Genomic DNA, 288358 nt, shown 5'->3' on the forward strand with positions numbered 1-288358 from the left:
GAATGCGCGTACACACACCTGTGTAAATCATGTATTTTTTTTTCACACAAGGAGGCAGAGCAACAACACGTCCAGGTCCTTTGATTAGTGTCCACTGGGACCTTAAAACAGAACCAGTCCTTCGTCCAGAGCCTGAATATTTCATTTTTCATCGTGTAAATACGGCAAAGTTGTGTGTGTTAAAAATCCTCATTCATTCCTCATAATTTAGATGTTGTGATGTTATGTGCAGATGTGAGCTATAAAAAAGTAAATTAAAGCGCAGGAGCTCCAAACGTGAGACCATGGCTGAAGGCATGCTCTCCTCTGCAGATCCTCAGGTTCTTTAGGCTTCTCAGGTTCCTCAGGTTTGTCAGATTCAAAAGCTCATCGAGTTTCAAAGGTTCCTCAGTTTCCTCAGGCTCTAAAGTATCCTCAGTCTCCTCAGGTTCCTTAACCTCCTCAGGTTCCTCTGGTTGCTCAACTTTCCCAGGTTCCTCAAGTTCCTCAGCCTCCTCAGGTTCCTCTGCATGCTCAGGCTGTTCAGCTTCCTCAGGTTCCTTTGGTTCCTCAGGTTCCTCTACTTCCTCAGGCTCTTCAGTATCCTCAGTCTCCCCATGTTCCTTGGGTTCCTCAGCCTCCTCAGGTTTCTCAGGCTCCACTATCTGATCCACTCTGCAGTTACGTACACTGTGGTGGTTCCTCAGTGGAGGAGCTCTGAGGCGGCGCTCCTTCGCTAATTGACTGCGAAAGTTGTCTCACCTGACAAGACCAGTTGGTCTAAAGGAAAACCTCCAGCCCTTCACATTCCATGCCGTTGGTCTTGAAGAACCTCACTGCTGCTTCAACTCTTCTCCCTCTTCTTCTCCAGCAGTACTGGCTGCTGCTGCAGTGGACCTCAGCTCACCTCACTTCATCTCACCTGAGCTGAGATGAGCGCCAGTCCAGTAATGTCACTTGGATATCCTCATTCTAACAGGGAGAGAAGAGACTGAAGAATACATCCTGTCCATCTGTCCCTGCTGTAGTTGCCTTTTAAAACACCCTCTGGAGGCCAGACTGACAATGAGACTCAGTCCAACACTCCATTAAAACAGCAGCTTCACACCATCTGAGAGGAGGAGGAACCTCAGAGTGGAGGTAGGGGGAACTGCAGCGAGCAGACACACACACACACACACACACACACACACACACACACACACACACACACACACACTTCACTTCACTTCACTTCCGCTCCCATCACCTCTCGGGAGATGGGGCTCTAAGTCTCTATTTTCTTCTTTAGGGGAAACTGCAGCTCAGCATTTGGAAAAAGACTCTGAAGTAGAGGAAAGAGTAGGTGATAGAGGAGGAGAGGGAGGAGAAGGAAGGGGGGTTGAAAAAGAGGTGGGAAGGAGCAGGAACAGGAGCACGAGGGTGAGGAGAGAGAGGTGGAGGAGAAGGAAGAAAATGAGGAGGAGGAAGAAGAGCAGGAGAAATAAATGAAGGAGCAGGAGGAGAAAGAGACAAAAACGAGGTAGAGAAAAAGGGGGATGGGGATGGATGAGGAGGAGGAGTAGCGCTGTTCTTCCAGCAGGTTGTTCTCCAGAGTTCTTCCTTTTCGACACGCGCGCGCGCACGCACACACAAACTTGCACACTCTCCGCTGTCTGCGTCGCGCACGATCGCACGTGTTGGCTCTGCATGCCCGCACGTGCACGCGCGGGCCGAGACAATCTGAGTCACATGCAGCAGCGGCGTCTGGAGCGCGAGGCAGCGAGAGTGACGCTCAGCTTGCATCACAAAAAATAAATAAATAAATAAATAAATAAAGATTCCCACACAGGGAAGTAGAGCGTGCGCGCGCGTGTGCGTGCGCGTGCTGTTTAAATTATCCGTTGGATTATTATAGCAGCGCGACACCACGACAGGGGAGAGGGCGGGGCAAAGCACGTTACCCAAATGGATCATTATTTCTCTCAGTGTTTTAATTGAGAGCTGAAGTGATGATGATGATGATGATGATGATGATGATGATGATGATCCAACATCTTAGGTTTATCTTAGATAGATAGATAGATAGATAGATAGATAGAACTGCCTGTGACGTCCCTCATAACTAATCATGCACATGCTCTTCTTTAGCCACGCGTGAGAAGGCACCGCACGCACGCACGCACTCACGCACGCGTATAGAGGGCGACGTTGCACTGCAGACAGACTGACGTGACGCTGCTGCCGGCTCTCTCTCTCTCTCTCTCTCTCTCTCTCTCTCTCCATGCTCGGTTGAAAATAAAAACATCCAGTTCATTATTATTATTATTATTATTATTATTATTATTATTATTATTATTATTATTATTATTATTATTATTATTATTGTTATTATACAAACGGAGTTGCTTCTCTGGCAGAAGCTCTCCAAAATCAACAGCTGTGTGTGTGTGTGTGTGTGTGTGTGTGTGTGTGTGTGTGTGTGTGTGTGAAGCTTATGCAACCATGACTTACACTAGTATAATCATAAAGTCTCTATAAAGAGTGCCCCCCAACCCCTTCCACCACCACCGCCCTTTGCTCTCGTCCTTCGTGCTACGCGCTGATGAAAAATAATTAAAATGCTGTGATTCAGTAGAAATGTGCAGCTGATCACAATAATACTAAACTATATTAATAAATAACATAAATCCACCGCCGCGGTGGTGCCCTCCCCTCCTCCTCCTCCTCCTCTTCTTCTTCTGTCTTTGCAGCTCTGCTTTGCAGATGCGCGCCGCTGCTCCTCTCCACTCAGTTCCTGCACGGCGGCAGCAGCAGCAGCAGCAGCAGCAGCAGCAGCGGATCTTTGGGGCTGTAAACAGAGACGCCGCCGCCGCTGTCGTCTTCATGTGAAACGCGCTTTGAGGAGGAGACGGTGAGTGTTTTTGGAGGAGAGGGGGTGTGTGTGTGTGTGTGTGTGTGTGTGTGTGTGTGTGTGTGTGTGTGTGTGTGTGTGTGTGCGCGCGCGTGTGTTGAGCAGAGGGCAGGTGGTGTTACAGGCTCGTCTCGTCTGACGTTTTTTATGTCCCAACATTTTTTGTTACTTTATTGATTTACGTCTCCTACCGCCGCCCCCTCTCTTATTCTGTGTGTGTGTGTGTGTGTGTGTGTGTGTGTGTGTGTGTGTGTGTGTGTGTGTGTGTGTGTGTGTGCGCGCGCGCGTGTGTTTGTTTGCGTGCGTGCGTGTGTGTGTGTGCGCGCGCGCGTACCGAGCTAAGAGAAGCTGCTGATGCTCCAGCTCTGTAAGTACCGGCTCTATGTCTTGTCGCCGCTCGCCTCGGCTCGCCTCGATATCCAAGGCCTGTTGTCTCCTCGGTGACGTTTCTTCATCTTTTTTTTTTCATCTTTTTTTTTAATGTGAATGTAAATGTCAGCTGCGTCCTGGTTGGAAACATTCACCAGGCAGCGAGTCGCTCGACAGGCGATCATGTTGCCGAGAGACGTCGAAAAATAGAAATAAGGAGACCCCGGTTGGATTTTTATTTATTTATTTTTTTAAATATTGTTTTTATTTAGCTTCCACTGGGGGATTAAAAACAGAGAGATTATAGGGCGACGGCGGCGCAAATTGGAGTGAGTTGCATGCAAAATGGGCGGGTTGAGTCTCTTGCTGAGCGGCAGGCTCAGGGTTCAGGTTCTCCGCGTTCAGCCTCTTCCGACTCCCGCCGTCTGATCGCGCAGCGTTTATCGGCACAACGTTTTGCTGCTGCTGCCACCGCTGCTGATGATGATGATGACAGACTCAGAGTTGAACTCACTATTAACAGCGAGACAAACAGACCTGCGTACATCGTCCGCAGCAGCAGCAGCAGCAGCTTCTTCATCAGCTTGTTCTTCTTCCTCAGCCCTCGGGCTGGAATTATCAGATCTGAAATCACAGAGGATCTTCTTCTTCTTCTTCTTCTTCTTCTTCTTCTTCTTCTTCTTCTTCTTCTTCTTCTTCTTCGCTCTTTCAGTCCGGCTGTGGATGAAGATATTGTCCCAAACTTTGAAGATCTAACCAGCGGCCACGGAATCGAACCTCGGCTGCTCCTCCGCTGTAAGTCGTTTTTCCCTCCCTCCCCTCAACCCCCACATCTCTCTCTCTCTCTCTCTCTCTCTCTCTCTCTCTCTCTCTCTCTCTCTCTCTCTCTCTCTCTCTCTCTTTTACCAACCCCGCGAGCCTTTCTCTTCTCCTCTCGTTGTCCGTCAGAAGAAGAAGGATCACGAGGATTTTTTTTTTTTCATTTTATTTTATTTTTTCCCCCGGTGGGATTGTTCGTCTTGTCGCCGCTCCACTCGCTCCGCCACCGGGGAGGAGACGCGACAGGAGCTGCCGAACCGAATCAGAACCGTTATCGGGGTATGTTATGGACCGGAAGGGACCGCATGATTGCGCCCCCCAGCTCCTCCACTGCCTCCAGCACCATGGACAGCGCTCCGAATTAATAGGGCATTATTTGCTTAATTACTCCGCCGCCTCGCCGCGCAACACTGCGTGTGTGTGTGTGTGTGTGTGTGTGTGTGTGTGTGTGTGTGTGTGTGTGTGTGTGTGTGTGTGTGTGTATTTTGCATTCTAAATTCCCCTCCCCTGTCGAAATGTATTACTGCATTCCGCGGCGGCAGGGTGACATTCTCCCCTCACAGTAACTTCAAAGTGTCTGCGGGATTTTCCTCGGTCCGCCCGCTAATCTGCACCATCCGCGCAGCCGCTTCCTGCTCGACGGCGGGGAATTCATTTATAGACATACACACACACACATATGTTTATTGTCTTATTTTAATACCCCCACCCCTTCCCGTTTTTCGTATATCGTTTTGAGGCAGCGCAGTGCGTCCTTCCGACTCGCCTCCGTCACCGCCGCGCAGCTTTTTGGAGCGTCGAGCGCGTGCGTGTGAATGCGGGCGGTGTTTGAATGATGCGGGGTCGCTTCATCCCGCATGATTTGGCGCTTTCGCCTCTGCTCGCCGCCGCCTCCCGCAGCCACGTCGTCTCCGCTCTTGTGTGTGTGTGTGTGTGTGTGTGTGTGTGTGTGTGTGAGAGAGAGAGAGGGGTGGGGGCGTGACGGGGGCGGGGGGGGGGGGGGGGGGTTGAAATGTATTGTGATTTGCATGCGGAACGGTCAGCTACTTTATGACCTGGCTGACATCACGGCAGCGGGGCAGCCTCCTCCCCCCATATTGCGGAGACTCGCGCGTTGCTGGTTCCGGGCGGCGCGAGGATGTGCACAGGTGCTCCCGGCGCTGCGTGCGTGCGTTCGTGCACAGGTGCTCCCGCGGCTCTGCGTGCTTGCGTGCGTTCGTGCTTACGTGGCCACGAGTCGTCATCTATCTATCTATCTATCTATCTTATTATCTATCTATCTATCTTATTATCTATCTATCTATCTATCTCGCGACACGGAGCAGTCCAGATCGACGCGGGCCAGGTCGGCACTAGTTCGCAGCGCGGCCACACGACGCTGTCCATCAACTCCCACGCACTTAAAGAAAAAAACAAAAACAAACAAAACATTCTTATTATTATCATTGTTATTATTACGTGGTGGATAACGAGCATGATGATAAGTGCGATAATAATGAAGAAGTGCGTGTGAGGGTTGGGTGGGAGGGATGGAGGGCGGCGGGGGTGAGGGGGGTGCGGGGGCGTTGATACCAGCTAAGAGGCAGGGAGAGAGTTTCCTGCCTGACACCTGCTGAGGCTCCACTGTTCTCCTGTTGATCTCCTCTCTCTCTCTCTCTCTTTCCCTATGTGTGTGTGTGTGTGTGTGTGTGTGTGTGTGTGTGTGTGTGTGTGTGTGTGTGTGTGTGTGTGTGTGTGACCTCCAGCAGTCAAAGGTCCTCATATTGCCAAGATGTGTGGACGGAGCGGGACAGCAGCCTTGACGTGTCTGTGGCTCTGCCTGCTTTTCACCAGCGTCCTGGGAGGGAAAAGGTAAGAGAGAGGAAAAACCTTGTCCTGTTCACGTTCTTCAGCTCTTGGTGGTTTTCTCAATGTGATATTATAGATTCAGATATCCAGCATCATCTATATATTTATTTGTACACACACACATATGCTGTGGTGGAGTCAAAGAGAAAAAATGTTGAGATGTGAGAAGATCAGTCGTAGGAGCCGTTCCTCACCTGCTGCACCTCCATCCCCTCTATATCAGTTCTCTCTCTAAGTGGGGCATCACAGACGCAGCAAATCCCTCTCCCTCCCTTCCCTCCTTCCCTTCTTCCTGTAGGTGCAAGACACAGCAGAGAGAGATGACACGCCAAAATCAAAATATAGCCGCCTATGTGTGTGTGTGTGTGTGTGTGTGCTATGTAGCAGCTGCAGCACTAACAGAAGCAGCAGCAGCAAGGTGTCGGCCGGACGTTTGCCACAGTTGAATGAACATGTTGCAGTGACAGCGAGCACAGAGTCGGACGGACGGACAGACGATGGCTCACTGACACTCTTCTCAATGTCACCGGCTCGGTGTGGCCTCAGGATGAGCAGACAGCCGACTGACGAGATCATCACACGTCTTATGACCATCCGACACCACCAGCAGCAGCAGCAGCAGCAGCAGCAGCAGCTCCTCTAAAGGCCACTGTGTGTTAGTGCTGCTGATGAGAAGCTGCGTAATTGTGGCCCCTTGGTTCCCTGGATGAGGGAATGTTCCCCAAACTGAACAAGTTTTGGGGAACTTTGCCAAACAAAATTTATTTTAAAACATCCAGTCAAATTGAGTGTTCATCTAAAATGTCCTTCTGAGATTAGATAAAAAAAAAAATTGTAATGACAATTTTGCTGGTAGGCGTGAAAGGACAAACACTAATGCATTTCATTTTTCGGGGGTGGAACAGCTTGGGCTCTTCTCGTTTGAGAGAGTGTGTTTTTTCTCGATTTGTGCTTTGACAGACACAAAAAGTTGAGAGGAAAATCGGAGCAGTGAGAGGATTTGAACAGTCAGTTTTCATTGCTTTGAGAAAACATGAGGTTGGTTGAACAGATGTGATGTCACAGGTGACTCTGCCCACCACCTCTACTAGACCCACACACAAACACACCTGAACAGTTTTTAACTTTTTCTTCGGCCTCTTCACTCTTCACCTTGATTCCTAAAATCCAACAATAACCAGTTTGAGTTGTTGTTGGCTGATTTCTTTCTAAAATGATGATTCCTGTAATCTGGAGTGACCCCGTTTCAGATTTCTGCAGGATTTTTGGTGTGAGAACACGCTGGTTGCTTCACACTGGAGGGTCTGGGACAATTATGGCCAAAGAGGTTTTCACTGCATGTGTGTGTGTAGAGTAAAATGAGTAAAAAATAGTCAACTAAAGGGGACTGGGGAGGAGTGATTGAATGAATGAATGAGTGAGTGAGTGAGTGAGTGAGTGAGTGAGTGAGTGAGTGAGTGAGCTTCAGTTAGAAGGCAGCAGAGCTAGTTGCTGCTGAGGTGACCTATAGAAGGGTCTTGTGGGCAGTGTTTCTGGGGAGGAAGTGTTACTCCTACTATTTCTGCTCCCCCTCCTCCAACCACCTTCAAACCTGCTGCTCCACCTGAAGGTGGCGCTGTGCCAGTCTTTGTACACACACTGCGCTCAGTGGGGGCAACACAGGCCCCTGAGAGGACAAAGTGACAGTTGACCGGGTGTCTTTAGTTCCAAATTTAAGTCCTGCATTTAGGATGTGGCTACACTCTGGGCATGGCTATCAGAGCAGGAGGTCCAGCAGGAAGTGACTTCAGGCAGTTTGGTGTTGAATTAAAAACCTTTCAGGTCATTTTCTCCCAAAAATACATCCAGATACGCTGTTTTTCGTCAGTTATCAAGCTGTCGTGGCCTGCTGGGAGTTACAGTTTATTTGTGGACAGAAAAATGGTGTGGCGGTGGTAACGCAAGTGGGTTGATTGTTGGACAGACGGACTGACAGACGGACGTCAAACTCCAGCTTAACCGGCGGAATAGTGTTCCTGTTTTTTTTTTTCTTACTTCCTGGCTCTCCGAACATCCCCACCTCTCTTTGCCTCTTTCCTCCCGTCGTCACCCCCTGCAGGTCCCGCCACTGATATCCATGACCTCTCCCTCCTTTTCTCCTTGGAGCTCATCAGCCTGGCAGAGCACATTCAACCCTAAAACATTTGCTTGCTGTTTATTTAGCATTTACAGCAGTGAGGACATGAATAAAAACCCAGAGGCGGGGATGTGTCTATAAACTGGAACGTCCTGCTGCAGATTATGTATGTATGTATGTATGTATAGATGTGTATGTGCGTGCGTGCGTGCATGTTTCCGGTTCCTCCCCTCACGCCGCACGACACACAGTTAAGACTCGCGTCAGTGATTGTGAGTTGTGCGATGAAACATTCATGCGAGGAAATGCTGCATCTTCTTCATCTTTGGCATTTCAACAATTAGTGACCGCGACTCTATGTGATGGTGGCTCCAAAAGTTTGTTTTATGTTCAAAGGGCACGTTCATGTATAAATCATGTGATTTCTCCCACCACACACGCACACACACACTCACACACACACACACACACACACAGTGTGTGTGTGGCTGCGATCTTTCGAGAGCTAAAAAATGCTAAAGGCTAAAAAAAAAAAAAAAAAAAAGAACCAGGTTGACTTAATGTGATTGTCAGTTTTTTTGGGGGGGTAATTTCCCACTGAGAAGCAGATGAGCTCAGAGTTTCAGATGCGGGATTAGAGACCCACAAGTGTTGGAATGTTGGAGGTCTGCAGAAACAACAACAACAACAACAACAACAAAAGTAGATAAAATCTGTTGTCTTGAAGATTCTCTTTGACAACACTCAGTCCCCCTGATTTCGGCACTGCTGTAAGTGAGACAATGCAGCAGGAAACACCACGTTACTCTCATCATCAGGTTGTTCGAGACAAAAAAACATTTTGATATTTATTGGCTCTGAAACATTGAGGTCAAACGATGGGAATTGTAAATGTGTAAATGTGTTGTCGTCCTTCCTTTCTGCCAACATCAACATGATCATTTATTATGTATTCAGCTGCAACAGAGGAAACTGCAACTTCAGAGGCGGTGCGACTCTTTAAGGGAGCCTTTGATTTATGATTCATATTCAGAGTTTTGTTTTCACTGTCTTTTGACTCTTTGGGGACACCTGACTTTAAATCTTCTTCTCATCCTGCTCAGCTCCGGGCAGAATGGGGTGGCAGATGAGAGGAATGACACCACGGTCTTCACCAAGATCCTGGACAGCCTGCTGGACGGCTACGACAACCGACTGAGACCCGGACTGGGAGGTCAGTCAGCCAGTCCCGCAGTCCCAGTCAGCCAGCCAGCCAGTCCCCCAGTCCCAGTCAACCAATCCTCAAGTCCCAGTCACCCAGTCCCCGTCACCCAGCTCCCAGTTAAACAGTCCCAGTCACACAGTACCAGTCACCCAGTACAACACACCCAGTCTCAGCCACCCAGTCCCCGTCACCCAACTCCCAGTCACACAGTCCCAGTCACCCAGTACAAGACACCCAGTCCCAGTCCCCCAGTACCAGTCACCGAGTCCCAGTCCCCGAGGAGCCCAGTCCCTGTCCCTGTCACCTAGTAATAGTCACCCAGTCCCAGTCACCCATTCAACCAGTCCCAGTCCTCCAGTCCCAGTTACCCAGTCCCAGTCCGAGTCATCCAAGTCCAAGTCCTAGTCATTCAGTCTCGGTCACCCAGTTCTAATCCCAGTCCCAGTCACCCAGTATCAGTAACCCTGTCCCAGTCACCCAGGTCCAATCCCAGTCCCAGTCACCCAGGCCCAGTAACCCAGATCCGCCAGCTCAGGTCCCAGTCACCCAGTCCCCTAGTCACCCAGTCCCAGTCACTGTCACCCAGTCCCAGCCACCCAGTTCCAGAGTCCAAGTCCTAGTCACGCAGTCCCAGTCACCTAGTCCCCCAGTCCCAGTCACCTAGTCCCCCAGTCCAAATCCTAGTCACCCAGTCCCATTCACTCAGTCCTCTAGTACAAGTCACCTACTCCCAGTCCCCCATTCCAAGTCACGCAGGCCCAGTCACACAGTCCCCAAGTCAAAGTCACCCAGTCCCATTCACCCAGTCTGCCAGTCCCTGAGTCCAAGTCCCAGTCACCCAGTCTGCCAGTCCCTGACTCCAAGTCCCAGTCACCCAGTCCCAGTCCCAGTCACCCAGCTCCAATCATTTGTCTACTCACTGGTTTTTGAGTGTTTTGCAAAAAAAAAAAAAAAAAGTTTATTTTCTGAAACGAAATGTTCTGCTGCAGTGACGCTACGCTGACTGGATGTTGAGTGTGAAAAAGTGAAAATCAAGTGAGCGAGCAAATGAGTGAGGCTCGTGCAGCACCTGCCATCTTTCTGACTCACTGCTGCTGCAGCTGCTGATGCTGCTACCAGCAGACATCACTGCCTGGTGTGGGAGCCACTGCACCCTCATTGTCAACAAACCATTGTTGTTCTTCTAAGGAGAAGATAGACAATAGAGAGAGTGAGAGTCAGAAAGAGAGGAGAGGGAGATTGAGAGAGGTGGAGGGCAAAGGACAGAAAAGAGAAGAAAGAACAGATGGAAGAAAAGAAGGAATGAAGAAAGGAAGGAAGGAAGGAAAGAAGGATATAAGGTAGAAAGGTAGAAGGGATGGAAGAACGCCTGTCAGCTGGATTCAGTTATTGACTCAAAAAGGAACTGAACCGAATCTCTGATTCAGTCAAAAGAAAGTCTTTGACTCTGACATCTGGTTTGGAGCCACTGACTCTCCAGTTAGCAGCTAGTTAGAGTAACTAATCAATGCCTCTGACCCTCGCTCGCCCGCCCACTTGCTTTGTCACTCTCTCTTCCTCTTGCTCTCTCTCTCTCTCTTTCTCTCACACTCACTCACTCTGCCAATTTCCTGCTTCAACAGAGCGTGTAACCGAAGTCACCACTGACATTTTCGTCACCAGTATCGGGCCGGTTTCAGACCACGACATGGTGAGTCTTCTGTAAATGCCACTGGTTTCCTGCCCAAACCAGCTCGCCCCCACCTCACCCTCACACCCACCAAAAACATCTCACGAGGAGCTGCAGGATGATTATTAAATGATTTATTTGTCCCATTAACTCCCACAGAAGAGTTCATGAAACCAACCATCAGGTGTGAAACGATTCGCTGTCGCCCCACTCAAACTTAACCCCACCCCCCTAAGGGTGAGCGCATGTCATGTGACCCTCGTCTACATAGGAGAAGCTAGCTAGCTTAGCTAGCTGATAATTAGCCAGCTAGTTGGACATAAACTGTGGGATATTTTTGACCAATGAGTATTTCCAAAAATGTAATTTTGAGTCATTCATTCATTATTATTATTATACTTTGTTTGTTCTGAGATGACAAACTAATCAAACAGCGATGGTCCATAAAAATTTAAATCTCCCCAAAAAACAAACCACCTCCAGCTTCAGAGCAGACAGACAGACTGACAGTAGGTGTTATTAAAAATAAAAAATTAATTTCAACAACTCATGGATGAGTGGACACTGCAGAAACCAATTAATTCCATCCTGATGTGTCTTTGCGGCTCCTGCACGGCTGCTGTTGCTGCTGCTGCGACTGTTGAAGCAGCGGCTGATCTCCTCTTGACATGATCCCAGTTAATTGCACCGCTGACGTGCAGCAGCTGGAAGGAAGAACGAGAGGAGGGTTTGTCTCCTCCTCTTCCTCATCCTCCTCCTCCTCTTCCTACTTCTCCTTCTCCACCTCTTCCTCCTGCTGGTCTTCCTCCTCCTCTTTCTCTTTTTCCTCCTTCTCCTTTTCTTCCTCCTACTCTTCCTCCTCCCCTCCTCTTCCTATTTCTGCTCCTCCTCCTCCCCCTCCTCCTCCACCTCCTCCATCTTCAGCCTTTTTTCTCTCCCTCCCCCCTCACAGCTGTGCTTCACTCAGTCCTAATTATCTCACTCACCGCCAAGTGAAGGAAGAAGAGGCCACGATGAGAACACAATAAAAAAAACAAAAAATGGCTGAAGCGTAATTTTCTCTGGCCATGTGGAACCATTAAAATCTGCCCTCAGCTTATAAGGTCATTAGCCGCCTTCGGAATGAAGCCTCCCTCTTAATTTCAGTGTCCTTTGCTTCCTGTTTGTGTTGGCAGCAGTTTAAATTAGCAGCTAACAGCAGCAACAGCAGCTTTTCCCCCCAAAGAGACAACTGGAGACTAAATAGACAAACATAATCGTGCGCCGTCCTGCTCATTTGTCATCGTGGAGAAAAATTGAAGAAAAAAAAATTGATATTTGCTTGTTTTTACAGACAAAATTAGGATTTTTTTTCCATGTGAGGGAAGGGGTGGGAGGAGTGAGGAGCTTTGTCAACAAGAAAGCTTCTCCTGATTATTGTCCAGGTCTGTCCAGTTGTGGTGATTTGGGTTTTTCGATGAATCAGCCTGAATCAGGTGTCAAAGGTCATGTCATTTTATTGGTGTGTGGATGAAATCCAGGACTTGCAGAATTTGATGAGACAAGAGTCGCATGTGGAAAGTCAATTTGTCTCACATCAGCAATGGTCAGATATTGCAGAAGATGATAATATATTAAAAGTCCATGAATCTCATTTTGTGGCGCTGAACAGGACTTTCCTAAATCAGATTAAAACATCTTGACTTAAGTGTAAAAAAGATTAATTTGTGAGACTACAATTACTAGGGACTGCATAAAGTAGCCATGAAGCCTGGCATGATTTGTAAATACATATAAAAAATAACACGAGACTCATGAAAAAGCCAATAGATTGAGCTGCTGGATGATCTGAATCATCTGTACGAGTCACAGTCCACACAGTGTCACATCATGCTGCCTCCGTTAATTCGGACTGTCATTTTGAAACGTTTGGTTGAACACCTCTTTCCTTCCACAAAACTTTGTTGAACTCCAGTGACAATACGTGATATTCTATTGGTTGACTTTACCTTAGCAGGGCAGCTAACAGGAAGAGACAGCAACCAGCAGGGGAAAGTAGGACATACAGAGGAGTCACACAGTGGGGGTGTGGTGGATAATTTGGGTGAGGGAGGGGAGGGAGCGGAAGGGAGGCGGGAGACCTTAAAGATGGTCAAAAAAAAAAATGTAAAAAATAAAAAGAGAGCAGGACTGGATTAGTCAGCATCTGCCCCCCTGGAGCCAGCTGGTGTGAGTCCTGAGCCGTCTCCCCCCTCCTCCCTCTCTAACCCCTCCCCCGCCCCCCGACAGGAGTACACCATTGACGTGTTCTTCAGGCAGAGCTGGAAGGACGAGCGCCTCAAGTTCAAGGGGCCGATGGCTGTCCTGCGGCTCAACAACCTGATGGCCAGTAAGATCTGGACGCCTGACACCTTCTTCCACAACGGCAAAAAGTCGGTTGCCCACAACATGACCATGCCCAACAAGCTGCTGCGCATCACCGAGGAGGGCACGCTGCTGTACACCATGAGGTGGGCTGGGGGGGTGAGGGGTGAGCGGCGTGGAGGGGGGTGACTGACTGACTGTCTCTCTAACTTTCTGACTGACTGACCGTCTACCTGTCTGTCTGACTGACTGACTGACTGACTGTCTTTCTGACTCCTTCATTCCCAGCAGTCATGAACAATCTATATGTCAGTGTTCAGTCGCCAACTTTTGTCCAGTCCAGCTCACAACTGGATGTTTCAGCAGGATGACTTTGTCTCTTATTGCGACACATCCAGAGTACACGAGTACCACAAGAATTACAAGATTGTAGTTTTCTTATTTTGTCTTATTAATTATAAACAACTACATGTATATATATAATATATTATATATACATTATTATTTTTTTTATAGCTAATAAAACATAAGACATCTTATTTGTTTGTGATGCAGTCAAACACACACACACACACACAAAATATTGTCTGGCAAATATTGAATGATAATAATTGGGGATTAAATCAAATTTTAACTGTGTCCAAAAACCTTTTTACACCACTGTATTTTCACAAGTGTACACAATACCGTGTCTCTAGTTCCAAAGCACATTGATGTGTTTTTAATTGTATGCGCAGATACAAATACCAGTATCACGGACTGGTACAGATACCAGGGTTGAGTACTCTACTTGTACTCGTAAAATACGTGCCAATATCACGACACCGATACCAGTTCTATATGTATGTATATGATCATTTTGTTAAATTTGCGTTTGTGCTGCACTTAAACTTGTTCTCGAAAACAATGCTGAGGAATGTTGTTCAAATAAGACAACCTCGGTAAAAAAAAAAAAATCAACTCTATAATGTGCAATGACCTTATTAAGTAGTCCGTATCAGCATGAATACTGAAACGCAAGTACTCCTACTCTACCCGCTCTGGAAAGAAAAAAAATGGTATTGTGCATGCCTAATTTTTAATCACTGTGACGATGTGAAAAATAAATCAGGCTTTTCGCTCAACATCTAATAACAACTTTTTAAAATGTTTATTTCCTGCTGTAGAAAACTCAGCACTCGCACACTTTTGTTTTCAAGTGCCTGTGTCTGCGGCACCGCATCAATTTTCATAAGAGCGTTGCTGTGTATAACCTCCATCACGGCCGCTGCTGCTGTCCTCACCGACAGAAAATACACAAACTACACAAACTACAGTCGTCAGACTAGATGGTGATTCATCACGGCGCCGCCTGCTGACAGCCGCCTTTCAGCGGCTAAGCGGCGACAAGAAGCAGCACCGACATCTTTAAACATTTGTTTTAGCGCGTCGACAAGCCGTAGGCTGGAGGGGGAAGGAGGGAGGGCCGGGGGGTGGGATTGGGGAGGGGAGGGGCTTATAGCATGCTGTCACAGATGAGCGATGGGAGATTAGTGTGTCACGGGCAACCCAACGAGGCAGTTTGTTTCTCACCAAGGCTGTCGGGAGGGATCGGGGGAGTCGGGGGCAGATAAATTCACTACTTGATTTGATTTTGATTTATTTATGTTTGCACAATTAGAAAAAGGAAGTATACATAAACATAAATAATAATGTAACAGTGCAGGGAAAGGCAAAAACCACAGTGGGCTTTATTGAAGCTTCCTTATAACAATAATTAAATATAATAATTAAAAATTACAATTTTGTGTACAAAGCACAAAGTATAAAAAATGTTAAGAAATAATAAAAAATAGACAAAACAACAATAATATGAAAAAGAAAAATAATAAGTGCATGTATGTATGTGTGTGTGTGCGTAGGCGTGTGTGCGTGTCATTAGCAACTCATGAGCAATAATAACAGCAAAGGCAATTGCCTACAGGCATTACATTACAAAAGTGGTTAAATGATCTTTTAAACATTTTTTAAAACATTTCAAAGAGAAGCCATTCTTTGCTAAATGGGAAAAAAAACATTCCATAGCTTAGTACCTCTATATCTGATTGAGAACTGGCCTCTGCTTGTGAGAAGTTTAGAGGGAAGAAGATTTACAGATTGGCGTGTTGAGTAAGCATGAACCTTTGAGTTTTCTTTAAAATAAGTCTTGAAATATTCAGGAACATGTCCTTCATTAGAGAATATCTTGCACAACAAATTGTTTCTGAAGGACCAAAGTTCTGTGAGGAGTAGTAGGAAATGTACTTGCCCAAACTATATTACAGTATGACAATTAAATATATATTAAACTATGATAAAGAGTAAGGAGGCAATTTGTAGGGATAAGATGAGTAATTCTTATACCTCACACCAATACCGATAACACAATCAGTCTGATCCCTCCAATTCAAAGTCTTGTCAACAATAATTCCCAGGAATCATGTATTTGACACCTGAGGCATCTCAACAGACTCTATTGTAATTTTAGACAAATCCCTTGGGCAGACCTGGCCCACCCAGGTCTGCCCAGGTCTTGCCCACCCCTGACCTTGGGTATGATTTTTTTTGCCACTTAAAATAATAAAATTGGATATTTTGCGTTCTTAATCAATGAGTTGAAGTTTGAATGAGAGAGAACCAGGGTTGTATCATCTGCAAACATTATTGAAGAAACATTAAACAAATCAATCACAAATTAATATAAATAATGATAATATAAATAAGAAATAATAATGGTCCAAGAATGCAACCTTGTGGGACCCCGCAAAGTAATGTGGCTTTGCTGGAATAACAACCCTTTAAGCGAACAGTTTCCTATCAGAAATATAATTTTGTAACCATTTGTATGTAGTGTCATGAAAACCATATTTGTACAACTTTTCCAAAAAGATATGATGATTAATAGTATAAAACGTCTTTGAAAAATCAAGAAAAATGCTGCAGGTGAATTCATTCATTCATATTATCAAGAGCTGAAGTAATCTTGTCAATGAGGTGAAGTAATGTAATATAAGTGGAATGTTTTTTTGTTGTTTTTTTCAAGCAAGCTGGACAAACTTTCACTAAAATGTTTGACAACAGAATCGAGAGGGCGGTATATTACGGAAGCGCATTGCATTCACTGAATAAAAAAAAATTAGGCACCAGGATCTTGGAATTACGAGAAAAGATAAAAATAAAATAAAAAAAAACTGAAACGTCTAAATCAGTAATCAATGGGCAACAATGGCGCAACAGCAGTTAATCTGTTAATCTGTTGCTACCTTCTCGGTTTGAGACACTGGGAAATACTTGCATTTCTGAAAACTGAGGATGGTCTTAATATTAGTATGCCTACACTGGGCAGGCATCTCAAATAGTTAGGATTGTTCTGACGTTCTCGAACTGTTGTCAAGCCAACAGTTCGGCAAAAGCGGTCGAGCCAGCAGGCGCCAGCAGCGTTTCCTTTTAATTTTATCTCATAATTACGAGATCTTTTCTCGTAATTACGAGATCCTGGTGCCTAATTTTTTTTTATTCAGTGAATGCAATGCGCTTCCATAGTATATACCACCAACAATAATATTTTTTCTACCAGAGACACCTGAGAGCTCTCTAAACACAGATTCCACATCAGTCCCATCTAACTTGAGCGACAAATCTTCTCTAACTTTAAATTCATATGCTTCATGAATAAACAGAGACACACCACATCCAGATCCATTTTCTCTTATATGGTGAATTGCATTGTATTTAGGTATTTAAAAACAAGAGGCTTCTGTAAGCCATGTTTCTGCTAAAACAATGATAGAAAATGTGTGTTTGAGTAAACAAAAATAATCAATGAATTTATCATAGGTGCTAGGAAGACTTCTTATATTCAACTGCAAAATAGAGAAAATGTCAGGAGGCATAGAAGCACATGAAGTATTAAATTGAGATTCATTATAAAAACTACAAAAAGTTGAGACATTAAATAAAGAAAAAAAGTTTTGGTCTGGGTCAACATCTAAATTGTAAGTATCAGTTGCAGAAAGAACAAAAGGATTAAAGGTCTGACTTTCAAAAACAGATGTCTTATCAACCATAGAGTGTGTGTGAAAAAAATAAATAAATAAAAAAAAACTTTTGTACTGTTTCTTCTAAGCTTTAATTATATCTGCTCCGTCTTTCTGCTGCTGCTCGCCGTTTTTTTTTTATTATTTTATTTTCTGAAGCCAAATGGCAAGAGTCTTGTTTTTCTGTCGCTTCTTTTCTAACCACCATGTGGGTATGTGGGTGTGTGTGTGTGTGTGCGCGCATGCGACTGCAGGCTGACGGTCCGAGCCGAGTGTCCCATGCACCTGGAGGACTTCCCCATGGACGCCCATGCCTGCCCCCTCAAGTTTGGTAGCTGTAAGTTCTTCTTCTTCTTCTTCTTTTTCTTCTTCTTCTTCTTTGATCATATCTGGCTTTTTTTTTTTTTTTTTCTATCCTGCTTTAGTGGAGTTTTTTTTCCCTAACCTTCGGCAGTTTCTGTACTCTAACAAATAGCGTTCTATTGAATTTGAATGAGCAGAAGTTAAAAACAAAAACAAAAAAACGCCAATCAGCTGATGCACAGGAGAAAAACCACACACACCCAGTTTTCCAGTTTGTTGCTGACTTTGCAACAAGCAAGGTTCCTTTAACAATAAAATTTGAAGTTGAAGCTGCAATAATCTGACGTGATGCACCTGAAAAAAATAGGAAGCTCATCAAACTGAGGATAAAAGTGAGTTTGGTTAACTACAGCCGGTTCTCGGTGAAACCACCCTCAGATTCCCTCAGAAGACTCAGACACTGGCAGGCCGGATGACAGCAGCATGGGAACAGCTGTTCTCCCCTAAGGAGGCATCTGCCCTGCAGACCCTAGAGAACCCTGCAAGACCCAGGAAGACCCTGCAGACCCTGGAAGAACATGTGAGACCCTGGAGGACCCTGCAAGACCCAGTAAGACCCTGTAGACCCTGTAGGACTCTGTAGACCCTGGAAGACCCTAGAATGCTGTACAAGACCCTGGAAGACCCTGTAGGACCCTGAAACACCCGGTAGACCCTGTAGATCCTGGAAGAACCTGGAAGACCATGACAGACCCTGAAAGTCCTTGGAGGACCCTGAAAGACCATGTAGACCCTGGGAGCCTGTGCAAGACCCTGCAGACCGTGGCGGACCCTGACAGGCTGCGGTGCTCAGGCCTGCCTTCATCCTCAGTGGCTCCACATTCGTTGTGCTGATGGTGGAGACGGAGGAGACGGAGGAGGAGAGGCTGTAGCGTGACAGGGGAGAGTTAAAAAAAAAGAAAAGAAAAAAAAGAGAGAGACCTGAAGGCAGAGGAGCAGAGTAAGGCTCCCTAAATATTTTAGCGAACTCACCCCCTCCTCATCCCCTCCTCCTCTCGATGCCGCAGCCTCCCCATCTCCCCCTGCAGTGGTCCGGCCTCGCTGCAGCTCTGACAGGTCGGCCGCAGGGGAGACCGAGCTGCCTTGCCTGTTTTAAGGTCTCGTCACGTCCGGTCGCTCTGCTGCTGCTATGTTTTTGGTTTTTTTTTTGTTGTTTTTTTGGTACTTCCTCGTGATGAGACACGGCGTGGCGCCACACTCGCATCCCATATTAACAGGATAAAAACCACAGAGAGGCGACAGAAAAAGAAGAAGAAGAAGACCATCACAGAGACCAGAAGCTGCTCGAGGAGCGGCACACACACAGACACACACACACACACACACACACACAAAATAACCCCCTCTTCCCTCCCCCTTTCCTCCTCCTCCTCCATCCTCCCTCCCCGCCAGACGCCTACACCCGGGCGGAGGTCATCTATGTGTGGACCAGAGGTGCTGCCGAGTCGGTGGTGGTGGCTGAGGACGGATCCCGACTGAACCAGTACGACCTGATGAGGCTGACTGTGGACTCAGGGGTGGTGCACTCCAGCACAGGTACACACTGGAAGCACACCACCACAACCACCACCACCTCCACCTTCATCAACACCACCACCACCAGAACCAGAACCACCACCAACACCACCATCACAACCACCACCACCACAACAACAACCTCGGCCAATCACAGCAACTCGTCCAGACATATCAAATTGCAAATGAAGCATCAAGACATCGTTAATTTGCATTTGTATTCTAATTTTTTCACTCCCTCCGTGGTGAAAAGTGGTAGTGACAATGTTAACTGGGTGACCTGTTTGCAGTGACAGCTGCTGCAGGCTAAAACGAAGTAAAAGCCCCCACTGCCCTTACAGCACAGCACAGCAGGCAGCCTGGACTGGAGAAAACAAAAAATAGAATTGTAATGCAAAAAAAAATAAATAAATAAATAAAAAAAAAAATATATATATATATATATATATTTATGTATATATATATATATATATATATACATATATATATATACGTATATATATAATAAAATAAAGTAAATAAATATTAAAGCCTCTAGAAAAAAATCCTATGGTGGTCATGGTGTCGAGAAAAGACAAACCCAGCCGTCTTTCACCTCCACTGAAGACTGAAGAACTGGAGTCCTTTGTGTCTTCATTCTATTGTTTTTTCTTTTCCAGGAGAGTACGTGGTGATGACCACCCACTTCCACCTAAAGAGGAAGATTGGCTACTTTGTCATCCAGACATACCTGCCCTGCATCATGACTGTCATCCTGTCCCAGGTGTCCTTCTGGCTCAACAGGGAGTCCGTCCCAGCCAGGACCGTCTTCGGTGAGTTGCAGACTCTTCATTAATTGAACTTACATCATTTCCCATTGGGTTGTGTGTGTGTGTGTGTGTGTGTGTGTGTGTGTGTGTGTGTGTGTGTGTGTGTGTGTGCGGGCCTCTGATGCAGCCCACAGCTTTTGGAACACACACACAGAAGAAATATTTTCTGGCAAATATTTTTTATGGTTTAGTTTTACATAATTTTGAATAAATTAAATAATTTATTTATAAATGAAAAAAAAAAATCACACAGTAGTTAGAAATACTATTTTATAAAAACATAAAAAAATTAAAAGAACACTTAACATTGAGGTGATTTCACATCTCCGGAAGTGGGAAGAAGTCAAATGTGGTTCAACTCTCATCAATAATTTATTGACATGAATTGGGATTGAGTTAACTCTTTGAGGGTGTCCCAAAACTTTTTTCAACCACTGAAGTCATTTTGTGTCTCATAACATGTAAAACTTCTTACTGCACTATTGTGAAATTAGCCATCCGTTGATAAATGCTGGTTGGGATCGTGGGTCAGTGTTGATTAACTGTGAACAGTGAGGACAGTCCGTTAGTCTCGCTTAGCATGAACCCAGAGAGAGCGAACAAGTAGAACAAACACACCGCTGAATAACTGAGGAGAAGAAGCGCAGAGGCGGAGACACAACAGACAGCATACCGCAACCACACACGCAACCACACACACACACACACTCTCTCTCTCTCTCTCTTCCTGGGGCCTCTTTTCCTTCACCGGTTGCCTGGCAACAGGGCTCAGAATGGCGACAGAGAGGTATCAATCTTCTCAGGGAGAAAGGTAATAATTGTGCGAGCCAGAAGTCAAACTCCAACGCTGGCACCTGTCGAAGATACGCAGCCGACCACCGTGGTGGGTTTTCATTTCTACCTCTCTTTGTGTTCACTGGTGTCGCTACAGTAGCGAAGGTAAAGAAGACGAGAGGCCATCCGTCGCTGCGCCAGAATCTCAAGCAGGAAACCCAGAGTGAATTTAGAGCGACGTGCTCTGAATGGCTGTTGACAAATCTGTGTATGTGCGTGCGTGCGTGTGTCTGTGTGTGTGTCTGTGTGTGGGTGTGTGGGTGTGTCACACCATGCAGTCTTGCATAATAGAGGCCAGAAGGGTAGCTTTGCTGCGACTCTGCAGATTGTCCTTGACTCACCCCTGGACTCCTCCTCCTTCTCGTCTTTCTGCTCTTTCCTCTTCTTCTTCTCCTCTTCCTCCTCTTTTGCACCTACTCCTTCCTCCCCACCTCCTTTCTTGTCCCTCTCCTTCTCCTCCACCTACCTCTGCCTTCTCCTAATCATCATGCTTCTCTTCTTCTCCTTCTCCTTACTCCTCCTTCTCTCCCTCCTCTTCCTCTCCTCCTCCTGACTGTCAGTCAGATCTTTCACAGAAGTCTTTCCATGCACCACCACATTCTCGTGCAGGCTGCTGCTCTTTTCTGCTCACTCCCTTTTTTTTTTAAATTTATTATTATTCCTCTGCAACCTTTTTGGATGTCTTGTAATGCGCACGCACGCAGGTGGCGCCGGTCACGTGTGGAGGAGAAGTGAGGCTGGCCTAGTTTAGACTCTCGCCACTATCTGGGGCAATGCGTCCCTTCTGCCATCATCATCATCATCATCATCATCGTTGTCGTCGTCGTCATCATCGCTGCTTGCTTGCTTAGTTTCTGTTTGATGATGATTGCATGTGTTTCCTGCTCACTTGCTCTCGACAGACGGACCCACAGCTTGCTAGCGAGGTCGTGCACATGATCGGTTTCTGCATCGTCTGTGACGCGACGCCGAGTGAGCGAGCATGTTGCACAGATGGGTCCGTGTTGTTAATAAGCCAGTGGATGGACAGTTGCACTGACAGGCAGGCAGTTACTGATCCACCTGCTTCATTCACGTCGTCGCTGTTGACTTATTTGTTTAATCACTTATATTGAGACGTTCCAATCAATGTTGCGGAGTCTTCCGTGAGAAAAGGATCCATCTGAAAAGTAGCTAGAAGTGGCTAAATTACATCATTACCTCATTAGCATAATTGGTCCTGTACTGTAGGACTCAGTGAGAGGAATAACGTCGTAGAAGAGACAAATAAATATAGTTGAATATGTTTAGAACAACACATTAACTTAACACTCTTGCAAAATGACTTTTTTTTTTTTTTTTAACCTTCATGGCTTTATGGTCCACTAAGAGGCAACGACAACTAGTGACCAGTCAGCACATGAGGAACCAGAATCCTCGTAGAGAAGAACAAAGTAGGCCATGACACCATTTGAGGAATAACATCTAAAATATAAAACCATTTTTTGGAATTTTAAAACGTCAAACTGTACTGTACTGTGGTACAGCAGCATGATTGGGGAGCAGGTCAGAAGAACAATGCATGGATTCATATCAGAGTCGTGAAACGTCTCCACGAGCAGCAGAAAAAGGCGCTTGATTTAACGCTTGTCGTTTTTCTGGGGAAACAAAAGTCGCCAGCAGGGTCTGAAAATTTGATAAATATGGCAACAGAGTGACTATGTTGGCAACACTGGTTAGAATCAATCAACCTCCAGTCTCTTTCCCACAGGAGGAGGTCGTATTTTTGTACAGGAGCCCAGAGAGGACAAAAAACAAACAAACAAAAAAAAATCACCAGTGGCTTCGAACCACTCAAGACTTTCATGCATCGCACAAGGTTGGCCTGCGCCCTCTTAATATATGCAAGAAACATTATGCATCGCCCAGTGTGTTATGTTATTCCTCTGAAATATTAATGGAGTTCCTACAGTAAAGGAGTTGAAATAATAAAAAATGCACATTTGTTCAACTGGAGGGCAAAGATATATTAATATTAAACATCTTAAACCCTGGAAGAGAAGCGTTTACCTTTCTTATAAACCACTCCCTGATGAAACATTTTAGCTAAACACAGCACAGTTACTTCCTCACTCTCACTTCCACCCTCACACCACATACACACACACACACACTCTAAAAATCAAACACTTGAGAAAATGTGACACAACGTAGATGACCACAGTTGTTTTTATTTGTTTGTTTTTTAAAGATTAATCTCATTGGTTCAGGCTCCAGGTGAGAAAAATAGGGGTGGGACTCAGCGAGGCCACCACCATGATTCCGCTCCGGTTGATTCTTACACCTCGTCGTTTACTTGGTTATGACAAAGCCACACTTCGTTGCTTGTTTTGGTGCACAGGTAACGTGTCCATGTGACTGGCATGATAGATGGAATTTTTGGACTTTGGACCATGTCTGTATTTCATTTAGAAAGTGTGGTCTTCAGCAGGCACCTCTATGTCCACTGTCCTCACTCGGTCAGATAAATGAGTATGAGTGTGTGTGTGTGTGTGTGTTTGTGTTGCTGAAAAAGCTGCCGTCCTGACAGCGGGAAGCTAATAAATTCGTTAGTCACTGATAACATTGCAGGAAGTGCTGCTGTCTGCCTATCTGCGTGTATGTGTGTGTGTGTGTGTGTGTGTGTGTGTTTCACAGCTGTGTTGAGGCACACAGTCATTAAACTGAGCTGTCGTTCGACACAGCTCCTCGCTGGTGTAAATGGGAGTCGATGGCGTGACGCTAATGGCAGTGATTAAGCCCCGCCCCCCTCAGCCAGGCAGCGACTGAACAGTGTTTGAGCGAGGGAGGCGGAGTCACAGGAGGAGACGCTTTATGTCTTTGAACTGAGTTTTTGTGAGTTGAGCTGATTGAACCTCTGGCTGCTGTGCCAGCTCGCTCACGGCAGCTCGCTCCACCACTGACCTCGTCCCACATTTTTTTGGCTGCTGCGTTTGATTGGCTGTTGCCTGCTGTCACTCGCTTGGTGGAAAGGGGCCGAGAGAGAGAGAGAGAGAGAGAGAGAGAGAGTAGCCATATTCCTGAAAGCCGGTCATCTACCAACAGGGACATGACCGACTGCCACTTGGCTGAGAACCAATAGGGAAGTAGCTATTTCTTTTTTCCAGCTGCTGGCTCCTGGTTGGTTCACTGGCATAATGCTGAGATAGAAGAGCCAGAAAACAGGAAACAAAGGGATGATGATGATGGTGATGATGGTGATGATGGTGATGATGGTGATAATGGTGTTGATGGTGATGAAGATGATGATGATGATCAGCATCAGCATCCACTTCCTGCTGCTGTGTATGAACACACAGTTCCAGTGAAGTGCACCATGTTGTGAGTCATTAATGACGATAGAGTGAGTGGACTTCATGGAAGGAAGGAGCTCCGGTTACTGGTAGCTTTTAAAGGTAGCGAAAGTGTTCACATTCTCTACTTCAGCAAGAGTACGGATACTTTTTAATAAAAAAAAAAAAGATACTCCGGTCAAACTAAGAGGACTGATTCAACTCCTTCACTCAAGTTAAAGTAAGAAAGTACAGGTTCTGAAATGACTGTAGTGAAGGAAGTAAAAAGTAAAAAAGATGAGGTCCTCTAAAACACTCTGCTGCCTCTAAAATATCATTCACTGTTATAGTCAACTACACAACAGCAAAATTCAAAAAGCTCCACTTCAAGCAACAACAACTACAATCAATAATCAGTCATTCACTTTGAATTGGATGTTTTAAAGACTTTTTAACACAAAAGTTACCAGCATGTTTTTCCAAATTACGGAGCAGAAAGTACATACATCTTTGTACAAATGTAGGAGGTCCGAGTAAAATACAGATACATGAAAGGTCTATTTCAAGTACAGTGAAGGGGTATCTGTACTTCATTGCTTCCCACGTCTGCTGGTCGACTGTGTAGCTGATTTTGCTGCTGCTGCTGCTCCGCCTCTTCTTTTCTCGGCCACTGAGATCTCGGAGGTGTACAGAGACTAAAGATTTTCCATGGCAACACGCATTGACCAACACAGACCGTCTGATTCCACCAGCAGCCTCAATGCGTTTTTTTTCTTTCGATAGATTCATGTAGCTGAAAAACCCTTTTTTAATGCCTTCTAAGCCGTTTGCTGTTTAATTGCTAATAAGTGAGCTTCACATCTCCTCCTCCACCTCCTCCTCCCCCTACAATTAACACATCATCATTTTTTGGATGCTCAAGTGTGTTAACAGTGTGTGTGTGTGTGTGTGTGTGTGTCTGTGTGTGTGTGTGATAACACGACGTGCTGTGTACATTAAAAATGAAATGTGGAACAATGGATGAATTCCAAATAGATCAACCTTGAAAAAAAAAAAAAAAAAAAACAACCCGCTAACTGATTGCTAACAGCACCACTTCTTTATAATCTCTGCCAGTATTTCCCCCCTTTTTTTTTTCCAACTCCTTGAATCAGATCCCTGCGGATTAAATACATTTTTGGGGTTTAAAAAAAATAATAATCGGATTTTCTTGTTTAGATTTAGAGAAAAATGTGGCAGCGGCTCGACTGTGAATCCATCCAGCTGAGCCTCCTTCCTTCCTCAGTTCGTTCATTCGTTTGTTTGTTCGCTCGCAGTTCCAGTCGACCAATCGTGCGTCTGGCTACCACTAATAAGGACGTAATGATCCTTCTGCCTCTCGGCCCAGCGAGGCCACAAGCTGCTGAAGAGTCGGGACGGTGATTCACCGCACCGCATCGCAGAACCTCTTTCTGAAGAGAGCCAATCAGCTTCATCCGTGTCTCTGAGCCGCTGCAGCTCCAGCAGACTCCACTCCTCACAAACAACAAGAACTGGAGATTCATTCGAAAAGCTGATTCCCTTTTGAATCTTTTTGTGCGGTCAAAGTCATCACTCGTGAAAAGAATGAGAGAAAGCGAGTGTGAAGGAGGCGCCTGCAGACCCTGCTGCTGTTACTATGCTGCTGCTGCTGCTGCTGCTGCTGCCTGGTGGCTCCTCTTGCCTTGTGAACATCTGCAGCAGCAGCGAGTCATGTGCTCAGTGCTCTGACCCAATTCTTCGCTCACTCGCTCGCAGCGCGGCTGCTTAATCTCGGAAGCTCAGTCTCAGGAAGCTGCAGTTTTGAGGGTGGGTAGAACATGGGGGGAGGGGCGTGGAGGAGTGGCTTAAGGGGGAGGGATCCATTTTTAAAGGCTGCTTTTAAAGCAGAGGCTTTATTTTTTCATTAATTTTGGGGGCCGCCGCGAGGCTCCCTGATTGGCCGTTGGCTGGGACATCAGATCAACAGGACGTGTTGTTGTGTTGTGTTGTGTTGTGCTGTGTTGTGTTGTGCCGAATGTTGCGTAACTCTGACGAGCTTGTGGATTATTGCAACAGCTGCTGCCACCGGACTGGGGGTGGTGGGGGCGGTGAGGAGGGTGGAGGTGTGCGAGTTGGCCAAGACCACTGATGAGAGTGTGCACATGGGATCACAGGACACATCTTTCCTCGGCTGGGATGCTCCGAGCTTTACTCCAAAACAAAAAAACAAAACAAAACAAAACACACACAACAACAACCTTCCTTCATGTTTTCGTTCTCCATTTTTTTTTTTTTAGCTTGCTGTCCCTTTAAGTAGTGTGATCATGTGACCTCCTGTGCCTCCTTCCCCTGCAGGAGTGACCACCGTGCTGACTATGACCACGCTCAGCATCAGCGCCAGGAACTCTCTCCCCAAGGTGGCCTACGCCACCGCCATGGACTGGTTCATCGCCGTCTGCTATGCCTTTGTCTTCTCCGCCCTCATCGAGTTCGCCACCGTCAACTACTTCACCAAGCGTGGCTATGCCTGGGACGGCAAGAGTGTGGTGCCCGAGAAGGTATTATGCCACTTCACTAGGGTCAAAGGTCATGAACGCTGAGGCCGAACCCTGCTGTCAGTTTTGTGTTTGTGTGTAAACTGGTGTTTCCATGATCTACCGTTGTGGGTTTATTAGGTTTTATTAGTTCAGGTACCGTAATTTCCGCACTATAAGCCACTACTTTTTTCCCATGCTTTGAATAATACAACGGTATGGCTGTCAAAGAAGGAAATAGAGAAATACTGATCATTTCTATATCACAAGAAAAGGGTTTATGCGCTCTGTCTTTGTGAGCTCCGGTGCGTCGCTGCCTCGAGTCCGACTCCATACCAATTAACCGAGGTGACCAGCGGGACCCCGCAAACAGGATCCGCAGTGCAAGTCCAGAGCCGCAGGCTCGCAGCCGCCGAACCGATCCGCTCCGCAGACCCGTTTCCTGACGAAACACCTGCGGCTTATAGTCCAGTGCGGCTTGTATATGTACACATTTGTTCACCCCCCCTAAATTTAGCTGGTGCGGCTTATATTCAGGTGCGCTTTATAGTCCGGAATTTACGGTAGTTATAACTGTAAGCAAATGCTAATGTGCTAAACTCAAGATTAGCAGAGTATCAAAAGTGGAGCAAAACAAAAACTTGTACAAAACTAAACTAAACTTTCAATGAATTTAAACTTTAAAACATTTTCATTTTCTAGGTGCATAAATCAGAAATCAGGAATCTCGTAGAATGGTCATAGAATGGGGCATTTCTCTGAGACTTTCTTGATGATTGGAAGTGAAAGTAACAGTTGTCTAGACTCACGGCTGTTTTTCTCTCTCTCCCCCCTCCCACACACACACACACACACACCTCTCCCCACACCTCTCTGAACAATGGCAGCAAAAGAAGAAGAAGGAGTCCCTGCTGATGAAGAACAACACCACCGCCTACCCAGCGGCCACTGCCACCGCCTTCGCCCCCAACATCGCCAGTAACCCAGGGCTGGCCACCATCGCCAAGAGCGCCCCCCCGCCCCCCACCGAGCCCAAGGAGGAGCCCAAGCCCAAACCACCCGAGGCCAAGAAGACCTTCAACAGCGTGAGCAAGATCGACCGCATCGCCAGGATAGCCTTCCCGCTGCTCTTCGGGACCTTCAACCTGGTCTACTGGGCCACCTACTTGAACAAGAAGCCCAAACTGCAGGGGATGTCACCGCAATAATCCCCCCACCCACCCAGCCCCGACCTGACCCCCACTCCAACCTCCTACCTGTCCTCTTTCTGTTTCGGCCTCATTTCTCCCAAAACAGATCAAATCAATCAATCTGTCAATTTAAAATAAAAATTGATGATAATTTAAGAAAATTAAGAGTTCATTTTGAGTAGATAAAAACGCAATGGTAGTTTCACGTTAAGGCTGAACGAACAGCCGGTGCATCGCTTAATTCCCTAAAAGTGAGAGAGAGAGAGAGAGGGAAAAAAGCAACACAAAAAAGAAGAAGAAGAATGACAAAGACTTCAAGGTGTTGATGAGGAAGAGAAGCTCTGCAAGGTGTACAGCCATTCTTTCAGCAGACCCAGTGAGAAGCTCCTTGTCTGCTGCTTATTATTATTATTATTATTATTATTATTATTATTATTATTACTACTATTATTATTATTATTATTATTATTATTATTAATAATAATAATATTATTATTATTTTTATTATTATTGTTATTATTACTATTATTATTATTATTATCAGCATCTCTCTGTTGTTGCTTTGTTTCATAATTTTTTATTTTTCAAAGCCGAGCCAGTGCGGTTGTTCGTTTGCATGAGCAGGAAGTTCTCCTTTGTGTCCAACCAACTGACAGCAGCCCCACCTACACCTGATCTCCTCCTCTTCCTTTTCCTCCTCCCCTTCCTGCTTCTCCCCCTGCTCTTCCTCTTCCACCTCCTCTTCCATGTCCTCCTCCTCCTTCTGCTCTTCCTCTTGCTTCCTCCCTCTCCTCCCCCACCTTCGCTTCCTCCTTCTGCTCCTCTTTCACCTCCTCATCCTCCTCCACGTCCTCCTTCTGCTCCTCCTCCTGCTCCTCCATCCTCTGTAGGCGCTTTATGTCTCTCTCTTTAAAGAGAGAGAGAGAGAAATAGACTCATTTTTAGGATTTTCTGCAATAGCAATAAAAACACGTCTTAGTGGACTCGCCATTTCATTTTGAAGGGGTAAAAAGATGAGAGAAACAAAGAGATTCCATCTTTTCGTCTTTTAATTTTCCTCTAAATAGCAGAAGGAGCTGCAGACGTCATGTAACAGGTTGAGGCTTTTGACAAACTTTTATTTTTCTTCTTTCAGCATATCTTCCAACAGAGAAAAAACATAACTGTAAAAAGCTCAAATTCAGCCTTCATTGACGGTTTTTCCATTCAAATTGCTTTTAATCACTTCATTATTAGATTAACACGCAGGTGGATGGCATCAACAACAACAACAATAGACAACAACAACTTTTCGGAGTTCATGCGGAAGACAACAGGAAAAAAAAAGTTTTCTGTCCATCATCGCTGCCAGTGCAGGAAGTTTAAAGGCCGGCAGCTTGTTCAGCTGTCAACCTTTATGTTCCAAAAGCCGAATGGGACACACGGACAGTACCAGCTACACTGCCCTCACAGCCCCGCTGGACCCATCGCCTGCTGCTGCTGCTGTGAGTCGGAGGCAGGAGGGACGCGGGGGGGGGGGGGGGGGGTCTGTCAGGAGCCCATGGAGAAGGAATAGAAGGAGGGGCAGGTGGAGGAGGAGAAGTAGGAGGTGGAGCAGAAACAAGTGAAGAGGGAGGAGGAGTAGAAAGAGGCAGAGAACAGGGAGGTGGGGGAAGAGTGGAGGTAGAGGTGGAGGAAGAGGAGGTGCTCTCGGTATTCCTATATTTTCCGACCATGACATCGGTTCCTCCTCCACAGAAAAAGCAGTATAGCTGCGGGAAGCAACGCGCTAACATGAGAAGAACATTGTTCGCTCTCATTTGTTGTCTTTGCTCGCCGTGCTTTGGCTTTATTTATATATCATAGATAGAGCGAGAGGGAGAGAAGGAGAGAGAGAGAGATGGACTGTCTCCACTCTGATTGGCCCCTCTGAGGTTTTTTCCAAAAACTGTGTGTTCCGACTTCTGTTGATGTAGCAATATTAATTAGCAAGGGCTTTTTCCTGGGACCCCCGAACCCTGACAGTGGTCATGGCAGGGGGTGGTTGGCTGTGTGGGAGGGGCTTCATCCCTTGTAGCTTGACCCTGACTCTGCCCTCCGGCTCTAGTTTCACCTCCACGAGTCCCATTTAGATCTGCTCCTCAAGATACTCTCACCACCACCACCTCCCAAGGAGGAGCCATGAGCCGGTGGTGTGGAGGGTGGATGAGGGGTAAGGGAGAGGGTGGGGGGTGGGTTGGTCTGCCCCTCCTCCATTGCGGTTGTGTTTTTTTGGGGGGGGGTTTTTGCGTCCCGGCTTGGCTTCTTTCTCCGTTCAAGCTGCGAGCAGAGAAGAAAAGGTAGCGCGTAGTTCAGGGTAAAGAGATGTATAAATATATATGAACTGTAAAAAAAAAAAAAAAAATAGATAAAAATGTATGTATGTTTATTATCATGACAGAGAGAGAGGAAAAAATCTATATATACATATGTAAGATACATGATGCATACAGTATTTGATTCTATTGAAGATATTAGCTGCAGCCGTATGACGACAACTACGATGAAGATGACGATGATGATGATGATGATGATGATGACGATTAATATTGTTTGTATTATCATCCTAATGTTATGCATTTTGCACATTTAGCAGATCAGTAACGTTGACATTTCTGTAGAGTTTTTTCGGCTTTGTGCTATGCAAGGACAGCTTTCAACCACCTCATCCACTTCCTGTTTCCTGCCCCTGACAACACACACACAGACACACACACACACACACACACACACACACACACACGCACGCACGCACACACACACACACACACACCTTCTTTCTCGTTTCTTCACTCCACTTGTGTTTCTATCGTGTCTATACAGGGTGACTTCAGTGAAAAAAAAAAAGTTGGATTTTCTCTCTATTTGTTCGCCGTCTGGAGGGGAAAAAAATTATCACCGTTCGTCGATCGCACTTTTTCTCCTGGGGTGGATTGCAATAAAAGATTTTAAAAAAAGAAGAGCAAAACTCCAACAGGTCGCGTCGTGTGAATAATATCCCTCTTTTATTTATCTCCTGAGCTTGTTTGCATTCAGAGACAAAAAAAAATAAAGGACCGGGAGAGTTACAAGGGACGGAGTGAAGGCTTGTTACAGTGATATTGGAAATCCTAGGATGGCGAGGCCACGGCTCCGTCCCCTGGCTTCCTGACCCCTCCTCCTTCCTTCCCTCCCTCCCTGGCTTCGTCATTGGAGTGTGCGACACGCTGCACAACTCTGATCCCAACCCTAATTCTAATGCTAGCACAAAGCTAGCTAACCCTAGCCAATCGGAAATCGAGGAGGTTGGGTTTCGGCGTTGCTGTAATATGATTCGCAGTTTTGTTGTTTTTGTAGGACGCACGGTGACCAATCCGACTGTCGCAAGGCCGAAACTCCGCCTTCTCGCTTTTTCATCCACCCCCTTCGGTCTCTGTTTGGCTTAGAGCCTTCATAGGCTTAATTGTGAGTTTCCAATCTCACCCTTACACCCCCACCCCCCGACAGGTGCAATAGACGTCGACGTGTAAATATCCTCATCCGTGAGCACATCGGTCCCCCGGTTCCTTTAGGTGGCGCCGTCGTTTCCTCAGCAGTTCTCAGAAGCACCTGCTCTTTCCACATTGAGTGTTTGGTTATTATTATACATAGATACCTACTGGAGTTTTTTCTTGTATTTTTATCAAAGGGGAAAAATATCTTCAGATTTTCACTGAAATGTAAAAAAAAAAAAAAGTCTATATATAAAAAAGTAAAAAATAATTTTCTAAAGCACAAAAGATGATCAACGATGATCAACGATGGAGGTGAAGAGGGAGAGTGTACACACACACACACACACACCTGGACACAAACACACACACACAAACACCAAGATACACATCAACACACACACATACACACACAGAGGAGTGTGTAGATGGTGGGCGGGTGATGCTGACTGGTACTGATGATGAACCTTCTGTAAATGTTTTTCTTTCTTTTGGTTATGATATTATGGCCCTGTAGACTCTGATTCTCTGCATTAGTCTTTAAATAAAGAAAAAGAGAAAAATAAACGAACTGCGCCGCTGCACTGTTTCTCTCCTTGCACACTACAACACCCCCCCCCCCACACACACACACACAGAGACCTCATAGTACTCTTTAAAACCACCAAACTGAGGAAAAAGTACTCAGTTGTGTGCTGTGTTCACACTCTCAGTTCATTTGGAAGACGACTCACTCCTCTTTCTGTTCATACACACTCCCAACGTGAGCTTGCACGTCGTCTATGGCAAGCATCTAGGGCTAAAATACAACGTACCTGGAGTTCTCCACTAAGGATGGAGGGATGGAGCAAAGCGGCGTGCTTTGTGGCGACTTTGCGGCCGTAATCTACACCACCTTTGCATTTTGCATTGTTTTTTGCACTAATGATATGCAGGTGCAAAAAAGCCCAGAAAGGAGGCACCTGAGGAGTCAGAAGCACAAATTCCACTCTAGTAACCCAACCGCGCAATAGATCGTCAGATATTATAACGTTGGTGCACATCTTAGGCACCAGAAGTTGAATTTCTGATGGAATACTTTATTTCTGTTGTTGTCAATTAAAATGTGTATGGCTTTCTCCCAAACTCACACCAACAAAGAGACGGTCGCACACGTCTCTCCCAATATCCCCACAGGCCTGCGCACAGTACACACACCTTTCCAAGGTCTCTGTCGTCCTCTTAGGCCTCGTTCAGACTGCTAGCAAAAAAAATCCGATTTTATTGCCCATCCAGATTGAAACTGGATGGCTCTTTTGTAGTCTGAACAGTCACAAACCACATGAAATCTGATTTTTGAAAGACAGATTGAAACCACATCCGGGAGGTAGTTTCAGATTGCATTTGGACAGATGCGTCTCAGTCTGAACAACTCCAAACACACAGAACGGTTTTGACTGTGCGTGACATCGCTCTACGTGACGCAAGACCCAATGCGCCAGACCAGAGAGCGACTTTCGGAGCTGTAACGTTATGGAGCGGACAGAAGAAGTAGGAAACAGCAGTCCTTGGACAGAGGAGGAAACTACTGCCTCATCAGTCTATGGGGAGATCGCTCTCATTTTTCACGTTATCGCCCTTTGTGTTTACAATACCTTTGATATAACCTTGTGGTTATTTAGCCAGTCTGTGTATTCAGTGTCAGTACACTGTCTCTTGAAGAGTCACAACAGTAAGCTCTGCTTTACAGCTGTAGAGTGGCGATCTCAGAGCAGGAGATTTTGCCGGTTCACTTGACACAGCGACACAGCTGTAGCTGGTCTCTAGCTGTCTTACATGTCAAGTTACCACGATTTATGATGTTTCCTGCTAGGTGAACACATACAGATATTGATTGTGTGTGGTTATGCTTGTGGTGTGAAACGAGGTAATTTGCTGGTGTTTGTCGGCTATCTTAACCGCTAATTGCTGGCTTAAGTGTGCTTCGTTAATATGCTAATTATTAATTAATTTCTTATAGATAACAGCTAACAGCCTTTAAAATTACTCATTGTGATGGTTTTGAGTTGTTTGTGTGTGTTAATATTAACACGGTAAACTCCACCTACAATGTATATGAGTTCACACTTGACTTTTACGCCCGGTTCACACTGGACGCGGAAGCGCCGCGAAGCGCCGAGCGCTTCCATTCAGCGCCCATGTTAATCAATGTAGTAGTTTACACTAGACGTGAACAGGCACGCGGCTCCCCTCGCGGATCGCGCCATGCATTTAACGTCAGTTCACTGGACGTGGAAGCGAAGCGCCGCCGAGCGCTTCCATTCGGCACCCGCTTTAATCAATGTGGTGGTTCACACTAGACGCGAACAGGCGCGCGGCTCGCGCCATGCATTTGTCGTTTCGGCGTCTGCTCTATTTTGTGCGCGAGCGATCCTCGTCAATAGTACAGGAAGTCGCTCAAAAAAAACGAGAAAATCCGGTGAATTATTTCGAAATAAACGACGATGATGAAAATGATTTGAAAAAAACAAAAAAAGCTTGAGTGGGAGTGAAAAAAAGACTGCAGCTGAGCAGAAGCGCTGCTTGTCGACCATCGCGGAGCTGTTCGCGCCTGGAGCGAACCAGTTCGAGCCTCGCTCGCGAATTTCGTCGGCTCTCCGCTTCGCAGCGCTTCCGCTTCCATTGAAATGAATGGAACAAGCCGCACACCCGTTCGCGTCTGGTGTGAACCACTACGTTGATTAACATGGGCGCCAAACTGAAGCGCCCGGCGCTTCGCGGCCCTCTCGCGTCCAGTGTGAACCGGGCATTATGGTGAGAGGAGAGAAGACACTGAGAGCTGTAGCCGTCTTACATGGCAAGTCACCATGGTTTACGATGTTTTCTGCTTGCTAGCTGATGGGTGTGGATAGAAGCCAGGTAGAGACTGCTGTTTTCCCAGACGTATCACCACCATCAACCAGCTCTGCTTGGGTATCACTTGAGTATCAGAAAACTTTTTTTGTTTTTTCCTATAGAGCTCTATAGTATTTTTACGGGTACCCAGTTTTGTTTTGTTTTTTTTTGGACTGAAATACCAGATTGCAAATAACTCCAATCTGGGGAAAGGTTTGACTGTTAATTATCCAAGAATCAAAGGACTAATTCATTTTTGATAAACGCTGAAAAATGGAAAAACGCTGTCTTTTTCCCAACATCTCATATTCAGACGTCGGCACAAAAGTCCCACAAGTCCTACTTACAAGCCCGACTCACTCCTGAACTCTGCCCACCAGCAGGTCACAGGTTTACAGCAACGTTTTCTCTCCATGTGACTGTTACTGCTGCTGCTGTTATTGCTGCTGCTGCTGTTAATGCTGCTGCTGTTACTGAACTCTAAGAAGAGAGATCAGAGAGAGCAGCTGCTGCCTTTGAGGTTCCCTCAGTCTTTTGAGCGCTCTGCACCTTTAGTGTCCTTTCATCAGCTGATGATTATAATTAAAAAGGACGTCTGACCCCATTCATCACTTCTGAGCTGCACCTCCCTTTGATTGGCTCCTCACAGTTTCTCCTTACAGTGGAATCACTGTTTTGCTCCGTTCTTTCTCAAGCAGAAGGCTGCAAATAGAGGGCTAAATATCTTCTGGTATGGCACCTGTAGCTCCTCCTCCTCCTCCTCCTCTGCAGGCTCCGCCCTCTCCTCCTCCTTGGTCTTGGCCACGGCCACTCTGGAGGGCCCCTCCTCTTTGTGGCCTTGGCTCCGCCCCCTCCTCCTCCTGATTTTGGCTCCACCCCCCTCCTCCTCCTCCTTGTCTTCTCCTCCAGCCTGCCAGCTGGAGCCTCTCAGGTGCTGTAGAACGTGAGCTCCTCCCCTGAAAAGCATGTGAGCTGCCAACCAATGGAGACGGTTACGTAACCAAACGCCGCCACTTGCTCGCTCGCTAGCAGGAGAGAGCAAGAGAGAGAGACACAGAGAGCGAGAGAAGGCTTCCTCTCCTGCTGCCCTAACACACACACTTCTGCAGTGTGTGTGTCAAATCTCAGTCTGTCTTGCTTCTCCCCTTCTGCCATCCTTTGTGCTGCATTTCTGATTTGCACTCAGTTTGTTTTGTCTTTTTTTTTTTCCCCTGGATTGTTTTTTTTTTTTCTCAGAATCTTCTCTTGTTTGTCTCTAGCTTGTCCATAAAAAAAAAAAAAGACTTTTCCCCGTCCCCCACTCGGAGCCTTGATGCTGCGTTCAACGGATTTTGTGTCTGCAGTAACCAAAAATACATTTCTCAAATCCTCCCATTTATCCTAATCCTTGGCCACGCTCTCTGAAACGTGTGTGTGTGTTTGTGTGGACAGTTCATTCGGGAACAACCACCTCACCGCTGCCCCAAGAGCTCAATTTCACCATTTTTAACACAAGCAATGTTCACCCAGTTCTGATAAAACTCGTGCTGCGAGTAGCAGCAGCAGCCGCCCCTTCCTGCTTGTCTTGCTCTGTCTTCTTCTGTGGTTTTGAGGATAATTGTGTTGTGTCGTGTCAAGGTCACCCTCACCTTCAGATGGAGACAGACTCCACCGCTGAAACCGCCGTCTGAGGTCGACCAGACGGATGGAGCAGCTTTTTTCTCCGTCTGATGGGTTCAATAACGTTCTTAAGTTCAATTTCATATACCATCTAGTCATCCATAATTTCATGCCATCACAGACTTTTAGGGCTGGGCAACGATTAAAAATTTGAATCGCAATTAATTGCATGATTTCCATGATTAATCACGATTAATCACAATGTATAAGAAAAATCCAATAATGAATTTAAAAGAAGTCTATAGTGCACTTTTATTTTAATGTTCTACCATATGAACAAAGTCTTTTCTTTTCTGGTTCCGCAGAAGCCAGCAACACACTTTTACAAAATAAAAGCACGTATTGCGGCTAACTGGCGATTGATAAATAAATAAGCCGAGGTGGGCTAAACGGAGTAATTGTTGATGCGCATGCAAAAATAAATCCAGTCTTGCTTCGAGGTTCTTTTTTATTATTTATTTTATTCTTTATCACAATGACCTCCGACGCTCACCCCACCACACCAAGCCATCCGAGGCGCAGGTGAGCGATATTCTATGCTTTCTTAATTGATTGATTTAATTTCACATTTCAGCATCAGAATCAGAATAAAATTGGAAAACGAAGCATGGGTGCTGCTGAGCTCTCCTCAGAATGCCCTCACTTCCTCTCACTTTCACGAGTTCAACAACTGAAAAGTGAAGATAAAATATTAACGTCCGACCATAACAATAATTATAACAATAAGCAAAATGTTAGCCACTAACTGGAAACGGCAGAGAGCACAAAACCTTTAGGTGAGACCTGTTGGAGGAAAGACGAAACACCTACAGATGGCCATTACATCATCATTATCATCATCATCATCAACACCACAGTCATCATCATCATCATCATCCTCGTCACTCTCATCACAACCACGACCACCACCATCATCATCATCGCCACGACCATCATCATCATCATCATCATCATCATCATCATCATCACCACCATCATCATCATCCTCGTCACTCTCATCACCACTACCGTCATCATCACCATCACCACCAGCACCGTCATCATCATCAACACCACCGTTATCATCATCGTCACCATCATCACAACCACGACCACCACCACCATCATCATCATCATCATCGCCACGACCATCATCATCATCATCATCTTCATCACCACCATCATCATCATCATCATCACCCCAACGACCACCGTTATCATCATCATCACCATGGTCATCACCACCGTCATCACCACCACCACCACCACATCATCATTAACACCACCGTCATCATCATCACCATCAATATCATCACCACCATCATCATCATCATCATCATCATTACCACCACCACTGTCATCATCACTATCACCACCCGCACCGTCATCATCATCAGCACCACCACCATCAGCACCACCACCATCATCACCACCACCACCGTCATCATCATCATCACCATCATCATTATCGCCACCATTATCATCATCTTCAACACCATCACCACCACTGTCATCATCGTCATCACCCTCATTATCACCACGACCACCATCATCATCATCATCATCATCATCTTGACCCTAGACCTTTTTAGGGGTTCATATGGAACTATTTTGCAGTTTTAAAAAAAACTTCCAAATCAAGGTTTGTCTGTGCTGTTTCTTTTTGACTTGAAGTTCAGCCTTCTTCTGCATTCAATCACCTGTGACTGTGGCTCTCCAGGATGGAAGTGAGATTGGACTCAGTGGAAGAGGTGGACCAGTGAGGAAAAGGAAGAAGAGGAGGAGGAGGAAGACGAGGGTAGGAGGAGAAGAATGAGGAGAAGGAGAGGGGGTACAGGTGGAGGTGGAGGAGGGGAGGGGGTTAGAGAAGAGGATGAAATAGAGCAAGAGGCAGACAGAGGAAGAGGAAGAGGAGTAGTAGGAGAAAGAGAAAGAGGAGGAGAGGAGGAGAGGAGGACGAGTGAAGCAGGTGTTTGCTTCAGTTGGACAGTCATGAAGTTGCTCCTGAACATGTTCTTCACCTGAACACCACTACCAAACCTGAGGGAGGCATATAAAACACCTCCTGCTCCTCCTCTATCTTCTTCTCCTCCCCTTCCGTCTCTTTCTCCTCCTCCTTCTCCTCCTGAGCTTCACGTAAAAAAAAAACACAAACCTGCTGTGTCATGTCTCTCCTTATTCATGGAAAACACGTTCTGTTCGGTCAGTGTGTGTGTGTGTGTGTGTGTGCATGATTGTGTGTGTGTGTGTGTGTGTGTGTGTGTGCTCAGTGTCAGGAGATGGATGAGGAAGGGGGCGTGGCCTTATGTAATGAGGGTTATGCAACATATTAAAAGTTGCTGTTTTTTACTACCGCTGGATTAGAGCGGTGCTGCTCCACTTGCTGCTCCACGTTCCTCCATCAGGAGTCTGAGGCTAATTTTTAACACCAGACAACAGAGGCTCATTTGTTTGGCTTACATCACCAACGCATCCCTCCGCCTCCGTTTAATTGCGAGCGGGGTGCTTTTCATGGGGAATTAACTCATTTTTGGGGGGAAGCGGCAGCACTCTCTCTCTCCCTCTCTCTCTCTCTCACACACACACACACACACACACACACACACACACACACACACACATACACAGCGTCAGAGCGTCTGACTGCAGTTGGTGGAGCTTGTTGAAATAATTCACCCATCATAGTTTTTTTGAGTCCGGCTCAGAGGAACTTTGAAGTTTGCACAAACGGAAAAAAATAAAATAAGCAAAAGCCAATTTTAACCAGACGGTTCGTATCTTCTGTCCACAGTCCTTCCTTTTGTCATGAGTCGCTTGTTGTTCTGCCGCCACTGCCGCCGACCGTATCGGCAGCGCTTAATCGCTTTGTCCTTTTTGGCCAAGAAACTGGACTGATGTGGAAAAAAAATTTAGTCCTATTGTTGCTTTTGAATTGCTCGGCAGGGGAACAATGAGCCTGGCCACTCGGCTGCAATCTGTCTGAGGTTAAACTCTAGCTGAGGCTAAACGCTGGAGGTCACAACTCAAAAAGGACACAGCAGGACACAGCAGGTTATTCAGAGTGGGTTCCGTTTGGAATGGTGCTCCTGCTTTCGGAATTTGAATCCCCTTGCAGGCTGTTGGCCAGTGAGTTGGTTGGAAGACTTTATGAGGATTTTCTGGGAAAAAAAGAAGGAAAAAAAAAAGAAACTGTGTTTGGACAAAGTTGTCTCCAAAAACGTTTATCAGTATTGTAGAGCCACATCCGGACCTAATGTTGTTCTCCAGGACAATTGGAATTTATTGCAGCACAGCCTTCCGGTGAACCACGTTTGGAGGAACTAAAGGTGGTACCTGATTGGCTGTGATGCAACTTTCTCTGCGACTATCTCCTACTTAAAATCTTAAAGCCGTAAAACACCCGCTCTAGGAAGAACACTTTCACAAATCACAGTTGGGAGTCAACAACAAAGCTTTCTCAGACGACCTGGTTCCAGGCAGGGACTGGTACCACTGGCGGCCAGCGCTAGTTTTACAACCGTTATCTCTCTGCAGAACATTCCAAGGGCCGTCCTCACTACAGATGTTCCTGAACATCTCAATATCAGACAATGTTAAAAACTCTATTTTCCCTTTTACAGAGATATCTGGAAGTCACATTTCTGTGACCACCATCAAAAATAAAGTATTATTGGACTTTGAATGACTCGTCTAACCTCAAGATTAAGGGATTTAGGATTTCCTCCTAAAGGAAGCCTGGAGGCTTTCAAGCTTCAGGTGGAGCAAGAGTGTGCCCTAAGGGGGGGTTACGAAAGTGTTTCCTAAGTGATCGATTAAAAGTTCATGCTTTGCCATAATCCCTATCATTACCATCACCACTTTTCCACGTTACACTTAGGCGACTGTTACCTCAATCCCTACATACACCTTTTAAATATTGACAACCACAGATAGATATATCTACTCATATATATATATATATATATATATATATATATATATATATATATACATAAATATATTTGTATACATGCCCATATAAGTGCCTGAATGCGAAATCTATTAAATCTTTCAGTTGTCTTTTAAATATAAATAAACTTACTCCTACTTCTGTATGCATGCTTAGATAGGTTGATAGGTATTAAGATATAAAATATATGTTGAAGGTTTAATGTGCTTTGAACGCTATGTCTTCCTCATCTGTTGCCTAACTTTCGCAAGGTATCCACCATACGAAGGATCACACGTTTTTTATTTCTTCATGTTGTTCTTCTATTTCATTTTTGGTTGTTGTTTGATTTCTTTATCAGCAACGAACCCGACACCACATACATATTCATCAGATGCATATAGCGTAAAACGACCCATCAGTTTTAGTGTTGGAACAGCCTTTTCATTGGTTCTTGGAGTTCAAAGTACCACCCTCTTCTCCAAGTTACACCAGTGAATTCAGTTCCTTTGTCTCAGAGTTAGTTTTAGTTTTCCTGAACGTTGTCCAGTCTTTCTTAGTGTGGTCTTGTCTAGTCAAGTCTAGTAGACAAACAAAACTATTTTATATTTCTTCTTTTATTTTGTTACTTTTAGCTTAAGTTCACTAAGTTCACTCAATCCCTCTCTCTCGCCCACTCTCTCTCTCACACACACACACACCCAACACACGCACAGTTCGTTGCTGATTGTGTCTTTATGACCACATTCATGTCATGCTGTTCTGTGTGAACCATCTATTGTTACACAAATAAATGCACATTAAGCCTGATGTCATAGTTTGACTGACTTATTAAAGTGTGGTTCAAATCCCTGCGTATCGTCAAGAACTACCCGCTAAGGAGACGGTATTGAGGCTGATTCTGGCGTTTCCTGCTGACGTCAACAATCAAAAAGCAGGTGGTGCCCCGATCAAATCATATTAAATATTATAACTATTAAAATCATTCATTTCTTTTTGATGTGCGTTTCCACTCCTTTGTGAGTTTGATCGATTAAATTAATCAGTCAACCTTCCCCCACTACAGTATTTTCTGAAGGGACCACTGAAAAAAAAAAAAAAAAAAAGACTGAGTACGCTGCAGTACTTATGCCAGGCCTTGTAGGGGCGCTGTGAGGTTACACCCTGAAGGTGCAGATGAAAAAGAAGAAGAGGAAGAAAAAGAAGAAAAACACCACTACCACAGCATAATGTATTCACAGAAGTAGAACGCAGGAGAAAAGATGTGGACAAACAACAAAGTTGAACTTGTGCTTCCAGTTACTTCAGAACCATTTTCTAACTTTTCCAGCTCTATAGCCTGTTTTCGGAAATGCACTTTTTTTTTTTGTCTTGCCAGTGAAAACCAAGAATTATGACCTTTTTAAGTGAATCCCATCTTTGGTGTAAACGGGCCAAAGTTCTGAAACTCAGAGTTCTGTCCAAACTGCTGTGACGTTGCTTCCTCCTGCAGGGATTCAGACTCCCACACTCTCCCACATTTCTCCCCTTATTGGCTGAAGGCCCAGTGCGTAGGCGGGGTTTCACCTTGGACAAGCCACATACACGCACGCCCGCACGCACAAACGGGACAATTTTCAAAGTTCACACCAAGTCCCCAGTTCCCAGAAACTAGAGAGCCAGGAGAGAACCACCGCTGCTTTGTATCCGCATCTGTGTCTGTTCTCCCCCAGTAAAACTCCCTTTTAAACTACCATTCCTCTCAATTTCCAGTCTCCCTCCGAGGCCCAGCTGTGTTCGTTGTACCAGACCAGCGGCTTCCAGGCACATTGCTAACAAGCTTTTCAAGCGGAAGTTCGTTGACGCTCCGGTTCGAACTGGATTGTGTTGCAACGAAAAAACCCATAAGGCCAGATCCAAAAAGAATGGAGCACAGTGGTAAATTGCGGCGTGTTTTGCGGCAACTTTGCAGCCGTAATCTCCGCCACCGTTGCATTATATCCCCAAAGGTTTTTTGTGCCAATGATATGCAGGTGCAAAAACGGCCAGAAATGTAACCGCGCAATAGATCTTCAGATATACACACCTGCACCATGCACACCTCATTCACGAGGAGTTGAATTTCTGACAGAATACTTTATTTCTGTTGTCGGCAAACAACTTGCATTTTGGCTTTTTCCCGAACTCACGCCAAAAAAGAGATACACACGTCGCACATGTCTCTCCAAACATCTCCACAGCCCTGCGCACAGTACACACACCTTTCCGGGGTTTCTGTTGTCCTCTTAAAGGGGAAGTATAACGTGTTCGCCCCATACTAACGGCAACACTAACATGAATAAACAGTGGAACCCACACAAAACTTAACACACGTCAGAAATGTTACAACATGAATACGAGTGTGGTTGATTGTACGGCAAGAATCAACCAGAACCTTTGAATAATTTTAGGGCGTATTCACACCTGCCCTGTTTGGTTCGGACTAAACCAAAAAAGTTCCTGGTGTGGACCTTTTGGGCTGCTGTGAATACAAACCAGCGAACTCTGGTCCGGAGCAAACAGCCGGTCCGAGACCTCGCCGGAGAGGTGGTCTCGGTTCGCTTCCAAACGAACCATGGTGCGGTTCGGTTGATGTGTTAAAGCAACTGTACCGTGGTTCGAACCAGTTCTGAAATCACACACCTTTTTACACGTCACAAGCACCCCTTAAGTGCACTTACGTCTTCAGACTGTGGGGGGCGGCCTTACGCCATAGCTAGGTCCAGTCTGTCAAGAAGACGAAGACGACGACGACGAAGAAGGAGAAGAAGAAGACGACGACTAAAAAGAAGAAGTCCTCCGTCGCTACACAACGAGGTATACAAGTAACGTGAAGCCGGGACCACCGGTCCGGCTGACAAACATCGTAAGAAACAAACTTGAAGCCACCAGGAACCCATTATCCTCCAGTTCTGCATTATTTCACAACTGCAACCTACCTGGAGTGTCAAGAAGTACAAGGTATTTAGTTCTCAGAGACATGGCCAAGGTAAGAAAGGCTGAAACCCGACCACCTCTGAACAAGACACACACGTTGTAACGTCAAGAATGGGCCAAGAAATATGTGAAGACAGATTCTTCAAAGGTTTTGTGGACTGATGAGATGAGAGTGACTCTTGATGGACCAGATGGATGGGCCCGTGGTTGGATCAGTAATGGCTACAGAGCTCCACTTCGACTCAGATGCCAACGTGGGGGGGTGGGGTACTGGTATGGGCAGGTATTGTTAAAGATGAGCTAGTTGGACCTTTTTGGGTTGAACATGGACTCAAAATCAACTCTCAGACCTACTGAAAATTTTTAGAAGACACTTTCTTCAAGCAGTGGTACAGGAAAAAGTCTGCATCTTTCAAGAAGACTTTGATTTTTAAGCAAGACAACGCTCCATCACATGCATCAAAGTATTCCACTGTGTGGCTGGCCAGTAAAGGCCTTAAAGATGAAAAACTAAAGACATGGCCCCCCTCTCACCTGACTTAAACCCTATTGAGAACTTTTGGGCCTTTCTTAAGCAGGAAATTTACAGTAAAGGTGAACAGTACACCTCTCTGAACAGTGTTTCGGTGGCTGCACAAAGAGTTGATTCTGACCAGATCAAGAAACTGACTAACTCCGCGAATGGAAGGCTTGTTAATGTTATTGAAAAGAAGGGTGTCTATACTGGTGACTGTTTTTTTTTTTATTATTATTATTATTCGGGACTGAGCCTCAGCGAAGGCCTGCTCTCATCATTATTATTATTATTATTATTATTATTTTTAATTTCTGAAATGTTTATTTGTTAATTTTGAGTTTTTATTTATTATTCTCACTTTAACAGGTAAAAATAAACAAGTGAGATGCGAAAATCTTTGTTTTTCATTTAGTTGCATAATAATTGTGCACACTAATAGTTGCCGAATAATGGTGTACATAAAGATATTCTCATAAGAAAGCCAGAAATATTAAATATTCAGGTTTGATGGTTTGTTCACATTTTGCATTGACCAAAAGCACTCTAGATGTACAATAGCAAAATTAATCCTCAAAAATACAACTTGCCTAATAATTGTGCACACGGTGTATTTATACATATTACACTATGTTATATTTTACTGTAACTGCCCCCTGAAGCAATTTGTAGCTGTTTGGTGGCCAATCTGATCGAGTAAATGCTGGTTTCAAGTGAAAGCGAACTTGTAACTTATCAATGTTTTGTGTTCTTAATAAATAAATAAATAAAAATAATGATTTTATATTTGATAAGATGTGCGTGTGTGATACTTTTCTATATATACACACCTCATCATCAGAGAGAGTCACTGTGATGCCAGAAACACTTTCATGGACGAAACTGCGCGTGGTTTTGGCTGGCGGTGTATACGTCTTTATGCTTTGTGGCTCTTGCCCATTGTGGCTAAAAAAGGTCAATACGTTTGGATAGCTTCAATTCGTGTTTTCATTGTACTAGTTTTCACACTTCGATATGACATTTTGAAAAATATTCATTTCGATACTATTTTTGATACTAGCAACAACAGAGATTTTAATGCAAAAAATATTTATTTTTATTTAAATAAAAATAAAGAACTTCTTTCTTGAGGTAGGACATTTCTTCAAGTAATTCTTTTCACAGTAACAATTTTTTTTTATTCATTTTATGCACTCATTAAAAGGCCTGAGATAGTCAGACATTCAAAACAAAAGGCATTTCAAAACGTTTAAAAAACAAACAAACTGTGCAATTAATCATTTCTGTATCCTCCTCTGGAGAGTGGATATGCAGCCTACTGTTGATTAGCTTTAGCGATCACTCGCTAACAGGACAGCACGTTAAAGTAAACACCAATATATTATAACTCTATGCAACACATGCTTCAAGTTATACTGTTACTAACCTCTTTAAATTGTTTATCCAGATCTGGGTTTCGTGATGGCCCTGTCTCCATATAACCTGTTGCGGCTCTCAGCTGTTTTTGCCTTTCAAGGTAGCTGTGGAATGTGGGAGTGGCATCTTCCAATTAGGACACCTGTGCCGGTGCCCCGGCACTGTGTTCTTTTTGTTCTTTTTGCACCTGACAACACCCTACATCCTATTATTCACTCATCCACACCCACACTACTGATAATACTGACGAACACACTCTATAGATTTCATTATTTTGCTATAATTATCTATTTTGTTATAATAAAATACGTTTTGATTTACCGCAATCCGCAGTGTCCCTCCCGTTATTGTCATAACTTTAGAGCCAGGTTATGACATGTGTCATATACATGTGACATATGTCTTTGACAAATTTTGTCGGCACAGTTCTGCAGCATCGCTTTCACATCGGCTTGCTACTGTCCTTTGGCTTTCCTTGCTTGCCCCACTCAAATCCAAGGTACGTCCAAAACAGCGCTTTGGCTGTTTTATTTATTTATCAATGCTGGTGTCGAAGGTCCTGTACATGCCATCTTATGGCAGCTAACACACGTACAATTAAAAGCAACAACGATAAACACAGCCGGCGGTGTTTGTGTGAGCACGTTCTGACTGTTTGTGTGCATGTTGGCGGCGCCGCACGTCTAAACAAAGGAGCCAGATCAAGTACTATGGAAAAGTCAGATCGAACCGGTTTTATTTTTCAATATGGATATATCAATATTTTTGACAACACTAGATTCAATCACAAAAGCGTAAAAAAAAATTCCAGCCCCCATCATCCTCATCACCTGCTGTTTTTGTTTATTTATTTATTCAGACGAATAGCAGCACAGGCTTCTGAAAAGAGTTTTTCCATGTTTGCACTTTGGATTACTCTGCAAAAAGCCACTCTGAGAGAATGACGGCGCCGGCTGGAGCCTCACCAGTAAGTGTATCAGCCGGTGCAGGTTACTGAAGACCATTTCCTTCCAGAGCCTTTTTGCTTTCCCTTGCCTTGAGAGCATAAATCGATTAAAAAAATAAAATAAAACAGCTTGCAGTAAGACCCAGTGTGTCTGACTGGAGGAGGTTGGTTGTTGTTAGTGATTCCAACATCAGAGATGATGATGATGATGATGATGATGATGATGGTGATGATGATGATGATGATGATGATGGAAAGATTTGATGCTCTTTGGGTGACTCGTCCAGAGTTGAGCTCCACCTGTGGGAAGCAGAAGGTATTAGCTGAGGGTTGTAATCAATGATCAAACCTGGAGCAGCTAAAAGCAAGGCTGGTGGCGCGGGGCTGGAGGGAGGAGCTATAGAGGATAAGTCTCAGCTAATGCAAACTCAAATGTAGAACGAAAGACTCAAAGAAACAGAGGAGCGACAATTTTGTGAATCTGTGGAGGAGATCAAACAGTATCTATCCATCAGCTATACCTGCTTCCTCCTGCAGGGGGCTCGCTGGAGCCAATCCCAGCTGTCATTGTCAAGGCCCATTGCAAAGGCGGGGTTATATCCTGGACAAGCCACACACACATACACACACACAGACACACACATACACACAACAATTTTCAAAGTTTACACCAAATCCACAGTTCCCAGAAGCTGGAGAACCTGTAGAGAACCACCTCCTAATGTCCTAATTGGAACATCGCTCAACACTTGTTTGAAACATGGCAGACGTTGGTAGCGTCATTGGTTCCTAAGCATTGCCAAAACTCTGGCTACTGCGTGGTGTCAGGAAAGAACGGCAGCCAAGTCAGGCTCTTGTTCCTGCTGGGTAGAAAAAGGGGAATCAGGATGGACACCATGAAAGACCCAGAAATCGCACCCGCAACCTTCGGTCTTTCCTTCTGTGAAGCCACAGTGCGACTGACCACTGAAACCTGAAGCCAATTAAAAGATGTTACATGTTTGTTGGGAAAGCGAGAGGCTGCATCTAAAGGGGTTCTCCTCAATAAAATTGAGATTAAAATGAAATGAAATTGAAATCAAAAAAGCCGGTTCCAAAATCAGGTGAAGTTGCTCCAGCAGAGTGTCGCTGCTGCTGCTGCTGCCTCTGCTGCTGCTCCACTTAGACTCTGTGGAGGCTGTCTCTGAACTCACCTCCTCTCTGTCAGCATGATGCCGCGGCACCATTGTGGCTTTTTCAGCTTGCTGCTGTGCAGGGCGGGGGTGTGTCTGAGCTGCTCTGCCATGAATTTTAAGAATAGAAAAAGCAGATTTTCTTTTCAAACGAATCTGCTTCTGCCTCTCCCCATCTGAGAGCAGCGTGTTCTCTGTACTCCGTCACGTTTGGGAAAAAAAAGAAAAAGAATCAAACACGATGCGGCGTCACACACACACACACACACACACACACACACTCACACATACATACCCACACAGCTGCCTGGAGGGTCCATTTTGATTTAGTTAAACAGTGCGTCTGGGCACCATCGGCGGTGCTACATGAAAAATAAAATTGTCCTCTGAGCTCTTATTGAAATTACAACACAGACACACGCAGACATACACACACGCCCGTCGCCCATGGCGACGACGTCACTTGTTAATGTTGACATTTGTTCCGCCCTCAGGCGTCTCAGCCGTTTCCTCCCCTTCTCCTCATCTCATCATCCACCTCTCCGTGTTTCACATGTCACTCAGCGTTGTGGCCCTGCCCTCCATCTGTGTACAACAACAACACCACCAACAATGAGGTGTGTGTGTGTGTGTGTGTGTGTGTGTGTGTGTGTGTGTGTGTAAGCACAGAGAGACATTGCACTTCGCTGACGTTCATCTGCTCATCTCATTGCAGAGGCTCCAGCAGGGGGAGGTGTTGCAGTTTTTGTCTGGCTGTCTGTTACAAGAGAAAAAGACAGACAGACACACACACACACACACACACACACACACACACACACAGACAACCTTTTTCATCCACTTTGCAGCAGCAGTGTCTCTCAACCCCGACAGAGTTCTTAATCAGACAGGGTCACCTTGTCGAAATTAACAATTTTATTACACGATGCACAAGTTACATTTGGCGGTATGGTTCTGTTCGGGGTCCCCCCGCCATTTCCATGCACTTGCGTGGAATGCCCGAAGCTGCCCTTCCCGCCCTTCATGAGCCATCAAGAAAAAGCTTAGCAGGGAGCCCAGCAGCAGCAACCAAACCCCCCGAAACAGCCGTATCGGCAAAATCAAGCCCTTGTCAACAAGCGAGCGAGTGACGACGTAGTAGAGATTAGAGTAGGGCTAAGATGGATAGCGACAGAAAGTCATCAAAATAATGGTAATACAGTAACAATGAGATTATATATACAATAACATCATATAATTATGAACAATAATAATAATAATAATAATAATAATAATAATAATAATAATAAATGCATCCTCTAAACTTTCTCTTCAGTGTCTGGTTTGCTCCCAGCTACCTTTGACTACTTCTAACTTTACCCCAATCGTAGTGGTGGCTAACTCTGTTAAAATCTGGATTCAATTTAGAAAAAGCCTAGGCATCCATAAAGCCTCAAACCTCTACCCCATTCTGAACAATCACCTGTTTCTGCCCTCTTGTACTAATTTAACTTTTCGGACCAGGTTTGAAAAGGAATAACTAAATTTAATGACCTTTACAATCAAGGGACGTTTTTGTCCTTTTCTGAGCTTTCAGAGAAATTTCATCTGCCAAACTCCCACTTGTTTCTTTTTTTTCAGATAAGGCATTTCATTCAGGACCAGAATCCCAAATTTCCCAGTCGACCCCCGGAATCCTTGGCTGATTCTTTACTGGCTTTCGTTCCTGAACAAAAGCGCTTAATTTTTTAGCATCAATAGCCTCATTAGTTCTACTATCGACACCCCAGCGCCCAGTCCCAAAGACTCCTGGGAGCAAGAGCTTGGAACTACAATGCCAGATGATTATTGGAGACAAGTGTTACGGTTAGTTCACTCCTCTTCAATTTGTGCGAGGCACGGCCTCTTACAATGTAATGTATATAAAATTCACTATACTAACTTGATGCTGTCTCGGATTTACCCTAATACAACTGACTTGTGCAATAGGTGCAAACAGTCTCCAGCCAACCATTCCCATATGTTTTGGTTCTGTTCCAAGCTCACCTCATTCTGGTCTGAAATCTTCAAAACCCTTAGCACAGCATATAGCGCAACAGTTTCTCCAGATCCCCTCTCGGCTCTGTTCGGTGCCCCCCTGCAGCTTTCTACATATAAAATCACACAGACTGTCCTTTCCTTCACTACCCTGTTGGCGAGGCGACTCATACTCAACAGGAAACTTCCGCATCCTCCATCTCATGGCAGGTGGCTGAAAGAGATGTTACTTTCCATCAGACTTGAAAAGTTTAGATTTTCTCTCAGTGGCTCTTTAAACTCATTTGAAAAAACTTGGAGACCCCTCCTAAACCATATTGACTCTGACATTTTTTCCTGACTGCGACAAATGATATCTGCTCCATTTAAATTTTTGGAACTTTCCAACTTAATTTTCAATAATTTACTATTATTATTTATTTGTTCGTGTTTTTGTTTATTTTTGTACTTGTTTGTATGTATGTTTGGTGTAGAGATCATAGTGATCATGTATGTTGAATATTGGCCTCACATTGTGAATCGATCTCTATAGGGTGGGTGGGATTGTGTGAGGGAAAAAAAGGGGGGGAAAGGAAAGAATGGAAGTTCTCATTTCATTGTACTGTTCTGCTGTTACCTCTGAAACTGCTTCCAATAAAGAGAGTTAATTAAAAAAAAATTAATAATAAACAAATTCATCATAACAATTGTAAATAACATCATAGTTATAACAATCATGTAATCATTATAATTTCTCATAAAAGAGTTTTCTAATGGCACATAGTTTTTTGGGCGTTGAGAATGGCTTGTGCCTCAGGATGTAGACAATGTTAACTGGCTGACGACCATCTGCCCATAGCTTTGAGAGTCAAAACAAGAGTTTTGAGCCCTCCCTGCCGTTGTTGCTGCTCCTATCCGAAACGAGTGAGCCTTATCGCGCTCAGGGGAAAGTCCGCAGAATTGGCAGAAGTCCAGCGAAGGCGAGAAGTGAAGCAAGCTTTTGACATGGGTTCCCTATCTTCCGTGGCAAAAAGTGTCTCTTCCGGGTTGGCTTGTGGTCTGCTTCTTAAGTAACGTTAAGTAATGTTCTTTAGGAAATATACAAAAATATTGGTCATAGACGGTAATATCGGACATGGAGGGATTGTGACCCGGGTCGAAGCATCTTGTTAGAGTGGTACATTCCCCGCCTCTTAAAACAACAAAAAGAGGCAGTGAGAAAGACCCTTTCTAGACCAGTGTTTACCTCAGAGAAGACATGCTATAACGATTGGGTACATTTCCAATAAGGCAGACGAAGTGATGCTATTTGGTAATGACGACAGTTCTTTTGGCCATTTATCAGCAAACCACCAGTGGTTCATTGCACTGTTCAGTGCAGAGAACAACCAAATCTCGAAGGAACATTCAAGAACATCATGGTAAAAAAGAGAAATACCGTTCCATTTTTCAAGGAGCAAGGACCAAAACTGAAGTTCCGATCTGCACTCTTCCAAAGACACCATGTCCGAGAGATTATTCTCCGTTTTCGAGAGATCTAAAAGTTTGGATATGAAGGAGCGGCCCTGAACGATGACGCACATAGCAAAATTTAGGTGACCTAGAAGAGAAAGTAAGTCCCTTTTGAAGATAGCTGTACTGCATTGCACTCCCATGATCTCACTTATACTGTTCTGGCCTCTGGCATTTGACTTTTGGCGCCCTCTTGATATTCAGGTGCTTATTGCACATCCTTTTGAAAGAGGAAGTAGGAGGGGATAAAGCACCTGTAGGCATCAGTTTGTTCCAGCCACACATGGTTGAAGAAGGTTTGGCTGCCGCTGTTCTGTTGTTTGTGCCTCCAAAGCATTGACTGTAAGTTGCATCTGTCAATCAGTTTTTGTAAACGTTTGAGTATTTACTTTGAAATGTATTGTTTGTAAGAAGTGTTGAACTTGGTAATGCTGACTATTTTGATGTTTAGCATTTAGTGCTCATGCTGGATTTTGTCATTGCAGTTTCACTCCAGGTTTACATCTGCATGCAACTTGAGCCTGCATTAAAGCTTCAACGCTATATCCTGACTCGTGTTTTTGTGGATTGAGTTTGGCTAGCTGTCTATTGCGGTTGCTACACCTGATTCAATTTCTCGAGTGGCAGAGATGCCCGCATGAAGTCACTATCTAGTACGATTCCGAAGAATTCGATGGATTGAAGTGGACCACATGTTTTTTCTTCAGCCAGGGGAACCCCTAAGGTAGTAAGTATTGATTGCATGATTCGGTGATCGGGATAATAGATCAGCAAAAAAATCATTGGGTAGGTGAAGCACAAATGACAATCTGCAGTTATTCACGTGGAACCAACAAAGAGCCTCGGAGGGAGTGTCAAAAATCTTAGGGCTGCTGCGGCACCCGATAGTGAGCTGAACCACAAAGTACAGTTTTTCTCTACATTTAACGCCGAAGAGATGCCACTGAGAGGGCCGTGGAGGAAAAACTTTCTGGCATCAGTGATGCACACTTTTGACAACCAAGCACCTCAACCTGCGTTTTTAGTGAGATGGATAGTGTCCTCAATGGAAGCGTAGCACAATGGAATGCTGAATGGAAGCTCCGGTTGGGATGATTACTCAAAGCCCTTCCCAATTCTGGCACGTTGACAGGGGTAGAAGGATTTATTTTTTCTGTCTTCCGAGGCATGTCCGTCTCGGGCACATGGATTTTGGGATGTCCGTCCCCACAAAAGCTGCAAGCATGAATATATTTACAATTCATAAATCTGCAAACATAAACATTAAAATTAAAGCATATAGGAGAAGAAAAATGTATCACCTTGTTTTCCATGTCTGAGCTTTTGGGAGGATGACGGCCACTGATTTTGGACAAAAATCTGCAAAGGATGCACAAATAGAGCAGGAAAGTGCTTGACGGCCAGTGCAGTGCCTAGAAATTAGAGCCAGGTCAACTACGGACCAGTCCAACCTTTGATTAAATCTCTGGATGAACATGGCAGATTTAGCAGAGAATGAGTTATGATATTCATAGAACTACGTTCTATGAATATCTAGAGTTCTGCCGTAGATCATGGCGAGATTGGCGATAATGGCCATGTAGGTGTCTAGTTCGGCTTGCGGGTTGGGTAAACCTCACAGATGACGTGTCTAAAGACGCCAAAGGCCAGGATCATTAAAACACGGGACGTGATGTTAAAAACTGTCCATTGTGCTAAAGATGGTGTGAACTCACATGATGTTTGCCTTGATGTTAAAAGTGGCATGGGAGATTCTTTAGAGTGGGATCAGATGTCAATTTCGGGACACATCCTCAGTAGTGTTCCTCTGAATCAAGGGGTGTTTCGGCCTTTACTCACGATACACCCTCATCAGAGGTGGCCAACTACAGGGTGATCAAGCCGTAGTTTGTGTCCCATGCCCCATCATTAAAGTTACCCAAGCTGTAAAATGGCTAACCTCCCAGGATGAATTCTGCCAAAGTCGGAGTCTTGGACAGTATAATACAGTACAATACATCTGACTGACAGGTGTGGCAGAGCAGCCGAGGAGGCGGGGCCTAACACGGGCTCCTTGTAGCTGCTGATGTGTGTGACATGTGCGACACACACTCGACATGTAGCAGCAGCAGCATACTATGGAATTATTCATTGTGAAAGAGCACAGCCACATGTTGGATACTGAATAAATCATTGCATGAATCTGCAGCCCTTAGCCGATCAATTTTATTTTCTTTGTTCCTGCCTGCTTCAGGGGAAGCCAGAAGCAAAACAAACAGAACAATAGATTCTCTAGGGTGGGAAAAAATGTCTTCAGAGTTGAGTGTTGAGAACCACAGGAGCCGACGGTGCAATTCTGGAGACGCCTGTTTGGGGAACCGTTCCCGGTTCCTGTCTGGTTCTTTCTCCCTCAGAGGCTTTTTTTTTTCTTTCTGTCAAAGCTTCAAGAATAGTCTAGATTGTGAGACTGGGATGTCTTGGGGATGATAATTCATCATGACTCTTTTGGATTTAATTTTATTTATTTATATATATTGCAAATATGTATGATGTTCAAAAAAATAATAATTTTTGGGTAGACAAAATGTTAGAGTAATGGAGGAGGATTGGTCAGGTATATATAATCTTTATACTTCATCCTGCTTATTTTTTATGTTGTGTGATATGTTGGGTTCATATTATTGTTGTTTGACTGTTATTGTTTTTTGGCTCTTCTCATTATTTTAGTTTTATTTTCAGTGTGTCACTCACTCAAGTTTGAAATAAAGAATATTCATTCATTCATTCATTTAAAAAATGCATTAAAATAGTTTTATCAAAAAAAATCTAATAATAACTTACATTTCCAGTCTCTGTAGGGAAATCTTTGACTTTTTGTTTTTTTTTGACACAAGTGTATCAAATCAATTGATGAATATATGGAGCTAAATTTAAACTCAAATTTTCTTCTTCCGTCCAAATTGACTGTCGTTCCCATGCGTGCTCAAATTGTCATTGTGCCTGGCTGGCCGGTCTTTGTACACACCTGCACATCGCTGCGGCTGCAGATATATTCTACACGCCTCACCAGCCTCTTTGCCATACTCCAAATTTCCTGTAACACCCCCACCCCTTCAACACCCCACCACAAAAAAACTTGACAAAACCGATCAAAGTGCTGATCAGTACTAAAATAATAATTCCTCCAATGCCAGATCTTTATGGTCTAAAATCAATTCTCAGATGAAGATATGGATCATTTTGATACTTCTTCAGTGAGGTCATGTGCATCATTGATAGGACACAGTGACGAAACACACAATGATACACCGTTGATGGGGACTACTTTTTCTTTTGCCTGGGTAAGTGTGTAAAAGCATCGGCACACTGAGCTCAAATAATGCTGCAACTGCCACTGCAGCTGAAGTATTGTATTGGGTTTGTATCACTGATACCAGCCAGACAGAGTACCGATCAGATGGGAAAAGGAAATCTTTGGTATCGAACATCACTAACTGGAAGGAGGCCGACAGGGTCTGAAGAGAACAAGTGTCTGGACGAGTGGAGTTCACTGTTTGCTGGAGGGACGGGACATTGCTGGGCGCTCGGCGAGGTTCAGCGGCAGGTTAGTGTTAGACGGACAGAGCATCAGATAGAGCTCCAGTGGCAGCAGGGGCAGCAGGGTGGGGGGTCTTATCTCACGACCTCTGCTGTTCCGCCGGCACTCCCACGGCCTCACAGCTGCCTTCAGTCGGTAGTGCCAGGCCTGACCCAGGACTGAGGAATGATGGGAAAATGTTAAATGCAGTCCAGTAGGGAGTGGAGGTTGTGGTGGTGGTGGTGGTGGTGGTGAGCGGGGGTGGGGGTGGGGGGTTGATGGTGGAGATGGTGAGGAAATCCAATAGAGAGTTTTTTTGAACGCTCTCCAGAAAAGGCATTAAGATGCTACTCAGACTAAATCCATTAAAGCAGCCGGGGCTGCCTAGCCTCACCGCTCTAAATCAAATCAGGTAGCAGGTAATTCTTCCCACATTAGGAAGAGTATCCCAGAGGCCCCCCTCCCCCTCCCGCTGGTCAGGCCCTCCGTCCTAGACAGGAGCTGATTAAAGTGGGGGGCCATGATGATGATGATGATGATGAGAGAGAGGAGAGTCAAAAACAAAAGGACCTACAGTATAAACTCTCCGCACTCAGTTGGCCTGGTTTTTATATTGCTCTTTGTGTGTGTGTGTGTGTGCGTGTGCGTGTGTGTGTGTGAGAATGTGCTCAGTAGAACATCAAATGGAATCCTCGGCAGACATGAGTGCAGCTGTGAAGTGAAGACTTGCTAATACTGCCGGTGGAGTCCAAGTAGGCCAGCGGCTGCCGACCAATCAGAGGCCAGAGTCCCTGCAGAGAGACATTAACCTGTTAGCGCTCATTCGCTCAGCAGCAGGGCAGAAAAATGAGCGTGCCACAGCAAATTAATTACTCAGGGCTGCAACGTGTGAAGTCCAAATTGACCTTTTTTACACACGCCTATCAAAGGAGCTGTGATGCATAATGGAAAATCTTTTAAATATAAATGGAACACAGGTTGTGATCAGCAGTGGGTGCAGGACCTGACCAGCAGTGGACTCGTGTTCTTTCTTCCTTTTGACTCTGCTGGACTAGCTCTTCTGTTACTGACAACCCCCCACTGACAAAAGCCCTTAAAAAAAAATACACAGCTTCCTCCTACCACAACAACTTTACCTCTTTATTTCATTTGTTGTTTACTGTTAATGAATTCCCGAAAACACAAATGCTAATTGAAGCTCCGGTGACCTTTTCAAATACACAGGACAGTTCTGGAGTTTCACAGAGGGTTAAGCACTTCCGGCCAGTCCAAGCTGATGGTGATTTTAATGTTTTCATATTTTATAACAACAACAGCACTTGGCAATGTGAGTCTCCAAAATGTTATGGACTTTAAAGCAAGGCTTGACTAGATACCAGCTAAAACTTGGAGAGCATAAAGACACTTGGAGTCTGGATGCAGTGAGAACATGCAATCACTTGTTTATTGGTGCAGGTGCAGCTTAAATAGAAAATCACATGACATGATCACATGACAAACACACCTGAGCGAGACCTACAATAATTGGGAGCACACACATTAGCCAATCAATCAATTGACATGGACATTGTGGAAATGTTGGTTAAAAAAAAAAAAAAAAAAGAGCAGAAACTCTTCTCGGAAATGAACTGCTGTTGCCACTCGACTCTTTGAGCCATTCTCTGTCGACCGGGTTGTGAGCGAGTGCACACGGCAGTGATCAGTGGGCGGAGCCAGAAATGTTTCGTTGGGATGTCATTTGGATCCATGCCTTCCATCCAGGGACTGAGCCCCAAAGATGAGACCGGCCCTGGAACAGAGCAGGTCTATCCCCGGGATGAAAGACCCCAATTGAAATCGTAATTATTGGGGCTGAGCCCGACAAAAGGCTGGCTGTTCAATTTGGCGAAAGACTAATTTTTAAGCAGAGTTTGTTGGGAAAAAGAAAAACTCCCCACTCTTTTGAAATGAATTCAATCAAAATGTGAAAAGAAGCAAGGGGTTAGCTAGCTAGCTTGCTATTTACACTTACCTGTTTGCTGATTCTTGTTGATAGAGTTGAAGGAAATTCCAAATGTCGGAGGTATGAAATGCTCAGAAATTTGACATACACAACACAAGTTTTTGTTGTTTTCAAAGACAGTCAGCGCTATGTTCTACGTGAGACATAAACACATCTTGCTCACTCCTGCGGAACGCCTCCTTGCCCGGCTTCGTGTAAACGGCGAAACCGATAATTTTTTGGAAACGCTGATGTGCAGACTGTCACTCACTCACAACAACAACAACCACGTCGGACAGTGGACCTGTTACTGCTACTATTGATCAACCTGCAGTCTTCCAATTAAACCTCCACTACACAACAAACCGAAAACTATAGTGAACAATAACACATGGTCTATAATCTAGACCATGTGTCTGTACGTGCACGTGGTTTCCTTTGGTTCAGACAGTTATAAGTTAAAACAGATGTTACCTGCCTTGACAGTTTCGACTGTAGCTCCGGTCTTCTTCAGAAGCGTCATCCGACGCGCTGATGACGCGTCATTTAACAGCTGGACGACTCGAACAGACCTATCAGAGCCCGTCGATTTCGGCCGCGCCTCCCCCGCCATGGATGGTCTCTGGAGAAGCGAATCCCAGGTGTGCGAGAGGGTGTACACCCCCTCGTCCCGGTTGATGTTGTCACTCCCTCGCCTCCTGATTTCAATGGCTTTTTTGATCCTCCGTTTCAGTTTGTTGGTCTCGGATGCAATGACTTTCCCCCCGTCCCAGTCTATAATGTGGTTGTGTCTCCTGCAGTGGTCCGTGATGGCTGATTTGAGCATCTCCTGGAAGATCCCTTTTTGTCAACCTATGTAATGTTACATAAAAAATATAGTACACATAATAAAATTACCCTGCAGGTTCCAATAAAAGGTATGTAAAATGAAGTAACAAACAAACAAAAAAAATATTTTAAGCTTTTTTTTTTCTCTTTTAGTTCACCTAGGTTATTTTAGTAGAGCTAATTTCAGTTAAATTAGATTAATCTTTTATTTACCTACGTTGCATTTATTTTAGGATTCCTATTTTAATTTCCTGAGTCAACTCTACTCTCTTTCCCTTCACAAGGAAAAGAAAACCTTCAATTCAAAATAAAGTGGACCACAATAATTCCAAACACATTCAAAACATGAACAAAATAAATAGTTTAACGCTTTAAATCAATATAAGTGGACCGTGTTGGGGACCACCGTCCTAAGGGTTATCTTTGAATGACCCTAAATATGTGGGTTTTAAGGCTAATGGATGAGATTGTCTGAACATGGTAAAGAACTTTTCTCTATAAACCAGAAGCTGCTATTTTAAAGTTAGAGTTGTCCACATTGGCCACAAGACCTCCCTCGGGCAGCCCTGGGTGTCTCATCGATGCAAGACTGCTTTTTTAGAATAAACTTACTCCTATATAATCAAGTCTCTTTCAACGAATATTTCTTCATGATCTCCACATCACTGCTACTGCTGACAATCCACCACAATAGCCTCTGAATGTTTTTCTGAATGTGATTCTTAAAGCCTGTATCTGCATAATAATAATAATAATAATAATAATTATAATAATAAATATATTATCACTTGGTTGTGAAACTGTGAGGCATTTTGTCAAATAACTCTCAGTATATAGATTTACTGTTATTGCAACTGCAGGGGAAAAACCTCCCAAAACTGTATTTTCACCAGACAGAATCAGTTCCCAACAAAAGAAGAAGTAGTTTTTACAAATTACTTTTTATTGTACATGTTATATGGTACATGTGCACAGTAAAAAAGACAATTACGTTCTAAAGGTGCCTTAAATAAATACAGATTTAACTAAAGTTTAGCGAGTAAAAGTACTGAAGGTGAACAATTAAATACATAAATAAATAGATAAATCATCAGGTTTGAAGAAAATGTGCAATGTAATTTGTCTCCAAGGATGGTGCAAAAAAAAAAAATGCTGTTGTAACCCCTAATGTTTTTGAAGCCGGTCAAGTCATGATTAATTTAAAACATTAAAAAACACAGTGAGTCTACGACATTCATTGTAAATGTGAAACACGCTTTCATGGAGGCAACAGAATGGGCACTGGTTCAACACAAGCAGGATTCACCAAAGAAATAAAGGCGTTTGAGGTGATGGCTCCATGTAAGATCCTCGACAGTTCTCTTTTTGATGGGGGGCGGGGGGGAGGCTTTCTTGTTTGTTGAATGCAGGTTGAGCGTCCTTGAGTTTTTAAGCAGAGGGCCGCCAAGACCGTCAAACTGGAGGTTGATGTTGACCTCGGGAAAGGGATCAGAGTCGTCCGGTTCAGACAGCTGGAGTCCTAAAGGAGACTCCTCTCCCTCCCGCTAAGTCGTTCCCTCCATAATTGCAATACTTTTTTTTGCCATCCTGGTGGAACGGAGTTCCAACAGAGAGCCCATGGCCTCTAAGTCCATCGGGGCAGGTCCTGCAGTCATCAGGACCAGCGTTCGGGTTCGGCACAGTGCTGCCATCAGTCCAGATGTGCTTTCATTGGAGATATCCAGTCTGGCTACTTTAATGACCAAAACAGAGAGTTAGAGCTGTTTCTTGAACTGCATTTAAAAAGGGCCAATGACTTCAAAATGCCACGATAAAAAGGAGGAAACCCATTTATTTAAAAAAAAACAAAAAACAAATTGAATCAATGAAAAAAAATGGATCATCCTGTCCCAAATTACTCACCCGTCTGAGAACACAACTGGTCACATCTATCCACATTAAGTCTGCCGATCCTGTTAAAAATCTCTAAATAAATTGAACCCTAAAAATGCCAGTCCGGCTGGGCAGGTGGATGAGGCCCTGCCCTCCTCTCAGCAGAAACAGCACCTATTGTGGCACCTAATGCAAAGAATCCCAGAAAAAAAATCAACAACTTTTGCCTGGATCTGAGCTAAAAACCCTGCTGGGAGGTCCAAGCAAGTCAATCGATGCCACAGCATTGAGGCCACAAGGTTGTTGAGTACGAGAGTTCTTCCTCTGTACGACATTTGAGGCAGTAACCATTTCCATTTATTTGTTTTACCCTCTGTTTTGGTCATGATGTCACTCTAGGTTTTTTTTTTTTTTTTATCATTGTTGTTTGGGTCATCAGCGGTGAATCACAGCCTCCAGCTGCAGTGAGAAAACCACCAGGATCAAGCAGAGACAGTCAAGGAAACAAGCTCCAGCCGCTGTCTGACGCTATGACCCCCCACCCCACACACACAACTACACACACACCCCTCAGACTGCATTAGGACATTATTATCTCTGATCAAAGCAGAATGTGTGTTTTTTTGTCAAAGCTACTGGGGATTCTACTCACTGAAGAAAAAATGAATAACAATGTAATAATAAAAGATTAAAAAAAAGGACTGACAAGAAAATATGTCTTTTCAAAGTGAGCGCTGAAGTGTTTTTTGGAGGGGAGCCGGGGTGGTGATGAATGAGCTGCGATGGAGCCAAAGTGTTTCCAGATGACAAAGTGGGAATCCTCTGGCACATCTTCAAGAACAAAAGCCTGTAAGTAAATGGAAAACAGGGAAGCTGCAGTCAAGGTGAAAATATACGAGGAGCAGCAGCGGCAACAGCAGCAGTGAAAGCAGAAGCAGCATCAGCATCAGCAGCCAAACATCTTCTTTTCCAGAGACACAGGAGGTGACATCAAGGCCACAGCCGCTAACACTGCTAACACTGCTCACACTGTCAAACTGTAGCTCCCAACAACCGTCGGCTCCCCCGGTGGCAGCAGTCACAACCAACAGGTTTAGCTCTTCGCTTCAGGCTGTAACATCAATTATATTATCCTCAACAACAAGCAACCTGCTCAAACCCATTTAAACCCGCCAACAATCTGCATTTGGCGGCCACGGGAAAGGCTCACCGAATCCGCATGAACTCGTGTCAAACAACCCAACAAGCGACCCGTGTTAAAATCGGCTCGGCTCCAATCGGCTTGCAGTGGGAAAGCCAGACCCACGTCGACATGCTAACTTACATGGTGACGCTGAGCGTTACGTGAGCTACGTCATAATATCACACCATTCGCAGCGTATATCACGTACTGAAACAAAGCTCTGTTTGCATTGGAGACTGGATTCATTCAGCATGTTGCAAGCTTCTCAAATCTCAAGCCCAACAAGAAAGTATTCTTCCACCGCTGCTCGCGTCCATGTTGCACTCCATTGTTTACTTCCCTGAATTCTATCGGACTTCATCAACGCAATCTCAGTGTGATGACATCAGCAGACACGCAGAAAGTTGAGGCTATGCAGTTTGCCAGCAGGGGTCAACTAAAAAGAACCTCTGTGTCGACCCACTAATTCCAGTGGGAAAGCGACATAAAACACACAACTTGGCCTCCTCCAATGAATGAGCCGGCTCACCAGGTCCTGATAGACTCTGACCATTATGATTGGATGACAACGTGTTTAATTTGATTGATTACATTTCATACATTACATACATTGCATATACATTTTTGGGTGTCAAAAACAATTCTAGGCCTTCCCTCAAGATTTGGCCTGCAGTGTAATAACATTTGGCCTGGTAGTCAATACAAAATCAGTACTTGAGCTGGCCCGCCGGTATTATACAGCACATGTACCGCTAATACTACAAATCCCAGAATGCTCTGCTCAATCAGGACAGAACGTTCATTGAAGGATATTATTCTTGTTATTTTATTTTTATATTGATTAGTAGCTCGTGGAAAATTAAATCAGATAATACTTTTTTATTGAAAATTCAATTTTGCATATGTGCAATGTTAAGTTTAAGTTTTTTGTACAGTTTTGAGCTTTGCTCGTTCCTTATTCAGGTTGAAGCAAAACTTGTTTGGATCCATACAAAAAGATCCACTGTAATATCTGGAGGAAGTTTTTATTTATTTTATTTTTTTCAATAAATATCAATGTTGGCCCGCGACTTTGTCCAAATTTTACATTTTAACCCCCATGTGTATTTGAGTTTGACACCCCAGCTCTAGATTGCCACTCTGCCCGGCCAGTTGGCACCACCCTGGGCTTCAAACACCTTCCTGACACTTTGGCCTCTTTTTAATCTCCTGTGTGTGTGTCAAGTTGACTGACTTGGTCCTGGTGGGTTTGTGCTTTTGTGTGTCTGTTTGATGCGACTCGCGACCAGAAGAGAAAATCCTGTGAAATAAAACCTGAGTGAGCTGAAAGCAGACACTCCCAGTGATCTGCCTCTGGGAGAGAGATTACAGCTGCTTAGTATCCAGCACAACCACCACTAGAGCATAAAGAGGCTGAGAGCAGCAGTAACAGCAGAGGCAGCAGCAGCAGTAACAGCAGAATAGAATAGAATAGAATAGACAGTTATTAAAAGAAACAGTCAACTGGATCTGCATCTGATCCGGATCTGATTCTGAACTGCACCGCTCTCGATCCACAAACAGAGCAGCGCAGCTCACTTACTTTGAAAAGAAAAAAAAAAAATCTGTCAATCAGTGCCATGATTGATGCATTCGTTATTTATTTATTTTTTTTGTTTTGTTTTTTTTAAGGGTGCCGAACTGCTGCTGCTGTTACTGCTGCTGCTCATAATGCTGCTGCTGCTGCTGCTGCTGCTCACGTCACTCATCCATGGTCTGCACACTGCTCTGCTTCCATCAGAGCTAAATACAAACAGCCGCAGGGATGAATGGTTGTTTTAGCCATGGCACAGCGCCTAGCAGCTGATTGATCAGGTGGCAGAGGGATGGAGGAATGGGGGGTGGATTGGAGCAAACGCTCACACAAGAAGCTGCTGCTTCATGTGTGAGCGTTTGTTCCAATCAGAGACTGATGCAGCATGAAGAAATGTGTAATGTTTAATTTAAAAATAAGTAAATACATAACAATAATGGCTTGAATAAATACAGATTTGCCTAAACTTTAGCAAATAAAAGTACTGTAGGTGAACAAATAAATCCATAAATAAATAGATAAATCATCAGGCTTGAAGAAAATGTGCATTGTAATTTGTCTCCAAGAACAGTGCAAAAAATGCTGTTGTAACCCCAAATGTTTTTGAAGCCGTTCAAGTCATGATTCATTTTGTAAAGGTTGAATTCCAGCTTCAGTCTACATCTCATATTACATTGCTCGACTGAGGGTGCCTCGTGAGCTGCTTTGTCCTCAATTTTGCTTTTCCTGGATACTTAAATAGCTATCTTGGCTTCCTCTGTAAAAAAAAAAAAAAAAAGTTGAGGAGTTGCCACTTCTTTGGGTTTCTTTTGTCGTACTCTGCGTCATAAACACATTTTGTTGGATAAAATGTTTCATTAAAAAACACTAAAAACACTTGCTAAAACACTAAAAAACACAGTGAGTCTCCGACATTCATTGCAAATGTGAAACACGATTTAATGGAAATGAATGCGGGATAAGATATATATAATGTTTAATTAAAGAAAATAACAATAATGGAGCAGCAGTCCAGTAGATTTTAAACCGTAACACATTTTTTTCCATTTAAAAAAATCCCACCAAACAAAAACATTATAACAATTTATAAAATAATAATATCTTTTTTATATATTATGTTAAATATAAATATATTATAAATGTTATTATAATAGCCCTGCAATGAATTGGCCACTTGTCCAGGGTGTCACCCTGCCTTCGCCCTAAGACAGCTGGGATAGGCTTCAGCAGACCCCCGTGACCCTGAGCTCAGGAAGAAGAGGGTATAGAAAATAAATGAATGAAGGTTATTATAATATGTATAATATAATATAAAATGACACTTTTTTTTGCCTAATAATGACTAATAGTCTCTTAATTAATTTCTACTTAGTCAGTGTGAAACCTGTTTAGATGCTTACAGAGCTGAGTTCTTTGAATTAGTAGTTGTAGTAGTAGTAGCAGTAGCTACTGAAACAGGCTCACATTCACATTCCTCAACTATCTAATTAAAAAAAAAAAAAATCAGACCAATTAAGTGAAATTGGACAATTTTTCGCATGATATATGACATCACTTCAGGGTGCACTAGTGGGCCGCCGCACAGTGGTTGAGAAACACTGCTGTGGACTTCATGTTTGTATCGACCGACCGTTGCGGCAGAGTATAGAAGCTATTCGCAGGGCTGGACTGTGATAAAGGGCGGGACTTTTTAAAAGAAAAGATAAGGTAACAAAAGAAAAAAAAAAGAAAAAAGAACAAGGCAAAGCTTGGTTTGTTGTCGGACGGATGGAGGAAACAACGCCAGAGACAGTCAGCGGAAGATACATGGATCCAGTCTGGCGTCAGTCTTGTACATCCGTATTTTGTCTGCAGATATTTTGCTTTGAGATTGGAAAAAGAAAAACAATAACTATTTTCCTTAATACGGGTAGCTTTATATTATGCAAAGAAGAAGCCTACAAACCAAAGAGAGGAAAAAAAAGGTTGAGTGCTTTGGATGTCAAGAAGCAATAACTCATCCATAATGTTCAATTGTTAATCCTAGAGTTAACTTAACATTGGCAGCTAATGAGCTCATTAATTAGGAAAAGCAGGAGCTTCTTTGCAAAGCAGCATCAGAGCACAGTGAAGCAGGACCACTTTAATTCAACATAAAATTGTTGCCCTCAAAAGACTGAAACATATTTTTATGGGTAGGTTTTGTTGCTGATTTTTTTATTTATTTTTTTCCCTCCTGTTTCTTCTTCTCTTGCTTGATTACGATTGTGTGTGTATACATATATATATATATATATATATATATATATATATATATATATATATATATATATATGTATATGTATATATATATATATATATATATATATATATATATATATATATATATATATATATATATATATATATGCGTATCTATATATGTATACTTAAGCTTACTGCTGCTGTTGCTGGTACTGCTGTTACTATTGCTGCTGCTGCTGCTGCTCTTCAGGTGCAGTCATTCAAACAGGGTTGTTGCCAATTTGGTTCAAATTTGTTGCTGTGACCACTGAACCAGAGCAATCTGATCTGACATCACTCTCTCGCTCCAGCCCTCACCGTGTGTGTGCGTGTGTGTGTGCGTGTGTGCGTGTGTGTGCGTGTGTGTGTGTGAGTTTGTGTGTGTGTGTGTGTGTGTGTGTGTGTGTGTGTGTGTGCGTTGGGGAAAGAGGGGTGGTAGAGAAAACAGAGATTCTGAATCGAGTCTGACTTAATGTAAACATTAACTGGATGAATGGGGCATCACATTGTTCAGAACTGTTGACAGGAGACATCCAGTCAATCAGTGCTGCAACACCATTGTTATTACAGTGTTCAAAAAATCCATCATAATCAGGAGAGGGAAGGTGTTGGTGACATCCTCCTGATTGTTTCTCAATACCAATCCTTAATGTGCAGGAGGCCTATAATAACCTTGCAATATTTCATGCATACAAGTTATGACAATCTAAATAACACACATGTACACACACACACACACACGCACACAAATTCCGTTTTGCCAAAAATATTAAAAATAATCTTAGAAAATATATATGTATATATATATATATATATACATATATATATATATATATATATATATATATATATATATATATATATATGTGTTTGATTCAAATATATATATATATATATATATATATGTATATATATATATATATATATATATATATATACATATATATATATATATATACATATATATATATATATATATATACATATATATACATATGGCCTCAAATCTTGCTTTGAAACCATATATATGTAAACAATGCAATTTGAAATTGTAAACTTTGCTTTGAGGCTTTCAGAGGGTCTCATGGGTTAATTGGAAGGGGTCTGACTGAGCTGCACCTCCCTGTATTTAACACACTCTATTATTGGGGCTGAGCCCGACGAACAACAGGGCTCAAACGTGCTTCGAGCCATGTCTTTCGCAAGGGCGAAAGACCCATTGTTTTTCAAATGTTTATTATAATAATAATAATAATAATAATAATATTATTATTATTATTATTATTATTATTATTATTATTATTATTATTATTATTATGCTTCAGTACACTCACACACTGTGTATGTGACTGGCTGAGGCCTGCTTGGTTGCCACGGTGACGATCAGCTCCAAGGTCAAAGCGCCTGTTGTGCCGTGTTGTAGCAGTTTTTTCAAAGGAAAAAACATTCCAACAAGACATCTTTTGATGGTGTTCATTTCTTGGAAATTATCTTTTTCTCCATCAACGCTCCATCATTGACACCGCTTGCTAACCGCTAACAGTTAGCTTAGCCGCTAACATCCTTGCTTGGACCTGCGTGTCGCTGAAAGCTCAGACAGCTGTGGTGAAAAGATGATATAAAATGTTCCACTTTAGTTGTGTTTGATTCAAATATGTTGTGTTTGATTTTGTGTTCATTGTGGGAATGTTCGACCTACTGTCGCATGATTAACGTTTATTAGTTTATTTGTCTTTTAATCACAAAAATGTGATGGTGCCTGTCATCGATCCATCCATCCATTCATCCATCCATCTATCTTCTCATCTTCCATCCATCTTCTCATCTTCTGTACCTGCTTCCTCCTGCACTCAGGGTCCTGGGGCTCTGCTGGAAATTCCCGAGGCAGCCTCAAGGACTCGAATGTTTGGACCTGGAGAGGAGAGGAAGGAAGGAAGGAAAGAACCAACATGGAACAGAACATTAAGTTCAGCAGCAGCAGAAGCAGCAGCAGCAGCAGCAGTAATCAAAGTAATTAATGAGCATGTCGGACAGGCAAGATGGGCTTTTTAACTTATAGATAGTAAGAACACATTTCTCTCCCTCAGATATGTCCCCTCAAGGAGGAATAAGTTCCAGCGCCCTGCTCTGCAGCCACATTAGCATACTTACATAATGACTTTGAAATGGTTCAGCGAAGAACCTCTAAACCTGGAGGAAGCTCCCGGGACTGTCAACAACTACGTCAGGGGACCCTTAAAACATCACAGCTGGACTCCAGGCCTGTTATTTAACCTCAGCTGAACCCCTGATGGGAAGAAAAGTTCCATAAATTAACAGGGACAGAAAAACCCAAAAAGACTACTTGACAACCAGATCACTGTCTTCTTGACTTTGGATCGGTCATTGGACTCTCGGCCACATAACTGGCCGGAACTGTCCATGGTGCTGATTTGACTTGCGTCAGAATGAAACTGTCTGAAGTGCCGAGTCGACCTAGAATAACGCTGTCCATGGTGCTGATTAGACCTCTGTCAGAATGAAGCTGTCTGAGATGCTGATTCGATTGTTGTTGGATTGGAGCTTTCCATGGAAGAGAGTCTCGACCTTGACCAGGACTAAACTTCCCGTGGTGCTGATTCCAATTGGCCATACTGGAGCTGTTCATGGTGCTGATTAAACCCCAGCCTTACTGGGGCTGTCCATGGTGCTGACTCGATCACGGCTAGGCTGGAGCTGTCCAGAGTTCTGAGCGAGGCACGGCACTGTGGTTTCACTGTGTTTCAAAAGATATTTCATCACTGAGAAGCTCCAACAAATTATTATTATTATTATTATTATTATTATTATTATTATTATTATTATTATAGAGCACTTCTACCCAGTAGCCAGACCCTCCCCTTAGTGGGAGCAGCATACGCTAATAAGGATCACGTGGTGCAGCCTGCGCCGAACGCACGAGTCAAAAATAAACATTAAACCACCATTTTTTTTCCCCTTCTTCTTCCTGGAGCTGCGGCTTGTGCGCCTTCCGCTCCCTGAAAGCGCGCATGTGTTGATCCACAGCAGCAGCAGCAGCAGCAGCGTGCCTCGCGTACGTCTTATCCGCGCTCAGCTGCGTCGGACTCGGCTGCTGCCGACCAGCGGTTAACGGGGCCACGACGCCGCCGTTTTGCTGCGGTCTTTTCATTCACTCATTCATTCATTCATTCATTCATTTTATTTTACGGCCCTGCCCGTCGAACTGTGCGTCGTTCGGCCCGCGCGCGGACAGCAGCAGCAGCAGCAGAAGGAGGAGTAGGAGGAGGGTGAGGCGGCCGTGGTGGTGGTCAGTCGGTCGGTCAGGGAACCAGGACGAACATCGAGCTCTTGGCTCGCATCGATCGTGAATTCGGGGCTGATTGGACTTCTGCCTCGGGTCGAGACTCGCGGAGCCGCCACCGCCGCCGCTGTTGGTTGGTTGGTTGTGCGTGATGCGTCGCGGCGAAGCAGCGGCAGCAGCAGAAGCAGCGACCCAGTAAATAGACGAGCGCGTCCATCTGCAATAAAGAGCAAAGGAAGCTGGTGAAAAGGATGACGACGACGACGACGACGATGAAGATGATGTCTTCGCCAAATTTAGCTTCCAAATGTTCCACAGTAATGGCGAAGGCTTTCCTCCCCCTTAAGCTGCTGCTCTGGCTGCTGGTCGTCGTCAGTCTGCCGACGAGGTAAGATCTTTATTATTATTATTATTATTATTATTATTATTATTATTATTATTATTATTATTATTATTAATAATAATAAACCGCGGCTCTCTGTCAGCTCTGAGTGGGAACCGTCCTTCGCGCTGTCGGCCTGATTCTGGCCGTCAAGGCAAAACAGGCTGAGATTCCTATCAAATTATTGTTATCATCGTGAAACCAGGAGATCCTTCACATTTAATTATGAGGGTGGTGAGGAGGGGTGGTGAGGTGGCTGCGAGGGTCCGGTGGAGGGGAGAGAGAGTTTGGGGTGGGGGTGGGGTGCAGCGTCACATAGCCTGACGGCTGAAATACCCTTTAGCAGCGTCTGTTTTCATCCCTGAATCTGTGTTATCGTCCAGTTTGTGTAGCTACTCTCTCTCTCTCTCTCTCTCTCTCTCTCTCTCTCTCTCTCTCTCTCACACACACACACACACACACACACACACACACACACACACACACACACACATACAACAACAACAACAAAAATAACAGACTGTTAGCTGTTTGGAGGAGCATGCTAATTTGCCTCGATGCTAACATGCACAAAGCCCAGTGCTAAGCTAACTTAAAGGATCAAGGTTACTTAAGGGCCAAAGTCTTTCTTATTTAAGCTGGCTGTGTCATGTTATTTAAATAGCAGCATGGAGAAGGGGGAGTGGGGGATGGAGGAAAAGAGGAGAAGAGGAGAGAATGGTTGAAAATACCCTATAGCTAAAGGGTAAAGTTCAGTTTATTCAAGAATTGAATCAGAGATACACAAGAATAACATTTCAAAATGGCAGATAGTCTGAGAGGTAGTGTAGCTGCACAATAAGGACGAGGCTGCACATATGGAGTGATGCTTTCACACACACGTGCGCACACACACACACACACACACATACACACAACTGGTGGGACTTGTCTTGGTCTTGGGAGCTGTAGATGAAGTAGTTTGTGAAGAAAAGACAAAAGTTGTCACCTGCTGGAAGCTGAGAGTCCCTCAGCTGGGGCACCCCGCTCCCTCCGCTCTGTGTGTGTGTGTGTGTGTGTGTGTGTGTGTGTGTGTGTGTGTGTGTTTGTGCAGTGGCGGAACAAGATGGTTTCATGGTTTCAAAAAGGTATATGGTTCACATAGTTTAAACTGCTTTGTTACAAATTAAATCAAATTATTTTAATTGAACTTATTTTTACACAACAATCAATAAAGTGCACGATGGATGGCTTTTTCAAGGGAAATAGATACATAAAGCTAATACAAATAAAAAAAAAATGTTCAACTCAGAATAGTGATGCTGCTTGTGCCACCACACACGAAATCCTGTCAATTTTCTGAAGTCCTCTCTTTTTTCACTGTGTTACTTCCTTTTTCAGGTGTATTTCTTCTTGTAGCACTGAGTAGCTGTGTCTCAATCAAAACGTTGCAGTAAAACTACTATTTGGTTTTCCTTGCTCCCTTTTTTATTTTTCTTTGCGTTTTGTCGCTCCAATTGTATTTACAACCGCTCCCACTCATTTGTTATGCCGTTCTCTGTTCTTTTGACAGGCGATGGGCCCTATTGGGTCCTGGGCCTGGGGCAGCCACCCCTTCAGCCCCAACCCGACACTCCGCTAGTGTGTGTGTGTGTGTGTCTGTGCGTGCGTGCGCTCTTAACTTAATGGTTATGCACAAGTGATGTTTACGAAACGCTTGAGTAAACGACACAATGGCAGGTTTTAGCCTCGCATGAGTGGCTGAAATGTGAAGCTGAGGCCCCGCCCCTTACCCCAAGGCACCTCTCCCTCTCCCAAACACACCCTACACTTCATAAAGCACCACCAACAGCAACAGGTTAATCAGGCCGGAGCAGCAGCAGCATCGATTTGGTGGCAGGTCTTTTTGCTCATTGAACAACACGAGTCGCGAGTCATTCGTGATTCACGTGTTCAAATGAGTCATGACTCACATGTTCGAAATGAGTCCTTTACCTGCGGTCATAGGAATGTCCCTCCAACAATCTGCATTAGAACAGTGACAGCAGGAAGTAGGAAGTACTGACATGCCGCTGATGGAACGGGTTTGAAGGGATTCCAGGATGTGAGATGAGTTAACCACCTCAGGATGTTTCGTGTTTGGTGGAGATCAAGTCAGACTGACAGTTTTGAACCAGAGGAGGGACAGGAAGTAGTGATGGATACAGCTGATTGGCTGAGGCCACACCTGAGGGAAGGGACAGCAAAATGTTAAAGAACAACAACAACACAAACTTGTGACACAGCAAATCTGCAAAGTCAGTTTGTTGAACTTCATTAAAACTGAGGTGAAAGTCACAAACAATATGCAATATGTTCATTTTATCTGTGTGTCTCATTCCCCTCAGAACACTTGACTCTGTAACTGGGCTTTGGGCGATACCCAAAATCAACAATCTCGATATTGTCCCAGCCAAATATCGCATTATGTGATAATGACGTAAATTGGCTAAAACCTGCTAGTGAAACTTAACTGTGTCAAGTGAGTCGTTCTCTGGGTTCTTTTTTTTTGAGGGGGTGGAGGGGGGGGGTCTCGCTCTACTGTGATTGGACTGTTGATGTTGCTAGGTGTTGTTGATTCGAGGTTTAATATGTCAGACCACACTGAGGCGTCCAATTTAGCAGAACCTCTGATCTTTGCCCAGGTGGATCCCTGGAGGAACAGAGGCCTTTTTTTAATTATTTAATTTAATTTCATCTAACGCAAGGTATTTTTTTCCCCCTCACTGTCACAAAGTTGTACTTTTCTGGGTTGGACGGCAGATTAGAGGAAAATTTTGTGACGGACTGCAGCTGATCTTTAAAGGAGCTCATTGATCCCGTTGACGGCACTGAGAGGAGCAGCAGCAGCAGCAGCTAATCTGTATGATCTGGTGGCAGCTGAGTGATGGCGGTTGACTTGGCGCCGCTGGATGAGCAGCAGTACTCTGATTGGTGCTTGTTCATCGTTCTGTTGGACCTCAAGACTGACTGACTGACTGACTGACTGACTGACTGACTGGAACTGCAGAGCCCTGAATCAATCTTGCTGATCATTCCCCCTGGGCTTTGTGACCACCACTATACCCCCCGATCCCCAGCCAAGATTTGGCTCTGCCTTTTTTTTGTCTATATTTTTTCTAATTTAAGACAAGCATTTACCTTCACATGGAACAGTTGTAAACAAACAACAACAAGCTCCTCCCACCAGCCCTCCCAAAGCTCCGCCTTGTTTTTGGTCTCCTTCCAAACTTGTGGAAAGTTAGTTCTCACACTGGTCACATGTGTCAGTAGCTGCTGCTTTGAGCTGAGTCTTTGAAGAGAGTGCAGGATGTGCAGGCGTGATAAAAAAAAAAAAAAAAGAAGGCCCAATTAGATTTTAATTGGGATCCATCAGTTGTGATGGTTGAGATGTTTGGGATGGTTGATGGTGGGGATGGTGGTGATGGTGGTGATGGTTGAGATGCTTCTAATGGTTGTGATGGTTGAGATGGTTGATGGTGGTGATGGTTGAGATGGTTGTGATGGGTGGTTATGATGGTTGAGATGGTTGAGATTGCTGTAATGGTAGTGATGGTTGTGAGGTTTGTGATGGTTGGTGGTGATGGTTGTGAAGGTTGTGATGGTGTTGATAGTTGAGATGGTGGTGATGGTTGATATGGTGGTGATGGTTGATATGGTGGTGATGATTGTGATGGTGGTGATGGTTGTGATAGTTGTGATGGTGCTGATTGTTGAGATGGTGGTGATGGTTGATATGGTGGTTATGGTTGAGATGGTGGTGATGGTTGTGATAGTTGTGATGGTGCTGATTGTTGAGATGGTAGTGATGGTTGAGATAGTTATAATGGTTGTGAGGGTGGTGATGCTAGGTGGTGATAGTGGTGATGGTGGTGATGGTTGTTGGTGATGATGGATATGGTTGTGATGGTGGTGATGGTTGTTGGTGATGATGGATATGGTTGTGATGGTGGAGATGGTTGTGATGGTGGTGATGGTGGTGATGGTTGTTGGTGATGATGAATATGGTTGTGATGGTGGAGATGGTTGTGATGGTGGTGATGGTTGTTGGTGATGATGGATATGGTTGTGATGGTGGAGATGGTTGTGATAGTGGTGATGGTTGTTGGTGATAATGGATATGGTTGTGATGGTGGTGATGGTTGTTGGTGATGATGGATATGGTTGTGATGGTGGAGATGGTTGTGATGGTGGTGATGGATATGGTTGTGATGGTGGAGATGGTTGTGATGGTTGTTGGTGAAGATGGATATGGTTGTGATGGTGGTGATGGTTGTGATGGTGGAGATGGTTGTGATGGTGGTGATGGTTGTGATGGTTGTTGGTGATGATGGATATGGTTGTGATGGTGGAGATGGTTGTGATGGTGGTGATGGTTGTTGGTGATGATGGATATGGTTGTGATGGTGGAGATGGTTGTGATGGTGGTGATGGTTGTTGGTGATGATGGATATGGTTGTGATGATGGATATGGTTGTGATGGTGGAGATGGTTGTGATGGTGGAGATGGTTGTGATGGTTGTTGGTGATGATGGATATGGTTGTGATGGTGGAGATGGTTGTGATGGTTGATTGTGATGGTGTTGATGGTTGTGAGGGGTGGTGATGGTTGAGATGGCAGTGATGGTGGTGATGGTTAGTTGTGATGTTTGTTGTGATAGTGGTGATGGTCAGGTCAGTCACATGGAGTAAGTGAGACCGCCGCCTCATGAGAAACACATCAAATTGCCACATTGTTCCTGCCTGAGGGCAGTGGGCAGGAGGGGCAACACCCCTTCAGCTTACATTTGCAGGAAACTCACGTGCACGCACATGCACCAGAAACAGGTGGCGCTCATGGGTTCATCACCAGGTAGCGAACCGGTGGAGGTGGGGCTTACACCCACCTGCACATCCCTCATCCCCACCTCCTGGAGGAAAAGGGTGTGTGCGCGTGTGTGTGTGTGTGTGTGTGTGTGTGTGTGTGTGTCTGAGTGTGTGTATGCATGACACTGGAGCTGTGTCTTTTTTCCTTTCCCCTTTTTCTTCACTCTCTGGGGACAGAAGAGCTGAAAAGGTCCTGAAAGGGTAAGACGGTTAAGAATTCATGGAGCCCAGAGACACAACCTCGCTGCCTTTAATGCATTGAAAAGTTGAAAAAGTCGTCTCTCACACCTCCGGTTAAAATGACACGGAAAAGCTTTCAGGACCTTGAGACCACTGTAGTCGAGGAAGGTTGATTGATTAATTTAATCGACCAAACTCAAGAAGGAATGGAAACTGGACATCAAAAAGAAATGAATGATTTTAATATTTTATTTAATATGATTTGATTGGGGCACCACCTGCTTTTTGATTGTTGGTGTCAGCAGGAAACGCCTGCTTCCTTAGTGGGGAATTCTTTACAATACGCAGGGATTTGAACCACACTTTAATAAGTCAGTCAAACAACGACATCAGGCTTAATGTGCATTTATTTGTGTAACAATAGATGGTTAAGTAAGTAAGTAAAGAAAACCTAAACTTAAGCTAAAAGTAACAAAATAAAAGAAGAAATATAAAAGAGTTTTGTTTGTCTACTAGACTTGTTGTGGCCAAGTCCAGCAAAAATAATTTGCCAGTTATTTCTTAAGCTGATGCGACACCAGACTCTTTGATAGTGAGCAAGTGATGAGAGCTTACGTTGGATGAGCTTCTTCCAAGGTGGTCCTGGGAGTTTGTACTGTACCGTTCGGGTCCGGTACCACGCAGGAAGCTTGGATTAGCAACACCGACCGTCGAGGGGGAACTGCCCGTTCTGCTCTGTCCTGCAGGTGGCTTCACTGTGTTTAGGCATCACAGTAGAGTCTTTCTTCGTAACCAGTTGTAATTTTGGTGATCAAACGAATTACACGGTTACGAGGAGTGAAAAACTGCTTGGCTGGTCCAAAAAGAAAAGTTGCAAAAATCACAATCTCGGGTCTGAGGATTAGCCAGTTGAGATTTGGCCAAAGGTTAAAATGAAAAATAATGGTCACTGGACGAGGCTGAGTTGTTTTTCTGCTACTGTCTTAAATTGGCCTTTTGCCAGAAATTAGGAAAAAATTAAGTTGACAAAAAAATAGAATAAAGAAAAATGACGAAGACAAAAACACTAGACAAGACGACACTAAGAAAGACTAGACAACGCTCAGGAAATCTAAAAACTTCTCTTCTTCTGAGACAAAGGAACTGAATTCACTGGTATAACTTGGAGAAGAGGGTGGTACTTTGAACTCCAAGAACCAATGAAAAGGCTGTTCCAACACTAAAACTGATGGGTCGTCTTACGCTATATGCATCTGATGAATATGTATGTGGTGTCGGGTTCGTTGCTGCTAAAGAAATCAAACAACAACCAAAAATGAAATGGAAGAACAACATGAAGAAATAAAAACCGTGTGATCCTTCATATGGTGGATACCTTGCGAAAGTTAGGCAACAGTTGAGGAAGACATAGCGTTCAATAGTGTTCAAAGCACATTAAACCTTCAACGTATATTTTATATCTTAATACCTATCAACCTATCTAAGCATGCATACAGAAGGAGGAGGAAGTTTGTTTATATTTAAAAGACAACTGAAAGATTTAATAGGAGTTAGCATTCAGGCACTTATATGGGCATGTATACAAATATATTTATATATATATATGAGTAGATATACAGTATGTATCTTTTGTTGTCAATATTTAAAAGATGTATGTAGGGATTGAGGTAATAGTCACCTAAGTGTAACGTGGAAAAGTGGTGATGGTAATGATAGGGATTATGGCAAAGCATGTAACATTGATATGAGGAAAACCGACATGCAAAGTTTATTCAACTTTTAATTGATTACTTAGGAAACACTTTCGTAACCCCCCCTTAGGGCACACTCTTGCTCCACCTGAAGCTTGAAAGCCTCCAGGCTTCCTTTAGGAGGAAATCCTAAATCCGTTAATTTTGAGGTTAGAAGAGTGATTCAAAGTCCAATAATACTTTATTTTTGATGGTGGTCAGATATGTGACTTCCAGATGTCTCTATGAAAGGGAAAATAGAGTTTTTAACATTGTCTGATATTGAGATGTTCAGGAACATCTGTAGTGAGGACGGCCCTTGGAATGTTCTGCAGAGAGATAACGGTTGTAAAACTAGCGCTGGCCGCCAGTGGTACCAGTCCCTGCCTGGAACCAGGTCGTCTGAGAAAGCTTCGTTGTTGACTCCCAACTGTGATTTGTGAAAGTGTTCTTCCTAGAGCGGGTGTTTTACGGCTTTAAGATTTTAAGTCGAGACAGTCGCAGAGAAAGTAGCCTCACAGCCAATCAGGTACCACCTTTGGTTCCTCCAAACGTGGTTCACCAGAAGGCTGTGCTGCAATAAATTCCAATTGTCCTGGAGAACAACATTAGGTCCGGATGTGGCACTACACCACCGCCGTGGAAACGCTCCTCCTCTTCTTCTTGTTATCCTTTTACCAGTTGATTCAGGTGTCCCAGTAGCTTTGAAGGCTCACTGTCCATGTGTCAGTCTATTTGTGTGTCCGTGCATAAAATAGCTAGCTAGTGGCTAGCTAGCTATTTTTAACAGCCTTTCAGCTGTTAAATCCTTTCACCAAGTCCCATCGAGCAAAGCTTCAGCCGCTAAACCTGGGCAGAAATAAAGAGCTAAAAAAGGTTAATTAATGCTAAATAAAAAAAATCATGCTCGATAATAATTTTGCAAATGAGTGTTGAGATGTGGCTGACTCACGCTGCTTGCTGCTGAACTGGAGAGGCTGCTGTGACCTAGGTAGCGACATTGGCCGCCATGCCAGCCGTGTTGCTAGCATGGTGGCCAGCAGAGTCCTTCTACTCTGCTCTTCCTTTTGCTTTGTTTTTTTGCTTTGTTTTTTTTCCCCACTCGTAATATGATTCTCTTCACAACCGTTGACTGACTCATATTTTAAAAAGAAAAAGCTGTGTCTGCACTTTGTCGCACACACAGCAGCGGCCCTGTTGTAGGAGAAACGGATAAGAGTTTGATCTTCTACTTCTCGATGGATAACAAAATTAAAAATAAAACACCTCAACATCTTTTTCCTGCTCCTCAGTTCCTTCCAGAGCGACGATGACGACGAGGTGACCAACAAGACCTGGGTCTTGACCCCCAAAGTGTACGAGAGTGACGTGACTCACATCCTCAACGGCCTGTTGGATGGATACGACAACAAACTGCGGCCCGACATCGGAGGTAGGTCCGCTTCTGCTGCTGCTCCCTCACCAGGGCTGGGTCTCAATTCAGGGTCTGCACCCTTCGAAACGAGCGTCCCCCGTCTGAAGGAAGCGTTCTCATCCAGCCTAGAAGGACGAACCCAAACCCTGCCTCCCCGGTAACCACACGGGATGGTCTCGCCTTCGGCGTATTTCGTGGTTGCATCACCGCCGTTCCCTCCTGCTGGCCAACCCCGGAAGTGACGCTTCGATAGTATCAAGCTGACCATTGGTTAGCCATCTAACAATGGCGTTGGATGATCAAATAAGTAAAATACTATGTTAAAAAAATGCATATTTTATGTGAAACTTCAATACCTAAATTTATATGTTGTGTCTTTGTCAGTACATGCCGCTAATTTCAGCTGACTTCCCAGGATCCTACCATGCTTTGCAGCTGCTCGCAAAGCATCCTGGGATACACAAGTACACAAAGGATAGTAGCGGTGCATCCTTGGAATCGGCTAAAAGTAGGGCTCATTCCGAGTACGCATTTGGAGCGTCCTAAGGACCCTTGGGAATTGGGACAAGCCTTTGCGCAGTGCTATGACGCAACTTCCTTTCAAATGCGTACTCAGAAGGGTGCAGGCCCTGAATTGAGACACAGCCCAGGTTGAGACTGAGGGGAGAGGTTGTCATCACTGACTTCCTGTTTACTTCCTGCAGAACAAGAGCTTAGCATGGGCACAAACACTGCGTGAGGGCTCTTGTAAACATGGTTCAATGGCTCAGAAAGGTGAAAACATGAAGGTGGAGATTTAAAGGAGGAACAGTTCACATCTGGCTCGCAAAAAAGAAAAAACGTGGAAACAAAAAATTTGAAGTCTCTTCTGGGGTGGAACTGTAGCTGCTGCTGCTGCTGCCGCATCCATCCATCCATCCATCCATCCTCCATGCCTTCATGTTGAGAGAATCTTCAGCTTTGGAGACGCTAGAAGTGGCCTCTTTGCTGTGAAGTGAAGAGCTGCTTTGAGCCGCAGCTCCTCCCAGGGAGGCGCGCGCGCGTGTGTGTGTGTGTGTGTGTGTGTGTGTGTGTGTGTGTGTGTGTGTGTGTGGGGTGGGTGGGGGAGTAGGGATTGTGTATGGGGGGTGTAGCAGCCAACTGCCGCCACCGCCGTCTTCAAACAAGCTGTGATCTGGCTCCCCCGGCGTCGTGCTGCCAACTTCCACAGCTACAAAGAGGTTATAATTAGCAGGCTGTGGTAGCGGCCACCGACCAATCAGGTGTTCCGGCCGGCGCAGCCAACTTCCTCCTCCGTGACTGGCTCTGTGGTTTCAGATGGGGAGGGGTGCGTTGGGGGTGGGGGTGAGCGGGTTGGGGGGAGGGGGGGGGGGGGGGGGGGTACTGATTGGGCCGCCACTCCCGCCTTTGAAGTCCAGCATGATGCTCATTTAATTTTAATGCCTCCCGGAGTCGGAGGAGTCCAAATGGGACAGAGAGTTTTTCTCAAAGTCCTACGTGACACACACACACACACACACACACACACACACACACACACACACCATCGGTCCCATCCTCCTCTGCGAGACAGATGTTTGGGCCTGGGCTGGGTACCATCCAGAATATTTTGATAGGCCAGAATGATACTTTGTTTTTTGATATCAGATGTTTTTTTTCAAAACTATTTCAACAGCAAGAAAAATACATTGTTTCCATAATTACAGCGCATAATAGCACACATTTTTATTTTCTATTTTCCTGCTGATTTAATTCGGGATTTTCCTATGTGCCATCTTCCTGTCCTTCATTCTGATCCACCTTGTAGTGGAGCCACCGTAGCATCTTTTTTCACGCTTACAACGCTAATTTTCACTGTGACATCAACAAAAGTTCCCGTCACCAAGTGAAAGCCCATCAGCAGCCACGTGAGATCTTGGTTTTAAATGATTATTGGCTGGCAGATGCTGAGATTGACTCTATGATTTTTTTTTTCAGGTTTTTGTATTCATCAAATCGGTGCTACAAATGTATCAAAGTTTGATGGCTAACCCGACAAACGAGGAAAGTCCAGTAGCTTCCTTCCAAATCTTCAGCGGCTGCAGCTGATTGGTCGGTCCTGCTGCCAGGATGCTTCAGCTGGCTGAGTCCTCTGTTTTAAAGTGACGCCGCCGCCAGTTTCTGCTCCCTGGCAAAAACCTTTCCTGGTGCCGCTGGCTCTCTCTCCCGCTTGCTCACTCTCTCACTCACCCGTTGACTCACTCGCTCAGTGGATTTCGAGATTGATGATCGCCATCCAGTTGGCTTGTCCAAACGTTTTTTTTTTTTTTTTTTTTAAGAGTAATTTCTGGTTAAAATTTTCAAAACTTGGCTCTGATTTTTATTCATCACGTGTATTAAATCCTGCACATTAGCATGTGATGTGAAGCAGATACAGTAACATTCGCTGCAGTTGTGAAACCCATGCTGAAGGACAGAGTTTGTCTGTCTGCCCGTCCAGGAGGTTTAGGTGTTGCAGCTCCACACACTATTATTTTTATTTATTTTTCAGTGACCTGATCAAGCTCCTGAAATGCAAAAAAAAGGATAATCATATAACAAAGTTGAATTTCCATTGATTTTTTTTTTTCATGACTTGTGTCTTGCGACTGCTCTTTCTTGAAGCTACAGATGCTAGCTAGCTAGTGTTTGTTGCTCTTGCTGTGAAACCTCCAACCAGCTGAAAGCTCTTCATGCTTCATGATCCAGAACCTCCAAGGATATCTGGGAGGTTCGAAATCCCGAGACTCACGAATGAAAAGTGAAGCTTTCTGAATATCAAAGTTGCTTCTGAGTTTCTGGTCTTCAGCAGAAGTGTTGACGGAGGTTGACCGAAATGTTGTCTTTTCATTTCTGTTTTTTCTTGTCTTGCAGTCAAACCGACAGTGATTCACACCGACATGTTTGTCAACAGCATCGGCCCGGTCAACGCCATCAACATGGTGAGTGAACGGCTCTGTGATTGGCTGGAGGCACATTATCTCCAGCCTTCGCCTGTCAAGGCTGTCTGACCATCATCATCATCATCATCATCATCATCATCACCTTTGTTGTCATTCTGAATGAGAAATGCAAACTGACTTCAAGGTGTTGTAGACATTCAGCTTGGAAAACCAAAATTTTCAACTGTAAAACAGAAAACAGAAGTGAGAATGTATGCAACGCCACCTGCCTGCACCATTTACGCTGTGGTTCTGTTTCATTTCGCTGGGTCTCAACGAAGACACCCACTCAGTGATTCAGGCTGAGAAGCTGGAGGACAAGAGACCATGTCATTTGCTCTGTGTGTGTGTGTGTGTGTGTGTGTGTGTGTGTGTGTGTGTGTGTGCACGTGTGTGTCTGTGTATGTGTGTGTGTGTGGGAGAATAGTGACGACATGCCACAGAATGCCGACTAATCCCCTCACATTCATATGTCACACGAACCTGCTGGAGAGTCAGTCAATTGATCAGTTTGTGTGGTTGGTCTGAAGATAGTCATTATGATGATGATGAATGATGATGATGACGATGGTGATGACGATGACGATGATGATGGTGATGATGAATATGATGATGATATAGATAATGATGATGAGCCTTTGAAGCAGAATGGTGATGACAAATTCATTCATTCAGCTGCTCTGCTCTAATTGAAATCATCTGATTCCATTTCCCTGGTTGGGCTAAGGTTCTTTTCTCCCATCACTTCCTTTCGTTTGTTCAGACCTTGTTGTCGTTGATTTAAGCTTCACTGAGGGACCGCTAGTTAATTCCTCTGTGCACTCAAATCCCTCCCTGTGTCCTCCTGCTGCTCTTCCCTTCCAACCTCAGGGCTCAACCTTCCGAATAACACAGCAAATAAAAGAGACTGATGGCTCGCTCTCTCACCCTCACAGCGTTGCAGCTTGCTTCTCCACCCTGCCCCGTCTGTTTTTTTGTGTGTGCGTGCGTGCGTGTGTGAAAGCAGTGAGCTGCAGAGGCTTTCCAGTAGTGGTAGAAAAAAGTTTTCGGACACATTTGAAGTTTTTGCTCAATCCCAATTATTGTCATGAAATATGAATGAAATACAAGTAAATCTGTGTGTGTGTGTGTGTGTGTGTGTGTGTGTGTGTGTGTGTGTGTGTGTGTGTGTGTGCATGTATGTTTTGGCTTAATCAGAGCAAACAAATGTAAATAATTTTTGTTTATTGTTAAAAAGACAACATAAGATAAGAAAACTACATTCTTGTAGTTATTATAGTACTCTTGTACTCTGGAGAGTGAGACTGACTCTTGAAGCAACACGGGACATCACAAATGAGTGACTGAGGTCCTGAACTTCTCTCAGCAGCTTTACGAACCAACCAATAGAAAAGCTGCATCAAATGAAGCAATGATCTTCACAACATAGATCAATAGATATTGTGAAGTCATCTCAAGTATACATTTTCGTTTATACATGTAGCGACTATTGGTTACAGTTACACTGTGGTTAAAAGCCGGTAGTGTAGATATTAATTGCTAGCAGAAGTGAATCAATTTACAATTCCAAACTTCTCTGCAAAATAGGCAAAATGCCAAGTTTACCTTATTTCCCTGATTTTTTTTGTCAATTTATTTTTTCATGAACACAACTCTAAATGACGCTATGAGTTTTATGTGTGCTTGTGGCGTGGATCGATTGCAACTGCATGTTGATGTCTGTTCTACCCTGCGCTAGTCGTGAATTGCACAAATCTTGCAGGCGATGTCAGCCTTTAACTAGGAGTCCCCTGCTTTGACGAGGTGGTGACAGGCTGCTCTGTGTCGCCCCCTGCAGGAGTACACCATCGATATCTTCTTCGCCCAGACCTGGTACGACCGGCGGCTCAAGTTTAACAGTACCATGAAAGTGCTGCGTCTCAACAGCAACATGGTGGGGAAGATCTGGATCCCCGACACCTTTTTCCGCAACTCCAAGAAGGCCGATGCCCACTGGATCACCACGCCCAATCGCATGCTGCGGATCTGGAACGATGGCCGCATCCTCTACACGCTCAGGTAGAGAAAAACAACGGTGCTGGTTCCACATGGCGTCGCCCCCTACTGGTCTGCAGTTGAAATGTGTCTAAATGGATGGAAGATTCTGAGGCATTCTGTTTGCACTTGGTCATTTCAAGCGTTTTTCGTATTCCGATTGGCAAAAATCATACAAAGTAACCAAGTGGAAACAGTCCAAATCCGTATTGTCATCCGATCACTCAAACCACCTCAGGGAGGTGGTTTCGACGCTTCGCATCGCTTACAACAGAAAGCGATCTCAGTCCACATTAACGACCGCCTACTCCACTCACCTCTCCGTGTACGTACTTGGTCGGCGCCCCACTTCCCGGCGTCGTCATTATAAAGTTAAAAACAAGAAGCAAAAACAAATCATTTTTGTTGGACTCTTTTATTAGGATGCTAATAAATTTCATTACGCATTAACGTATTTTGTCAGTGGACCAGTGGTCGCAGTTTCCCACATATGAGATTAAAATTTGCGACTTTGCGTCCGAAAATTTGCCAGCCACTGTTGTTGCGAAAATGAAGTCATCACCACTCTGTCCCACCAGTCGTTACTCCTCGTTCGGATCCATACGCATCTTTTGGTTCCGCAGCTATCACAGCAGAAACAAATGCTGCAGCCCTCTTTCTTCTCCATGCTGCTCTTCTCTTTAGTTGGCGATCTAAGACCATTAACCGGCTTTGTATACGACTTCCGATAATACGGACGAGCTGCAGTAGAATTAAAACGAGTGACTTTATATAGTCCGCAAACAGGAAGTTGATTCTTATTTGTTTTCAGGTGAAACTAGCTGTAGTTTAGCGCTTTACTGCCCCTAGTGGTTAAAAATGCACTAATGCGATCACAAGTGGCACGCTCGAGACGCATGTTAATGCCATGTGCGAACAGATGCTTCAAGATGCGTACTTCGTGATACGATCCCCAAAAACAGTTGCAAGTCACCAAGTGCAAACAGGGCCTAAGTCAATCCAGCTAAAAATCACAGAACTGCTGATTTGCTAAACAAACTGGGAAGGAAACTGGTCCCAGTGCAGGTGTGAATCCAGGAAACCAACATTCCTCCGTTGCTCCTCACACCTGCTTCTGACTGGTGGGAGCAGGTTCTGAGCAGGCTCTTTAACCTTTGAACTGTTGGTCTCTGAATGTGGTTTCACTTGTTGAGAGAAATAAGTGGTTTCATTGTTGTGTTGTCCAATGAGCCACTGCTGCCTGAAGATCCTGGACCAGCCAGACACAAACAGCAAGTTTCTTCTCTGGTTGGCACAGGAAAGCCTGACATGATCTTTAACCTTGCTGCTCCAGGTCCGTCCACATGCTGCTGCTCAGTCTGGCAGTAGTACAGGAAAAAACAAAAAACAAAAAAAAAACCCTTACCTATTTTTTTTTTTTTTTTTTTTTAGAAATGGTTGGAATACGGAACATTTTTAATCAAAACAATTACATTAAATTAAATTAAAAATTAAATTAAATAGATTCCCATATTCCTTTTTCCCCTTGTCCTGTCTGGCCATAATGACAAGCAGAAATGTGTCTGAATGTCTTTATGATGGCTGACAGATTTTATTCTCAAAGATAGAGCTTGTGACCCAAAGATGTGAATCACACAGGTTGGTTCAGGAACTACCTGTTGAGTGGTTTTATTATATTTTTGTGAATGAGTGATATTCTGGCCATGCCCAGACTGATGGATGGATAAGGAATGAAAAAGAGAGTAGAAAGGATATGTATGTAGGCGAGGGTCAAGTGGGGAGAGAGCGGGAGAGGAGAGGGATAGAGAGAACAACTGGCAACAATATACATGTATTGTGTAAAACCAAACTAAACAAAACATAAATAAAAAAACAAAGCAAAACATTAATAGCATAGTTAATTATCCAATAACTAAATAATTCAAGTAATAAATGGATTAACTCATCAAGAAAAGAATAAGATAAAAACATACATTACAATACAAAAAATAAGATAACCATAATTAAGTAAGACGATAATCTATGCGTACGTGTGCATGAATGTACAGATGTGCGTGCATGGGTGTGCGAGTGTACCTGTTTGTGAATGCCTATGTGTATATAAGGTCTATGTGTGTGTTGTTCAGTTTGTAAATACATCAAAGATGCTGTGATAATCCATTTCTAATGGATAAAGCCTTGGCCTGGATGAGAGGTCATCAGGTGGTCTCCAACGTTCATCGAGTGTTTCGACCCTTAACCACAACACTCTCCGGTTGGCGGGTCAGCCGTGATTGGCCAGATCACTGCCCCTCTCATCCAGGCTTCCAGCTGTTGTCCTCTCTTTTATGCCAGAGCCAACAGGAGGCTCTCTCTGCCGCTTCTCCCAACCTTCGAACAGCTGTTTTCCTCAAGTGGCCTCTCAATCCGACCTTTGTCATTAGATTACACACAGATTGCGCTGGGAATCCTCGACATCCAACCTCCACTGTCACCAGCCATGTTGTCCACCCCTTGTCCCGGCAATCCTGGGCAAGTTGTTGGGACTTGGTTTTCTTTCTCTCTGCCGCTTCCTCACAGCCCTCCTCCCACGGGACAGTTAGTTCAACCAGGATGATTTTCTTTCCCTCTGGAGACCACATAATTATGTCTGGTCTCAGAGTGGTGGACAGTACTGCCTCTGGGAAGTGGAGCTTCCTCCCCAGGTCGACCTCCATCTCCCAACCCTGGGCCAACTGCAGGAGGTTTTGCCTGGCTTGGCCTTGGACAACTGGTCTATGACCTGCTTTCACGAAGGTGATGGTGCTCGGCTGTGGTCTAGTTTTGGATGGATGTTTCTTTCTCCTCTCTTGCTCCAAGATGTCTGCGAGCAGTGCCAGCACCCTGTCATGGCGCCACCTGTATCTTCCCTGGGTCAATGCTGTTTTGCACCCTGAAAGAATGTGCGCCATAGTCCCTTTACTGCCACACAACCTGCACAGCGGGTCCTCCCTCATTCCCAAACCTGTGCAAGTTGACTGGGGTTGGTAAGGTGTCGTACACTGCTCGGAGCAGAAACGAGATATGGAAAGGCTCCAACCTCCACAGTTCACTCCACGTGATGGTCCTCTTGGGAAGGTTCCACCTTGTCCAGGCACCTTGAGTTGCGAGCTTGACGGATTTAGCTCTTCTTCCTTCTTCCTCAAGGTTCCGAACTTCATCCTGGATCATGGTCCTCCTTTCCCTGGGAGTGGACTTGGACCACTGCTGGAAATGTGATGTTCCCAGACCCTGTCTTCCAGTGCAGGGATTTCCGATGGTATCCCTGGTCTTGAGAGAAGATTCTGCCTGGTTAATGGCGGTGCTGGCGGCCCACTTCCTGCCGGATCTTGTTCTTATTCCTGCTTCCCTGATGAGTTGGTCTTTGGAGTCCCTATATATCAGGGAAAGTCTGCACTTGGCGACTTTAAACTCCTCCACAACTGAAGACAAGGGGAGCTGTAGCTGACCCGACCTTATGTAGTGCCCCATAGATGTAAAACTCGGGGGTATTCCCAACCATCTTCGAAGGTGCTTGTTGAACTTCTTCTCCATCCCTTCAACTGTTGTTATAGGCACTTCGTACACGGTGAGAAGCCACATAAGTCTTTGGAGTACTTACAGGCCATGCTGGTAGATCCAGCACTTATATTTCCCAGGCAGGCCAGACTTGTCAATTCTTTCCAGCCAATCCTCCACTTGTTTTTCGGTGCTGGAGATGGTGTTTTTATCTGTCAGGGAATCATCATACCACTTTCCAAGGCATTTAATAGGGTTCCCCTGGATGTTTGGGATTGCTTCCCCCTGAACAAGCAGCTTGAACTTTTCCGTTGTTTTCCCCTTTTGGATCACCAGACTCCTTGATTTCTTGGGCTTAAAGATCATCTTCGCCCACGTAGCCATACGATCCAGTTCTGCCAGGACCCATCTTGCCTGCACGTGAGTTGGTGTTATCACGGTAAGATCATCCATGAATGCCCTGATTGCTGGCTGTTGATTTCCTACTGCAGTCCTCGGTCCTCTTGACTTTGTGATCGCAGCAGAGATTATCAGGTTCATTCCCATGACGAACAAGATGGGGGAGATGGTACACCCTGTCACTATTCCCTTCTCCACTGGCTGCCACTTTGTTATGAACATGGCTGACTGGAATCTTAGCTTGATGTCTCCAAGGTAACTGGTGATCATCCCCTGGATGTGATGTGGGATGTGGTAATGGTTCATAGCTGCTTGGATCACATTATGGGGAATTGATCCATATGCATTAGCAAAATTGAGCCAGACTACTGCTAGGTTGCCTTTCTTCTCTTTTGCTTCTTGGATAAGTTGGCTGAGGACCCCTGTATGCTCCAGGCACCCGGAGAGCCCTTCGATACCACCCTTCTGGATCGAGGTGTCAATATATCCATTCCGGGTCATGTATGAGCTCATTCTTTTGGCCAGTACTGAAAAGAAGATTTTTCCCTCCACACTGAGCAAGGAAATGGTTCGGCACAAAGCACCCTTCTGCCCTTCTCCAGCTTGTTGGGACGGTTCCTTTGGACCAGATTACTCGCATAAGCTTCCACAGCCTTTGCAGGAGCTTGGGACATTTCTTGTATACTTTGTAAGGTATATATATATATATATATATATATATATGTATATATATATATATATATATATATATATATATACATATACATATATATATATAAGATATACCGCTGGGGCCTGGGGCAGAAGCTGATCTTGCGTGCTTGACGACCTCTTGAACCTCTCTCCATGATGGAAATTCTGTGCTGAGGAGGGATGTTGGTGGATTGATGGTGCCAAGCCCGTGATTTTCTGGTAGGGCATCGTTTCTTGAAGGGTTACTAAATGTCTCTTCAACAAACTCCTCCACCTCCTCCTTAGAACTTGTTAGAGTCCCAGACCTCGCCTCTCCCAAAAGTGTTTTGGTGAAGCGATAGGGGTCTTTTATAAACTGGGCTCGTGCAGCTTCCTGCCTTTTCCGCCTTTGCCTTTGCCCCTCAGCTCTTCTCAGCCTGATGAGCTGCTCGCGGAGGTTAGCCATCAGTTCTTTTATTCCTTCCTTTTCTTCCGTGCTTGCCAATTTGAATTGCTTTCTCAGGGTTTTGATCTCCTTCTGAAGTTGTTTGATCTTTCTCTCTCTTCTGTTTTCCTGCTTTTCTGGTCTGGCTTTGTTCTCTCCCCTTGGCACTGTTCCATACCGTTCTTTAGCCAAGTTGTGGGTGATGGCTGTGAGTGAATCCACCTTCCATTCTGTTGATCCTGCTTGAACCATTTCAAGCATTATGTCCAGATCTTCATCGAGCATGGACCACTCCTTGGTCTCACTCATCTTAGGCCACTTGATTCTTTCCTTCGTTGGCTGGGGTGGGCTTTTTGGGATGCCATTTGAGGTAGTCCTTGTGTGGTCTTGGGGGATTGCCGGCACTGAGAGATCTCTAGGACTATGGTTTGCTTCCTGCCTAGGGTTCTCCTGCGTCTCACCAGACTGTTCGTCTGAGCGGTGTGCATGCGTCCGTCCCTGTCCACACTCGGACTTGTTCTTGGCCTTACTCTGGTGTATTTTGAGCCCTCTTGAACCTTTGCAGATCTTTCCGCAATTGCACTTCACTTCCCATACCTCCCCAGTCAAGGTGGTTTGTTTGAGCCTTCTCTGCGTCTGTGTCACTGTCCTTGTCGTTGCCGTTGAATCTGTCCTAGCGAGTCTCTCATCCTCCCCCCCTCTCAGGAGACTCTGGGGGGTATTGCTCATTTGTACATTCTGTAGCTTGCTTGGTGCCCTCTTGCGAGTGCTGCAACAGTGTGAATGTGTGTGCGTGTGGAAGTGTGTGGGTGTAGAGGTGTTTGTGTGAGTGTGTGTACCTGAATGTGTGTGTGAGAGTGTATAAGTGCCTCACTGGAAGTAAGCTGCTGGTTAATTTGGCCGACGCCGAGGCCCTACCGCCCCACACCAGGCAACAGGCCAGGAGGGAGCCTGAGTACCCCCCCGCCCCGCAACGCTGGTCGTGAAGAGGCCCGGAGCAGCAGGCCAGAGGGTACCCACCCCACTAAGAGCCAGGGCAAGACGGCAGGGAGGCAGACACCCCAGGAAGGAGGGACACCACCCGGGGCGGACAGGCAGCAGAACCCAACCCCCGGATTGGACCCCAAGGGCAAGCGAGTACTAGAACCATACCCAGGCCCAGAGCCCAGCCCCTTCACCCACCGGGAGGACCGTTACCTGAGACAGGCCTGGCCTTCCAGAGCCCCCCCGAAAGCCCCTTCGCCTCCTGGGAACCCCCCACCGGCCAGAGGACAGCCCCCTCCCCCCGAGCCTGCACCCCAGGACGATGGTTGAAGAACCGGGCGGCAGTTTAGACGTTTTGCTAAAAATGTACCAGTTATGATTACATTCAAAATTCTCTAGGCTTAATCTTTGCATTTGGAATTTAATTTTTGTATCTGTGAGTTTAGCTAATTCAGTATTTAGTTTACGTAACTCTGCCCACACATGTTCTTCCTCTTCGATGGCATATGAGGATTCTAATGCTTTAGTTGTTTCCCAGGGAACATGTAGGAGTTTCAGGCATGTCATTTATTTCTAAAAATATTGTCCCCTCCCTGTTAAAATATTTGATAAAATAAAACCAAAGTGTCATGACGTATTAAGCCTGTATTCCAACTGAAAGTCTTTTTTTTTTCCTGTACTGACACAGACATCCAAGGTGATGAAAGTGACCTGCCCACCCCCCTCCTACTCCCTCTCCCCATTCTCACTTCATTAACCTGTCAATTAAGTTGCCATTTTAACTAGCGGGTTAATTGCAATGACCACAGAGGTGATGTATGTGTGTGTGTGTGTGTGAGTGGGAGAAGGAGCCAGCGAAAGTGATACATGACAAGCGGCTCAGCGGCTAAAGCCGCTGGAGGTCGTTTGCTCATTAAGACGACAGTTTAACCCCTTGTGCTGTTGAAACTCCCTCAAGTGTGAAGCCGCGAGATGGAAAATAAATAAATTAATTAATAGAAAAAAAAAAAAAAACACTCATAATTAAAAAATATATATATTTCTGACTGTGAGCGACAGCAGTGAGGGCGGAGCTAAACAATTAGACTGATTGAGGAGTGATGAATAAATAAATAAATAAATGAATTATTATTATTATTATTATTATTATTATTATTAATAATAATAATAATAATAATAATAATAATAATGACAATAATAATAATAATAAAATCTGTCTGCCTGCAGTCAGTATGTCTCTTGCGCTGACCTCATGAACTATTGACTCCATGACCCTTCACCTCCTCCAGAGGGACTGATTGCTGTGTGCAGCTGCTTTTGTGAGTCTCGGAGGACCAACATGTCGTGTCTTTTGCTCCTGACTCTATGTGCGTGTGTGTGTGTGTGTGTCTCTCGGGACCTCGGTGATGAAGATGCTGTCTGTGTCTCTGCAGGTTGACCATCGACGCCGAGTGTCAGCTCAAACTCAACAACTTCCCCATGGACGAGCACTCGTGTCCCCTGGAGTTTTCAAGTTGTAGGTTGGCCGTGTGCTGCTGCACACACACACACACGCACACACACACACGACAGCTCTGTCTGCAAACACGAACATGATCCCACCTGACAGGATGGTTTTAGTCTTTAGGTTGAGGGCCGTTAATGCACTTATAATAACACACACAGTGTTTGTGTGTGCGTGTGTGTGCGTGTGCGTGTGCGTGTGCGTGTGCGTGTGTGTGTGTGTGTGTGTGCGTGTTCCGGCTGTTTTTGGGATTTGAGGCTGAAGCAAAAGCGCTGATTGCTTTTTTTTCCCCCTGTGCTGCTCAAGAATAAATTAAAAAAAAAACTCTTGCAATGTGACACGAGTCGGGAATGAGGGGGAAAAACTCAGGATTGTCAGAAGACAGGCGGTGATCTAGAGAGAGAGAAGATGCATGATGGGATATTCTCAAAAGGCAATGCAGGATCAAGATCAGTCCTGGAAATGGAACCACAAGGCACAAAAATGTTTTTTTTTTACTTACTTACTAAGGTTTTGCGCTGGAAAAAACAATAACACAGTGCAAATTGAAATTTCAATACACACCTTCTCAGTTTAAAAGGAAAACTGACCCGGAATGACGGAATGACTGTCTGGAAAACTGATGCATCAACAACCAGCTGTGATGTCATCATGAGGCTCCGCCCACTGGTCAGGGCTGAGTCTGCAGCCTGAGAGGGTGGATGTGATGCAGACACACAGCTGCTGCTACTGCTGCTGCTGCTGCTGCTGCTGCTGCTGCTTCTGCTTCTGCGTCTCATGAAAAAATGAGGCTGTTAAATAAAACAGAGAAGAGACTTAAAGAATTCATCCGGAAGAGCTCAGGTCCCTTTTTCACAAAGGCGACAATAGTATTGACATTCTGTATTTCAGTAGATGTGCGGATACTTGTGTCAAAAAAATATATATACTTTGGTAAAAGTAAAAGTACTGATTCAACTCTTTTACTCAAGTAAAGTAAGAAAGTTCAGGTTCTTTGAGGAAATTATTGGATGTCCACACTGTTCAAAATAACAATGAAGACGTTGTTTTGTTGGTTTCCTTACCGAACAGCTTCTATGCCGCCTTCAACGGATCGTCATAAAAATTCACACACCTACACAATATATTACTGGCCGTTTTAATGGAACTAAAGAAACCATGATATCCAAGGGAAACCAGTTGTCTCAGGCAGCCCAAAATTAAAATGTCACCTGAACGCTGACTTCATTTACTAAAACCCGAAGAAAGCTGTGCTAGCTGTGAGTCTCGGTAGCTCACAGAGGTAGACAGCTGATATTATTAGTAGATATTTTATTGAGTTTTTCTTTATTTTTCCATTTTATTTTTATTGTCAAAGGTACAACTTACAATCATTGCTTACGTTTATGAAATTTTTCATCAAAATGTGATAGTGGCGGTTCTGTCACTATTCCTCCAATTGAGCGTGCGCCCTGGCTACTTGGCCAAAGGGGTATCCCTTTGGCTGAATGGTTAAGCGCGCATGGCTATTACCCGGGAATCTTGGGACTAGGGGGATAATAACAATAAATAAATAAATTTAACATTAGAACGGTAGAACAGGGATGTATCTTAGGTAAATACCTCTAGGTTTGAGAATGATAGCACTCATTCGGGAGATTAAACTCACAGAAATGTACTATTTTAATGTTTTCAGTTGGCGGGAGTAGCCAGGGACCTTTTAAATAATACCCTTCAGTCTGCTGTGTTCGTTCGAATCGGCCGTCTTTTTTCTACAAAGGAAATCCACCTTGCCAATTCTTTTTTTAATCTGTCCATTTGCAGATTAGTGAGTAAGTCCAGCTCGACGCAAATTTGTGTATACCTTATTTTCTTTTTTTTCAGGTCACTAACATGTAGCGCTCACTTACAAGAGTATATTCGCCATTGTGGCTTTGGCCTGCAACTTTTAAAAATCACCAGTAATATGTTGTGTATGTTGTATGAATTTCTGACCAATCCGCTTGACGGTGGCGAAGCACATCTGCAGCTGTTCGGTGAGGAAACCCGTTAAATTGAAGACCAATACGGACATAACACCGGTGTTGTATCGCGCTCCAGTTCCTCTTCACCCAGATTTTCCTCGCATGTCGCTGTTGCTCCCACCATGACCACGCCCCCCTCACTCTCTCCACACGGTTTGCGACCTCAACCAAAAGCAGTTACTTTAAGGCAGGCATAACGCAGTCAGGCTCAATCTGATTGGCCAAATTTCTTTACATGTAGCGCATGGACGGACACGCTATTTATCGCAGTTTTTACAATATGTCTATTGCACATGTTGATATCGCGGTAACAATAAATTTACGATATAATGTGCAGCCCTATTCCTCACTGACTGAGGGACGTTCCAGCATTTTGTGGTGGAAACTCAGAGAAGATCTCCAGGGGTCTTAAGGGTTCTCCTCCTTCCTGAAGGTTCTCCTCCTTCCTGAAGGTTCTTTTCCTTTCTGATCCTCTCCGTGTCCTCCTCAGATGGATACCCCCGGGAGGAAATCGTCTACAAGTGGAAGAGGAGCTCCGTGGAGGTGGGGGATATCCGCTCCTGGAGGCTCTACCAGTTCTCCTTCGTGGGCTTGAGGAACACCTCTGAGATCGTCAGGACCGTCTCAGGTAGGACCTAAATGTCCAGCTGCTCCAGTCCGACCAGAAGAACAACGGGAGTTGTTTTCCCAAAATATCTGACCGCTTCACGTGTCAACTTGGTTCTGGATTACCTGGGTTATGCTTTCACAAGGTTCTGGCTTTATGTGTTAACTTGGTTAAACTAGGTTCTGAATTCACTAGGTTATTTATTAGCTATTTTCTGGATTAAATAGGCTCTGGCTTCACATGTTTAATAGGTTCTGGATTAACAAAGTTATTACATTAATTACATACATTCTGGATTAATTGGGTTGTGCTTCAACAAAGTTTTGGCTTCATATGTTAACTAGGCTCTGGCGAAAGTAGGTTCTTGATTCACTAAATTATTTATTAACTATATTGTGGAATCACTAAGTTCTGGTCTCATACATTAACTTGTTTCTGGCATCTTATGTTTAATAGGTTCTGAATGAACTAAATTCTTAGATTAATAACCTAGGTTCTGTTTTAATTTGCTTCATGTGTTAATTAGATTGTGGATTAATTTGGTTCTAGTTTCTTAGATTAACTAAATTCTGCCTTCAAGTTCGAGTGATAAAACGTCAATATGTGATCATCATCATCATTGTTCATTATTCAATGCCTCAGAAACAAAACCCAAAGCTGAGTTTACACCACTGACTGACAGCAGCAGCAGCAGAGGCAGCAGCTAATGACACTCAAGACACTGATGACACTGACAGTCTGAGCAGTAAATGGTTACTTTCACAGTAACATCAGATCTGTTTAGCTCCGCCCACTCTGTCCTCCTTCCCACTCACATGTTGTGTTGCCTTCTATAGATCCGGCGGCAACGATTGTGTTTCCTCCGCCAAGCAGCAGAGTCTAACAGACACACACACACACACACACACACACACACACTAGTGGGAAAATAATACATATATTTTATATCTGTGTGTTTGTTCTTTAAATGACTTTCTTTTTAAGCTGCAGTTTTACGATACTGCCATTGAGGTTTTACGGCTGCGGAGATGCTGCCAACAGGGGCACTAATGAGCTGTACGGCCCTGTGATGCAGCATTAAGTGGTTTCAAGTGTGTACTCTGTGTAATAATTGGCTAATAACAAATAACGGCCCAGATGTCTGTGCCAGGTAATGAGATAGATTTAGTTTTCTTCTTCTTTTTCTTTCTTGGTGTGCAGCAGAGATCATCAAACTGTTGGCGGTTGATACTTGAGAAAACACAAGGTTGGTATCAGCTGATACTGATACCGATACCAAAACTTTTTGCTTGCAATGCAAGGATCATGGAATATTTTTTTTGCAATTTGCTTTTAGTCAGTTGATCATGACAAAACACAGGACAATGTTTTGTTTTGTTTTCTTATTGATTTGGGGCAAATAAACTTTTTTTTTTTTTATGAACTACCTAAAATATCATCAAAATGTTGAAGTATAATTATATATATTATACAAGTATATACACACAGTTGTTTAAAAAAAAGTCCCTTGTGCAAAAATAAAAAAAGCAACAAAAACAACAAAATCTAACAGCAATATAAAACATAATGTCAAGAACGAAAAACCAAAAAAAATACCTTTCATGACACACAGATATTTGTGAAAAACAAATTGCAGGTGTTCTGTTTTTTTTGCCGGAATTTGCTGGACGTCTAATAAAGAAACTACAACTTAAGTCACAATCTCACCCTGCAAGTACCGATCCCACACCAATACTCATGATACTATTGATATTTAGATCAGATATGGCTAACCCTACTACACTGATCCCCAGCGGTGTGTATTGCATCTCTACAAATAAACACACATACATACGTACATATGTATATATATACATACAAACATAGAGACAGACATGAATACAATTTGTTTGCTTTAATCCAAACATTTGTGGGGAGAAAGTCAATCTGTAGCGGGAAGAGGAGAAGAAGGAGGAGCAGAAAGAGCAGGAAGAGGAGCAGGAGGCCTTCAGCTCGTTTTCCGCTCAGGATGTTTTTCCAACCGTGGCCATCTGCTCTGCTGTCAGATCGCAGCACCTTGACTGTAACATAAGACCCCACATCTCATCTCGCAGTCACTTTATGATTCCGAGCTGCTTCAGGATCGGTGAGCACAACAACATCTGCCTCCGAGCTGCTCCGTGGCGGACGGCCAAACTTTCTGCCAATGCAGAATCTTGGTTTCGTGTGTTAACTAGGTTCTGGATCAATTTGTTTCTGGTTTCTGAGATTATTTAACTGGCCTTTGGATTAACAAAATTCTTTCTTATTGTGTTAACTAGGTTTTGCTTTCTTAGATTCATTAACTACGTTCTGGATCGCTGGATTTATTTGTTTCTGTCATCATGTGTTAACCAGGTTCTGGATTATATAGGATCTGGATTAACTAGGTTCTGGATTCATGTGTTCACTAAATTCTGGATTAACTAGTTTCTGGATTAACTAGGTCCTAGCTTCATAACTCAACTGGGGTCTGGCCTCCTAAATAGATTCTTGATAAACTACTTTCTGGTTTCTTAGATTAATTAATTAGATTCTGGATTAACCAGTTTCTGACTTCATGCTCTGGGGATGAGGCGTTGATATGGTGTGGAAATGATTGTGACCTTCAGAAATTGCTTCAGAAACGAAAAGCACGACTTCTCCCTGTGACCACGGCCAGTGAGCAAGTTGCTTCGGGAAGAAAATCAAACCTTTTCTCTTCCTTACATGTGGGCAGTCACACAGGAAGACCTTCATTCTGGGAGACAAGCCCACCTCTTCCCTCTGTCCCCCACCCCTCCTTCCACCCCACACACACACACATACTGCACAAACAAGTCCCTCCTCATCAAAACCAAGAGCTGCGCTGCTCGACAACAGAACAGTCATTTTGGGCCGGCGCTCCAAAACTTCAAAACTCCACTGACACGACAGACATTTGCATGGTCACTGAAGGTCACTGGGACAGTCTGCAGAAGAGCTACAGCGAATAAATGGCGGCTTGTGTATATACATGGTCTCAAGTTCTGCGAAACTCCTCCGAATTCTTTTGTGTTTCCCACCAGGAGTCCACAAAATGAGAAAAGGCCATCCTTCACTTCATCAATTATTCAGTCAATCAATCAATCAATCAATCAACTTTTTTGTAAAGTGCTAAATCACATTGAAGTGAGAAAAACCAGCTGATCATCCAATGGAGCAGGGGGTGATTGTGGCCAGGAGGAAATACATTTAAAAAGAAAAGAAAAAAAAAAAGACCAGACTGAGTTGCAATGAGAACATCCATACACAGGCAAGTTGTCCCACTTTAAAAGATGAGAGAGGTCTGTAACGTTTATCATAGGTACACTTCAACTGTGAGAAACAAAATGTAAAAAAAAAATATTTATATTTGAATAATGGTGTCGAAAATAAGTATTTGATAATAATCAATAACAAAAGTTCACCTCAATACTTTGTAATGTAACCCTGGTTGGCAATGACAAAGGTCAAACGTTTCCTGTAGGTCTTCACCAGGTTTGCACACACTGTAGCTGGTATTTTGGCCCATTCTTCCATGCAGATCTGTGGAGTTGTGATGTTGACGCTGCAACATGGACTCTCAACTCCCTCCACAGATTCTCTATTGGACTGAGGTCCGGAGACTGCCTAGGCCACTGCGGAACCTTGAAATGCTTTTTACGTAGCCACTCCTTTGTTGCCAGGGCGGTGTGTTTGGGATCATTGTCATGCTGGAAGATCCAGCCGCGTTTCATCCTCAATGCTCTCACTGATTGGTTTGCCCAAAATCTCACAATACATGGCCCCATTCATTCTTTCCTTAATATGGATCAGTCGTGCTGTCCCCTTTACAGAAAAGCAGCTCCAAAGCATAATGTTTCCACCACCGTGCTTCACATTGGCTATGGTGTTCATGGGATGCAACTCAGCATTCTTCCCCCTCCAAACACAGCGAGTGCCGTTTATCCCAAAGAGTTCCACTCTGGTCTCATCTGACCACATGACTTTCTCCCAATCCTCCTTTGGATCATCCAAATAGTCTCCAACAAACTTTAGACTGGCCTGGACATGTGCAAGTCTATAAAATAAAAGCAATTTTGAAAATATGGTGGGTGGGGTGGGCTTTGGGATGTCTAAACACACAGGGAGAGAGCGAAAGAGAGGCAGAGAGGAGTTGTTGTCAAGTCAAGATCGATGATGTGAAATTGATCTTGATGAAAAAAATAGCTCTGAATGGGAGTAAACAACAGCTGAGCACAAATGCTTGTCGACTGTGGCGGAGAAATGTGCGTCTAGTGTAAACAGGAGGGCTGCAGCTCGTGGCCGTTCACGGCGCTTACGCATCCGGTGTAACATTATGAGGTTAAAACTGCCTTGAAATGCAAAATAACAGAATTTTACACATACGATTCAAACCACACAGTTAACTATGAAGATTCTGCGATTAATTGCAATTAAAAAAAAATAATAATCATTTGACAGCCCTAATAAACTGTATATTTACTATTATATTAACTAATAACTATTAAAAATTATTATCAAAATTATTATCAAAAATTTAAATAGACTTAAGCATATCAATGCCCTTGTGACATTACAACCCTCCACCCCAACCGGGTTGTGGTGCAGCTGCTGTCTCTCTCTCTCTCTCTCTCTCTCTCTTGCGCTCTCTCTCCCTCCCTCTCTCTGGGCCGATTTAGCACCGCGTGAACAACGCTGCTGTTGCTCGACGGTTGAGATTCTCGGGCGTTTTTCGAGCGTGAGGCCACATCCCCTCTGACTCACAGGCTTCAGCCGGCGTGATGATGATGATGATGATGATGATGATGATGATGATGACGAGTCGTTTCATCGGGAACGCGGTTCATTTGCTGAGCTTTCAAGCCGAGCACAGAGCAGCGCTAACATGCGTCATGCGTTCGGTGTGTGAGTGTGTGTGTGTGTGTGTGCGCGCCCCACGTCCCCCCTGTGAAACGTGTATGTTTCTGCGTCCATTTGCTTGCATGATGCACAATTCAGCACCGTACTCTCCAGTGGATATGCTCGCTCATTCCCTCGTTCCCTCTCTTGCTCGCTCGCTCTTTTTTTTTTATTCTATTCTTAGAGTGACCTCCCAAAAAGCTGTGGCGTGCGGCCCTGTTGTCTGTGTGCGCCCGCCTGTATGATTGGCTGTGAGTGGAGCTAAGCCTCGGGACACATCGGCCGCCCGCTACCCATTAGCCAGCTCCACAGTCAGCAGACGACTCTTTAATGTGGCCAATCTGGAGGCATCTTGGAGTGGGAGGAAGTGACCCGGGCCGGAGGAGAGCAGCCATACGAGCACCCATTAGTGTGTGTGTGTGTGTGTGTGTGTGTGTGTGTGTGTGTGTGTGTGTGTGTGTGTAACTGCCATGAAGAGTGAAGGATCAGAGTGTCTCACAAACGCACACACACACACACACACACACACACACACACACACACACACAGCTTCAGCCTGGAAACGTCCACAGATGACACAATGACCCCAAAGCCGAAGTTGTCTAAAATAATCTGCTGTCTCTAAAATATCATTTGCTGTTGTATTCAACTACACAACAGTAGAGTTCAAATAGCTCCACTTCAAGCAACAACAACTAGAATCAATAATCAGTCAATGACTTTGAACACAATTTGTATCTTTTAAAGACTTCCAAAGACAAAATTAACAAGTCCGTTTTTTCCAATATAAGAAGAAGAAAGTAAAGATATTTAAATACAAATGTAGGAAGTCAAAGTAAAATCAGAAAAAGATAGACCCAAGTAAAGTACGGATCCGTGGAAAAGGTTTCTACTTAAGTACAGTGACACAGCACTTGTACTTTGTTACTTCCCACCTCTGTTGCGAACGCAACACAATGCAGCACCATCTTTGGTGTGCAGAAGTTGCTCCACCCACATCCTTCATTTAAAGGCCTCATTGTGCAAGATTTAGCACTGTCTGATGGTCAGTAGGAGAACTGCAAGCAAAGCAAGCAGTGCCACCTTCAAATATCGATATCAAATACCAAAGCTGATTATTAGAAAATGAAAACACTACTACTACTACAATTCCCAGTTACAAATATAAATGTGTTTCCATATATTGATATATATCTAAACAAAAAAAATGCACTATGAAAAGGATTCCCTGGTGGTTAAAATGCAGAAGGAAGTTGATGCTGCTGATTAGATTCTTCATGGGTCCTTTAAGATGAAAGCCATTTCAGAGAGGGAAGAAAGGCTTGCGGCAATATGATCCTGGTTCCAGGGGGTTTGACCAGCCACCATGTCATCCCTCCCGACAATGTCAGAAAATCCAGAAGTAAATTAAAAGGGAAAATGTTATCAGATTTTATGGGAGACAGAGAAGCAGGACGTCCTTGTCCGCCTACTTCCATCCAAACTGAACAACAACAGAAAAGCAATAAGCCAAAAATGTCAATAGTTCTTTATTGTGACGGGGACGCTGCTTCCCTTATCAAATAAACCACCACTCCGGCATATTGAGGTGTGAATAATCACATCTCCCCTCCCCCCCCAACACACACACACACAAAAAAAAACACACACACACAATCACGGTAAGGAAAGGTAAGGTTAAATGTAAAAAGGTCAACAAAAAGTGACGTCATCGGCAACGCTGATTTCCTGAAGAATCACATGACAGGAAATCATCATAGACACCGGATCACAAGAAGGAAGGAGACCGTAGTGGGGGCTCTCTAATCCCCCCACCCACCCACCCACACACCTATGTCTGGTTGGCCAGCGGCTGATGATTGCGGATGACGGGAGTGGGATAAAAAAATGTTCTGACTCAGCCACAATCCTCCTTTTGTGGTGTTAAATACCAATATAACACACACACACACACACACACACACACACACACACACACGTACTAAAGGAGCCATGTTTCCCAGCGTGCTGGATGGGATGGGGATGTTTTCCTTTCTTCATCCTCATCCTCCTCCATCGTCCTACTTGTGTTTCTTTCTTCCCTCCATCAGCGCAGCTCCACAGAAACAAGCTGCTGATTAAAAAGCTGGAAACAAGCGGCACGATTAGAGCAGAGGAAGAGTAGAGGAGAGTCTTTTGTCAGTCAGACCTAGAGAGAAATAACAGAGCAGAAATTCTGATCTGTTTCAGTTCTTTAGTCCGACAGGTGGAATTATTCTCCTCATGGACTAGAAGACAACAGCAGCAAGATGGAAACACTCCAGTTTTTGAAATGAGAAAAGTGTTGATGTATCCTCTGATGACAACGACAACGACACAGCAGTGTCTCTGAAACTCTGGGACATAATCAAGCGTCATCTTATGCAGAATAAGTGAAGTTGACTGATTTCCACAAGGATTTGAATTAGCTGATGCATTCTGTTGATTGCTTTATTATTTATCACTTAAAGTTGTGGTGCTGGAAGACGATGTAGGTCAGGAGGGCAGAGCCATGCAGGAATGGATGGATGGATGGATTGATGGATGAATGGAAAGGAGAAAAGACAAAGCAGAAAAAGACAGGGTCATAGCTGCAAGAGGAAGAGTGGAAAATTCTGCCTCCTGCACATTAAAACCCACTGAGTTTTACCTCTCAAACAGAACCCAGTTTGTCACCATGGCCTCCCCCCCCGTGCCCCAGTCAACCATGGCGTCCCTCAAGGCTCCGTGCTTGTTCCCATTCTCTTCAATCAATCAATCAATCAAACCTTTACTTGTAGAGCACTTTTCATACAATAAAATGCAGCACAAAGTGCTTTATAGTTAAAAACAAAGCCCCCCTCCCTCCGCCCATGTAGATGTCCCCACCCACCCCAACCATACAAACACATACACACACACACGCACGCACGCACGCACGCACGCACACACACACACACACACACACACACACACACACACACACACACACACACACACATGCATACCCACGAAAAAAGGAAATTGAGGCTGAGCACGGATGAACCAGAGAGGAAAACACTATCCTAGCGAGCCCTCTTCATCGGGTAGCGGCACAACCAATGAGACCCCGCCACAAGCGTGGGTTCGCGAACCAACCCGGAGGGGGAATAGCCAAGCACTACCGCCGTGAGGTGATGGCACACCCCCCCGCCACGGGAGAGTGGACCCAAAGCCCGCATCACGGCTGCCAGGGCCAGAGGCCATCCCCGATGCAGAGGGCTCCCACCGAGGAAACACTGGGAAATTAGATACATAAAATATCTAAAACAGAGAATAGAATAAAATAGAATAGAATAAAAATTCATAAATTAAGATTGTGCAATATATCATAAAATATAAAATACATAAAATATCTAAAACATAAAATACATAAAATATCTAAAACAAAGAAATAAAATAAAATTAAGATATGTGCGATGTATAAAATGAGGATGTACCACGCAAATAGGTGGAAAAATACTGTAAAACTGTAAAAGAGCTAGGAAAGACTAGCAACTAAAAATGCATAAAAAATATAAAAACAACAAAATTTATGTTAATTAAAAGCCAGATTAAAAAGATGAGTTTTAAGCCTATTCTTAAATATTAGGGTTCTCCTCAGGTTCTCCGGCAGGCTGTTCCATAAATGTGGGGCATAGTACTGGAAGGCTGCCTCGCCGTAGGTTTTGGTATTAACTTTAGGAATAGTGAACAGGCTGGTGCCGGAGGGCCTCAGGGTTCGCCAGGGTTCATAAGGTAATAGCAGATCTAAGAGATAAGAAGGTGCAAGACCATTAAGATATTTAAAAACCATTAAAAGGACCTTAAATCGATCCTGAAAGACACAGGGAGCCAGTGCAGTGATTTTAAAACCAGTGTAATGTGAGCCCGCCTTCTGGTCCTCATCAGCACACGTGCTGCTGAATTCTGAAGTAGCTGTAGGTGCAAGATTCTTTTCTTGGGAAAACCAAGAAAGCAGGGCATTGCAGTAGTCAATACGACTGGAAATGAAAGCATGCACGAGCATCTCTGCGTTGGCCAAGGAGATAATTGGGCGGACTATGGCTATGTTCTTCAGATGATAAAAAACAGTTTTTACAACATGCTTAATGTGTGGGGTAAAAGTAAGCTCAGAGTCTAAGATAACACCCTGGTTTTTTACTTGAACCAATGGCCTCAGTGACAGGACCTGTAATTTTGACAGGTGGTTCTCTCTCTTGGCTTCAGGACCGATAACTAAAACTTCAGCTTTGTCCTGGTTGAGCTGTAGGAAGTTTTCTGCCATCCATAATTTGATCTCTAAAATGCAGTTGAAAAAGGCATCAATTGGCCTTGTGTCATCAGGAGACATGGAAATGTACAACTGTGTGTCACCAGCGTAACCTTGAAAATGAATGCTGTGTGCAGTGTCTCCTGATGACATCCCCAAGTGATAACATGTATAGATTAAAAAGGATGGGGCTTAAGAGGGAGCCTTGGGGTATCCCACATGTTATTTTGTGGATCCCTGAGGAGCATGTATCCATACTTACCAGGTATCTTCTATCTGTGAGATATGAATCAAACCATTTAAAAGCAGTGCCAGAGAGGCCAACCGGGTGCCTCAGTCTGTTCAGAAGAATTTGGTGGTCAACTGTATCAAATGCTGCGCTAAGATCCAGTAGGACCAGGACTGAGATCTTACGTGAATCGTAATTGCACCTGAGATCGTTTACGATCTTTAACAAAGCCGTCTCTGTACTGTGGTTAATCCTAAAACCAGACTGATATTTCTCAAATATGTTGTTTTTGGTTAAACAATCATTCAACTGAATAAAAACAAGTTTCTCTAAAATTTGCTTAAAAATGGCAAGTTGGATACAGGTCTGTAGTTATCAAAAGTGTCAGGGTCCAAATTACTCTTCTTCAAGAGGCGCCTCACCACTGCCGTTTTAAAAGCAGCAGGGAAGACCCCAGTCTGAACAGAGCAATTTACCAAGTTTAAAAGCGCAACTGCAAGGGATCCATAAAATCTTATGGTATCTTATATCTTAAGTCTTAAAAAGTGATGTGGGGATTGGGTCTAAAAGGCAGGTCGTCAGATTTACCTGAGCAAAAGCCCTACTAAGGACCACAGCATCAACCAGGACAAAGCTGTCCAGTGTTTCCTCGGATAGAGAGCAGGATTTGGTTTCATTAAAAACAGTTTTCTGCTTGGATAAAATGTAGGATCTAATAGAATCGATTTTACTCCTGAAGTGGACAGCAAATTCTTTGCATAAGGAGTCAGTGGAGGGTCTACTGTGCTTGTTAAAATCAGGATTAATTAGATGTCCTATAGTGGAAAATAGAATTTGGGGGTTGTTTTTATTATTGGAAATGAGGGTTTTCTTTCTTTCTTGCCTGTTTGATTGTGTTATTGTATATTTTGAGTTGTTCTTGTAGTATTTGATGATGTACTGTTAGCTTACTTTTCCTCCATTTTCTTTCGGCCGTCCCTCATTTCCTTTTCAGTTTTTTGACTTTGTCATTGTTCCTCCACGCGGCCATAGGTTTTGTTTTGACCTTTTTTGTTACCAGTGGAGCTATTGTGTCGAGGCATGACTTAAGTTTACTGTTAAAGTGCTTGACATTAAAATCACATGATGCAGGTAAAATGACTGGAGGACAGCTGTTAAAAACTTCAATAAAATTTTCTGCCACTTCAGGAGTCAGATAGTGTTTCCTCATTGTATGAACTGAGGCCTCCTGTTCTATAAAACCGGTGATGTTAAAAAAAACACACAGTAGTGGTCAGTAACAGCCAAGTCAACAACAGAGGACACACCAGCGGTCAAGCCATGAGTAATGACTAGGTCGAGGGTGTGTCCCCTGTTGTAAGTTGGCTGAGTGATATGCTGCTTAAAATCCATGGAGCTAAGAATGTTGATAAAATCTTTGGATAAATAATCTGACTGGTTGTCTATGTGAAGATTAAAATCACCGGATATGATAATCATTTTATAGGAAGAGTGAACAATTGATAAAAATTCTGAGAATTTGTTTATAAAAGCAGCACACTGTTTAGGTGGCCTATAAATTGTCATACATAAAATGGGAGGGCTGTTAACAACAACGAACAACAAACAAACAAAGGCGTGACATTCAAAGGTGGTGAACTGATCAAATGAAATGTATTTGGGGGTAAGGGAAGTGCAGAAAATAGAGGCAGTACCACCTTTCCTATCCGTCCTTGTAGAGAAGATAAAACAAAAATTTTAAGGGGAGGTTAGAAGAGGGTTAGAACAGCTGGTGCATCCGTGCCCAGCCAAGTCTCATTTAAGAATAAACAGTCAATCATATTCTCTCTGATAATATCATTAATAATAAAAGTCTTGCTTGACAATGAGCAAACATTTAAAAGTGCCATGTTCCCCAAGAGTCCTTGGGGAATTTGTAGTTGATGGGATGGGTGGGTGGGAGATATAGTCCGGGTCTGGGTTTAGCGGGCGAAAGCAGCGCGAGGTTGGTCTCCTGTGAGCTGTATGGTGAGATCTGGGTCTGTAATTGACAATGGGTGTAATGTGGTGGGTGTGGAGTGAGTGATCAACTGTGACAGATGCTAGAAGTGGACAGTAGGTGGAGCTGTTGCAGGAGGTGGTGGACTGTGGAGGGATGGTGAGGGTAGAGGGCAGAGGTAGTCAGTTGCGTTTTGGCCGTGGTGGACTGGACAGCGTGCAGGATGTTGTCAGTCAACACACGGCTGCCCAGTCTGGAGGGGTGAATTCCATCAGTCCAGTAGAATGATGACCGGTTCCAGAAAAGGTTAAAATTGTCACTGATGCCAAACCAGCTGCTGGTGGAGGTGGACTGAAGCCAGGTGTTTAGATTGAGGAGTCTGCTAAAACGCCACACTCCACGTGCAAGGGAGGGGTGGGGCCCAGAGATAAAAAAACAGTCAACCCAGTGCTGCTCAGAAAGGTAAAAAGTTCCCTAAAATACTCCTTGGTCACCTCCGATTGACAGCAGGACGTGTCGTTAAAACCTACACGCAGGATGAGCCTGGTGACAGAGGACGGGAGTGAGGCCAATAGCCCCGGGAGTATTTCAAGAATCACAGGGACTGTGGCACCTGGGAAGCAATGGGTGACGGCATTGAAAAAAACGTACCTTCTTGATGATGGAATCACCAACAACTGCTGTTGTCGGGGCAAAAAGAGGTCGGGGTGGTAGAGGTGGGGATGAGTGTGGGGAGACGGCGGCGGGGGGAGGCTCCACCTGGCTCGGGCGAGGGGGCTCTTCACCAACTACCTGCTCCCCCTCGGCTCAAATCATACGCCACCACGGTCTCAACTTCCATTGCTACGCTGACCATACCCATCTTTACTTCAGCACCTCACTATCCTCCCAGCTCCCCCCACAGTCTCAACTGCCTACATGCCAAGCAATAAGGCTGAGTTCATGGTTGTGGCCCCCAAGCCACTGCTCCAGAAGGTTGGAGATCTCCTCATTACTGTTGATGGCTGTTCCATCAGAACAGCTTCTGAGGTCCGCAACTGAGGTGTCATCTTTGACCCCAACCTCTCCTCCCCAAAAAGCATTTTTCTCATAGTCTGCAATACAAAACTAAGCGCCTTTAATACGGCTGACAAGATGACTGTGACCTGAAAGGCGGTTCATAGCAAATCTTTTAGTATATTTTTCCGTTATGGTCTTTCAGTCATTAAAAAAAAAAATGATAAAGGCCAGAAAGTCACTAGAATCTCTCTGATTCTGATGACATGATGGGAAGTAACAATACTGAGCATGCTCTATGGGCCCGTTAATGCGGAAGTCAAAAACCTTTTTGGCGTATGCGTGGGGTGAGCAACTTCATTCAAATGAGTGGGCCGCCATCTTGGAGTCTGGTGGTGTGGGACAGAGCCTTCAGCGTGGCTGCCCCCACCCTCTGGAAATCTCTCCCCACCGAAATCTGTAACTCCCTGACTCTGGAAAGATTCAAATCACACCTCAAAAGGTACCTTTTAGGTACCTTAGATCCCTGCCTGTTTTGTTTTGTTGTTGTTGGTTTATGTTTGTTTGTTTACCTTGTAAAGCGACCTTGGGTTCTTTAAAAGGTGCTATATAATTGGGAGTTATTATTGTTATTATTGAGTTCAGTCAACTCAAATCATTTGATAAGACCGATTACCTTGAAAAATTTAAGTTTAGCAACTCAACGCATTTTTGTTTCAAGAAGCCCTGAGATTTAGGTCAAATAACTCAAGTTTTAGTCGACAAATGTTCTGAAATTGAGAATTGGCAAAACCTTAGCCATATTCATGAATGGCACTCATTTGTACTAGATATATGAACTCATTTCAGTGATGTAAGACTTGTTTCGAGCTATATTAGACTAAAATGATTAAATTATTAAAAAAAATATTAAACTGCTAAAATTAGAATAACTCAGTTTTTAGCGTCTCAAATCTTTGAAGGAAACCAACTGTCTTAAATCCACTTTAGTTGTTGTAACTCAACAACAAAAATACTCAGAATCGCAAACTAATTTTGTCAATGAAAGATAAACACTGGATCTCTCCTGAACAAGAGCAATAAATAACAAATGGTGCTGCAATACAAAATCATGCAAATTAAGAACAAAAAAACTCACAAAACAAAGGGGGTGAAATCAAAGTGTGTTGTTGTATAGAAAGTAGTGAAGCACTGTTAAAGATAATGAGATTAATAGACTTTTAACAGTTGGGACTCCTGTGCTGCTGACTAGCCAGGCTGGGCCAAGCCGAGCCGAGTTGGGGCGAGCTGTTCGGATGCTGATTTGACTCTGAGGAGTTGTTGCTCCGAGGCCGGCTCCCCCTGCTGGCCTGATGAATTGTAATAAAAATCCTGCACAGGGCCCTCCAGACACACTTCCAGCTTAGCTCATTGACCTTGACTAATGTTGTGTGACCTCAGAGGCCTCAGAGTCATTAGTCGGAGGAGCCAGTTGGGCTGGAAACTGGCCCTGAACTTCAAAATAAAATACTTATTTATAGCCTCGGTTTGGATCCTGGCTCTGCCGGCCAATCAGGCTGCAGCTCATCACCCACAGAAACTCCTTCAACCTTCTGTGATGCTTTGCTAATGGTTTTTCACACTTTATGGATTTTCAACAACAATGATAATAGAATAATTATAATAATGAAAATAACTTTATTTTGTTTGTTCTGTGTTCTGGTTATTTAATTAATTCAATATAATAGCCCCACCTCCCTCCCCCATATCACACATTTTTTTTTTTGGGGGGGGGGGGGTTATTTTCATGCCCCAACAACGTCCCTTCAGGTCACTGCATCTCAGTTACAAGGTCACTTCGGCTGCTGCGCCCCCTGGCGGTGTCTGCTCTCACGAGTTCCGGCGAGACCGGGCTATGTGTGTGTGGTGTGTGTGTGTGTATGTGTGTATGGCGTGGGGGTGGGGGGGCTATCAACAAAGCGGCTGCTCACTCGTCCTACTGATGGACGATCACTCATCCAGCCGCCAGCTCTTTATTGCCTCCCACCAGATAACATCAGCTCCTTGTAAATTGCTGCTACTGTCATCGGAGGGAGGGACATTCCAGACCACAAATCTTCATGTGTCGTCAACCACACCAACCTCACTCATGTAGGTGGATAGATGTTGGATATACAGTCCATATTATATTTATATCGATATGTACGTAATAAATATATGCCTATAAGGATGTGTGAGTATGTTTGCATTGATACAAATTACATATAGAGAGTGGATTCAATTTTACACACATGTATAAGACATAGACATTAGAGCAGATTATATTTTATACAGACCGTGAGAAAAGAGTAATAAAGGTTACATACATTTTATATATGTTTACGTATAAACATGCATGACTACTAGGGCTGGGCAATGATTAAAAGTTTTAATCGCAATTAATCGCATGATTTCCCTGATAAATCACGATTAATCACACTGTGTACGCAAAATCCAATAATGAATTTAAAAGAAGTGTATATATAGTGCACTTTTATTTTAATCTTCCACCATATGAACAAAGTCTTTTCTTTTCTGGTTCCGGAGAAGCCAGCAACACACTTTTACAAAATAAAAGCACATAGGCTAACTGGTGATCGATAAATAAATAAGCCGCAGTGGGCTAAACGAAGGAGTAATTGTTGACGCGCATGCAAAAATAAATACAGTCTTGCTTCAAGGTTCTTTTTTATTTACTTTATTCTTTATCACAATGTAATCCGAAGCTTACCCCACCACACCAAGCCATCCGAGGCGCACAGGTGAATGTCATTAATTAGCGTTGTGACTACACCCCACAGTAACACACACACCCCCTACCCAGGTGTTAAAGAAGTGCGCTCATAAATGTAAACATTAGAAACTCACGGCTAGGGACGGGCGATATGGACTAAAAGTTTTATCACAATAATATCTGGCATTTATTGCGATAACGATAAAAGTGACGATAAAAAATATAAAACAATTCAACTCCATGTTTTGGGATTTTTTTTTGAATCTGCATATATTTGAAACCACACTCGAAAAAAAACACTTTTACACAAAGCCGTATTTAAAATAAATAAAGTAAATAAATACATAAATAAAATAAAAATAAATATTGTTTACACGGATATGCGTTTGGAAACGACTGAAAAGATGTCGTACCTATGCCCGGCCTGGTGTGGCGCTGCAAGTTTATTCCTTCAAGGCGGAAGAAGAAGAACGCCTGAAGCACGCCGTGTTTACAGAAGCAGTAGCTCGCTAAAAACAAGCGCCGTAGAGAACAGAAAGAAAGATCGCTCTTGAAAAAACAGTGTCGATAAATGACAGAGTTCAACGTCTGCTTCGAGTAACTTTAGAACACAAAGCCTGAAAAGGTCCATGCTAAAATTGACTCGGAGTTGTCAGTAAAAGTTAGCTAACATTTTTGCGTTTCCTGCCTCAACATCCCGGTCCGCCGAGCCAAAAGAAAATAAATAAAAAGTAAAACAGGATGTTTGCAAATCGTTTGCACACAATCCACGATGGATTCTCGACACATGAGCTGCCGGCTGCCGGCAGCAAGTGCGTTGTGCACGTAATTACGTCATCAACGCAAGTTTATCGTTATTCCCGCGAGATGACATTGTTACCACTGTGAATTTTATGACGATATAACGCAAACGCCAATATATCGCCCATCCCAACTCACGGCTCCTACAGCACGTGAGCAACATGCGTTAATGCGGGATAAAATAATTGTCGCGTTTATAAATAAATTAGTTAACGAGATAATAATGCGTTAACTTGCCCAGCCCTAATGAATTCTTTATAATGATTTTTTGTCTTTGGATTTCATTCATTTACTAGCATTTACGTTTTAAAAAAAAACCATTCATTCATTCATATATTGATATAGCGTGAGACCTGAACTCTGGGTGTGTCTTTTCCTCACCGAGAGGGCAGGGCTTAGCTCAAAGCCCCGCCTCCTGTTTGGACGCTGGTGGTTGCAGCATCAGCAGCAGCTTGTCTAAGTGATGAGCAGAAAACAAGAAGAGAGAATTAATAAACTGCTTTTATATATCCAGCGTCCCCCCATGGTGGCGACTGTGCACAAGTGCGACACCTGCAGCTCCTCTCAGTTCTTCAGTGTGTTAAAATGATCATATTTTACATCTGGATTTTTAACTTTTAGTAATTTAGAGTAACACGTTAAAGTTGAAGTTTCAGCTCGAGATTTTATTTTAGTTTTAGTTTTTGAGATGCTAATGATGATGATGTCATGTTAATGATGCATCAGCATTAGGCTGCCAGTCAACGAACCTGTCTCAGAACTTCAGTTTCCAGCTAATGAAAACCAGGGAAGGGTATAAAAGGGGAGGCGGGGTCCTTTCAGCTGACCCCCCTCTCAGCCCTCCTGGAAGTCCGATTACCATTAGCGCGCTAAGCTAATGTGAAGTACTCCCTCGCGCTGCCGCTGCTGAGCCAGCTGAAATCTGAGTCCATCAAGCAGCTGTCTGGAGGTATCGGCTAGGTGGGTTTGGGGGGGGTTACTAAACGCTAACATGGCTGTAAGAACAAAACAAAATAGTTGGGCAGTGGGACCCTGGGGTGTGCACCTCCACTCCTCCCAAACTGAAAGGTAATATGGCACGTCAGCGGAAAACAACGGTGATGTGAGAGGTTGTGGGGGATTGCACCTACTTCCTGTAATGACGGGAACACTCACGGAACACAGGTGCATGCTGGGACGGATGTCCCAGACACACACACACCCCGGCGCTAATGAGCTGCCAGATGTTGGCTGTTCTCCACTAAAATCGGCAGAATGAGCTGTGTGACCACAATTATTAGCCAGCTGTTAGCTGCACAGCCACAGCAGGGGAAACAAAACAACACAAAAAATACATGCCGCTCGAGCAGTCGACAGGAGAGGGTGGAAGGCAGGAAGGTCTCTGCCCTGCAGGTTCGAAGGCCACAGGGAGGGGACGTGTTGGTGGTGAAGGTCTGCGACACAGAGAACTGAGGGATGTTAATCAATTAGCCGGCAAGAGACAACAGAGAAGAACAGCAGGAGGACAGCAGCTACTCAGTGCGTTTACATGCCGAGCTTAATCGGACTAAGCTCATAATTCAGTTTTCTCGTCCAATCGGACTTCTCTCCTTGTCCCCGTATACATGCAGCTGAGAAAATCATATTATTGACGGGAATGCGTCCTCCTCCCCCACACTAGTGGATTATATGAGTCTTTTCAGCGTGTTTAACTTCCAGTTAACCTCTTTTGTTGCACAATAACAAAACAACTGGCGTGCGATACAACAGCGGTGTAATGTCCGTACTGGTCTTCAATTCAACGGGTTTCCTCACCGCACAGCTACACATGTGCTGTGCCATCGTCAGCGGATTGGTCAGAAATTAAAAAACATAACATAACATAATACATAACATATTACTGGTGATGTTACTGTCGGAATCCACATCTACTCCAGCAAATATACTTTTGTAAGTGAGCGCTACCTATCAGCTGTCTCCCTCTGTGAGCTACAGAGACTCACAAGCAAACCATGTCTTCAATTCACACTTACACTTTGTGCCATCACCGTGGCGACTGACCCGTAACCTTGGTTCTTGGTGCATACGGGTTGGATAAAAAAAAACAGACTGGTGGGAGAGTTTTTGTAATCGTAGCGTATTGAGCTGCACTAAAGTCAATGAAACTTATCTACCGACTCCTTTTATTGCGTTGGTAAATGAAGTAGAAAACACACACATTTCCGAATAACGCACAGATTATGTTTTCAGTTTATGTTTAGAGCCTCCAGGAAGTAACTACGAGCGCCAGTTCCACTCCTGGCATTGTTCTGTATGAACTGGCGAGTTGTACAGATCACCGTGTCGTTACAAACTTTAGGAGAACACAAATTAACTATAAAAGGTTCTTGGTTGTGTCCTCAGTTATACACAAACTCATAGTAGCGCCACGTGTTGAAGGAGCTTGTGTCTTGAATGTTTATTTTTTTTTCCGGGGGCAGACGCAGGGGTGTGGCGCATGCGCACACGCATTGTCCAGTTATACTCCGACTATGGCGTATTCATGATGGAGACATTCTAATTCCAGTCGCGTTATCTGGGTGTCTCAATTGGAGTTCTCAAACTCTGGTCATAGTCGGACTAACGCGTTTACGTGCACGTGAGTTGTCCGATCATAGTCTGACTAAGGCAATAATTTGGTAATGTTAAACGCACTGACTGGCAGGAAGCACTTTGTGTGTGTTGAATTGAATTGAAATTGAACCGAATTTACAATGAACTGAAAATGAATTGAATTGAATTGAACTGAAAGCCTTTATTGTCATTGCACTTTCCAAAACTTCACAGTGCAAATCCACTGGGTTCATACAATAAAATAGATAAATAATAAAAACGTACACAGTAAAATATAACTTTGTGTGTGTGTTTGTGTGTGTGTGTGTGTGTGTGTGTTCAAGCTCTCTGACTGGGGTGTGTCTGCTTCTCCTCCAGGTGACTACGTGGTGCTGACTGTCTTCTTCGACCTGAGCAGGAGGATGGGCTACTTCACCATCCAGACCTACATCCCCTGCACCCTCATTGTGGTCCTCAGCTGGGTCTCCTTCTGGATCAACAAGGACGCCGTGCCAGCTCGGACCTCACTGGGTGAGTGGCTCCCTCAACTTACCTCAATACTGCCCCCAATCCCCCACACTCCCACATCCCCGCTGTCTAAGGCTTGGATCCAGCTTAGCTTAGCATTCCTGGCAAGAATCGGGAAGAACTTTCCTCCTTGAAGTTCTGATCCGGAGTTTCCTTTAAAGGGGATCTATTACACTCACTTTCGAACCTTTGTATTTGATTTCTGGCCCCTCCAGAGCAGTTACACACGATTACCCACACTGAAAGCTTTGTAGATCTGTGTCTCTCGCTGCATCACTTCCTTGTAAACTTTACGAAACGGTCACAATTTAAACTCTTTTGAAAATGTCAAATTCAGAAATACAGCCTCATGTGTTGGATCCTGAATCCGATCTGGAGGCAGAGAGAGATCTGTGCACCTAAGTTACACTCATACAAGCTGTAAGCAAACAAACGTAGCTGCTGTGGAGTATTTCCTCCCAGATCCAACCTTTGCTAAGCTACTACTTTTTCTTTCAGACACGGTCCAAAATAAACTTCATAGCATATCTCACTACATGTTGCACATTCGTGCTATTGTGCACACGCAACGGTTAGATGAAAATAATACTTTATTAGAGCTGGATACCGCCACTGACCTCCCGATGTGATACAATTACGATATATTAGGTTTATTCGATTCCGATATTTTAGCTATAACACCAATTTTGCTTTGGTTATGGAAAGATTCTCAAAGAACTAATGTTGTAAATGAAATTGTAAAACTAGCACTCTAACATGGTGCATAATTGAATATTTATATTTACATTAATAAAGAACTGACCATTAAACAAATAGTAATATAACAACATGGACTTTTTATTTAAAGACCTATTACCAGGTCCATGAACACAAAACATACAGACAAAAGGTAATGCTGTCGTGTCCCTCATGAAAACATACAAACACTGCAGTGATTGTCTCACAAAGCTTTGTTGCATTTTAAACAGACATGGGAAAGAAAGACCTCTGCATTAAAGTGTGTTTAAAACAAAACTTGACTGTCTGAACATTGTAAACCCAGGTGTAAAGTGTATGACACTAGGCTGCGATAGAAGAAGGCTGCAATTTGCCTCACTCCGGCATTCAGTCGGGCAACAGAGGGTATTTTGAGTCCTGCTTGCAAGGCTTAGTTGAGCGTGTGAGCGTAAGGGCGTGTTTCCACTGACCCTACACGGTGGGTGCCAGCTCTACTGTTGATTTGTATCAAAACACTGTCCTAGCAGAGACATTTAAGACGCTGAAACGATCACTTGAGTCTCAGAGTTGTTTATTATTACACAAGAATATCCGCACAAGCAAATACCACGCAAAGCACAAAACAGGAAAAGCTCTATTCAACCGGTGTGAACACACTAGCAGCGTTAAAATTGGAAACTTAAGAGACAGAATCGCTGCCTCTTAAGTTTCGCTGCTAGCGAACACAACACACAAGCAGAACACGCCGTTAGCAGTGCTGGCTAACAGTTTATAGACACGATCGATTCAGCAGATGAAAATAGCCTTAAAACTAAAGTTGCTTGAGGTCACAATACACTCAGACATCATACATGTTTTCAAATGTTGCCATGGCCAACTATTCTCTCGTAGTCCACTGGCCAAGTCAAACCCGTCTCCCTCCTGTTGCCCACCGGCCCAGAGTTCCATTGCATCCGCATTAGGTTGACAAACCTCCAACATTTTCTCTGTTCATTCCACTCCGACTGTTGTAGTCCTTGGTGCTTTGGCAGATATATTCCATTATATACATATTTGTTCTCTCTGAAGCGGATGGGCTGGATTCCGCGACATCTGACTGCAATAACGGTGTGCAAAGCATGAAACCACACGAGACTGAAGGGGTTAACCAATCAAAAACAGAACAAGTAAAATCTATTGGATTTTAAAATATCGATACTTGGATTTTTGTATTGATTATCGTTTTTTTTTAAACATGTGTATGAATAAATATAGAAAATATAGATATTTTGAACTCACACTTATACATTATCCACGTCTATATTTATGTGGTAAGCCTAAGGCCTACCACCACCTAAAACCAACGGTAAAACATAAATAATAAAAACAACCCAACCCAAAAGTAATGAAAAAAAGGCTAAGGAAATGCCTTTGTAAAAAGGTAAGTGTTCAGGCTACGCCTAAAAGAGTCTATGGTGCTCTCAGATGGTCAGGGAGGGAAAACCACAGCCTGGGGGCAGCCGAGCAGAAGGCTCGATCACCCATGCTGTGCAGCTTGATTCTGGGGACCTTAAGGAGGTTGGCTGTACCAGAGCGGAGGCTGCGTGAGGAGGTCTGGTTGAGGTGATGAGAAGTTCCTTTAGGTAGGCTGGGGCATCTCCGTATACACACTGGTGGGTGAGGAGGAAGATCTTGTAGTTGATCCTGAGTTCCACAGGGAGCCAGTGCAGTGTTTTCAGGATGGGGGTGATATGGTTGTATTTGCACACCCTCATCAGGATCCTAGCATCGCTGTTCTGAATATATTGGAACTTGTGCATTCTCTTGCTAGGGATCCCGATGAGGAGAGCATTACATTAATCTAACCTCGAGGAGACAAAGGCATGCACCAGTTTCCCAGTGTCAGGCAGGGAGAGTGAGGGGCTGAGTTTGGCAAGGTTCCTAAGGTGGTAGAAGGAGTTCTTGCACAGACACTTGATGTGGGTATCAAAGGTTATTTGGGAGTCCATTCTCACGCACAGGTTGATGACCGCTGCGAAGAGTGGAATTGCCTGACCAGCAAAGGTAATGGACTTTATGGGGGTCGATCGAACCTGATGCGGAGTACCGACGAGCATGACTTTGGTTTTGGAGCTGTTTAGTTGTTGAAAATTGTGTCTCAACAACGCCTTAGTCTCCTGCAGACAGGTTGTCAGTGGTCACTGGTGATGAAGATGATGAACTGGCTATAGGGGGTGTCGGCTCCGTGTCATCGGCGTAGCAGTGAAATGAGACGGCATGCCTACTGATGACACGGCCGAGGGGAAGCATGTATAAAGTGAATAAGAGGGGACCAAGGACATATCCCTGAGGGACACCGCAGGTGACAGGGTGGGTTGTCCCATTACTTACACAAAATATACACAGTAAGTTACTTTTTGTATTGACCATGTTTTTGTTTTGTTTTTTTGCAAGACATTTAATTGGGCTTAGAATGGTGTTGTTTAATACTGTTGACGTGTATCAAAAAACTGTTCTAGCAGAGAATATATAAGTTTACGTTTTGCTGCCAGCGAACACAACACACAACCACCTCCACTTCCTCCTCCTTCACATCCTCTTCATCCTCCTCCTGCCCCTTCTCCTCCACCTTGTCCTCCTTTTCCTCATCCTCCTGCTCATTTCCCACCCTCTCAACCTCCACTTCCTCCTCCTCCTCCCTTCCCCCCCTGAGTCGTCCAGCTGCAGAGAAACTAGTCCATCTTGATTAAAAGATCCTTCCATCCTGCCACGTCTGTTTCCCTGCAAGCCTTAATGAGGCATTAATTATGCAACACAGCAGGGATGGGGGGGGAGGTAGCAAAGATGCATGCCTCAGCACTGTGATATTGCGGCTTCCTCCTCCTCCTTGCTGCATTTAATGAAGAGACAAAAAAGGAGGTCAAGTGTGAGGACTGCAGTCGACCAGTGATGAACCCCCCAAGTTCCCACCGAGCTCCTGACTCAGCAACACCCCCAACCCAACACCCACCCACCCCCACCCCCAACATTCCCCCATCATTCTCCCACCCCCCATCATTCTCCCATCCCCATCCATCAGAGGCCTGATCCCCAGACCACGTGATGCCCGTCACTAATGAGCACATTTGAATATAAAACAATCCCCAGCAGGCCTAAAAGCCTTGTTAACACCTCCGTCATCACTCTCTCTAAAAATAGCCTGTTTGCTTTTTCTTCTTGTTCTGCTCATGCAGCTTCAGACTCGATTTTGCATGAGAAATAATCAGGCTGCCGCCGCCGAAGGCAGGAAGACAGAACAATCTTCATTTTTCTTTCCCTGCAGAGAAACGTTGTGGCAGGGACCTAGAGGGGCAGCCAGGTGGTTAGCAAGCGGATTAGCGCACATGACATAATAATCTTAATCCCTACAATGCACCCAGAAATATATCAATTCACTTCTTTCAACGCCGCCGTTATATTTAGACGTGAATCATCTTCGGTTGGAAGAAAAGCGAGCGCGTGCCTAAAAGAAGCAGGCGGAACGTTTTGTCGTTAGCCCCGCCGTAGCTAATCTGAGCACTTGTGAATGGGTTTTCTCCTCCTCCTCTTGCAGCAAGTCATCTTCTGGCCTCGCCCACCCCTCTGGTGGTCGAAGGCAAATGTTCAAGAAGAATTTATATGTGAATCAAGAGGACAGAGGAGCAGCTGTCGACTCCCTTTAAAGAGGCAAAGTTAATCTCTGATCTCCACACGTAACGTCATGCTAGCTAGCTGGCTGCGGTGGGGGATCAGCCACCTCACAGTGAGCTTCATCATCATCATCATCATCATCATCATCATCATCATCGTCTTTTTCTATCTTCATGTATTTTCAAGCAAATACAGAAGACAAAATTGCTCCATTTAATCAAATTGTGTGCGCATTTTCTTTCTTAAAATAGCATGACATCATCATCATCATTGATGGGGAGATAAAGCGACGTATGAAAAGAGAAAAATAAATTATTAATTATGTGCTTCAAAAACTCTCGTGATACATTTCATGGATTTGCCACTAAGGAAAAAAAAACACTGTTTGCATGTTATTCTGACGTTCATTGTCGTAATTGAATCAGAAAAACTTCCACACCATGGGAAATTGTTTTGGGATGTTATGTCCAGTTCTAGCGCAGGCAGGTAGTTTTTTTATTTTTTTTATTTTTTTTCAATACTATGATTATTGTTTTTTTTTCATTCCCACCATGATGATAAAAACAAGACCTTCACACCATGATCAGTGAGGTTCTTTCTGTTGCTTTCACAGCATTTTCTTTATTTCTCTCAGGCTGTTGGTAAAAAAATGTATTTTTACTTTTTACTTTGACTTTTGCAACAACAGCAACTCTACGTCTCTGCATCTGCTGGCACTGCACCACAACACAAAGTTGTTTGGTTTTTTTTGGCTTTTTTTTTCACTTTTTGAAAATTGAAGTTTGGTTAAGGAGGTTCTAGGAGATAAAGGTTGAGTCTGCAAGAATCAAAATGGCAGTTTTTTATTTTAACACAAAAAAATTGTGCAGCTCCTCATTTGAAACTTTGCTGTTGCGGTTGGTCTTCGCCTAAAACAAGTGCTGCAGAAGAACACTCGAACATTAAGGGCCAGTTCAAAAAATGTAATCTGGATCAAAATGATCTGGATTTGGAAATCCCATTTTTTACTATCCAGGATCAGGTAATCCGTTTTACTTTTAGGCCAGTTTTTCAAAGCAACATCGGATTGGATCACCCTGATCCAGATACAGTTTTCAAGATTACTAAATCAGGAATGCCTGCGCTCTAAATGGGACAACATATCACAATGCGGGCTACGAACAACAGGTGGAAGAGCCAACATGGGGTCACTTTAAGTGTTTTTTTTTTCTATTTTGAGACAAAACACAAAAATAACGTAGAAATCCACTTCTACTTATCATTTATCTTCTGAGCCACAACATATAACAAATATACATAAACAAATACATTGTGAATATTTTGAAAAAGTCTTCATTTTTTTAAAAGGCTAAATGTCTAATAGTTAACAAAATAAAGAATGTTCAGGGTTCTTCATCCGAGTAGGAGAGACCAGGCACAAAGTCCCTCTCTGTGATGATGTTTATGTTGTACCTGAACCTGTTGAAGAAGCCAGACAAACCTCTGGCATTCTGTCAGGTTAAGGGACTGACTGGACGTGTAGTAAGGGATTATTTTTTACAGGTTCATCTCTGATGATTGTTTTTTTTTAAATTAATATAGTGATGAAGGACAGAAATATTGAATTTATCATTTGTGTTTCTTAATCAACTCTGTCTGGGGGTTTATTTCATAGGGATCATAAGATCATTTTTATTTTCATTTTATTTTTAACTTGACTACACTGAAAGGCTTAATTGGTAGTCTGTGTCTACTTTATCTACTTCATCAGTGTAACAATTGAACAAATCAAGTGCAAAATTTGTATTTGTGTATTTGTATACACAAAATGACACAAATTGATTATTTGACCAATTTTAAAGTTTTGGTACATTTTCTTCCTGAAATCCACCTTGGAATCCTACCCCCTGTCGGGATCAGGATAATCCTGTTTTTTTTGGATCAAAGTTATTCAGGTCCTACTGAAAGGTTTTGAACAACACAAACTGAAGGTTTGATCCAGATTAAAACTAGTATTGGATTACACGATCTAATCCGATTTCAGAATCCTTCTTTCCCTGTTGAACAACCCATTTTCAAGATTTGATCCAACCCCATAACCAAAATCCATTCAGATTACCTTTGAACAACTGGCCCTAAAGGATCAAAGTTCCTAGAATCTGCAGGAGAAATTCCACAGCTCTCATCGTAATTCAACACAACTTAATTTAACAACAACACAACCCCACCCCCCTCCATTCCCACCCCCCCACCTCCCTCAGGCATCACCACCGTGCTGACCATGACCACGCTGAGCACCATCGCCAGGAAGTCTCTGCCCAAGGTCTCCTATGTGACGGCCATGGACCTCTTCGTCTCTGTCTGCTTCATCTTCGTTTTCGCCGCACTCATTGAGTACGGCACGCTGCACTACTTCGTCAGCAACAGGAAGCCCAGCGCCAAGAAGGACAAGAAGAGGAAGAACCCGGTGAGCGACCCCCATGCAACCATGCAACCTAACGCAAACAATTACAATGTGTGTACGTGTGTGACATGTTAGTATGGGAACACTGCATATTTCCTGAGGGTGAAAGTTCATCATCGTCTCGATCCCCCTACTTCCTGTTTCCCTTTCAAGGCTCTGCCCACTGACCCCATCAGCAGCAGCTCCGGCTGCATTTTCCTTCCTAATCCACACGCAGCGCATCTGTTATTGCTGGCGGTAATTCAGCAGACGCCCGAAGCTGTCACGTGACAGACCAGCGAGGCTGTTTAAATTGTTTACATGTGACGCTGTAAAGCTTGTTTACGCTTGTCAGATTAAAAAAACAAATCAAAACTAACGAGAAAAATGGAAATTTGAAGTTTCAAGTCGGCCGTCGAGAGTTTTGAGAGCGCAAAGTGTTTCAACAGCTCCATCTGTGATGAGGTCAGGGGTCACGTCGAGGGGAGAGGGGTCAGTGGTCAGGAATCTTTTGGGAACGATTAAAGACGTTTCTTCAGAATTTTGGGCAAGTTTAGCCAGCAGTGCTATCAATATGTTTAATACTTCTAGTTTAGCATAGTTGGCTGGTACTAACCTAGGGTGAATCAATGGTTTCTGCTAGCCTGCCATGCAAAAACAATCTTACTCAACAAGTACAGCCGAGGCTAATGAAGCGATAAACTTGCAAGGCCTTCCAGCGTGAGGCGCTAACTCGGAAATGAGCTCCTACATCCAAAATTCAGAACCAGCCCCTTCAAAAAGGAGCAATTGAATTGCACTGAATTGAGAGGCCGTTAGCTTGGTGGTTCAGGGGTTCAGGTGTCAGTAAAGATTAATTTATTGAGGTTTTGGGTTTTATACAATTAAGAACTTGCTTTCAGTTTCAGCCCAGTGATGGTGGGAATGTTTAGGAGGCCAGTGAAGTAGCTCCACCCTGCCCAGTTAGCTCTGACCTGCTGATAGCAGGAAACCCTGCGACTACCATGGTGTCTCACCATGCATCTCTCCTCCTGTGCAACTTGTGTTTCTCTTTCCATTGTGTGACAGAACTGTATATAAGATTGACACACATGCACACACAAACAAAATGTGTTTTTTGGGTTCTCATCATGACCTTGTGTTTTGTTTTTTTGTTTTTTACTTTTTTTCTTCTTACTCTTTCTTCCTATTTTTTTTTTTTGTTTTTTTATCTTTCAAATCCATGTATTTGTTTTGTTTTTTCTTCTTTTGCCTCTCTATTTTTTATTTTTTATTTTCTTTATTTTATTCTACTTCCTGTTTGGACCAAAAGCTCCTCCGGCTCTTTTCCTCCAAGGTATTCTGCCTGAGTCTGACTGCATGTTTTCTCAAGCATTTTGGCTCTCTGAGCACCTGACTGCAGGACACCCCCCTCCCCCCGTTCCCTCCAAACTCTCTCTCCCTCTTTCTCGACCACTCTATCTCTCTGCACTCTGAACCGTCCGTCCCTCCTTCCTCTCATCATTTTCTTCCTATAAGTGCCACCACAGATGACTAAGGCGGGTGGGCGCTGAGCAGTGCGCAGTGCTGAGGCAGCCAGACCAGAACCGACTGGAGAAGCATCTCCTGGTGGCCCTGGTGGTCCCGGTGGTCCGCTGGTCCACAGCAGAACATCTTGTGGCTTCCTCTGTCCTGTGTCACTCACTCGCTTGTTTGGTTGGTCTTTGTGGTGAAGTGGTGGCTACTGCAAAAGCTCCACCACCCCCCATCGATCCCGCCTCCCGCACCCCCGACTAGCCACTAGCTTCTCCCCCACTGCCACCTGACACTTCCTACAGAGTCAGCAGAGCCTTAACAGGGCTGAAACAGACAACCTTAGCTTTTCCAATTAGAGGGCTGGAAGTCCATTCACTGGGAGATTAGCACGTTGCTAATCTTTGAACGGCCGACAACTATATCCAGGGGTGTGGGTGGTGGGGGGAGACAGCCAAGATCTAAATTTAACCACACTGGCCAGTCAAGACAAGAAAATCCACTTTTTCCACCACTAGCAGGTTGCCAGTGTTTGTACTTGGCACCTAATTTCTTTTTTTCTTTTTAATCGAGGGTAAATTTTCAGATCCAGAATGAGGTTGTCTTCTTTCAGCCAGTTAATGCTGCCCAACTGTCACTGTGTTTTCTTCTTCTTCTTCTGTCCTTGTTTCTGCTGAAGCCTCATGACTGCCCTCAACTTGTGCAGCTTCAGCAGCTTCTGCATTCGCTGCTGCTGCTGCTGCTCCCACCGCGCTGCTGCTTCCTCCTGCTTCAATCAATCCCCCTTTGAGAAACAACTCATTACCTGTTGGTCCACCTTAATCCCCTCAAACCCCCTCACCCCCACCACCCCTGACCCCCGTCTCATGACCTCAACGTGCTGCCCTCTTGCTTAATCCGGACAGAGATGCCGAAACTAACCTGTATGTCAGTGTTGTATCAGTCTGTGGTTGTGTATCATTCTGAAAAGCGGTACGACGATGGGGTTTGTGTGTTTTTGTTGTTTGTTTCACTAGTGCTGGGCGGCAAGATGTTAGAGAACGCAACAGTACAATCACCTAATTGCATTTTAAACTGCTACTGCTGCTGGGGTGGGGGCTAAGGGAGGTTTGGGGAGATTTTGATGCTCAAACTAAAACTGCAGTGGCCTATTTCTCTTCTCCAGTAGCTGCAAGGAAAGTAAAAGCCAGAATGAAAATGAGTCACAAATACAAGTGTTGTATCTTTTAAAACGTTCAGATGGTGCCAATTCGTTGTAAATGCGCAGGAAAAGCTCCTATTCCAGGCCTGGCGCCCCCTTGTGGTGGCTGTCCCTGCCTCACCCCTCCCGTACCCCTCTCTTCCCTCCCTTCCCTCTCCCCTGGCTGTATTGTCACGAATCACCAGGAGGAGGGAGGGGAACGTCCAGCACTAGTTCTATGTGGCTGCTGATCGGCTGTGATTGGTTGCTGATTGGCTGCTGGGGCCTGTGCAGCTCCAAGGTGTAGTTTGCATCCGGGGCTCAGTGTTTCGGGGGAGTGGTCGGGGAGGTTTGGGGGTGGGGGAAGCGGGGCTTCACCATGAGCCCGCCGCCACCGCCCACCAGCCGCACCAATCAGACCCTCAGATTCTGGCTCCAGACTTTCAAGGGCCAATAAAGCTGAAGGTGCAACTTAAATTGTGCTGAGTGGCGACGGACTAGATTTCATTCACTGTGAGTGTTTCCACCAGGCCCCACCCACCCAACCACCTGCTGCGTCGCCGCTAAAACAGGCGGCTGCTCTGTTTCTCCCAGCTTGACGCTTGTTCACTGGGTCAATTTGGAGCGGATCAAATCGTTCAGGCAGAAAGTCGATGATTTGGGAAACATTGGATCTGTTCGATTTAAAGAAAAAAAAAAAAAAACTACTGTGCTGTATTTCTACTGTGAAACATCCATAATCCAAGTATTGACATTGACACAGTTAAATTTTATTCAGTTTTTTTTATTTTTTTATAAAAAGACTAGGACACACACACACACACACACACACTGTATATATATATATGTGTGTGTGTGTGTGTGTGTGTACACAGACACGTATATATGAAAAACAGTAACTTTTTTTTTAGAAAAGGAATTTTGCATCATCCATGTTGTAGTGTCATCAAGGCAGGTCCCCAGTAACTAGTTTAGCTTAGCTTCTAATTAGCTTAATCAGGTTCAATTGACAGATATACCTGTGTATCATCTGAATAGCAGTGGATACCAATGTTGGGCTTTCTGGTAATGTTGCCAAGAGGTAATATGTGAATGTTAAATAGAATTGTTCCAACAACAGACCCTTGAGGGACTCCATCACTAACTCTCTTACGACGAGTAATTAAGAACCTAAACTAATTGAAAGTGAATCAGACAAATAAGATCTGAACCAATTGAGGTCTTGATCATTAACATGCGTAACATCTTCTAGTCCCCTCAGTAGAATTATGTGGTCCACTGTGTCAAATGCAGCACTGAGATCTAAAATAACTAAAAACTATAAACTAAAAACAGAGGAAGAATAGAAGGCTGCTGTCTGGCGCTACTAGGAGGTCATGATTGACCTTTCGCAGTGCAAGTGCGAGTGATTATTCCTAAAAACTGACTGAAAAATCTCAGAGAGTGTTGTGTAAAAATTCCTTTAGCTACATGGAAAAAAAGTTACTCCAGGACCTTAGACAGAATGGAAAGATTGGAGATCATAATTATCCTGCTTAATCCTGTAATCAGAATTATTATTACCGTTATCTTGACACACCACGCAACCATACTACCGGCAAGTGCACGATCTTGTCATCCTAGTGTGAAGCGGTTCCATGCAATGAGGTTCATGACTGGTGAGGCACTGACTCCTCTGCAGTCAGAAATATTGTTTGTTTTTTTGTTTTTTAGTCTTGCTTTTATCAATTCCGTACTGTTCAAAAATATGATAGCAAGTAAACAAAAGAATATTTAACAAAAGGTCAAATTCAATTTGTAATTTTTTTTCTGATATCTTTTGTTTAAATTAAAATTGAATTTCGTATACGATCTTACCTTTATTTGAATATGAAGTCCATGCGCCGCCTATCCTTGTCTCAGAATATGTCCATCTCTCCATTGAAAAAAATTGTCCTTTATTTTCAAAACGCCTGTTAGCACTGTCAGTCATGAACCCCACTGCACATCACTGCCCCTATCAGTGCGGCAAAGTACTTTTGCACTCACCTTGAATACTTTCACAGCAAGACCAAATTTGTCATAAATATTAATTTTATATACCACTCATGTAGTGCATGAGTCATCAAACGTGTACAAATGTACAATGTATGTATAAATGTAGATAAAGAGAGACAGCGCTGCGTTTCAATCGGCGTGTGTGGCGCAGCAGCGTCGCCAGTTATCACTCTGCTCCCATTGATTTGAACAGGAACTGCATAAAAAGATGACCATGACATTAGGAAATCACACGGAAAACAAGTTCATAACAGTACATCACAGTCAAGTGGGGAAAATGTTACTCCTAGTAAAGAAGCGGTGCAGCCGCCTGGTGGAACGAGGCTTTCGGCGGGTGGGTGGGGCAAGAGTACCAGGAGGAGGCGTGGCTTGTTGCCACTGCTGTTGACTGACTGTATGTGTCTGTTGTCATTGTTTGTGTGTTTGTGGTCCGTGTCCAAAGCAGACGCCCACAGTGGACATCCGCCCGCGCTCGGCCACCGCCATCCAGATGAACAACGCCACGCATATGCAGGAGCGCGACGAGGAGTACGGTTACGAGTGCCTGGACGGGAAGGACTGCACCAGCTTCTTCTGCTGCTTCGAGGACTGCCGCTCGGGGGCCTGGCGCCACGGCCGGCTGCACATCCGCGTCGCCAAGATAGACTCATACGCGCGCATCTTCTTTCCCACTGCCTTCGGCCTCTTCAACCTGGTCTACTGGGTCTCCTACCTGTACCTCTAGGCCACACCCCCTTCTCTCCCTCTCTTTCCTTCCTACTCACGCTTTAAAGGGACTTTGTCAAAACGTTAAAAAAAAAAAATCAGGGTTGGTGATGAATTTTTGAGTTTTTTTCTTTTTGGTTTGGAAGCACTTCTTTTGAAATACAACTTTGAAAAAAAATCTTTTGACATTTTTTTTTTTTTTTTTCGTGCTTTTGTTTGATAACGTTGCAAACGTTGCAAATGTTGTAGCATTACACAGAAACGCCGACCGTCAGGTTTATTGGGGGAAAAAAAATGTGTGGTGAGAACATTTTGTTGTGTGAGCAAATGACTTTTACATTTATGTTTATTTTTTCTCTCCTCCAAAATTTCATGCTGAAAGTTGTGAAGCTGAAATTCTGTGTCACTTTAAGGAAAAAAAAAAAATCCTTTCCAGGAAAAAAAAAATCATTCCATCTAGAGTTTAAGAATTTTAAAATCCTCAAATCAGGAAAAAAAAACAACAATCTCAGCCGTTTTCTTTCTTTTCTGTCTTTTTTTTTTTTTTTCAAAAAATCTGAAGCACTTTAACCTAAGTATATTGGACAGCGTCATTACATTTCTTGTCAGAATTATTGTTATTGGTGTAGATTTGACTTTTTATTTTCAGTCTTGGCACGGTGATCTTTTCTATATGTGCTCAGAGAGGCGATGCTGTTCAAGGGCAACACTGTACAGACACTGTATATATTTGATGAATACATAGTGGTTTACATTTATTGCATGCAGCTTTTCCAAGGAAAAGACAACAACATTTTTTCTGGTCCATCGTTTTGCTCCTTGCTATGATTCGAGATATTCTTTCTTTTTTCTTCTGCTTCATTTGGGGGAGGGTGGGGAGGGTGGAAGGAGAAAACCTAAATGTCTTTCCTCGTTCAGCTCTCAGAATTGTCTTTGCGTCTGGGTGAGAACGCCGCTTCCTCACAGTGTGGGAAACAGACCCAGCGGAAACATTCCCAAGTTTGCTTTAAAAGCTGCATTTCTTCTTCGCTTCTGACTCAGAGGACGATGAAAAAAATAACAATTTTGTCCGGTTCAAATTAATTCAAGTGAATAAATTAAACAAAAGCCGACAGGAGGGTCCTTTAACTTCCCTGGAATTGGTCCTAAACTTAAGATTAATTGCAAACCAGCAGAAGAAATGAAAAAGCAACAAAAGAGGAAGACATTGCTAATTGGCTAACTGCTAATTTGGGGAAAAAAAATTAATAAATGAAAATGAAAACTCGCTTGTAAGAGACTAGTTATCACACGGTCCTGATTTATATTTTTTTTTAACTCAAATTTCACACTCCCCCGCCTCCACAAAGTTCACAGCCCACACAGAAAAAAAAAGAAAAACAAAGAGAAAAAAAGATGGAAATCACATTGTGTTGTAAATAAGTGATGGGAGAGACGTTCTTCACCTGCCGCAAGGCTCTATGTTTTCGAAACTCACTTTCCTTTATTATTCCAACATCATGCATTTTAGACCATCAACAGCGATGGGGTATTTATTTATTGATTGATTGATTCTCTGGTTGTATTTATTCATCTATTGAGCTGACAGACTTGCTGTTAAATGTCTGATATTTATCCCCCTAAAAAAAAAAAATAACACTGTCTGCAGCTAACAAGGAAGGCAGACAGACAGACAGACAGAGACAGACAGACAGACGTGTCACTGGAGCTCAATCTTATTTATTATTATCTTAATGTATTTTCTCTGTTTGTGATTGATGTAATAACACTCTACTGTCACAAAAGGCCACTCGTCACACTTATGTCTCTGTTGATCTCGTGAGTCGCTCCGCAGCCGTCCACGTGCAGCTTCTACATGTTATTAGACAAAACTGGGGAAAAAATGAATATATCGATTGTCTGACTCATTTTTTATTTTATTTTTTTGTACTTCTTGCTCCTGAGTTCCAAACTGTGATACATTCGTAGCAGCGATCCGAAATGCTCCGATCCTAATGAAGAATATTGAAAATGAATCATCTTGTGGTGCTAAATTCTGATTTTCAAGAGAGTCAATCACTGCATCTGCCAACCTACAATCATTTGGCATCAAGATGATTGGCTTTCACGTCATAGAGGCGGGGAAATAAAGACACTGGCCAACTTCTGTTGACGTCAGAGTGAAAGCGAGTGTCACACTAAAGATTTGTCAACTCAATAAAGTGGATTTGAAAGAAAATCCAATTTGAATCAGCAGGAAAATGGGGAAAACAAAGTTTTGTGCTGTAATTATGGCAGGAAAGTGTTTTGTTGTTGTTCCAAATAGTTTTTTGGGCATCTGCTACAAAAAGAGAGTATCGTTTTGGAAACCGGTATCTAAACTGGCATCGTTTCAAAACATTCTGAATGGTACTCAGCCCTGGTCCGAAGAATCTGTCATATTATAGGATGTCCTTCCCCTCTTTTTTCTCCTTGTTGCTGGTGTTCTTGTTGTGTTCTCAAGCTACCATTTGTGGTCCTCCGTGTGTGCTAACAAACACACACACACATACACACAGACACGCACACACCCGCACTTCCTCATCTCTCACCCCAGTAGAGACGTCAGTGTGATGGTGTAGCAGCTAGCATGCTAGGACAGGAGTGGTTCCATCTTTTCTAAAGTGCCAAACGCAGGAAGCAGCAGGAAGTGAAAAATCCACAGGTGGAAAAAAAAAACAAAAAAACAGTGAGTTGGAATTCAGGCTCAACCGAAACGTGATGACACAGGTGAAATTTTTCTAGGCCTCTAGTGGCACTTTTCTTGGGTTTAGATGCTGGGATTGTTGTGTCTTGTTTAGAATATTTTCGTGCACTCAACTGTAGATGCAGAGGAAGAGCGGCGGGAGGCGTGGCTCCGTGTTCCAGTTCTCATCTCATCAACAAGTGACCCACTTTTGGTTCTTTTTTTCTTCTTTCTTCACAACCAGGCGACACATTTGTTGTGTGAAATGCACCTCTGGTTACATTTTTTTTTTTGTATTCTGTATTTTTGCATTTTGCAGGAGAAAAGAAAAAAAACAAGCCCTGCGAACATGGAGCTCTTTAAAAGACAGCAAAAAATAAAAATAATAAAAATGAAATGAAAATGCAAAAAGAAACTCCCATGCATACATACACCACGTTACTGATTTGCAATCTACAGTATGTATATTTGAGTATTGTATAAAAGGGTTATCAGTCAACTCTGTTAGGGTCTCATAATATGCTATAAATGTACTGGTAAGTCCTTTCATAAGGAAATTGCGCATAGCTGTGGACTTTTTCAATAAAATGACTGCATTGAAACCAGTGTTGCCACAACTCTTTATTTCCTAATTCTTGTGTCCAAATGTTATTGGCTGTTTTATCAGGATTTACTTTAAAAACTTTAAAATACTGACCACAAGATTTTTATTCATTACCCAGAATAGTATTTCTAATGTTTTTAAGTATACAATATCAATGAATTTTAAGATCTTTCACTCTATAAATAATCTATTTGTGGTTTCACAATAGGGAACTTTATTTATTATTCTAATAACTATTTTCTGTTGTTTAATCATAGGGTGAATACATGTTCTGTATGTATTTCCCCAAACCTCAACACAATATGAAATATATGGCATTATAAGTGAGATATATGTTAGGGTGAAAAATCCTTCAATAAAAGAAATGCATTAATCAAACACCTTAATGTAACATTAAGTCCTGCAGCACAGCATCCGAAACAGATTAATAACAGGGTGTCTGCAGGCAACACAGGCAAATGTCCATAAGTCCAGGTAGCGATCAATAAAGATAAGGCAGAGTCAGTGGTCACTCAAACAGGGCACTGTTCTCTAAATGCTGAGTGTGTGGTCAGTCAACTAAAGGGCACTGCCCTTCCTCCAAAACTTATTGGTCGGAAGGGGAGTTTGACCTTTTCCTGTTCAGGTGGCATTCCCTCCTTCTTTCTCTTTATCTATTACACTCTCAGGACGTCAACTGCGTGTATTGTACCAAAATCATAAAGAGGGTCCAGAAGAAGCCAACCAGAGGGGTTAAGTCTCAACCACGACCTCTCCTTGCAAATAAACAAGAGTCAATCAGTCAGGAGTTCATCCCATATAAACTCTGCTTGGTGCCAGGATCTTCATTCTCCCGGACATGATTGCTTGTTTTTTCAGTATTAAACCTTCTAGAATTTAGGATTTTTGTACGACTCCTTCTTGGATAAACCAACACGCCACAAATTCAATATTCGAAGATGTTTCTTGTTTAACCGGACATGATACCAATTGATTTCGATCATTTATGTTTAATATATTCTTGTGACATCCAGCTAAATGTATGATCCATAATTACTCCAAAAAATGGAGTTTTGTATACTCTTTCAATTTCAACTCCATTTAAAACTAACCACCAAAGACCATAATTTTTTTTTTTTCATTTAATAATATCTTATTGCCATCAAACCACTCTTTTAACACGATCAGCTCCTTTTCTAAAGTTTTCAACAATACTTTAATGTCAGGTCCTGAACAAAATAAGTTTGTGTCATGTGCAAATGAAATAAAATTTCTTGCATACAGTATGAAGATCATTAAGATTAAGCATAAATAACTTAGGTCCAACAATCAAACCTTGTGGAACCCCACAGGTTATACTTTACTAAAATGTGCAGATGTGTCGACTGTCTGAACCGGCTCGGTCGAAGATGCAACTTTGAACCATTATAGTGATTTGAAACACTGTTATTGAGGTTAAAGCACAATATTCCCTCCTGCCAGAGATTGTTTGCTATAGTTGCCTTGAATGTTTTAATGTCAAATGAGAAATTATTCAGAAAGTTCTCTCTCTCTGAATTAAAATGTTGAAACTGGCTGCCCGAACCCTAGAACCCTCGAACCTTAACCTCAAACCTAAAGCCAACCCTAAGCCTCGTTATCGTTATTCTGCCCTCTTTTCTGCCCTCTTTTCTGCTGATGCAGCTGGAAAATTCTGTGACTTTTTACAGTCTTCTAGCCTGGCAGGAAGTGAGAACTGTAGGTTGTATAGCGTTAGGGTTGGTTTGAGGTTTGGGTTGGAGTTAATGATGTTGATTCAAAGGTTCTAGCCAGTAGAGTTGAAATATATATTTAGAAAGTGCTTCTTCTCAACAGGATAAAACACTCACAAGTCCCTGCAGGCCATTTTTTTTGGACTGAGAGACACAATGAAGCCCAGCTGAGTGTTGTAACAAGCTTGATTTCACACTTTGTTGTGGAGCTGAAAATGAGCTTTGACCGCAGGTGGTGGAGTCACACTGCATCACCTCCAACACTCACAAATACTAACAAACAACAAGAGTCTCGTCCAAGTAAAAACAAATGACACATGTAATACATGTATGTAGACATGTATACACATTTTTTAATGTGTGTCACTGTCTCCGCAGTACCTCCTCTCATGTGCCCCCCTCAAGTTCCCTGTGGTTTGGTTTCTTCTCGTTGGTGCCGCCCAACACTGATCACTCTAACCATCTGCACCTGTGCCATTCTCTTTATAAACCTGTCTCTTGTGTTCCCTCGTTGCCAGATTATCTGTTTCCCCTGAGCCAGTAATCCAGCAGGTTTCTCCCTGTTGGTCCGCTCCTCGGGTTCTGTTACCTTCCCGCCTCAGCCACATCTGTGTTTGGATTTCGACTTGGACCATCTTCGACCCGGCCTTTGTCTCGCCCTCGGACTGATTCCCCGGTAACGACCCTGTTCGGCTCTGACTGCGTTCCCTGTCTTACCTGCTTCCGTCACCGCTTGTACTGGCTCTTGAGCTTGGCCTGTTCGAATTCCCCGTATTAATAAACATCTTAAACTGCATCGGAGTTCTGTCGTGACTTTGAGTCCACCAACATCTGACAATGTGTTTTCAAGGTAGATTTTTTTTTTTAATATCCATGGGGTTCTTATCATTTATCATTATAGTAATTAGAGTTTTGCATGCAAGACAACTGTGAGATATTGTGCATTTCAGTCCTGCACATCACAGGCCTCATTGTGTGCAAACACATCATGACATTGAGTCTGGATTGTTGTGTTCCTGTGAGAGAACAAGACCGGACACAAATATGATGACCAACAGGACAGACTGCAATGACTGATGAGGCTCCTCGAGATGAAAGCTTGATCATATCTATTTCTTCATATTTAATAAAACAGGGACCTTATCTCTCTAATTTCAAGACGGAGAAAAGACAAGTCATTTGACTGATGCTTTTAAATTGAATGTGCCGACAGATGGAAACAGCCAACTGGAAGCAGCAGCCCTGACTGCTCGCAAGATTTGGTCCGAAGAACATTTGGATGTTACATTGTTACCCAGATGCTGTTTGCTTTGTTAGTGAAATAGAGTGTGATCTGGACACTCTACCTTTTAACAGCTGTTCCACTGCCAACCACGTCATCATCATATGAATCCTATCATATTATCATCATCATCCTGGTACCATCATGCATATGATCCTCCCACTACCCCCACCCCCACAATCCTAACCTTAACACGCAGGACATTTTTTTAAACGAATAATATAGCGATTTTTTTTTTTTTTCAATTAATTGATTACTCTAAGAATTAATTTTTCAAATACTTTCAGTAATGACTTTTTTCAATTAACCATTATTTTCCCATGACTTGATGCTATTTGCTAAATTGCATTATTAAATAGCAAAATAGCTGTATTTTGTGACATTCAGGTGGGGGGAAAGTTTTGGCTTGCGCTTCTTACTCCAGACAATTTAAGTGAAACCAGACTGAACTGAATGGTTTTACTCACCTGTTTTGCCTGATATCAGAGCTTTCCGATCCTGCTTCCTGATTTGGACTGTACCTTTGCTTGGTTGTCCACCTGTTGCATGTCATGGAGTCGATGCTGACGTGACCGCCATTATCAAGCCTTGCTCCCTGGGATGCCCAATGATCAAACCACGCTGTTTTCTTTGCTAGCAGCGGATTACAGCCTGGCTACTGGCCGACCTGCACTCCGGAGCGGTCTGCCAGTAATTTGGCTACTGTTGGTTGATTCTCTGCTGTCTCCGGCTCCGACCATGACTCCCTGATACATGTCCTCACAACTCCTCAGTTTCAACCACCATGCAACTCCCTCTATGGACATCACAACAACCCAGAAACAACTTTGCCTTCTCCGTCACACACCCTACGTCCGTACGTACGTTGGGGCTCTCCTCGCAAGCTTTTCTTCAACCTCACCGCTGGAAACAGTATTCCCTCTCTCTGGTCTGACCGCAGCTCTCACCCTAATGGACACCGGCACAGCAACAACATCCGGATATGTCATCTGCGCACTCGTCACCTGATTCCATACAACCTCCTCCATGTTCCAACTTCTGCCACAATGAGTTCACAACAAAAGCCTCTCAGGAATGCACTATTCAACACAAGATCACTTAACAATAAAAGCTTACTCCTCGGCGAATTCATCATGGACAATAAACTGGATTTACTCTGTTTTACTGAAACCTGGCATAAACCCATGGATTACACTGCACTCAATCAAGCCACCTCTTCCGGATACACTTACATCGACAACCCCAGACTGGAAAAACGAGGTAGAGGCATCGCCGTCATCCACCACAGCCACATCTCCCTCCGCCCCATCTCCATCGAAGCTGTATCCTCATTTGAACATTTAGCTCTCAGACTTCTTGGTTCCCAATACCTCACTGCTGCCGTCATCTACTGCCCACCCAAAAACTGTCCATTTCTCACTGACTTTGTAACCCAGCTACCGGTTGTATAGAAATGGTGGTGAGCAGATCAAGAAGAAGAAGAAAAAGAAGAAGAGTAACAAGGGCAAGAAGAAGCTTGAGGAGAAGTTGGAGAAACCAAAGAAAAGGAGAAGAAAAAGACCAAAGAAGAAAACAGAAAAGAAGCCAAAAAAGAGTGACAGAGTTTCTTGCTCTTTCCCTTAAATATCCTCCCAGAACAGAGACACTTCTAAATTGCATATGTGGCGGAGAAGGATACTTTATTTATATTAATAATTAATACAAAAAAAGAGAAATTAATAATATCCGACAACGCCTCCTTGGGTAAGGGCCCAAGGACCCATGCTATGTTAAATTGCTTCAGGTTCGTAACAAAGGGAGGGCTAAGACTGTGTTCAATTATTGTACAAAAAAAAGAGTTTCTTTTTCAAACAAAACAACAGAGGAAATGCAAACAAGAAAAATGAGCAATTTTGTGTACTTTGCTTGTTCGGCACGACAGCGTACGTTTAATGAGACTGAGACTAAACTAACAAAGTGAGAGGCAGACTGAGGCACACAGGCTGGAGGCGGGGGGAAGCAACGCAGGGAGGCGGCCCCCAAAAGTAAAACAACAAAAGAACACTTCAATCCAAGACAAAAAATTAAAGTGCACAAACAAATATGAAATACTTATTACTTAAATAGCACACAGGGGACACCACCCAGGAGAACCACCACCACCGTCTACCTTCAGCTGCAAAAGAAAAGAAAACAGCTCACCCTGCTGCAACCAAATACAATAAACAAAAATTCCCCTCAAAAGAAACAAAACAAGAATTTAACACGGAAACATTGATGGAAAGCCAGAGAAAACAAAACAAAACAAAACCTTGAATTGGACTAGCAGAACTGATAAATATGGGTTTACACCAAGAAAGAAAAAGAACAAAACTCATCACTGCTAATCCATTGACTAACGAAAAACAAATACCCCGAACCCAAGAAACCAAAACTAAAACTTAAGATTTACCAACAACTCAAATACAAGTGATGACCTTATGTGCTATGAAACAGAACTGGCCGAAAATTGGTTTGATTAAATGAAACAAAACCAAAATCAATATACAATAATGATCACAAAACTAAACCAAAATCAATCAGGATGATCACAAAAATAAAAGACACACTCCCAGACACACACACGCACACAACCACACACTATGCAGATCGGTCCGGACTCGGGCGTTGTCGAGTCCAGCACCAGCAAGTTTTTTTACACGGCGACAGCAGCAGCAGCAGCAGTAGCAGTAGCAGCCGTAGCAGCAGTAGCAACCGTAGCAAATTTACAGCCTCGGTGGAGGGAGAGACACAGAGAGTCTGCACAGCAGGGGGGAGGCAGCCACCGCAGGTGTGCCAGCGAGCGTGAGTCTGGCCAGCGGCAGCACCCAAACCTCGTCAATGCGCCTTGGTCACGGTGGTGACGCCGGATCTATCGTTAAAAAAAAGGAACATACTAAAATATATCCGTGTGTATATATATATATATATTAAAACACGTCGCTAAAATAACGGCACGCTAAGGTGCGCCTACCTGTGCTCAGCAGCAGCTCGGCGTGTGCAACGGCCCGGAAGTGGGCGGGCAGAAGCGGCAGGAAGCGAGAGGTTGAGGGGAGGGCCAGTGCCTGTTCTTATACCCTCGGTTCAATCAACGACAGGCCGCAAGAAAGAAAGGGTATATAAAAATAGACTGCGCCCTCTACCTGGCAATGGTGTCTCATACCGCCACACATAGTTAAAAGATTCAATCAAATACTCTTCCTACTCGGGAACCTTTTGGTCATCAGTGGTTACACCTGTCTGGGAAAAACTTGAATTGTTAAAGGAAAACATTGCTGGATGTGGATTTGACTGTCTTACGGCCCCCATAGAACAGCTCGAGCCCAATGAGATTGAACACAATCAAATCAGTCGAGTTGCAAATAAATACCTTTTTATTGTGAGACACGGTAAGTAATGTAACCAACTCAAAGAAAACAAAACCTACCGAAAAACCATAACTACATAAATACTGGTGGGCTAGCCAAAAGTAACAAAAGGAAATAGGCTCTGTGCATGAGAGAAGATTATGCAGTTCTGGCAAAATCTCAGGATGGTTGGCAGTTTCTGATCAGCGCAGGTTGTAATGTGATGCTAGCAACAAAGCTGCATGCGGAGTTACTTTTGGATTTTATTAGCATGTGAGTTCAACTTGTTTCATACCCACTGAATGTCAGGATGACGTGTAAACTTACAAAAGTGTGTTTTCAAAAACGGGGGATAGCACTGCCAGCCACCATTGCCGTGTGCCCCAATGTACAGCATCGGCTATCTGTAATTCTGTCCTGAGTTTCCATATGATTCCTCAAAACACTGAATTACAGAAACGGTGGGTCACCAATATTAGAAACCCAGAGCTGTGCCGCTGCTTTTCCAGTGGAACAATTTCACTATCCCCGCACCACGACCTGGAGTTTGGGAAAGGACAGAACGACCCAGCAAGGAGCCAATGCAGACTGATGAGCCATATGAGGAAGCGCTTGAGCATGACTACTGCGCCAGTGCTGAGCCTGCTGCCCTGGACCTGTCCCTTGGCCATGCAGAAGAACTGAAAGATGAGATAGCAAGGCTAAGAAAACAAGTCGAGGAGATGAGTATCAGCAACAAGTTCTGTTTGGAATGCTTTGCTGTCTCTGATGAGGACATAAGATTTTTCACAAGGTAAATAACATTTCTGTTATGTTTAAGATTCATGAAACTTATTGGAACTATAAAGTGTGCATTTCGTCTTATGGTCCTCAGATTTTGAATTTGCAAAGATGAAGGAGAATCAAGTTATTTGTACATATTTGCTAGTACAATGCTGCCAATGGAAAAACACAATGAAATCCTTATTCCATCCCACAGATCGAGCCAGCCATCCATAAAATCATAAGGGTGACAAGGGCAACTGATGGGACGGCAAAGGCTGATGAGATCCCTCACACAGTTAAAGTAACGGTAACTATTTTTTCTTAATTTTATTTATGAATATTTAACATATTACAGCATTGTATTTTTTATGTAGTCTTTAAACAAATCAAAGCCAGTTGCAATGTATTTCTTGTTATAAGGTACTGAAATTATTATTTTTTTCTTTTTAGCTTTTTCAGCCCATTGATGAATTATTTCCCTTTATGAACTATTTGTCCTTGGGTCTGACGCAAACGGATCTTGCCCACAGATTCAGAATCCGCCAATCGACAGTAAGCCGTATAATAAACACATGGGCAAACTTTCTTTATACTGTACTGGGTGCTGTGGGTATTTGGCAGGATGAGGACACCATCAAAGCTCACCTGCCAGAAGTTTTTCAGGATTACGCTGATACACAAGACATTTTGGACTGTACTGTGCTACGTTGTCAAACATCAAACTCTCTTCTTCTCCAAAGTGAGGTGTTCTCTAGTTACAAATCCCACTGCACTTTCAAAGGACTTATCGGGATGGCTCCCCATGGGGCTGTTACTTTCATTTCATCTCTCTATCAAGGTTCCATCAGTGACAAAGAGATTCTCAAACAATCTAGCACTGTGGCACTACTGAACCCATCTATGGCCATCATGGTAGACAAGGGTTTCCTTGTGGAAGACTGTGTGCCCTGTAAAGTCCACATACCTACTTTCCTGTCAAAGAGAGCGCATCTGTCTGGACCAGAGGTCAGGAAGACCCAGTCCATAGCAAGACTGAGAGTACACTTTGAACGCCTCATTCGCAGGGAGCAAGTACAGTAATCCCTCTTTCACTCACAGGCAGCATCAATCAACTTTACAGCATGAGTTCAGCCCTTGATGTTACCATAAGTAAGCTCAGATAACTATTGGCAAAGATGTTACCTTAGTAATGGCATAGATCTACGAGTTGTTACAAGGCAGTTACAGAAAAGCTGAGTGGGAATTGGCGTGATTTTATTTGAAAAATACGTACTTTCAAAATAATTGGTTTAAGGCAAAATTAATATTTCCCAAAATATTTCACATCATCCAGCCATTCTTCTAACTGCACGTTCTAACTCAAAACTGTTCTGTCATTGTTTGTTCTTTTGGCCTTGGCATTAACAGACCATAGCAGGTGCTGTTTTGCTGAAGATTTCCAAAATTAATTCATTTCGGCTTGTTTTTCAGATGACATTAATTGACTCACAAACAGTTGTTCTGGTTAAGAGCGACTGTTCTTGTGTGACAGGGTGTGGGATGAATAACCCTAACCCCACTAACCCTGCAGTCGGCAGCCTGGATTCACACCCACCGCCTGTTTCATTTAAGCCTTGTAACTCAAACTTTTGTTTGTTTTTGATGCTACAGCTGGTTGACTGCTGAGTTTTTGCTGCAGGGCTGCTCCTCCCTGCAGAAGCTCCTCCAGGAGGATTAGCGCCACCCTCTATAACCAAACCATCCACCTTTGTAGCTTTAACCTTGACAAGCTTGGCCAAGCAAGCCGTGGAGATGGAATCAGGTCATGTTCCAGGATGAACACACACACACGCACACACACAGATGTACTGACCCACTGAGTCTCTCTCCCTCTATTTGACTTTGATGTTTGAGCAGCAGCAGCGAGCTTTTTTTTTTTTTTTTCTTGTAACATCACACAGTTTTTTACAGCATTAATCCTCACGGTGGATGTTGTGCGTCTGTCGCCCGGTTCTGTGGCTCCGCCCTGGTGGCTCTGTCCCCCTCGGACGTCTTGTTCACAGCTGGTTCAGACGATGACATCATCGACCGCGAAGGTCCTGCGGTGGGACTGAGGTCGTTACGGAGCTCCTGTGAGGCATAGCACCGTTTCAGCTCAGTCAAGCGAGCTGAGTTCTGGCAGTCAGCTGAGGTGGGCGGGGCTTGCAGGGCTGGACACTTCTGATTGACTGAGCTGCACGTCAGGATTGGTTAAAATCTTTCCCACCATCTCAATTTGTTTCATTCTGAACTGTTCTTTTCATTCACCTCTTCTGCTTCCTCCTACCTCCACCAACCCACACCCACCTCCTCCCGAGCTCATCCTACCTCCTCCAACCTCCTCAATCTCCTCCCACCACTTCCAACCTCCTCCCCATTCATCCCATCTCCTCCAACCCCCTCCCACTCAGCCCTCCTCCCCCCCCATCACCTTCTTCTAACCTCCTCCCACCTCCTACACTCCTTCTCTCCAGCTCATCCCACCTCCTCCTTCCTCCCTCCTACCTTCTCCCTCGGTCCTCCCCACCTGCTCCTCCTCGTTTGACTTTCTATTGTATTCACTTTTGTCATTGATTTTGCTGTAATCCGTCCTGTAGAGAAGAATCTAATTTCTGTGGTTTTATCTGAGCTTCTTTGTTCCTTTCACAGTTTTTGGAGTTTCTCCTCAGCAGGTTTCAGGGTCTGAGGACATATAAAGGTTATTGTCTCTGTAACATACTCTGTAATATACTATATAATAATATACTGAACTATATTTTCAGTTATGGATCCACTCATTTCTTTATGAATGATTCTTCACCTTCACTAAGTAAAAGTTTATTTTGAGTTTGATTTTGATTTTTTGAGTGGTGGTGACCAAACTAAGATCTCCTCCTGTTGCTGATCCTCCTCCACCACCACCTTCTCTGTGTCTCTCTGGCCCATTTTCCCTCTTCAGCTCCTTGCAGGAATGAATCTTTCTTTCTTTTCTCTCCCTTCAGTTTCTCTTTTGAGGACTCAGTGAAACCAACAGGCTTTCACTCGTCATGTGTAGAACTTGTAACAACATCCAAAGTTCTGCAGACTTTGTCGTGTTCTTTCGTTGGAGCTTCAGTGCGGCAGCAGCATCAAGAAGTTTGCAGCCTCAGAAGTCTCTCTCTCTCTCACTCTCTCTCTCTCTCTCTCCTCCTCCTCCTCCTCCAGAATGAGACATGATGCAAAACTCTGCCGACTGTTACGTTGCTGCTCCACTTTTATCCCTCTTCCTCCTCCCATCATCTTGTCCCCCTGAGACGCGACTGGCGGTGTCTTCTGGTCCCAGTCAGAAAGACTCTGTCTGTGTTTTAATCTGCTCTGTGATTGGCCCTCCTTCACATCCACCGTACCTCCAGACTCTCTCAGAGTCTCCAAACAGTAAGTTTCAGCCGAGCAACAATGGACTTTCTCCTGCCAGAATGTTGCTTCATTCCCTCTGAACTTTCTGTTACATTGGGAACCTTTTCATCTTGACAGTCAAGATATAAAAAAAAAGAGGTCAGTAGTCCTGCTACTGCTGCGTGTCTTTCTGCTCACGATTAATTTTACTTAAACAAACAAATTAGGTTAAAAAAAATCCCTGACACTTTCACAATAATATCTTTAAGGCCTCTGGTTGCTCCCCATGATCGAGAGTACACAGTTTAAGGGTGTATTCCCACCAGGAAAGTCCTTTAGTTCGCTTTCTTTGGTCTGGACAAAAATACAATGTATCTTTTCTGGTTTGGTGCTGTTCCTTTTCACATTGCAATTTTCGCAAGAGTCCCAGGATTTGACAACAAACCCACATGTGTGCAAAGATCGTTCAATCATTGGACAAAACCGTCTGGGGCGGGGGAACACGGTAAAATGCGGAAAGTAAACAATCACTCGTGCTCATAATAATTTTTTTTCCAGACAGTTACGAGCGTTTGCAGGAAATCTGGCGCATCAGAGGGTTTTGATGCAACGGCGATTTTATGAGGAGATGTTTACCATTTTGCGACATCGAAGACGTTTTGCAAGAACCGTCTCCTCATTGCTCCACGTTGAACCACAACTCATGTTAGCCTGACGGTCCGACGACGTGCTACTAAACTTTCTACTATGCTAACCAAAACAATATTTCCCATAATGGTTGTGGCTACGGAAGCCTGTGACGTGTAAAAAGGTGTGTGATTTCAGAACTGGTTCGAACCACGGTGCGGTCGCTTTCACACATCAACCGAACCGCACCATGGTTCGTTTGGATGCGAACCGAGACCACCTCTCCGGCGAGGTCTCGGACCGGCTGTTTGCTCCGCACCAGAGTTCGCTGGTTTGTATTCACACTAGCCCAAAAGGTCCGCACCAGGAACTTTTTTGGTTTAGTCCGAACCAAAAAGGGCAGGTGTGAATACGTCCTAATTTTCCAGTCGGCCAAAGGTTCAGGGTTAGGAGGAGATCTGGAAGCGGTGAAAGTCAAGGAGAAAATGGCTCAATTAGAGGTGAAAAGTAAGGGCGTAACCAAACTAGCCACCTTTGTACACACTGTGTATATCTGACCAATTATCCACCTTCTTCTTCTCCAGAAGAAGAGCTACCAGCCAAGTTTCTCATCCATCCCAACATCATTAGACAAGCTCCCTGGTCTTATGCAACGGTGAACCAGAGGAGACAAGCTACCCGGTCTTCTGCAACGGCGAACCGGAGGAGGAGACGCTGTGAACTGTTGGATTGCAGTATTTTCTTTTGTCGTGCTGCCGATCAGCGTGTTCGTTTAATGAAGAATTTCGGTAGAATAATGCCATTTGAAATATGTCTTTCGTAAACAAATCAATTCAAGATACAAATATACAGAGCTCTGGGCTCAGTTCAAAACCCAAGTAACAGCAATGTATTGTCAGGGCATGAAGTCTAACTGCTATCTGTCCCTTGACCCAGTCCTTTTATACATAAAGAAAACATGCAAACGCTCTTCGATGTTGTCCTCCTCTGATTGCCTACCTGGTCTCCAGACCCCAGCCTCATTGGATGTTGAGGCAGCCTTTGATCCAGAGTCTCTTAATTTTGCTTGCCCTGCCATTAGTGTAACTGGAAACTCTCCCTCATATGGCCGAATTGTTAACCTCACCTTGCAATGTGTACATAGTCTTTATGGTCAGGGGCTACCTATATTTGCATGGTGAATATGACAACCTTGGAAACTGTGTGTCCACTCAATCTTGAACGAAGACAAGGCGTTTCATCATGAGGCCCAAATCTCTGGCCTGATGCTTGGTATGAATTGCCAGTAGGCATGAGGATAGGCTTCTTCAGCCATCTCATACCACTTCATCTATGCAGCCTACCTGAGCAGCCATACACTCGGGACCCACCAACAGACAAGGGATGCATGGACCCAAAGGTCCCTTCCAGTTTAAATTCAAAGGCATCCCTAAACACTTCATTTTCATCTCAATCGTAGATTTAGGTGGCATGATAGGGGTCAGCGAGCGGAGTTAAAGGTCGGAGCATAGACAACCAGGGCTTTCAGCTTTGAACAGCAACACTCTGCCAGTTCCAGTGGATGTTCCAGATTCCAGTTCTTTCTTCAGCTGGTGCTGTATTAGCATCCATTCACATGCGACATGTGGAATTCAGTTCAGTTCATCAGGCAATCTTGCTTATGTGGTCTGTCAGCGCCTCATCCATGTGAACTTCTGGTCACCATCATTGAAAGTCATCACAGTGGCAATCGCCCTGCGTGTACTGGCCTTGCGAAGCAGCTCCTGGATTGGGAGCTTGTTGTTGCGAGGACCCCAAGCCTGGAGGGTGTTGCCTTGCCCTGCTGTGGGCCAGGTAGGCGGGTCAGGGTACAGTCCATAGGGCGTGGCATCCAAGCCTCTCTGTGCTCTCTGCTGTTGTGCTCATGCACAGCTGTTTCACCACTGTCATCTTTTGTCCGCAGCAATGACACTGATCTCAGCCGTAACCTGATACCGCTGCCCCGCTCCCTTGCCCCCTTCCACATCACCCAATTCTGCCCCCTCTAGGACCGCCCCAATAGGGGTTAGGAAATCAAATTGTCTGTGTTTGTCCCTTAGGGTGAGCCTGCTGCAGTAGCTGTTGAACCATTTGAAGGTCCTTTCTTGATTTTTCCACCTTCCTTTAATCATTGACTTTACGCCTGGCCTCATCCAACTTGAGTTTCAACAACTGCTCCTGAGCTGACATAACGCCATTTTTTTGCTCGCCTCTTTTTGCTGTGAATCTTGACGTAGTGGGAAAGATGTCTCTCCCACACGTCGGTGGTGCTTACTGGTGGATCAGAATTATTTTTCAGCGCCGCCCTAACGGTTTGTGGCAATCCTGTCATCACTACTTACTGAAAAGGAGGACAGATCTGCAGCAGATCTGTCCTTCATCTCCAAACTTCACTGTCCCTTCTGTGATCTATGTGACTGATGTTTTTATGGTGGTGATGTGGACAAGAATAGTAATTAAGGTTACAACAATGGGGTTGGTGTAGGCCTCGGGGTCACTGCAGTCAAATTTCACCTATGTAAATGACTACAGAACTGCGGCACTCACCTCCATACCAGCCAAATGCCTGGAGTGGCTGGTCATCAAGCACATCAAGGAAGCAGTACCACGGTCACTTAACCAATACCAATTTGCTGGTAAAGACCAAGAAGGCATAAAAGACAAAAGTCGTCGCTCAGTTGTGCAGCACGTCATAAAGTTTTGTGGACGTGATGAGTTGCTGGACATGGAAGACAAAGGTATGTCTGTGCTTTTGGACTTAAACGACACACTGGAAGCTCTGCTTGAGAGTTGGCTGGAGACCGAAGCCGCGGGATCAGCGCCACTCGTTTCTTCAGCTGCGATCGGCGAGGGGGTAGAGGAGGCGGCTCAGTGAGCGGATCCTACGTCGGAGATGGCCTAGGCAGCAGACGTCACTTCGGGTGAACAGAAAGATGGCACACCGCGTCAGTCGTCGCTGCAGGGACAGGCTGCACGTGACAACGGGACACCGTGCCGAGGCAGAGTCTCCACGAACAGCTGCTTGTGCTTTTTGTGCATGTTGGTGACTCCAAACTCCAAAGATACTCTGAGCTTTAGCAGCCTTGAGCACTGAATTGAAAATGGTTTGCGAAAGGGAAATCCTGACGTGGAACTTGTGGAGGCAGTCATACGGTGTGATTGCAATTAAGGAGCTAGTTCACTCTTGCCACTGTCAAGTAAGCTGGAGAAATATTGATTAAAGTGATGTTGAGATCAGAATGAAAAAGATGTACTGCCAGGGGAAAGGACTGTATAAACAGAGTTCTGTTTTTTCAAACATCATGTAAAAGTATTTGACTATATTCACAATAATGATTTTTAAGCAATACAACTAAGCAATAACCCTAACCCAAGTTTTTCATTTACTCTTTACAGAACTACAGATAGCTCATTGCTAACGTTGAGGATGTAGGAGTGCGACAACAAAAGCGGCGGGAGGCCGCGTTAATGCTCAGAGGAAAAAATCTCTTTTTTATTTCGCGCTCAACAATTCAAAATGACATGCCAAGACACCCTTTTAAATCACACCCCCCGCCCCCAACACCGCTAAGGAACATGGGTAACGTAGTCTTGCTACGACAATATCAAACCCCAGACGTCTGTGAATTCAAACCCACATGCCCTACCTATCTCCACTAGTGAGTGGCCACTACAAGGACGACATTTGTTTTGCAGGGGAGGAATGTGGCATCTGCAAGGGGTTAATGTTTTGTAACACTTGCTAAAATACAATTATTTCATAGGATGTTTCTTTAGTATTAAAAAAAGTGTTTTTCTGTGTAGAAAAGGTTAAGTTCATGTACTACACCTGCCAACAGGTGGCAATAGGGTTTTTTTTAATAGTACGTTGGCAGAGGTTACTGCAGGAAGAACAAGACAAAATAGACTGGTTGATCGTCGGAGCACTCCGTGTGTCACTCCCCCTGGTCCGTTGACCTATATCTTCTCCCTCGTCTCCGTACACACATATGTTCCTGCTACCACTCCAAAGCCCCTATGTCAGAAGTACACTCTCACCCCCAATTTACACCAAAAACGTGTGTGGCCATTGGTTTGAACTTGCACACCAAGTCAGTGTGCAAGTTCACACCAGGCATGGCACGGGCGCGTTTCAGAAGCGTCACAGAAGTGTGAAACCGCACTGCTCTGCTAAAAATGCGTAGCCACCACGTCAGGCACAGCAGGTAGAATTGTTCAGGCAGGAAGTCAATGTTTGGAAAACACAGTGGATCTGTTTGATTTTCATCATAATATACAATGTGCTGGATATTGTTTTACTATGTGCTATATATTACTGTGAAACGTCAACTTGACGTATCATCTTCAACACTGTTCAGTTTCGCTGTCAAATAATAAAGCAGACTTCACTTTAACTCTGAAAATAAGATGAATAAAATGCATGTATACTTTAAATATCTGCATTTTGTGTGATACCAGAGTTGTGTCAAGAATGCACTGACTACGACTTGAACTGGCTCAGACTTTGTTGCCCTCTCATCGCCATTCATCTCACATATGTCACAACTTTCCTGCTGACGTAACACTTTACCCCCCCTTTCCTGTGTCCTGAACAATTTAAATGAACATTACAACCTGCCTGGCTAAACCAGGTGGAGTACCGGCTTGCCTGCATGGCCTTGTGGGTTATTCTGCCACGTGAAAGGCCATGCACTAACTAAATTGTCAGAAGTCTGTCACATAGTCCTTGGGTTAAGATGGCCTCTGGTCGACCCGAACAGGGCGGGATCTGAGCTGCAACAGTACCAATGGTGTCAGTTCAGGTGGCACCCCAGGCTCAGGTGGATGTACTGCCGTGGCCTCCACATTCCAGTCTGCATAGGTTCCCTCGACTGCGGCCGCCAGATCAGGGTTGCATGGGGGGCCACCTTCCTAAGGTGACTGGCGTGCCAATGTGAGCCGTCAGCAGGGCGGAAGGTAGCCGACCCCAGCTGTGCCATGATCTGCCATGGTGCAGACGAAATTGAGACCAGTTTGTGGGACAGGTTTGGTCAATGGATTCGGACCCAGTCCAGCACCCTGAGTGCAAGAGTTTTTGCTCAACGCCCTCCACCAAACCGCTGCTTCATGCGCTGTTGCTGTTCTGGAGATGTTGCTGCTGGCAAGTTTACTGTTGAAGGTACAGTGTAAATGAGTTTGTTTAAGATGAGGGCAAGGTGAGCAGAGACAAGGATATTTATACTTCAATTTTTTTTCTTCCTTCTGGGAGAGAAATAAAAAGAAAAATGTAGGAAACTTTCCGTTTTACTTGAGGCCCACAAATTTCTTAATTCCCCCAAAGTGATCTCAGGCCGAGCTCCCCACACCATTGTGCCTCTTTCCCTTTCACTCTAGGCAGACTCCCTTTAAATGAGCTGCACCTGTCCCCCTCCTGGCGGACCGAACCATCTGTTTTTGAGCACAGGGCAAAGTTAGTTTTTGATTGTAAATAGGTACATTTATCTCCAAAACAATTCCTGTAAGAAAAATACAATACAATTATTCTGCCAAAAGAGGTCAATGAGTTTTCTTTTGTTCTCCATCTGTTTCTTTAAAATGACAAAATAATAGTTTTACCGTTAACTGAAAATCCCCCTGCTAAGGGATGAACACAAGCTGCAACTGTAGGTTAGGTTCACCACGTGCAGACAATCCAGGGGAAGTTGTAGCTTATAGCGCCCTAGCAATGAAAGAGCTGGAGAACTGCCTGTGGTGTGTTTCATTGCCCTGATGACGGCCTACCAGTTTGCTAGATTCTCCTGAAATAACAAACTCTCTGAGTTATATATTATTATTAATGATACTTATCTATGTGAAGACATTTATCAAGCTCATGAGTTCTTAATAACTATCAAAAATTACTTACCAAGGTTGGATAAAATTGATTTTTAGAGGCAGCTCAACGAGCTGTGCAATTTTTTGAACGGGTCTGCGGGCTACTCATGAGGTCCTTGCCCGCGGGCACCACGTTGGTGACCCCTGCCTTAGAGCGATCCTCGTGCTACACAGACGCCATTCCAACAAGAGAGTTCGCCCTTAACTTGGTGGAAGGGCACCAGGTCCTCCAGGACTCTGGCAAGCCAGCCATCCTGAATGCATGTGCGTAGCTGAGCAAACATGGAGTCCCGTGCGGACGCCTCTTTGAGTTCCTGCAGGGAAATGGCTACCTGGAGGGCCGTGTGCAACATGAAGATCAGCTGCGACTCTGACCTGGCTGGTGTCCGGTTTAGGACTAGGAGTGACTCTGGAAAGACTGTTCGCAACAACATTCTCCCTGCCAGGGAGTGAACTGTGTGGTGAAGTTGTATGCCTGCAACCTCTCAGACAACCGATAGAGGCGTAGTGGCTTATGCCCCAAGCCAACTGGTAAAACTGCGTCCGTAGAGGTACATGTGCCATTGTTCACATGCCCAGAGACAGGCAAGGCCTTCCTGTTACCTCATTGAATATTTACACTCAGTCGGAGTGAAAGCCGCTATAAAAGTCACAAATGACTAATGCCAGCAGGACCACGGGATCGGTGGTTCACCAGGCAGAGCGAGGAACAGAGACAAAGGAGAGAGTTGAAGCTCCATCCTTGCCACCAATGTCGTGTCGCAGAATGTACAGACTACGACTTGAACTGGCTTGGCTCAGACTTTATTGCCCGATCGTCGCTATTTGTCTCAGAGCCCTGAGCTACCTCAGGGCTCTGTGGAGACCAACTCGCAGCTAGACTGGCCACTGCAGTTGGAGGAGCTGCACACCGCTCTGCAGAGCATGCAGGGATGGAAGGCACCTGGTATCGATGGCTTGACGGTTGAATTTGGCAAAGCCTTCTGGGACGTGATGCTGGGGAGAAATCTGGAATTCAAATTAAACCTGGACACAGAAGAAACTTCCTGAATCCTCTGAAGCTGTGCTGTACTGTGTACTGTACTATATTGCACTGCACTGTTTACTCTACTGTAGTGTATTGTATTGTACTGTTTACAGCGAGCTGTACGGCACTGCACTGCACCCTTTACTGTACTGTTCTTTTTACTGTGAGCTGTACTATACTATACTACACTGCACTGTACTGTACTATTTACTGTACTGTACACTGTGTGCTGTATTGTATTGCACTGCACTGCTTGGTGCTATACTTGAGTCAGTTGAGCCTCTGAAGAAGTGAATTAATCCAGTTTACAGGAAATTCTTTCAAGAAAATATCGGGTTCAGCCGGTTTTGATCCCTTCATAAAATTCAGGTTGACTTTTTGTACCTCCAGCTCTTCCTCATTCCCTCCACTTGTCCTCCTCTGGAGACGGCTTTACGGCCAATTACTAGATGTCTTCTTATTGGACCACAGAGCGGCTGGTCGAAATAAAACACTCCTAATCGATGAGAAAATGAGTCAGCCTGGCCTGCCTCCGTTAACTGGCCTGTTAGCTTCACCAGGTGGACACTATTGTACGCTCATTCATGTAACAAATGTTTATCGATCATTTCTCCCCTGAACCCGTAGCTCTGAATTATTAATAACAGGATGGGTGGAGAAGGAGAACAACAAAGGCAGTGTTTGACTGAGAACTTGTGACTCAGCGGAGGAGATTCTATCAGGAGGCCTCGATCAGCCTTTATCAGACTAATTTGAGTCTTTAAGGATTAAAGCATTCAGCAAGATTAATAACAGGATTCTGGTCTCTTTCAAGCCCACCACCACCACAACCATCATCATTATCATCATCATCAACAATGTCAAATGGTGCTGAGTATTTTATTACTACTAATAAAAACTTCTACTACAGCTACAACTACACATCAAATTTAAATTATCCATGTATGTTGAGCACATTAAACATGAAAACAGAAGTTCTAATGCGGGTGAAGAATACAACACCGCTGCGTATGCACACACACGCATACATACACCGTCACTTCCTGCTTGTTTATCACAATATCTGCTGACCTGTGTGGCGTTCCTGCACCGGCACTCCTCTCTGGATCACCTAGCGTCTGACCCAAACGCCACTTAGAGCTTGTTGTGTGAGCGCTGTGTGTGTTGGTTGATTAATTAATTATTCTGTATGCCCGGAGGGAAATCACTAGCTGCTGGAGGGTTCAGGCGCTGCAGCGGGAGGAACCTGGAGGCCGGCAGGGCTGCCGTTCCTCAGGGAAAATAGAGACACACACGCACGCACACACACGAACACACATTGCCGCTCAATGGCTTATTTGTTATCTTTTATTTATTCATCTGAGAGCTCAATGATGTAGACCCTTCTTGTGGAAGGGAACCAAAGCACAATGTTAGGTCAAAGGTTGTTTGGGGCAATCTCTGATGGGAAGCAGAGTCTTTCCTCAAAGTCTACAAGGAGCCTCCAGTCTCGTGCTGTAATCAGGTAATCAGCTGGCCAGCCCCTGCTGTTGGTGTGGGTGTCTTCAGTGGCTTCTCACCTTTACAGACAAACTGCCTTGAGGGAGCAGGATGGGAGGATTGTGGACAAAGGGCATTGATGACCCTCCGTCTACTCTCTAGCGTAGCTGCTAGACATCTCTTCACCTGGTTGTGTCGCCAGGTATATCAACCTTGTGCCAGGCTTGCCCTGCACCCAACCAAGATGTGCTTCAGGTCAGCTGAAGATGGGCAGAGGCGGCATGTCGGGTCTCCTCCATACCACTGGCTCAGATTCTCGGGAGTTGGTAGGACATCAAATGTGGCAGGTATGATGAAGCTAGATCGAAATACATCCATGTCCTACAGCTCCCTCCATTAAATCTTCCATTTCGTCCCATCATATGAGATAGCTGTTGCACAGTGTGCAGCCTGCTCCTTATCGGCGTATCTCCTCCACCACGAGACCTCGCTGCTGCACCCAAGTTGCCTTGTACCAGGGCAGTTGGGTCTCCCAAAGACCAAGGCCTCCTCTCCCTTGGTTCACATTGCCTACAATGTCCCGGAGCTTGAGGGCTGATTTGGCTGCATGTGCAGCTGCCGCCAGAGTTCATTTCCTCCCTGTCACCAGACTGGGGGCAGTTTTATCGACATTTGGATCGCGGGCATCTGACAACATCATTTCCAAACGCACTTTGGTGGTCTTGTACTGCTCTCTGAGACTGGTCGGAGGAAGTTACGGGATCCCATTCCCGTCGAGTCTGATGTTGCTGAGGCACCTCGGGACGCCTAGCCTCTAGCGGAAGAGCTGACCATCCTCTCAAGCTAGTCAACTTTAAGATCGGCTTTCCTAGATGGGATTGACTCTGAGGGCTTACACAAGAGCCCATCCAAGATAAGCCATCATGGATGCACCTGCTCCTAAAAATGTGAGTCAGCTACATTCGTATTTGGGGCTCCTCAACTATTATGGAAGATTTATTCCCAACCTGTCTTCACTGCTTAAACCACTGCATCAACTGTTGTGCAACGATAAACCCTGGAAGTGGACGGAACAGTGTGACAAGACGTTTTGCTGCTGCTTTGCTAATGTCTGATGTTCTGACACATTTTAACCCCAAACTGCCCTTGCAACTTGCATGTGATGCCTCTCCCTATGGGGTGGGGACAGTTGTTTCTCACATCATACCCAATGGCGAAGAGCGCCCCATAGTGTTTGCTTCACGCACACTTAGCAAGGCTGAGAATAAATATGCACAAATAGAACAGGAAGCACTGGGAATTGTTTTTGGTGTTTGAAAATTCCATCAATATGTCTTTGGGAGGAAGTTTATTCATTTAACGGATCACCGAAACTTAACCACAATTTTTGGGCCTCATACTGGAATTCCACCCTTAGCTGCTCGCCACATGCAAAGATGGGCTTTATTGTTCTCTGGTCACACCTATGACATAAAGTACCGCAAGTCTGAACTTCATGCTAATGCAGATGGCCTGTCCAGATTGCCTCTTCCGGTGGTCCATGGTGGTACACAGCAGGCCAATATTTTTTACTTCAAACAAGTGGAGGACGCCCCCATCACTTCTGATCAAGTTAAACGTCACACCAGAAGAGCACCTCTTCATCCCTGGACTTGGCCGGAGGCACCCTGGCAACGCATTCATGTGGATTTTGCTGGACCTTCAAAGAAAGGATATTCCTGGTGGCCATAGACGCTCACAGCAAGTGGCCAGAAGTGGCTATAATGAGATCAACCACAGCCGAGAAAACCATAGAAAAACTTGGTGAAATGTTCACTTGTTTTGGTTTCCCTGAACAACTGGTAAGCGATAATGGCCCCCAGTTCATCTCACAAGACTTTGAGAGATTTCTGGAAGCAAATGGGGTCCAACATATTTGCTCTGCACCTTACCATCCCTCTACTAATGGACTAGCTGACAGATTTGTTCAGAGCATGAAACATGCTTTAAAATCTTCACAGGGACAAGGTTCACTTCACCAGCGGCTGCACAGTTTCCTCCTGTCCTACCGAAACGTTCCACATTCAACCACAAAAGTTGCTCCTGCAGTACTTCTCATGAAGAAACCACTACTCACCAGTTTTGACCTGCTGAAACCCCTCAACACCATGGAGACGGTGCTAAGGAAGCAACAGCACCAGGTTGATCATCGTAATCAACGGGAAAAAGGAAGACTTTTCCACTCTGGTGAGCCTGTGCTTGCACGCAACTATTGCAATGGGTTCCTGCTACAGTTTTAGCCCAGACAGGCCCGGGTTCTTACACAGTCCGGACCTGCGAGGACATTGTCTGGAGGAGACATGCGGACCAACTACGTGCTGGAGCTCCAACACTTGAGGAAACTCTGATGGGTTGTGCCGGTCTTCCCCGCCTGTCATCCCAGTTACATCTACACAAACCCAGGAAGCTGCTGTGGAGCCAGCTCCTTCAGGACCTACTGCAGAGGTTCCACAGACTGAACTGCTTACACCTCCCTCACTTGCACCTGTTACTGACACTAACAATGGAAGTACGCCAGATGGCGCTGTTACTCGCCGCTATCCTTTGAGAGAACAGCAGCCTCCTAAGCGCCTTGATGTTTAGTTTGACATACCCTACAACAGGGTCTGAGTAGTCCACCTCATTCCCTATATATATGTGTGTGTGTAGAAAAAAAAAGAAGAGAAAAAGTGATATCTATTGTGTGATGTTACATGTCCATATTGTTAAGCATTGTGCGTTCCATTTCACACGTGGGGGTATCTGGTATACTTGCACGTTGTTAATTATTCCATGCGTTTGCCTTATAAGGTTGTTTTGTGTTTTCTCAAATGAAGACGTGGGTCTTCATTTGAGTGGGGAGGAGTATGTAGTATATTGGAAGGCTATTCATTGAATGAACCGTGCCGGTGTTTGCTGCTAGAGGGCACTACTGTTCCGTGTGTGTGTGTAGATCGCCGAAGAAAATAAAAACCTGAAGTGATTGTTAGCTGCAAGCCCCAGAAGCAGACAGTGAGACCAACCCCCTAGTATGGTGGCAAACCCACTCCACATCATACCCCAGAGTGAGCTTCTTGGCAAAGAGGTACCTCTGTATTCCTGCCACCAGCTCACCATCAGGGCGTGCTTTTAGTACAAGTGGCAATGCATCATGCCACAGGGCGGCTTTAAAGCCAGACATGGTGGACAGACTTGTTTTTCTTGCAAAAAACCTGTAATAGGGTAAATGAAGTTCAGTAGTGCACAAGAATAACTGTATCTGTTTAACTGTTGTGTTCAGATTTCATTTTGCTTTAATTTTTCAGGTAGCATTTGTACCAGAGCCATGTTAACTCATACTTGAGATGTTCAACGTCCAGCCAAAGCAATTTGATGCGATAGTTGCCAGAGCTGTTAATTTGTATACTTTATGTTTCATTGAGGAAAAGCGTGTATATATTTATGTGTCATGTTTACAAATGCAAATAATGTGCACAACCTACCTAACCAGTTTAAAATAATTTCATTTTTACATTTCAGTACCCCCACAAATCTCTGGAAGGTAAACCAGTGTAGTATTACTGTAGAGGTTTAGTTTTTTCCTAATATTTAATCACTTAAATGTGTCAGAGGGTGTGACCACGTGTTCATTTTGTTTAGTTTTGTGATGCCAACAAACATTTGAGATTATTGAAAGTGTTTAGGTAGTTTGCAAAAGCAAAAAAGGTAAACTATAGTGAAAAGTGACTAGTCACTTATTGCACTTGCTTGAAAGGTTAAGACTGTAAGAGCTAAAGAGGCTGCTTTGATTTCGTTGTTCTTTTTTTGCCCGTTGTGGGCCCTGATGCTCTCTTGGCCAATGGAAAGTAATCCATAAAATTAGAGAGTGTAATGTGAATGCTTTGTCTACCTCTAACTTCATGCTCCTGGATCTGTGACTAGGGTTGCCAACTCCTAAGAGTTTCAAATAAGGGACACCTCTTGGCCGCACAGCAATCCCGTATTTTGCGGGACAGTTGGCAACCCTGTCTGTGACCGCTCTCCAATGCAAAAGCAACAGAAATGCGAAGATGAGAAACTTTCAACAAACCCACCTATTAAGGGAGCGGCAAGATTGTCAACAACCACAACAGGGACGGTACCCTTGACTACTTTGCTAAGACTTGGTACAAAAGCTCCATCATCTTTTAAATCTTGAAGCAGTGGCTCCAACACTTGCATACTTTAAAGTCATTTATGTAAAGGATGAGTGGGAGTTTAAGTTCACTTCCACATAAAAAGCTGATTTCTCTTGGGAAAGATAAATCATGAAAGGATTTGTATCCAGAGAAGACATCAGATTGGTTTTTGCTCTGTAATATTGTGTTCTGGATGTATTTGTTGTTCACAAGTTGAGACAATAATGGAAGAAGGTTCAATCAGTGAGAGATGCTCCTTTATGAATTGCTCTCAGAGTCACAGATGTTTTCACCTTCAGAAAAGTCAGTTGATTCATCTGGCTTATTTTGGTATTGATGAAAAACGGAGGTCTTAAAATCCTCCATTGAATGTGGTTTGTGATTCATCAAGTCTAGCGTTAGTTCCGACAGGGCACGACGTCACGCCTATAGTTTTCCCTGACAACTGCGACCCCTATCTGCTGTAGACTTATATCACTTCTACTCACCTCCCTATTGGTTAGCCACTTTTAGAGCACCCTATTTAAAGCCACTCCATCTTATCATCTTCTTCTGCTCTCCTCACTGGCGATCAAACAACCCACCTCCTCCCGTGCTCATCCATCACTATTACAATTAACATATTTTTCTCTATAGCTCCGGTTCTGCAGGATTGGTTCATTGTGCTGCTGCTGGGCTCCCTGCGTCGCCTTTCATGATTGGTCGTGATGGGCGGGAAGGGCTTTCCACGCAAGCCGTGGAAAGGGCAGGGGGACCCCAAGCAGAATCATACCGCCAAATGTAACTTGAACTTGCATTGTGTAATACATTGTTAATTTTGACAAAGTGACCCTGTCTGAACTACTCTTATGACTGTAGAAAGTTGTGTATAAATTGGTCTTATAATCACAACCTTTAAAAACACAAGACACAGTTTCAAACCTCTTAAGATGGTTACCAATCTGCTCAAAATATTGTCTTTCATTATCAAAACAGCACAAATTACACACTATGTAAGGAAAGGAGGTGCCCTGGCTTGGTTGTCTGTGAGTGATGCCTAGACAAATGTGTCCGCAATACACCCCATGTCCTAAAGGTGCAAGGACAATCATAATGGAGACTGGTTTCGTACAAAATGCCCATGTTGTAATCTGCTGTGCTTCAAAAGGTCCAGTCGTTTTGACATGGTGAAGTTGCATAGTTTGCGTAGCCAGTTCTTTTTCATCCTTTGATTAAAGTAACTAAAGTCTTATAATCCATATATTTTCTCTTATTGTGAAAAAGTGCACATGTGAAAGTTGTTTCCAACACCTGCAACAAGCTGATGGAAAGGATTTGTGGCGTATGAGTGTTAGCTCAAATATGCAAGAGGACCTGAGGAGAGGGGGAGAGAATCGTGAAGGTCCACTTACAGCATGGATTTGCAATATAACTTATTTTGAAGAAGGGAGGATTTAAGGACAAAATATTAAATCTGATTAGTATATGAAACGGTTATACTTCTCAGTTAATTATGTATCCTATGTGATAAGGAATTTGTCTTGCCAACTTTCATGCAGAAAAAAACAAGGAGGCCTCCAGCAGTGGTCGGGGCCATGACCATCACCGGCCAGTGGCTCCCAAGATTTCCAAATAGACATTAAAAATAAGCTGAATGTTTAAGTTGTATTGAAATATTTTGATAGGACACATTTTTACACAATAAATAAAGTGCAGGATGGATGGCTTTTACAAAGGAATGACATAAATAAAGCTGAAAAGAACCAGCGATCCAGATTCATAGCCTACTACTCTACTCAGCCAGTATGCAGTTGTTGTGAATGGGTTGTACTATGGTATTGCCTGCAGCGAACGCAAACTCTATGGGGAAGAAAAAAAAACATGAGTTTGCACCGAAAATAAAATGATGTTCAGGCCAACTGAGAAATACGGGACAAACCCCGTCCTGTATCGAGTCAAAACGAGATGCAGCATTTCATTGTCAAATACGGGACAATTCTTTATTTTAAGGGATGTTTGGCGACTCTGTATGGAATGGGGTTTTTATATTATATTTTTTCAGCTATTCTGCTTTATGTTATAAAACAGTAACAGATGATGCATACTGTAACGTAGGACTGATAGATTTTAGCTAAATTTTATTACATTTTATTTCGATCTAACACTTCTTAACTTTTTCAAATAGGTAGTCTTGGTAAAATGTACCCTTTAGGCTTATAATTCCCTTGCTGACCTGTGCTGGAACTATACTTTGTTGGTGGAACTATGCTTTGTTTTGTTTGAATGGTCTAGTTACGTTCCATTTTTAGCACTCCATTTTGGTTGTGACGGACTGGAGATTGTGTGTGCAGTTTATGCTCTTGTTGATGGCAATATTTGGAAACACGTCTCTTAAGTAGATGCTGACACGCTTGTTTGTTGTCCAATGATGTTGGGGTGAGAACGGGGTGCAAATGTTCATGTTTAGTGAAATCTTGACTACGTTTAAGAATTGATTACCTTTAAGAATTGCTAGTCGTAGTTTGCTAATTTGAATTTGAATATTTTAATATATATATGAACATTTCAAATATATTTTTTTAATAGATTTTATAGTAAAGTAAATCATTATTAATTTAATCTGACTCCATTTAAAAAATACTATATATGAACATTTCAATATATATGTATAACATTTGAATTGCATGGAAATACTTAGGGGAGGAAATACCAAGAAACTTGAAAAATAGTAGTATATCCCCAATATGTATTCTGTTATTCCGGTGTTAAGATGAGGATTTTATAGTAAAGTAAATAATTTAAAGTAAATTTAATCTGACTCCATTTAAAAAAGAACTTTACTTTTAAATATTGATTGAAAAGAAATACTTAATTATTGAAGTGTCTATATTCTCAATTATAAGTTAAGTTCTAGTGATCTGACATCAGTCTTCAGTTCAAGGATGGCATACATAAATTAACAAAACTATTCCATTTCTTTATTAACATGGAAGAATAGCCTTGATGGCTAGGTTGGAGTATTCAGAGGTTATAAAATATGATACCCAATCTTGTCTGTCCAACTCAGAGGTTAAGGGTTTGAATAGTGTCCAGTGAAACTTACCATAGAACTAAGGTTATATGGTAACTATAGTCCTTGTCTCAGTTTAGTGATGGCAGATATAGACTAAAATTATTCAGTGACCTTCTGAACATTAGTTCAACATCTTAGTAATTAAAGAACATGAGACTCAGTCTTTTCTATTCGACTCAGAGGTAGAGAGTATAAGTGTTACTCAGATAAATTTACCATATAACTGAAGGCCAAATCAAAGTCAGGTTATTCTCCACATACTCTTCTTAGTTGGGAAACTTTAGGCCATCAGGGTTTCTTTTCCCGTGACAATAAATCACCTAGACCTTGTACTTCTCGCACTGAGACACACAACATTTCAAAAGGAAGTCAGGTAAACAAAAGGTGTTTGTTTTGGCTGATAAGAGACCCCAAATCCCCAAAAGGTGACCTGAACCAAGTTGGTAGTTCACAAATAAACAATAAAATAACACAGTTACCTTCAGTCTTGGGAGAAACCTCCATTGTTTATAGACAACATTTCACGGTGGGGGTTTGACTGTCTTACAAGACTGAACAGTGATGATTATATTTTGTTTGTATGTTTGCTGCAGTTTTCCAAAAAAAATGGTGAGCGGATCAAACCACACTGTTCAATACAAGGAAACGAGTAAAAAACTTTAACTTCAAAGCTTCATTTTCATTGGATCATCTCATGTTAACTATCTGTCTAGTTGGACACCAACTCAAGCAAGGACAGAACAGACCAGAATAATTAAGTACATTTTTGATGATTTACCACTCTCAAAATGTTCACAGTGCAATATTTATGGGGGGAAAAAAAATCCCCCTTCCTCCTCCTCCTCCTCCTCCTCTTCCTCCTCTTCCACCTCCTCCACAACTGCAGGGTTTTTTTTTTTCACAGCCGCTTTGCGTCACTTTCAGAGTTTTTCCAGCCAACCGCGGTTGTTACAGTTGGTGAAATCTAAAAGTGAGTGTCAGTGAGCGCTCTGACGCTAGAGGTGCAACTTGTTTAATGGTTGGAAAATAACTGGAACCTCTTTAGGGAAAGAGCCCCGGGGGAGGGAGAGAAGGAAATGTCAGAGAGCGACCGACATGTCGTGCTGAAACCTGCAGTGACTGACAAGACATAATGAAAGGTTGAGTTCAGGAGCTCCAGCGTCGGGTCTTTCTGACAGGCTGCCTGCCGGCAACTGCAGAAGCAGCAGCAGAGAGACTTCTTATTTTCAACCCGGGGAACACGCTGACTTCCACCCACTTCCTGCTCTGGAGGAAAGTTGCAGCGGAAATTGGGTGATTTTGGTTTCTGAAACCACTTATTGTTTCTTCACCGAGCTTCCTCTGAACACTTTTGATTCCTGAATGATTTTCAAGCTCATCATCTCTTGTCGGAAACAAAATGCCCCACTTTCAACATCCCTCCTCCCCCTCCACCACCACCAGCTTGTCCCTCAACGGTGCTGAGGCTGTGAAACACGGTGGTCAGAGGAGGAGACTGTGGGGAACACTCGGGTGTATAACCGTGTGCAGGAAAAGGCAATTTATCAGGCGATATTGCCTCTGTGCAGGGCTTGAGTCCCCACGCTACCACCCCCGCCCCTGCATCTCCTACCGCCTAGAACTATTGGCCTCTGACTGGCTGGCAGTGGTGGGGGTGGGGAGGGGTCCTCTAACTGATCCGTGGTCGGCGGCGATCAATCTTGGTTGAGGTCCCGGAGCTTCAGTGGACACAGCGAGGAGGGGGTCTAATGAACGCCTCACACGGGGCCCCCTTCAGGCCCCTGCAGCAAAGCACTTTCGTCTCTGTCAGAGTGGCTGCAGGTCTTCATTGCCTTACCTATCATCTTCATCCTCCTCCACATCCTTTCGTACAGTAGAAGCCCCATAAAGACGATAATTCTTCCTCTCCATGTTGGAAACTGAAGAGCAGAATGGGCAGTTTTACAGGGTTTGTTTCACACAGTGAAGTGATAATAAATAGGATGCATAGAATACATGGAAATATATCACATACATGTAATATATATTTGTATTTTGAAAATGTATAATTTTATATGTTATGAACTGATTAAAAAAGAACAAGTGGAAGATATGTTAAAATCACAAAAATCATTGAAATGCACCCAAACAAACGCAGCAAACACAGCAACTTCTCTGAGTGCAGCGCAGATTGAGCTATTCAGGGCTGTAGCCATGTAACTAACCTTTGACCTGCCCCTTCAATTAGAATCCCGGCAGTCCTCCAGACGCTACCCACAGAGTTCCATCTTCTTTACCTCCATCACTTAGTGTCTTTTTTCTTTTCTTTTTGCTTTACGTCTAATTAGCTGGATTTCACTTTCATCAAGGATAATTAAAAGAACAGCGATTAACTTGAGGTTGTACACTTCCTGTCACCTCATTACCTGAGGAGGTTCCGCAGGAAATCCCAGCCCAGCGCTTCATCAGGACGTTTCCTCCGAAACAAAAATAAAAAACCTCCCCAGGTGTTTGCTTTTAATTATCACCATCGCAGCCGCCGTCGTCAGTATTATTATTGTTCTAATCAGGGTCTTCAGTGTGTTATTCTTCTTGGAAAACAGGCCTCAACGGAGGAACAACAGATTAAAACTCACTTCCTCCACCTGAAGATCTTCCAGTGTTTCTACGCCCCCCTCTCTCTCTCTCACTCTGTCTCTCTCTCTCTCACTTTCTCTCTCCAGTCTGGAAGCCTGAGACCGACTACGATTCCTCCGGAGGCTGAGATGGTTTTTACTTCAAAGTGCTGTGACCCCCCCGTCGACACGTAGGGCCTCATTATCCCGGCGAAAAACAGAAAGAGTGGAATCAGAACATTTTAAAGCCCTCAGATCTTGTAGATCTTGTCTTGTAGCAGCCAGGCCTATTAGACCAGCGTGACACATGGAGAAAAGGTTTTGCTGGATCCTCGGTGGACCAATCCTTAAAAATATTTCTGGGAGTTTTTACCTTCGCAGGCGGTGGGAGGCAGAAAAGGGGAGCCAACAATCGGGCTGGGGGAGCAAAGTGGGGAAACAAGTCCCAGAGAGGATCATTAAAGTGGGAGGGGGGTTAAAAAAAAAGAACGTTGACCAGCGTCTTTGAGCTCTTTGCATCAGGACCAATGCTTGCACAATGGCAGCAGCAGCTCAGAGAAAAGGGAATATGAAGCATTTGAAGATGTTTAATGGTAATATTAAATCTGAGAATGTTGTTTTGGTTTATGTCCAGAATAAAGATGATTTTATGTCTTGAGTTGTAGTTTTAAAAATTAGTTATCAAAAAACAAATGATGCAGCAGAATAAACAATTCAATTAGGATTATCTATCTATCCATCGATCTATCTAGCCGTCTACAGGCTGCACTGAACTAAATCCAAGTTTCATCACCATCTGTTAAAACAATGAAACTTAACATAAAACAATAAACAATAACAATAACAATAAAAATGCCGGGCAACATGTTTGTTTGTCAAAACAGGTGAAAAAAGTTGTTTGCAAAGTAGAAAGAAAACTATTATTTGCACTACAATTCTTGCCCATTTTTGTTTTTCGACGAAGCACCAACATTGAAGTGAACAGATAGATGACGTCCATGAGTCTGTCTGATGACGCAGCAGAAGGTCATCCAGTCAGAAGTAAGATTAATTCATTTGCAAACAACAGCGGCTGATGCAGCTCAGCCTTATGAATGATGGGGAATTAGTTTGATCTCATCTCCAGGAAGTCTCAGTTTAAGCATTCAATCAATGTTTATTATAACTAAATTAGTTATTATAATTTATAAATTTATGATAATGTCGATGAATTTAATTTAATGTTTCAGTTGCAGATGACACATTGAACACATTCGTGCTATATTGAAAAAAGAGAAATTGCAGGTTTGCTCCCTCAAAGATGACGTTTCTGCTTCATCTGCGGCTGCGAATTATTGTGTGTGTGTGTGGGGGGGGGGGCTGGCTGCTCTTTGGGGCTGTGTCAGGTGTAATGAGGGTGTTGAGGCATTTTCCTGTTGCGGGGGAGTGGGGGGTTGCAGAGGTGGAGGGGCGACTGGGCTTGTGGTGCTGCAGATCTTATTAAATCTAAATTTAACAAACAGCAAAAAAAAAAAAAAATGCCACCACGTCGCCGCTTTTTGGCTTCATGAAGCTGAAACGAGTGGGTTGGGATGATTTAATCAGCGCTTAGCCCAGATTTAGCCCCGTTCATGATGATATTAGTGGAGGAGGAGCTGCTCGTCGTGTGGCTTCATTCCATGAAGTCGCACAAACATTTTCTACTAACTGGTACATTTTAATGAGATCTCATCAAAATATATATCTTAAAAGAGTTTCACCTAAAGGTGACCCAGCTTTGAAAAAATTTGGAAAAGGACAACTTAGTCATTATTAGGGAGGGAAAAAAAATATTTTTTTATTATTTTTTTGTTGGTGTGTTACTGGTGAAACTGGTTTGGTGTTTTGGTGATGATGTCTCAAGGGGTCGCCGCTCTCTGGGCTTGCAGTCAACAGGCGAGACCGAATGAAAAGTGTGAACTGGTTACGAGCAGGAGGCGATTAAATCAAAGTGATAATGTGATCAGTGTGGCTGATTGACTGGAACCAATCAGCACACTGCCCAGGGCCACCCGAGAGATAGGGAGGCAGAGAGAGAGAGGGACGGGGAGACACACACACACACACACGCACACAGAGGCTCTCATGGGAAACGTGTTTGCTATCCAGTCAGTCAGACTGTCAGACCATCGACATGCAGAAAGCAGTGAATTTTCCTGCAGGGTGTGAACGTGTCATGGTGTCTGATCAGTTTTTTGAGGTGAGATCTTGTAGTTAAAACTACCAGCAATCCTTGTTCGTCTGCCACTAACACACTGAGGGCCAGATGCACAAAGCGGTTGCGCAGCTTTTGCGCCAGAAAATCCGTGTAAATATCGCCAAATACGGTGATTCCGATCCACAGAGAGGACGCAAACATGAAAATCGGCGCACAATGCGCCGAGGCGCAGGTAGCGGCAGGGCTGCGCCAGACTCATTTGAATGTATTTAAATGAGTCATGTCAGTCTATGTAAATATGCCTCATTCAAACAGCGGCAGATCCAGGAAGACTTTGCGCTCGTGTCCGCATGCAGTTTGACAGACGCAAACACCGCCAGCCAAAACCAGGCGCAGCTTCTGTCTGTCCAAGTGTTTCTTGCTTCTGAGTGAAACTTTCCTCTCTGAAAAGCCTGAGATATAATATATGGCTCCCCAAATCTTATATATAGATCAGCATAGACTACAGTATATATACCAATATTTTAGATAGGCTATGAAAAATACAAATGGTACTCAGGTGTTGGTGACTGACGCGTCTTGCGTCTTGACTTTCTTTCCATTATGGCAGCAGTCTTGGTAGACGGAGGAGGCATCGTAATACCAGGCACGCACAGGAGCACGTTTATCGTAGCAGAGTTTTGCTGTTTGCCACTGACTGCCAGTGAAATACTTTCCCATAATTTCTTTCTTTCACTTAGACTGAATCATTATTATTATTATTATTTTTAATTTTGTTGCATGTCTGCTTGATTCAGCAGCGAGGGCAGCCAGCTCACGATCTGAAAATGTTTTCTTTTCTTTTCCGTGCATCGATGAACACAAACCAAACACATACATTCACAAACAACCTTTGGCGCAAACTGCTCTCAGGTTGCCAGACCGCAACATTCGCACCTGTTTCAGGTGACGCATTTGTGGGCGTGTTTGCGCCTGCATGTCATTAGCGCAAAAACCTTTGTGGATACCCGCATTTTACCGCTGCGCGCCCTTCTTTGAGGGTCTGCCCCAGAGAGACGAAACTATGGAATCACAGAAGGGCCAAAAGTAAAAATAAATCGGTTTAATCAATGAACAGCAGCTGATCTCCGGCTCAGAGATACTATTTTCCCTCCCGACCTTGTCCACACTAAGTCCACGCTGAGTCCACACAGAATCCACTCATCGGCTCTAAGTGAGCGTGGCAGCGCCCCCTGGCAGTGACAGTAGGTGAGAATGAGCAGCTCTGATCTTGTCAGGGAGCATCGTCCTCCAGCAACAAGCAACAGCAACTCCTGTTCTGGACATTTAAAGGTTGAAGAGAACAAGAGAAAAAGAGAATAATAATGATGATATAATACTGACGGCAGGACACAGAGGGGGAAGAACAAAGCCTGCTGTATGTGAGAATGCTGACCAACGGAAAACACTGTGTTGTTGGGCCAAAACTTCAAAAGTGTGAAAATATTTCCAGATTTTTCTGACAAATTGGCTCGTGCCTGCAGCTCCTCCACTACTCTGCATCTGAAGCTTCTCCGCCGCTCTGCACCTGCAGCTCTTCCACCGCTCTGCTAGATGAACTCTGAGTGCAGACGAGTTGAAGAAGCAGCACCCTGTAATGACTCAGATAAAAGTCGCTCCATGTTTGTCCTGCCAGTGAGTGAAACTCTGGAGGTGGGTCAAGAGCTGGAACGGAGAAACAAAAAGAGGAAAATAAATAAATGAAATAAATAAATCTTGCTCCAGGAGATTTTATTTTTTAGATCTCAAGTGAGAAATCAGAGGGAGGAAAGCGCAATGTTGAAAGGAAAGCCACAATAATCTGTCCACGTGACGCACAACAACAACAACAACACATGCTTCTTGAGAGATCAGGCTAAGTAGCAAACTACCAGATGCTAAGCTAGCAAGTTCTCAATGATTTAATGTCCAAGAATGGACTTTTATAAATCTCCTGTTTTTCTATGCAGTACCCAGTTTGTGAATGTGTAACGAAATGCATGTACCCTGTAGGTAGGTACACACACACACTTAATTAAGAGACTATGGGGCAGATCCTCAAAGAAGGGCGCGCAGGGGTAAATTGCGGCGCGTTTTGCGGCGAGATTGCAGCTGCAATCTGCGCCACAGATGCGGGGATCCACAAAGGTTTTTGCGGTAATGACATGCAGCCGCAAACACGCCCACAAATGCGTCACCTGAAACAGGTGCGATTGTTGCGGTCTGGCAACCTGAGAGCAGTTTATGCCAAAGGTTGTTCGTGAGTGCGTGTGTTTGGTTTGTGTTCATCGATGCACGGAAAAGAAAACCAAACCATCTGCTGCAAGGAAATCCACACAGTTTAACTCCAAGCAAAGACAGCCCCATGCAACGAACACAGCAACACCACCATAGATCATTCATCAACTACCAACCTACTCAGCTGCCTTTCCAAGAACCGATGAACCCAATTCATCATCTACAACAGATTTGGCCAAGTATTTAATACGTCGCGAGATGATATGTTCCGGGTTGTTGAGGTTTGACAATTGCCCTGAACATCATTGGGCCTGGAAGGCATCTTTCTGCAGTTCTATGGAGGACTTAAACATGACGGCTAGGGAGGAGCTCGATAAGTGGCTCGGACCCAAATCATCTGAGCACGCAAAGAGGATACGAGCAGTCCACATCCATGATGCAGCAGCAGGTGTGAGAATGGTGTGGGAATGTTTGGGAGACTGCTACGGATCGCCAGAAGCCATAGAAAATGCACTCCTCGAGAAGCTAGAAGATTTTCCAAAAATTGCAAATCGAGAAAATCACCGGTTGAGAGAGGTGGAAGACATTTTGTTGGAGCTAGAAGCTGCCAAGGTAGATGAATTCCTGCCTGGTCTTAATTGCCTGGAGACATCTCGTGGCATCACTCCGATTGTCCAGAAGCTGCCAAACTCCATGCACGACAAGTGTGTCTCTTTAGCATCTCGGTACAAAGAAAGCCACTGGACGTCTTATCCGCCTTTCTCCTTCTTCACAAAGTTTGTCTACGATCAAGCTAAAACACTCAACGATCCAAGCTTTGCTCCACTGACAGGTGGTTGAGGCTCGGGAAAAGCAGAACATTCCTCAAGACACAACACAAAATTGCCTGTCTCTGTCAAGAAAACACAGGTTTCAGTAGAACCTGACAGCAACCATGACAACCACTTGGAGAAAGACATAGTTGACCCAGACAAACAGTGCCCACTACACAACAAACCACATCCCCTACGGAAGTGTTGCGGCTTTAGGAGCAAATCTTTGGATGTAAGGAAGGCCTACCTCAAAGAGAAAAATATTTGCTTCCGATGCTGGACAACATGCAATCACCAAGCTAAAGACTGTAGGAAAGATGTTCAATGCGGCTCCGTGGTTAACTGAGTCGTTTGTATCCATGAGTGATCAAGTCGGGGAGCAAGGTGACGGGGCCCTTCAAGCAGTCATGTCAAAATGCACCGACATCTGTGGAACTACAGTCAGGTCAAGATCGTGCTCTAAAATCTGTCTCATCAAAGTTTATCCTGCAAACAATTTTATAATGGAGTCATGAGATGGCAAAACACAAATTCCGCTCCCAACTTTAATCGAATGTGACATGCTCCCAGACGACAAGTCAGAAATCCCCACGTCTGAGGTTGCCAGACACTACACACACATCAAACGGGTCGCGGACAAAATCCCAGCTCTAGATCCTTCTGCAGCCATCCTCATCCTGCTCGGTCGAGACATACGGCAGGCACTAAAGGTTCGAGGACATATCAATGGAACCCACAAAGCCCCCTATGCGCAGCATCTCGACTTGGGCTGGATAATTGTAGGAGAGGTCTGTCTCGGAAGAGTCCACAAACCAGAGCATGCTAATGTTTACCGAACTAATGTGTTAAGTAATGGGCGTACATCTCTGTTTGACCCCTGCACGAACAGTCTCCATCTCAAAGAGAAGTTTGATACTTCAGCGAATTGCCATGGACCTCCAAAGGTCAACGAGATGAAGAACCTGTTTGAAAAAAGAGACAGCCTAGGTGAAGGGGTCTTCCAGCGTACACCAGATGACGACAAGCCCGCCATGTCCGTAGAAGACTAGGCCTTTCTAGAAATAATGCACAAAGAAGTTTTCATTGACGACTCAAACAGTTGGCTGGAACCACTACCCTTCAGAGAACTAAGGCGCAAACTCCCCAACAATAGAGCACAAGCACTCCAGTGTCTTGTGACATTACGACACACTCTTAAAAAGAAGCCAGACATGAAGGAACACATGGTTGCCTTTATGCAGAAGATCTTTAAAGCAGGTCACGCAGAACCAGCTCCACCACTCAGTGAGGAACAAGAGTGTTGGTACCTGCCAATCTTTGGGGTCTATCATCCACGTAAACCAGGCCAGGTACGAGCAGTATTTGACTCCAGTGCCAAACACAATGGCATGTCTCTTAATGACGTCCTGTTGAGCGGCCCTGATCTGAATAATACACTCTTGGGAGTCCTCATTCACTTCCGCAAAAAACCTGTAGCAGTGGCAGCAGATATTGAGCAAATGTTCTACTGCTTCAAGGTCTGCCAGGAACATCGCAATTTCCTACGTTTTTTCTGGTTTGAAGATAACGACCCTGCCAAAAGAATCACAGAGTACCGCATGACTGTTCATGTATTTGGCAACAGTCCTTCTCCTGCTGTTGCCATATACGGATTGAGAAGAGCTTCCCTGCTAGGTCAGGACGAGCATGGCGTGAGAGCCAAACAGTTTGTTGCTAGAAACTTTTATGTCGACGACGGACTTACCTCATTCTCTATGGATGACGATGCTACTCAAGTGCTGAAAAAGACAAAGGAAATGTTAGCAGAGTCAAACATCTGGCTACACTAAGTTCGCCTCAAATTGTAATGCAGTGATAGAAGCCTTCCCGCCCGAGGAACGTGCTAAAGAACTGAAAGAATTGGAGCTGGGCATGGATTCTTTACCACTGCAAAGAAGCTTAGGTCTCAACTGGCACCTTCAAACAGACAGCTTTAACTTCTTTGTTTCAAGAGAGGAGAAGCCATTCCCTCGAAGGGGCATTCTGTCTACAGTCAACAGCATATTTGACCCACTGGGATTTGTGGCTCCAATAACAGTTCAAGGCAATGCGCTAGTCAGAGAACTATGTACTGAACACTGAATGGGATGCTCCAATACCTGCTGAAAACCAGACACAATGGAAGGCGTAGAAAGACTCCCTAAAAGCACTTGAGCAACACCACATACCAAGGCCATACGTCCCTGTTGCCCTGCTCTCAACCCACTATAAGGAACTCTGCGTCTTCTCTGACGCGTCCACCGTGGCCATCTCTGCGGTAGCTTACCTCAGGGCCGTCCACAATGGAGGACAAATTTATGTAGGGTTCTGCAAAGAGGCTCGTAACAAATGTCATATATAAGTGTGTGACTTGCAGGAGGTTGAGAGGAGCGGTAGAAAAACAAAAAATGTCTGACTTACCTGCTGATCGTCTCACCCAATCCCCTCCATTCACACAAGTTGGGCTGGATGTATTTGGACCTTGGAGCGTCTGCGCTCGACGTACAAGGGGAGGCCTCTCAGAAAGCAAGCGCTGGGCCGTCATGTTTACTTGTTTGGCCAAAAGAGCTGTCCATATGGAGATAGTCGAGTCTCTGTCTACATCAAGCTTTATAAATGCGCTTAGAAGGTCCACAGCTATCAAAGGTCCAGCAAAGCTCTTCCGTTCAGATGGGGGGACAAACTATGTTGGCGCATGCAAAGAGCTTAACATAACACCTCAGAATGCAGAACTTGAGTCCTACCTCAAAGACCAAGGCTGTGTATGGGACTTCAATCTTCCACATTGATCTCACATGGGCGGCGTGTGGGAAAGGATGATTGGGATTGCTCGATGCATCTTAGACAGCATGTTGCTCAAAGTGCATTCCCCTAGTCTCTCTCATGAAGTTCTTGTCTTCTTCACGTTAATAGGAGAAGTCACTGCTATAATGAATGCACGACCAATCGTTCCTGTATCATCAGATCCAGACATGCCCATGGTGCTCACTCCCGTGTGCTGCCTCTTTAAGTGTTTATGTTGACGGTGCCGTTCTTTGGTCAGGTAGAGTTGCCGTAGTTTTCATTGAGTGAGAGAGGAAAGACCTGATGCAGACTGTATGCTGTTCATGTTTCGCCCTTTTTATGTTGGAGCCCAGAAAAAGCACATGTCTGTAAGTGTTGCTTACTCTTTTGCTAACAATCTTCCTATCGTAGTTTAGCAAAACTGTGATTAGTTTGTTTGGCGAACTTAAAAACATTAGCGATGCAGACTCGTTAACCGGTATATAGGATTTTCCATGTTATGTTTTATGCATTAAGTTGATCGTGAGATATAATTATATTGACATTTTATGTTGTGTGACTTAATAAGTACCTTTTTATGTAGATGAAGGAGTCAAACTGTGTCATTGTAATTGTTTATATTTTTTGTATTGCAGTTTTACAGGACAATTTAATTTCCAGAAGTAAACATCTCAACCTCACCTGCTGTCTCCGGGATGTTTATTAAGGAACCTGTTAGCTATCTGCCAAGCTAGAAATCTGCTCAGCTACGTCCTAGTAAGGGCAGAATAGGCCTCGAGAGTATTGCTGGGTCTGCATCCTTGAAGTACGCATTTTGAAAGGAAGTTGAGTCATAGCACTGCGCAAAGGCTTGTCCCAATTCCCAAGGGTGCTTCGGACGCTCAAAATGCGTACTCGGAAATACGCACTCGTTTTAGCCGATTCCAAGGATGCACCGCTACTATCCTTTGCGTACTTGTGTATCCCATGATGCTTTGCGTGCTGCTGCAAAGCATCGTAGGATCCTGGGAAGTCAGCTGAAATTAGCGGCATGTACTTGTAAAGACAGGACATATAAATTTAAATATTGAAGTTTCACACAAAGTATCCAGTTTTTAACGTAGGATTTTACTTATTTGATCATCCAACGGCATCGTTAGATGGCTAACCAATGGTTAGCTTGATACTATAAAAACGTCACTTCCGGGGTTGGCCAGTCGGAGGGAACGGCGGTGACGAAACGAGGAAATATGCCGAAGGCCTAGACCGTCCCGTGTGGTTACCGTGGAGGCGGGGTTTGGTCCGTCCTTCGAGGCCGCGTACTCGAAGAACGCTTCCTTCAGACGGAGGACACTCGGAGATAAGTTAAGAGATAACTTGTTTTACTTTTGACTGATGGGTTTTGACTGATGGTATTCCTCGTCATCTGATTTTTGGTTCAGTGGTGAATCATGATCATCTGACTGCAGGTCATCTCCAGGAAGATTAGAAAACTGCTGCTTCTGAAATTTTAAGATGACAGATTATTCTACGTATACCAATGAACAAACTGTAACACATTTAAAGTGCATTAATGTCAACACCGAGGGTCTATTTAAAGGGACAGATCTTTCGGCAAATATTTTTTTCCCCCTCTGTGTAGTGTTTTTCTGTAAGCTACATCATTTTGGTGTGTGTTCTTTTTTTGGAGTTTTGGAGATATCAACCATGGAGATTTCTGACTTCTTTCCAATATAATGGAACTACGTAGCACAAGTCCTGTGGTGCCTAAAGCACAGAAAAATACATTGCATTGCATTGGCCCCACTATTGCAACCACTGGCGCATGTCATCATCAGGTATCGATCCCCATAATAGCGAAAAAGAAAATTTGATTTAACAACATTTACAAAAGTGCAGCAAAAAAGTGCAAATACACTTATTCCAACAGTGCATTACTCAAGTAAAATAAGTTCTTCCTCCATCTCCTCCTCAGTTGCCTGATTTTTGTGCCCCCCCCTCCTGATACCCATGCAGTATAACCTGGGCGTTTGCTTCTGGCCCCTGACTGCCACCAGCTCAAAACAGCCCTCACCCCAGTTCACATGCACACATGCTTAAACAGGAGGTGTTTATCGTTAATTAACTATTGAAATAATTGTGTCATAATAATTTCGAGATATGAATAACAAAATAAAAATAATAATTCAAACGCTGACATACAGTGTCACAAATGCGTGCTTGCAGATCTGTGTTTTCAAATGAGACCGTCATTATGACGTTATTTTCTCCGTAGTTACACAGGAATGCTTATGTGTTACTTACGTTGTGTTTATTTTCACTTTGCACACAATGCACGATAGATCCACGAGCACCGTGTGTTATTGTTCACTATTGTTTGCTGTTTGTTGTAATGGAGGTTTAATGGGAAGACTGCAGGCTGATCAGTAGTAACAGTAACAGGTTTGTTGTCTGACTCTGTTGTTAGTGGTGGTCTACACCTCACGGCCGCTCCAGTTGCAAGGCGGGGCATGGGGTTTAGAGCTGTGATATCAGCGTTTACAAAAATGATCGCTTTCGGCATTTACACAAAGCTGGGAAAGGAGGCATTCCACGGGAGCGAGTGAGATGTGTTAAACGTCCCACGGAAAGCACAGCGCTGGCGGTCTTTGATCTCGAGTATATGGGTCATGATTTCTGGAGTTTAATTTTGAAACCACTTCATTTCTAATGTAGAATCTTGCAGAAACACTTTCTAAAACAGTAGTAGTAGTCCTACATGAAACTACCCAAGACAAATTTGTGGACTGTCTTGAGTAACCACGGTCATGATTACTGGAAAGAGACACAGGGAATGAGTTGTCACAAACCGAGTGCCATCTAGTTCCATTTTAATGAAGAGAAGGCAGGCATCTCAAAGACCGATATCTCCAAAACTATTAAAAAAAAGAAAAAAGAAAACTCTTCTTTGTGTATTGCAGTGTGTATTCACTTCTTCTCCCTGTGCTGTGACCTTGTCGTGGTGGAGAGGCTTGGGTGCTTCTATGACTCTGAGAGCTATGCTGGGGGGGGGGCTAGTGCTCCTGGCAGGTTTAACCATACCAGACAGGTCTTAGGTGAGGAGTGAGACGACAGGCAGCACACTGGCCCTCCAGGTTTGGGGTTGGGCGTGGTGCTAACAACGCCACCCTGTAAGAGAGCTTACCGTTACTGAAAATTCAATGAATTGTCCTATTGACATCAGGCCCATAGTAGACTCAAGTTACCCAAATTCCTTGGATGACAGCATGACCACTCTTGATGAAAGCCGGAAGGAAGTCAGGAGTGTGAAGGAGGGTCTACTGGGGCCTAAAACAATGATCCGTATAGGAGCATGGAACGTTCGAACCATGTATGAGACCACCAAGACATCACAAGTCCTCAGTAAGATGAAGAGGTACCACCTGGACTTCCTAGGGATAAGTGAAAGTCGCCGGACCGGCTCCGGACGTCAAGTCCTGCATGATGGGTCCGTCATCCTTCACTCAGGCCATGAACACATCCACACACATGGAGTAGCCATCCTAATATCCAAGGAGAAAGCCAAAACCTTACCGGAATGGGAACCAGTAAGTGAGAGGCTGATCCGAGCACGCCTCAACTCAAGGTGCTGCAAACTCACCATCTTACAGTGCTATGCACCAACCAATGAGGCTGAGGAGGAGGTCAAGGAAGACTGGTACGAACAACTACAAGCTGCGGTTTCAAAGGTTCCCCAACATGACATGCTTCTCTTAGTTGGTGACTTGAATGCCAAAGTGGGAACCGACAACTCCAACTATGAGAGGGCAATGGGAAGGCACGGATGTGGTGGAAGAAACAACAATGGTGAACGCCTTGCCGATTTCTGTATGAGTAACAGCTTGGTCAACGGCGGTACCATCTTCCCACACAAGAACATCCATAAACTCACATGGAAGACTCCTGATGGTAGGACCACCAACCAAATCGACCACTTTATCATAAATGGTAAATGGCACAGGTCACTTCATGATGTTAGAGCTTACCGGGGAGCATATGCCTTTAGCGACCACCACCTAATTGCTGCCACCATCAAACTCAAGTTGCAGAAATCAACCCCACAAGGCCACCGGCAGAAGAAACTGGACATTTCAAAACTCCAGTGTCCAAATAAAAACAAGGAGTTTGTGTTGGAACTCAGAAACCGCTTCAACACACTACAGGCCTCCCCCGAAACAGAAGACGAACTTACCATTAACAGCAAATGGAATGCCATGAGAACCATTTATTCCGAAACGGCACAAAAGGTCCTGGGCTTCAAACAAAAGGGGGCCAAGGAATGGATATCGGCTAACACTTGGCAGAAAATTGAGGAGAGGAAGCAGTTGAAGGCAAAGGCCCTGAACACCAAGTCTCAACGACTCCTTGAAAAAGCCAACATGTCCTACAAAATCAAGGACCGTGAGGTAAAGAAGAGTGCCAGGAGAGACAAGAGGGTCTTTGTTGAACACAAGATTACCAAGCGACTCTGTGGCAAATACACAAACTAATCTACCCATGTTATGGACAAGAATGGCAACATCTGCGCATCAGACCGTGAGCAGGCAGCCAGATGGGTTCAACACTTCCAGGAAGTATTCAACCTCCCCGAGCCAGAACAACTAGCCAACATCACAATAACTGATGGTGATATCCTGGAAATCAACATCGACCCCCCTGACTCTGCTGAGGTTAAAGCCGCCATCCAAACCCTGAAGAGTGGCAAAGCATGTGGTGTTGATGCCATCCATGCTGAGATGCTTAAGGCCGACATTCCAACATCAACTCGTGTGCTGACGGACCTTTTCCAAAACATCTGGAACAGTGACACCATCCCTGAAGACTGGCTCAAAGGTCTTATTGTCAAAATCCCTAAGAAAGGCAACACCAAGAACTGCGACAACTGGCGAGGAATCACACTTCGGTCTATTCCAAGCAAGGTGTTCGGCAGAGTCCTTCTCAACAGGATGGAGACAGCCATTGACACCAGGCTTAGACAAGAGCTAGCAGGCTTCAGGAAGGGAAGAGGTATGTATGTATGTATGGACCAGATTTTTGCACTGCGAAACATAATAGAAAAGTGCCTGGAATGGAACACACCCCTCTACGTCAACTTTGTGGACTTTAGGAAGGCTTTCGACATTGTCCACCTCAGGGTGCCTTCTCCCAACTCCGTTCCATCTGGAGATCAAAGCAATACAGCCTTAAAACCAAGATGCTTTTCTATAACAGCAATGTGAAATATGTTCTGCTGTATGGCTCTGAGAGCTGGAGAATGGTGAAAACAGATGCTAGGACAATGGAGGTGTTCCACAAAAGATGCCTCAGGCGAATATGCCAGATCTTTTGGCCAAACACAATTTCAAACACTGAACTGTACAATAAAACAGGGATCCAGAGCAATACCAAGGAAATAACACACAGGCGCCCAAGATGGCTGGAACATGTACTGAGAATGGAACAAGACCACATCACTAAGGTGGCCTTAAGATGGACTCCACCAGGCAAAAGAAAACCTGGGAGGCCAAAAACCACCTGACGCAGAACTGTGACAAAAGAGCTTGAGCAGATGAACCTGTCATGGGGAGAGGCGCAACATGCTGCTAGAGATCGGATGCAATGGAGATCGCTAATTGAAGCCTTATGTCCCAAAGGGGACGAAGAGGACCGAACCGAACTCACTTCAGAATTCAATTTCTGCCTGAAATTTGTCTTTCAGTCCAACAATACCTGACAAGTGGTCAGTGAGGGTTTTTGACCACCTTGTCTCTCCATGGCCAGTCAGCGTCTCCGTAGTCATACGTAATCTCTTCTTTTGGAATAATGTCTCTGGTGTTTAATCCTCCGGGGAAATTTAAAATCAACGGCCCACGGACAAAACTTAGCCAATCACAAGAGAGGCCGCCAAATTTGTTCTGGGTGTATCGAAAATGTGTATGGAACTGCAATTCCATACACACACACACTACAGTTCTTGGTGGCACCTAATACCCCGAGGGCCATTTAGCCCAGGTCAAAAGTCAGGCAATTTGTCCGGCTAAACCACACACACACACACACACACGAGAGGGAGGAGAATCCACAACGAACGCAGGCTTAGCCAGTTGTGTATTTGACAGTATCCCACGCCCCAGTCAATGGTCGCCACCCTCACCAATCCAGGGTCCTCAATGAAGGATTGTGGGGTCCAGGAACGCTCTTCTGGGCCATAACCTTCCCAATCCACCAGGTACCGACCCCGGCGGTGCACATCCAGGAGTCATCAAACTGTGAACGTGGGATGACCATCCACAGGTTGAGGGGGCGGAGGGGGATTGGCCTAAAGCAGGCATGCCCAAAGTCCGGCCCGCTAACTGATTTTAAGTGGCCCGCGGCATTACTCGTAATTCTTCATAAACGATCGTGATCTCCACCGCTGGTCGCCACCGCCGCACAACCCCCCTCCACCCCAGGCCGCAACCCTTGCTGAAGAGTTCACACTCACCCATAAAACGGTGTTTGTAAGACACAACCCCAGTGAACTTCCTCCTAAATCTCTTGAATTCTTAGCCCCTGAAGTCCCTGACTGTTTTAAGACTTTTACGTTTAATGGGTTTGTGTCTTTGACGGGTAAAACTGTAGATCAACGTCCAGTTATGATTTTAAGGGATACTGCGTGCTCACAGTCGCTTATCCTCTCCCGCGTCTTGCCCTCCGGCCTTCAATCGGATGTAAGTGCCGTTGTACGAAATTGAAAATGAAATGGGATTTGTGCCTGCACCCCTCCATTGTATTCACATCGCCTCCAGCATTGCAACCATTTTTTTCACCGTGGGTGTGTGCCCAGACTTCCCGATTAATGGGGTTGACTTTATTATGGGCAATGACATTGCAGGGGGTAAAGTCAATCCTGTTCCTCAAGTGGTCAATGTCCCCCTCTCTGAGTCTCCAGGTGATGTTGCTTGTCACCCAAAGCTGTTGGTTGCTAGTGCACTTACTCGAGCTCAAATTCATAAGCAGTCACAGGAAGTTAACCTAGCTGACTCATTGTTAGCTTCTGTGTTTCCAGAATATGATCCACCTTCCAGCGATGAAGTCGAGGGTGGTGGGGACACAGAGCCTGAGACGCCACCTGAGACCAGCTTAGCAGTCCCACCTACACGCGAGGCCTTCATTACATCTCAGAGAGGTGACCCGTCACTGGCAAGGTGTTGGAGCTCAGTTGTCAAAAGGTCTCAGTGTAGTGAAAAGCAGCCATTTTTTTTGTTGAGAATGGTGTGTTGATGAGACAGTGGGTCCTGGTGAGTTGGAGGAGTGTCCTGGAGTGGTGTATCAGGTAGTGGTACCCGTTTACTGCCGCCATCACGTGTTAGCGCTGGGGCATAAGCACCTTTGGGGAGTTCACCTAGGCATAACCAAACCCTACAATCGCATTCTCAGGCATTTTTTTGGCCTGCCATGAGGTCAGAGGTTACCAGTTATTGTAAGACTTGCCCAACATGTCAGATTGTGGGGAAACCAAATCAATTTGTCCCTCCAGCTCCCCTGCAGCCTATTCCTGTTATGGGGGAACCTTTTGAACACGTGTTGGTCGACTGTGTAGGCCCACTTCCCAGAACTAAGGCAAGAAAGCAATTCCTACTCCCTATAATGTGCATTACCACCCGGTTTCCTGAAGCGTTTCCCCTCCGAAAAAGAACTGCTGCAGCAGTCACAAAGACTCTCACAAAGTTTTTTACAACATTTGGTCTCCCAAAGGTAGTGCAGACCGGTATAGAGAGAGGCTGAAACGTGCAGTCAAATATGCTAAAGAGTCGCTCGCCTCATCTCAGATAGTCATGAAAACCTCCATAAAAAAGCGAAGGAGCGTCTGATGTTGCTGCCTTTGCCCGGTACTGCTCTCTCTGCCCGGTTTGCAGGTCCTTATGTGGTCGACCAAAGGGTTTCTGACACCGACTATATAATTCGCACCCCTGAACGAAGAAAAAAAAAACTAGAGCGTGTCACATTAATATGCTAAAACCATATCATTCCAGAGAAGCAGCGGATGGAGAACCACAGCCATCTGAGACTGCTGTGGTGGGGGTTTCCTCCCTGATGGATGTGCAGCGAGAATGGGAGACAGACTTGAGGGCACCTTGTGAGGGTCACCAGTGTGGTAGGCTAAGAAATTCAGAGTTTCTGTCCACAGTTAATGATCATTCGTCTTATCTGCCAGCACCCCAGAAGCAATATGTAATTGATTTGCTCCACACTTATCCTGCAGTGCTGGGTGATGTGCCAACTTGGACTACGGTGTTGGTGCATGACATTGATGTATGTAATGCAAGGCCAATAAAGCAGCATGTGTATCGCTGTCCTCCAGCTAAAATGGAAATCATGAAGAGGGAAGTGAATTACCTTGTTGCCAACTGCCTTGCTAAGCCCAGCTCTAGTCCTTGGAGTTCACCTCGTGTAGCGGTGCCGAAGTCTGACAAGACCCCTAGATTCTGTACAGACTTTCAAAAAGTGAACTTTCACAGTGAACTTTCACAGTGACTGATTCTTTTCCTCTTCCCCGGATGGATGACCTGATAGACAGAGTCGGCCCCACAACGTGCATCTCTAAACTCGATCTACTAAAGGGGTACTGGCAAGTTCCTTTACCCTTTAAGTTGGAGGTAGATGCCAGTGCCACTGGAGCTGGTGCAGTGATATTGCAGAATGGGAATGATGAGGTTAGCCACTCAGTGTGTTATTTTTCTGCAAAATTCAAATGACATCAGTTGAATTATTCAACTATCGAAAAAAGAGACTCTAGCAATGCTCCTAGCCCTCCAGCACTTCAAGGTCTATGTTGGTTTGAGCTCATTCCCAGTCATCATGTTTGCAGACCATAACCCGCTTTTTTTCCTGAACCAGATGTACAATGGCAATCAACGCTTGATGCGTTGTGCCCTCCTAGCCCAGAGTTACAACCTGATCATCCAACACAAGAGGGGAGCTGATAATGTGGTGGCTGACACCTTGTCCCGTGGGTGAGACCAACTCATTTCTCCTTTTTGTCTAATTTTCCTCTTCAAACTGGTTGGTCGGGGTTAATTCTTATGGGAATTTTAGCTTCATTAAAAATATACTTTTTTTATATACCTACCACGCTCTATTCTTTCTATAACCCGTTCTTAATTCACTATGTTAGTCCTGGTTACCCCTAGTTAGTCCAGGAAGTAACATCAGTCCATACCAAAAAGGGAAGCTGTGCTCCCTCCAGCCAATGCCGCCACTCTTCCAGAGCCGGCTTGACAGCCAGCAACTCCTGGTTCCCCACGTCGTAGTTGTGTTCTGTTGGTGTGAGTCTCCTGGAGAAAAACGCACAAGGGTGAACCTTTTGGCTGGCCTCATTTCGCTGGGACAACACTGCCCCTACTCCAACGTCTGAGGCATCCACCTCCAGAATGAATTGTCGTGAGGGATCAGGCTGGGTGAATATTGGGGCTGAGGTGAAACGCTCCTTGAGGAGTTTGAAAAAAGCATCAGCTTGGGGGGACCAACTACATTGGGACGATAATGGACTGAGCAATTAGCAGCAATTGTGAAGTAGCTTAGCAAGGCTCATTTGTCAGATTGATCGCAGCGCCCCCTGGACATGTGAGAACGACAGGCGTGCACATGCACGGCACAGCCTCAGGGTGGCGCCAACGAGCGCAAAAAGATGAAAACCTGGCTGTAAACAGTGAAACAAAGTGACCTGACGTCAGAAAACAGTAACATCTTGCTAGATGGCTGATGAGCATCGGGCATGATCTTCAGAGGCTTTGAGTGGAATGCATTCTGGGAGTTGCGGTTTTTTCCCCCAGCCACACTTTTGCTGTTGGGCTAATTTGACTCATAAAAACAGTTGTGTCGATCCAGTGACTTGCAAGTCAACACTTTTCTTACTTTGGCCTGTCTTTTAATTTGACTGATTCAACTTTTAATTTGTGAAGATAGAAGAGAAGAAGAAGAAACGGTCTTCAGGGGAAGATAATTTAAAAATAACGGCTGAACATAATTAGCTGCAGCCATTATTTCGGTGAAACTGCCAATTGACCCTAGCAGGTTGTAATTAACCCCTCGCTCAGGGGGGGTAGAGGCGGGTTTGGGAAGAGTAAAAAAAGAAAAAGTTAAAAAAGAAATGTAGAAAATCCTTTATCCTTTAATATTTTATTATGACCCATGGCTTGTCATCCAGCAGGGTTAGATTATATATGTATACAGTATGTATATATATATATATATACATATACATATATATATATATATATATATACATATACATATACATATACATATATATATATACATATATATATATATATATATATATACATACATATAGCTACATAGGCTACAGAGCAACTCAGCAGAGGATGTTGTTGTCAAACAGGTTGTGACCTGAACTGTTGCCTGCTGCCGTTCAAACCTCCCATGGAGAAGATTTTTTTTGATTTTTACAACCACATTTTATTTATAGAAAGAAACCGAAAATTAAGCACCCTTTTAACAGCGACATAAAGTTCTGAAAAAACAAAGCAAAATAAATCAATCAATCAAACAAATACATAATAAAAAACAATAAATAAACACAAGCCAAAAATCAATAGTCAATCCTTCAGTGTCTTAGAAAAAAAAAAAATCCTCATTTAAAATGGCACACAGGATGTTTTTATTGCACCAAGTTGCTGAAAAGCATTCGAGATCTTTTAACCTTTTAAAAAAAAGAAAATTCTAACTGGATCCTGCAACGACGGTTGCGGCGCCACACCAACATTGCATCAGTACTTGCGAGACCTTCTGTTTTATTTCTTCTTGAAATGTAAATTGCCATTTTTGCTTCACCAACAATAAAATTTACGAGCTGCCACATTCTCTTGTCTTTTTTGTTGTAGCCCACACCATAAATAAAAGTTGTGATTGTAAAATTTAGATTAAAAGAACTAAAAACCTTGGTGAGCGGTGAATCTGTTACATTCAGTAAACAAGTGAAAAATTGTTTCTCTGAAGCTGCAGAAGGGGCATTGGTTGGACATAGCAGGGTTGATGACTGAAATAAAAGCATTTGATGCAATTGCACCATGGAGAATCCGCCACTCAAGATCTCCAGTTCTTTTTCTTCGTGGCGGCTTGTACAGAGTTCTCCAGTGAGGTGTAGTGTCTCCCAGTATTTTAGACCGAGCACATGTTGCTCTTTACTCCAGGGTTATTTTATTTTAAACCTGAACACAAGTCCTGTAGAGGCACTTCCCGTTAGCGAGACTGAGTGGAGGCCCAGCAGACGTCCCACAGTCTGGTGGTCACTTAGGGTTGGTCCCGCAGCGCAGACCAGGCGTTGCAGATCAACAGTTTGTGTGTTCAGCAGAGCAGCTGTCAGCCCAGGCATGGCTTCACTGGAGATGTCCAGTCTGGCTCCATGGATCAAAGGCTCTTTTAAAAGCCAGGATAGAGATTCAGAGGTGTTTTTTTTCCTTGCTGCATCTAAAAAGGGCCCACACCTTAAAAAGGTAAAGAGGAATCCCATTAAACTTTAAAAATTTTGAATCTATTAAAAACAGAGCAGTATCCAGTCCCAGTTGACTCACCTCTCTGAAGATGCAGCTGGCCACACCCCTCCACACTAGGCCTGTTGGACCAGTCAGGAAGCGCTGGAGAAACTGCAGCCTGAAAGCTCCAGTCCTGCCGGCCAGGTGGATGAGGCCCTGTCCCCCCTCCTCTCTCGGTAAAAACAGCACCCCCTGTGGCACCCAATGTTTTTCATCTAAAAACTCTCAGTACAATAAAACTCTCCGCCCAAAAAGAAATAATCCTCCGAGCCACAGCTAATTAATTTATTATTTACAATTTCTAAAAACCTCTTCTTCTCTGCTCCATTGTTAGGTGCATACATGTTCATAAAAACCACACTAAAACTGTGGAGCTTGGCGTGCTTGCGTATGGGAGAGACCACCTTACCGTGGCGGGACAGTTTCTGGAGCAGGAACTCGTCGCTGATGAAGGGGGGGACGTTGGACAGGGTGATCCGGGCTGCCGGTTGTGTCAGTGGCTGTACCGCCTTGAACAGCCCGTTCACCATCACCCCGGTCTCCACCAGAAACTTTACCTGCTCCACCTTCTCTAAAAATATGACCACAGCTAGGGCTGCCGATTTGCCTGAGCTGTGTCCGATCCGCTCCCCAACGGCTAAAGCTACGTCCTCCACATTGCATGAGGAGCCGGCACCAAGCTTGATGCTATGCTTCCTCGACAGGGAGGAGAACCCTGCAGCCGCCATGACGGCGCACCTGGTCTCCTCCTCCCGACCAGACGGCGTCTGGCCGCAAAACACAACAAACAAACACTAAAACTAAACTAACTCACACTAAAATAAACTACCGTAATTTCTGGACAATAAGCCGCTACTTTTTTCCCATGCTTTGAACCCTGCGGCTTATACAACGGTGCGGCTAATCTATGTTTTTTTTTCCTGTCAACCTATGGATTTTTAGGTGAGCTCCGGAAAGAGTGAATCGATCTGGCTGTCAAAGAAGGAAATAGAGAAATACTGATCATTTCTATATCACAAGAAAAGGGTGAACACAGAACAAGTCAATCAAATAATGTTTCTGAGCACGGCGCGCTCGCAGCGGGACCCCGCAAACAGGATCCGCGGTGCGAGTCCAGAGTCGCAGGCTCGCAGCCGCCGAACCGATCTGCGGACCCATTTCCTGACGAAACACCTGCAGCTTATAGTCCAGTGCGGCTTGTATATGTACACATTTGCTTTTTCCCCTAAATTTAACTGGTGCGGCTTATATTCAGGTGCGCTTTATAGTCCGGAAATTACGGTACACTAATGCACGAAAACAAGGCTTCTCTCCGGGCTCTCCGGCTTCCTCTCACGCTCCAAAAACATGCATGTGAGGTAAATTGGGTCTAACCCTAACACTCTAAATTGTAGGCGTGCATGTGAGTGTGAATGGTTGTTTGTCTCTATGTGGCCCTTCGCTGAACTGGCGACTTGTCCAGGCTGTCACCCTGCCTTCGCCCTATGACAGCTGGGATAGGCTCCAGCAGACCCCCGTGACCCTGAGCTCGGGAAGAAGCGGGAATGGAAGATGAATGAATGAATGAAATGCAGCAAGTGAAAAATAATTTTAAAAAAAAAGTCTGATTGGCTGGTTTCTAAGGGTCTAATGAGCTGTGGTGGCCTTCATCATCATCATCATCATCATCACCATAATCATCATCGTCATAATGAAGAGACTACTCCTCCCCCTTCTCTTCTACTTCCTCTTCCTCCTCCTCCCCCTCCTGCCCTCCAATCTCCTATTTTAGTTGTTGTTGACAAGAGTATACTGCTTGGCTGGACAGTTTATTGAACAGGAGACATAGTAGCTGCAAGACCCGAGCCAAACTCACAGACATCACAAAGACAGCTGCTAAAATCACTGGTCTCCTCACACCCAACCTCACAGAACTAAATAACAAGTCCATCACTCGCCTATTAAACACCATAGCACAAGACATCACTCACCCACTGAACCAGTATATCGTCCCACTACCCTCAGGGCACAGGTACAGAACTATCAAGTTCAGGAGGGCTCGACTGGGGAAAAGCCTGATCCCTGCAGCCAAAACCGCCCTTGAACAGCAGGCCCCACTAATCTGTCTGTCTGCTAATGTGCCGTCTTATAAATTGCTATTGTTGTTATTGTTGTAATGTATGTCGTTTTGGCGGTGTGTACTGTAGTGTTTTTTGTGTGTCGTCTGAGGTATGCAATGTACTGTCAGTGAAAACCAATCTCCCTACAGGACAATAAATCAAATCAATCAATCAATCAATCAGGACTCCCTCTCCTCCCCACCCAAGGAGAGAGAGGGTGAGAGACACAGAGAGAGTGAGAGAAAGAGAGAAAGAGAGAGAGAGAGTCCTGCCTCTGCAATGAGCAAATAGCAGCAGAATGTGATTTGCTTTCCGGGCTAATGAGGCGAGAGTCTGATGTGTTAGCGCGGGGGGTTAATTGAATGACCTCCATCTCAGTAAAAGAAAACTCTTTATATGGAGAACTTGACCTCTGGTGTGACCTCTGCAGCAGAGGTCAGAGGTCAGCATGGCAAGTGTGTGAGCTGCTGATAATTGCTCCTCACGATCTTTAACTTTTGAATGAACTTGTTTTCTGGTGTGTTGTGGATCTCTTTCCAGCTTTCCTCTTTTAACTATAGGACATTGCTAATTAGTCTTTAGCTTGTGTGTGTGTGTGTGTGTGTGTGTGAACACAGGGTGGCTTGTGTTGCATAATTTTTTATATAATGAATTTATTTTTTACGACTGACACATCTGTTGCAAAAGTATTGTGTGTTATGCCAATACAACCCCAGATGCAGCAAAGATGTTTCTGTGAGGTGGATCCACTGGAGGGATCAGAAGCTGCTGTTGGTGCCGTTGCTGGTGCTGCTGCTGCTCAGACTGGTTTCCAGCTAAACTTGTTCCAATTTTTTTTTATATGTATATATATATATATATATATATATATATATATATATATATATATATTTTAAAATATTCTCACTCAAAGTTGCCATCGGCCCCTTTGATCCATCAAAGAAGAACAATGCAAACATTTTTTTTGGACACAGAGCAAAAAAAGACCTACTGCACCTTCTTCTTCTTCTGAGCGGAAGGAGCGTGAGAGGGAGAGAAAAACTTGGAAGCGATTGTGCTAACAAGAACTTTATTCTATTCTGTACACTTTGGTGGTTTGTTTTTGTGCATGAGTGTAGTTTATTTTAGTGTGAGTTAGTTTTAGCGTTTGTTTGTCATGTTTTGCGGCCAGACGCCGTCTGGTCGGCAGGAGGAGACCAGGTGCGCCGTCATGGCGGCTGCAGGGTTCTCCTCCCTGTCGAGGAAGCACGGCATCAAGTTTGGTGCCGGCTCCTCATGCAATGTGGAGGACGTAGCTTTAGCCGTTGGGGAGCGGATCGGACACAGCTCGGTCAAATCGGCAGCCCGAATGAACCGAGCTGTGGTCCTGTTTTCAGAGAAGGTGGAGCAGGTAAAGTTTCTGGTGGAGACCGGGGTGACGGTGAATGGGCTGTTGAAGGCGGTGTAGCCACTGACATAACCGGGAGCCCGGATCACCCTGTCCAACGACCCCCCCCCCTTCATCAGCAACGAGTTCCTGCTCCAGAAACTGTCCCGCCATGGTAAGGTGGTCTCTCCCATACGCAAGCTTCTGTCAGGTTGTAAGTCGCCACTGCTTCGCCATGTGGTGTCGCATCGACGACAAGTATACATGATATTAAACAACAGAGCAGAAGAGTTCAACTATCGATTCATCGTACGAGTGGATGATTTCGATTATACTCTGTTTGCCACATCATCGGAGGTAAAATGCTTCGGCTGTGGGGTGGAGGGACACCTCGTCAGAGCCTGTCCGAACCGGGCGGGTTCCGACGCGACGGGTCCGGTCGGTGGTGCGGCAGTCACGGCTGCGGCAGCTCGGAGTGGAAAGCCCGTCCCACGCTCCGCGGCGGAGAAACTCCGGAGATACGGGGGGGACCGCTGGCCCGAGCAGGGAAGAGGGAGCGAAGGAGCAGGAGGTGGGTGAGAATAAAGGTGGAGAGGTCGAGGAGATGGAAGAGGGTGAGTTGGGAGAGACAGGTGAGTCAGGGAGACAGGTGAGGTGAAGGGATCAGGTGGGGAGTTAGAAGTAGGTGAGGTGGAGGAATCAGGGAAGGTAGCGGAGTTGGGTGCGGGTGTGGTGAGGCAGACGGGTGAGGTGAATGAATCAGGTGGGGTGAGGGAAAATGGTGGGGTGTTGGAAGCAGATGAGGTGAGGGAGACAGGTGAGGTGAGGGAAACAGGTGAGGTGGAAGAATCAGGTGAGGGAAAAAGAAAAGAAAAGAATCCTTCAGAGGACATGATAGTGGGTGGAGGTGTGTTTGAAGCACTGGGTGGTGTGATTGAGAAAACTGGTGGTGGGTCTTGTGTGGCTGAACAAACTGATAGTCTGGGTGAAACACCGGAATGGAGAATTGCTTCGTCTCAGAGACGCAGCAAAAAGAAACAAACAGTGTCAAGTGAGGGGGGGAGGGAAAACTGGCAGACTGGGGGTTGGAGCTGCTGCAGAAGACAGCAGCGACAGTGAGGGCTCAATGTCTGACTGCAGCGAATTGTCGCTCTCACAAATAGGTTTAGTAACACCATTAGTGATCAAAGAGAAAACATTTTATTCAGCAAAAATGATAAAAAGTTTTTTGCAAAAAACAAAGGTTAAAAACCTTAACTTCGAAATGCACTTCCCAGACAAAGTCACCTTTTTCCTGTCAACAAAGCACATTGTGAAAAACAAAGCTTCATCAGAACTAACCGAACAAGAATTTTTCTGGTTCAAGAAGAACCTTATACGAGTTCGAAAATAAATTAATTTTTAAAATGATTACAGGGATTTTATTTTTATCTTTGTTTTTATTTTTTAAATTTTTGTGCTTTTTATTTTTTAATCCCAAACATGGATGTTTTAAGAATTGGAACGCTGAATGTGAATGGAGCCAGATAACCTAAAAAGAGGGCACTTGTGTTGGACACAGCGAGAAGAAAGCACATGGACATTTTATTTCTTCAGGAGGTCCGCAGTGACCTAAGTATTGAGGGGTTCTGGGTGAAGGAATGGGAGGGCAGGGTGTTTTTAAATCACAACAATCAACAGTGCATCCTCCTCTCCAAGAGGTTCTCCCCATCCTCTCTGGAGGTTGAGCAGGTGGTGAAGGGGAGATGCCTGCTGGTCAGAGCCAAGCTCCACAGTTTTAATCTGGTTTTTATGAACATTTATGCACCTAACAATGGAGCAGAGAAGAAGAGGTTTTTAGGAATTGTAAATAATAAATTAATTAGCTGTGGCTCGGAGGATTATTTCTTTTTGGGCGGAGATTTTTATTGTACTGAGAGTTTTTAGACCGCAACCACACAGAGCCACATCCAGCTTCCCAGCACACTCTGAAGGAGCCGGTCTACTCCCAAGACCTGGTGGATGTTTGAGAGGAGGATGCATGCAGACTGTCGTCAGTACACCTGGTCCCACCTGCGGGAAAACGGAGTCTCTCTAGCAAGGTTAGACAGGTTTTATTGTTTTAGGCATCATTTTAATGTTTTTAAAGATTGTAGAATTGTGCCATTGGTGTTTTCTGATCACTCTCTGGTTTTATGTGATGTCATACTCAAGAATATTTTACCAAAGAGCGCATACTGGCATTTTAATTCTGCTTTGATTTTAGATAAAGGTTTTAAAGAAGTTTTGTCTCCCCCCTGAGCTGCCACCTTATCGTGGTGGGGGAGTTTGAGTGCCCGAATGATCCCAGGAGCTATGTTGCCTGGGGCTTTATGCCCCTGGTAGGGTCTCCCAAGGCAAACAGGTCCTGGGTGACGGGACAGACTAAGAGCAGCTCAGAAACCCTTATGAATCAAACCAAAAAGAGGACCGTGACGTCGCCCGGTATGGCGCAACCGGGGCCCCACCCTGGAGCCAGGCCCGGGGTTGGGGCTCGTATGCGCCCAGCCCGAAGGAGCGACGCGGGTCCCACCTCCTGTGGGCTCACCACCGACAGAGGAAACCGTAGGGGTCGGGTGCAGAGTGGTTTGGGCGGCGGTCGAGGCGGAGGGCCTCGACAGCCCGGGCCTCGGAAACAGCCTCTGGCTGTAGGGACATGGAATGTCACCTCGCTGGGGGGGGGGGGAGGAGCTCGAGCTGGTGCAGGAGGTCGAGAGGTACCGGCTAGATATAGTCGGGCTCACCTCCACGCACAGCATGGGCTCTGGAACCCAGCTCCTCGAGAGGGGCTGGACTCTCCATTTTTCTGGCGTTGCCTGCGGTGAGCGGCGGCGGGCTGGGGTGGGCGTGCTTATTGCCCCACAGCTTAGCCGTCACGTGTTGGGGTTTACCCCGGTGAACGAGAGGGTCGCGTCCTTGCGCCTTCGGGTTGGGGACAGGTCTCTCACTGTCATTTCGGCCTATGGCCCGAATGGCAGTGTTGAGTACCCGGCCTTCTTGGAGTCCTTGGGAGGGGTGCTGGATGGTGCTCCGACTGGGGACTCCGTTGTTCTGCTGGGGGACTTCAACGCACATGTGGGCAGCGACAGTGTGACCTGGAGAGGCGTGATTGGGAGGAACGGCCTCCCCGATCTGAACCTGAACGGTGTTTTGTTGCTGGACTTCTGTGCTAGTCACAGTTTGTCCGTGACGAACACCATGTTCGAACACAGGGGTGTCCACCGGTGCACTTGGCATCAGGATGCCCTGGGGCGGAGATCGATGATCGACTTTGTTGTCGTGTCGTCTGACCTCCGTCCCTGTGTCTTGGACACTCGGGTGAAGAGAGGGGCTGAGCTGTCAACTGATCACTACCTGGTGGTGAGCAGGATCCGCTGGCGGGGGAGGAGACCGGAAAGACCCGGCAGGCCCAAACGTATTGTGAGGGTCTGCTGGGAACGTCTGGTTGAGCCCTCTGTCAGTACGATCGTCAACTCCCACCTCCGGGAGAGCTTCTCCCAGATCCCGCGGGAGGTCGGAGACATTGAGTCCGAATGGACCATGTTCTCCACCTCTATTGTTAACGCGGCTGCTCGTAGTTGTGGTCGTAAGGTCTCCGGTGCCTGTCGTGGCGGTAACCCCCGAACCCGGTGGTGGACACCGGAAGTAAGGGATGCCGTCAAGCTGAAGAAGGAGTCCTATCGAGCCATGTTGGCTCGTGGGACCCCGGAAGCAGCTGACACGTACCGGCAGGCCAAGCGTGCTGCAGCTCGGGCGGTAGCGGAGGCAAAAACTCGGGCTTGGGAGGAGTTCGGGGAGGCCATGGAGGAGGACTTTCGGTCGGCCTCGAAGAAGTTCTGGCAAACCGTTCGGCGCCTCAGGAGGGGGAAGCAGTTCGCCACCGACACCGTTTATGGTGCAGGCGGGGAGCTGTTGACTTCGACTGGGGATGTTGTCCGGCGGTGGAAGGAATACTTCGAGGATCTCCTCAATCCTGCCGTCACGTCTTCCGCGGAGGAAGACGAGGCGGGGGACCCGGGGGAGGACTTGTCCATTACCCGAGCCGAAGTCACCGAGGCAGTCAGGAAACTCCTTGGTGGCAAGGCTCCGGGGGTGGATGAGATCCGCCCCGAGTACCTCAAGTCTCTGGATGTGCAGGGACTGTCGTGGCTGACACGTCTCTGTAACATCGCGTGGTGGTCGGGGACAGTGCCTGTGGACTGGCAGACCGGGGTGGTGGTTCCTCTTTTTAAAAAGGGGGACCGGAGGGTGTGCTCTAATTACAGAGGGATCACACTCCTCAGCCTCCCCGGTAAAGTCTATTCCAGGGTGCTGGAGAGGAGGATACGGCCGATAGTCGAACCTCGGATCCAGGAGGAACAGTGCGGGTTCCGTCCGGGTTGTGGAACACTGGATCAGCTCCATACTCTCCGCCGGGTGCTCGAGGGTTCATGGGAGTTCGCCCAACCAGACTACATGTGCTTTGTGGATCTGGAGAAGGCGTTCGACCGTGTCCCTCGACGCATCCTGTGGGGGGTGCTCCAGGAGTATGGGGTCCGGGGCCCTCTGTTAAGGGCCGTGCAGTCCCTGTATGATCGGAGCAGAAGTCTGGTTCGCATTGCCGGCAGTAAGTCAGACTTGTTCCCAGTGCGTGTTGGACTCCGGCAGGGCTGCCCTTTGTCACCGGTTCTGTTCATTGTTTTTATGGACAGAATTTCTAGGCGCAGCCAGGGGCCGGAGGGAGTCTGGTTCGGGAACCACATGATTGCGTCTCTGCTGTTTGCAGATGATGTGGTCATGTTGGCTTCATCGAGCCAGGACCTCCAATGTGCGCTGGGGCGGTTTGCAGCCGAGTGTAAAGCGGCTGGGATGAGAATCAGCACCTCCAAGTCCGAGGCCATGGTTCTCGACCGGAAAAAGGTGGTTTGTCCTCTCCGGGTCGGTGGGGGGATCCTGCCTCAGGTGGAGGAGTTCAAGTATCTTGGGGTCTTGTTCACGAGTGAGGGGAGGATGGAGCGTGAGATCGACAGGTGGATCGGTGCAGCGGCTGCAGTGATGCGGTCGCTGTACCGGTCCGTCGTAGTGAAGAAGGAGCTAAGCCGAAAGGCGAAGCTCTCGATTTACCGGTCGATCTACGTTCCCACCCTCACCTATGGTCACGAGCTTTGGGTAGTGACCGAAAGAACAAGATCGCGAATACAAGCGGCCGAAATGAGTTGCCTCCGCACGGTGGCTGGGCGTACCCTGAGGGATAGGGTGAGAAGCTCGGCCACCCGGGAGGAGCTCGGAGTAGAGCCGCTGCTCCTCCGCATCGAGAGGGGCCAGCTGAGGTGGCTCGGGCATCTGTTCCGGATGCCTCCTGGACGCCTCCCTGGGCAGGTGTTCCGGGCATGTCCCACCGGGAGGAGGCCTCGGGGAAGACCCAGGACACGCTGGAGGGACTATGTCTCCCGGCTGGCCTGGGAACACCTTGGGGTCCCACCGGATGAGCTGGAGGAGGTGACTGGGGCCAGGGAGGTCTGGGCATCTCTGCTAAGCCTGCTGCCCCCGCGACCTGACCCCGGATGAAGCGGTAGAAGAGAAGAGAGAAGTTTTGTCAGCAGTACACTCTCAATGTCACACAGTATACATGTAGATCAATCAACGACCTGGAGAGTGAAATAGTGGAATTGGAAGCGCTTGGCTATTCCACAGGAAAGCGAGGACACATTGAAGTCCTCAACTCTGAAAAAAATGGCCTTTGCCAGCCTGCTGGACTCAAAGGTACAGGGGGCACTGGTCCCGTCCCGGATCCAGAAGCTCGGAGATGGATGCTCCCTCTGGCTACTTCTTTAGCCTGGAGAAGAAGAACGGACAACACAAAGCCATCCACTCCCTGTTGTCGGACAACGGACAGGAGCTGACCGAGCCGCGAGAGATCCGGAACAGAGCGACAAACTTCTTCTCAGCCCTCTACACGTTCGAGAACAAAGAGGTCATTGAGCTGGAGGAGGACTTTTTAAAGACTCTGCCGCAAGTATCAGCTGATACTACTGCCCAGCTGGACCGCCCTCTCCAGCTGGGGAAACTAACGGCCGCCCTGCAGAGCATGCAAGGACGAAGAGCTCCCGGGATTGATGGACTAACTGCCGAGTTCTATAAGGAGTATTGGGACATTCTGGGACCTGACCTGCTCCTTGTTCTCAATAAAAGTCTCGCCAGTGGTTCGCTGCCTCTCTCCTGCCGAAGAGCCATAACAACTCTCCTTCCAAAGGAAATCTACAGGAGATTAAGAACTGGCGCCCGGTGTCCCTTCTTTGTGTGGATTACAAAATATTGTCCAAGACGTTGGCCACGGAGAACGGGGATCCCATGACTAAGGCTTGGTTCACCTCCCGCCTATGCCTCCTTTACCGATCCTGTGGTCTTTCTCCCGAATGTTACACTGCCCACTCCTTTCGCATAGGAGCAGAACTAGTCTCCTATGTTTATCCACACGTACAGGTATAACTATGCGTGATTCATGATGCTATGATAATTCTGTTTATTATTGATATCTATTATCTAGTTAACATTATTATTATTATTATTATTATTATTATCATTACTATTATGTTATTTTCTATTAATATATATCTTATTACTCTAGATGGATTTTGGTAATTTCTTCGAAGCCCTACTTCTACGATGTCACTGCTCGGTCTGTTGCATTCTCGCCCAACTAAACACTACTTCAACCCCTGCGACGTATTAAGTAATCTATTAGAATATTTGCTAGATTATATTCCACTCCGACTGCATCTCTTCACCAAGCTGGTTGTACCGCACCAGCTTTAACTGTCTTACTTCTTACCTTATAGCTTATTTAGTTGCTCGCTGTCGACAAGGGCCTGATTTTGCCAGTACAGCTGGTTGGGGGGTTCGTAGTAGCTGTCCCTGCATCGCCTTTCACGATGGCTTGTGAAGGGCGGGAAGAGCTTCCTGCCCAGGCCTCTCACGCAAGCACGTGGGAGAAGGAGTCCCCAAACCGAACCTGAGCTGCCCTCCCTACCTTATACCTTTCACAATGGCTTGTGAAGGGCGGGAAGGGCTTCCCGCCTCGGGCTTCCTCGCATGCTTGCGCGGAAGGGCAGGGGGGACCCCAAGCAGAACCATACCGCCAAACCTAACGTGTTGATTAACCTAACGTGTGATGTGTAATAAATTGTTTATTTTTGACAAAGTGACCCTGTCTGAAATTGAGCGAAGCATTAGTTCTGACAGGGCATGACGTCGCCTTATTAGTATTCCAGCTGTGTGACCCTAATTAGCTGTAGGCTTACATCACTTCCCTCAGCTCCTATTGGTCAGCCTCTTTAGAAGCGCCCTTTTCAAAGCCACCCCAACTGATCCTCTTCCTCTGCTTCTTCACCGGCGATCGAACAACCCACATCCTTCCCTGCTCCTCAATCACGATTGAAACTAACATTTCTCTCTGTAGCTTTGGTTCTGCTGGTTTGGTTCGTAGTTGCTGCTGCTGGGCTCCATGCATCACCTTTCACGATGGCTCGTGAAGGGCAGGAAGAGCTTCCTGCCCAGGCCTCTCACGCAAGCGCGTGGGAGAGGGAGTCCTCAAACCGAACCTGAGCTGCCCTCCCTACCTTATGCCTTTCACGATGGCTCGTGAAGGGCAGGAAGGGCTTCCCGCCTCAGGCTTCCTCGCATGCTTGCGTGGAAGGGCAGGGGGACCCCAAGCAGAACCTTACCGCCAAACCTAATGTGTTGATCAACCTAACGTGTGATGTGTAATAAATTGTTTATTTCTGACAAACTGACCCTGTCTGAACCGCAGCTTTCAAGCAGCAGTTTCTCCAACGCTTCCTGACTGGTCCAACAGACCTGGTGTGGAGGGGTGTGGCCAGCTGCATCTTCAGAAAGTCGAGTTAACTGGGACTGGACACTGCTCTGTTTTTAATAGAATCCAATTTTTTAAAGTTTAATGGGATTCCTCCTTTTTACCAAAGTGTTTTAAAAGTGTGGGCCTTTTTTATAAGTAGCATGGGGAAAACAACCTCTGAATCTCTGTTCTGGTTTTTAAAAGAACCGCTGATTCATGGAGCCAGATTAGATATTTCCAGTGGTGCCACGCCCGGGCTGACGGCTTCTTTGTTCAAGACCAAAACTGCGGACTTGCAGCGCCTGGTTCAATCGGCAGGACCGACCCTCGGTAACCACCAGACTGTGGGACGTGTGCTGGGCCTCCAGTCCAGGATGGCAGAGAGACTGCTCCAGCTGTGGAGGGAGAGACTATATCCCTGGAGAAAGAAGTCTCCTCATGCAGCTGGAGTCAGAGACAGAGCCAGACGCCACAGAACCGTTCCCTGCTTTGAAAATCACCCCTCGCCTTGAGAGAAGGCCCGCTGCTGAAGACCACATCCCTTCGCCTTGATCACACAAAAAAGAAGGACCTGTACAAAGTGTGCGTCCAAGTTTTAAATCAAAAGACTCTGGGGAAAAGGGCAACATGTGCTTGGAGTGAAAGACTTGAAGGTACACCTTACTGGAGGGTCTTGTATAGGCTGCCACTCAAAAAAAAAGAACAGGAGATCTTCAGTGGTGGATCCTGCATGGGGCCATTGCAGCTAACGCTTTTATTTCAATCATTAACCCTGCTGTGTCCAACCAGTGCCCCTTCTGCAACTCCAGCAAAACGTTTGTTCACATTTTTATTGATCGTTTTAGACTCACTGCATTTTTTTTTATTGTTTTAACAAATGTTTTTAGTTCTTTTAATCAGAATTTTACAATCACAAATACGGGCTACAGCAAAAATAAAGAAATGTGGCAACTTTTAAATTTTATTGTTGGGGAAGCGAAAATGGCAATCTGCATCTCAAGAAGAAATAAAATAGAATGTCTTGCAAGTGCTGATGCAACAATGGAGTGGCGCCGCAACCTGCGTTATCGAATCAACCTTGAGTTTTCTTTTTGTAAAATGGTGAATGACCTTGACGGTTTCAAAAAATCTGGTGCCACAAGAACACTTTGTGTGCTATTTTAAATAATGATTTATTTTTTTCTGATGCACTCAAAGATTGATTGTTTCTTTTTTTTGGCTTTTGGTTTGTGTTCTTTTGTGTTTTATTTTTATTTGTCAATTTATGGATTTATTTTGTTTTTTGTTTTCAATGGGTTGTCTCCTTTGGCTTGGTTTTGATTTTGTGTTTATTGTTCATTATATTTTTTAATTTCATTTAATTCATTTTTAATCATTTATTTATGTTTGTCTGTAGTCTGTATTTTGTAAATAAATGTAATTGTAAAAATCAAAAATCTTTTTCTTCTTCATAATACATTTTATTTGTATAGCGCTTTTCAAGAGACTCAAAGACGCTTTACATAAATAAAAATCAATTACATTGAGATGTGAATACAGGAAAATTATATGAAACGATGATACTAATACAGGACATTTACATGAATGTGGACATAACATGACACAGGACATTACATAACAGGACAATAATCACACATTAAAAGCAGTTCTAAAATAGTGCGTTTTGAGATGGGTTTTGAAGATTTGAAGGTCTGTGCAGTCACAGATGTGTTTGGGGCGAGAGTTCCAGAGGGTGGGAGCAGCAATTGAGAAGGCTCTGTCTCCCCAGGTCCGGTGCTTGGTTCTGAGTGGTGGGGACAGGAGGTTGGCATCAGAGAAGCGGCGGCTGCAGGAAGGAATGTGGCGGTGGAGCATTTTGGTGGGGTAGCAGGCGGCCTAGTTGTGAATTACTGGTTTTCGCAAAATAAAAGCAATATTTCTAAAAAAAAAGAAAAAGGCAACATAGTACAATTGCGATTTGCAGGTCTTTCCATTGAATGGCGTGAAGCGCATAAGCCATAATTCTTGTAAAATGTTGTCCTGCGAGACCCCACTTTGACGAAGATGGAGGTACAAGACATTTTGCATTTTGGAGCGGCTATTTCAGTTGCCACTACTGCTGTTGCTGCTTTTATAATATAACTGAAGGCAGCGTATGTTAATTCGAAGGAAAAGTACATATGTATGGGAGCGGACACAAATAAGGGATTTCCGGGAGAGAATCGTCACCGAGGAATTCACAGACAGCAACCCAGGACCCGCTGGAAGGTCATAACAAAGTTAGCGGACAATCTGGCAACGAGTGAGTGTGGGACCAGGGCTTATATGCAGCAGTGATGACAGAGAGAAAGCAGGTGTGTCAATCAGGTGGAAACGTGCCTCAGCTGCGTGCCAGCCAAGGGCACACTGAACCCAGCAGGCAAGACTGACAGGCGTGTGACATTTAATGCAATCTTTTGAATGATAAACAGCTATGCATATATATGTATATATATATATATATGTATATGTATATATATATATATATAATATATATATATATATATATATATATATATATATATATATATATATATATATATATATATATGTATGTATATATATATATATATATATACAGTGGCTTGCGTACCCCTTGAAATTTTCCACATTTTGCCACGTTACAACCACAAACATGAATATGAATTTTATGTGAAAGACCAACACAAACTGACATACAATTGTGAAGTGGAAAGAAAATTATACATGATTTTATTTTATTTTTTACAAATAAAAAAATGAAAAGTGTGGTGTGCAAAAGTATTCAGCCCCCCTGAGTCAACACTTTGTGGAACCACATTTTGCTGCAATTACAGCTGAAAGTCTTACGGGGTACGTCTCTACCAGCTTTATGCATCTAGAGACTGAAATTCTTGCCCATTCGTCTTTGCAAAACAGCTCAAGCTCAGTCAGATTAGATGGAGAGCGTTTGTGAACAGCAATAGTTCCAATCTTGGCACAGTTTCTCGATTGGATCTAGGTCTGGACTTTGACTGGGCCATTCTAACACATGAATATGTTTTGTTTTAAACCATTCAATTGTAGCCCTGGCTTTATGTTTAGGGTTGTTGTCCTGCTGGAAGGTGAATTTTTGCCCCAGCCTCAAGTCTTTTGCAGACTCAAACAGACTTTCTTACAAGATTGCCCTGTATTTGGCTCCATCCATCTTCCCATCAAGTCTGACCATCTTCCCTGTCCCTGCTGAGGAGAAGCACCCCCAGAGCATCATGCTGCCACCACCATGTTAACCAGTGGGGATGGTGTGTTCAGAGTGATGTGCAGTGTTAGTTTCCCACCACACATAGCGTTTTGCATTTAGGCCAAAAAGTTCAATTTTGGTCTCATCTGACCAGAGCACCTTCTTCCACATGTTTGCTGTGTCCCTCACATGGCTTCTGGCAAACTGCAAACGGGACTTCTTATGGTTTGTTTGTTTTTTAACATTGGCTTTCTTCTTCCCACTCGTCCATAAAGGCCGGATTTGTGCAGTGCACGACTAATAGTTGTCCTATGGACACATTCCCCCACTTGAGCTGTGGATCTCTGCAGTTCATCCAGAATCATCATGGGCCTCTTGGCCACATCTCTGATCAGTGCTCTCCTTGTTCGGCCTGTGAGTGTAGGTGGACGACCGTGTCTTGGTAAGTTTTCAGTTGTGCCATACTCTGTCCATTTCCAGATGATGGACTGAACAGTGCTCCGTGAGATGTTCAAAGCTTGAGAAATCTTTTTATAGCCTAAGCCTGCTTTACATTTCTCCACAACTTTATCCCTGACCTGTCTGGTGTGTTCCTTGGACTTCATGATGCTGTTTGCTCCCCAATATTCTCTTAACAAACCACTGAGGCCATCACAGAACAGCTGTATTTGTCCTGAAATTAAATTAAGTAAACCTAGAGTTAGCATGCACGTTTACGTTAGCATATCAGGCCATATAAAAATGAAATAAATGGGACTTACCCATGATGTTTATAGCTGATGACATTGCGTGCACGATAGTCTGATGGCCCAAAATGTTGCCCATGGCGTTGAAAAGTGTGAACTTTATTCTAGCCCTTCCCCCGGCTCCACTTTTGCACAGAATCCGTTTTTCAGCCAAGTAGCGTTTTTTTCAGCATTTTCCACTTGCTATGGAGTATTTGGCTCTTCTTTTTGAAGCCCTTCTCCCTCATTTCCCTTTCTAATTCCTTGTAAACATCTGCATTTCAACGTTGTTTACTGTCAAGTGCAGTTTTTCTATTTTTCTTTTTAATGACTTCTAAAAAATATTCTGTCTCCTCATCTGTCCATACAAAACGTGCCATTTTCTCTTGAAGTGAACTGGTCATGTGACCCCGTACGTCTGGTGATGTGTAGATGCGGAAAAAGTGTTTCCATTACACTTTTGCGATATACCTCGATATTGATAGGTCTTAAAGCCACCTCATGAGAGTGTTACTTTCCACTTCTTGTTTTAGTTGTACTGTGTTTCTTGGGCTTGTTTTGTTCTATCTCTCCCTCCCTCTGTCGCTCTCTGCAGGCCTGCATTCGCGATCATCACCATCATCTGCTTCATCCCCCAGCCACCTCGCCTGCTGCTGATTGGAGCAATCCACCCACCTTGGCTTTATTGGTCAGCTGCTGCTGCTATGGCTCCGCCTTCACCAATTTCAATCTTCCACTGCTCTATAAAAGGGCTGGGTCCAGCTCAGTTCTCGCTCTCTCGATAAATACCACGTCCTCTCCACGACCAATCACTCCAATAGAGAGAAAACCAACTTGGACAGCAGCTTTTGGAACACATTGGAAACCGCAAATGAAAAAAACAGTAATCTGACCCAAAAAATCCCAAATCCAGAAACCAAACCGAGAAAGACAGAGTCCTGACTCTCCAGAAGTACAAATATTCATCACCAACACGCTTCAGAAAATGAAAACATAATGGACCCTACCACACCCACAGAAGCCAACCCAGGACACACTCTGTCCCACCCCAACCCATCCACTTCTGCTGAGACGCCAACCGCCTCCACCACTGAAAAAATCGACAGCCTCATTATTAAGAACATATTTGATCAAGTAAACCACCTCTTTTCAGAACTCTGCAAATACACACAGGCTTCCCCACTCAGTGATGCTATTGCACAAATGAAAACTACTTTAACCACCATGGAAAAGATCCTGTTGCATGGACAAGACCCCCACGCTCCTTCTCCATCCCTCCCAGACAGCTACTTAAACATTGTGAACACAAACATACACAAATACCACACCTTTAATACAGGTTCCAGGAAAAGAGCAAGGAGGGAATCAGACAAACAGCAAATTACACCAATCGTACTCGAAAACTAGAAAACCCCAACCATTCCTTCTCAAAAAACACATCCATTCTCACAGAAATTCAAAGACTCAAGTCACAAGCAACCGATGCTAAAACTGGTTCACATGCGAAATGGCAATATTCTTATTTTTCCCAAGGACATTCCCTTCCTCAACAATCTAATTTCACCATGGCCAGAAGACTCATTCAACGGAGCACAATTCGCCTGCAGACTCGCAAGAAAAAAAAGCGGCACCTCCCCATCTGAACCACCATCCAAAGTACTGGTCATCAAAGGAATACACACCAGCATCACAGAAGAACAGTTGAAACAAGAATTGGAAAAACAAGGCATCAATACCATCAGGATACACCGGATCATAAGCAAAACCACCTAGCAACCGACAACAAGATCCATCTCACTAACCCCGACCACTCTGCCACAAAGGTTTCTTCATGGACCTCTTCCAATACCGAGTAGAGAAGGCCAGGCCCCCACCTACCGTCAAACAATGCTTCACATGTCAACAGTTCAATCATATATCCACCAACTGTACCAACCCAGTCGTCTGCCTCAGATGTGGAGAAAATCACCACCATAAAAACTGCACCAAACAAAAAAGAGAAGCCAGATGTGCCAACTGTGCTGGTGAACACTCTGCTACCTCCAAATCCTGCCCAGTTTACCTCTCACACACAACCGCATCTGTAAGACAACCACCACCACCCACCAGCAAGCCTGTCATTTCAAGCCCCGCCTCCAGCCAGGATCATAACACGAGACAATCTCAGAAAACTCACCTTGGATAAAGACAAAACAGAAGAAGTCATCAGGAGCATCAGGAGACACATAAAACCCAACCGGTGAACCAACACTTTCATCAGGAGCAATATCAAGTTTCTATGTTTGTAATGTCTTATGTATGTGCTTGTGTTGCTGAAGTTTTTTTTCCAGTCCAACACTGTATTCCCTCCCAGGAACTTGGTTTCAGAGTGTCTTTTTTCTCCTCCACTCCCCTTCTGTTCTCTTTCTGCCCCCCACTGAAAATGTTCAATCCTGCAGTCCTGTCTTTCATGTTTTCATGTACGGGGATTCTACAATTTCGTTGTACACGTTTAAATGTTGCAATGACAATAAAGCCATATATCATATCATGTGACCCCCGCCCCACACGACCTGCCTCCCCCTCACCCCCACCCATCACAACAGAAGCTCCCTGTTATTTCCCCAACAGGCATTAGAGAGCCACCCTGACCTATTTTTACAGTGTGAAGAGGTGCATAGATCAGCGCTTTGAATACAGATATTCACTTCTTCTAGTTATTTATGTATCTCTATATTTTCTAGGACAGGAAGGGAAGTGGGTCTGTCTTTTTTTTGTGTGTGTGTGTGTGTGTGGGGGGGGGGGGTACTGATAGCTGGAGTCAATGATGCGCCACCCCCGGCCGGCCTGCTGGCATCTTGTCCTCTCAGAGAAGTTTTAATTGCTTCGCTGAGAAGCTGCGACTCATTTCATCCTCTCGCTGCCACCGCCGTTGCTCCGAACAAAAGCAGGGGAGCCAAATCATTCCGATTGCCTCTGTCCCCCCGTCCCCCTGAAACAATGCCCTCCACCAGTGGGTGGTTTCGCAGCCTCTTGAATATCATTAAGGACACAAAAGCAATTGACAGTCAGTGCAGGAGAGGCTCTTCACCTCCTGCAGACCTTCACCTCAAAACCACCAGGCTCACTCATTTAGCTTCCTTAAATCTTCTTTCTATATTAAGCTACATTAAAGAAACAGTTTGATAGCAGTTAATAAGTTTTTGCATATTTGAAAGATTTGAAATTATTCTAGCTATATTTGGTGGACCTACTGATGAGCTTACAACCACGACCATACAAAATAATGTTTTGGCCTTTGCCCCTTTGGTTGCTCAAAAGAAGATTCTCCTCCTGTGGGAATCGTCTCGGCCGCCTTCCTTCAAAGCATGGCTGCATGATATCTTGTTTTTATTAAAGTTGGAAAAAATTACATTTAACCTCAGGGACTGCTCCAGAAAGTTTTCTTCCCACTGGAAACTACTGCTGCATTATTTTGACCAACTCCCTTCACTGCAAAAAAAAACGAGTATATATACTATAAACAAGATAAATAATCTCCCTCTGCAGTAAGAGAATTACACTGGGTAAGAATGCTTTTAATTAGACAAAATATCTAGGCTTTGGGGAAGTGGGAAACTCCTTAAATAAGTAGTGAAACCTGATTCCAAGCCCTAGATTGTCAGATACAATCAAAAATAGTTTACAGAGCTCTTCAAATAAGTAGTTACAACTCATCCCAAGCACTTTATCAAGAGAAATGGACTCAAAATTACCTTGTAAATCTCATTAGATAAGTTGTAAAACCTCACTCCCAGCACTGTATTAACTGAATTACACTAAAAATCAGCCTTTCAGGTCTTATTTCATAGTTAGTTTCTCACTCAATTGAGGTAAATAACCTTAACACAAGAGTTAAAAAAAAAAAAGTAATTTCTTCTTCAATTTAGGTTGTCATGAGCTTTTCTGCCTTAAATGTGAAAGGCATTCCCAATAAAGAAATAAAAGCATAATTAAATTCAAACATGTAAACATTTTATTTAATATCCAACAGCACAGGCCAAACACACAGCAAAAAAGAAACAAGTGTAAAAAATTTAATAAAAAAGGATGCAAGCCTTTCCTTTAAAGTGCAAGAACGCTTTTCTAGAGGTTTTGGTTGTGTGGTTACCTTGCATGATGTAACTCCAAACGTGGACAAGAAATAAAATTTTTTAAAAAAAGCCCCATTGGTTAGAAATGGATAATTCAAAAACTCACAATACAACTTAACACAAATCTCTTACAGCAGAGCTTTCTTTAGCTTAACAAAACACTATCACAGCACAACAAGATAGCTTTAACTTAAAACAATATCACTTACTAGCCTACTGTCCAAAAGCCTTCCACTCTGCCATGGCTTTTTTGTATGCGGCTGTTGTGTCACGGTCATGGATGGTGTCCTGTAATATTTCTGTCTGCAGGACAGACAGGACCGTTACCACACACTTTGGTGTTTGGTATGTGAGATGCAGAGTGTAGTCGTATGCCAGTAGATAGACCAGACCTTCGAGGAGTCCTTCCTCTGCAAAGGTGGGAAAGGAGATCCAACAAAAAGAAACAAAATCCTACATATTTGCACATGACCTGAGAAAAGTTATAAAGGTGATACACCTATGGATGTTAGTTAAGGTGCTAGAATATAAAAAAAAACAAGATTCAAAGTCAGTGCATAGTACATGGGTTAAATGTGACAAGAGTCAGTGTGTAAACAGAAAAGACTGTCACAAGTAGGTCCATAAGGTAGAGCAAAGAATACTAGACAAGTGATTGGGTGAAAAGAAAAGAAAAAACAAAAATACCTACCTCAAGGTCATGAAGCAATGCTTCACTGGGTGCCCCCAGCTTCTTCGGCGGGGATGTTGAGGATGGGAACAGAGTTGGGAGCACTTTGATGATCAGTATGGCCAATTCAACTATGATAAAAACAAAAAAGCAAAAACAGTTTCAGTTCAAAAGAGTACAATCATTCAGAGTTCATTTACTCCACATGTAATCCTATTTGCAGCCATGGAAACTACAGTGTGCAAAAGACAACACCTTGAGACTCTGGTTTACACTGGCAGCCTGAATCAGATATGTACCAGTCACACCGCAATGTATTTTGTACATCTGGTACAGATCTGATTCAGGCTGACAGTATAAACCCAGCCTTAGGTTCCTATAGCCAACAACCTTTGTGTCCTGGAGTCAGTTCTCATTCAAGGCACACATCAAAGCAATACATGTGCACTTAAAGGAGGACTTCACTAATTTTCAATAAATCTTCATATGATTGGTTTTCACTAATGTTCGTGATAAAATGGCACATTTTTTCCCACTTGGTCTGTGTTCCATAGGAGGGCTGTGGGCAGTTCAGAAACTAAATAGCGAATACAAGCTAATAGAAATGCCAGTCATTTAATTCCTGAAAAGTTACCATCTTATATTGAAAGCGATCATTCTCACAAAAAAAAGAGTGTGTGTGTGTACGTACGTACGTACGTACCTACCTACCTACCTACATACATACATACATACATACATACATACATACATAAAATCTAATCAATTGAAATTATAATTACGATGATGTCCAAAGCCCTCTATGAGACAGACCAAGTGGGGAAAAAAATGGGACATTTTATCATGAACATTTGTGAGGACCAATTATATGAAGATGGGTTGAAAATGTATGAACTCCTCCTTTAAGCCTCTCCAAATGATCCAGAATTCTGCAGTATGTATGTGTATAGCTTCAATGTACAGATGTGAGTAGACTAATGTATAGACTCTTGGTTTACTTATGATCCTAGATTACCATTTGGGTGTATACGTTGTTTTGTCCATGCTTACTGTAAGTCACTCTGGAATAAGCATCTGCTCAATGCCCAAATTGTGAATTGTAAGAGGAATTGTAAGAAAAAAAACTCTATCTGTTGGCATTGGTGGCTTGATGACCTTCTTCACCACAGCGAAGAACTGCACCGGTCTATAGAAGGCATCCAGCCGCTCCTTCACTTCCTCGAGGAATCTTGGGTTGTCCTTGTCGAGGATGCGCCTCAGCTCATCCTTCACCTAAAATGCAGTGAAAGATTGGTTAAGTTTTACTCAATGCTTTGAGTAAATTCCATTAATTGTGTTAATTAATGGAATTACATTTACACAGCTGGGTATCTTCGGCTACCTTCAGAAGAGGATTCAAAATGTGAAGTCCCCCCAAAAGAAACAGCCCACCGAAGCCCCTGTACCCGATCTACAACCTTGCAGCATGCTGTGACACACTGAGCTTGTAGATTGGCTGTTTTCAGGATGTTAGGGTTCAAGGGGTTAAATAGGGATGCTAGGGTTCAAGGGGTTAATTGCTTACATTATCAAGATCCTTGAAACATGGGTAGGCTTCAAAGATCTTTGCTGCTCGGCCGTCTTCTCTGAACGTGTCGCCGTCTATCAAATCTCGCCTGCCCTCGAATTCTAGGTCCAGAAGTTGAACTACAGCTTGCTTGTTGGGTTTCCCTTTTTTGTACAGCTGCTGCAGCACCCTGTAGTGTCTGGCCTGGGCTTCTCGGCTATCGTTCCCACTAACCATTGCTGGCGGACTCCCCTCTCCAACGGCCTGTGGTTATGGGTGTCAACAATAATTGATTAGGCAATGCATTGGCAATGCGGGGGTTTGCATCAAATTGAATCTAATCGTGACCTGATGAATCGTAATCAAATTGAATCGTGAGGGCAGGACCAATGAACACCCTTACCTGTGGTGCTGGTAGACTCTCTGCTTCTGAAGGACTCGGTTTCTGCGCAGCTCGAAAACTCTTTTTCTGTGCTTTACTCTTCTGTGATGGACTCTTCCCTCTAAGGGCCGGTGGTGCTGGACACTCTGCTTCTGAAGGACGCTGTTTCTTTGCCGTTTGAGAACATTTTTTCTCTGCTGCTTCAAGGGCCGCCAATGTTGGTAGATTCTGTCTCTCCACTAAAATGCCAATCAGACAAAATCAGTATCAGATATGTCAGTGAATGGTAGTAATGTTTTTAACCACTTAAACCCCAGCATTGGTATCGTTTAATCTCTCCATAGATAACGCATCCACATCGGCCAGTACATCACTGTCACCGTAAACTAGGCGATGTTTCTTCTTTTCAACAGGGGCTTTGGTGGGCTTCTGTTTCTTTCGGGGGGACTTCACATTTTGAAGCCTCTTCTGAAGGTAGCCGAAGATACCAAGCTGTGTAAATACTATTTCAGTAATTAACAAAATGGAAATGGACCCACCCCAAGCAGATGATCTGTGTCACTCAAAAGTCCTATACTGCACATATATGACATTCAAACATTCAAGTCACTTACGTGCTTAACAGGCCCTTCCTTATCCTGCAGCATTGGGTAGAATTCCACCAATCTTTCTGCCATGGCCAGGAGTTCCTGTTTGGAGGGGTACTTCAGGGCAGTATGAGAATGTCCTTGCTGTTTCGCGCGAAGGAGCGAAATCATGCTGACCACAGTGTTCCTCACCAACCTTTGAATGATTGAATGCTTTATTAGCAGTTTACAGCAAAGGCGCAGGACAATACTATTCAATGCAAGGTCTGCTAAGAACATCTAAACCCAAGAAAGCCTATGGCTTGTTTCCATGGCCTGTGTACCTGCATCTCAGCTCCTTTGACATCTCAACGTCTCCCTGACTGCCAGTGCGAGCCATGTCAAAATAGTGTTTCCTAAGTTGTTCCAGCTCAGAGAGAGAGAGAGAGAGAGAGATTTAAAGGACAACTTTATTTATTCACTCTTAGCTCATATTTTAGACTGCATTTAGCACATTTAGCACACAGGCAACAATATTCAAAACATAAATGACTAGAATGTTTTCATTTCATATATGTGCAGTATAGGACTTTTGAGTGACACTGATTTATCTGCTTGGGGTGGGTTACCAACTTACTGGGGTCTATTAGGGACATAATAAATAAATAAATAAAATCAGCAACTTATTTGGTAAAATAATACATATTTAGCTACTTGTACCCATGCCCACGCCCCCTGTACAAACATAATTTTAGCCACACTAAAATGGGTAATTCTAAAGAAAGCATCAAATGAAATAATTTTAACATGAAGCTTTCTCATCTCCTTAAATACAATCTAAAAATGAGTTAAAGTTGTCCTTTAAAATACTGAACCAACTCAACATGTATTGTGTTACCAGTGTTTTCAAACCAGTGTTACCTCTGGGTGTATGAGTGACCACAACCGCTTCCTCCTTCCAAAATCACCCACTTTGGGGAAAAGCTCTTTTAAATCCTCTGGGGTGAGGGTGCGTAGGAGGTCCTCATCAACGTCTGCAGCTAACAAATGCGGGGGTTAGGGTTATGGTTATGGACCACGATTTAATGTAATTTCTATCTCTAGAAGTCCAGTTTATATTATATTTAATTAACTGGGTACCCCCTGGAACTCCCTCAAGGATCCCTAGGGGTCCCCGGACCCCACTTTGAGAACCATTTGTTTCCCAAACACTGACACAAATGTCATCATTATCATCATTAGTATTATTAGTAGTAGTAGTAGTAGTATTATTATCATTATTATTGTCAGCGCCATTCATTCATTTCATCAGCTAAAGACATCCTGTCATACCTTGTAAAATGGAGAGTGTAACACTGTCCAACTTGCCCATTATTCTGGCCATGTTTTGCTCGTTTACCTGGAATGCAGGGGAAAACAATACTGAACACAGTTATGTTATGGCCAGGAGCTGCTTTTATGAAGGAAAAAAAAAAGTTATGTTTTGTTTTATTTTTTACAGCCAATGAACCTGTAATTTTGCTGGGTACCAGATGCATGGAACACCACTTTGAGATTCATGCACTGATATGTTTGTTCCTGTCTGGATTACATTTCAATAAATGTGTGGTGATGTTGACCTAAATTTCAATGTTATGTGAAAGCAGTTGGTAGTCTTAAAATAAGTACTCAAAGCTACAAATTGTCTTATAAGTCACACATGTGTGTTCAATCTTGGCTTAGAGGGTAATGTTAGGTTGATGTACATGTGCAATAACTTGATTGGAGATTTAATAACTGGTACTGTCTGTTTCTTCACTGACCACGCCTACACCGTTATTCACACAGTGGATTAAGTTACACAGTTAGATTCCTGAAGCCCTGAGCCAAAAGATGATACCAATATCTTTCATGTAGACGCAGAAATGGCCCCGTGCTTATCATCCCCCCACCTATTTGTAAAAGGCGATCTCACAGCCCTACTTTCACTTTGTTGTCAGTGGCGATAGAAGCTTGTGACGCTTCATTCACTGCCATGTCTACACCGTTATTTACACAGTGGATTAAGTTACATAGTTAGATTCCTGAAGCCCGTAGCTCAAAGATGATACCAATATCTTTCATGTAGACTCAGAAATGGAGTAAATAGCCTTTTTCCCACACCTATCCAGATTGGAGGAAGCGCATCTGACAGCACGACAGCTTTGATTGCTGTCAATGTAAAGGCGCCTATCTACCAACCTGGTAGGAGGGTGCCTGACAGCACTTCTCTGGAATGGAGGGGTGTAACCTGGAAGAAGGGCCCTGATTATCTCCCGAACAATCATCACGGGAAAAAATACAAAATTAGATATCTCATTGACAGGACAGCTTGCAGTGCTCACTGCTGCTCACACTGACTTTAAATATGGACCAACTACTGACTAATTACCTAAACCACTTAAACGTGATGTAGTCTCGCTACTAATTGACATTTGGTGGCAGTAGAAAAGGCTTACCGAGCCGCGCTTAAACGCGTCAAAAAACCCGCCAAGGTACTTGGGTTGAAATCAGCTCCGATCGGTTCCGCTCCAATTGGCTTGCGGTGGAAAAGGAAGACCGCGCCAGTCGTGTATCACGTACCGAAGCAAAGGTGTTCACATTCGATGCTGCATTCGTTCAGCGTCACTATGCATTACTGGCAAAACAGCGAGATCCGGGAACTACTGATGATCCATGCGGAAGAAGAGGTTCATCGGCAGGTGTCTGGGACCGTCCGAGACACCGTCGTTCATAAGAATATAGCAGTTATGTTACGCCAGCGAGGATATGACCGAATGCCGAGGCAAGTTATAAACAAGTTGGGGACGTTAAAGGACAAGAACAACCGCAGTGGGATGGGACATGTGGACTGGCCGTTTTACGATCTTTGCCAGAACATATATGGAAACTCGGCTCTGGCATGGAGCTGGGTCCATGGAGCCATGGCCGGGTCTTCTGCGGCCTCCACACTGTCCCTAGTTTTGTCCGACCCACTGGCAGAAGACAACAACAACAACCACAACAACAGCAACACCAACCCCTGAACCTGACGACACACAAAGAAAATGGTGAGTCAACAGAGGAGGAGCGACCTGAGAGCAGCAAAGAAGAGGTGAATTTTTCTTTACGTTGTGTGCATGCTTTGTTTAGGAAATGGCGCAAAAACACCACGAGTATTGTACTCTCATACAACGGTCCAAAACGTTTCAACAGTGATCAGGATTTCACCTGTTTTCCATAGTTGGAACTGAAATGGAAATTGACTGCATGACATTACAAGTTGTGACCTTCCAATATGTCTCTTAACTGTTGGTTGTTGTTTTTTTGTTTTTTCACTCCGAAGGTTTCCCTCGTCCAGGAACAAGCTCGGAGAAAGAGAACTAGACTGGACCAGACATCCGCCATCTTGTTCCAAGCTATGGGTGATCTCAGGGAGATGGATGAAATTACAGCTACACAGGATGATGCCCGAGCCACAATGTTCTTTGAGCATCAGAACAAGTTGTGGGAGGGGCAGGAGCGAAAACAACAGACTGATGTTCGAAATGCTGCTTTCAAGGTTCCCAGTCCAGACTTCTCCGCCACAATATATGCACCCTGCATATATTGGCATTTATGATTATTAGGGCGGGCCTGCCTACTCCAGCACATCTTCAGCGACTGGAGAGACAAACTACAGGCACCTTTGATTTATTAGCCAAAAGCTTGTTAAAGTGCCTTGACATTTAAGTTAGCACTTTTTTTAATTCTTTTTTTTCAAATGTTAGTTTCCACTGTTTTTCTGTTCATCTGTTTACAATATACATTTTTTTGGGCACATGCCACTTTTGCATAGATTTTGTTTGTCTTTGTAAACAGTTTTCTTGAGCCGCATTACCGTTCATCTGCGCTTGTAAATCGGTCCTTATCCTCTCGCTCTGGACAATTTTAAAGACCGTTAAAAGTACCCAACAACAAAAAACACTGGCCACCGCCGCACTCGCTTCCATGTTGCTCTCCATTGTTTACTTCCCTGAATTCTGTCGCACTTTATCTATGCGGTCTCAGCACGATGATGTCAGCAGACACGCAGCGGTGAAAGCGTAAGGGGTGCAGCTTGCCGGCGGGGGTGAGAAAAGGGACTAAATGCCGATCGATTGAGAGCCGTCCCGCGTTCAAAAAATATGGTGGAAAAACAATTGGAAGTCGGTCCACTTCCACTTCCTGGTCTTTGATGTTTCCATGTGACACTTCTTCTTCTTCTGTGTATCAGAGCCCCTCTGGCTCTCCTTCCGGCAGCATACTGAACTGCTCTTTTATCTGGTGACCTCTTGACCCTGCCCAGCTCCCGTCGTCGCAGCTCTTTAACGGCGCGCCAAGGAGGAAATGGAGCAACTCGCTGATGCGGACGGTTGTTTAATTTCAGATGGCAGTGATACTGAGTCCCTCGCTGTGATTGGACGGCCAGATGGAGCAGCGATGCCCTTGACTCACTCGCTCTTTCTTTCTCTATTCTGCTCTCTAGGTTGTCTCTGTGCCGTTGGCACTTATCGCCCTCCGCTGCAATGCCGCAGTTGGAATTGGAAAAAAACTCCAGAAAGGGTTTAGCGATGACATTTAAAACCTTATTAAACTGCATGAAAATGCACTGATGGCTGTGAGGGACCCACAGAGAAGTTTTCTGGACCAACAAAATAGTAGTATTAATTGTGTGTAAATTGGATAATTAATGCACAAAAAAATTTAAAATTTTATTGCATTTCATTCTATACTCTAGATTAGACGGAACGTTTCTCAGAGCTCTCAGTGTTTCTGGCAGTAAGGATTATAACGATGCACTGAGTGATGTGAGACATACAGAAGGCAGAGTAGCAGCTGAGCGAACAAGTTAGCGAGAACAAATGTGATGGATGACAATGATAACGCTGAACCTAAACCACCTAAACTCGGTGGATGATGGGAAAATTAAATTTACAAACCAGTGGGATGGAAGCCTGAATGAGAGCTCTGTGCAAATGATGCCACAAAGAGTTTCTCAACCCATCGCAGTGATTCCAGTCTCTTGTTGAAGGTGAAACACTAGCAGCTAGCACGAGTATCAGTGTTACCATTAACATCAGAGCACCAACAACAACAGAGGAGTCAAAATTATTCATATTCTTCAATTAAAGTAAAGATACTTGTGTAACAGTAAAAGTACTGATTTATAACAACAACAATACTAATTTTAATTTTATTGATAGAAAACGTTTCAAAATCCTCAGACACTTTACAAAAGGTTAAAACAGATCAAAACAAAAGTTGCAGTTAAAAAAAAATACAGATTTAACTCTGTTATTCAAGTAAAACTAAGAAAGTAAGAAAGTAAAAAGTTTTTTGTTTTTTTGCCATTAATGAAACAACACATCTGTGTATAATTTTGCAAAAATGAAAAAGTTGTGACAGAAAAATCGGAACTGAACTGACGTAGAGGTCATCAGAATGTTTTTTTGAGCATCAGGATAATTTTGATCATTCAAATGCTGTAGTTTTTATTTTATTTTCCACCTGCAGCTAAACCAAAGTGTAACCAAAGTGATCTGCTGCCGCTGCTGCCCAAATGGGGAGTTGGTGACTCCTGATTGGCCAGTAGTTTGTCCACTTGGTTTCTGATGTTGTCAGCTTGTCAATTAAAACTTGTGGGTTTGAAACTAGAACATTTGAATAAATCTCCAATTAAACCATTTATAGCCTTAATCCCCAGATTATCGTCCACAGTCAAACTGCTGCTGGATGTAAATCTGCTGCTGTTGCTGCTCCAGCTGCAGGAGGTGAAGGCCATCAAAACTGTCAATGTTGCTCCTTTTTTCTTTTTTTTTAATTTCATGCTTTTGTGGTTCCATCAAAATGTGTCAGTGGTGATAAATCCCAGACTTCCGCCTTCATCCTGCACTAATCACATCCGTGACCTCAGCATGAGAGACACTTTTAGTCTGCCAACTTTATTTTTGCCATCGCAAAGTCGCGACAATGAAGTTTAAAACAGACACACTGTCACACATGCGTATTTATGTGGAAGTGTTTTTTCATGTGAGACTGTCAGAGTGGGCGTGACTGTGTGAGTGTGTCTAATTGCAGAGTGCACATCACTTGGAAGCAGCTGAGCCTGGAGTACAAAAGAGGCAGAAGACATGTGGTTCTCGCTCTCTCTGACCCTGACTCCAGTCTTGGTGAAGACTCAGCAGCCCAGCAGCCTCATCGGTGTCGTCAAAGAGTGTCATTTTCAGTGTTTTTCTTAGCCCTGGTTGTGCGTTTAATTTTAGTTTGTTCTAAACCCTGTGGTGAGTTTTCAGTAGTAATTTTGTCTTTGTTGTCCGTCCTCTGAGTGGACTGTTTTTTGTTTAAAATTAATGATCAAATCTTCCTTTGTTTTGTAAGGATTGTACTTTAGTTTGCTTTATTAAATACATAAGTTATCACTTATATCTGCCACACTCTGATCCTTCCATCTTAACTCGTTTTTTTTGTTTGTTTTTTTTTGACCACATTATTAGTCCTGACTACCCCTACAGTGTCTCAGGATGTAACACACACACACACACACACACACACACACACACACACACACACAATGGGGTGTGACAGCATCTCAACTGGATCAGCTGATTGTAGGCTAAGAATAAAATACAAATCCTGGTGGAAAATTTTTCATGATAGATTTGCAATATTATTTCTGCTGCTGCTGCTGCTACTACCTCTGTTTCTGCTGCTGCTGCTGCTGCTGCTGCTGCTGCTGTTGCTGCTCTGCTGCATCAGCAGGAGCCTCATTTAAATGCAACAACAAGCTGATTCACTGCTTTTCTCGTCACTCAAATATGCATGTTAGAGGCGAAGGAGCTGAAGCTGCTCACCCCCTGGGGGGAAGACAACACACATCAAACGGAGGAGGAAAAGAAAACACAGGATTTTTCCAGACGTCTTCCAGGGAGCTGGAGCTGGAGCTGCAGCAGAGAAAAAAGTGTTTTCTTCAAAGTGCACTAATGCGGCCAATTTTATTAAAGCTTAACTTTTCAAAATAAAGGCATATTGTAATATCTGTATCTCCCAGTAACTGCAAACAAGACAACAGGGGACTCCACTACCGGGACACGGCCGCCACTGGTCTCCAACAACTGAAAAGAGAAAAATAAATCAATATTGATGATGATATAAGAGGAAACAAATTTCAACGGAACAAACAAAGCAAATCCAAATGTTTTAAAATGAAACAGAATGCAAGCGTCTTCAAAGAACAGTCTTGCAGTGGCGCAAGAACGTGGCAACCGGCCATGTTTAACGGAGAAAAGCCGAGCGACACCGACACCGAGCAGCCTTTATTAAGTCCCTACAAAGCAGCAGTGACTTCAGCACATTATGGTCAAACAAAAGAAAACAAGTTAAACCTGCACTTGATTTTCATGGGCACAGGGATAACTCACCATACTCACACACACTCACACTCTGCGGAAAGGAGGACGAGAGGATTCTGGCTGTGGTTGACGATGCCAAGCCACTCAAGCACTTGTGTTGAGCAAGCAGGCTGCAGTTGCACACCAGCAGTCGCACAGCAGTCGCCCTGATAAAATAAATTGTTAACACATGCACCCTAAATCAGCGTAGTGAAGCAGCGGGCAGCCATACCTGTCCGCGAAATAACTAAGGGCTCCGAAGTGACGCACCAGCGATGACAGGGGATGGTGGAGGGATGGTGCTTTTATAATGCACCCACCAATTATGGGTGTTAGTAATGCGAGAAAAGTTTTTGTAATGTTTGTAATAAACATTTCCCATGCCCCAATAATAGGAAAAAAAATAATAAACCGAGCAAAAACAACAGGGTTTTCCGCCCTTGCGGCAGTCTCCCGCGGGCTCGGTCCCTAATATCATCAAGAACAAACACCACCCAAGTCACAGCCTGTTCGAGCTGCTGCCGTCAGGCAGATGGTTCAGGTGCATCAAGGCTCGAACATGTAGGCTGAGGAACAGCACCTACCCTGCAGCAGTAAACGCACTCAACGCTGCTCGATGATTGAATGTTTGTAGTTACATTTTTGACTAACATCCTTTTATTGTATTTCTATTGTATTTTATTTACTTATTGTGAATGAGGGGGTACCGCTTGGACTGCACGGTTTTTCATTTTGTTGTTCATGAACAATGACAATAAATGTATTCAATTCAATAATAATAACGACATCCATTTAATAGAGGCTCCTATTCCTGGCAGTGTCCTTGGCTTACGCAACACACTGCCGCAGTCCTGACCTCTGACCCCAGGGTGGTGCTGCAATGATCGACCCCACCGGTCAAATAAAGCTGCCACCGCCACAACTTTGACTCTCCTGCTCCTCCTCCTCCTGCTCCTCTTCCTCCTGTCCCTCCACCCCTTCCTCTTCCTCCTCCTGTTCTTCCTCCCCCTCCTCCTCCTGCTCATCCTCGTCCTTATCAGGACAGTTCAATTTCACACGGTCTGAGTTCTCACTGCCTGCAGTTTTACAATTCTCCGCTCGCATCATTGGCGCTCCATCATCATTACTGACGCATCTCGCCGCTTTGCCTTTTGCGCAAATCAACGCGGAATATAGATTAGAGCGTTGCGGTTTGAGGGGTGGGAAGGTGTGGGGGGGAGCCTGGGGAAGGGTTGGGGGGGGTGGTGCTTTTCTAAAAAAAAATAAAAACATCTTGTCATGGAGATGCAGGTCAACCAGCAGATAAAAGAGAATCTTTTTTTCTTTCAATTGCTCTTCTTTTCTCTCTTTTCCACTTAGAATGTGAGCAGTAGGATGTGCAGTTTTGTTTGGCTTCTCATCTTCAGGGTCTCTGATGCTGCAAATTCAACGAAAGCCCGAGACTTTGATAAAAAAAAAAAAAGAAGGAAAAAAACGTGGTATCAGTGTAACCTTTGATGAAGCGACCTTGAAGAAGGAGGGGGTGGGGGGAGAAGAGAAAAAGGCTTTTTTTTTTCAGTAGGGAAAAGTCTGAATCTTTTTTTTTTTCTAAGTTGTTGCTTGTGGGAGGAATGCAAATGAAGCATTCTCTCTCACTGCCTCTCTCTCTCATTCTATTGGTATTCATCATCAGCAGTGGCTCTCAGGTAGGAGACGCTGCTCCATCTCCCTGCAAGACCAATAGAGACAAGGAGCTGCTTCCTTTTTCAGCTGCACTGCTGAACCCCCCAAATATAGAAATGTAACATCACCCTGAACTTTGACTCCAAGACAGTAGGATCCACCTGTTATAGTAGGTTTATTGTTTTTACCTATTGTTATTATCTATTGTATGTGTGTGTGTGTATATATATATACACAAAAAAAACTAAACAGTAATTACAAGAAAGAGTCCAGTAAGTCTGTATAAAACAAGATATAATATAATATATTGAGGTTTCTCCTGACTGGGTGAGTGCTGGACCCTGCAGTGAGAGGTGACAGGAGGATCACACCTGTGATAATCAGTCAGTGGAGGAAACAAACAGGAAGCGGCAGATTTTTTTCACGCCTCAGTCGGCAACAATTCATTCTCACTCAGTCCTTTAACCAGAAAAATTTCCAACTCATGAGTTCTGCATTTGTTTTTCACCTCAGACTTCTTTCTGCTCATCTTCACACTAAGGACGCAGGCAGCACATTTAGCCCTCTCTATTTACAGCCGGGAGCAGACGAACTCCAAAGAATGTGCAGGGACATCTTGAATAGAAGGCAATCAGAACGAGCCCAGAAACACAGCAGCACGTGAGCACTTCAAGGAGTGCTGGGAATTATCTTTTTTTTTTTTTTTTCTTGAACGGTGTCGGCCGTTTAACAGCTGTTAATATGGTGTTTGTACTGCAGTGGAAGGGGGGGGAATGCTATTTCGGGCCATTCTTGCAATACCATGGGCAGCCACTGGGAGAACCTGTCATTCCTGGCAGAACAGCAGTGCTGAATCCAGGTTTAAAAATATGGCCTCCAGCTCAAGCCGCGTTCTACATTCCAAAGAAAAAAGCTGTCTCAGAGGGCGGAGCTAACACCTGTCTGGGGGTGTGGCCAACTGACCTGGTAGTGTTTTGGAATCACACAGTGAGCAGCGGCGGCGGCAGCAGCGACTGTTTCTGTTACGTCTGATAAACAGAACCACTCTTTAAATGAATTGTGTTTGCTGACCAGTTACAACACCATTGTTATTTATTTTCTAAAATGTTATTTTAGGAATTGTGTTCATTCCAGCGTCGGTCAGCCGAAGAGACTCAATATGTTTCTTTTGTACGGAGCAAAAAGTAACATAGCAGCAGCAACAGCAGGCCGGCGAGGGGGCGGAGCAAAGATCAAAAGTAGCATCATCTGTGTGTGTGTGTGTGTGTGTGTGTGTGTGTGTGTGTGTGTGTGTGTGTGTGTGTGTGTGTGTGTGTGGTGGTGACATTGGCGCTGCTTCCGTCATGTATGTCCTGGGGGCGCCGCAGTGTTCACACAGATAAACACGACAGCGCCCCCCGGGGCTCAACTTTCACACATTCCACTTTGTCTCTCCACAAACACGTCACGCAGAAACAAGGCTGCAGCAGCACCTCCCACTGGTCACCTGAGGTCTCGTGCTGACCAGGGCTGGGTTCCAAACATCTGCAGCTCGGATCTGATCAAATATCCAACAATGAAGACACCTCAAAGAGTCAATCTCAGCGTCTGACAGCCAATAATCATTTAACATCGAGATCTAAAGTGGCTGCTGATTGGCTTTCACATGATAGAGGCGGAAACAAAAGACAAACTTTTGTTCACGTTATTACATTACATTAGCATCGTTAGCGCAAAAGATGCTAAAGTGGCTCCACATCCTGATGGTGGATCAGAATGAAGGATGGGAGGAAGACTAAATGGATTCAGTGGAAAATCCTGATTTCAATCAGCAGTTGTATTGGTGTTACCAGAGGTCTATATAATCAGAGATTATTGAACACTTCCTCATACGCAGCCTCCTGAGAATCTGTGATAGTCAGAACCTCATCATATGTTATTATAATACAAACATATAAGGATCTTCTTCTTCTTCTTCTTCTTCTGTCTCTTTAATTAAAAGTGCTGTGTGAACTTCATAAAATAAAAAACATTCATTTAATGGCCCTCTGCCTACTTTAATCACTAGCGCCGCCGCAATTTTCAAAAGCTTTTTTAAAATGTCTTCTTTCTTTTTTTTTCTTGGCTGATCCGTTCAGGGGGGCCTATTAAAAAGCAGCCAGTCACAGCCATTACACTAATTGTTTGGAACACAATTCTACTAAAGAATGAATAAAAGATAAATAAATAAAATGTATTGCATAATTTGATGGTTGAGTTTATAGACAACATGAGCTGAAAACAGAAGCAGATATTGCAGTAGGATTTAAAGGTCCCACGGGAGGATGAATTCACTTAGCTGCTATTTTCACAAACAATCATGCGAGTCTCTCCGGTAGTCGCATAAGTTTGACAAGATTTTCTATTTGGAGACAAGAATCATTTCCTTTTCAACTTTGGTGACCTTTTGTGAACCTTGAGGTCAAAGTCATATTTTCCTTTGACATTTTGATTGCTTTGGCCTGCTGCTGCCGCTGCCGCCACTGCTGCTGACTGCAGCTGCTGCTTCATTGTCCATCAGGAACAGAAAAAAAAAAACATCTTGGAGGGACAAAAAGCTGCAGGGTTGTGTGATTTGACAGCTTTAGCAGAAGGCTGAAAGGGTTGGCCAGCAGGCTGTAAACACAGGGCTAATAACGATGCTGCTCCAACAGAGTCAGGCGTGAACAAGTGAAGGCCTGTGATAAAGAGTGAATGTCTGGAAAATGAGATTTTAACAAGTAGACTGGCTTCAGTTTAAACACTCAGAGTTCAGATCTAATAGGTTGCAGTAAAAAACCTGAGAGAGACGAATAAAAAAAAATGAAAGAAGAAATGCCCTCTCTTTAAGGTAGCAGTAGCAGGGCCGTCGGCGGTTTACACAGCGAACATAGAGGCCATGAAATAATAAAAATATAGAGCAGCTCAGGAGGAAGAGGAGGAGGAGGAGAGGAGGAAGAGGAGGTGGAAGGGGAGGAGCAGGAGAAGGAAGAGGTGGAAGAAGAGGCAGAGGAGTAAAAGGAGGGGGGGGTCGAGGAGGATGAAGAGTTTATAAAGAACAATCTATGTATGTAACAGAGGAATTTAAAACAGGAGAAAAGAGAAGGGAGAGGTTAGAGGAGGAGCAGGAGGGGTCAGAGTAAGAAGGCGAGGGGGAGGGGAGGAGGGGGAGGAGGAAGGGGTGGGGTCAATGGAAGAAGGTGGGGGGGCAGATGAATGGTGGATATGTTGTGAGTCCTGGCACAAGCACAGTGCCATCCACCTGTCGTCAGATTGTCATTACACACAGTGTGTATGTGTGTGTGTGTGTGTGTGAGAGAGAGACTGTCCCTTGCTGCTGGTCAAAGCTGGTTTTCAGAAATTGAAGCTCTTGTGGTCTTTGGCGGTATAATAATACACTAAGTATAGTATTAAAGCAGTATATAATGCTGCCTGATGGCACACAAGCATCTATAATAGCCAGACACACTATTAATTTACAGTAAGGTCAAAGGTCATTGACGGGACAAGAAGAAACAGTTGAGGGGGACTCTTAATCAAAATACTACAGTGAAGTATACTATAAAAATATTATATTATAATATTAATTTCAGAAGGATTTTTCAATTATATTTTATTTTGAAAGGTTAAACTTCAGGAGAAAGCAGAAGTCACAAGCATGCACAGTAGATGTACTTATCAGTCAGATAATAATAATATGTGGAATGGAAATAAAACATTGAGGGGAAACTTCTCTAGTTGGTCCTCTGTAGTGGCATCAGTGAGCACTTTTAAAATCAGGTTAATTACACAAAGTTTGATCACAGTGGTGGCGGCGCCGGTTTCCTCCAGCTCAACTGTAAGAGCAACTCGGCCACACAGCAGGAGAGAGAAAAGAAAAGAACAGGGCGATTTTCAAGAAGCTGCCTTGTGATCGCGTCGACCTTCTAGAAATTAGTGAAACTGCCACAGTGTCAAACTCATTTCCTCACCAACACCTTGAACGATTCCTCGGTTATTGAGTTGATAAAACACCAGGTGCACCCAGGGGAAATGAAGGACTGAAGGTCTTGGTTCACAGACAGTGTACGGTAATTCCATCAGTCGTTAAGACATACAGCAGTGGTGGTGAATCTTCATCTTTAATTAAAGCAGTTAGATGACCAATTACGAGTTGGCTAATAGAGTTACAGCAGGAGGTGGGACTGAGGGAGTGAGTCTGAGACAGAGCAGCGGAGCGGCAGAGAATGACTGATGGCTCCTGGTGCCACCGGGAACCAAAACCGCTGAGGTAGAGTAGGTTAGACAGCTAGGAAGGGAGGAAGGGGGGAAGAGAGGAAGGTGACGAGGGAGGAAGGAAAGAAGGCAAGAAGGAAGAAAGGGAGGGAGGTAGCAGGATAGAAGGGAGAAACGAAGGGAGGGAGAAGGATAGAAGGAAGGTAGGGAAGGGGGAAGAGAGGAAGGTGGGAAGGGAGGTAAGGAGGGAGGAAGGAAAGAAGGAATGAAGGAAGGGAGGTAGCAGGATAGAAGGGAAGAACGAACGAAGGGAGGGAGAAGGATAGAAGGAAGGTAGGGAAGGGGGAAGAGAGGAAGGTGGGAAGGGAGGTAAGGAGGGAGGAAGGAAAGAAAGCAAGAAGGAAGGAAGGGAGGGAGGAGGGAAGATGGAAGGAAGGGAGTTGGGAGGATAACAGGAAGGAAGGATGAAAGGAAGGATGGAAGGAGGAAGTAAGGGGGAAGGAGGAGAGAAAGAAGGGAAGAAGGAGGAAGGAAATGTTGTGTCTGTGCAGCAGGATGATATCTACTGCAGTGGCCTTTGCCTTAACTACCTGGCTCTCAGCAGCCAATCACTGCCAGGAGTCTGGCATAAAGGCAGATGGCAGGCAGAGGAACGGTCGTGACGGTTGTGTTAAGGCTTGCCCGGGGTTGGTCCCGCGGCAACCTGCGGCCTGCAACAGTCGTCACGTTGGCTCCAGTCGCACTAGCTCTCTCTCTCTCTCTGATATCCGGTGCCCGCACTGATGCTGCTTGATTGGTAGGGGTAGATGGATCCACACAGCGCTTTCCCTTCCTGCCCTGTTTGTGTATGTGTGTGTGGTTATTGTAGGGGCTCCTTGTAACGCTACTAGGAGCGGTGGTTGCTAACAATAGCACTTGCACAAACGTTGCTGTTTTGCCTCTGGCTATTTTGTCTCTGCTTGTTTTGCCTCCTTCTGCTTGTTCTTGCTTCGCCCCGAACTCATATCTGCCAACAGTTGCTGCGACAGCTCTGGCTTTGAAACTGCTTCGTCTGGGTCGCCGTGGGTTCTGGCTGCCTTCATTTGTGTGATGGTAATTGTGGTTTAACAGTGTGCGCCTGTCTTTTGAAGTTGGAAGTTGTTTTTATATATATCGTAAATGTGTGCCACAAGGTTATTTTCATTGTCTTATTTTGTTTCATTCATCTTTATATCACTGCTGTCCAGCGTTCTTATGTATGATAAGGTCAATTGTTTAGTTTGTTTAATTACTTTATTGCCCCTTTCATTTTACGTTCGACCAATTGATTACGCTATTTCATTTGTCATTTCGTTTGATTAGTTAACGGCTGTATCTTTCATCTTTTTTTGTTGGCATCATTAACTACTTCATTAATTCAGTTATTTTTGATTGATTGTGTGGTTAGTGCATTTGTTACGCGCCGTTGTATGTTTACATGTTTTTGTATATCTTTTTCAGAAGACCTCGAGGTTTCGGACTTCTCTGTCCTCAACCCACTGGCTTCCCCCGCGTCCACCTTCCTTCCACCGCCAAGAGACATTTCAACCTGTTTCGCCAACTGCTGCATTTTTGGAGCGGTTCTTGATATTATACGCAGACATTTTAATTCAATACATTTTTGGGGGGTTTTAGGGAAGGGCAAAACGTGCTGGTCATAGTTTTCATTATGTCAGTATCATGACTATTTTTTGGTGACAATTGTAATGGAAAATAAGTATTCTTGGCCTCCCGTGTAATCTGTTAGTTTCACTGTATAACCTTCTGGAGACGTTCTCCTCGTGGCCCGCCAGGGTGAGGTATTTGTTGTTTTGTCTCCTCTCATCATCCCCTCCTTCTTCCTTATCTCGTCCCCTCCCGGTCCACTGCATAAAAGACCTTCTTCTTCCTTCTTTCTTTGCAATTGCACTCGCATTCATTTGAGCTGTTGCACTTGTTGCATCTGTTCTGTTGGTTGTACTGTGTTTGTGCCTCGGAGCTCCGATCTTTTATATTCTGTTCATTACATTGCTTATTTACTCAGTATTTCTGCATCGGTATCTTTGCTCTTTTCCACAACACAATATAAAGGTAGCACTTTACATCAGGGTTCCTAGCAAAAATAAACATTCAAATAGAAACGTTGCCTGCTTAAATTATCAACTGTGACTTCAATGAGGAAGACTGTTCTTTTCTTAACAAAAGAACAAAAAGGAAACTTTAAAGGGCACCTATGATGCTTTTCCACTTTTCTGAGCTATATATGAAAAAAAAAAAAAAAGTACAGAGCGACTACTGAAGCACCAAGGACCACAACCGTCGGAGTGGAACGAACAGAGAAAATGTTGGAGGTTTGTTCAGCCTAATGCGGATGCGATGGAACACCGGTCCGGTCGGCAACGGGAGTGAGACGGGCTCGACTCGGCCCGGTGGACGACGAGAGAATAGTCAGCCACGGCAATATTTGAAAACATGTATGAGGACTGTGAGTGTATTGTGACCTTTTAAGACTATTTGCAACGTACAACCGCTGAATCGTGTTGATGAACCACCACCGCTAACTCCGTGCTCTGCTTGTTATGTGTGTTGTGTTCGCTGGCAGCGAAACTGAAGAGGCAACAATTTTGACTCGCAAGTTCCACTCCTTATATCGATGTTCACGCTGCCAGCATGGTAACATGGGTTGTATGGAGTTCTTCCTGCTTTGTGCTTGGTGTGGACTTAAGTTGTGCAGATATTCTTGTCTAATAATAAACGCCTCTATGACTGAAGTGATCGTTTCAGCGTACATATTATCTCTGCTCGGACAGTGTTTTGATACAAGTCAACAGTATGAAACCAAATCATTCTAAGCCCTATTAAAATGTCTCGCAAAAATACAAAACAAAAACACGGTCAGTACACAAAGGAAAATATATTTCCGGGGACACGGAAGGCACAAAAAACGTCCACGGACCTTCGGTCCGCCTTGCGGCCGTGACTCAGCCCGCGCTGGGTCCGTACGAAGCTGGATTAGCCGGTAAACAGCTGCTTAAGGATGAAGCCTTCCCGATGGTAAGTGTTTAAATTGTGACGGTTTTGTAAAGTTTGCTGTTTACTCTCCGCTCCCGCACTGGCAAACTGAGGAAGTGCGGCTCAACAGCGACCAAGAGTGTGACCAATCACAGCCGAGTGGGCTGGGCGGGAGGCGCACATTGAGGAGGCCGGGGGTGGAGGGAAGCAAAACCGACCGTTTTCATGGGATGCAGCAGCGAGATACACAGATCTACAAAGCTTTCAGTGCAGGTAATAGTGTGTTGCTGCTCTGGAGGGGCCAGAAATCAAATACAAAGGCCCGGAAATTAGTATAATAGGTGACCTTTAATCAAGCACAGCTGCTTGGAGGAAAGACTTTATGCATTGAACTTTATTATTGCCTAATTTGAAATCAATGAAGCCAAAGAAAATTAAAGGCAAAAAAAACTTTATTGGCATGTATCAAATCCAAAACATAACAACAGATTTGTAGGTAACACAGCTGCCACTTCTCTTCAAATGTCGTGACAATAAGGTACAATGTACTGCATAACAGCATCACGTCTTTTTCTCCCAACATCATCTTCAGCATCGGACGCTGCCCCAGATGTGTCTGGCTTCGTCGATTCGGTGTCCAAAAAGTTTTTACAAATGTCCCCATGGTTCTCACACAAGTTATGAAGAGCACATCAAGTGAACACCATTGACTTGGCTAAATTAATATAGCGGTCATTTCTTTTCATCAGACAACGGCAACTTCCCTTTAGCCTCCCAAACGCTTTTTCCACAACAACTCTTGCTCAGCTGGTTTTTTGGTTGAATGCATGCCGGTCGCAAACTTCCACTCGCTTCTTTAGGGGAACACAGTGTCAGAAGCTCGTGTCCTGACGACCCAGTGCAGGACGCAAATTGTTTCAAAAGGAAGATATAGGTATCCTCGGACATCCGGAAGTTCTCTAGCCACTACTACCGCCTTACTGCATTGACTCCGCCCACGCTCAGGTGGTAACCGAGCCAATGGAAACACACCTGTACTGAGGCCTACCGTACTGAGGCGAGGCGAGCCAGTGGAAACATGCCTTAAGTCTTCCTGCTTTTGCAGCCGGTGGCTGCAGTACAGACAAACAGTGTTTGTCGCTGACTCGTGTCAATAAACTGTTAGCTACCGCCACTAACTCCATGTTCTGCTTGTGTGTGTTGCGGCCGCTGGCAGCGAAACTAAAGAGGTGGCGATTCTGCCAACATGACTCGCTGCCAACGCAACGTTAGCATTAGCCCGTAACCATGGACATCTCCGCCCCGCCGCCGGGGGCAGTGGGCTTCAAGGCACTGGCAATAGCTTAGGTAGTGCTGCCAATAGCATAGGTAGCGCTAGCTTGTGGTATCTAACACTAGCATCAGCTTTGACTTTTATTCTGTATATGATGGGGGTTTTTTTCAGCAAGATACCAGTGGTGTTTTCTTTCATCCCAGGACAGTAGCTGGGAAACCAATTTGGGGGTGACAACTATGTTCTGAATGGACTCCGACACTCAAAATGGACAGGGAAAGTACTTAAAGGATTCTGAACGAGGAACCTGCAACATGAAGATCTTGATTCAGAGGACTACGAACTGCAGACTCCACGAAACTTACAGTTGAAATATGTTGCATACTTATGCCCTACACGAGTGCATGAATAACTGTGAAGTCAGTAACAATAAAATTATGTATGGGGTTTATTATCAGGCGGATACATTGGGATCTCAGGTATTTTATTTGTTTCTTGGCATTGAGGGACAATGGTTTTAGGTACGGAAAGGTCCATGGAAGGGTCCAATGGGTTGACCAACCTGGCTTTGGACATCTTTTTGATATTGGTTGAGTTTTTCATATGCATTTGCCTTATACAGTTTATTTTTGATTGGTTTGCAGTACCCTAGGTGGTCACCTAGGACAGAAGGACCGCAAGAGAATTTTCCTTTCTTGAGTGCGCTGATGGATATTAAATGAAAAATGGCTGTCTGATCGGTTTTTCACTCTGCACAAATTTAGAATGTTGCTGAAGCTAAAATTATTCCATCACTTTAGTTTGTTCCCAATACATTTTGAATGTTTTCTTTCTTTCTTTTTCAAGACTCTGCAAAGTCTCGAAGGGGGGAAATACGTAGTGTCTAATTCCCATTTGTATGGATCTATACGCTGTGTTTTTGTTGGTTTTATGGCTTCATGGTTTTATAAAACAATAAACAATTCTTATATAATCAAGTCTGTGCCAACAAAGATTCCTTCATCATCTACACATCATTGCTGAAGGCTCCAGAAAACTGTGGCCCGTTATCCGACATCAGGATCTCCGGAATGCCATGGAGAGCAAAGATTGACTTTAGATGAACAATAATGTCAGTGGATCTGGTGTGAGATAACTGTTCTTGGAAGTGGAACTTAGTTACTGGTCGTCTCCTACTTCTCTTGGTATATTGCGCAAACAGGTCTGCTTCCAACTTTTTCCATGGTCTCTCAGGGCACTCAGGGGATGAGTGGCTCCCTGGCATTGTACTGCTCCTGAATGCATGTCTTGCCGTTCAGTCCCATGTCGTTTACTTGCTGGCTGGAAAAATCGAAAGGGCTCAGGGGGCTGAATGCTAAATGTAGCTCTAGGTGTGTTAGCCATCCTGTTAGCTTCTTCCCTGTTCTGCTCACTACTTCTGTTACTCATTCGTCTTTGCCCACCAATCACCTCTGTTTCCTTTCGAGATGGACTGTTTCCGCTTGGGTTACAGATTCACAGCACTTCTGACACCATGTTGTGTGAGATTCCCCAGGTGTGCTCACAGCACAACCCACTTGTCCTATCACGGATGACGTCTAATCATCAAAATATTATGTCACAACCATACCACCACACATGATTTCAGACCATATTTTTCACTGAATATTCCCCTCGAGCTTCAGTGCTGCTTCTTCTTTTCTTCTTCTTCAGAAACTCATGAAAGCTAACGGGAGACCTCAATGGCGCCGCCTCAGGACAGTCAAGGGGAAAGCAGTCATGGCGGCACCACAGATGGACATGGACCACGGACCACATGGCAACGTCACCATTGTGGCCTAATCAGCCTGAGAGATGTAAACATCACACGGAAGAATGGCATCCTGATCTTCCTCACAGATTACTGAGGGAAGGTCAACGCTGCCTCCAATAGCCTATCACACTGTGTGTGTGTGTGTGTGTGTGTGTGTGTGTGTGTGTGTGTGTGTGTGTGTAGTGAGGCAGCTAAATTGAAGCACCCATTTTGGTTGGAGGACTTAAAAGCGAGTGTCACAGAGGATAAAGCTGATCTCTCTGCACCTGCACACACACACCTACACACACACACACACACACACACACACACACACACCGTCGCACCTATCTCGCGTCCTGATCTTGTGGTACAGGTGTGTGCGCGAGTGTGTGTGTGTGTGTGTAAATAGGATTAGCCTCAGCAAAAGTTTGCAGTTTGTTAAGCCTTTGGGGGGAAAAAAAACAGAAATACACAGAGAAAAAGAACAAAAATGTATTGCCACTTTGTGCTGAAAGCTTTGTATGGAAGAGTACTGCATTTACTTAGGGAAAAAAAGCTGTTTTTCTGAGTGGTTATTTCAATTTTCCCCATCTTTTTTTTCTGAGTAATATTTTTTTTGTTTTTGTGTCTGTTTTTCCCATGTTTTTCATGGTGATTTTTCACCCCTGTTTTTCGCTTCTTCTTTTTTTTTCTGAATTATCGTGATACTTCCCGTGAGAAAACCGTCAACCTGTAAGAGACTCCTGGTGGAGTGCATGGTGGTGACCTATGCTACTGCCCCGCACATACCCCATCTTCATCTTTCTACCTTATCGGGTCAACACAGAGTACGGTCAATCCTGCTGCATTTTCTGGATACTCTACTGAGGAATACCTCTGTTGCGAAGAAATATCCACAGACGATCATCTTGGGCGAGCATGCATGTATGTATAAAATACAGAGCAAAAGAGATGGACCCCATGAGCATACCACAGCAACTCAAAACACTTGTCATGCCGCGTCAATTGTGTCTAGTCTAAAGCAATGTTCTGTTTGTTTACATGTTTATGTGCCCAATGTTAAACTAGTAGAGGTCTTCACGGGTCCAATTTGAAGGACCTGGAACGGAATGGCGCTGAGAAATTTGTTCCCGGACCCAACTGGCTCCGAGCCATTATTATATATCGTCACCCTATTAAAATAATGGCCTAAGTAATTTTTTTTCAAGTTTTTGGGAAAACACAAAAAGAGATGGCCAGTATTATCAGGAGATAATAATTTTCGTCCAAAAATTACTTAGGCCATTATTTTAATAGGGCAACGATATATGAGTTCCGGCCCCGACCAGTACCAAGAGATGTCGAAGCTGGCCGCGAATAGAACCGCGACATACTAGCCCCGTACCCTTAAAAATCCTCAAACTAAATTTGCATTGTAAAATGGAACACGCATAATGTTTTGTTTTTTTGTCTAGTTTTAGTATTCTCAAAATCAAATGGGGGTACCTGGTACTGCCGCTACAGGAGGGAGCTTACGCAACGTTCCAAGGACGACTGCATTATGTGACATTTCTCGTTAAATATGCTTCAAAAACGGGACAAGTGCATGTATCACGCGACTTCAAATAAATCATTTACTAACAGGCAGTGGCGAGGGCAACACGTGAAATCACTTCCTGGTTTTAACATCTGATGTAGCTAGGACAAGGAACTGTGCCCCTTTGCCTGCTCCTCAGCTCCTCATTGCACTCTCTGTCACGCAGTTTTCTTTTCAAGTCTTTGAACAGTTCAGGCTAACTTTGTTGATAGTTGAATGTTGGCTACGACCAGTGCGTTCACTTCCTTTACTAAAGTCACGTAATGCAAGTCACGCCCAAGGCACAGCCTCGCCTTGGCGGGGGAGGGGGAATGGGAAGGCTGGGGTGATTGACAGCTCTGTCCGCCAATCACTCGGTCCGGTAGTATGGGACACGGCTATTCACTGTTAGAGTTCTGAGTACCGAGAAAAACTCTAACATTTACAACCCGGACCCAGAGCAAGATTCAAGCCGTGTTGGGTATAGGAACTTACTTCTTGTGAATGAACCCAAGATATGAGCCAGGTTGGCTGGGACTGTCCGATTCTGACCCGGCTCCAGACTAACTTCTTGAGAATTGACCCTAGAACTGAATCGGGTCGGGTCGGGTCAGACCTCGGATTTTCGGGGCGTCAGGTTTTTCCGAAGACCTCTAGTCTCTAGTGTTTGCGTATAGATTACTATTAGCATACAACCTAAAGTTATGACTTATGAGTCGTTGTACTAGTGCCAAACCAATATAGCTACTGAAAAAACGGCAATTAACTTTTCATGAGCAACAATATCCAGCACGATGGACACAAAACTGTTAGCTTTGCTGCCAGCTGAACTCAACAACAACAATAACCAGAAAGACTCACAATACGGTTGGACAATATTTTAAAAACCTCCTCACCTGCTTCTCAGGTGCTTATTCCAGTGCTGTTATAATGGCTGCAGCGCCCCCTGCTGTTCACCTTGATAAGGCCGTGTATGAGTATGTGGGCGGAGGCCGAGTCACTTTGCATTTGCAAGTGAAATGAGCTTCTTTGCATCACTCACTCGGCTGCACCGCAAATTACGCCGGGGCCGCTGCCTCGTTCTGCATGCCAATTCAACAGGAGGCGCAGAGCCCAAAGTGGCAAGCCAATTCAGGACTAATCGACGATAAAGTGGCCCCATTTTATTTTCAGTTGCTTCACTTGGCTACTTCTTGTCCTCACTCAGCTCGACCTTCACTGCTTCCCATGGTCGGAGGAAGAAAAACAGCAAAACAATTGATCCTAGGAAGGAAGGGAGGATGGAAAGGAAGAAGGACGGAAGGAAGATCGGATGGTTTGTGCATCTTCCTGTTCAGCATAATTCTGATATTTAGTTAAGTCAGGCTTTGATCTGATTGGACGTCAAATCTTCCATCAGCCAATCACAAATAACTTTTTTTTTCTGCTTCATTCATGAGGCTACAGAGGCAAATTAGTCTGCTTCCTGCATGCAGCAGAAATGATTTTATATTATATAAATATGTATTATTTCATGTAAATGACTAGTTTGTGGAGCAGCAGCTTTTTCTACCACTTCAGTCAGTGTGACCTCACAACTTCCTGCTGAAGGAGCTTTTTTTGCGCTCCGCCATTTCTTTCAGTCACCTGAAACGGATGCAGAGTTTTTCTTTTTTCTTTTTAACGGCTCGTAAAATGAATCTTTGCGCGTCACCGACTGCTTAACACAAAATTTAATTTGGTTTGTGAGCGGATGAGTGGCGAGTGCAGCGTGACTGAAATGACTGTGAAGGTGCCTGGAGTCTCCTACAGGCACCAGAAGAAGAAGGCCCTGCCAAGTCCTGCTGGCCTTTTCAGGGCCACAGACCAGTCAGGACCAGTCCAGGTTTCATTTTAAACAGTGATCGATAAACGATAACCAAAATTTTTTAGATGGATCCTTTCTGACAAATTATGGTTATCTAGGATACATTTAAAACCAAATAGACTACACAAAATATCTAGAATAGAGTTTACAAAATCAGCTGCAGAGATTTTTACTGTCTTGCTTTCACGTTTGCTTGCCAACCAGGTTGACCGGCTGGAGGAACTGATTCTGGTCCTCACTGGGAATTGAGACAAAACTTTTTGTTGCTATTGTGGGAAAGAAAAGAAAATAAATCACACAAAACACTAATTTGTTTTATCTGTGTATAATTTTATTTTTAGTAACCTTCTGGGAAAAATAGGGCTGCTAGCCAAAGATTGTGTGGTTGTATTTATGTAGCACCTGCACCAGCACCTGCACCAGTACAACCTGATAGTGAGTAAACGTTGAACCTTTTGTCTTCAGTTTAGTTTTGTGCGTTTACATTGTCAGAATCAGTTGATATCATTTCAAATGTAATTAAACCTGCAAGCAGGGTTGATGGGGCAGAGCCCGCCTTCACGACCGCCTACCCTGGCCGAAAGCGCCCACCGCGTGAATGTGCATGAGCCTTTTTCCTTTGAATAAAACTGAGTAAACAGCTTTGGAGTAGGACTGTATCTCAAAGAGATCGAAAACTGTGCGTTTTCTTGAAATTACCCTGAGGAGACATCAAAGTCTTTCCTGTCAAATACTGAAGTTTAAAGAACCTTGAGTAAACGGCTTTGGCAGGAAGTCTTTAAAAATGTCACCACCCTTAAAAAATTCTAGATTTTTAAAAAAAGAAGTAGAAATAGCTCCCCTCTGGTTGTCATGGACCAAAAGTCAGAGCATATGAATGTAGGTCTTGAAGAGAGGAACATGTGGATCCTTGTTCCATGTCTCTACAACCTTTGTACTGGCCACCAGGCATTCTACTCTGGGACAGTGTTTTTTGCCTGTAGGTAGCTTTATGGAGCAGCTAGAGTTTTCATAAAATTTTTGACCAGTCCTGACCTACATGCCAATTTTCGCTGATTTCATGGTGTTGTTAAGGGGGGCAAAATGAGGTAGAAAGACGCATAAGAATGGTGTAACTTATGTTATTCTAAATTTTCATGCATCCAACCTTTGTGGTTTTGAAAGAGAAGATGTATAAAATTTGGTAGAATTTTGTAGTTGGTTTTTTTTTTGTTTTATCATTTTGTACATACCTGCAAACAAGCTCAAACTGTGCTTTTTCTGTCGAAGATAGAGATTCGGCCTGAGAGATGCATACGTGGGTTTTGATCCCATGTCTCTACAACATTCATACTTCCGCGAGAATTATCCTAGTTTGGGTATTGGTTTCTTGCCTGTAGGTGGCGCTATGGAGTAGCTAGAGCTTAAATTTTTTCACCGGTCCTGACCTGCTTGCTGTATTTCATCAAAATCTAATAAGGTTAAAGGGGTCAAAATTGGGTCGAAAGACACGTTAGGTAAATAATAGTAATAGTAATAATAAGCTGAGCCCGATCATCGCGACAAGCGTGTAGCCTGTAGGTTGCACTATGGAGCACCTGCAGCTGTCATTGTTGCATCAAAAAAAAGTTTTGCCGATCCTGACTTGCGTGCCGAATTTTGTCGGTCTGAAACAAGGTTAAAGGGGTCAAAATTGAGGTGAAAGACGCGTATGGTAAATAGCAATAATAATAATAATAATAATAATAATAAACATTCGAAAAACAATGGGTCTTTTGCCCTTGCGAAAGACGTGGCTCGAAGCACGTTCGAGCCACGTCGTTCGTCTGGCTCAGCCCCAATAATAGAAAACATCACAAAAACAATGGGTCTTTCACCCTGACGAGCCCCAAATGCAGACTAGACACAAAATGAAGGAACCAATAGGCATTGTAAACTATTATTATGAGTTCATTTTCATTGTTTTCCTTCAGGGTGAAGTTGCTCCTCCAACAGATGGCGTCCTAGTTATTTACCGTATCAGCACCCATCCAATGAGCAGTGAGTTTCCCCATTGTGTGCCAGTGAAAGTGGGCGGAGTTTCCCCAACGGCAGTTAAAACACTAATGGCCTCCAATCACCTCCATCCCTCCACAATTACAGCTTCTCCCACCATAATGACGTGGACATAGAAAGTGATGACCCCGAGAAAGATGAGCTCTAATTTGTTTCCGGGATTAATGGAGTGAAGAGATGCAACCTAAGCAAGAAGAAGAAGAAGAAGAAGAAGGAATCAAAGTGTGACAACAGACGATAGTGAGAAAAGTGTGTGTGTGTTTTAGCCAGGTGTGTTTGAAATGTAGCCGAGGATCACATGCACGCATGGGTTTTGGTCCCACATTTCTACAACGTTCGTACTGGCCGTAAGGATTTTTCTCCTGTGGATGTTGTTTTTTTTTGCCTGTAGGTGGCACTATGGAGCACCTGCAGCTGTCATTGTTGCATTCAAAAAGATTTGCCGATCCCGACGTGCGTGCTGAATTTTGTCGGTCTGAAACAAGGTTAAAGGGGTCAAAATTGAGGTGAAAGACGCTTAAGGTAAATAATAATAATAATAATAATAATAATAATAATAATAATAATAATGATAATAATAATAATAATGATAATAATTCGGGAAAAAAATGGGTCTTTCACCCTTGCGAAAGACGTGGCACGAAGCATGTTCGAGCCCCATCGTTCGTCGGGCTCAGCCCCAATAATAAACATTCGAAAAACAATGGGTCTTTCACCCTTGCGAAAGACGTGGCTCGAAACACGTTTGACCCATGTCGTTCGTCGGGCTCAGCGTGAAGTATTTTGCAGTTCGATCAGTTCAGATTCGGAAAGTGCTGCATTTTATGCTGGCCCCAATAATCAAAAACATCACAAGAACAATGGGTCTATCGCCCTTACGAGCCCCAAATATAGACAACACACACAATGAGGGAACCAATAGGCATTGTAAACTATTATTATGAGTTCATTTGCATTGTTTTCCTTCAGAGTGTAGTCGCTCCTCCAGCAGATGGCGTCCTAGTTACTTACCATATCAGCACCCATCCAATGAGCAGTGAGTTTCCCCATTGTGTGCAAGTGAAAGTGGGCGGAGTTTCCCCAACGGCAGTTAAAACACTAATGGCCTCCAATCACCTCCATCCCTCCACAATTACAGCTTCTCCCACCATAATGACGTGGACATAAAAAGTGATGACCCCGAGAAAGATGAGCTCTAATTTGTTTCCGGGATTAATGGAGTGAAGAGATGCAACCTAAGCAAGAAGAAGAAGAAGAAGAAATCAAAGTGTGACAACAGACGATAGTGAGAAAATTGTGTGTTTTAGCCAGGTGTGGTCAGACTATGGCCTGGGGACCATAGGCAGCCCATTCAGATTTTTAATCGAGCCCACCAAACTTAAATAAACTATGTTATTAGTCAGTAAGTGATAAAATAGCTGTATTTCATCCTTTTTTCCTGTGTTTTAAGAGTAATTTTATGAAAGAGCTAAATACAGTGGGGCTTCAGAGACAGATTTTGTTGGATATTTGCTTTGGTCCTTTTTCAGTTGACATTAAAGCACATGTTTTCTACATATCCCATGATATATTTTTCCCCCCATAAGGTCGGTCACCAAAACACTCAATCCATCTGCTCCTGCTCTGGCCCCCTCTGTCACATTTTAGAACCCACCGTGGCCCCACGAGTCAAAAAGTTTGTCCATCCCTCAGCTAGGAACTAAAGAAAACAAACAAAAAAACATATTTTAGTTTTACTCGCTGATAAATATTTTTCATCCAGCATAAAATGCAGCACTTTCCAAATCTGAACTGATCGAACTGCAAAATACTTCACGCTTTCCTCTGACCTCCAGTAAATATTTCTTTCTTTTTCTCAATGATCAAAATGAAAATGAAAATGTGATGTTTGCAAACCAGCACAACCGTGAGAGTCACAACTTTCTGATTATTGATCCAAGATGAACTAGAGGCTCATTCCAACTTCAAATCTTCTGTGTTTTTGTTCTATTGATACATGTTTTTAACAAATACACCATCTCTCTCTCACACACACTCACACACACACACACACACACACACACACACACACACACACACACAGAAACAACCTCTTTAATGGTTTGGGAGTAAGTGAGCGAAGCCTAATCTTAATTACACACACTTGACTTTACCGCAGTCCCGCACATGACCTCAGATGTCAACGCAGCCAGACACATGTGGTTAAGAACATGCAGAGCGAGTGTGTGTGTGTGTGTGTGTGTGTGTGTGTGTGTGTGTGTGTGTGTGTGTGTGTGTGTGTGTGTGTGCTTACACACTCTCTCATGCACACTCTCTCTCTCTTTCTCTCCCTTTCACACACACAGCCGGCCATACATATTAATGAGGGATCAAGCTCATCTCGCTGCTAAGCTTTTGCCCTTTTCTTGTGTACAGCAAAGGACAGAGACTCTTCATGCATGAGCACAGACACATACACACACACACACACACACACACACACACTCACTCATGCATGCACATGCGCACGCACACACACACACACACACACGCACACACCCACACACCCACACACACACACACACACACAAACACATGCATGCATGCACACACATGCACACGTCACGGAGAGCGTATGTTATTCAGAGCGTGCCCACTTTATCCACGCTCAGCAAGCAGAACCAGAGGCTGAAGTCTGCCCCCTGCTGGTGTGGCCACACCAAGGTCACGCCACCCAGCCGGCATTGGCCCTTCCCCCCACTGAGATGAACGCAGGCTCACTGGAGGTCAGACAGAGGTTGAGTCTTTCAATGCTGCAGCTCCCACAAAAACAGCAAAACGGAGACTGAGAGCAAATACTGGAGCAGGGAGGAGGTGACACGAGAACGGAGGAAGAAGGAGAAATAAGCACGAGGAGGAGAATGAGAAAAAACAGGGAGGGAGGAGGTGGCAGGAGGATAGGAGGGGGAGAAACAAGTAGAAGAAACAACCAAATGACAACACTTTCCCCTCTGTCCAGGTGTGTTAATTTGTATTTGTGTATTTTTGTTGTTGTTTTAACCAGTGAACCAGGTTTTCAATGAGGATTCAACTCATTACCATCAGTCAGCAGGGAGTTTTTTTCTCCATTTTATCTCGACCTTTAACCCTCAAACAAAACAACCTCGAATACCTCAACGCTCCATTAGCCGCCGCCGTCGTGCGATGACACGATGATAAGGGTCGACCTTCACCAGTGGAATTTTTTACGAGTAAAACAAGCATCGAATGATGAGTCATTTCAAAGTCCAGCACATCCAATGAGGAGAGAGAGTGGTTTAACGTTTCCAATGTTGTGGTTCAAACTGTCACTCTGTTCTTCTCTACAATGGTTCTAGTTCCTCATGTGCTACATAAGGAACTCCAATGAAGGTGTAGGCCCATCTGAAGGATGATCAGAAGAATTGGACAGCACCTGAGTTAAATATACAAATGCCATGGCAAAAAGTCTGAATACTTATGGCCATGTGACATCTCAGTGTTTATTTTGTAATAATCTGCAAAAACTTCTCCAAGTTAGTATTTTTCTGACAATATTGGTTGATGTGTGTGAATGAACAATGACAAAAAATGAAATTAATTGTTTTTAGCAAATTGGCTGTATGTATACGTGTGTGTGTTCAGACTCCCTTAAATTTTTCACTCTGTCATAGTGCAGCCAATTTGCTAAAAACAATTTTTTTTGTCATTGTTCATCATATATATATATATATATATATATATATACATATATATATATATATACTAGAGCTGTCAGTCGATTAAAAAAAATAATCCGATTAATCACATGGTTTTCCATAGTTAACTCACGATTAATCGCAAATTAATCGCATATTTTTTTTATCTGCTCTAAATCTACCGTAAACTGATTTTCCAGTTTTTTAAATAATCATATCAACATGGGAGTAGGCAAATACTTGCTTTATGCAAATGCAGCATGTTTATTCATGTTGGAGCAATGACAAGTACTACTAACAAAACAAAAGATGCATAGGGTAAAAAAAAATGTTGTGCGTGTGTGTGTGTAAATAGAAACACGCACTCAGGTGTCCATCTCAAGACCTTTCATAATGATCACTGACCGGCATCTGTAGGATCAAACAGACGTATTTTGATCAAGTCTTCCTCTGTGTGTGTGTGTGTGTGTGTGTGTGTATGTGTGTGTATTTGTTTAATCTCTCTCGCACTCTGATACAATGTACTGACAAATATAACATACAAATATGATCGAATTTGTCATTCGGTTTTTATTTTGAAATTAGTTTATTTTGAAAATTCACCGGATTTTCTCGTTTTTTTGAGCGACTTCCTGATGACGAGGATCGCTCGCGGCTCGCGCACAAAATAGAGCAGACGCCGAAACGACAACTGCATGGCGCAAGCCGCGCGCCTGTTCGCGTCTAGTGTGAACCACCACATTGATTAACGTGGGCGCCGAATGGAAGCGCTTCGCTTCCACGTCCAGTGAACTGACGTTAAATGCATGGCGCGATCCGCGAGAGGAGCCTCGCGGATTGTTGATTAACATGGGCGCCGAATGGAAGCGCTCGTTACAGTAAATGCACATCACTTTTGTCCTGTCAAGACTGCCATCTGGCAGGGTTTTGAAGTGGAACTTTCAATTTACAATTGACGTCTTATCCATGTTAGTCCTTCCTAGTGCTCATCTACGCTCAGTTTCTTTTTCTTTTTTTTGTTGTGTTTACAAGCCGGCTGCAAGCGTGTGCTGTGAGTCAATTCATTTCCCGTTTCCACAATCTACGGAGCGGCCAAAGGTTCAAAAGGTTCTATACATATACATATACTATACATATATTTCTTAAATGGAAATAACTGTCCTTGCTACATTCTGAATATAGTCCCGATCAAAAATGACTCCATGGTTTCTGCATTATTGGAGGCAAAAGTGGCATTGTTTACGTTGATTTGACCATTGGAAATTTAGTCTCTCAGCTCCCTTAGGCCCACAATAATAACCTCAGTTTTACTTGTACTGAGCATCAGGAAATTTTGCGTCATCTAAGTTTTGATGTCACTTCGGCAAGTTTCTAATTTAACTAACTCATGTGCTTCATTGGCTTTATATGACAGTTAAGCTTTCTAATGATATCACCAAGAGGTAACGTGTAAATTTTAGAGAGGAGTGGTCCAAGAACAGACCCTTGAGGGACTCCATGACTAACCCTCTTACGTGATTGAGTGATTATGAACATATACAAATTGAAAGCGATCAGAAAATCAATCTAAACCAATTTAAGACTTGATCTTTGATGCCAATACCATCCTCTAGTCTTCTAAGAAGAATGCATGTCAACCGTATCAAATGCAACCCTGAGATCTAGAAGAACTCAAACAGAAGACCAAGTCAGATTTAATTAAGAGATCATTACTCACCTTTAGCTGTGCAGTCTCGGTGCTGTGATTATTCCTAAAACCTGAATGAAACCCCTTAAATAGACTCAAAGATCAATGTTATGTTCACTTATCAAATCATTAACTAGAATTGCTTTTGATTATAGTGTCCTAATGGTTGGAAAGCCACAGTTAACTATCGTATCATGACCTATCCTATTTTAACAATTTATTTGAATTAAGTTACTGTACTCATTTGGAGCTTTTAAACCAGATTTATGTAGTATTGTAGATTTGGAGGTGCGAGGGACAGACACAACTTCTATTGGATAAGTAAAGCAGGACTTACTAATGGCTTGGGACTGCAGTGAGGGAAGTCTAGAGTAGCGTGTAGGACTGCAACTCTGTAGTCTGATCTCCACCGTGGAGCATCAGTGAGTGGAAGCTAATAATTTAAGTATATTGCTAGACAAGAGGTCTGCACCATCCCGGCTGGGATGAATGCCGTCCCTCCTAACAAGACCAGGTTTGCCCCAGAAAGGCTTCCAATTATCTACAAAGCCCACCGAGTTATTGGGATACCACTCTGACAACGGTGAAAAGATGACCTGCGGCTAAACATCTCATCAGTGCTGATATTTGGGATGGGGCCAGACAAAACATGGTCATGGTCCATGCAAATACAAACACTATATTTAACTTAGTGACCTCAGACGATCTTAGGCATGCATCGTTGAAACTACACTGGATTTCAATCCATCCAAATCTCTATTTATCCTTAGCCATTAACTTTAAATGCCCTTCAATATCGCCTTGCTTAGAGTGGCGGTGGTGGAGTTTTTGGAGCTATGCGTCCTACTGATAGTCACCCAGCCACCCTTTCCTGGCTGCTTGGGAGCCTCTGAGGGAGGGGAGCAAAACATTTATGCAACAATGACTGAATGAGCTGTATGTGCTCCATTGTGCCACCTACAGGCAAAAAAAAAACATCCACAGGCGAAAAATCCTTACAGCCTGTACGATTGTAGTGAAATCGTGAGACCAAAATCCAAGCGTGCATGTGATCCTCGGCTACATTTGAAACACTGAGTTTCCTGCTTCGACATAAAATGTGCAATTTGATCTTGTTTGCAGAAATGTGCAAAAAATTAAACAATTTTTAACCGTTCTCTCCTCTAAAACTGCAAATGTTGGCAGCTTAAGAATTTATAGTAATAATATATAACATAGCCAAGACTGTGAAGATCAGTTGATGAAATAATGAGCAAGATCTCCGTTGTTTATTTTACGTAAATATTTGACAAAATGCAACTTAACCTGTCCTTGTTTCAAAAAGGAAGAGCTAGATTCACAGAAAAAAAAATACTGACGTGTACTTCTTATCGAGATCGATAATTTAGTCATGTATGTTTCCCCCTCACATAGAAAGTGTCCAATTTCCATAATTTGATCCAAAAAGGTCATAAATGAATTTATGCTCACATTTGACCCCTTTAATCTTGATCAATTTTAATGAAATTAGGCAAGCAGGTCAGGACTGTTTCTTTTTTTTAAGCAAAACTGACAAGTAAAGGTGCTTCAGAGCGCCACGTACAGGCAAAAAACAATACCCACACTAAAAAATTTCTCAAGGCTAGTACGAACATCCAAACATTGTGGAACTAAAACCCATTTGTGCTTGTGGTCTACCTACATTTCCAGATCTCAGGCAAAGTCCCTATCTCTAACAGAAAAGGCACAAATTGAGCTTGTTTGCAGGTATGTGCTAAAAAAAATAGTGCCCTCGAGGAACGTCACCCAGTTAAGAGACAAGAACCCACATGTTCGTGTCGTCCACCTCTACATCTCATACGTTCTATATATATATATATATATTTTTTTTTTTTTTTCAATTTCGACAAACAGGAAGTGAGTTATTTCCACTTGTTTGAATACTTGTCAAAATCAACGTTTGGGGACTACTGGGTCTTATCTCGGCACTTATGAAAACAGAGTGGTTCCGCCCACTTAAAAAAAAGACATTTTCAGCATCCACAGAACCTCAGCACGTCAGCAATTCTTTCTCTTTCTGTTTTTGAGACAAAAATAAAGCCCCTTTCCCACTGGCCAAAAAACATAATGTAGTACCTCTACGAATCGGCATTTGGTGACAGTGGGAAAGGCTTACCGAGCCATGCCGAAATACGTCAAACAACCCAGCAAGGGATCCGGGTTCAAATCGGCTCCGATCGGCTCAGCTCTGATCGGCTTGCGTTGGGAAAGGGAGACCTGCGATGACACCACATATTTTACCTGCCGCACGGGATGACGTTGAGCGTTATGTGCGCTAAGTCATAATATTGCACTATGACATCAGTACATCACGTACTGATGCAAAGGTGTTCGATTACGTTCCATCACCACTCGAAAATTGTTCATTGTGCTCTGGCTTTCTTGCTCGCGCCTCGCGCACAAAATAGACCAGACACCGAAATGATCGCTGAACGGTACAAGCCGGCCGCGGAGGTGCGTGCCGCCTCAAGTCTGGCGTGAACGTTGAGCCGCGGAACAATTCTACAGCCAAAAGTGCCCAACAACTAAGAAAACTGGCCACCGCCAGACTCCTGAATTCTGTAGCACTTCATCCACGCGATCTCAGCACGATAACGTCAGCAGTTAGGATCGTTGGATGGGTCGTTAAGCGCCACTCACACACAAATACATGGACACTTGACACCTCTGACGAGAGAAAGGGGGGGATTAGAGAAAGGAGGGGTAGCTCTGTTATGGCCAAACTTGAACCAATGGTGCCCCTGCAGAGCCAAAAAACAACTTAAACTAATAATAATCACAAAAAAAAAGTATTGAGAATTAGTTTTTATTTTTTTTGCGGTTTGTTGGGGGTGGCGGTCACGACAAGCGGGCTCAGCTATTATCATTATTATTATTATAAGATCGGATCAGGGATTTTGAACGTAGATCGGCGGATCACCAATCGAATGGAATATGCTAAATTAGCATGCTGATCATTTGGACGTCCCGAATGATTTATAGTCATGTTTGAGAAGTGGCAAGTTCTGGCACAGACTGGCAGCTAGCCGAAGCCTACCAATTGTACTGTATTGATGTTACAGTCACAGAAGTTTTATTACTGTCATTTATTGTTCTGGTTACTAAGTGAGAAGTAACTGAATGTCTGATTCAGTCAGATGTTAAAATGTTTTGGTCAAGTTAAAATTTGTGCAAGCATGAATAAATCAGACAACATATTGTTGTCTTGGATTTGCATTTGTGTGTTTACATTATCAAAAAAAAAAATCTCGAAATGCACTCGCGTAAGGTTTTAAGTGTGCGGCCACTGTTTTGTCTTCTGTGTTTACATTATTACAAACAATTGATAAAACATTGTCTCTACAATGATAAAAGTTTTTTGTTTTTTTACAAAAATCGACTACTCTGCTTTCATATCACCAGAATGTAGTAGATCCCGCTTAAATCCTATCTATTGAATGAATAGAGAATCGTTTTGAATCGTGAAAAAAAAAATCTATTTTGAATCGAGAATCGACTTTCGAAAGACTAGTTCGAGTTCGAAAAAATCGACACCCAAAGATGTCAAATTTTTTGTTTAGCCCTAGCAGCTATGAACGAATACATGGAGACCTCACGGAAGGCGGGGCTTATTTGCCCCTCTTCATCAGCTGCCAGAGCCGGGTTTTTCTTTGTGTCCAAGAAGGATGGGTCTTTAAGACCATGCTTAGACTATAGCCCCCTCAATGACATTTTAAGTGACCATTAAAAACCGCTACCCACTGCCCCTCATGTCATCAGTGTTTGATCAACTCTAGCAGCCCAGGATATTCACCAAGTTGGACCTCCGTAACGCTTACCATCTGGTCAGAATCAGGGAGATGGATGAATGGAAAACGGGGTTCAATACACTGAACAGACATTACTTTCCGAGTGGACGTTTTTGGCCAGTGGGAAAATACACAAAATCATCAGATGATTGTGTGTGTGTGTGTGTATCATTAATAAGACCAAGTAAGAAAACTATATTCATGTTATTCTTGTAGTACTCTGGATGTGTTCCAAGAAGGGCCACAGTGGTCTTGCTGAAACATCCAGTTTTGAGTTGAAAGGAACAAGGAACACTGAATAAAACTGCACTTGAGAATTTAGACTAATCCTCACAAACATGTTGAGGTGTCCAAAAACTTTTTTTTTTCCACTACTGTGCACTGATGTCATTAGAACAGTGGAGCTGCTGTCAATGAAACCGATTGTTAAGATCACCAACGGTTGAAGCTGCGATTAGATAAACTGAGATGAAGGTGAAGGAAGTTCAATGGAACTCATTAGTTCTAACTGAGTCAATAGAAACGGCTCTGTGTTGAGACACCCCCACCCTACCTCTGAAGGAGCGCTTGTTTTATGGGCTTAGAGCTGCAGCAGCACTTACAGTCGCAGGAGCATCAGCATCAGGGTACAGTTTTTAAGTATTTCCCTGTATTTCCCAGAGTTCACCCTGCTGAGGGAGCCATACTCGGGGGGGCACTGGGACTTTATGGGATATATGATGCATGGGGCTGAGGGCTGCGCTGCGCTCCCCCGACTCTCAGACGAGTGGGCTGCGGAGCGTCGTGACGGCCTTTGATCATATTTCATCACCAGAGAAAATAAAGAAAAATATATAAAATCACACAGCTGCATCGATCTATTAGCTTATGGTCAGCAGAGTGTAATTTTAATTCTTTTTTTTTTTAATGGTGTGATCTTTTTCTCATGCCCTAGGGGAGGAACCACAGCCACCCTCCTCATAGCTCCACCATCTTAAAAGGCTGCAATACCAGCAGCTGTAGAGGCAGTAGCAGCAGCAGGGATCTTCAGGGATCTACTGGGATCCGCTGGGATCCTCGTGCCCCCTGCAGCATAAATAGGACAGGCAGGAAGCTGTTATTTTGAACGGCTAACCATTTTAAGTGTGCATTCAAAAGCGGAATGGAAAAATGGAAGCACAGTTTTAGTGTATTTTTTTCCAGCAATCAATCAATCAATCAATCAATCAACTTTTGTTTGTAAAACTCTAAAGGTGTCTCAAAGCTCTTTGCACCATCAAGAGAAAACCAGCTTTTGTCTTAATTAAAATTGCAGAAGAAGAAGAGGAATGGAGGTGGAGGCTCTTTTCTGGTGAGACTCATTATGGAGACGCTCCTACAGCTGTTTGCAGCTGTGTGGAGCTCTGCTGTAAGCAAAAGGTCCTCAGGGACTCATGCTTGTCCTCCTCCAGTTTACCTACATGTTGAAATGTTACTGCTGCTGCTGCTGCTACTGTTGGGATTCTGGGGCCAGTAGTTTTCATAATTTATGACTTTTCTGAAGCACCGTGGACAGCAACAAAAGGGACTCTCCGGCTGCTTGTATCTGGCAATATATACTTGAGCAATATCTGAATTCACACAAATGTTTTTTCGTTTCGTAGGGTTAGCCTAACCCTAGCCCCAAATCCTAACACTTCTCTAAGAGAACAAAGGCTCGAGGGAAATATACAAACACAAAGGTTTTTGCAAAGGATCTCTGAGCAACAAAAATAATAATCGCAATTACGGCCATCGGTTTTTCATGTATGTGTGCAAAAATATCAGTTGGTGACTAAAGATGGAGGGGGAGACAAAGTAACTCTGCTGAGTTAATAAGTTTAATTCTGATATTTTAAAGGAAGATCTGCTGTCCCAGTTGAACAGCAGAAGATGTGTTGGTTCTGAGGAGACCTCATGAAAATACCTGAAGACTTCAGGAGACCTTCTGAGGAAACATTCTGAGTAAACCTATTGAGGAAAACCTCTGAGGATACCTCAGCTCTCCTAAGACCTCCAGTCTGATCTCTGCTTTTCACACAGCTCATCTTAACTGAGTTGGACAAACAGCTTCTTTGTTTCTTGTTTTTTTTTCTCCTTTCTTCTCTTTGTCTCCGACAGCTGGCCTTTCCTTCTTCCCCCAGGTCCCTACCTCCCTCCCTACCCCCTCCTCCTTTCTCTCTCCTGTTGCTCCTCTTCGAGCACCCACCCTCATCCTCACTCTCCTCCTCTGTGTTCTTTAATTTCTTGCACATGAAAGATTCATTTGGCTCTTAATAATACATAAGAAGATGCGGTTGAAAAGTGCAGAAGGCTCCCTTCTCTTTTCCTTTTTTTGTCCCTTTTTCTTCTTTTTTTTCCTTTTTCAGGATCCAAGCGATGGACGGACAACTGGAGCTCTGATCTACCCTCTTGTTCTCCACTTGTCTCTCTCTTCTCCCGCCAGAGTTGGACCTCTTCCAGATGAAGGTGAAGATGAAGATGAGAATGAACCGGAGATGGAGAAGTGAGAGCTGAAACCTCTTCTTGGTGATTGTGACTCTTGGACCTTCTGGACCAGCAACGACACCTTCAACATCTTCTGAAGGACCTACAGCTCCTGCAGGAGGACAATGTTGAAGGAAAGAGGGAGAAAAATACTTCTTTGCAAAAAGAATAATAATAATAATGTAATGAGGGAAAAAAGTGGCCACAGGCAATGCGACCACAGCGGCCTGGATTTGGGCCACAGGCTATGGCTTTGACACCTGCTGTGGTCCTTGACACTGGAGTCCTGCTTCAAGATTTCTTTATGATGGCGTGTTTTAGGAGAGGGTTTTGACAAAATTCAACAGTTGTGTCTTGATGAGCATCTGGATCATTTTGAACAGCTTTGCTAATCTCAATACAATTTTTTGTTTTTTCTTTTCCAACTGCAGCTCAACCAAACTGTAATCAATAATAGTTCTGACCAGTTATATATGGTATGATATTATGGGAAGTTGACACTGTTAATAACAATAACCAATGTCATTTTCTATATTTATTTTTCTCTGGACTGACAACTTACTGACCTTCGACACCAAAGCCAAGGACCTCAAACATAACCTGCTGTCTCTAAAATATCATCCACTGTTATATTCAATTTTATCTGATATTTGACCAATCTGCGAACTAATTGTTATCAAAAAATTTCTTCAAGTGTCTGTACTTTACTTAAGTATTTACCTTTCTGGCGACTACTACTCCTAGATTTACATTCAAATATATGTACTTTTTATTGCTTGCATTGGAAAAACATCCTGGTTACTTTAGTGTTTAAAAGTCTTTAAAAGATATAAATTGTGTTTCAAGTAATTCACTGATTGTTGATCCTAGTTGTTGTTGCTTGAAGTGGAGCTACTGTATTTGAACTCTGCGGTTGTGTAGTTTAGTTAAAAAAAAATCTGTCAACTAAATCATTACCAAAAAATTTCTTCACCAATGTGTTTGTAGAGGTGTGTAGTAAGATGTCTTAAAATGTTGAAACTCAAATTCTGTATGTTTTTTCATTAAAAACTGCTCAGGGTCTTGAAAAATCAAAAATGTTTAGTTTGGCCTTGACTAACTTATAAGCGGTCAAACTAGAGTTTTTTCGTGATTCTGAGTTGATTACAAGTGTTTATTGTTCACTAAAACCACTCCTTGGTGGAAATACAGCCAAGCCCACTTCTACTGTTCACCTCTTTTTCTCCCCTGGCTAGGTAGTCATAAATAAAATATTGCTATATTACTTTTTATTATTTATTTTCTTTGTTTTTTTTTATGTTGGGGGGGATTTTTTTTTTTTTTTTTTTTTTACTGTTTACTTACTTACTTACTTACTTACTTAGTAGTGGTAGTTACTGTATAGTAGTGGTTGGCATTCTGATGAAAGAAGTTTAGCGTTATAACATCAGACAAGCTGAATCCATTTACATCTTACATATTACCAATATAACATTGGTAATATGCATACATCATGCATAATATGTAAAATAAAAGTTTTCAATGTTGCTTAGGCTACTTCTTAGCTGGCTAACAGTAAATAACATGGTTAGCTATCGAGCTAACGCTAACTGCCATGAAAAGTTATAATTTACTTAATGTTACTTGTTAGCTGGCTAACAGTATGTTACAGGGTTAGTTAGCCAACTACCATGTGTATTACACACCCCAAATTGCATTGTATGATCATTTTATTTTCTTACATGCCAGCTGACTTTGGTTTATTGTCTCTGAGAGGATTTTTGCACTTACTGGAAAGTTACTGTAATAAAGTGTCAAGCAGATCTGCTTTTCTTTGCAATGAAAAATATCAGAGAGATATTCTTCTACATGAGAGAGGGTATATTTAATGTCACAAAATACTGCTATTATGACTGAATAACGTAGTTTATATTGTACGTTGTAGGGCATATTAGTCAAGCAGTATGGATGAAAACGTTACTCCACCTTTGCCCAGTTGCTTCATCTGTGAATCAGAATCAGAATAAACTTTATTTTCCCCCAAGGAGGAAATTTGCCTTGGACTATCAGTACCCATCGGCCACAATACATTACAAAAAGGTAAAACAATCAACCAACACAGTAAAAGAGACAATTTGTAACTTTGTGTCAGGACACCCGTGAGAGTAATTCACTACTTTTTCAGAGAAATTGCACATGAATTTAAAGTCACTTGCTCATTAAGCATTTCAACAGACTCAAGGTTAAAAAAAAAAAAAAAAAAAAAGTCATACGTTTGCGGTTTAAGCAATCAATACATATTAATAGTTACAGTTGTTTATTAAGGAGCATCACAGATGTTGGGAGGAAGGGGTGTCTAACGATTTGTCCTGTACTTGCAGGCTCTGTATCTCTTCCCTGAGGGTAGAGTACAGAATATGTGACTGATCGTTCAAGATATGATTTGTTCTTTTTGATTACAGATTCCTCAAAATATCTAAATATTCCTAAATATCTATCTAAACCACACAACAGCAGAGTTCACTCGAATCAACAATCAGTTAATTACTTGGAACACAGTTTGTATCTTTAGACTTTTAGACTTTTAAACACAAAATTAACCAGCATGTTTTTTCAATGTAAGCAGTAAAAAGTACAGATATTTGAGTATAAATCTAGGGAGCCAAAGTAGTCGTAGTATTCGCCAGAAAGGGAAATACCTAAGTAAAGTACAGACACTTGTACAGTAATAACAGTATCAAGTATTTTTAATCAGTTACTTCCCACCTCTGCTGATCATTCAAGTTGTCTGTCGTGAAATTTGATTTCATTCAAGTTTTGCTGTTCTTGTTATTTTGTTTTTTCTTTCTTCTGTTAGTCAGTCAGTCAGTCAGTCAGTTCCGAAGTCTATTAATATTTCACAGCGATGTACTGCAATAAAGATCCAGCTGGGCTCCCTCACTCAGGAAGTGAGTGAGTGACGAGAGATGCCGTAGAAATACATTTGAGACGCTATCATGCTAACCGCTAGCCATCAACCCGTCGACTCTGCTTGATCTTGGATTTCATGCAATATGTGATTTACGAATAAAAAAATAAAGGCGACAGTTGACTCATCCTCGCTGGATGTAGGATGGGCAGATGGACAGTCGGGCGGCGAGGAAGTTCGATGCTGCTCCTTATTTATTCACATCACAAAGAAGAAAATCCCCGACCGACGATTCTTCACGCCTCTTGGATGTTTTTGCCACAGGAGAGGAAGGAAGGAAAAAAAAAAGAAAACAAACACACACACACACACACACACACAAAATCACAAAGGACAAAGAGGGAAAAAAACAGTTTGAAGTTTTTTCCTGGAGGCAGAGGGAGGAGAGAGGGCGACTGCAGCAACTGTAGCCAATTTTGGGAGATGTTGCATGCTTGTTTAAGCACAGAGTGAAGAAAAGAGGAGTCACCCTGATGGTGAATCTCGCGATTGCATCCAAGCGTCTGTGATCGACTCCGAAATGCCCTCCCCACTCTCCGCATTTCCACCCGCCTCTTTCCCCCTAGCCGACTCATCAGACCTGGAAAAAGCCAAAGCAACTATTGCCAGCCTCAAACAAGACATCTGAAAACTCTCAGCAGAACTGAAAATCAAATCGGACTTACTCACCGCTTGCTTCAATACATCCAGAACTCCGCCGCCAGACTTCTCACGGTTCCTGCCCCTACGACCACATCACCCACGTCCTCCACCAACTCCATTAGCTTCCTGTTGCCCACCGTATCCAATTCAAGTTCCTCCTCCTCACCTTCAAGTCACTCCACAATCTGGCCCCTCCCTACTTGTCTGACCTCATTGTCCGTCACACCCCAAACCGTCCCCTTCCACCGCCATGCCGAAAAGAACTCTTCTATTGGGTTCAGAAATGGTGAGTATGGTGGGAGGTAATGCACGATAAATGATGGGTGGTCAGCGAATCAGTTTTGGACTGGGGCTGCACGATGAAAGCTCACGTTGTCCCATACTACAACGTACCGGCTTTGATGGTTTGCATCATTCATGTGCTGTGGTGGTAGTATGATGTTGTGGAGTCTGTCCAGAAATGTGAGAATGTGGGCTGTGTTGTATGGTCCAAGGATGGCATGACGGTGGAGGACACCATGCGCACATAGTGATGTTCCCACCACATCTCTCAAATGGCACCTTATTAAGTTGTTTCATCCTAATTTGGTTCCACTGTACAATGTGAGCCAATGTGGACAGGCTGACTCGTGGATGTTGCTGAATACGGTGTTGTCCTGGATGATGTGGCTTTGAATTTCTTGTAATCTGATTTCATTCCTTTCCAAAACCAAGTTTACTGTGGTAGCTTCCTGTACCCCAGTGAACATTTGGCCCCTTCCTCCACCATGGCTGCGTCTCTCAGTCCTTTAGAGAAACAAAATTATAAAAAATATAGGGCTTGGACAGTGAACAGTAGAGTAAATTGTACAGGAAACTTGCACACTTACTGTTGTGTATGACCTCAGCCATTCATGAAGTAAACGGGTGTCACCCAACTGATACACTATGACATGAGGTGTTCGACATAGTGTGAAAGAAATGTTGGTTACGTACCTGTTCTCCAGTCTAAATGTCCGGATGACAGAGGCGACAGTAAAAGAGCTCAAGTTAGGCTGCATTCTCTGTCCAGCCTCTTGCATTGTCAGCCCATGGTTGATGACATGATCCACTAAGGTTGCTCTGATTTCATTTGAAAGTCTTCTTCTGTGGCCATGAAGTCCTCTACCAGCTCTACCCCTACCTCTCACTCTTCCTCCCCCTCTTATTCTCACCCTCCCTCTTCCTCTTCCTCTCTCTGCAATGTCTTCCATTGTTGTTGTAAAAAAAAAAGTGATCACCTCTTGGTCTTTTTATAGTGCTTACTTCCTGATTGAAGTGTTAACAATTAACCAAAGAGGTGTTTGGCCAGGTGGCACATATGTTGTCCTATTTGCTCATGTAGTGTCATTTTGAAATGGCAAACATGTGACTTTCTGTTAGATTGTTAGATTTTCTGTGTCTTGTGCAGCGAATCGTGTTCAGTGCATTTAAAAAGTGCCATTTTTAATTGCAAAATGTGTGTAAAGCAGAAAATGTGTTTAGAGTTTTGGAGACTTGAGAAGAGGTTTTGCTCTCTTTGCGTCAGTTTAAATAATTGTGCTATGCATGTCATTTTAGTGTGCTAGCAATTGGAAAAAACTGTAAACACATAAAATGGATCGGTCCCAATGGTTCGTGACGCGACTACAAACGTGGAAGATGTAAGTTTTTAACATTTTATTTTGATTTACTGTTTAGCCTTCCTTCCTTCCTATCCTTTCAATGTGTTTTTAGCATTGCAGCTACGTAAGGCAACGTTGCTGTTGTAAACTAACGCTACAACATAGTCTCTGTAGTAACATTAATAGGCTTTACACCGATCATATCGGCTATATCGGATCGGCCGGTATTTGGCATTTTTTGAAATGTTTGTGATCGGGCGTCATGTCATAAATCACTAATCCGATCAATGACGTCATGGTCGTGTTGAAAGTACTTTAATCAGTCTAATTTACTCCAAAGTAGTTTCACAGCATCGACATGTTTTTTTGTTTGTATCCGAGAGCTCATGATTCATGATTCAAAAAACTTCATTTTAGACTTCGTACCCCTTCCTGTTTTGAGTACTGTCGCTATGTGACGGACAATAAAGTTTCTTTGAATCTTCACGACAGCAACATCCATGGGCGACACAAACAAACATGTCAGAGGTGTGGAGGTTTTTCAAAGTGAGAGAAACAGACATAGCACAAGCTATCTGCAATATATGTAACGCTACAGTACCTCGCGGGGGAACGTCGGCAAAAAATTCCAACACAACAAATTTAATCAGGCACTTGGAAAAGATACACACGGAGGAGCATGTCGAGGTCAAGAAACGCAGCGCGGAGAAAGAAAAAGAAAAGTAAACTCCGAAACGGATGCTATAGCAAACAACTTTAGACTATAGTCGGCACAAAAATTGTGATCGTGTAAAGCCAAAACATTAACATTAATAAAAACTAAACAGGGACGTGAGTAGAAAGCTGTGTGAAAATGTGTTCTAAGAAATAACCTCCATTATCGGCCTGGTGATTATCAAACTCAATTCGATTTCAGTAACTTCATGGTAGGTTAGCCGCAGCAGTTGAAGCTAACCTGAGAGGTGTGTGTGTCTGCAAAATCAAGGTGACCGCCTACTTTTAGGGTGTGTTCTCATTGGCCCCCGGTTCACGAGACCGTGAGCGAAATCGACGCGGTAAAACGGGACAATGTTTTCGACGGCATTATTTCTGTGCGATGCACGACAGCGCAGCGATGGACAAAGTAGAAGTTGTTTCATACCTGCTGCTCGGTCTGTGGTTGCTTTTCTGTTAAAGAAAGAACAGTTTTCCTCACTGAAGTCACAGTTGATCATTTATGCGGGCAACATTTATAATTTCTGGTTTTGTTTTCTGGGAGAGTAAAGGTGTAGTTCAACCTTTATATTTTCACCAAAAGTAAACATGAGACAGAAATAGCATTTATTTAAAAACAAACATACAGTAAACACGCCTCTTATTAGAAATAGCTGCCCTAGCGAGCCAAAGACGACTTTATGCCGCGGTGTTCGAGGCTTCCTCGCGGCGAAGAGCCACGCCCTCTCGATGAATCCGTATTTCCTCTCGTCTCAAGCCTCCTGGGATTCCCCAACTTAACACGCCTGACGTCGTGTTAAGTCCCTTCCCCCTCTCACATACGTATAAGGTCAGCCTTGTTTTGACTCATCGCTGATAGTCAGCCTACGTCCAGCATTTATATGTTAATTGCAAGTGAAACTGTACTGCTCTCTCTATGTGTTGTGCTCTTGTGTGAACATAGATAAACAGCCAGCCAAACTCCTTATTCAAGAGCCAGGAAGCGAGCGCCTTGCTCCTTTAATTTTTCCTCTTCATCATTTCTGACATCGTTGAATAAGGTGTAAAACTAGAAAAAGATACAAAACCGTCTTAATAAACAGCCATGTAAACATCGTTGTATGGACTACTTAGCATTAGCTCAACAGGTGTTAGCACAGCAAGCTAAAAAACAAGCACAATCTACCTTAAGCTATCGACCACACTGACCTTGATTCATCAGTTAAATTTAAACGAAAAAGAATGTAAGTTTGAGGCTTGAAATATTAACCCTCAAATCTAATCTGTTATGCGTAATACCGCAATTACTTAACCTTGTTGAAATAATTAAATGTGTTGTTCGACGCAAGAATCTTCTTTTCCCTGAGGAAGAAGATTATGAAGAAGAGATGCAGCGCACCCGGAAGATCATACAGTCAAAAAAAGGGGAAGAAGTTTCAACTACCTAATAATAACATAACAAGAAGACAAAATGTTGAAATAATAAATGTGTTGTTAGATGCAAGAATCTTCTTTTTCCTGCGGAAGAAGATTATGAAGAAGAGATGGAGAGCACCTGAAAGATCATGAAGTCAAAAAAAGGGTAAGAAGTTTTATCTCCCTAATGAGATAACAAGACGATGAAATGTAATGTAAGATAAAATTACAATTAAAATGTATTTTGTCACATTAAAGTACTAACACTCGTTTTGTACATCTGAACAGACATGATTCATTGCCCGAAGCGCCAAAGATCAGGAAGCCAGCTCCCTCATTAGAGCGAGGGAAACAAAGCAGCCCCATGCTTTGCCAAAGTGGTCACCATTGTCCTGACCTCTTATCAATTGGCGATAACACTCCTGACCTATTAATTGACAACAACAGTCACAACCTCTTACAAAGCAATGATAGCACTCCACACCTCCCAAGTGGCCACAGCACTCCAGATCTCCCTTGTGGACCCAGCTCTCCATGTTTCCTTCATCCTGGCAACCAAGCAGTGTAAGCAATAGACCAAGGCACCCTAGCAGTGAGATATGTTCACCGAGGTACCCCAGCAGTGAGATCTGTCCACCAAGGTACCCCAGCAGCAGTGACATCCATCCAGCGAGGCACCCCAGGAGCAGTGACATCCATCCAGCGAGGCACCCCAGGAGCAGTGACATCCATCCAGCGAGGCACCCCAGGAGCAGTGAGATCCATCCAGCGAGGCACCCCAGCTGCAGTGAGATCCATCCAGCGAGGCACCCCAGCTGCAGTGAGATCCATCCAGCAAGGCACCCCAGGAGCAGTGAGATCCATCCAGCGAGGCACCCCAGCTGCAGTGAGATCCATCCAGCGAGGCACCCCAGCTGCAGTGAGATCTGTTCCCCGTGGTACCCAAGCAGTGAGATCTGTCCACCAATGTACCCCAGCAGCAGTGACATCCATCCAGCGAGGCACCCTAACAGAGAGATCTGTCCACCAAGGTACCCCGGCAGTGAGATCTGATTTGTGAGTATTTACTAATAGAGGAGTAACAATTCACTTGGGTCACAATTCCATTTGATTCATCATTTTTAGTCTACAATTTTTCACTCTTTAAAAAAAATATTTTTCCAGACAGGTGAAAGGGAAAAACCCTAAAGGTATGATTTCAGTGCTATATTTAACTATTTCTTTAGGTAAATTGTTTATGACCATTTGGTGATGCAGATCAGTCACCTGATTCACATATCAACGTGAGCACTCTCAAGTTATGAGCTTTATTTATTTATCAAACCTTTCCCTATTAGAACTAGCCTAAATGGAGAACAGCTAAGTCAGGGATGGGCAACTGGCGGCCTGCGGGCCGCACATGGCCCGCGCCCTCACTCGATATGGCCCTTAGATTAATTTTTGAATATTTGTAAAAATGTGTCCTTTGTGGCACTGAATCGGTTATAATAACATACATTAACATACAGATGGCGAAATTGTGAAGAGGGGTGCTATAGAAATGGCCAGAGCATTTGGTGAGGACAACGTGGCTAAAATCTTTGATGCGGCCTCCTTGTCTCGTCGCACAGTGACTCACAGAATTTCTGACATTCACGACCATATCGAGGGGAAGCTGAAGCACGTAATGCAGGTTGGATGTAGTGAAGTACAGATGTGACTGATGTTAGCCAGCTGCTGATTTTTGCAAGAACTGTCAACAGCTCGTTTGAAGTGCACGAAGAGCTATTGAAGATGGTGTCTTTGCGCAATACCACCAAGGGCATGGACATATTCAACGCCGAGCGTGGTGGATGATTATGGTGGCTTCTGCAAGCTGTCATCTGTTGTTACGGATGGTGCCCCTGCGATGCAGGGAAGACACACGGGATTCGCGGGGCTCCTCCAACAGAGCGGAGTGAACTGCCCGATCCTTCACTGCATCATCCATCAGGTGAGTGATTATAGGTTTTGGGATTTTAAGTGACATGCAGGACAAAATATAGATTAATTTTAATGTATATTTAATTTATCAGCAGGAGGCCCTGTGCGCCAAGACACTCAACTTTAGCCACGTGATGGATTTGTTGACTAAAGTCACAAATCTCATCCGAGGAGGAAACAGATCCCTCAGTCACAGGAGATTTTTAGCATTTTTGGATGAAGTGGACGCCGCGTATGAGGATTTACAAACGCGCACGGACATCCGATGGATGAGTCGAGGCAAATGTCTGGAGCGTTTTTTTTGCACTGCGGTCTGAAATAACAGTGTTTTTGGAGGACAGCGTTCGTGGTGATGTGAGTACTTACTGCAAGAAACTAAAAGAGACTGCGTTTCTATGTGACCTAGCTTTTCTTACTGACATTAGTTCACATTTGAACAACCTGAACACAAAGTTGCAGGGGAAAAACCAAACTATCTGCAACCTGTATGCACATATGGGCGCATTTCAACACAAACTCGACCTGTTCAGAGAGGGATTATCATCCCATCCGCTGCTTTTGACACACTTTCCTGCTTGTGAGGAGATGCAAAAAAATGTCTCTACATGTCCCTACTTCACAAATACGCGGCTGATATCAAGCTCCGTTTTCAAGATTTCCACGCAATGCAGCCACGGATAATGCTTTTCATGGACCCCCTCTGCGCAGCTGTCAATGAGCAACCTCCAGAATTGCAGCTGGGACTTTGTGATCTGCAGTCAGATCCATTCTTTCAAGCGAGACTTAATGGGAAGAGAATTTCCTTTTGGAGTCTGCTACCACAATCCTGTTTTCCACACCTCCGAGAGTTTGCACTGTCAGTGACCCGTATGTTTGGGAGTACGTACATTTGTGAAAGAAGTTTTTCAACGATGAAGCACATCAAGTCAAAAGAGAGAAACAGGCTCTCGGATGACACACATTTTCATCTCATGCAGATTGGGTGCACAAAGATAGACATTGATATCCACGCCATTGTGCACCAGCAGGCAAAGCCACAAGTTTCTCATTAAAAGAGAACTGGCCTATTTATGATGGTGATGATGGTTATGGTCATGGTGAGGGTATTCAAGGAGAATGTTAAAATGAAAAAAAAAAAATGTTTAAAATGTTCACTTTATGTTGGGTCAATAAACGTGTATATGATACAAACATGTAAAATGGCAGTTTTATCATATCTGGTTAAGTCTTTGGTCTTATGCACTTAGGCACTCTGGTAGTGTTGACAAAAAAAAAATGTGGCCCCCGCCGTCATTTAAGTTGCCCATCCCTGAGCTAAGTCATCCGACTTAAAAAAACAAAAACAAAAAAAACCCTCACAAAAATCAATTTAATTAAAAGGAGACCCTAAAGATGGAAAAAGGGTATCTCAAAATCAGAGGGCCAGTCTCGCAGCTCTTTAAGACTTTTCCCCATCTCAGCCGTCCAGCAAAATATATCAACAAAACAGGAAATGATGATAGACCAACTGTGAATCATCTTTAAGACCCTTCAGGTAATGAAAAGGTCTGATGTGGCAGAAATATGCCTGGATCGAAATTTGTTGCCACTCAAAGATGTCAGTTCTCTTCAAAACCTGGAGGAACAACTGCAGAGTAACCATGGCCTCCAGAAACAATTGGAGGGAGAGAGAGAGAGAGAGAGAGAGAGAGAGAGAGAGAGAGAGAGAGAGAGAGAGAGAGAGAGACTTAAGTTAAAAGTAACAAAATAAAAGAAGAAATATAAAATAGTTTTGTTTGTCTACTAGACTTGTCGTGGCTAAGTCTAGCAAAAATAATTTGGCAGTTATTGGTTACACTGATGCGACAACCAGACTATTGACAGTGACCAAGTGATGAGGGCTTACGTTGGATGAGCTTCTTCCAAGGTGGTCCTGGGAGTTTGTACTGTACCGTTCGGGTCCGGTACCGCGCAGGGAGCTTGGATTAGCAACACCGACCGTCGAGGCGGAACTGCCCGTTCTGCTCTGTCCTGCAGGTGGCTTCACTGGCATTTTGGCATCAGAGTAGAGTCTTTCTTCGTAACCAGTTGCATTTTCGGTGATGAAACAAATTACACGGTTACTTGGAAGGAAAAGCTGCTTGGCTGGTCCAAAAAGAAAAGTTGCAAAAATAGGACCTCAGTGACCACCAGACTGTGGCACGTGTGCTGGGCCTCCAGTCCAGCAGGATGGCTGAGAGGCTGCTCCAACTGTGGAGGGATAGACTGACTCCAGGAGAGAGAAGCCTCCTAATGCAGCTGCAATCAGGGACAGAGCCAGACGCCGCAGACCCTTTGTCTAAAATACAGATCAGCCCTCACATTGAAACAGAAGGCCCGCTACAGAGGACAACATCTCTTCACTTGTGTCCAAGTTTTAAATAAAAAGACTCTGGAGAAAAGAGCAGTTTGCGCTTGGACTGAGAGACTGGGAGATGCACCAGCGGCAGATCCCCCATGGTGCGATTGCATCAAGTGCTTTTATTTTGCTAATCAACCCTGCTGTGTCCAAGAAGTGCCCCTTCTGTAACTCCAAGGAAACCTTTTTCACATTTTGTTTGATTGTAACAGACTAACTGCGTTTTTTATTCTTTTAACCAATGTTTTTCGTTCTTTTAATCAAAATTTTACAATCATTAACTGTATTTATGGTACGGGCTACAACAAAAAAAACAAGGCAACGTGGCAACTTTAAAATTTTATTGTTGGGGAAGCAAAAATAGTCATTTACATTTTAAGGAGAAACATAATTGAAGGGTTTTTAATGCAGATGCAACAATAATGTGGCTTCATTGAAAAATCCACCAGGAATTTTCGTTTTTAAAACAATGAACGACCTTGAGAGCTTCTCAGCAATCTGGTACCACAAAAACATTTTGTGTGCGATTTTAAACGCTGAATTATTTTTTTCAGATGCACTGAAAGATTGAATGTAGTTTTATGGCTTGTGTTTGATTTTGTTTTTTATTCTTGTTCATTATTCATTTTATGTATTTATTTATTCATTTATTTATCTATCTATTTTTTCATAAAAATGTTTTCTTTGTCTGTGAAAAGGTGCATAATTTGGTTTGTTTTTGCAAATAAAGTATGGTTGTAAAAATATTATTCTTCTTCTGTAGCAGGAGCCTCTAGGTGGTGTCAAAGTTATAAGACGTCATGTTCTGCACTTTTCAGAAAAGGCAAAAATCTTTGCACATCTATTTCTTTGGCAGGTGCGTAGGAGGGTGACAATTAAGTCCAATTAAACAAAAAAGAGTTCCCGCACGCATGGTCAACTTGCAGAATTTATTGTGACGTTTCAGTACTAGAACTTTTCCCAGGGGCCTGCATATCCAGAAACCCCCACAATAGCAAAATTTGAAGAGAACTTTATCGAATGCTGGGGAGAGATTTTAAATAAATCCTCCCTTGAGTTGATGCTTCTCATCATTAACCAAGTGTCCACTGAAGCAAGCACAGTCAAAACAGAGATTTTGAAAAAAGAGGAGGATCTCAGAGAACATCTGGAACAAACTTCTCCATTGGGAGTTCTGTAAAGACTACAGTATGTCAATACAAAGAGAAGTTACTCAGCATCAAACTAAAAAAAGCACAAACGTGACACTGAAGACTATCAGAGGAAGAAAATTTACGACTGGGAATTTAAGGAGGCCTCTTATCATTCACCAACCCATTCGCAAACACGCACGCATGCCTGCTCCATTAGCCAGGGCAGGGCCCACGAACAGGTCTGCGCACCGACATCCACCGAGTCACCGCAGAGACCAGGCCAGCTACTACGACTCTTCCCTGGAAAGTGACTTCACCTTTTGGTTTTGTTTTTTGCAAGCATCCTATGGGACGCGTTGTATATACTTTGCCCATAGTACACAAGTCACTCACGACCCTCCTGGCCGCCCAATTGTGGCACAGACAGATTCCCTGTTGTCTCCACTGTCAAACTACGTTGATTTCTTTTGTTAAGCACTTTGTTCAGACCCTTCCAGCTTCCATCAAGGATTCTACAGATTTCATTAATTAAATGTGCAGCACTTGCGTGCACATAAGATTATTTAGCTAAATAAAGTGAGGTCAATGTGAGACGTACGTACTGGTCAGAAGATTTTAGAGTTCGCTCAACAAGGGAGTGGAGACCAGAGACAATTTTGTAGTTTCATATATTTATGTATTAATAGTGGTGATTGACAAGGTGAAATTATATACAGTGAGCAAAAAGTAATTCTAACAAAAACAAAAAAAAAAATGAAATGGCCATTTAAACAAATAATACAAAACAATAAATTCAAGAAACCATCACACAAATTGTCAACTGTTCAATAGACTAGCATTAAGACAGCCACTCAAAGCGCAACCCTTCAGCCCACCCAAAGTTCATGACAGAACCCACGTCTGTGTTTGAGGTCAAGTACAACAGTTAGGGTGAATATGGGGGGAATAAGAGTTTGACGAAAGGTAAGTGTGTGCGTGTGTATGAGTGTGTGTGTCAGTGTGTATGTGGATGGAAAGTGGCCGCGGGCGGGGGGGGGGGATTCATGTCTGTTGTAGGCTCTAGACCTGGTCCTTTAGCTCGCCATCTTTCAAGGACCTGGCCAGGTCAAAGGCAAGGCAACAACACAGCCTTGTTCAGCACAGGTTGGCGCCGTGAAAGGCTCCTGTGGCTCATCTCTCATGCGGCTTCCCCATTGTTTAACTGCGAGTGAGCCACAGAGGCCTGATATACCCACCAGTCGGTGGTGATTGGTTACACCGACCCCCCTGACCACATGACGTCACACACAGGTTTGGCATTGCTTGGCCACCTCAACACATGTGACCCCATGATGTCACACAAGCGTTGACAACCATTGGTCACCTTGACACATGTGATCACATGATTAGAACTCACTACAAAACAGTGAGGCAGGTGTGAAAGCGGTTGTGAAGAGGTGGGTTTTGAGAAGTGATCTGAAAGTGGGTAAGTCAGAGCACTCACCAATGTGTTTGGGCATGGAGTTCCAGAGGGTGGGGGCAGCTATGGAGAAGGCTCTGAACAAAGAAAGTAAACCCAGGATAACTTGACAGTTATTGGTAATATTTTTTATGTCAATTTGTGGGGTTTCCTGCCCAGCTATAGAAGATTCAGCCCCGTATGTTTGTGTTTACGTCACATGGCTTATTTATCTATGTGTCCCTTGGTTTTGTGCTCACTTACATATGTAGGTTTATTCTGCATGATTTTTCCAGACTGTTTCAGCTCTTTTTATTGTAAGTTTCTTCTATATTCTTATTTTCCTATATTTTGGCTATGTATTGTTTTTTTGTTTCTTATATCTTATCTCCTTTTTTTCCGACACTGATCATTAGCCATTACCTTCTATGAGGACCTAATGTATCCCAGTCAGACAGCTTAGTATTTATTATATGTATTCATTGCACTTGAATGTGTGTGTGAATCGGTGAAGGAGAGGCCTTAGTAAAGCGATTTGGGGTACCATGAAGGTGCTAGAAAAGCGCTGTATAAGTGCAGTCCATCCACTTTATATTATGTATATGTATATTGATGCTGTTTGTATTTTGATATTGTTGATATTTAGAATTTAAGTTATCTATACTTAGACGTATGGGAAAGTTATTAGTTGGTGTCACACCGCCACTCCTATTTAAGATGGCTTCCTGTGTCGGCACAAACATTTCCTAGAAAATGGTCAAGAACCGAAATGTCTCAATAAATTCTGCCACGTTGGCCACGTGTGCGGGAACTCTTTATTGTTAAATTTAGGCTTACATATTTTAAAAACGGTAATGGATGAGTCCAGAACAACGTCCCATTCATTTATTTTTTTACTCCATGTTCTCGCAGGTGAAGAAGCCGTGAAAAAACCTTGTCAGGCATAACTCGGGATTGCCCTCAATCTGTTTGGCTAATCAAGGTGCTAACGCTAACAAAGCTACATGAATTATCCCTCTGCTGCCACCAACGACTAAAGTTCATTTTTCTTGAGCAGTGAAATGAAAACGCTGCAAGGCCGGAGAGTCAATCAGCTGCAGCTCCGTGCTGCTCAGTGAGCAGCGGCTGATTGGCTGATTCCTCCTCTACTGCCAGACCTGATTATGAACTGGGAAAAAAACAAGAGCACCTAGGAATTAATAGCCTAGGGAGTGAACCCCCCCCTCTCCCACACTCCCCACTACACACCCCCACCACCATCCTCCCCTGTTTTTATGAAGGAAAACTATTCAGCTTATATTTTATGTGCTCAGAGTGATGTAGCAGGAGATGCGGGAGCAGCAGGTGCAGCGGCAACAGTAACAACGGCATTCGGAGCAGCAGAATTAATGGATAATCAGGTGAACAACGCTAGTTGTGGGTTGACCTACTTAGCCGTGAGTTACATAACAGATGACTAATAGAGGCGCAGTGTCTCGCGTGTCTCCCTTTCATCAGTTCAGCTATTTTCACGCAGTCAAAGCACTGCACTAGCGGGAGATGACTTAGAGCTTCAGCGCAACTCAATTTGTGAATGATGATAATGATCATTCATTATGAGGGTTAAAATCCCTGTCTTTATTTTTATTTGATTGTAATAATAGCTCTTATTTGGTGTGAGTTCATCAATGTTAAGCATACAGTGCCGTGAAACAGTTTGTTTTGTTTTTTTTTGCATATTTCTCACACACAAAGGTTTCAGATCAAACCAATTTTAATATCACACAGAGACAACCCAAGGAAATACAAAATGCAGTTTCTAAATGCCGATTTAATTTATTAAGGCACAAAAAAAAAATCCAAACATATCTGGCCCTATGTGAAAAAGTAATTGCCCCCTGAACCTAATAACGGGTTATGCCACCCTTGGCAGCAATAATTGAAATCGATTGAAGTAATTGAAATATTTCACATCGCTGGTTAGGAATTTTAGCCCACTCTTCTTTGCAGAATTGCTTCAACTCCGCCATATTGGAGGGTTTTCTAGCATGAAGTGCCCGTTTAAGGTCACACCACAGCATCTCAATTGGATTTAAAAGCGGACTTTGACTTGGCCACTCCAAAACCTTAATTTTTTTTTAATTGTTTTTTTAGCAGAGGTGGACTTGCTGGTGTGTTTCGGATCATTGTCCTGCTGCATGATCCAAGCGCGCTTGAGTTTGAGGGCACAAACTGATGGCTGGAAGTTCTCCTTCAGGATTTTCTGGTATACAGCAGAATTCATTGTTCCATCAATCACAGCAAGATGTCCTGGTCCTGAGGCAGCAAAGCAACCCCAGACCATCACACCGCCACCACCATGCTTCACTGTTGGCATAATGTTCTTTTTATCAAATGCTGTGCCATTTTTACGCCAGATGTAACGGGCCGCACACCTTCCAAAAAGTTCCATTTTTGACTCAACAGTCCACAGAATGTTTGTCCAAAAGTCTTGAGGATCATCAAGATGTTTTTTGGCAAATGTGAGACAAGCCTTTGTGTTCTTTTTTCCACACCTCCGACATGTTTGTTTGTGTCGCCCATGGATTTTGCTGTCGTGAAGATTCAAAGAAACTTTATTGTCCGTCACATAGCGACAGTACTCAAAACAGGAAGAGGCACGAAGACGAAAATGAAGTCTTTTGAATCACGAATCATTAGCTCTCAGATACAAACAAATAAACATGTCGAGGCTGTGAAACTACTTTGGAGTACATGAGACTGATTTAAAAAGTTTTAACACGACCTTGACGTCACTGATCGGATCGGTGATTTATGACATGACGCCCGATCACGAACATTTCAAAAAATGACAAATATCGGTCGATCTGATATAGCCGATATGATCGGTGTAAAGCCTATTTCCCATGGAGGCCTTTTTTGGCCAGTGTCTTTCTTATGGTAGAGTCGTGAACACTGACCTGAACTGAGGCCAGCAAGGCCTGCAGTTCTTTGGATGTTGCTCTAGGTTCTTTTGTGACCTCCTGGATGAGTCGTTGTCGCACTCTTGGAGTAATTTTAGTTGGTCGACCACTCCTGGGAATGTTTGCCACTGTTCCCAGTTTTCTCCATTTGTGGATAATGGCTCTGGCACTGGTTCACTGGAGCCCCAGAGCCTTGGAAATGGCTATGTAACCTTTTCCAGACTGATGGATTTCAGTCACTTTTTTTCAATTCTTTTATTTGAATTTCTTTGGATCGTGGCATGATGCGTTTGTCTCTTGAGTTCTTGTAGCCTGCTTCATTTTGTCTGACAGATTCTATTTAAGTGATTTCTTGATTCAACAAAGGTGGTGGTAATCAGGTTTGGGTGTGACCTGTGAAATTGAACTCAGCTTTCCCAAAACTGTGGTTAGTCACAGTTACTTTGTGATTTAACAAAGGGGGGCAATTACTTTTTCACATAGAGCCAGATAGGTTTGTAATTTTTTTTTGCCCCCTTGGTAAATTAAATAATCATTTAAAAATTGCATTTTATATTTCCTTGGGTTGTCTCTGTGTGATATTAAAATTGGTTTGATGAACTGAAACCTTTGTGTGTGATAAATATGCACAGAACACAGAAATCAGGAAGGGGGCAAATACTTTTTCATGGCACTGTAGCTGTTATGCCATTCCTCACCTGTGGGTGGCAGTGAGCATGGTGTGCAGCCTCGGGTAGACAGGAAGCGCTGGGGTACACCACCTGTTCCTCAGAGCTCATGCTACGCCCGAAAAAGGTGACACGTGTTCTTCGCCTCATCTTTGTAAATTTTTTTCTTCTGTTCATTAGATGAGGTGATTTTTGAATGTCTCGACCCACGCCCTGTGCTACGGGGATGCAGCAATTGGTTCCTGATTGTCGGTAGGTTTGTGTCCAATCACAGGCTTCCTGCTGGGAGAGAACCATCAGAGGCCCGTCACTTAAAGGTGTGTGTGTGTGTGTGTGTGTGTGTGTGTGTGTGTGTGTGTGTGTGTGTGTGTGTGTGTGTGTGTGTGTGTGTGTGTGTGCAGAGGTATAAACGATCCACTGGAGTCGGTCTTTGTGCGGTTTTGTTGAGCAAAGCCTTATTAACGGAGGGGCTGCTGCTTTTACTGTTGCTGCTGTTACTCTTACTGCTGCCACCACTTAATGATGGCAGGTGTTAAAGAGTCGGTGGGGGGATAGATGTGTTTTTTATGCGGGTCGAGGGACAGTTTTACTATTAAATGGGGGAAAATAGTCCACGAGGGAGGAAACAGACTCACTTCCTGTCTCAGCACTCCAAAAAAACACATTTAGTTTATTTTTTCTCTGCGTTTGCCAACTGGTCGACGGGCCGCTGGCTTGGTTTGGCACTGCCAAACAAAACACGCATATTTTTTTTGGCAAATTGTGTTTTTTCACACAGCTGTGACCTTCCCGACCCCACCAACGCCCCAATACGGTTCTCCGACCCCCTACTCTGAGTCTCTTTGTGTTCACTCCGCCATGGTCGGCCAAGTGATGCGTAGTGAGCAACTGTCAGTAATTAGTGCCGAGTCAGAGAGACAAAGTGTCAGACGCCTCCTCCAGTCGCAGAAAAGTCGAGAAACTGAGCCAGAAATAATCGACTGGAGAAACTGGAGGAGGTCTGGAGCGTGAAACTGGAGGAGCAGCTGCAAGAGGACAGAGTGGCTGCCAGAGGGTGGTGGCAAAAGTATTCACACTCTGTACTAAAGATAAAAGGACGGATATTTGTTGAAAGTAAGAAAGTCCAGCTTCTGAAAATGCATTTAAGTCAAAAATAAAAAGTGAGACAATATATTGGTTGATAATTTTGCCAAAAGTCAAATGTTTTGACAGAATATTCTGGACTGAAGTGACCAGATCAGGTCAGAGGTCTTGATGAGGATCTGGATCATTTTGAACAGCTCTTCTACTCTCAATACTATAGTTTTGTTTTTTTTCTTTGTTCAACTGCAGCTGAACCAAACTGTAATTAGAGATAGTTCTGACCAGTAAGACATTATGGGATGTTGACACTATATATAAATAACAATAACCCAAAACTACAATATTAAGACATTATGTCTCTTTCATTGAACAAAATTAAGTAGAAAATACAGATATTTGTTAATTAATGTTGGAAACCAAAGTTTAAAAAAAATGTCATCAGAAATGAAATAGTCAAGTACAGATACCTGAAAAATCTACTGAAGTAACAAAGTATTTGTACTAAGTTACTCACCGCCTCTGCTGGCTGATCAAGTCGAGAACCTCCAGGAACAGGCTGACGGTGGTTGAGAAGTTTTACTCTGCTCTTCCCGCTCAACTGAACCAACCTGCCAGGTCGTTTCCTGCTGTAGCTGCTGAACGATGGATTAATAAATGGAACACAGACTGATTTTCATCCTCTACCTGCCGGGTCCAGTCTTCTCTCTCCGGCTCTTCGCTCTGCTCCTCCTCATCACCACTTGCTGCTCCCTCACAACTACCTCCAGTCAGCAGCAGCAGCAGCAGCAGCAGCAGCAGCAGCAGCAGCAGCGTCTCCTCTATTCTAAACTCTAAACCAGCAGCTGGCGCCGCATCTGCACTGGAACACAGCTATTAATTGCGCACACACACACACACACACACACACACACACACACACACACAATTAACCACCGTGAAGGCGGTGGAACACATGCGCCAGAGGGAGATTAATCAGTGTGTGCAGCTTGGCGGAGGTGGCTCTGTCCCAAGGTGTATGCTGGGAGTTTTCCGTGCATACACCTTCGCAAAACTAGCCTCCTAACCAACACATGTCATTTACTTGTTGGAAAAAGTCTTCAGTCAGTGCTGCCAGTAGGAAAGGTAGCTACTGGCTCTCCTGAAAGTCATTAATGATGATGTCATCACCTCATTTGCATAATCACTCCTTCTGCTGTCAGTCACAGTGCTGGACACTGCAGGGCTGAATGAGAGTAACATGCTGGGACTGACAAATAAATAGTTGAATATGTTTGGAACTACAAATTCTGAGAGAACAGAGAACCGTAGTGAAGAACAAGTGATAGTTTGAACCACAACCAGGCCACAGTCACAGTTTTTTCAGCTTCCACATGAGATATTCACTTCCAGACTCAACACTGATTTAAAAAAAACATCTGATCTGACTAGCAGCAACAGCACGATACGTAAACAGCTCAGAAATGTGATATTACCTCCAAGTCGCCAAAAGTCTCCAAGAGCAGCAGAAAAAGTTGCTTGCTTTGCCGCCAGTCACCTTTCACAATGAAAAAAGTGACTAGGTGGCAGTAGTAGTAGCAGTAACAGCAGCAGCAGCAGTTGTGAGTACAAGGAGCCAGTTGTTGCTGCTGTTACAGCGGCAGCCAATCAGGATCCATATGCAGGGTTGCATATGACTGGTTGGCTGGAGAGCAGCTCTCCAAGAAAAGAGGATAAAGAAGAATAAAAAAAAAAAATCCAACAGGGATTAAATGCGATGACGAGGAAATTCAATATAATGGAAATGAAAGTGGCCATTCTGTCCTCAGCCGCCTGGATTAGCACTCAGTGGAGCATCTTAATGGAGGCTTTGTGTCTTGTGTCACTCTACTGGTGGAATGACAATAAAAAAGGTTATGAATATGAACAAATATAAAAGTCTTTTACACAATCGACTGTCTGGACTAGTGACCTGCGGCAAGTCGAGGAGGAAAGACTGGAAATAAGGAATACAATGCTGCTGCTGCCAGTCTTGCCTATTTGGCCACTTTATGGCTACATTTAGCTACTCTACAGCGCCCTCTAGGTACTTCCTTTTTCCTGGCGACAAATCTCGCCACTTGCTGCAGCTCTTACAGACTTTAAGCGACTCCGATGTGAAAGAACAGTTCTTCTAGTCAGATCACATGTTCACACCTCCGTGTTCAGTCTGGAAAGCAATCTCGCAAAACTACAAAGTGTTTCAGATGTTGTGGTTCAAATGGTAACTGATCTACTATGGTTCTGGTTCCTCATGAATTACTTAGACTTTGAGTGTCTCTGTTCTCTTAGAAAAACTTAATTTGTAGTTCTTAAAATATTCGACTATATTTATTTGTCTCTCCCACAACTGTATTCCTCTCATTCAGCACTCCAGTGTCCAGTACTGCGATGATGATGATGTCATTGAGCGACTTTCAAGACGGCCAGTAGCTATTTTTCTCACTGGGGAGATAAGACTGACTACTACTACTGCTGCTGATGTTGCTGCTGCTGCTACTACTGCTGCTGCACCAGCTGCCACATCCATCATGATCTTTTTCTCGTTGAGGTTTTTCAGACTCAACATAATCACTGTCATATTAGGGTTCAATCAATCGATCAATCAATCAATCAATCATTGACACTCTGCGGCTGGCATGCCGCTGGCATCCCAGCCTGAGCGTCTCTGACTGAGCTGAGGATTAATGGAGGACAAAAAAGAACAGAACAGCTACAGACAGAGCTAACGCAACGACACTTATCTTAATGACTGACAGAGTTTTCATACAACAACAACAACACACACACACACGCTAGTGACTGGGAAAAGATTTGGGTCAAGTGCGTCTGCTGATTGTCAGGCTTCTGGAGGAAACGCAGTGACTACGTTTACATGCACAACTTAATCAAGCTATGCTCAAGATTCTGGTTTCTCATCTAATCGGGCATCTCCTCTTGTCACGGTATACCTGCAGCTGAGAAAATGTAATTATTGATGGGAACATGTCCTCCTTACCGACACTAGGGGGCGATACAAGTCTTTTCGAGCATGTTAATTTCCAGTGTACCTTTTTCTTCAAGAACAAAACAACTGAAGCACAACATAACACCGGTGTTACGCCCGTACTGATCTTCAATTTAACCAGTTCCCTCACCGAACAGCTGCAGATGTGCTGCGCTACCATCAGTGGATTGGTCAGGAATTCACAAATGTACATAGCATATTTCTGGCAATTTTACAGTCGCAGCCTACATCTACTACAGCGAAAATACTCTTGTGAGCGAGTGCTACGTAGTGACTTTAAAGGAGGAAATATGATATCCGCAAATTTGCGTCGAGGTGGATTCAGTAAAATATCAATCACCTGTCTAAACCTAACCTGCCGAAACTAACGCTAGTGACATGTTGTGTATGTTTGTGAATTTCTCTTGATGATCTTCTGACGGCGGAGCAGTCGCTGTTCGGTAAGGAAACCCATGGTGATTTGGAGAGGCAGGCAACAACGCCATGTGCTGTTGGAGGGCTACAACAAAACCATGTCTTCTATTCTATACTTTTTGTGCCGTCACTGTCGCAACTGACCTGGACCCTTCGTTCTTGGGTCATGCAGGTTCAGAGAACAGACTGGTGGGAGATGGTTTGTAATTGCAGTGTATGCAACTTCAGTAAAGGCAATGAAACATATCTGCAGGCTCCCTTTATTGGGTTCATAAATAGAAGTAGAAAACAACAGTAATGAAAGAGTTTTGAATAGAATAGACAATTTCTGAGTAACGCGAAAATCATTTTAGAAACTATGTGGACTTGTGAGGATGTTTAGAGCCTCCAGGGAGCAACTACAAGTGCCAAATCCACTCCAGGTGAGAAGCGCCATTATTGTGTATGAATTGGCGAGTTGTGCAGAGCACCGTGTTGTTGCAAACCCTTTCCAGAGTAAATTAACTGAAAAGGTTTGCGTACTGCTTCTGCCAAAGGAATCGTGTCTTCAGTTACACAAACTCACAAAAGCGCCACGCGTTGAAGGAACTTGTGTCTTGATTGTTTTTGTTTGGGGGAAGACGCCAGCGCGGGGGGTGTGGAGCATTTGCACATGCATTGTCCAGCTAAACTCGGACTGTACATAAAGGAGAAATCTGAATTCCAATCCCATCATCTGGGTGTCTTAATCGGAGTTCTTAAACTTGGATTTTAGTTGGAATCATGCTTTCATATGCACTTCAGTTTTCCAGTCATAGTTGGACTAAGGCAATAATTTGGTTTTCTCTCGTGTCATGTAAAGGTTCGGCTGTTGCTTTTGGAATATTTTTTGGAACTTTTAATTTGAGCTGCATTTCTCTTTAAAGCAGCAGCGCTGCTGATTGCTGCTGTTGTGCTGATCTGTCTGAGTGATTCAGTGGGTCATTCACACCTCCACACTCCCCTCCAGCCTCACACTGAGGTAGCAAGGAGCAAACACGCCTCCAGGCCGACTCGCATGGATTCAAGGTCACATCGCATGTATCAAGGACACACACAAACACACGCGCATATGCGCACACACACACACTGTAGCAGTATATAATTTTAGTAATATTAAGTTTGAAAGATTTTGTTTGATTTATTCACTACTATTTGCTTACTGTTTTTACCTGGTGTGCCAGCCAGGGTGTACCTGACAAATATTTTTTCTCTATTTGTTCTGTTGTCTAGTGTTTTCTTTGGTGTTTAAATCAAAAAATACAATCAAGGACTTCTTTGCCGTTCAGTTCCCAGTTCAGTTTTTTCAGCACACAAAAAATAAAATGAGGGGTTACTTCTTTTTATAGTCCTCAAAAGACAAAGTGAAATTAAATTAAATCAGTTCAGTTCTGCTTTTCTGTTTTCCTGTCTTAATTACTTGGTTCAGCACACAAATTTTTAATTTCTAGTTCTTAAAAAAAGATGATCCATCCCCTCTCCTGATGGCATCAGCTACTCACGCTCAGGCGTCCAGTTCTCCAAGTGAGTAAATGAGTCAGTTTGTCAGTCGGTACTGGCCGCTTGATCCAGGGAGTGAAGACCCAGGGACCCGAAGACCAGGGAGTGAAGAACACGAGAGCTAAAACTATCCCAACTGGCGCAACTAGTCCGCTGGTGTGGAGCTACCGGCGGACTTTGTCTTCTCTTTATGTAGCCAGGAGCTCCCTTATGCTAACTCCCGCAGGTGTCCCCCTGATGAGCGTGTGATGTCAGCGCGCACATGAGCAACTCAAAATGGAAATATGGCGAGGTCCAAGGGGATCATTACAACACGCGTGCATTTTTTTCACCGAACAACCAATCGACCGCTTTGATGAGACGCTGCTACAAAAGATGAAGACACATGAGATTAAATTTTAATCGCACAAGTGTGACTTTGATTATAATTTAATCTATGCAGGTGACCTTCAGTTAATCCCCTTCCGAACACTTTCTCTCTCTACCTGATTGGAAATGTAGGATAAATCCCAGAAAAAGGGAACTAGGAAATGTTCCCTGTGTCGTTCCTCGTCAGTCACCTGAGGAGAAGCAGCCATTCCACAGCCTGGTGCTCAGGATGACGGCCGTGGGGTGAGATGACCATATGTGAGGGTCAGATTTTTTGCGAGTCCCTGATGGGGGGAGGAGCCTGGCGGGGGAGGGACTGATCCCTGCGAACAGATGGACAGGGAGAAGAAGGAGGAAGTTGTCACGCTGGGACAGCGTCCACCTGGGCGCTCCTCAGTCTTCACCGTGTGAGACGGGCAGCGAGTGATTCAGCAGTAGCAGCAGCACCAACAGCCGTGGTGAAAGAAGCTTCAGCAGCTTCAGGTTGCTGATGTTGTTCTGCAGCATGTCAGGACGTCAGTCAGTCACATGTTAAACTGGTGCTGCAGCTGTTGCTGCTTCACCGTTTCTATCCTGGAGCAAGAAAAGGGCACAGGTACCTGTGATACTGAACATACTGATATCTTATATGAATTATTATTATTATTATTATTATTATTATTATTATTATTATTATTATTATTATTATTATTATTATAATAAGAAGAAGAAGAATCGCCATCATTATGCTTCTTCTTTTTCTGCGGGAGGAATAACCATCATCGCCTCACAGTTTCAGTCCAGACTAATTGTTGAGCTAAGATGTTTCCACTGATTTACATTCCTGCTGGGTGGCTTCCTTTCCAAATTTCTGGGTCAAATTACTCAACATGATTTATGACATGTTGGCATTTGTTTTTGGTTTAGAGCAACATTCCTAATTTACAAAAGTCAACCGCAGCTTGTCAGATGGAAATTATATTTTCTCTGTTTTGTTTTGTTTTTTTACCTCTTTTTTTTTTTTTGCCAAAACACGAGCAGCAGCAGCTGTCATCGCCTGCACAACACACAGAAGCCTGGAGCGCCGTTCACAGTTGCTCTGCGTCACCACTCAGTCATGTTGGTTTCATGCTCAAAAGATAAACAGGTTTCAGTGTATAGAAGATTCATGTGTTGAAAAGGGGCCATATCCGCTTCCTTCAAGGGATAAACGGGCAGGAAGTGCTGCTGCAGCACATTCCACACGCCTGCTGGATCATTGAGAGCACTGCCTTGAGAATGATGTGAAAAATTTTTACATCAGCTATTTTGGTCTCATAACAAGAGCCGGCAGGCAAATAGTCGTTCAGCATATATCTGGCACGCGGCATCAGTTACTGGTGTTGTCTGAGCTAGGGTTGGGTTATAGTATGCAGATTTAGACACGCCATTGCTCCTTTGCAAGTGAAGCTCCTCACTCGTCCTGCATCTAGGAGACTTCAGGTCTGTATTTTGGTTTTTTGTTAGAAACACTGAGTTTAGTGGAGGGGAGATCTTTTTGTTTTTATCTGCTCGTCGGAGCAGCTAAGCTTTTTAATTACTGTCCAGAGATGCTGTCAGTTATTTTGTCTTTTTTGTTGTTGTTGTTAATTTCTGTTGCCTCCCCTCAGCAGCCCAATGATGCTAGATGGCTAAGCAGAGAAAGCAGCTCCCACAGGGGCCCTGCAGGGGGAGATGGATGGAGCCGCAGGGGCCCGAGAGTTCACGGCTCCTCTTCCCCACAGCACTTTTGCCCAGCTAACGACTGACGTGAAGGAGAGTGGGAAGAAGGGAGAAAAGAAACACAATGATTCACCTTTTGGATCAAAAAGCAGCAATTACTCCTCTGGTTGAGTCTCTTTAGTCGCTGGGGGCTGCTGAGCCAGCGACCAGTAACGAGCTGCCAGAGAGACACAGAGACAGAGGATCAGCTCCTCGGACGATTAGCTTGGATTTTTTTTTCTTCTCCTTTTCTGTGTGGAATGACAGGAGTGCCAAAATGAAATATAAATTAAAAAAAAATATTTAGTTTAAAGGTTAATAAATAAAGGTTTATTTGTCTTTGTCTCTTTCCTTTTGTCAATATAAAGGACAAATGGAAAAAAAACATGACAAAAGTTTCTGCCTTTGCCTTTTCCTGTCAGGCCGAGACTCAAAGCAGGACTCAGGTGCAGAGATTCGGCCCCAACTGATCCAAAACGCAGCTGCCCGGATCATCACTAGAACCCCCTGTCATCAGTCACATCACCCCTGTTCTACGTCAACTCCACTGGCTTCCAATTAATTACAAGATCCCCCTCCATACATTCAAAGCCATCCATAAGCTCGCCCCTCCAGACCTGTCCGACCTCCTCCACATCAGCATTCCCTCCAGGTCTCTCAGGTCTGCCTCAACTATCAACCTCTCCTCTTTACCGTCTGTCCACCATGGGGGCTAGAGCCTTCAGCCACTCTGCCCCTCACCTCTGGAACTCTCTCCCTGCTGACATCAGAAATATTGATTCAATGTATTATTAGCGTTATAATTATTAGAGAGCTCGTGTTGCGAGGCAGAAGTGCAGTTATCGTGTGATTTTAAACATTTTTGTTCTGTTTGGATTTTAGTTTGCTGCATGGTTTTATAATTTCTCAATTTTAATAGTTCTGTGTTTGATTTTGTGTGTTTTCTAATTTTATTCCGTGGCATGTTTTGTTTATGTGCTTCTTTGTGAGCGTATTGTGACCTCAAGCAACTTTTATTTTAAGGCTGTTTGCAAATTACAACCGCCATGTCATAGCGATAAATTGTTAGCCACCACCGCTAACTCCATGTTCTGTTTGTGTTTTGAGTTTCATTTCTGAGAGCGATTTTAACGCATGCGTGTCAACATCTGTTGAATGATGCTGTTCCTGTTTACTGCTTTGTGTGGACTTAAGTTGTGTGGACATTCCTGCCTAAAAATGTACGATTTTATGACTCTCGCTCGCTCCACTTTTGTATTTATCCTCCTCCTGTTCATTTTTATGAATATAAAAATGAGCATTTCTAATATATCTGTTCTGTTGATAGGCAATTAATGATGACGTTAATATTGTTCGCCGTACGGACGGTGTTGAGGGACAGCTGGTGATGACGTTTTTACTTGGTATGCTGTAAATGGGGAAAAAGTTAGGAAGATTCCAAGGGCCCAAGCCTGATAGGGGTCCCAAAACAATAGGTTACAAGGGCCCTAAAAGGTAGGTGACTGTCCACCCCTGTATCTGCATGAGGCTTGGTCCCGTCAACAGCACAGCACAGCCACAAACATCAGTTGCGTAAGTTAGCAGGTTCCACCGGGAGGCGGGGCCTTCTGCCACAGCGACAGGCTCCAGTGGATCCTGGGCCTGGGGGAAACTCAGCCCCCACGACGCTCCGCCAGTGGTTTGTGGCGTACATGTGACCAAATGAGATGCAGAACAATAATATTGATTGCGTCTTAAAGTCATGTGACATCTCTCTCTCTTGCTCTCTCTCTGGTGGGCGATTGGGTAAACACTGTCATCAGTGAGATTTATTCTAATAACTGAAAGTGTGTTTGGAGGAGGATCTCTTCAGTTAGCACATTATTAAAATGTATTTTCTGCCGTCTGACCTTTTCATGATCATTTCACTGTTTTGTCTCCTGCAGCGTCCATTGCATGTCCCACCCAGTCACTATTTTTAAGGTTCCATCTTGAAAAAAACTGGTTTAATCAAATTAAACCAGTTTTATTTATATAGCGCTAAATCACAACCAAAGGCGTCTTGAAGAGAGAACACCAGATGATCCCCAACCCTAACCCTGAGCAGCAAGGGGTGACGGCAGCTGGGAAAAACTCCCTCAATAGGAAGAAACCTGGAGCAAGGGGTGCAGCCATTTGAGTCACCTTTTGGTTGCAGTGAAAAAAGGAAATACAAAAAAATGAAGAGAGAGGGAGAGAGAGAGATAAAGGTCAGTGGCAAAATTCTAATTATATCATTTCTATATATACATATATATATGGAGAGAGAGAGAGAAGAGTGATAGAAATATGGATATAAATATGTAATTTCAACACAGAGAGAGACACATACATAGGTATATTGTAACTGAAATTATTTTAAGATTTATGTGGGCTTCCGTGTATAATGGAGAACTGCTTTGGTTTGCTGTTGACATAGAAAATATGAGTCATCAGGGAGTTTTTCATCCTCTAATTTTCCAGGATTCTTACATCTTTAATTTGGTTCCGTTGGGAGGATAGGAGGAGGAAAGGAAACCTCGAGGCAACCGACAGTTTCACTTTGTCCAATAATGTTTGGTTATGAACGAGCACGGCCAGTCAACCAGCTGACCAGCAACGGTTGCAATTACACCACCCCCCCACCCCCGACCCCAATCAGGCTCCACCTCATTTTTAATCCCGCCTGCATCAAACGCCTCAACGAGCAGCGACTGAGCAATAGAGCGCAGAATTAATCACCGCCTGGCATGAAAGCACTAGGAGTCAATACCTTTTCACCTTTTCACTGGGGGCCAATCAAGGAGACAGGGAGAGTCTCACACACACACACACACACACAGCAGCTGCGTGCTAATACATCACAATTACCTCCTCAGTCTGGATGCTGCCATTCGAAATACATTATGTCCATTACTTTAGACTGTAAGAGCAGTGTGTGTGTGTGTGTGTGTGTGTGTGTGTGTGTGTGTGTGTGTGTGTGTGTGTGTGTGTGTGTGTGTATTAGCTCATCACAGCTGCAGAAATGTTCAGGCAGCACGCAGCTTCATTAAGCGACTGACCGACAGAAGAAAAAGAAGGAGGAAAATCCACCACCTGAGACACTGTTCACCGTCCAAGTCACTGTAAGTGTCCAAGAGTCAGAAGAACCTGGGGAACCTGCAGCTGCTGGCTGCATTTTGACCCCAGACACAACACACTTGACGCCAAGTAGAGACACAAAGAACAACATTGGCATAGGAGGTAAATGTTTTCACATCCTGTACTGACGTGAAGGTATACAAAGAATTAAAATACTGTGGTAAAGGTAAAAGTACTCATTTAACTGCTTTGTAGAAGTAAGAAAGTACAACTTCTGAAATGAACTGAAGTAAAAAGTAATGATGTTTTTTTGCTATTAATGAAACAATAGCCAACCTCACACACACACACACACACTGCTCACGACAATGACAACACACACCTCTGAGAGTTTGGCTAATGGTGATTGTCTCCAGCCAGCGATCACCTGTGAGTCACTTCCTGTTGTCTGCAGCGAGCAGCTGAGAGGTGAACTCACCTGAGCAGGTGTGAAAACTGTGCCTACCCCTTAAGGGTGTGGGATAAAATCGTTTCGAATTCAAATTTGGATTCTCAGATTGTTCGATTCAGTATCGATAATAATCAATTTTCTGCCCCACTGCTCCCGGCAATGTGTATGTGCCTTCTGGGCTGCCGTAAGTAATGCGCAATAATCAGTGCGTTGTTGTGTTTCCGGTTTCTGCAACAGCCCGTCTAGTTCACACCGGGTGCGGAAGCGCCCCGAAGCGAAGGCCGTTTCCATTCGGCACCCCGTGTTAACTAACAGCGTCGCCCTAAAGTGATCGTTTCGCCGTCTGGTCTATTTTACTTTGAAGGCAAACGTTTAGTCAGGCCAAGAAAGGGCTTGAAGCTTGACATGCGTCATGCCATTTGCTGTATTTAAGTATTGTAAGTATTTTTAGGAATACTTCACATCCCCGCGCTCACTTGAACAGACACCACCCAGAGTTGAATCGAGATGAATCAAAAAATTTATTTAGAATCAAATCGTGACCCCAAGAATCGATTTTGAATCAAATTGTGAGGCACCTTAATATTTGCAGCCCTACTACCTCTCTCTGCTCAAAGAGGCACTGCTGCCCTCAGGATGTGGGTCATCATGACCATGCAGACATGTTGAATGTGGTGCATGTGGGCGGGGCTACAACTGCAGGCAGGGATCAAGTAAACACACCAACCTTGCACAGGTGTAGGTACTTTACTTGAATATTTATTTTTTTATTTTTGACTTTTTAGACTTTTCACTTTGACTCCCTAAATTTATATACAATTGTCTGTTCTTTCTACTGCCTGCATTGGAAAGGGAAGCTAGTGGTACAAAAAAGAAGGGGGAAAAGGGGGGGGAAATGATGAAGGACAAGGTGCGATTTCTATTTGACGGAACAATTCCTGTGATATTTGGACTGTGTGCACAGTGTCCTGTTCATGTAAATATATATATATATATATACATATATATATATATATGTATATATATATATATATGTATATATATATATATATATACATATATATATATACATTATCCTAAGGCCTCCTTAGGATAATACTTTTGATATGTTATCTTGAAGAAATGTATCCATGCAAATATTTCCAAAAAAGTTTAGGAGGTAAGATGGTATCGGTATTTTCAAGGTAAAGTATCGGTATCGGAAATAGATGTATCAATCCTAATATATACTGTATGTTAGGAGTGATACCTCTTTTGATAAAGATACCTTACTTACGTTAACTTGAATATTGGCAGATATTCAAGGTATGTGTATGTATATATATATATATATATATATATATATATATATATATATATATATATATATATATATATATATATATATACACATATATATATATATGTATATATAGATATATACATATATAGATATATATACATACTGTATATATATATATATATATATGTATGTACATATATATGTACTATTGTGTGGTTTATATTTGTTTAATTTGATCTAATAGTGCACATTCTTTTTTAATAAATAAGTTATTATATAAAGTTCACACATATATATATGTATATATGTATATATATATATATATATATATATATATATATATATATATATTTCCATTCTTGTTGTGTGAATAAAATAGTGGATGGTACCTTGACTTTGGGATCAAAGGTCAGTACGTTTTCTGTCCAGAGAAAATTTCTTACTGGTCAGAACTATTACTGATCACAGTTGATTACAGTTTGGTAAAGCTGCATCTATATATTGATGAGAAACTGGATCCTATGAATGATCCAGTTGCTCATCAAGACCTCTGACCCCTCTGGCCCTAAGAAAAAACAAATCTTTTTTACTACTTTTTACTTCAGTACATTTCAGACCCTGTACTTTCTTACTTTTACTTGAGTAAAGGAGTTGAGTCAGTATTTTTACCAGATTTTTTTTTTTCCCCAAGTATCCATACTTTTACTTCAGTGCAGAATGTGAATACTTTAATCACCTGATGTCGTTTGAAGGTTCAGATGGAACCTGTGGGGCTTTTGATCAATAAAACTAAACTAGTCTCTCGTTGGAAAACATAGGAGACTTGAAGAATTGTTGCAGCTTGGAGGTGTCCCTCCTCCCCCCACCACCACCACCGCCCCTTCCCGTCTCCTCCTCCTTCCTGGCGGGCCTCGGTGACTGTAGCTGTCCCGTCTGGTTTCAGGCTTCCCTGTTGCGGCTGTGATGAGATGCTACAGCTGTGATCCCTGCAGCCTCTGCACATCACTTCCAATCGCAGCCATGTTGGAAAAAGAGCTGCAGCTAAAAGCAGCTGATTAACATTATGTGAAAGGACTCATGACTCCGTCACAGTCCCGCGGCCCAAAGCTGCTTTCATGAATATTGGTTTAAAAGGCTTAGAACGTGCAGCCTTTAAATTGTCATTCTGCCTGCTGACTTCCTTCTTGTCACAGCACAATAACAGTGAGGCCGTGAAGGGCGGAAAACAACAACAAGAACTGGGTTTGTGGTTTTGATTGTGATTGGTGTTGGCTGAACTTCTCTCAGGCTCAGAGAGAGAAAAAGGCCCTGAGCTGTTTGTGATTGGTGCTGTCGGTTCCACACGATCTGCCCGGTCAGGAAGAACCAGCGGAGAACCTCAGTGAACAGAATCCACTGGAGATCAAACTGTCTGTCAGAGCTTCACAAGGACACCAGCCTGCTGCAAGAACACTGCTCAAAATTAATATGAATTCTAAAAAAAAAACACAACCTGGTCCAGAATAATCAGAATTTAAGTGATTTTGATGGAGGAGGATTCTGGGTTCTTTATTCTTCCCATTCTAACATCTGTCTGTCTGACTGACTGTCTCTCTGTCTGTCTGACTGACTGGCTGTCTGTCTGACTGACAGGAAGGCATCATTCAAGTGTGAAGCAGTGGACAAGAGCAAAGTCTACAGCTGCAGCAGTGTCAGGTCTCTCTCTCACACACACACACACACACACACACCTCTATCTCTCCTGGCCATACCGCCACCGCCGCCGCTGCTGCAAGCGGATTTACTGCTTCTGAGATCTGAGAGTTCTTCCTTTCTTTTTTTGACTCTCGCTCCTCCTTTCCTCCACTCGCATCCTCCTCCTCCTCCTTTCTTATCCTCCTTGTCCTCCACTCCTCCTCCCTCCTCCTATTCTTAATCCTTCTGCTCTTCCTCCTCCTCCTCCTGCTGTCCTCCTCCACTGCCTCCCTCCTACTCCTCCTCCTCTTCTCCTCGCTGAGAGCTGGAGACTCTGCAGGCCGACAGACCGCTGCCTCATTTTTGGTAAATCGTCCGTGAAGGACAAAGCAAGAGAGAGAGGTGGCTGGAGGAGGAGAGGTGAGGAAAGGGGAGTAGAGCAGACGAGAGGAAAGGAGAGGAGAGGAGAAGAGAGGAAAGGACAGGAGCGACAGAACAAAGGATGAAAACAGAAGAATTGCTGCAATGTGACAAAGAGATCAAGATTTTGGAAGAGTGAAAGGAGAAAATAGAAGGCATGAGGGAGGGAGGGAGGGAAGGAGGGGGAAAGGAAAGAATGGGAAGAGAGGAAGGGGAAGAGGAAAGGAAAGATGGTAAAGTGTGAAGAGAGGGAAGAGGAAAGAGGAAGCTGCAGGAAAAGGGTGAAGCAGCAGAAGTGCAAAAGTTTGGCAAGCTGACGACGGCGGCTTCTGATTGGACGGCTCAAATATTCACAATGCGTTTGAGTCTCTTTTTTTTTCCTTTTTGCAGCAGACCATCAAATAAGCATGAGGGGGCGGCGGAGAGACTTGAGTGCTGAAGCTGCACTGAGCAGCAACAACTCCTCCAGCAGGATCCTCTCTCTCTCTCTCTCTCTCTCTCTCTCTCTCTCTCTCCCTCTCTCTCTCTCTCTCTCACTCTCTCTCTCTCTCTCTCTCTCTCTCTCTCTCTCTTTCTCTCTCTTTCTCTCTCTCTCTCTCCCTCTCTCTCTCTCTCTCTCTCCCTCTCTCTCTCTCTCTCTCACTCTCTCTCTCTCTCTCTCTCCAAAAAATCTGATTTGCAGATGTTTCCTTCAGGAAGAAAAATGAAAGCACCGTCTGTGTCCTACAGCCAAACTACTTCTTGTTCAGTATTTTCAACGTGGATGTTGTGACTGAGTGCAGACACACAACACAAATGTATCACAACTGTGACACAACTCCTTCTTGAACCTGAGTGTCCTGTTGATGTTGATCCGCTTTGACAGCTGAACTTCGCCCTGAGGCCCCACCCACCACACACAGGTTCTCTGTTTTTTTGCTGCTGTGTCACGTCACACAAACCCAACCCAACACGCCACCACCACCGCTGCCTATGTTGCTGGGAAAAAGAAATAATAAAACTCATATGTTTTTTTGGTTTAAATGCAAGATCACTGTTGTTTTAGTGCACTCATACAGAGTTACACCGGAATTTGAACAAAATGAAAAAAAAAAAAAAAAAAATAATAATAATAATAATAACAATAATAATAATAATAATAATAATAATATAAAAACAAATAAAGAAATAAAGAAATACAAGTTCAAGAAATAAATAAAATGGAACGTTTTCTTAGAGCAGGAACTGGTGATTAAAGGTCATGACAAATCACGACGGAGGCAAAGTAGAGGAAAAATAACTGAATGTGAAATGTTTTTCGATTCCACATTAATAAAAGCAAGCCCACAAGTCAAAAGGAAGGACAATCGCGGGGTTTACACAACATTTTTTCTTTTTCTTTTTTTTGCAAAACGAAAGCGATATTTCCGATATTTGGATGCAGTATACTTTGCTGGAGTTTTTTTTTGGGGGCCATAAGGTTCATAGTTCTGCTGAAATCTCATCTCATCTCATCGGCAGCGGCAGTTGGCTTGACAATATTGAGCAAAAGACGAAGATAAGACTGATGAAGGTTCACTTCTCAAAGGTCACATCTGAAGGATTTCTTGGAGAAACAGTTGAAGACCAACTGAGGGTCCAAGATGTTAGATTGACCCCAGCAATGTTTTAATCATCCGTGTCTAATGTAGGAGCCAGAGGCTATTGGTCCAGTTCCTGTGTCGTTTAAATACAAAACATGAAGTGTCTTCTCTCAGTTCAGTGGATCTACGATAGTGTAGATAGAGATATTGTTCTCCATATTTCTTCTCACATCCGTGGCCACGCTGATCTTGCATCGTTCAGATCATCACTCAAACCACCTCTTCTGCTTTCAATGTTTAGCTTCTGTTTTAATGTTATTCGTCTTTTTACTCATTTGTCATGTGTTTTTAACTACCATTACAGGACCAGATCCACAAAGAATGGAGTGCAGTGCTACATTGCGACGCTTTGTGGCCATAATCTCCACTATCTTTGAGTCGTATCCACAAAGGTTTTTGCAGGCACAAAAACACCCAGAAACCAGAAAGGCGGCACCTGAGGAGTCACAGACGCAAACTGCGCTCTTGTAACCTGTCAGTGTCAGGGCACGATTCAGAAACCACAAGCGGATCAGGGACAAAAATAATTCTTTAATTCTTTTTTTTTTTTCAAATCCAGAAGGCAGAGACGGAATCCAAAAAGACAGGAGTCGTACAAAGGCAGAGGTCAAAAACAGGAAAGGTCTGAACGGGCGTGATGAAAACAGAACAAATGACTTCTTGAAACAGTCAGGAACATCCAAAGATTTGAACTGACGATCAGACAAAGCAGGACTGCCAAGGCTGGGCTTAAGCAGTGAGTCTGATTGTTCAAGATGGGAATCAGGTGATTAAACAAAATAGTGTACATATATATATATATATATATATATATATACATATATATATATATATATATATACATATATATATATATATATATATATATATATATATATATATATATATATATATATATATATATATACATATATACATATATATATATACATATATATATGCACACACACACACACACACATTACGGATGCAACGGTACAGTTTTCCCACATGCATCACAATTTTTGGGCCATGGTAACGGTTTCAATATCTTATCAATCTTATAAATCTATATAAATAAGATACAGAAAGAGATGTGTGTTCTTGTACACTCCGGCAGTGAAGGCTCAGTATATTTTTATATACCCAGGTTAGGGGCCCAGAATAATCTGTGGAGTCGACCATTAAAGAGGGTCCTGTGCAGTTTTGACCAACCTGCAGATCAAAAATAAGTTCCTCCTCCTCCTCCTCCACGACTTATCTCATGCTCAGGGACAATGGCGCCATGTTTATTTTTTTCCTCCTGTCCAAAAGGTTACCCCCCTCTCTTTCTCTCTCTCTCTCTCTCTCTCTCTCTCTCTCTGTCACACGGCTGTTCACTCTCAAACACACCTCTGCCGTCATCTCTGTCTCCTCCTTACATCACCTCCCTGTCGGCTCTCATCTCGTCCCCCCAAAGAGCAGCTGTGTCCCCACCACTCGATAGCGAGCGGTGGTTGATATCGACATCTCGTCTCCTCCTCCTTCTCCTCCTATCCTCCTCCTCTTCGTCTCCTGCTCCTCCTCCACCTCGTCTCCTCCTCCCGCTTTTGAACGAGTGAACGGTGTGAAACCAGCTTGATGTCTTTCAACGCAGCTGTTCATGCATGGCGAGGAATCGATCCCAATCGATAACTCATTGTTCTCTCAGATGATCGTTTCTCCTGATGAGGCTTTCAGATGGTTATTATCTCTAATGCGTCTTTGGGATTCTTATTAAGAGCGAAAAAGATTATATATTAATTTCATCCCTCCCTCCCTCCCTCCCTTTAAGCGTACCATATTCAGGTCACTTTTTTCCCATCGTCCACCTTGCATAAAAGTGCAGCCAGGAGGTCATGTGACTGAACCTCCTCCTCCACCTCCGCTTCTACACTGAAATTCCAACCAGAAAGTAAATATTAATGACGATACATTCTAAAGCCAAATCGCCCACGATCCCAGTGTTGGCCTCATGGGGGGGGTGGGGGGGGGGGGGGGGGGTGGAGTGGAGGGGCTGTTTAACGTGCGGGTGGCGGGGGTAAATACTATCTTTATTCCCCTGCCGGATCTGTCTGGCTAAAGGCATACAAAAAGCGTTAAAACTTAACGCTGTATGAGGTAAAGTGTGTAAGTGCATTGCATGGATTAAATTAAAAACCAGAGGGCCGTCGAGCATTTAGGCGGCAAAATGAGAGGGACAACACAGGATTAAGTAGTAGGAACGTGCTTATTTTAATTACTCTTGTTCCAAAAAAAAGAAAGGTACCAAAAACAAAATAAGCCACTGCCAGGGGACCGTGGATGTTGCCAAAATAATAATCTCAAGCAGCTAGGAGGGGGGAAAACACACACTAAACTAACGAACTAACATTTCAAGAAAACAAAAGCCTGCCTGCCTAACTACTCTATCCGTGCGAGTAAAATACAAAGGTGGCAACCACCCCTTACCTGGTGTGACTAACAAGGTCGGAAGCCTACGTGATGCCTGAGTATGGAGGCCCCCTTTCTGACCTGTCCCAAGGCAGGGCATACAAAAATGGCAAAACGAGGAGAAACAAAATGGGACCAACTCAGGAGCAACGGTCATAGGTTAGCATGGAGCATGGAGAGGAGGATAGAAGGGATGGACCCCGCCCTTTTATAGAGCAGCTGATGGGTGCTCTGATCAGCAGCAGGTGAGGTGACTGGGAGATGCAGCAGAAGTGATGGTGGTGGTAATGGCGAATTCGGGCCTGCAGAGAGCGACAGAGGGAGGGAGAGAGAGAACAAAACAAACCCGAGAAACACCATGCAACTAAAACAAAAAGTGGAACGTAACAATCGCCATCAAGGATCCAACCATTACTGAGTATTAAAAGTCACATATTTTAAACTGAATGTTGGGGTTTTGTTTTAACATATGTAGTGTTGGATGTTCAAATAAGTAAAAACGTAATATTTTATGTGAAATTTGAATACTTAAATTTATATGTTGTGTCTTTCCGAGTAGATTCCGCCATTTCAGCTGACTTCCCAAGATCCAAGGATGCTTTGCAACAGCACAGAAGGCATCCTGGGATACGGGAGGCACCGGAGGATAGTAGCAGTGCATCCTCCAAATCAGCTAAAAGGAGGACGCATTTGGAGGATCCTTTGAATTTTAGTGAATTGGGACAGGCCTTCGCACCGTGTTATGATGTAACTGGTCTTCAAATGCAGGCTTCCAAGGATGCAGACCCTGAACTGAGACATAGACATGGTTTTGTTGAAGCCTCCAACAGCGCATGGCGTTGTTGTCTGCCTCTCCAAATCACCATCAGTTTCCTTACCGAACAGCTACTGCGCCGCCGTCAGCAGATCATCCAAAAATAAGACACATACACATTCCTAGTGGTTTTAATGAAAGTAAAGAAACGTGGGAAACCAGTTGTCTCAGGCAGCCCAAAGCAATATGTTATCTGGAAGCTAACTTCATTTACTAATACTCGAAGAAAGTCTTGGTAGCTCACTGAGATAAGCAGCTGATTGAGAGCGCCCACTTACAAGAGTATATTCGCTGTGGTAGACGTGAGCTTCAACAGTAAAATCACCAGTAATATGGTGTGTACGTTTGTGAATTTCTCAACAATCCGCTGACGGTGGCGCAGCACATCTGTAGCTGTTCGCGGAGGAAACTCATTACACCAGTGTTGTATCGCGCTCCAGTTGTTTTGCTAATGTGCGACAAAAGAGGTTACCATGGTGAAGTTGAAACAGGCTGAAAAGACTCATATTGCCCCCTTGTGTGAAAGAGGTGGACGCGTCCCCATCAAAAATTCAATTCTCTCAGCTGCATGTATACGGGGACAAGGAGAGAAGTCCGATTAGACGAGAAAAACAAATTATGAGCTTAGTACGGTTAAGCTCTGCATGTAAACATAGTCATTGAGAGATGTTATTGAAGTCTGCTTTGGAACTGGTACTGTGGTGGATGTATTCAGTCAGGTGGGAACAGTGAACTGTGATAGAGAGAGGTTGAATATATTTGTAAATACTCTGCAGGACAGCCTTTGAGGATCCGTCCTGGGACTCCGTCTGGGCTGGATGCCTTCGGGGTGTTGATCCTGTACAGTGTGTGGATGACATCGACAGACTGCAGGACATCCACGACTTGCTGCTCGGAAACACAAATTTGTTTTCAGGTGGTGAAATTGTCCATGCAGTATTTGACCTACCTCGGTTAAATAAATACCTCAGTTACTAATTTCCTCAGATTTTTTTTTTTTATCTATAAAAATATACATTTTACAAAAAAATGAAAATCAAATTCATAGAAAGATCACAAACTATGTTAACCATTACAGTCAACATACAGGAGTGTGTTTTTATAAAAAAAAAAAAGAAAGAAACAAACAAAAGAAAACAATGAGATCACGTAACTTTTAGCCTTACACGTCACGCTGCAGCGCATCACGTGTACCATCACTGGCAGCACACGTCTGCATGTGCAGACCTAAATTAGAGGAAAGAAACAAACATATTCGCCAGTTCACCGGCTGTCATGGTAATACTTAAACTAAATGAAAACTCTATTTTGCAGAAGCCACATGTACTTGCCCAAGACAAATTTCAACTCGGTGGGAGGAACAAAGTTTATCTCGTCTCATCGGATAGTCATTCATTTCATCTCATTACTACACATCTTTCTCTTATATCCACACACTAAAACAATGTCTGGTGCGGACGGTGCTCTAGCTTCATTTTTCTTTTGACACTTTAGGTCAGGCTTCATTCCCCCTCCCTAACGGTGATTACTTGGTGGTGTGAAAAGTCACTCTGCGTATTTATTTGCAGCCAGGTACTAAAGAACTTACTTTGCATTTTAAATAATGTGTTATAAGAAATTGATTGTAACGTTATGTCATGCTTAGGAGAAATGTTATGTCTACATATTTTTCAATAAAGCGTTCGGGGTTTTAAAATCTGTCTCCCTGCTAGAATGTGAGACAGCAATAAACATAAATGGTCTCCTCAACATTTTACAGCAATTATTGTAAAGGATAGTTTGAAAGAAACTCTTACGTGGCCAATGTGAAATTGTCCCAATAGCCAAGTTTACTGTGGTGGAAAATACTACTGGTCGTTCTCAACTAACATTACACAAAATTGTTAATAAACCAGACTCATTTCAAACGTGGTAACTGTAAAAGGTAATACTGTGAAGATTAGACAGTCTTTGTACTTTGTCCGTCTGTCCTTTTCATGTACTTTCAGTTCGTTGAACCCTATGAAGACAGAATTCAGCCAGCCCTCCTAAACTGCAATAATACATATCTATATCTGAGAGGGCCGAAAGATAATAAAAGATCCAGTCAACAACATTATGTGAATTTATTTATTTATTGTGTGAACGTTTGTGTAATTGTACACTTTAAAACACAATTTATTTTACTTTGAATTAAATAAGTGCTCAAAATTGGGGTAGAAGTGATGCTTTAAGCCTCCCTTTCGTTGTGCAGTGTACATTGTCACGACTCGGCTCTTAAAAAGCCATGACAAAAGGGAACACGCGGTTGGTCAAATGCAAAATAATATTGATTTATTCCAATAAATCACAAAAACTAAATGGGATGTGTATTGTGGCTTTGTCAGTGTGTATGCTGTTGTTTGCAAATGTTAGTGTGACGCATGCAAGTGTTGAAGAGTGCAAAATGAAAAAAGATAGGCCTAAGCCCCAAAATAAAAGATTAACAGAAATGTATGGCGGAGCAGATCTATCAGATGCTGGAGAGAGGGCGGCTGAGTGAATACTGCCGGCCTTATAGGCCTTGGGGAGACTGGCCAGGTGCTCCCCAATCACAGTAAACCACGCCCACTGCGATACCTGCTGGGACACACACACACACACACACACACACACAGGGGAAAACACAAAGCAGGCTCGGCAATGGGTGGCCGTCACAACATGTTGATGATGTTTTGGGACAACAGTCTTTAGGTTGGCTTTGTTGAAATCACCTGCTATTATATACACACTATCTGGGTAGTTCCGCAGTTGTTTGCCAATAGCAGTTAGCAAATAGTCCAAGGCTAATGTGGTGTTAGCATCAGGAGGTATGTAAACAGCAGTTATTATGACTGTGAACTCCCGTGGTTGGTAGAAGGGGCGACGTCTTACTGATAAATACTCTCGATCTGGTGAGCAAGTGTCCACTGGCACAGCATTTGTGCATCAGTTGCTGTGTAAACACAGAGTCCTCCTCCTCTGCACTCACCTGTCAGCGTGATGCGCTATTCGATCTGCGAGTTCAATAGCTTCAGCTACATTTCTATGATTACTGTAATACAACAGTCTTGGATGTTTTCCTGCGTGGATATAAGTTCGAGCTCCTCGATCTTGTTCGCCAGCGATCGTCACAATGACTCCAGCAAGACCAGAAAACAGGCAGGCAAACAAAGAAATGTCGGAGGGACGGCTGCATCTGCTCTGACCACGACGACCTGGTTAAAGTTCAGGCAGCTGGTCGCAGTTTTTCAGGGGTCAGACGTTGCAAACACACAGTATTGATCGGGTATTGATTGATCCACCACACCACCATTGACCCCGGCCAGCACTAGCAGTAGTCAACGGACTACTGCTTGTGCTGCTGTTAATACTGCTGCTGCTGCTTTTACCGGTGCTGCTGCTGCTGCTACTACTACGACCACCACTACGACTACTACTGCCGCTGTTGCTGTAACTGCTGCTGCTGCTACTGCCTCTGCTGTTGTTAATGCTGGTGGTGGTGGTGGTGGTGGTGGTGTGGTGAGCATTTTTTGACTTTCACATTCAGCTCGAATTAAAATTCCCCGCACGTTGACGCACCGTCAAGGTCAAGAGACTCTGGGGGGAAAAAAACTGTAATGGAGTTTTTTTCTTCTTTCTATAATTTCAAGTTAAAGGAAGAGAAGCAGTTCCACGACTGTCACACATAACACTTGTCCCTATTTAAGTGGCCATATGTTGTTGTTTTTTTTGCCCAAATGAAGGTTGAAAGAATTCACAGCAATAAAGAGAAGAAGCTCCTTTGATTAGTCAGTGTCAGTCAGCACACAGAGATTAAGTTCTGACATTTACACAGAAAAATGATCTGCAGCAGCAGCAGAAGACGAGAAGGTGAATGGAGCTTCAGATTTCATAAGGTAGAGAAGAAGAAGATGACAGGAGCTGTTCAGGGTGTCGCCATTTATAGCACGTTGAGAGTCACTTTGTCCTTTCTGGCTGTGTTACAGGTTATTACGAGTTTTATATTAAAACATGTTATAAAATAGGGCTAGCATTAATTAAAAAAAAAATGCAAACACACAGTGACAGAGAAACATAAATCTGTGATAATTAAAGAGCTGACAAGAAGCTGATGCAGCTGATGTAGCATGATGCTAGCTCAGGGACGTGCAAACTTTTTGATTGGTGGGTTCCAAGTGGGCTCTAAAATTTGACAGAGGAGGGGAGCAGGAGCAGATGGATGGAGTGTTTTGGTGACCCACCTCATCGGAGGATCATGGGATGTGTATAAAGCACATGTTTAATATCAATTTAAAATGAACCAAAGCCAGTTCCCACAAAATCGGTATCTTTTTTTTTTTATTTAGCTCTTTATTGAAATGACACAAAAAAACGGATGAAATACAGCTATTTCATGACTTACTGACTATTAATATATCTTCAAGTTTTGCGGGCCAAATTAAAAAGGTTAAGGGGCCACATATGGGCCCCCAGGCCGTAGTTTGCCTACAGTGCTAGCTGTATGGCTGCCAACATGACAGGTGGGCGTAACCACGATTCCCACAGCTCACAGCTCTGCACGGGTTCTAGTCGCTGGCCTTCAAAAAAAAAAAAAAAAAATTGCTGCTTTGGCTTTTTCAGGAAAGAGTCGCTACGATTTGTGAGTCAAATGGCCCAAATTCCAGCAGAAGAAGTTTGAAGGGGAGGAGGAGGATGGAGTGAGGCAAAGGCGGAGGGGGGGAAGAGGAGAAGGAATATTTTTCTCTATTATATCATCATTTATTTATTCATTCATTGTTGTGAAGTTTGGCTCTGACAAAATACCTCTGTGTGCGCACTTTATTGCTTTTATCATTGATTGGTTTAACCCCTTTAGCCCTGGCTTGTTTTTGAGGCCTCAGCTCAAAAAGTGCATACCCTCAAAAAAAAAAAAAAAAAGGATATATCTCTACAACCACAAGGTGTGTTTCAATAATTCTGGTGTCATAATTAAACTTGTAAGATGTAAACTGGTGTGTGAATTTCAGTAGACATGTTAATGGTTATGCAGAGGTGAGGCCTTCAAGGTGGCCATTTTGGCACATTTTAGCACAACCTGTGCCATTTGAATTTTCTCATGTTCCAAATTTCACTTGTATGTCACTAATGGTTGTCAATACATCCAAAAGCAGCACATTTTTTGACTTTTTTTGAAAATTCAATCAGCTATATATGTTTTTTTCCCTCAAAAAAAATAAGTAAACAAATCAACAGATGGTTAAATTCAGTTAAAAAAAAATACTTATAGAAAACTATAAACACCTCTACAACAAACTACACAAACTATATACAAACTAAAAAAAAATACTGTAACTGCAGTACACACCTTAAACAGAAAACCAACACTATTTACTAAGATGATTTTATATATATATATATAAGTGGTGGGACTTGATAAATAAAAAAAATCTAATTAATTGTGGCCTTTGTAATTAATTAATCATAATTCATTTTATTTTAATCACATATCAATATTTGAGTTGGCAACAGAGGTTTGGAAGTGCTTCAATTGATTTTTCAGGGTTGATTTCAAGGTTTACTTGAGTAATTCTTTCATTGGACTTTTTACTTTTACTTCCTAAATTTGTACACAAATATCTGTATTTTCTCCTTCTTACGTTGAAAAACCATGATTCATACTTTTTTTGTTTATAAGTATTTAAAATAATTTATGTTAAAAGAAGAAGAAATTCATCATTATGGTTGTTGCTTGCAGTGGAACTATTTGATCTATTCTTGTGTGTTTGGTGTTCAATATAAAACAGGATCATATCGGTTTTGGGATCACTGTTCAGTACATTTTCATTGCAAGAAAAAAGAAAATGTAGAAAATAACATTGGCTATTGTTATTAAAAGTGTAAAAATTCAGTAATGGTTCATTGGTCATAATTAAGACTGACTACAGTTTGGTTGTGCTGCAGTTGACAAAGAAGAAAACTGTAGTATTGAGAGTACCAACAAACAACAACAAAACAAGAAGCCAAAACAAGTTTTTGCGGCGCACTTTCGCCTCGACTTGCGTAACCGAGCACAATCATCATTTATGTTTCGTCAGCCTTGAGTTATTACGGCTGGACAAGTTCACTTACACTTGAAACCTGCACTTACTCGATCAGATCAGCCACTAAACAGCTACAAATCACACTCAGGTGATGGTTACTGTAAAATACATAACACAATGAAATATATATAAATATCCTTCCGATAATGACAGTGGTTGTAATGCACGGAGTGCTCAGGAGTTTGTCTTTGTGAAATCAGAGTAATTAAAATTGTTTGAAAGTTTTGTGATCACTCTTGCCGTACAATCAACCACACTCGTATTCATATTGTAACATTCCTGACGTCTGTTACGTTTTTTGTGGGTTCCACTGTTTATTTATGTTCGTGTTGCTGTTGGTATGGGGCGAACATGTTATACTTCCCCTTTTAAGAGGATGACAGAGACCCCGGAAAGGTGTGTGTACTGTGCACAGGGCTGTGGGGATGTTTGAAGAGACGTGTGCAACTGTCTCTTTCTTGGCGTGAGTTCGGGGGGGGAAGCCAATGTGCATGTTACTTGACAACAACAGAAATAAAGTATTCCATCAGAAATTTCGCCTGCATATCATTCGCGCAAAATTCTTTTCTGGATATGATGCAAAGGTGGCGGAGATTACTTCTGCGAAGTCGCCACAAAATGCGCCGCAATTTAGCACCGCGGGACATTCTTTGTGGATCTGGCCCTTTGTATTTGGCAGATGTGAATCATCCATAGCGTGTTTTTTTTTATTTTTTTATTCATTTATTTATTTATTTTCAAATGACTAAATTATGGAGATGATGTTATGCACTGTGAATTTGCACTGTAATCTTTAAAATAAAAGGGTGGAAATTAATGTTGTTGTTTTTTTATGGGCTGAAATATGTGCCGCCAGAAACTGAATTTGAATCATTTATATTTGAATTTGAATAGCTAAATGCGAATAATTGAATTAAAATTTTGAATTTGAATCACATAATTTGAAATTGTATTGTTAAATTTGAATCACTGCATTGAAAAACTGTATTTGAATAGTTAAAATTTGAAATTGAAATTCAATAAAAAAAAATTGATTGTCACTGAAAATCCAACTGTCTAGATATCTTCACATTTAGTTCTCACAATTGAAGTTCAGTTCTCAAAATTCAAATTTGCTTCTCAAAATTCAGTTTCAATTTACTGTGACAGACATCCGGGTGCTTGGAGGATGAAGGGGAAGAGCAATCGAGCTCAGATACACAGGACACCTCTTCGGGCCAATCAGCACTTACTTTTGTACACTTACGTTGATGGACCGGCGTTCCGGTTCAACTCGCTACTATGTTAACTGGCTACCTTTGTTTACTCGCATCTGTGGTCCAAGTGAACACATGCCATGTTGTTTTGTTTTTTTTGAACGTTTCCTTGTAAGTCTGTCGGAACGATGTGAACGAACAGAGTTGGAAGGAGTTGTAATGAATGTTCTTCATGTATTGGTAGATGACAGATATGTGACTGACAGGTGCATATTGGCATGGCTCGCCTGCTGGTGGCACATATTTAAGCCCGTATTTTTTTTTCATTGTTTATGGTTACCCGAATCATCAAACAAAGGTCCAGTCTGTGAAATGTTTTAGGAAGCCCGCATTTGCGCTTCAGCGGTTTTGGTATTCAGTGTACTGTCAGGAGGGCTTCCTTTAAAAAAAAATGGTCGTGCAAAATGGCAGCTAAGGCTGCATTCAGACTGTAGGCTAATCTGATTCCAATCAGAATCCTTCTCAAATCCAATATTTCGTCCAGCGCATTTAGTGTGTGACGTCATATAATTGCGACAGCAGGACTTGTTGCGATCGTTGCAATACTTGCCCTCGAGCTTCGCTCGAATGGAGCTATTTCCCCACAGACTGATGAGACAATGAGTTTCCTCCTGTGGTGTTGAAGAGAAAAAGCACATCAAAGTCATGAAGATCAAATGACGTTAGACAGCACCCTGCTGTTCAAGGTCTTATACCGTATATATTACCTGTGGAGGGCGCAATGATTATTTGTTAAACTAGTTACGGGTTTTTGCTGGTGAAGAGAAGAAATCGAGTAGTGTTGAGTCCGCGTGCCTGCTCACAATAAACGGCTGTTGCCAAGCTAGCAAACCTATTCGTCGTTTTTCACCGCCTTTCCCACACAGTCTGAAGACATGTCACCTCCTCTGTCCAAGGACTGCTGTTTTCTACTTCCTCTGACTGCTCCATTACGTTACAGCTCCACACCTCAAATGGCGCTCCCTGGTCTGGCGCATTGGGTCTTGCTTTGCGTAGAGCTACATCACGGACAGTCAAAACCAATAGATAGATAGATAGATAGATAGATAGATAGATAGATAGGGCTCTCTCCTGGTCCTCCAACTTCTGCCCACAGTGCAAAAATATGCATGTAAGGTAAAGTGCTTAATTTATCCCAAAGGAAATTCAGTTTCTCAGCTGGACAATCAGTCATCAGCAATCAGTTCATAAAAAGTGCATTGAGAGTAAAAAGAATAATTAAAATAAAGAAGTAAAAGAAAATGAAGATAAAGATATAGATTTAAGGTGAAACAATGACAATGCCAGTGATACAGAGGTTTAAAAAGTAAAATGTATAATTGCAAAATGTCAAGTGCAAAGTGCCAGTATACACTTTTATTCATGTATTTATGGGCAGTATGTTAAGCTTTTACCAATACAAAAATAAAATTCAAATTTTACACACTGCACGACACCTCGCCGGAAAAAAAAATTGACTCCTTCAAAGATTATTCAAATAATTGTTAGTTTGTTGTAGCAGATTTCACAGATGGAACAATGTAAATTTACTACATGTTGCAAAATGTGACAGGTCAGTAGAACCACTGGTTAAAATGGTTAGACTGGAGGAAGACCTTCTCACAGCGACGAGCTTCAAGCAAACTGCTGGCTGAGGTGGAAGACCCCCGTCGATTAGAGGTGTGGCTCAGAAAGGCCCTGCATTGACAGGTAGACTGTGGTCATTACCGCTGAGGATTATGGGAAAGCGCAGAGCTCTGTTCTCTCACTAATTAGCTGCAATGGATTTCAGATTCAACTCATCCCACAGGGAACATTTACCATCCAAACACTCCATGTTGTTCCTGATCAGCAGTTTGGAAGGAAAAAAACAAAACAGGGGCGTGATGTGAGTTTCATCCAGAGGCAGCAGAAGGGTGTCAGGGTCTTCATCCTTGTCGTCGTCGTCATCATCTGTGACTTCATTGTCATCACCATCATCAGTGTCTTCATCATCATCAACATCAATGTCTTTATCGATGTCTTCAACATCATCATCTTCATCATCACAATTACTGTCTTCATCATCATCATCATCATCATCATCATCATCACAATTACTGTCTTCATCATCATCATCATTGTCCTCTTCATCAACATCATCATCATCATCGTCAGTGTCTTGGACAAAGGTTGTGCAGGTGAAAGACTTGTAGACTGCAGCAGCAGGTGGTGTCGGCAGTCTGATTGCTAAGTAGCACCAGCCCTCCTGAGGAGGAGACACACAGCGCTGCAGCCTCTAAGAGTCTCTAATGACCACAATTAGAAGGCTAATAAGATTGTGTAGATTAGTGCTGGAGCGCCACTTGGTGGCTAATGTTTCCCAGTGGGAGGAGGAGGATCCGTAGCGGTAGAAGCTTTCCAGACACCAATCCTTTCATCCAGAACCAGAGCCCCTCATCCAGCCGCACAGGGACTGAAGCTGAGAGCTGATGGCAACGGTGGCAAAAGTATTCACATTCTGTACTGTGTGAAAGTACAGATACTTGTGTCAAAAAAATTACTCTGGTCAAAGTAAAAGTACTGCTTCAACTCCTTTACTCAAGTAAAAATAAAAATGTATTTTTTTTGTGTGTGTGTGGGGAGCCCCAGAGATGTGGCACGCAAGCCGATCGCTGCCCGTCAATCTCTGACCCAGCTATGGGTAAATAGCCCCAGCTATGGGCAAATAGTGAAGACCTCAACAGCGGACCAGGCGGAAGATGGCAGCAGCTAGAAGCTCCACAACGGCTGGGAAAATGTGCCCTAAACATAGCCTGCCTCAAACACTCCTGTCTGGGATACCGCACCCAGAGGGGTCACCACTACGCGGTCAGGAGAAGCAATTATATTTTGGATCTTGGAATATACGGACCCTCATGGACAATAAAAACAGTGATCGACCCGAAAGGCGAACCGCCATCATCGCCAGGGTAGCTAAGGAGATTTCGGGTCGACATTGCTGCACTCTCCGAAACCCGTCTGGCAGACGAAGGTCAGCTGAAGGAAGAGAAGGGGAGATACACTTTCTTCTGGAAAGGAAAGCCAGCTGATGAGCCCAGAATCCACCGCATGGGTTTTGCTGTCAAGAACTCCCTCATCACCCACCTCTTCGAACTGCCTGTGGTCATCAGCGAACGACTTATGACCATTCGCCTGAGCCTTGCAGGCGGCCAAAAGTGTACGGATATAAATATGTATGCTCTTATAACATATTATTGACCTGGATAACCTAAACCTAACCCAAATTCCCAAGGAGGCCAAGCTTATCCTGCTTGGAGACTTCAATGCCAGGGTTGGTCGAAATCATGATCTATGAAGAGGCACGATTGGGAAGGAAGGAGTTGGCAACACCAACTCCAACGGTTGTTCTTCTCCTGTCAAAGTGTGTAGAACACAATTTGATCATCACCAACACAATATTCCGCCAGAAGAATAAACTCAAAACATCCTGGATGCATCCTTGCTCCAAGCTCTGGCACCTCATTGACTACATAGTCGTCCGCACCAAAGACCGGCCCTAGCCAACGTTGCCTAGCTCCACTTCGCTCCAAGGATGGATTAAAAGACAAGGATGCTGCTAAAAGACAATGAACTGATTGCAGCCAGTTGGAAGGAGCATTATGAGGAACTGATGAATCGGGACACCAACTCTGATATGGAAGCCCTCTGGCAGACCAACTGCCTCAACAGCCCATCAAGGAGGACATGGGAGCACCTCCCAGCCTAAAAGAGGTGCAGGATGCAATAAGGAACATGACATAACAACACAGCTGCTGGACCTGACGGCATCCCAGCAGAGATCCTGAAGGACCTGATCTCCTCAGGCATATCCATGCCCTGCTCCTCAGAGTGTGGGAAAAGGAGGAAATTCCAGCACAGCTCAGGGATGCCCTTGTAGTCTCTACCTATAAAATAGGAGATAAGGCAGATTGCGGAAACTACCGTGGTATTTCCCTTCTGTCCACCACTGGGAAAGCACTCGCCCGGATCTTGGCAAACAGGCTCCTCCCCTTGTCGGAAAACATCCTCCCTGAATCTCAGAGTTGCTTCCGTCCAAAAAGAGGTACAATGGACATGATCTTCATCGCTCGCCAACTGCAAAAAAAATGCCGGGAACAAAATCAGTCACTTTACATGGCTTTCATAGACCTCACTAAAGCCTTTGATTCCGTGAACCGTCAAGCTCTCTGGCTGGTTCTGGCAAAGATTGGCAGCCCAAACAAATACATCCAGGTACTGAGACTGCTCCATGATGTCGGCCACAGTTGTCAGTGGTGGTGGAATTGAAACAGAACCCTTCGGGGTTCACACTGGAGTAAAGCAAGGTTGTGTAATCGCTCCCACCCTCTTCTCCATATTCATCTCTGCCATCATACATCTTACAGGAAAAGATCGGCCCGAAGGTGTCAGAATCACGTACAGGTTTGACGGTCAACTCTTCAACATCAACAGATTCAGGCCTAAGGGCAGAACCACCACCACATCCATCACCGAGCTGCAGTATGCCGATGACAATGTCCTCGTGGCCCACTCAGAAGAGGACGTTCAGCTGCTTCTGGATGCCTTTGCCAAAGCATACAAGCAGCTTGGTTTGGCCCTCAACAATAAAAAAAAAAAAAAACTCACATCCTCTACCAGCCTCCTCTCAACAACACTTCCCCTGCTTCACCTCCAAATATCCACATTGACAAAACCAGACTTGAAAACGTGGGCCATTTCACTTACCTCGGGAGCCTCCTGTCTTCCAAGGCAACTATTGATGAAGAAGTACTCCACCACCTCAGCTCTGCCAATGGGGCTTTCTCAAAACTGAGATAAAGGGATCTCCAAGTCAGGACAAAGTCTCTGGTTTACAAAGCAGTTGTGCTACTCACCCAATATATGGGTCAGAATGCTGGTCCACATACAGTAGGCACCTGAAGGCCCTAGAGGCATGCCATCAAAGATGCCTCAGGAAAATCCTCAATATCACCTGGATAAATGCACCAACACCAACATTCTAGAGGAGGCCAACATCCCCACAATCACTGCCATCATCACCCAGCACCAACTTCGATGGAATGGCCATGTGATCCGCATGTTTGACTCCCGCCTCCCAAAACAAGTCCTATATTCCCAGCCCATACAGCATCATTCATCCATCATCATCATCCAACTGTCAATAATCCATCTATTTATCATTCATCATCCATCTATCATCAATCATCCATCATCCAATATCATCCATCTATCATCTATCAATAATGCATCAATTATCTATTCATCATCATCTATCTATCATCAATCAGTCCATCCATCATCATCATCACACATTAATTCATCATCAATCCATCCATCATCCTTCCATCACCCAGCACTCAACCAATCAATCATCCATTCATCCATCAATCATTCATCCATCCATCCTTCATCACTCATTAATCAACCTTTTTTTCCAACTGCAGCTCAACCAAACTGTTATCAGTAATAGTTCTGACAAGTGAGACATTATGGGATGTTGACACAGTTGATAACAAGAACCAATGATATTTTCTACATATTTATTTTTCTCTGGGCTGAAAATGTAATGACCTTTGACCTGAAAGCCGAGGTCCTCCAAAATAGTCTCCTGTCTCTAAAATATCGTCCACTGTTATATTCAAGAACACAACAGGAGAGTTCAAATAGCTCCACTTCAAGCAACAACTAGAATCAATTATCAGTCAATGACTTTGATTTGGGTTTTGAAAGACTTTTAAACACAGAGGTAACAAGCGTGTTTTTCCAGTGTTAGGAATAGAAAGTACATATGTTGAGTACAAATGTAGTGACTCAAAGCAAAAAGTCATCAGAAAGAGAAATACTCAAGTACAGAAACCTGTCAGTGGATCACCAGCTTCCTGACCAACAGGAGGCAGCAGGTGAGGCTGGGGAGCATCACATCTGACACTCGCACTACCAACACTGGTGCCCCCCAAGGCTGTGTCCTCTCCCCACTGCTATTCTCCCTCTACACAAATGACTGCACCTCAGGGGACTCTTCAGTGAAGCTCCTGAAGTATGCGGAGGACACCACCGTCATCGGCTTGATCCAGGATAGTGACGAGTCTGCATACAGACAGGAGGTTGAGCAGCTGGTTTACTGGTGCAGTCAGAACCACCTGGAGCTGAATCTGCTCAAGACTGTGGAGATGACAGTGGACTTCAGGAGAGACCCATCGCCATTTACCCCCCTCACCATCCTCAACAATGCTGTTCCCACCACGGACACCTTCAAGTTTCTGGGATCTCTGGTGGACGAGCAAGTGGACTTTGAGGTGATGTGGTACACCGACAAAGACCACGGTCTCAGAGGAGCGTCCCTCCGTCACAACTACGCCCTGATGAGTCACTTTCTGCAGAAGTGCCTCGTTGATCCCAAATAGCCGATCGAAAGAATTTGACGGCGTTTTACAGCCACCGGTGTGTGGTTTTTTGTTTGTTTTTTTGGCCTGTCTAGGTGAACATTTTTTTTTTTTTTTTTTTCGTAAAGTGTATGTACAGATGCACATTTGTATTTTTTAATGTGGAACACTTGAATAACATTTTAACTGGGCCAAAAACCACAGCATGTATTTGTGCTTGAGAGTGTTTTTCCTTTGTTCCTCCGACAACTGCATGGCGCGAGCCGCGCGCCTGTTCGTGTCTAGTGTGAACCACCACATTGATTAGCAGCGCTTCGCGGCTATCTGACGTTAAATGCATGGCGCGATCCGCGAGGGGAGCCACGCGCCTGTTCGTCTCATCTACGCTCAGTGTCTTTTTCTTTTTTTGTTGTATTTACAAGCCGGCTGCAAGCGTGTGACTGTGTGCTGTGAGTCAATTCATTTCCCGTTTCCACGAGCGGCCAAAGGTTCACAAAGCACCGTGTGCGTTAATCGCGCAATAAAAAAATTGTCGGCGATAAAGAGCCGTTGTGTTATTAACGCGTTAACTTTGACACCCTTAATACATATATATATATACGTGTGTGTGTGTGTGTGTGTTTTATTTATATTTTTCTATGTAGACTTGTATATAGAGCCTTATTTTACTCCTCCACGAGTTGCACACTGTTCATAGTTTATAGTTTATTTATACTTCCGGTTGCACATTGTTTACTTGTTTACCCTTACTTTTACTTGTTTTTTAACCTAAGTAATGGGATAGAGAAAAAACGGAGTCAAATTCCTTGTTTGGCATGCACAAACCTGGTCAATAAAGCTGATTCTGATTCTGAAGTGATGAAGTACTTGTACCTGCTTATTCTGGTTGACTAAGTTTTTTCTCCAGGTTTCAGGTCCTGATTCTCAGCAGAGGCCACAACCAAGAACCAGAATCAAAAAGTTTTCACTTTTCTCAAATCCATTCCTTCAACACATCTTCAAGTTGTTCCCCCTCCCGCCACAGATGGATTTTGACTTAGGGAGGTCGTTAAAATTTGTCTCGCTCCAAATATTTCAGTTGTTTGTTCTGGAGGAGAAGAAGGATTCAAGTCGACGTGCCGAGCTTCCGAATCTCCACATCCTTGCAGCCGCTCCGTCTGCCCAAGGTCTGTGTGTGCATGCATGCGTGGGCGTGCGTGTGTGTGTGTGTGTCATCTGCCCCTGTAGTAAATGAATCACTCTCCAATCTGCTGTCTGACTGGTGTGAGACGTCCATAAATCCTGTGCGACGACAGCACGGTAGACTCTCTCCCGTGTAGTGGAGGTGAAAAATGACTAATACACATGTCACCGTATGGCAGGAACACACACGCACTCAAACAGACATTTACCTGTGTGTTAAGACGGATGTATTGTTGCCAAGAAACCAGACCGTAAGACAAGGGGCCAGATGCACAAAGAATGGAGCGCAATGGTAAATTGCAACGCTTTTTGCGGCGACTTTACGGCCATAATCTCCATCACCTTGCATCGTATCCACAAAGGTTTTTTCGCTAATGTTATGCAGGCGCAAAAACATCCAGAAATGCAGCACCCGAGGAGTCAGAAGCACGTTGGCTTTATCCTGAACTCACGCCAAGAAAGAGACAGTTACCTAGAGTCTCTCTAAATATCCCCACAGCCCTGCGCACAGTACACACACCTTTCTGGGGTCTCTGTCGTCCTCTTAAAGGGGTGGAGAGGATGGAGTTTTAAGGGCGTGTCCTACCACTGTTACGAGGACAACATTCAGCTCTATGTCTCTTTTACACCCCAGAACATGCAGAAAATAAACACCTGTGGTGAACACTAGGGGGCATGGTCTCACACCAGCCGAGGGGAAGTGACGTCGAGGGATGGGGGTGTGTACACAGGGTGGAGGGAGATTCAAAAGACTGTATGTGTGGTGCCAATAAACGCTTATGTCTCCCACTCGCAACTGCTCGTCTCCGTATTTGCAAACCTCCACACACCCCTCTTAACTGTCTGTCTGCTGTTGAGAGCTGCATGGCGAGCAATTTCCTCCAGCTCAATGCGGCTAAGACAGAGATTCTGATTGTTGCCTCAGACGCCATAGCAACTCAGGTAAAACTTCTTATGGGACCCCTTTCTCAGAAACATTGGGTTGCTTTTTGATCAGGCCATGAGCTTAGACAGCCATGTTTCTTCATTGACCCGCAATTGCTTTTTCCACCTTTGCAATATTGCCAAATGACAGGGTATTGTGTCTCATGCTGAGCTTAAAATGGCTGTTCAAGCTTTCATTTCATCCAGCTTGATTACTGCAATTCTCTCTTCTCCTGTCTCAGTAAAGCCTCTGTCCTTTGTCTCCAGTTGGTTCAGAACACTGTCACCGGCCGGTTGCTCACAAGGTCTAAGAAGTTTTGCCACATCACCCCCATCCTTTCCTCCCTGCACTGGCTTCCAGTTCAGTTCAGGATCTATTATGAGATCCTGCTAACCACTTACAAGGCCTTATATAATAGTCATGCTCTAGCTTACATCTGTGACCTCATCACGCGTCACCACTCCACCCGCTCCCTGAGGACCGATTTGAAGACCAAGGGTGATTGTGCTTTCAGGGTAGTCGCCCCAAGACTGTGGAACCCTCTTCCTCCCACCCCGAAATGTGTTCCTTCCCTCTCCACTTTTAAAGGGCTTTTGACATCCACAGCGGAGTAAAGCAAGGGTGTGTACTCGCCCCCACCATATTTGCCATTTTCTTTGCTGTACTCCTCAAGCAGACTTTTGGCCAGTCCATGGAAGGCATCTACCTCCTTACCAGGTCTGACGGGAAGCTCTTCAACTCCATCAATCATCCGTCATCGATTTAGCATCATTCATCCATCATTATCATTGTCAAAACATTAATAATCGATCTATTTTTCATTCATCATCCATCTATCCAATATCATCCATCTATCATCATCTATCAATGATACATCAATTATCTATTCATCAGCATCCATCTATCATCCATCAGTCCATCCATCATCATCAATCCATCCATCATCCATTCATCCATCATCACTGAACCAATTAATCATCCATTCATCCATCATCCCTCAATCATTCATCCAGCCATCCTTCATCACCCATTAATTACCCATCACACATTCATTGTCCAGCATCCATCCATCCATTATTTATTATCCTTCAACCATCCATCCATCTATCCCAGGTGTCAGGGTCAGGATGCTCTGCTCCTCACCAGCTCCCCCTGGTGTCCACACACGGTGCTCCCAGTCTAGGTGGGATGGCCTGATCCCTCCACCCAGTGGTGGCCCTCCTCCCTCCACCGGATCCCTTCATTCAGAGGGACAGACGTCCAAATCCAGAAGTGTATACACTGGTTTCTGCTTCCACCCAATCAGACAGAACCAGTGAACAGTGAACATAGACATACGTCGGCAGTATGAGGTGAATTATTATATATGAATTATTAAGTCTGGCACAATGTCACGAAGTCCATGAAGTCTTTCATCCTCCATCCTTCATCCTTTTTTCGCCATAACCACGCTGTCACTCAGAGTCTTTGCTCATCGATGATTGACGGCATCTCCATCCTCACATCACTCCCTCAATCGTCCATTTCACAATTTTTACGGGTCTTAACGGCAGTGATGGCGCTCAGCAGCGGCAGCGGCGGACTATCTGAGTGAGCTGCGATAGGGCCGGAGGAGCGGGTCCACCAGTGCATCCATCCAATCACGGCACTGGAAATAGCTGCGATAATGGAATCCGGCCGCTCAAGCGGAGAAAAAAACTGACGTTCTGTGCTAAGCAGCTCACAGC

General features: G+C 43.9%; 2 protein-coding genes and 1 long non-coding RNA gene across 13 annotated transcripts; 2 read left to right on the forward strand and 1 right to left on the reverse strand.

Annotated features, from left to right (window-relative positions):
- Positions 1–2650: 2650 nt before the first annotated feature.
- gabra1 (gamma-aminobutyric acid type A receptor subunit alpha1) lies at positions 2651–28116 on the forward strand. 8 transcript variants are annotated; one of them, XM_076022022.1, is made up of 11 exons: positions 2651–2872; positions 3954–4036; positions 5806–5911; positions 9128–9237; positions 10851–10918; positions 13166–13386; positions 17550–17632; positions 19051–19194; positions 19833–19985; positions 26483–26685; positions 27549–28116. In XM_076022022.1, the coding sequence occupies exons 3-11, from the start codon at positions 5832–5834 to the stop codon at positions 27867–27869; spliced, it is 1383 nt and encodes a 460-aa protein (XP_075878137.1). In that variant the 5' UTR covers positions 2651–2872; positions 3954–4036; positions 5806–5831; the 3' UTR covers positions 27870–28116. The 8 variants fall into 8 exon arrangements, with proteins under 8 accessions (XP_075878137.1, XP_075878140.1, XP_075878139.1 ...); XM_076022025.1 differs by having other exon boundaries at positions 5809–5911; XM_076022024.1 differs by lacking the exon at positions 3954–4036.
- An 8197-nt stretch (positions 28117–36313) lies between these two features.
- LOC142885504 (uncharacterized) lies at positions 36314–105875 on the reverse strand. Its single transcript, XR_012926299.1, has 2 exons — positions 105725–105875; positions 36314–36352 (listed from the first exon to the last, which is right to left on the reverse strand). It is a non-coding gene; the product is annotated as an uncharacterized LOC142885504 (long non-coding RNA).
- On the forward strand, positions 66525–123076 carry gabrg2 (gamma-aminobutyric acid type A receptor subunit gamma2). Of its 4 annotated transcripts, none has more exons than XM_076022017.1 (10): positions 66525–67233; positions 75314–75453; positions 78328–78395; positions 80233–80453; positions 87879–87961; positions 90443–90580; positions 109473–109625; positions 116228–116433; positions 117722–117745; positions 121581–123076. In XM_076022017.1, the coding sequence occupies exons 1-10, from the start codon at positions 67097–67099 to the stop codon at positions 121860–121862; spliced, it is 1452 nt and encodes a 483-aa protein (XP_075878132.1). In that variant the 5' UTR covers positions 66525–67096; the 3' UTR covers positions 121863–123076. The 4 variants fall into 4 exon arrangements, with proteins under 4 accessions (XP_075878132.1, XP_075878133.1, XP_075878135.1 ...); XM_076022018.1 differs by having other exon boundaries at positions 121584–123076; XM_076022020.1 differs by lacking the exon at positions 117722–117745.
- The last annotated feature ends 165282 nt before the right edge of the window (positions 123077–288358 follow it).

The sequence above is a fragment of the Nelusetta ayraudi genome, unplaced genomic scaffold (assembly GCF_046127955.1).
Source record: "Nelusetta ayraudi isolate G7.1 ecotype Tasmania unplaced genomic scaffold, CSIRO-AGI_Nayr_v1 ptg000011l, whole genome shotgun sequence".
Taxonomy (NCBI): Eukaryota; Metazoa; Chordata; class Actinopteri; order Tetraodontiformes; family Monacanthidae; genus Nelusetta; species Nelusetta ayraudi.

Bases quoted from the DNA above. Each gene is read 5' to 3' on its own strand.
- gabra1 (XM_076022022.1), top strand. From the start codon at position 5,832: ATGTGTGGACGGAGCGGGACAGCAGCCTTGACGTGTCTGTGGCTCTGC. The intron at 19,195-19,832 runs GTACACACTGGA...TTTCTTTTCCAG, and splicing joins GGTGGTGCACTCCAGCACAG to GAGAGTACGTGGTGATGACC. The intron at 26,686-27,548 runs GTATTATGCCAC...GAACAATGGCAG, and splicing joins AGAGTGTGGTGCCCGAGAAG to CAAAAGAAGAAGAAGGAGTC.
- gabrg2 (XM_076022017.1), top strand. From the start codon at position 67,097: ATGACGACGACGACGACGACGATGAAGATGATGTCTTCGCCAAATTTA. The intron at 78,396-80,232 runs GTGAGTGAACGG...CGCCCCCTGCAG, and splicing joins CGGTCAACGCCATCAACATG to GAGTACACCATCGATATCTT. The intron at 109,626-116,227 runs GTGAGTGGCTCC...CACCTCCCTCAG, and splicing joins GCCAGCTCGGACCTCACTGG to GCATCACCACCGTGCTGACC.